This window comes from Carassius gibelio, chromosome A7, assembly GCF_023724105.1.
Source record: "Carassius gibelio isolate Cgi1373 ecotype wild population from Czech Republic chromosome A7, carGib1.2-hapl.c, whole genome shotgun sequence".
Taxonomy (NCBI): Eukaryota; Metazoa; Chordata; class Actinopteri; order Cypriniformes; family Cyprinidae; genus Carassius; species Carassius gibelio.
Window position 1 is genome coordinate 27,344,884 of NC_068377.1, and position 288,358 is coordinate 27,633,241.

The window sequence follows — 288,358 nt, forward strand, 5'->3', positions numbered from 1 at the left end:
CTCTGTTGCATAAACATGCAAGGAAAAATACCAGAAGCCTAAAATTTCCAAATCTAATTTGACAGAAGTGAATATATTAAACAACATGTCAGTGCCAAGTTATTGGACAAGATTAAAGGTTTTTTTTTTTGGTTTTGTTTTTTTAATCTGTTGTCACTATTTTTTACATTTATACCTTTGCCGATAATGTTGATAGCCAAAACCAATTGTAGCATTTTAAATTACTAATTTTAGTTATTAGCCATAACATGAAAATAATAATTGGCTTATCAGCATCGGCCAGAATTGTACAGCGGCTGGCTCACTGGAAAATGTGCCTTTGGCAACATCTCTGCAAAATTATATTATGTTGCTTCTTGGACATTTCGTGACACTTCAGAAGTGAAATGTCCAGTGAGTGGTACAGTTTTATATGAAACAGATGAAAATGAATTTGGCAACATTTTATTACATTGGTTTTTGTACATAACATGACAGTTTGGAAATGAAATGCCAAGTGAGTGACGTTAAGGTTAAAAAGTGCTCTATCTAACGCTCTATTTATTTTAAAGGTTTTTATTTTATTTTTATTATGACTCATGTTTCACAGTACTTGTCATACTGTATGAATAAAATATAATTTGTCAAACATTTTATTTTTCCATTTTTTTCTTATGCTCTAAAAATGTAATGACATGAAAAATTATTAAATTCACACATCTTTTAGCTACAGTATATAAAGCTGTTTATATGATGCAAATGTCAAGATTATTAGTTTACAAATAATGCATTATGGTAGAAGTGTTTTGAGGTCATAACATATTATAGTGCAAAAAAAAAAAAAAAAAAATTGTGCAAAACTAAGTCTTTATTAATAAAAACCTGCCCCGTAACCAAATATTTTATGAAAAATAAATACAATTTGTTGCCAGTTTACTACCTCAAGTGGTAATTTTAGCTGTAAACTGCAGATAATTTTATGTCATTTTAATAAAGAGATCACTTTGAGCATTTGTTTCATAAATAGTTTACCAATTGCTCAGAATTCAGTGTAAAAATGCAATAAAAAAACAACAACTCAATCCTTGGCATTGTGGGCAGCAAGCATGAAACACAATTACAGAAATATGAATTCATTTAAAAGGTCACGCATCCTTTAGATTGCCCTTCTGATGTGAGCCAACACTCGCTGGAAGTGTATTAATGGTAATGCCAACTCAAATATTATTTCAGTCAGTGAAGAATTGGTCCAAGTTTGCAGAACAGAGTGAGGAAGCAGGTTTATGAGAGTGAAGGTTATTTATGTAACATGCTGTTCTTTTGAGACCTCGAAAGTTTTTTCGGTAACTTTGGCATGCATGACACACGTGAAATATATATATAAAAAGTGAGCGCTGGAGAGATATGAAGTCTGAAAATCACCAAATGTCAATCTCGACCTTTCCGCCCCAGTTATCTGTCTGCCAATGCAAGCTTTGAACTGGCCTGTTCTACAGTACATGTATTTTACCTATGATTAAATAGCCACAAGAAATTAATCATAAGTGCACACTAGTTGAAAAGATGAAAAATTAAACCTAGACTGAACCTAAAAGGAAAGATGACCTGCCAACATTTCTAAGCCTCCCTAATTGACTCACTGGAGGGCCAAGACTCTAGTGGCAGCGAGGTGTTTCAGAAGTCTATGTTCTCCATAACTACTGCTGAGGACAGAATGTAGGTTTTTAGATATTTAAAATAAATATTTCATTTAACTGTCAATTCTGTGGGGCGAGCGCCTGTTTCTTTCATGTGATGACAATTTAGAAGGGGGCCTGTCGACATGTGGAGAGCCACTGCTATTGAGCTGAAGGCATCCTTCTCTTTCCAAAGCAAGAGGGAAGCGAGGGCTCCTTTCATCAGAGAGGCTGGGCACAGTGGGCCACGTGGAATCAGCCTCTGCTTGACAACAATTAGCACAGTAAGTTTCAGTCTTGATAGGCAGTTCACAGAGGAGTCTTCGGACAAACCCCTGTCAGAGCGAGTGTGGTGTCTGCACACATCCTGAACTTATCACGCCACTAACGACTACATCACCTCAGATATTATTAAGAATTTGAGCTTGAAATTAGTGGCTGCAAAGATTGTGTACTGCAAGGCACCATGAGAGAATGATTAATACGTGAATAGAGACCAAGTACTGTAACTGCAAAAAATCCATTACAGTATCCACTGATTCTGCCAAAATACCGTATCATATTTTGATATAAATTTCTGTCACCAATTACTTACCCTCATGTACTGTAGTTTAAAAAAATCTGACTTTTTTCTTTCTTTTGTGGAACTCAAAAGGTACATTTTTGAAGAATGCACTAGCCACAATTTTCAAATTATGAAAGTCAATCAGAACTGACAAGAAAACATCAAAATTATCTTAAAAGTAATGACTCACTATATTCAAAGCCTTCAGATGGTTTATAATAGATTTTTGTAATGAACAGACTTAAATTAGTTTATCATAAAATATCTAAGTATGTCCTAGCTTTCCTGAAAAAGTTCATGAGATGAGTCGATATACTGTACATGATATATATATTCTTTTGTTCTTTTTAATGAATCAGTTTGTCCAGTGAAGAAAGCCTGAATCTGACTGATTCAATTCTTTAGTTCAAAAGATAACAACCCTCAGGAGTGGAAAATGACCAGTGAATGGTAAATATATAGTTCATTCATGAAACTCTAGATGGCACAGGCTGACGGGGTATTAACATAACTGATGATATTCAGAGAGTTAAACAACTTGGTACAAGCTGACTGGTTCATGCTGCATACACAGCCAATGAGTTTACTGCCTTGCATTTATTTGGCTTGTTAGCATTCACTTGAGATTCCTGCAGCACGCTTTCAGAGTTCTCTGAAACCCTTCCCCTTCCCCATCTCCACCTGTATAGACCTGCCACAGTATTATTTATATGCTATTTGTGCAGCAGCAGTATGTCTTAAATACTCATAGCACCGTATCTCCATATGCATTGGCTGTAGCAAGTTCCTGTATTTGTTTGCAGCAGCAGCATCAATAATCTACAACTACGGCAAAAACCAACAGCAGCAGCAAATCAGCAGCTGTGTAGCAGATCTGTTCCTCCAAGACCAAATACATTAACATTGTCATATACATCACCATGCTAAAATGTTCAGGGAGTTGTCATGATTAAACTTAAATTTCATTGTGAAGTAAATAAAAAAAATATTTTAAAAAGTTCTTATTTTATGTCCACAAAGGGAGAAAGTAATACATGTTTGGAAAGACTGTCATACCTATTGTAGTTGACATTGACAGAAAAAAATGGTCATAAACGGGGTTTAACACAAACATATTTCTAACTGGCAGGTCCAAATTAGCCAATAAAAGATGGTTGAGCTTTACAAAGAAAACATCACTTGCAATTATAATTCCATTAATCTGCTACAACACTGACACACTATTGAGTTCCCATGGGTTGTTAAAATCATACTGTGAGAACAATAGAAATCTGATGAGGTTCTGGGGCCCATGTTCTAATTACCTGTGTACATTCCCAAAACAGCCTCTGCATCCTACATGGAACTAACAGGTCAACATGGAAACAGGATGGGATATAATTTTCTCATCTTCCAGACGAAGGACTAATAGATCAACAGACAGGCTCATACTCTGAACTAGATGAGTGTGCTTTGTCCTCTATTGACATCTACGATTATCATATCAATATTTTTGTTAGTTCTTTTGCTGCATTGTGGACTAGACTTCATAATATGGCCTAGTTTATTACTTCACATGTCTGAAAGAGTGGAGATGGGCTAATATTTTCTGCAAACAGATTCATGACTCTGGGAAACATTGAAATTCTCTGTTTGAAAAGCTGTGAATAATTAGACAAAGAGTCAGCTCCTCTACAAAATATTGAACTCGGAGTGTATGCATTGCACTTAGCTGTGCAGGTCTACAAATGTGCTTTCCTGTGTGCAGCCAAATTGGTCCCTTTGCTGACTCAGTAATAAGAGAATGGGTTAAATGCATTGCTTCAGCATTAATTGACCTCAGCAATCCCCACTTGAGTATTTCATTATCCAAATGCTGGAGACGGATGTTGCTAGTAACAAACAATCTACAGTCCTCACTATGCACAGAACGAACTGTGCACTGATTATAAATTTCCTCTCTGTGCTCAACTGCAGGTAGGAGCAACAGCTTGAGGAGCTAAAAACAAACCTAGGCAATAATTGAAATGTAGCATGAAATTACCCTGTAAATAACCAGCAGCCATTACAAGAACACATTCTTTCTCTTTTCCATTAACACCAGCCTGCATCCGCCTGCAAACAAGTATGCACATGACTGCACGCGCTCACACACACACACACGCATGCAGGGTATGTGGGAGAAAGGTTTGGAGGATTGCACAATTGCACATTTATCCTCAAAATTAAAAATGGTGATTGATCCATGGAATATTAACGGTCAACCGTGTTTTTCATTAAGTTGTGAAGGGGAGCGGAGGAAGAAAAAAAGCTACAAGGGAAAAGAAAGAGAAAAAAGGGCCCCTCTGTTCAATGTTGATCCTATATAGTGGATAACCCTAAGAGAAATGTAAATATCCGTCTCCAATAACGCGACAGCACACTAATCATATTTACAAACTATATTAAATCTGTCCATTGTACTTGCCGCTGCTAAGGATTGGCTCCCCGTGTAATTGTCATTGTAACCGATGTTGGCTTATGGGGAGGGAGAATTTAACTGCAGTGATATAAGGTGACTGGTAGGCTTATTATTACTGTATTATGACCCAGTATATGTTTATTAAAACAATTTGTCATGCAGAACAGGACTGGGGAAATGGAAACATTAAATCCCGGCGTACTTCGGCCGCTGAAATGAGTTACAATAAAATTAATGGTGGCGAAGCCCGGGCTGACACCGCAGTGCAGTGTAATAACCCACCGCTCCATTTCATTTGCTGATCATTTCCTGTCTGGGCCCTTGCCATTAAACATACATGTTGAGGATTATTGAAATTGGCCCAAAAAAAGGTACCATAGAGAGAGCAGAGTGGCAAAGGTGGTATGTAGTGGTTTCCTAAAAGGTGATACTGTTGGGTCAGCAGATACTATAAAAAATAAGACCAGTCTGATTAGTATCATTGTGTAACTCTGATTTGACTGATGCTGCTATGGGGAATTGATCACATGAAGCACAAGCACACTGCATATGTAATAAAAGTAATCCAACTTGAAAGAGAGCAATGGATCTACAAGAGGGAATGCCAAAAAAACAACCAAAAAAAAACCCGAATGCACCATGTAGATCAAAGGAAAAGATAATTCACCCCCCGGGGGATTAATAAAGTAGCTATATGATATTGTATCATTACCATATGTTTGATTCATAGATCTTTCATTGTAATGATATTGGGTGCACGCAGAGGAAGTCGGTTGTACATGATATTTTTTGCAGGGTAATTTTCCAGGAGCCTCATATTAGGTTATCAACACCCCCTCTGCTGCCAACACTCTCCATCAAGCAGTGGTTCACGAAGCTGATTTAGTGACCTGCTTACGCCCATCAGCACATCCACAAAAAGCCCTGGTCCTTCTGATCAATGCACAGAGTGATTTACAAGTTGTCAGGTGTCATTTCCATTTCTCAAATTGCTCCATCAGTGCGAAATGTGTCTTTCAACAGTAAATTGATTCTGGGAAAGAAATACAGGCACTAAGATGTATGTTTTTAAACATTTACTAAAGCCCCATCCACTGATGTTGTTATTGTATAGCTTCTGCCAAACAAATTGATTGCAGGTTGGATTGAGGACCTCAATTCTCTGGCTGGAATTTGCTGTTTTTGTTTTTTAGTAGAAACAGGAATTGGTCATGGTAGGCCCTAGGCACATGATGGGACCTGCCAGAATTGTTTATCTATATTTCGAAACGGTTTTAATCAAATGGGAGGTATGTGAATGGGAGAGTATTGTGTTGCATTTTTGATGTCACCGGCCCCTGGGCCTCTGTTTTCTCAGATAAATTTCCTGATTACATAGAAAACATAAATAAACGGATGCTACCAGATAATTCCAACATAATTAAAAATTAACAAAATCAAAATTGCATCTCGTTGCTGCCACGGCTCTACTTTTTAATGCACTTTATACACTACATTTGTTGCTGAACTAATCAGATTAAAGGTTCCATGCACTAAAAAAACAATTGCTGCTGATATTTATGAAATATTACCACTGCAAGTGAATACTTCATTCTTGCAAGGGTTTGCAAAATTCAGAATTTAAGAATTAGTGGCTGGATCCAGAATTTTAGAACTAGTTTTCTTTTAATTCATGAGTTCGAACTTTTGAGGTAAATTGGCCACAAACTTACAGGCAGTTTAATCGGAATTTCAATTGGAATTATAGGAATTCTTTACTTAATCGTAAAATAACTTCAGCAATGGTAATGCATGTGGGAATTTCCAACCTGGTCCAGAGAACTTAATTGATATATGATATGATATGATATGATATGATATATGATCTATTCTTTACTTCAATGCTCTTTAAACTTTTTTTCTAAACTTTCTAAGGCTTTGGTTAAGTCATCATTTACTGTTTGTCTTGACTTTTGTAGTTAAAAATTACAGTAAAATTAATTTATTCCTTTCAAATCAAAGTCAGGAAATAGACTGGGATTTAAAATGCATTGAATAGCACACGACCCTGCTGTCTGTGTCCAGTCCAGTCCAGCTATTCATTTCTTTGCTTCTTAACATGGATTTAAGAGTTACTACAGGATAGCGGTGTATCATAGAGAATTTTTACAATTTTAAACACACCCACTAGCATTGCTCCAGTGCAGCAGATTAAAGATGAATACAATATGAGAGACCTGACAACAGCCCCTCAAAGTAATTTCACATCATCTTAACCACAGTCTGACTGTACGCTATCCTTTTTTGTTTAGTCCATGCTTTTCTTGTCTGTAAAAGCAAGATTATTATTAGAAAAGGCAATTAAACATAAGTGAGGTCACTTTGAGTTAGACCATCCCACTCACACCCATAAGCCTCCTCCCTGTACAGACCCTCTTAGCGGCACATTAATACAACTAATTACCATGTCAATCACAAGTAATGCTTATTAATTACTTCTTAGAAAAAGGCCTATTTTAGACAGCAAGTAGTCCCCTTTTAAAAGCCCACTAAAAAACTGACTGCAGGGAAAACTAACTGCGAGAGTGTGTGAGCGAGAGCCATGTTTCGGTCCCACTCATGGCATTAGTCAATCTGCTGTCCAGATGTCTTACACAGGTGACAGCTGCAATAGCCTAACAAGCAAATTAATCATGGGGCTTTTGTGGCACTTTTTTCTCGGGAAACTCATTTCGCTTCATAAAAGGCTTCATCTCATGTGAAAAGTGACAAATTGCGGGTGCTGTGTGAAAGGGAAAGGGCCGAGCAAAGAGTGTGTGTGTGTGTTGCCTGAGAGGTATAGTCAGGCAGGCATAACTCAGGCCAAGCCTGGCTCAGATATAATGAAGTCCTACTGCTGCCATGCCAAGCACAACTTCTGACACCTCTCACAGGTGGTGCGCCCAGATTAAAAGCCACCCTGCCTCTGAAGCCGGCCACACGGCTAGGCCTTTTAAGCCAGGAAAAAATGCTTACCGCTGTGTGCTAATTACTCATTGTCTGTGTATATGAACAAGGAAGTGGGGATATGACTGGGCATGCTCTCAAAACAGGCCCTTAGGAATCTGTTAAACTTGCCATTTGACTTTGATAACAAGGCCGAAAGGCAAAATTCACATATGACCTTTCGGGTTTGAGACACGGGAGCTCGCCGCTGACGTTTTGCCAGTTAGGCGTTTTAAAAGAATGAGGCGTATGTTGGGAAAAAAGACCCATTTCAAACTTTCAGACCCAAATGGGTTCTCTGTAAATAGAGCCGTGGTGTTTCATGGTGATTTCAGAGTTGCAATGAAAAAAGAAAATCTGTGGAAAAACTTTTCAGCTCAGCCATAATAGAAAAGAGAGTGCTTCAAGGGAAACACACAAAAAAAGTAAGTACATAATGACTTTATATTTCAAAAAGGAAATATGGGCAATTGAAAATGAATAATGACAATAGACCTAACAAAGCATAAAACTTTCGGATTTAGTCGAAGTGGGAAAGTTAATAATACAAAATAGAGTAGATAAGTCCTTGAAAGTCGTCCAACACAAAACCGTAATTATCATTGTTACAATTAAAGAAGAAAGGGTTTGCAAGGCAAAGTCTTCTTTTAAAGAGGATTACACTGCTTCATACGAGAGGAAGCACTCACTATACATCTCTCTTCATTTTTCTCCAGACGTTTTAAAGTGACAGATGTCATTATTTTGAACACAATTATTGGAATCCTCTGTATTCATACATGCAAAACTCCTCTCAAGTAACCGCTGGCTTTATGCCACATGTGGATTCTGCTTCCTTACTGCATGACATATACACCATACAAATGCACAATTCCAGTTCACGTGTTGCATGGAAACTACACGTTTTCAGAGGTAATTCAATATGTCAACACAGCACCTTGCGTTTTATGTCCTCTTATCTGTGGAATGATAGATAGAGAGTCATCCTTGTGGCTGCTTGCTCTCGGTAAACACCTCAATCACTGCAATAGATTTAGTTAAATTTTCTGTGTAATTAATGTCAGGGACAGGGTGCTCAGACTTGCGTCGACTTTCAGTGGCTCATCACAGTTATGGATGGCAAACTTAAGTGATGACTTTATTTATAAATCACAGGACCATCGGGCGGAGGACAGACGTAGCCAACGAGACCCCTGCCTCTACAGGACCGAGATAAAGCCAACCTCTGACTCTCCTGCACTGTCCCACTGCCAGATAGCCCCTTATCGTGACAGACCGTGCAGTATATCTTCCCGCGCTACGAGCTGTGATGGGCAAGCTGGTTCTCTCATCCAAATGTCTACCTTACATGTTGTAATGAATTATGACTGGGTTGTTGAACAGCCTATTACCACAGCAGGCAGTTAGTGACAGGTATTTTGCCCATGCATCACTGAGGATGGGCTGCTGGAAAGAGCTGGTGACATGGCATGAAGAGAGAGACTCCAGGTAGGTTTGTCTTCTCTCTGTTTGTTGGATTGGAGTAGACTATTGTTCTAAACAAATATGATCATGTGATTATTTGATGTTTACAGAGTGAAAAGGCAGCAGCATTTCTAACATTATGGCTCTCTGTCAAAATGCATTTGTCCTCTACATAAACCAAAAACAGACGTGTCTTAACATGTCTCGCTCTACCTCGGATTTAATCTGAAAATTTCTGCATTCCATGTCAGCCACCCATTTCACACAGTCTGCTGAGTTTTTGGCTAGAGTGCTGGCTGTGGTGTGGTTAAAGTCGAAGCTGAGTTTGAGAAATTTGGAGGAAGAAGACTGACAGGACCACTGAGTGCACTGCTATGTGTGCGCAATCTGCTAATCACTGACATATACAAGAAAAAAATCTGTGTAGCATTTAGTATACAGAAAATATTTCATATGTAAGGTATTGGTGAGTCTTTTAATACTGTATATGACAGAGAGGGTACATTTTAGGAGAACACTTTCGATTACCATATCAGTTCGATTGACTAGCATGTAAAAGACAATGTGACACAAAAACAGTGAAGTAACATCATATAATGCTACTCACTGGAGGAAAAACTGAGCTACTGTCATACTAGTGAAACATTTGTTACTGCAGTTAGTAGTTACTCCCCCATCCAGCCAACTTTCTCTTTCAGACTGAGGCATTAATTTGTTTATTTAAAAAATGAATATATCAGTGATAAACACTGGCTCACAGATAAACACTGGAACTTATTACCCTGCTCAATTACACTTTCCACAGTCTCACAAAAAACCTCCCTCCAGAAGCACTTCCTGTGCATCACCAAAATGGCCTTTTCACCCTCATTTTGGAGGATTCCATAAATGCTCTGGATTTTTTGAATATCTTTGCCGGTTATTAATTTTCAATTTAGTTGTATTTTTTTAAAGCTGGCCTGCTTTCTCTGATGTCCTCTCTCAAAGAACACAAATATATAACATATAGTACAGAGGAAGTTTGCATTATGCTGCCACAGAACAAAATGACTGTAGAAAGTATTAAAACTCATAATTATTCTTCAAATTACTCTTTCTGCAAGTTACATCATTCCATCAGTAGATCATCCATTCAACCGATTCATTCATTCAGGAAAGACACACATAACAGGTTCCCTCGAAAACATTGCTATCAGGATCAAAGTAAGTGACTGAATTGTTTATTCAACTGATTTGTTCAAAAACAATGATTCATTCAGAAACAAAACATTTTTCAAACAATGAAACTGTTTTCTTTATGACTAGCTGTTGTTTTGAACAAATTGGTTGAATGAATGATACACTGATTTATTTTGAAAGAAAGCATACTGCATGTGACATCATGGTTTTCAATTTCTTAACCAATATTTTTAGGAATTATATACACATCTGTATTATTTTTATTTATTTATATACTATTAATTATCTTATTATTTATTTTCAGTTTTCATTTTAAAATTAGTTTCAGAATTGTATGTGCTTTTATCACTTTAATTAGTTTTAAAATATATTTATATTTAATGTTAATTTGTTTTTATTTCAGTTTTGGTTTTTATATTTTTTGGTACTTCAACATAAATGCATTTTTTTCAGTAAGCGGTCATGCCAACATTTCAATTTTTTTTTTTTCAATGTTTTCGTCCAATATATATTTATTTTTCTGCTTTATTTCAATTTCTAAAAAATCATTTTAATACACTGAAAAAGATGGTGTAGGACTTACTTTGAAACTAAATTCTCTCAGAAATAATTACAAAGAATCAAACAAAGAAATAACACAGTGAAAATAACCATGAAATTTTGAATTGGAAAGACGAATAGTATTTTCTTGTAAAATATATTCCAACACACTTTGTTTTATTTACAACTTTGAAAAATCTTTTTTTTTTCTTTTTTTTTTTTTTAGTTCATCAAATATTCCATTGTCTACAAGCAAATTCAGAAAAGTAAGTCTAGCAGGGCATTTTCTATTCTGTTATGTATCCCTTGATATATGACACAAGTACTCTGCTTAGTTTCCAATATTGTTGTTGGTAATGATATAAAACAGAAACGTCAAACGATTTGATGACACTACTGTCTTAGCTGCATTTTTCATTAGCAAATTGTCATTAAAAGCACATCACCCTCGGCCAGTCAAACGTCATGGTCAGAATGGATTTTTTGTTCCATTTCAACACAAAGAAAGTTGCTTAAAAGTTCCACAGAATGTTTTCCTCAGGTCAGCCCCTCTCTCAACTCAGCACTATATGCATACAATAATGTTGATGTAGCCTCTCTTACACATTGAAGTCTGCTCAGTCTCAAATTTATATTTATCAGCTGCGGATGAGTCAAACTTATTTTCTGCCCTGACTGAGTGTGATAGTCTTTTGAAAATGGCTCAGGTTTCTATGAGCCTAAGTGTCTTTTAACACCCCCAAAGACAATATTGCCCAGGCGCCAGGAAAGCAATATTCAATCCATTCCATCACTCTAATCCACTCCCAACACATCCATATTTCATCCTACCTCGGCCTTAATGAAAGCAATGGCAAAGTTAACATTGAGTCTTGTAACAGAGCTAAAACTGAAAATTAACAAGTGAAAATATGTTGGCCTTTATACAAACTGGGAAGAAGGGTGTGTAGGGCCAGACTCTGAGAGTGCAAAAAATAAAAATATTAAATTTGAGCACAAAAAGTGGGAAAGAGAGAGCAATAGACGGATTGAGAAAGTCCTCTGAACTCTAAAACAGCAGAAAGAGGCTGGCTATGTCTATCCCCAGTTACCCCTTCTAATCCAGTTCCCTAACCAAGAAAAGACAAGCGTCTGTTTATTCCACTGCCCTTCAGCTGACATTACTGTAGGTCTCTTGTGCAATGCAGTTATCTTCCGTTGTCCTGATTATGTGACATTTTTTAATGCTTGGATGTGTTAAGCGTCTCTTTCCTCTAGATATTTCCAGTAAAAGACTATTCATTTGCCATTTACGTGCGTGTATGTTTTGGGTTTAGAGAGGATCGAGGGCACTTGTTTCCATGCTTGGTACTCGTTCCCGTAAACACATGCATAGAGGATGGTCCTCCACGGGCTTCCAGCTGAAAAGGAAGGAAGAGCAATGTGTACCTTCCCATGAGCCACTGTAGGGTGTTGCACAGATTATTGAAAACCTGTGTACCTCAATTTTCCCATTTGTCCCACTGAAAGCAGAAAGCTCATAGGCTTGGCTTAAACAATAATCCTGTATGGACAAGGCCTTCCGATATTACATTTCATCCTACAGGGATCCTGACAATAATTTAAAGGAAAGAAGGTTGAGTTTTGGTTTGTTTACCTCTCTCAACATCTTACAGATACAGTAAAACAGAGACAATGTTTATAAATAATAAATTTGGTCTCTGCATAAACAATCAATTAAATATATTTAATTATGTAAATCAGTGATTACTATACCTATACATCTGAACTGAGGGAATAATCAAACACACTTTTTCTCATTGGGAGCATTGGGAAGTTTGATTTATTTTAGTAAATTGGTTAATCTTAAACCATTCTCCCCATCATACAGAATGAATGCTAATTTTTGAACAAAATTAATTTATTCAGCAAGGAATCATTAAATTGATAGAAACAGACAGTAAAAACATATACTTTTACACAAATAAGAAATATTTCTTAAGTACCAAATCAACATATTAGAATGATTTCCAAAAGACTGTGTGAAAATTCAGCTTTCCCATCACAGGTATAAAGTATAAACTATTTTAAAGGGGTCAGGAATTGAGAAATCAACTTTTACTTGAGTTTTTGATATACAAGAGGTCAACGTACTTGTAGTACATTTGCAACTAGACGGATGTACTGTTACTTCATCTACAGTCAAAAATCTGGGTATTACTGTATATTAGACAGCAACTTGTTTTTTGAATATCATATTTGCCATGTTACAAAAACAGCATTCTTCCATCTTAGAAACATTGCTAAGCTACGAAACATGTTATCTGTTCCTGATGCAGAAAAGCTAATTCATGCATTCATGACCTCTAGACTGGACTATTGTAATGCACTTCTAGGTGGTTGTCCTGCTGCTTCAATAAACAAGCTACAGGTAGTCCAAAATGCAGGTCAGGTCAAGAAAATATGATCATATTTCCCCAATTTTACGATCTCTGCAATGGCTACCTATTAAGTTCCGTATCAGTAACAAATTATCATTACTTACCTATAAGGCCCTAAATGGTTTAGTTCCTGCGTACCTAACTAGCCTCATACCACGTTACAATCCATCACGCTCCCTAAGGTCACAAAGCGCTGGACTTTTGGTAGTTCCTAGGATAGCAAAGTCCACTAAAGGAGGTAGAGATTTTCAACATTTGGCTCCCAAATTCTGGAATAGCCTTCCGGATAATGTTCGGGGTTCAGACACACTCTCTCTGTTTAAATCTCGAATGCATCTCTTTCGCCAAGCATTCGAATAATGTATCTCTTAAATTGTGAGTGTAGTTGCATCTGATCAAATGCGCATTTTTATTCTTTTGCTTGGGTTAAAGTAATTAATTTTACTTTGTTGGAACAGCAGCTATGCTAATGATGTCTCTGTTTGTTTCTATGTATTGTAACTAGGATTTACACAAACTCCAGTCAGGATCCAGAACACCTGAGAAGAGATGATGCTGACCCTCAGAGGACCCCAGATGATGCTAACCCTGAATCAACAAACAGAACTAACAAATATTGCTACAAATGTGACTGCATCATATAATAATTGCTGTTAATAATGTTCATCATCTGGCTGACTACGTCTCCGTACGATTTTTCAGAAAAATCCAGTCATACGTTGTAGAAATGTAAATTTCTGTAAGGTTGCTTTGTAACGATTTGTATTGTAAAAAGCGCTATACAAATAATCTTGAATTGATTTGAATTTAATTTAAAGGGGGGGTGAAATGCTCGTTTTCACTCAATATCCTGTTAATCTTGAGTACCTATAGAGTAGTACTGCATCCTTCATAACTCCAAAAAGTCTTTCGTTTTATTATATTCATAAGAGAAAGATAGTCTGTACCGATTTTTCCCGGAAAAACACGACCGGCTGGAGGCGTGACGTGTGGGCGGAGCTAAAGAATCATGAGCGCCAGTAGGCTTTTGCGTTGAGAGCATTTGGAAGCTGTGACACAGTGAGGACAAAAACAACCAAAACAAACCATGGCTAACAGTCAGATTCAGCTTATATTTATGATCCAGAATCAGATCCAGAGGCTGAAATGTAACAAGAGCAGCATCAGCAACAACGTCTCTATGTGGTATGTACTGAAACTGTATATATTTGCTTAGCGGTTTTGGAAAATGACTAAGTTCCACTTTGTCGTCTTTTTTTTTTTTTTTTTTTTTTTTTTAAGCTGTACATGTGGAAAGTGCAAGTTTGATGACAACATCGCATGTTGTTTACTTGATGTGCTTACGCGCCGATAGCTAAGTTAATAACACTTTTTGTTAATAACAAAATTATTTTAATTATTGTAATTTTACTCACCGCATGCGGTTCCAACACACGATCGTAACCCTTTTTCGTTGGGACTGCATTATCTTTAAGAAATAAACGATGTGCAAATCCAGCGTCAAACTGGACCTTGTTTGTAAAACAAGCATCTTCGAAATGCAGGGGAACAAACAAAAACACTTGCACAACTCCGTTGATGCTCTGTAAAAATAAACTCCATCCACTGGTCCCTTAATGCTGTTTCTCTTTTGGTAATCTGTGCAGGGTTGTCTTGCCCTGGCAGCCAAAAACACACTCCTTTTGTGACATTTCGCGACGCTCTCGCTCTGATCAGTGAAGTCTGTTGTGCTCTCAGTGCTCTGCTATACGGTAGCGCGCGCTCTTCCGGCAGAAGTGCCCTCAGGACCCATATAAGGAAATTCCGCTCCATCTAACGTCACACAGAGCCATACTCGAAAAAAACTTTCCGAAACTTGTGACAAACCGGAAGGAGTATTTTTGGAACAGAAATACTCCTTCAAACGTACAACTTAATTTTTGAAACTTTGTCCATGTTTAGCATGGGAATCCAACTCTTTAACAGTGTAAAAAACTCAATATGCATAAAATAGCATTTCACCCCTCCTTTAAAGAATACCCTGTAAGTTTCAGAGCTGAAAACATCCTTGTTGAAATAAAAATAAACTGAAATAAAAGCTTTTATTGACACCAGGCCCAGTGAACACCAGATCCTGGAATGTGCCTATTATAAGTTAAACACCATCTCCTCAGAAGAACATCAGCGCCTAATTCTGTAGCCCCAAACACTAACTCATGCGTGACATAGTAGGCAGTGATGCGTGGGTCAATGTATAAGCAAAAAAGAAAATATTGTACTGGCAAAATAAAAGGCAAAACATCATTGACTTAATATACCATAATTCCTCAAATAAAAACAGGTAGTCAAATAAACGCCAGGCCTCTTATAGTGGGCGGGGGCGTGGTCAACACGGACAAATAAATGCCGGGGGAAATTTGTGCAGCAGAGCCAGATAGCGAATGTACAGGCCCACTGCCGGAACGTTTCTCGTTCTCGAGTCAAGAACCGGTTGCATCGGTTTTCAAATCACCAGTACACTGAACCGAGAAGCGTTTCTGTTGGATGCGTCCGATTCGAGAACCGAAGAGCTGATGATACTGCGCATGTGTGATTCAGCGTGAAGCAGACTGACTCACAGAGCGTCTGAACCGAACTAGTTCTTTTGGTGATTGATTCTGAACTGATTCTGTGCTAGTGTTATGATCTCTGTCCAATGGAACGCTATCACTTTTAATTTAAAATGGGTATTTTAAAACAATTACTTATCAAACAGATGGAATTAGAAATTAAGGCCTGCCTCTATTAAAAGCCTGCTTCAAATAAAAGCCTTTTACCTTCTGCAGTTCAGGTATATAAAGGCCCCAGCTTTTATTTGAGGAATTACGGTATTCTAATTTTGTCAAGAATTATAAACAATCGTCAATAAGCTCATAATTTGTACTAAAATAGTCTATCCTGGCTATGTCTATTTTGATGTTTCTGCAAGTTCAGCAGAAAGTGAGGTTCGGGTTTGTTCCGATCAGAGCTCGTGTGCGGAGAGCGCATTTCTGAATATTCCGCTCCGCTTACTCCGTGGGGTCGCTCGCTCAACCCAGAATGGCCTGCTGGTTCGAAAATATGTGGAATAAGGGCTGCCTCTGACTAATGCACATTTCATATGGCTTACATTATAAGAGAGTAGCCTATTTATTTTGGTTTTAATATCTTAGTTTAAAAGTGGACATTATAAGCTTTCTGTAATATATATTCTATATTTCTTAAATCTGTGAGGCACAAGCTGAGTTTCGGCGCTCTCCAGTTCACATGCAATGCAAGTGATCATGTCGGCACCTTATTACATTTTCTGCTATTTATTTGCTTCTTATTTATTAAATACAGGCAATTGATTGATAAAACATTAATCAAAATTAAGATACAATTTATACAAATTGAAAATATTTTAAAAGAGTTTTCTATAAAACAACCCACTAAACACTGGATGTTGGATAGACGTGCAGATCATGTATATGTTAGGTCCGTCGGTCCATGACCATTTCTAAACATCTATTTGACGTACAAACTAGGTCTACTATTTGGACGTCCAACCATGATCCAAATTGGACGTCATCTTGCCGTTCAACATTTGATCTTTGAACTGGGTCATTTTTTTGGACGTCATTTGGACCGAATTTGGACGTCCAAAAATACATGAAAAAGATGTCACTCTGATGGTGCACTGCACAGTGGGAAAACTTAATGAAGTCGTCAAAATCATGTTTCACCAAAAACAGCGTTGTTGCTCCCATGTCTTCACCTTTTCTCTTGCCGCCTCCATCTCTACCTGCAGGCTGAGCTTGTGCGTCATATTTGCGCCAGTTATTCAGCCAATATAGTGTAGGCCTATGTATTTCAAAATTGTGTCTATTACTATAGAAATTACAAATCTAGATATTTACTGCTAGCCACTCCAGCATTATACCATTGATTGAGTTGATGACTTTCAAACATATTGGTTTTGGGATGTACCATTCCATCTATGAGCTTCTCTTTCAGAGAGCCATGAGAGCCCCTTAGAACGGTATCCTAAAGTCCATCCAAACTGTGGTAAGTGTGCATGCTAGTACTCTGCATTCTTTTCTAAAAACCTATATGGTAAGGGCTTTGCACAGTTGCTTTGTGCCCTTTCTTGAGCTGGTAAAAGCCCTGTTCATCTTGGGTGCCACTCCACCTATGTATCCTCAGGATACCTATTTAAACAGGGTGTTGCTTCTAGGGATCTGTTGAGACAGTTCCTTCAGCATATGCAAGAACAAGCGGTAGCACCTGTGTGACAGGCCAAGACTTAGTATGATGCTAGGCTCGTATCCCTGCATCCTCTAGCTTCCTGCCATGCTTCGGACGCAAACTTCGGATGAAGAAGTGGATGACGTGTTTGCCTATTTATACTATGATCACACCGGTAGTGATGTCATGGGCTGTCACCGGCCAATGTGTTGTGGGTGTTTTTCAATGTATGCTTCAGACACGGGTCACAACATGGTGAACTACTCGGGGAACCATGGTTACATAAGTAACCTGAGACATTTTTTTTTACCTTAACCATATAAACACATTGCAGTACACCAAATACAAAAAATAATGTTCTTTTTAGCAACGCCATATGACCCCTTTAACATCCGCACAAGCAGAACCTTTCCTCTCTTTGCTCTTGCAAATTCTGCCATGTAAATAGCGAATCCGCCATGGTGGAAGCACAGCTGGAATTTAAAGGGAATTTGAGATGAGACTCTGATTGGTTTATGGCACGTTATGCCCAAAACACATGAGTTCAAACTAACTGGGGTGCAATTCCCCAAAGCATAGTTGCTAACTAAGTTAGCAACTTTGTTGGTTGCAATACAAAATCACAGGTTGTGTTCTACTGAAGAAACAAAGTCACCTACATATTGGATGCCTTTGGGGTAAGCAGATAAACATCACATTTTCTATTTTGGGGTGAACTATCCCTTTAAACACCACACACGTCATATCTCAAAGTTTATTTAGTGAATCTCAAACAATATCATTATATCTGTGTTGTAACACAGAAACAACTGTAGATATGCAAAAAATAATAATAGTAATGTAAGAGTTAAAATTAAACAATTTTATTTCTGTGTTTAAAATGCCCCGTGTTAAGTGCCTGTTGTTATGAGGACTTTTATTCTGACGGGGTGGAAGGGGAAAAAAGGAAAGAGGTGAGGAGTTTGTGAACCAGAGAATAAAGTGGGGAAAAAGAGCTTGTCAGTATTGGAGGGTTTTATTTCTATAAACATTCAATTAAAGCCCCGAAAACACCCGCAAGCGCTCAAGCAAGCCTTCCAATAATTTGATGACAATAAAAAAAAAGAAAATAAAAATCTGCTAATGGAATAAGCTATAGGGGAAGTGGTGGCCTAATGGTTAGAGGGTTGGACTCCCAATCGAAGGATTGTGGGTTCTAGTCTCGGGCCTGACGGAATTGTGGGTGGGGGGAGTGCATGTACAGCTCTCTCTCCACCTTCAATACCACGACTTAGGTGCCCTTGAGCAAGGCATCGAACCCCCAACTGCTCCCCAGGCACCGCAGCATAAATGGCTGCCCACTGCTCCAGGTGTGTGCTCACAGTGTGTGTGTGTTCACTGCTCTGTGTGTGTGCATTTCGGATGGGTTAAATGCAGAGCACAAATTCTGAGTATGGGTCACCATACTTGGCTGAATGTCACGTCACTTCACTTCACTTCTAGCATTCAGAATCAATCACTAGCCTTGCTCTTCCATCATGGCCTGTGACCTGGTCTTCCATGAATAACTTTCTCCCTGGTTACATTCCCCACATCCAGACTAGGCTCTGCTCTGATTAACACCTCCAGACACTAGATTAATGTGAGCTCCAAATTATGCCATCATTGTCCATTGATTATTTCGAAGTAATTAAACCCAAACACGTGAAGCAAGGTGGCATGTACAGCAGCTGCTGTAAATTCAGGATTCGCCCTCTTGGACAAACAACACAACACAAATATGTATGGAATATGCTTGAAGATAATAAAATACACAGGGATGAAAAGATTAGTTGTCCTGTTTTTAAAACTTTATTTTGCATAATGGGGGAAGTGAAGGGAAGGGCAAGAAAAGTTGTGAAAACATGCTCGGCTTATATTGGAGAGAGTGCTTCCTATTACAGTGCATAATGACTCTATTTGCACTCCATTAGGTTGCACGAACTCTGGTACTCATGACACACTGCGCTCAAGCCTGCTGCTCTGCCGAAATTGAATGTGTTATGCAACCATTCCACAGTCTAGCATCTGCAGGTTAAACATCTCCACTGGTGTTCTCTGAAACAAATGCATCAAAGAGGCTGAATAAATGGTCTAAGAGTGAAGGTAAACTAACCGGATTACTCCATTATCCTATTAAGTTCACTCTGATACACAGAGAGATAGCGAACAGGCAAAAGCCATCAGAGGACATTAAATGGGTTTTGGAACCTCTCATGACTGCTCACTAGTGTTTCTGAAATTGAGCAGAGCCCTTGCAGTGACGTGTCCGAGGCAAGATTACCACACCAGGTTCAGAGAAAGCTGTGCTGATGGCCGCAGCTTTGACGGAAAATCAAATAAATAAACTGCTACCAAAGAGGCCTGTTTCATTGTGTACGCCTTCCTGAATGAAATATCAACAAAACCTCTTGAAGCACAAACAAATGAATCACTCAAAATGAAAAAGAAATATTTAGATAATGGTTATTAAAGGTAAACATCACCAAAGTATGACATTTGAAAAGGATTTCTGGCCCCTTATCAAAAGGTCTGGATGTGGTTTGAGCATCCAAAGGCAACTGGATTTTCTGGATTGACACCATTATTCACAACTTCACAAGCAGAAGGGGCAGTGTGTGTACAAGAAAGCCACTAAAGATTACTGCCGATCCCTACAACCAGACACCCCCACACCACAAGCTCACCATCCGTTAGCAGCGAGTTTAGATGTCACACGGAGGCACGGAACTCCATGTGCCAACATGCATCTCCAGGAAACACTATGCTTTCACTCTGATTCATTCCACTTTGTTATGCCTTTGCTATTCACAAGCAAATTGTTTCTAAAAGCAACGTGAGGCAGGAAATGGCTGCCGTGGATAGGTGAAGACTAACACATGATGACACTGTGTTTAATGAATTTGAACTCAGAATGTGAGGCCGTGGAGGGAGAAGAAAGAGGACAAACTATAGAGAGGAAAAAGAGCAATGCCTGCAAATGGAAGCAATAGAGTGAAAGAGAGTCAGCCAGTGCTGCAATCCCCTTAAGCAGCCTCCTGAAAGAAGCAGTCTCAGCATAAGGTATTCCCACTCCAGATAAAGGACTTCCTCCCCGCTCATAATCAACACATAATGCATTATTTTCCACAGATAACAAAAAAAGAATTAGTTCAAATTATTTTAAGTTTTCTTAATTGCTTTTGCTGCCTGAAGCTGTTCTCGGCTGCAACTCAAGTCTTGCTGCTGTTAAACTTAATGCTGAGTTTACATACTCTTCCATCAGCGTTAGCCTAATTCATGCACTTATCTTCCAATTGTAAAGTAATGGTTTGTGAAGCATTCTGGTCTTTATCTATATGTACACCTCCAATGCAATCATGGCCCTTAAATGATATTTCCACTAACACTCATCCCTAAAATCAAAGAAAAACAGTGGGCGTGCGTTTCAGTGAACAAGCTAATATCCCAGATCCCAATGGGGCATATACAGGTGGGTTTATAACTCTAATTATAATACACAATTACAGTATATCAACTTTTAGTAGCCCATTGTATGCCTGTAATACATCATGTAGACATGTGCCTCGGCTATGGAGTATTTGTCTTGCGTTAGACTAAAAAAAAAAAAAGTTCACAGAGATGTATTGCCCTATCCGTGGGTGATAATGAGGAAGGCACATTGCAATTTTAATAGAGTGACAATAAGGAGCAATAGAGCATGTCTTTTTTAATACAGTAAGTCACAATAAGGCAGGACAGAGACATTCCATTATTTTTTAATAAACTGAATGTTTCTTCAGTTAAAACATGATTAGGTGAAGTGTATATGAATATATAAATATATATGGGGGAAACATCATATGCATAAACTTGAATGATTCAGCTCCTTCAGAACCAGATCCATTGATTGGGTCAAGAGGGATTTTGAGCTTAACTTGAGGAATTTTAAAGCTTAATTTCAGTTTAGCTTGAGGAACTGCCAGAGAAATAAACCTAGACCTAGTTCTTAGGAAGCTGCTCTGTAGTAAGGCTGGTTTCAGCCCTTAACAAAGCTGTTAATGTTCTGCAAAGAATGTGCAAATCGCAAAGTGCCAGTCTGCAGTACGAAGCTGAAAAACACTCCTGCTACTTAGAGCCAGTGATGGAACAAATTTGGTCAAATTGGTAAAGTGCCCAAAGGGAGAAGGGAGACATTCCACGGAAAACCAATTCCAAGCTTGGGTGAGCCCAGCATTGTTTGGAAACTCTCCAATATGAGAGGCCCAGCATTGAGTGTTAGGCATAGACTGTTAAATAAGATTAGAACAATGAGCCGTCAGAGCAACCCCCAATACTAGAGAGAGGGGGTTTCTGTAGTAGTCTCCTTGTGCACCTGTCATTATAACATTGTGAAAATGTTTGTGCATCGAAAAGCAGAATGTTGCTAAGTGGCCATTGGACGATATAGATTTAGAGGCTGCTTTGTGGATGCTGTACGGAGAGCATCCGGTTTCCTGCTTTGATATATTCATAGTAGCACCAATTAAGCTTAGCCAATTCCTACAGGAGATGAAGAGAGGGCTGATGGATCTGTCATGGGACTGTATGATCAAAGCACACAGAGTGAAGAGAGAGGGGGAAAACACATCACATGCAATTTCACATTTATTAGGTACTTTAAGAGGCTTGTTGTGCGCCGTGTAGCTGGTATGAAAACAGTGCTGTTTAAATCATAGAGAACACAGCATAATTGAGACCTTGGAATAACATGGCAAAGCGGACATGTGCACTTTCCTAAGATAATGGACGAGAGAGAGCCTTCAAGCCTCTAGATTACCCATGATGCCACTTCTACCAAACCTCTCAACTACCCCCTCCCACTTCCTGTCCATCTCATGTGAATATAGCTTCTGATTCATAAAATGATTATTAAATCCCAAGGTTGTGTAAAAAGCCTGCTGCTTTGAAAGGATGTGTTTTAAGCAGTGATAAGCCAAAGGAGGTTTTCATTGTGAGTCAAAATGCAAAAGCATGAACATAATTTGGCCACATGCTGTGAGCATTAAGCTGAAACATTCTCAATGACAGTGAAGCAGCTTCAAACTGCAATAACTAATGAATCCATATACGGCTTTGTCAACCTTTTCAGTTCCACATTACCATTCAAAAGTTTGGGCTGGAAACATTTATTAAAATGTTTTTGAAATAAGTCTCTCGTGCTCACCATAGCTGCATTTATTTGATCTAAATACAGTAAATATAGTGAAATAATATTATAATTAAAATTCTATTTTGAATTTTATATATATTAAAATGTTTATTCCTGTGATGGCAAAGCTGAATTTTCAGCAGCCATTACTCCAGTCTTTAGTGTCACATGATCTTTCAGAAATCATTTTAATATAGCCTACTGATTTGGTGCTCAAGAAACATTTAATATAATTGCTCAGACAGGGTGAGATCACGAAAACAAATCTTTTTCCTGTTTTATTGTGCTTGAATGGTCAAATACGCACACAGTAATGTCATAATGCCTGTCGTGTGGAGTATTCCCATAAACTCAGTCAGTTATGTGTTCAATAAATGTAGACAGGTTACAACCGATGCGTTTCAGATATTGGATTGGTTTTAAAGGGTGAGCAACCTTCTTTACCTCTTGCTGTCTGTAAATATTAATGTTAATCATGTTTGATTGATACAGTGATGAATATATAGCTATATCAAGGTATATATCATTATTGTGAAATAAAATTTCAACTAAGATTTTGCTCGTATCACCCACCCTTATAAAGGCCTTTAGTAAAGTGTTAACTTTAATTGTATGGACAACATAAATAAAAAATATTTGTTTTAAAAATAATAATATTTATTATTCCACAGAAGAAAGACATATAGTCATACAGTTTTTGAACAGCATTAGGCTGAGTAAATAATGATACTATCCCTTTAATAAAATGGCAGAAATGTAAAAACTCAGAACAATGTGAATGCAGAATGCTAATGCGTTCTATGTGTGCTAAACTAAAGAGAGACCCATACTGAACCAGACCAGAGCGTTAGTCCTGCTCTCTGTCCTGGCTTGCCTGGCTGGGACAGATGGGAAAGGGAAATCAAGGCAGCTGAGTGGAGAGCGCTGGTGACAGTGCATTAAGGCCTTCTCCAAGTGAACTGTCACAACTGAATGTTGGGGGTGGGTGGGGAGTTTGATCATACGTGGCTGCCGTCCTGTCAGACATCCTTAAAAGCAAATGGGGCCTAAGTGCAGTTCAGCACTCGCACTGAGATGACTGCCACTGTGTACAGGAGCATCTGCACTCCCCCCTCTCCACCCTTCCTCTTCATCCCACTCCTCCTCCTCTTCCTCTGTACATTACTCATGGAGGACAATGAGGTGAGAAGTGATGGCGGAACTGTCTCCGAGCACTTTTACCCAGTGCCCATAAAAGCCTCTGACAAAGTGTCAGTCTTCAACATCATCATCATCCACAGCACCGTCATTAAGAGCCAGAAGAACTTTTATGCTGTCTTTGCAGACCGTCAGACGTCCAGGCCACTTTTTAACTCTACCTCTCTATCCAGTACATTTTCGTGCCAACATTGGGAAATCTAATTGGAAAAAGGTACTATTTTATTCATCAATATGGTGGAGCTCCAGGGGCCTAGCTGTCAGAGATAAGGTCTGTGTGAGTGCTGCAGTGTGCTTGCAGGCCAGACACGTCCTGTATGCTTGCACATACAGTACATGGACGTCTGTGGAGGTCTTCAGGGGTTAGATGATCCTGGTTAATCGTACAACATCATGCTTCAAATTGAAATATATATATATATATATATATATATATATATATATATATATATATATATATATATATATATATATATATATATATATATATATATATTAAAGAAAACAATAGGAAAGTATTTCTTTCTTACAATTATAGTATGCATAGTGATTTAAGTGGACTTAATGAGAAGTTGTGTGAGTGTGTTGCTAGAATTAAAATATATACATGTATATCAAAGCAGCAAAATAAGAAGCAATGTAGATAATGAACTGAGGAAGGAAATTTGTCTTTAGGGCTTCTGCACATCTTGCACTTGTTATGGTAATAACTGTATAAATTCCAAAGACATCAAACAACATAAAGTCGGCCCAGGCCACCTAACAGGATAACTCCATAATGTGCCATATTATAAACAAATCTCTTACATGAGAGCAGTTGTACAAATGGCTCCCCAACAAGTCCACCTGCTCCATTTTTAATGAGTGTCTAAGACCACACACCAATGAGAGGAACATGTTTACAGAACTGCAGTCATCCTTCTCCAAGTAGCTCCATGGTGTATGCTACTTCACTCTTCCATTTGGCCCAGTGTGAGGATGACTGTGCCCACTGTTTAGCCAGACTCAGAGGTGATCATAGCTGGATGCAGCCGATTCCCGCATCTGGTTGAAATCCACTTTCCTCCTGTCCCTTGTGGACCTCTACCTTATCCAGGATGCAAAAACACACTCCTGTAATCCTGTAAGTGCCCACCACAGATGAGGAACACAGGAATATTCAAACATAAATTGAACTTTGTTGTTCTCCATCAGTTTGTTTAGTGGGGGGTAGCGAGCAAATGGGTTGTTTTTTAAAGTGAGAGTTTAGATGCTAAAAAATTTACTAGATGTATGTGTAACTCTTGTACATTGAGCATGGGATCATCATTAAGACATTAAAAATGCACACCATTCCAGAGGCCATTTAGCGTCCTGGTGAGCACATTTTTTAGGTCTACCTGAGGGCCCTGGGGGATGTGAGATCTGTTAGGATGAGATCACGGGCCAGAAATTTCAGAGAAGTACAAAGCTGCAGGTTTAGAGATGCTTAAAAAATTGTATGCACAACAACAAAATGTTTCCGGAATGTAACCTCGAGCCTGGTTTAAATTTGTAGCTGCTGTTTGGCTTGTACCATCTAATCATTCAGCTATTTAATGCCGCACATCCCTCTGAGTTTCATCTCTAAATGAAAGCCATCATATCGAAAGCCTTTCTAGACACTCGATGTTGGTATGTGGCACTTTAACCATACTGTATATCTAAACTCTAAGCAACAGCCATTAGGTAGAATTCAACTGGATGGAGTGCTTGACAGGTCCAAAATTCAGTGAAAGATTCAAAGAGTCATTATATGCTATACACTGCCTTATACGCTGAAGACTCTGTACTCTGCTTGTCTTGATTGAGATTTTAAAAGTGTTTTTATCTAATTGTGAGCTATCATTATCCAGTCACTGATTCTAAATAAAATCAATGTAAAATTTGTGGTTTGAAACGGAATAGATTGACCTAAACATCTAAATCCATGAGAATAAAATAAAGAGTTGCTAAGTAACACGGCTTGTACATCTGTACACCATTGCTACAGTCCTGTTAGTTGATAATGCACATCAGTGTTGCCTTGTTCAGGGTACCATTTTGATAGTGGCAGGTCTAATCATGGCATATGTTACTTCATTTTCTCAATGTCAATATGAAGCCTTATCAAAACAAGTAGCCTAGATAATCCTAATTATATATATATAAAAAAAAGAAACATCTTGTTGCAAAGAAGCAACTTGCATGTTGTCTTATTCTTACACTATATCCCCCTCCAACTTCCATCCTCTCTCCCCCTGTTTTTTTTTTTCTGAAAGCCACCAAAGAAGAGATTAATCATGAAGGGAAAACTCAACTTCACCCTCTAGCTGCAGGTCACAGTTCTTATTTCGTGTGGAATTGGCTTTCGGAAAGCAGAAGGCCTGCTTGGGGGGCAGGGACCTGATATGAGAGGAATTTGAGAATGAGGCAGAGGGGATTGATTAGCCCACTTCATATCCCCATACTCGCTAAGCACACTCCAGCTGCAATCTAACACACCGCTGAGCTGAATAGACAAGAGAAATTGGATTCCTTCCTAATATTTAACCTTCAAGTCAGCTCTAACAGCTGTTGATGGGTTGCTTTCCCAGGTAGTTACAGAGCAGACTTTTTTTTTTCTTTCCGTGTTGCTGCAGAAAAGGGGAAAAGGATATACAGAGTTTTTTTTTGTGTCTGTGGGTAAGTTATTCAATTACAGCTGTGCAAGGATCGAGAGCTACTCTAAGGTTAGGGCGGCTGTATTTCAGCAACTTATGATCTAATATAATGATTCTTATTCACTCACACACACAATCAGATGACAAAAGATGTGACCTCTAATGGACGGACACAATGGTGTTGCTGACCCTGAAACACAGCTCAATTTTAGCTCAGGCTGCAGAAAAATATATCCAGTAACGCCACATTCCAACCAATCATCAGATGACGCTGACAGATCTCAGAACAAAGGCCACTAGCATCAATCTGCTCACTCACCCATCTGAAGTCAATCCATACGGTCATCAGTTTTTTCAGAAAGCCTTCATAACTGTGACTTTGCGCTGGAATACAACTCAATTAGCCTGATGGGGAACGCAATTAGAAATCTTGTTGGTATATGGTAAAATATAGAGCTCCATTCACTGCACTGGCAGGAACTTGTATGAACGCTCAAAAGAGGCACTTTCTATTCATATGCCAATCAGCAGGCTTTTAAAAGGTTGACAGCAGTGGCTAGGATCCATGTGCTCTCAAATACTTAGCGGTAAAGAACGGGACAATTTATGTCCCAGCACAGCCACTCATTTGACATGACTAAATTGTGAGCATGTTTAGGATAATATGATGCTTAGATTTGCAGAATATTAAGAGGGTCTCATTAGCGGATTCACGCGTTTTTATATTATCACCATTTCAGCTCCGGGCCCGCCTAAAGACACCCACACAAGCAGCGACTGTGGCCAGCACCTGCATAAACTCATTTCTAATGGCTGTGACAATCTATTCTATACTTGATTCACAAGTACGCTTGACGCATCTGAGTACATTTTAATCAGGAGTTAATAGATTTTCTTCCCCTTTTCGAGCCTGGCAAAAAGAAAAACAACAAAGTGGCACTATACTGTAGATTGTTCTTGTGCAAATCTATCTATATCTAAATGCCGCTTCACTTTGAAGTGCTGTTTGGAATTCAACTCTGCTTCTTTGTTTGATTAGGGTCTCTGAGTTACTTTTATCCATCCTTTTTTTTAATCATTGATTGATACTTGAGAAGCATTTCTCAATTACAAGATTGTTTTATGTCCAAGAAGTAGTGTGGTCTTGCATTTCAACGGACCCTCTGATTATTGTATTCTAGAAACTCATGGAGTTGAATTCTAGAGGAAATAACCTGATTGCCTGAAATAATGTCCTGCAGCTTCAGTCATTTTCAATATAAAAAAAGCAAAAAACAGAACTTATCGTTGACGCCAATGTGAAATCTATATGCTCCATTGTTGAAACTCTGCCTGTGTCAGAGACTTGAACTTTGTATGTTTAGTTATTTCATCTACGGTGACGTCAAAACACTGAAAAACACATCACCTTGAGTTCTAATGCCCCAGAAATGAAGTGCAATCGAATAAATACACAAATATCTAACCTCAAGGGAGCTGGCGACAAGAAAAGTATCTCACAACACCAATTAACTGGGAAAAAAATGAAATAATTATTTCATTCCCTGAAGATAGCCTTTCATCTTATAAATAGTGACATTTTTTCTGCTTAAACAACATGGCAATGCCAATAATACAGTTCGTTCAGCTGGTCTCTAGGGAATGGCAACATAAAGGCCTTGTTGAGCACACTGTGGGTCTCAACATGAACTGAGACTGTGGCACAGCTCACCTAGAAACCTTCGTAATTTGCATTCCTTGTGTCTTAACACCACACTGCCTCGTCCCAAAGAAGCCACTCGGAGGAATGCATAATTATACTTCCTTACTTCCCCTCTCTTCCCTCATCTGCACTATAACTCATGCTCCGGTTCAAACAGAGGAGAAATCCACATTCAACTTTCTAGTTACTCCCTTCTAATTACTTTTGCTATTTACTTTTTCCTGAGGCTGATGGGTAAATCAGAGTGTCCTCTTTTATGTTTAGATACATGTGTTTGGGTTCGGGCAGTATGCAGAAAACAAAAAGTGAAGTCACGTTGACATTAACTGGGGTTATTTCTATTTCCTCTATGGCTGGTGTTAATGAGTTTACAGCCACTGCATGTTCTGCAGCTGTGAGATTTAAATCTGGATACATGGTGATCTAAGAATTTAATGCAAATGCAAATTCATTTGCAATGTCCTGCCTCAGGACTTTAACAAGTTATTTTACTTCGCTTGAGATGTGAGAAAGTTTTATCTAAACTGCAGTCTCACTTTCTGGTGTTCCTGTCCATGAGACATCTCTCTCTTTCTCTCGTGTAGACGTCTCACTATCTCACTTCCACCTATTCATTTTTCTCCTTGTGTAACCGGCTATACCAATCACCATCTTTTTTTCTTTTTCTAATTAAATATGTTTTCTGAGCCCTTTTAAAAATCCAGTTTCATCCAAATACACATCTAATTTTTCATTTGCTTTTGTAGATGATATAAGACATCAACTCAATAATTTATTAAATTACTTTTCCCATTCATTTCCTTCTATCTATAATTGATCTTCTCAGTTGAAATTTCTGTTCCTCTCACTCAGCCTGACTCGCAGAGGGGCTGGTTGACATAACTGCACAGGGCTAAGGAGTGTGGGTCGATACCCACCTTAAGACCAGATCTTTCTCTCTCTGACACACTCAGTGCTATCTCTCACACCCCTCCACCACAACATGTGCCAGTGAGGTCTTCTGATATGTCAGATGACTGAGGTCTGTAGTTGGTGAAGCATTCAATGCCTTCAACCACTAAAGGCACTAAATAAAATTTCCAAAATTAACTACTTGGTTCAAATAACTTTTCTGTGACCGCCCTTGGTCAGCCAAACTGAAAGACCCACATATACTCATGCTGTTATGTTGCTATGCTGCAGAAATCAAACAATGTTATCATGTTGCCTTTACTGACTTCACATTGTTCTACTTATTACAAGTCTACTACACAACAGATTAATGTGGCAATGAAAATGTAACATTGATTTATTATCAATTTAACTTTTATAATTCTATATAATATTTTATTATTTTACCTGTCCATTACAATTTACAAAACAATTAGCATGAAACAAGGTGACAACAACAACAACAATAATAATAATAATAATAATAATAATTCATTACATTTATATAGTGCTTTTCTAGACACTCAAAGCACTTTACATTGTCAGGGGGATCTCCTCATCCATCACCAGTGTGCAGCATCCACCTGGATGATAGATGGCAGCCATATTGCGCCAGAACGCCCACCACACACCAGCTTATTGGTTGAGAGGAGATAGAGTGATGAAGCCAATCAGAAGATATGTGGATGATTAGTTGGCCATGATGGTCAGAGGACAATGGGCAAATTTGGCCAGGATGCCGGGGTTACACCCCAACTCTTTTTCTAAAGGGATTTTTAATAGCCACAGAAAGTCAGGGCCATGGTTTAACATCTCATCCGAAGGACGGTGCTTGTTGACAGTATAGTGTCTCCATCACTATACTGGGGTGCTAGGACCCACACAGACCACAGGGTGAGCACCCCCTGCTGGCCCCCCTAGCACCTCTTCCAGTAGCAACCTAGCTTGCCCAGGAGGTCTCCCATCCGGGCACTGTCCAGGGTCAATCCTACTTAGCTTCAGTGGGTTACCAGTCTTGGGCTACAGTGGTATTTTTAAGGTATTTTAATTCCCAGCAACATAACATATAATAATTGCCAAACATCTTCATAGGCCTAAGATTTTATTTACCACAATTAATTCAATAATTAATCTGAGTTGCTAATTTCATGGGGAACCTTCGGCTGAACTTTGTGAGAAATTAAAAAAAAAAAAAAATTCTGACAAAGTGATAGCTATTCGTTCTTCCTTCACTTTACAGTTCCCAGATCTGACTTTGAAGAAGTTTTGGGAAGTCATAGCCTAATGGTTAGAGAGTCAGACTCCCAATCGAAAGGTTGTGAGTTCGAGTCCCGGGCCGGCAGGAATTGTGGGTGGGGGGAGTGCATGTACAGTTCTCTCTCCACCTTCAATACCACGACTTAGGTGCCCTTGAGCAAGGCACTGAACCCCAACTGCTACCTGGGCGCCGCAGCATAAATGGCTGCCCACTGCTCCGGGTGTGTGTTCACAGTGTGTGTGTGTGTGTGTGTCACCATACTTGGCTGAATGTCACGTCACTTTCGAATTCGTTGGCTACTCCGGTATGCTTTTATAGTTTTCAACATGTTTCTTTAAAGGATCTGGGTGATCTGGTCAACCAAATGAAAATAACTTCCACCTCACTTGATGTCCTTCCCTCAGAGATTGTAAAAGCATCTTTCTCTGAAATTGGCCCCAGTATCCAAGTGTTGATAAATTTGGATGCTGGGTTAGTGCCAAATTGTTTTAAGCATGCTGTTGTTCAACCTTTGCTTAAGAAACAGGGTTTGGATGATGGTTCTTTAAATAATTATCACCCTGTCTCTAAGCTGTCTTTCTTGTCAAAGTTGTTAGAAAAAGTTGTGCAATCATAATTGATCCTGTTTTTAAAAACAGCAAATTTATTGGAACCTTTCCAAAATGGCTTAACTGCTTATCATAGCACAGAGTCTGCTTTGTTAAAGGTATCTAATGATATTTTACTTGCAGTTGATGTTGGTAAAAATGCTGTTTTAATGTTTCTTGATCTTACAGCTGCATTTGATACAGTTGATCATAATGTACTTCTTTGGCATTTAGAGCATTTATTTGTTATCAAGGGTACCGCCTTACAGTGGTTCACTTCATATGTTAGAGACAGGTCCTTTTCTGTATCATTGGGCAAATTTTTCTCTTCTTCAGCTCCTATTATTAGTGGTGTCCCTCAGGGTTCCATTTTGGGCCCGCTCCTTTTTAACTTATATATGCTTCCATTAGTGAATATTATTAGAGGGCACAATGTTTCATTTCATCTATTCGCTGATGATACCCAGTTGTTTATCCCATTGAATGCTGCTGATTCCATTCAACAGTTGTTGGACTGTCATGATGATGTTAAGAAATGGTTAAGAAAATAACCTTCTCCAAATGAATGAAGCTAAAACTGAAATTATTGTTTTTGGTCCCCCAAAATTGAGAAATGGGCTTATTAAGGAACCTGGCAATCATTTCCCCTCTGTTTCTTCTCAGGTCAGAAACCTAGGTGTCATCTTGGACTCTGAATTATGCTTAACCAAGCAAATAAATTTGGTTGTTAAAAATAGTTTTTATCAACTACGGATTATTTCTAAACTTAAATCATTCTTGTCGTTTCAAGATTTGAAGAAGGTCATTTATGCTTTTATGACATCACGTTTAGATTATTGCAACTCCTTGTATTTGGGCCTTCCTCAATTAACCATTTCTTGTCACTGGATATTCGCATTGCACCTTCTATTATCATTTTTAAAAAGAGGCTGAGAACATATCTTTTCTCCCAGGCGTTTAATCTAATCTTAGTACTGTGTTTTTTAGTATATTGTGTTCCATGTTGTTTTATTCTTATTTTATTTGTATTTATTTATTATAATTTTTTTAATACTCTGTTCAGCACTTTGGTCAGCTACGCTGTGTTTAAATGTGCTATATAAATAACATTTACTTACTTACAGTGTTAAATGGCTGTTAATATGGTGATATGGCTCCTGAGATATGGTGATATGGCTGCTTACTAGTAATAGTGATACTTTAGGTTTATAGGTCATATTTACTACAATAGATATATTTGTACAAAACAAGTAAGAGTGGGTATGCAGTGTGATACGAGACATGAAAGTAATACCGACTTCAGTTAAGGCCTTTCACACTGAAGGCAGCAAGCAATGTGTAACTAAATGGGCTCTATTTCATTCTCAAACACTGGATAATGACAGAACAAAATATTTTATGAAATAATCATTCATGGTTATGTACGAAACAGAGAATTAAGCTCTTTTCCTGAGCCTCTTTTCAGCAACTCACGCTGAGTGACTGTGAAGAAGAGGAAAGAATAATAAGTCCAAAAGAGAAAGATGAACAGAGAAGGGGAAAAAAAAAACAGTCTTGGCAAATTGAACCATAATTAAATGCTTACAAAATTCCATGCTTAGCTCGTTTCAAAATCACGTGGCTCTCTGAGGCAATTTCCTTTCTTTAATTACAATTTCCTGTGTGGTTTGACATTTCCAATGCAATCTTCTAGGAAGACCCGTTTATGATTTATTATTCATGCCTCTATCACAATGTCAGTCTGCAGAAATGAGTTTATAAAGAAAGAGCTCAAATGATTATGGCCTTTGACCAATAAAGCAGGCTCATTATTGCAGGCCACAGGAAAGATTAACATTTCTGACAACCAAATCGTGAAAGATTAGTGGGGGAGGGGGATTGTTTCAGTTTCTATTAAGTAAGCAGTTGTTCGTATTCAAAACCTGATCTTCTTACAAAGACTGAAAGAAAATACAGAAGGAGGTTGTATAAATCTTACCAAGATTTCATAGGAATCCAAGAAAGCCAATTCTAATAACTATAGTCCTTATAACTTGAAAATGCAGCTGCTTTTTGGAGCACAGAAATACATGAAAAGACAGACTCATAGATTTTCCTTCAGCAACACATAAGTCAAGTTAAAAAAGAATTACTCTTTATTTCTCTGGCAACTGTTTGACATCTTTTTGCTGATACTGCTTATTAGGTTTCATCATATAACAGACACACTTTCCGAAACAGATTACAATCAGGGGAATACAAAAGATGTCTCCCTTCCCCAAACTGAGTGACATTCCCTAGGGAATAAAACTATATTTGCAGTAAAAGAAAAAAAATGTACATCTCTTCGTAGGTCTTAGGCAAACTGAGATTAGTACTGGTGTCTAATGCCTACGATCACTTCCAAGTCAATGAATCATGTTTAACACCATCCCTGAACCATCACCATGCTGGGAGTCATATCAATACTTAGCCATTTTCCCATTTGTGGAAGATGAGCAGATCAATTCATTTATAGCTATCTGTGCCTGACATCTGTTTGGGAGATTAGAACTTATTGGCTGCTTGTCTGATAGAAGGCACAAGGTTCATTAAGTCAATGGAATCCTTAATCAATGGAAAAACTTCAAGTAGCTCTCTCACCATTAGAGCTTCATCTGCTCTGTGTAGGCACTTAAGATACATTTAAAATAAGGTCTGTGGTACAGATTGGACTGTATTGAATTTAACTGTAAAAGCAAAAACTTTCTTAAAGACATGGGATGTTATGGTTCATTACATTTGGTGGCAAAGTCTCTTGCACAAACAATCTATCAAGTATTTCTGCTTGGGTAAATGTATTTTGTTGTTTTGCAGAGCTTTGTTTGTATGGTGTATTTAAATTGGTAGAGAAATAACAGAATGCATGCCAATCGACAAGCTCTTCTCATCAAGTGCCAGCTGAAATGTACACTGACTCTTTGAAGGTCATGCTCTCAAACACCATTCAGAATAAAATATCAACTTTCAAATCGCCCCTATTATAAATAATGACCAAACATACACCAAATCGAATATGAATAACGTGGATTCTCCGTGTCCTTGTTCACTACAACCCTCTCCCACTCTCCACTCCTCCGATGATAGGGGCTCTTTCCCTGGTGATTCTTAAACACTTCTGACCACCTGGATGGTTCTCCATCTGAATGCATGCAGTGTGTAGGGCAGCCTCTGTGTGCAGTTGGAAATAGGTCTGGACCCTGCTGATTGATCGTTAAGTGTAGTTCCATGAGCCCATCATGCAGCTCCCACTTAACAGCCTCCACCACAGAAAGCAATCAGTAGATGTTACTGAGAGTCCCTGTGGGAGCGGCTCTACAGTGATTGATCTACAGTACACCTCCAGGGGTGTATTCCAGAGAGGAGGTTCAACAAACTCTAAGTTAAAACTTGAACTCTGAGTTGACTTACCCTGAGATTACAGTTTCAGAAACATTTCATTTTAAATCAATGTTATGAGGTGAAAACTGGCAGAAAGGTAATTTATTGGACTAATGTTCATTTTCATGGTATCCCATGGGGGAAAAAAATAAATAAATAATATATATGTGTGTGTGTGTGTGTGTGGCAGCAGAAAGAAATTAAACATAAAACATAGTTCAATCAGGTAAAGCTTCAAGCGTGAAATGGGTGTAGGCTAACATTGCATGACTTTACAAATATTTGACATTCAATAAATATCATTCAGTGTATATATTTTTCAATGTGCAGATGCTTTTCCCACATATTCTAATGCTTTTTCACATAGTGAATAGTAAATGTTATCTTATCCAACATGCTGCATTTCACAATTAGGGTAATGAAAAACATTTAACTTCAATTTAGTACACAACAACTAGAAGGCAGAGACTCGTAAAATGGGAGGAGAACCTGCACCAGCATCACTGAGAGATAAAGAGGAGATGGCCACAATATCAATATTAAATTCCATAAGGGAAAAAATAGTATAACAGTTTGTTGCTTTTGTATTTGTAGAACATAAAGATGACGAAATAAACTGTGAATAATTATTGTTTATTTAACAGCTGTGGTGGTGGTTACAGCGTATTTCTTCCATGTGGCATCCTTCCATTCCATACAGTAATCAGCTTCATTTTTGGAAGGTGCGATGGTGAGAGTTTGCGTGTAATCAATGCATCCAACCACACCTGAAATCCCAAAAGAAAATAAAGGTTACTTAAATGTAGCAACTGGATGTTATCAAGTTAACAAACGGCATTTAAAAATGGTACCGTTCAAATAAATATGCATGTGGATATGGCAAAATAATTATATAAACTTGAATTAAATCCTCTCCTGGTGTAAATGTAACTCCCCATGAATTAATGCAGCCTCCTCATCTACAGGATCCATTATCCATTTTTGTCACATTTACCATGTCTGCATGATGAAAATGAAAGTAGTCTGGTGAGAAAAATAATCTTGTTTCCATTTTCATTAAGAGTATTTTTCTGACCCCGATGGCAATTAATTTAACTTGTTTACCCCAGAAAACAAGACTAAACATTGTATTTTTTTTCTTATATAGAAAATGCATCATGATTTAAGAATTTTTTGATATTTGTACTTGGAATAAGGCAAATATCTCAGCAATAAAACCACTGTGTAAGGGAGAATGCGATGAGCTGGTCATTATTGCAAAATAAATTAGTCTTGTATCACCCAGAAGGGGTTTATTTTACTAGAATTATTATTCATTATCCAGCATATTGCCTGGCTTCTTTAAAAATAGTTAATTAGTCCATTACAATGTAAAGGCTAATTCACCAGCTTTCAGCGAGCAAAAGCAACATTCACAAGATTTACAGCAAGATTTGCATCTATTGATGCAGTGTGAATTAGCCTTAAAAGAACTGACCTAGTTACAAGACAAACAAGATTCAAGATTTTTTATTTGTCACAAGTCAGGTCCGCTCCATGGACAGTGCAATTATTAAACAATACAAAGAAAATTATAAATAAACAAAAAAATATGAATAAAATAAAATGCTAATAAAAAAAAAAATATTCAAATCATAAAAATACAGGACAGTATACTGTAGTCTTATTACATATTAAGATGAGCAGGAATGTAAAAGAAAAAAATGTGCAAACAGTTTGTATAGGGTATTTACATAGCAGCGATAGAGGTTAAAAAATAAATAAATAAATAAAAACAAAGCAAATCAACATTACAGTATACAATATGGCGCAAATTGTGTCTGAATGAAACAAAAGAGTGAGTCTGCAGTATGACACGAAAGACATGAAAGTAGTGCCATTTAACCAGATCTTCAGTGTTGGGGTAATGCATTACAAGTAATGTGAGTTATGTAATCAGATTACTTTTTTCAAGTAACTAGTAAAGTAACTCATTATTTTTTTTAATTTACAAGAAAATATCTGAGTTACTTTTTCAAAAAAGTAAAAGTTGTTTTTCCATTTATTGACTGAGTCTCCTGTCCCCATATTGGGAGAAACTGGAAGTACAGAGGCATTGTGTGTGCTGTGTGAACATGATGTGGTTCTAGACTAAATGTGAATGTGCATTAATTCATCCCACTTGCAAAAAAATAAAAAATTAAATAAAATAATACCAGATTTGGTATTCATCAAAATGATTGTGATTCTTTTTTTTTTCTTATTTTATTTTACTTTTTTTTTTTATTGCTGAAATGTGTTGAACCCTCTTCTCTGGTGTTCTACTGTACAGACGTGAATTTACTTTTCCTTCAGCCTGAGGTTCATTCATAATACTTTTTGGTGTGAAAGGGCTTTTACATTTGCTATAAGAACTTTATATATTAAAAATAATCAAGCCCTGCTTATTTGTAAGTAATGTGAACATAATGCAAAAGTAACATAACACATTACTTTCCATAAAAAGTAATTGTAACGAGTAGATAGACTCGGGACACAGACAGGTTATAACCAACAGACGGGTTTATTGTGCAGATGTTGTGAAGGGTAGAAGCAGGTAATAAATGGCAGATATATTCTTGAATGAGATGAGCATTGAGAAGGGTACTGATGACTGAACAGCTTGGGCTGGTGGAAGGCTTTCGTAGGAGCTGGTGGTAGGAATAGGATGCCGGTAGGTAATGGTTGAACGCACTCAAACACAGGAATACTGAGAGGAGATGAAGGAGATCAGGAGACTTGAAGTAATCGTTCAGGTAAGTAGTTTAGCATGCGCTATGATGCCTTTCCAGAATGGAGACCAGACAATGTGTTTGTGTGCTTGGTGCATTTTTGAGCTGTGGTGCTGGTGTTTGAATTACGGTCAGGTACGGGTGATCCAAACTCCGATGATTGGGATCATTGATTAGTGAAAGAGCCTAGTATTTCCGTGACAGAAATGTAATTAATTACTTTTTTTAGGGAGAAACGCAACATTGTAATGCATTACTTTTAAAAGTAAATTTCCCCAACACTGGATATTATACATATTTATCACTCTCCGAAATTTCATTGCAGCATTCAGCAGTCAGATATATTCTACTATTCACATTCATCGTCAGTGGCAATGCTATATATCAGATCACTCATCTGCTATACAGAGTTGTGTTAAAGCAGTAATTTTTGGCACTCTACCGGTTAATAAACAGAACTGCATGCAGAACAAACTAACATTCTAAGTTTATGTCTATTGCGATTTACACAGGCATGCGTTACGTACAGTGGAGACGACCCGACCAGGCTACAATAGTCCTAACATAAGCCCTTATTATATGTGAACCGTAGTGATTCAGGATAAAACAAAAACGTGGTTTTGAAGATGAATCCATGTTGTACTCGCTCATTAGATACATTTTGCACATTTTGAATACAGAAAAAAAGTTACACAGTGCTGCTTTAATAACATCTGACCACTGAATGCTGCAAATGACTAATCAACTCAGTAATTCGGAGGGCCACATAATAAAGATGTAGAAGATATTCACTGCTGATGATGATAATGCAAAAATAATTTGGACAACAAAAGTGTTCATCACAATAGCAATCCACATGGTCCTTCACTTTGATGTCACCAGCTGTTCTGCAGTCTATATTGGCCTGCTCTTCAAGTAAAGAAAGGAAAAAAAGGAGTAACCTAGATGAGAATTTTGTGCTTCAGTGGCTATTGAAAGATGAGGCAATAAACTGCTAAACTTGAGTAATCACACTCTCCCCAAGGAATGTCTCAAATGGGGATGGTCAAAAACCTTGAAATTTGAGCCCCTCACACACGACCTGGCCTGGAGCATTTGATGAGATTCATTATTGTAAGGGAGCTGAATACTAGTGTCTTCTGATTACAAGATCCTCCATTAAAAGTTCCCACCAGTGTGCCATGTTGCTACGTCAATGGGATTAAAATCTCAATTCAACTCCAGTCAATTCTCCAGTAACAAGATTTCATTAAATGCAGGCAGGGAGGCAAATGGACTCGAAAGCATCGGAACAGCTGGCATATCAATTATAGAAATGTGCTTTCTGCTAACTGAACACACCTTCGGCTTGCAGAAGCATTATTATTTAATGTTCAGAGAGACTGATTTTATGTAAATTGGAGTCATCCTTTTTCTCTCTCTAGGCCCGTTCTTGGTGCCAGGTACTCTGAAACCAGGCACGGGGTAAGATTATGCAAACCAATTAACATATGAAAATAACATATTAATATACTGTCTGTGAACTGTGTCCAATCAGTTCCTTTTCACTGGCGTGTGTACAAAACAATTAAAATTAAATTTATACCACTTTTTCCTTAACGTATTCCGTTCCGCGAATGGAATCACTGAGCAAGCGGTTTTACAGAAGTTTTACAGGCCTTGCGCTCTCCCTTAAAGGCACACTGACTCTTCAGAGATATTTACAAGAACCTGTGCTAATAAATTCTCATCTTTTGTTTGCTCCTAATGGTGTGCACATCTAAAACAAAGCAGCAAAATCCATAGTGGTACCAATGTGCTAATGAAGGGCGTACATTATGCTGGCCACTAATTACCGCCTTTCCATAAATAAAAGAGAAGACAATCAATTAGCCAAGAACGTGCTTCTTTGTTAGTCATGGGCAGCAGGTTCCTTTCGGCAGAAAGAGCTTCTGCAACACGAGGGTCTCTTCAGGGTGCAATTTCGAAATGGCCTGGAAGAGGACAGATAAATCACATTTCGGATGTTGTTCCTAAAAGCTCTTCAGGCAATCCACTTTGACTCACCGGGATTACAAGTAAATTAATACCTATGCAATTTTCCAACTGCCAGCACCAAAATATTAATGCAAAGAGCAGAAGTGTCTTTCTCCATGGGCGAGTGCTAGGCAAAAGAAACCAAGATGTTATTATCATAACCTTTTAGAGCAGCTTTGCTAAAAAGCTCCTCTCTAGCTAATTCACAAATGGCGACTCTCTTATGATGTCCCACACACTAGTCGACTGATGTATCACACTTGAGGCTGACCAGACGGGGGCAAATCAGTGTGCATTAACAACAAACCTAAAAAGATTTTATCCAAATGATGGGAACATTATGCAAGCTATGGGCCAGGCATCACTGACTACCATGATGCATAATTTGAGCATTAATGTAATTTACATTTTAACACAGGCCCCTGAGTAAACTGATTAGTAGATGCTTATCTCTTAATGTGAAACGGGTTGTTGCGACAGTGACATGTGAGGGCATATAGGCAGGATTACAGGCAGTCAGGTCTGAGCATTACTATAGAGCAAGGGAGTAGTGTGACTGGCTCACTCAAAACATTGTTTTCAAAATCAAATGGCTGTCATTCAAGTTTGCCCAGGAAATTATTTATTGTAGCGGGATCCATTGTTGCTTTTTTTAGCTTCGACTACCTCTAAAGAGATGATACCAGCGACAGGGAGCCTTTCCTATAAAACACAGCAATGCAGGCACACTGCTCACATGGGTCACTCCGTGGGAAAATGAATCTGAAAATAAATAAAGTTTGAAGAGCAATTATTCATCTAGCATTTGAACATTCAATAAAAGCACATTTTCCTCCATCAAATGTCTTTTATCTGTGTCCCAGCAGACTTCTCTTTTTATGGGACAAATTATTGCTCAGAAAAGATGGCAGAAGCCCTTTAAAAAAAAAAAAAAAAAGTATGACAAAGTTGCAGTCCCATGATGCAACGCTCCCAGTGGTTATATCTGCTCCACTCTTTCATCTCGCTCTATTGTTAGGTGCGAGCTGTCACATTAGGAGGAGAACTGGTGGCTCTTTCCCACCCCCAAGTCCTCTTTTCCCCCCCATTTCAGTAGTTGGCAGGGTGGCAAACCCCATACAAAGGCGAGTGTACCGGGAGCATGGAGGGGAGCGCCGTTAGAGGGAAAACAGTTTGGGAATTAAGGTCATTAATTTTCCACTTTCAAGGGCTGCCACACAGACGGAGATAAAGTCAGCATAAATATTCCACACAAGTTTCTCCTGTTTTTCTTCTCTCCCCTTTTCTCTCTCTCTCCCTCTCTCTTTTTTCATCGGCAGCCCATTTATCTCCATACTGTCAATTAGAGGCAAAAGCAAAGAACTAATTAGGAACTGTGCAATTTTAATTAGCTGTTTTGATAATTAAACTAATTGGTTCCCTTGTGTTTCTGCAATGTGCGCCGAGCACTTTTTTTGATATCTGGGCTGCAGATTTCCCATCCGTTGGTTAATTAGTCACTTTTGCATTAAAAAGGAGTCTTTCTTAATAGCCTTAATTTGCAGTTGAAAAGAGAATCTACCATCAATAATTTGTGTAATTGGTAACCGTTTGATTGTAATTTAGAGGCACGACCGGACAGCTCTGCATGTCTAATTCTTAATGACTGGGATTAAAGTTGGATTAAATGTTTGGGGAGAGGATTCTTTGCCCCCAAATGACACCTAAGCTATTTTTGAATAGTCCCATTTGGAATGAGTAGGTGGACTGCAAATTGCTGTTTCATGCATTCAGAGGAGAATATTCAAGTTTTAAGGGTCTCAAAGGTCATAGGCAGTTTCTTTGATTATATTATGGAATATGTTCTTGTTACAGGAAGCAGAGCTGAAAAGGCTCTTTCTGGTTCACTTAAAAGTGAACATGCATTAAGCAGCCACTAGGAGGGGCTACATAAACTGATGTCAGAGTGGTAAACAAACAACTATTGTCCACTTCTTAAACATAATATGTCACGTGGAACATTAAAATAATGCATTCTAATATAAAAAAAACTTACTGAATCTATTATACAGTAAAAAATTAAGATCTGAATTAAACACAGAGGATATGCTAAAAAAAATAATAATAATAAAAGAAAAAAATACTGAGATGATTATCTGTGATGAAGCATCAGTCTCACACATGGAAAAAAAAAAACATCTTGAGTACTGCCCATCAAATGAAGGACAACTTTCAACTGGTATTTCAATTAATTTAAGACAATGTAAGCAAGCACCATCTATCACGTGCATCATTTATCTCATTTATCCAGATATCATCACAACAGGCCTCTCAGAGTCTTTCCTCCTAGCAGGACTTTCCATTGAACGCAGTTAGAGAAAAGTACCATGTCTGATATTGGTTTATAATCAGCTTAACCATTATAAAATATATGAGAGGCTCGTGTTCAACCTCTCCCTGACTCCACCATCCACTGATTGTTTGCCTCAGGATAAATGGGAACCCAACTCGGCTCTATGCTATCTGATTAGGTAGGGTTAATTACTGTGCTGTGTTTTTGAACTGGCTGTACGTGAGCCCTAGCAGTAAATAGATGGGCCTGCTTAATTTCCAATCAGAAATGAATTTTAATTAACTCTGCAACACAAGGCCCACACTCCAGGATGGTTTTCAGTAGCGATTGAGCCCGTATGCAGCGTGCCATAGAACAGGGATACACTCTAGGCCTCCTAATAATAAGAAACAATGGATCGCTCCATCACTAACCATCAGTACAGAACAGAAGCATGATTCGTGTCACTGCACTGGTGAAAGTAATTCCTAGCAGGCTTTATAACAAGCTGGACTATCACAACCTGATGTTTTCTAATAATGAACCACTGTGCTGGCTTATGTCAAAAATTACCCTTAAAACATAATAACAAACATAATTTGTGATTATATGTAATAACCAGATTAATCCTTCTCTTTTTGTGAAAGAAATGTCTTAACAGCATATAGCTTCTCTTTTTAAAACACTTAGAGATAGGGAGGCTGTTTGCACCATTCATACGGGACAAGTCCCAGCCAGGATTTTAATATTGCCTAAAATATCCAGGTTTGTACAGTGCAAGTCGATCGTTGTGTGACATTCATGAGAGCTATAGAGAGCAGTGCAGACAGCTCCTTATGCTTTCGAATCGCTTTCACACCTACTTTGGTGTCTTTTTTGATCAGCGCGCAGCGACACTTCAAGCAAAACAAACTAATAAACAGGTGTGCATGTTTGCATTGCTTTGATTTGGATGTTTTAAGCAATATTAAAATCCTGACCAGGCCGTGTCCCGTATGAACGGCGCATTTAGCCACCCTTAGAGATTGGCCATGGTATTGTTTCGCCATTCAACTGTCAGACCTTTTGTAGCTCAGCATTCAACAACAACTGCCACACTTTCCTTGTTCCCTCAGTTTGTTGTGATTAAATTAATTGGGTGTCATTCACTTCTGCAAGAGGTCAGCAGACATACATTTGTGGTCAAAAGTCATCCATCTATCACACTGCAGAAATGAAAAGTAAGACATGTCAGGCAGAGGAGGCGGAGAGCAAAGGCTCAAACAATGGATTTTAGGGGCAGGGCAATGTCCCAATCAGCTAAGGTTGCTACAGCCTATAGTTTGAATGAATGTAAAGGGGGCTTGAAAGATTTGCACCCTAATGTCTTATGAGCAGATTTGAATTATGATTTCATAATTTACCATAGGTCTATTCGTCACCTTGAAAAAGATCCAGATCTCAAAGACATCAAACAAGGCATATTTTAATCTCTTCCTTGACAGGGATGTGCAATAAAAGTAAAGGAAAAACTATTATGCCATATCACTTGCTAGCAAACAGAGCACTTGTACACTCTGCATCTTGCCTAATGGTTAATCTCGGGTGGATCTCTGACTTGATTGGTTAAGAGTCTCCGCAGGGCAGGTGAATCCCACCAATTGCCCACCATGAAACAGTAACACTTTTATCAGCGGAGTAACAGCTAACAATTATATTACCAGAGCCACATGCAGTCTCCTATCTCACCACTAATAAAAAACAGCCCATCTGTTGTGTTGTTGCTCTCAAAATGACTGTTTTTCTGAATATGGAAGGTGAGTCTTCTAGGCGATCATCTCACATATAAACAAGCGAAAACGAAGAATGTGAAGAAATTAGATTATGAAAACTATTCAAAATGCTTTTAATAGCTCAAACCCTCTTTTCTCTATTTATAACACACATCACAATCACACAAGAACACATGTACACACACATCCCCCTGTGAACACTTCACATAAACACACACACACACACAGACACACACACTTTCCCTTAGCTGTGCTTTTGTGTTTTGTCAGAATTAATGAGAAAAGTTCCCTTGCCCTAGGGGTAATTAGTGTCCTTGGAGTTAAATAAGCTAATACTTAGACACCTCTGGCACAAGCAATTATGTTTGTGTATTGAATAATTGATTCAAAGAGGGGGGAAGGGCTGCTAATCAGATCTGAGCATAATGAATTGATTTAATTAACAGGGGAATCCGTGGCTCTCTGGGAAGCGCGCGCATTTATTCAGAAGCAGGAGCGCGCAGAGCGCATAAATTGGGTGAGAAAGGCAGCGTGAGCATGCTGTTAGGAGTTGTGTCAGCCTCAGAATTGGATTTCTTGAATATAGTTACAGTTTCGGAGCAAATGAGAACTGGGAGGAACACGTTTCTACTCCAAGAATAGCTTCTTCGCAGCAGCTCGATTTAAACGGCTGTTTAAATTAGATTTGAGTTAATGTACTCGTTTCATTTTCGCATGGAATGCACCGTGGCGTCTCACTTTAGTTTTAGACCTCGTTAATTACAAGCGTGGATATTACTGACGCGCTGCCTACGCGAATACAACTGAGGGGACATCTCTACGTACAATCTCCGAAAAACATTAATTACACATTAATAACGGACACACATATGTTTCTCTACATGGCTTTCTGTTTCTGAAAAGCGGAAAACCACACAGACGAGCCTGTGTTACAATACCTTGCGGCAGCAACGCGGACGATTATTTTTGTTGTTGCAAAGCAATTTCTTCTCAGAGACGCGAGCGGCGCGCAGAAGTGTGCTGGAGCCGAGAGCGGATCGCTTGGAGCCGGACTCCTCGCTCCTCAGGACGATGGTGTTGGACAAGGAAGAGGGTAAGTGCACGGATGATTATCGGTGCATTAATTTGCTCCTTACGACCATGGGGAATGCGGGACAGTGAGGAAATGTTACATTTAGCTTTCATTTCCCCCCCGAACGGCACTTCCATGCTCCAGTTCGTGTCACATCAGATGGACACGTTTGGCGTCAGGTTTACATGAGGAAACGCTACTCTCAAAGACTGAATGAAATATGATATTGTCGGCTTAAAAGACGTAACGTTACATAGAGATGAACGTACGTCGCTATTCACGCAGTATCAGTTCGCGCTCATGCAAATCTGTGAAGTTACGGGGAGATGTTTTATCAGCACCGAGAGCATTGGAACCTTTACTGATAGGTCTAAACGAGAACATTAAAATCGCCAATTTGATATCAGTGTATTTAGTTTGTAAATATTTCTGTGTTTGTATAGGCATATGTACAATGCACGTCTCTGTATTTACGCTGCACGCCGGTTCCTATGGAAACGGTTTATAAACTTTTTTCTTCTCTTTTGGAGCTTGCGGTGCTGACAAGTTTTTGCTGAAGATGAATCCCGTTTGTCTACTTTGATACGTTTCTTTAACAACGTTGAGAGAAGAAAATCCCTACAGAGTGTTTTTGACCTTAAAATGCCTTTATTGTCATCTTTCAGGGAATATTGTCATCACACATGTTTAGTTTTTAGCCAGGGGCCCTTTCCCCTCTAAAGTAATGGCTTGCATTTCAGACCCATACTTATGTTTGAAAATGGATATTTCATATCTCTTTGAGCCAACCATCCTTTCACTAACCCATCTAAAAACCAATAAAGGGATTGCCGTGGAAACATAAATTGGTCTGTCTTGTTCAATCCATGTTGCGCTAATGTACCCAGATTAACTCAACTGTAAATTGTCTCCTTTTGGCTGTCTGTCTTGCTAAAAGTTCCCCATATGATTCATGATTCAGATTGCTTTTAACAGCTATTGGCTAAGCAATATGGTAAATGTACAAGGTGATGCAAATGGCATTAGTATGAGAGGATGCACAGGAGCATGTAATGCAGTCAATACTACATTAACTACTGATGCCCAATTACAGAAGCAGGGAGAGTGGCTTTTAGGAGCATTAGGACTTACAGAAAAGCTTAGATCACCTGCTGTTTATTGCCTAAAAGCTTCACCCTTTGCTTGCTGGAGCCGACCAACTGCGCTGGCATTTTGGCAGGGATGGGAAAGCAGCTTGGATCCTCTCTCTCTCTCTCTCTCTCTCTCTCTCGCTCTCTCTCTCTCTTTCTCAGCACATGCTATGTTCAGATGACTGACTGTAATAGAAGGCTATATAGTCTGACTCCAAATATATCTGTTGAGGTAAAACATCCTCATAGTTTAGTACATCTTGTACTAAATTCAAAGTGAGGGAGCTTAGTGGATAAGATGAAATGAACTGAGCTTTGTCAAAAAACAGCCATGTGCACAAACCTCATTTTCACTCACAGCATCCATACGCTTCTGTGTAAGCAAGCATGAATATATCATTGGTACTTGTAAACTTGCTGATACGTTGTGATTTAGAAAAATGTCTTTCAAGCAAATCGTTTTATAATGCGGTTTTGTCACGATTCAGAAGATTATAGATGCCAGTGTCGCTGCTGTATTTGGTTTCCATAACTGATTTTTCAAATGGTTTTGATGTAACTGTAAGTAACCACATCCTGCAATAGAATTATCCTGTTACCTTCTATCCAACATCCTCTGAAAACTAGGAAACAGTTTTCACTATTTTTACTACACACTAAGCTTGCTTCAATTTTCTGACCTAAAATTCACCCTGAGCTGTTAGGAAGCTTTATTAGGTAGTCTTAAAATTTAATTTTTTTTCTTTCCTATATCAAATATTGGATCATTCATATATCTGTTTTCTGCAATGATGTACGAAGCGCTGGAGATTGAAAGTAGAGTGACGTGGGGCTTGTGTCGTAGTTTTGCATGCACTCGCTATTGTACTATTACATTTGGCTTCCCAAAATATCAACCTTTCATATTTCAGGTTCCCAAGCTTTGTTATCAGCAGGTCCTTGCACTGTATTTGATACTTGCTGTACTGTTTTCAGGCAACGACACCATACCATACATTTACTTGATCTTGTACTTTCTTACCACGATTCTGAGAGAGTGAAAAGAACCACTCCTCCTTTTCATGACTACCTTTAAATAAAAGAAGCTCTCAGTTGACTTTTAATTCTCTCTGGAGAAATACGGTATTCAGCCATCTTCTTTCCCTTCAAGGTATTTAAAACTATCTGGATTGGGAGAAATAATTGGGTCCTCATTGTGGACTTGTTCAGGATTGATCATACACATCGCTGGGCTCCATAAGAAGCTGGAGAAGAGAAAAGAACACCCTTCTACATCCACAGTTACCGTTCCCGTTTAATTAACCAATGAAATTTGTTCGTTCCAAATGTGTATATTTGAAATGCAATGTTTCAAATGAATACTAGACCCATGATCTGTCTGCTGCTTTAATAAAACTCAGGGCTTCAAGCACCAGTTTTTATTTTGAAATAAGAATTGCTTCATTCTTTACTTTAGTTACCATGGTAATTCGGTCTTGTAGCAGTTTTATATTGATTTTGAGAGTGGACAGTAATATTTATATTCTGTTATTCCCCTTTCTGTGGGTTGATTTCTAATTTCCACTTGGAGATTACTTTTATACATTCCTTAAGTCTTTTCACTGTTTTTCAACCTGCAAGGTAATTTTCTCGTATTTGCTATTTTCTCAGCTTATTGGCTTGTTCTTACTCTAAATTAAACTTGCCAATTTTAAGTATTGAAATTACATCAATGTTTCTATTGCAATATTGCGCCTGGATTCAGGGCCTAATGCTTGTGTTCCTGCCACTTATATTGCTTCAGCCTGAAGAAATTTCTACTTTATAAACATTTCCTCCTGATTCAATTACAGTTCAATATATCTGCAACTGATGTGTCCTCAACACAGAGATCCGTCATTGCTCTCTGTGGTCTTAAATTGGTGTGCTTTTTTTGATGGTTTTGAATGCATGATAGTCTGACATTCTGATGAGGCTGAAGTGTTAATCATTACAAGGTGATGCACCACTTTCAACAGTACAAAATTGGAGAGCTGGCCATATAATTTTAGTGTAACTGCATGCAGGTTTGTTGCTTAAATCCTGAGGACACAGGGCCACATTTTATGGGTGGTCCTCTCCTTTTTCAGGAGCTGGGACAATGTTCCTTTCCTCATGAAGAGAATCAAACTGGGCAGAAGAGTCAGATTCCAGTAAACCTTATGCGAACAACGTACAGTTTACCAACCCTATTTCTGTCTCTATCCCAAGGCATGAAGCCAGAGATTTCCCTATCCGAAACTGACACAATGATGTAGTTTACATTGCTGACCAGCATGTGACACTGCAATGCTGCCACAGAGATACAGTAAAAATGGAGAAGACTTGGACTATGCACGTAAACCTTACGCGAGGTATGCAAACGAACATGGTACAATACATTTATTAATCCGCATTAATGTTAGTTAATAAGACAATCGTTCAATGTTTGTTCATGTTTTCGTTGCGGTTAAGTGACCTAGCTGTGTCCGACTAGGGATGAGACGTGGGCTGACGACGTCGTTGTTTCAGAAAATATACGGATTTTATGTCCACACGAAAAAACGCAAAGGTGGCGTTTTCAAATTTATCCACTCTGGAACCTGGTTTAAAAAAAAATATTGGTTTCACTCTCCCAAAATGCCGGATCCGTGTGGATGAAACACCTACGTATTTATGCGTATGCAGCGAAATGCATCTCTGTGTGGACGGGACATTGATCACTATCAGACTTCTGCTGTCTCACATCAGTGACTGCAGTGTATCTTGTTTTCCATCATTTTATCGCAGCTGAAAGGGCATCCGAAAAAAGACGAAGGTTCTAGAATGAAAGTTAAAGGTACTCATCAGCTCATCAGAACCGCTCACCAGCTCGATCATATTCCCTTTGTGTTACGTGTAAACACTTTTATTAAATCTTCATCCAATGTCTTAACACTGTCAAACATCAAGGGAGCCATTGGGGAAGGCTCATGTTGCATCCATATGGTCTGTCATGACCGCGTGTTTCTATGAATTCTTCCCATCCTTCTGTTTCTTTGTGTAAAGTTATTGGCAAGTTTTTAAATAATTCCAGTAAACATTGGATTTTTGAAGAGCTTCAAGGACATACAGTCCATCACTGAAGCATTGGGAACACAGAAAACCTTTTATAACATCCTCAGACATGCTGCCAGCAAGATGAATCGTCATTTTTAGGCTACCTTTTAAAATGTCTCAGAGCAACCTTATCTTTCACCTTGAGTCCTGAGACGAATGCAGACAGGTGCAGCGTTCAGTAAAAAAAGCTACATGAGCGAGAGAGGCCCAGAAAACAATGTCTATTTGTAGGGTGTGTATATATTTTGATGTTGATGTAAATGAGGTCCAGTTATATTTAGCTTCATCTTGAAAAGAAAAAATATATGTAATATTCCAGTGTCTGTTTTTTCATTTCAAATTTGTTTCTAAACTGGAATGCTCTACAATATTAGCTACTCCCAGTGGACATGCTCCATGTAATAGTACATATGCTCTGCTGAAAGTGGGATATAAAGCTACATATTGATGATTTTACACTAGGTGGTTTTTAATTTACTTTCCTTTTGGTCTTTTAGACCATAAGTTATTCCCTCGTGTCACCTTGTCGCAGCACCTCTCGCCAGCACGTCTCGCTGCAAGGGTGAGTTGCTTCGTCTATTGCATTTGTGTGTGTGATCACTTTCTCCTTTACTCACAACACACACACTCAGCTTCTCTTGAAGCAGGGCGTCACACTTAGCTCAGTACAGGTGCCCATGCTAATGAAATAAATGACTAGCAGATTTTGCTTAAGGTCCTGTCCTCCCTGCCAGCTCTTTCCGTCCACCAGAGACACTTTTATAAACTCCTCATTAACCTTACTACATTCTGTAACTTGATAAAAGCTCTCTTAATGATACCTACACTGATATCCACATCTGGCTCTAATGATGTTAGAAAGTGCAGCTTGAGGTATCATAGCTGTTCATTAGTGTTGCCTTTATGAAAAAATACAAATATCACTCACCTCGCCTTGATGTCTTTATAATGTAAATATCACCTGACTCAAATATGATGAAACCATGATAAAAAATGTCAGACATGGGTTGTGGAAGCCTTGCTGCATTGTGAATGTTTATGAGGGAGCGTTATGCAGTTATGAATGATTCATGTTGAAATAGAATCTTGTGGCATAATTGTAACAGGGTCTGTTTATGCATGCAAGATTCCATCTTGTTATACATTGATCTTCCATTACGCCTATTAGTTAAAAGGCCTTTTTTAATCCCTCCTGAAATGCTCCCTGGATACGTATTCACAAGAGTGTGTTTACCGGAGAATTGCAGGCAGACACTGATAACGGTTGTGTTGGTTTTTGGATGGTGTGTTTTGTAGGTACATTGGTATGTGGGCATGTGTATGTGTGTGCACACCTGTGCGATTACATGTGTACAGTAGAGCTGTAATCGGGCCTTAAAAGTTAGGCCCGACAGGACCCGAGCCCGACAAGTACATTTTGATTGACAGCTTTTTTTAAAGCCCGAACCCATTTACAGCCCGACATTATTCAAATGTGCGCACGCACACAACTCTTTTGCCTTTTGTCAATAATGAGTCATTTATACATGTTTTAACATAATCTATTCATAACTAACGTAGACTAGACCACTTGGAAGTTGGAATAAAGAAATAAAATAAGTCTTCTGTGACTTCGTAACATCACAGCATTCTAGACATAGGCTCATTTAAGCCTATAAATAGACCAACGCACCAATAAAAACAAGTAATTAATTAAATTAAGATAAATTTTTAATTAATATGGATATTTGTCAATAACGAAATTAAGATAAAGGCTCTGCCGGATTTGCTTCGCACTAGCAAATTATATTTAATAAAATAATAATGCCAACATTAGAGTAAATACTCTGTCCACATTATGCATTTAATACTCAATATTTAGTTATCATTTGAAAAACCATTACTCAGAGATTGTTTTTGTCAAGGAAAATGATTGAATCCACTGTAGATGGCTTCAGCGGGTTCCTACGCTCACTGATGGTGCGTCATTATTCTCATTATAAACCTGGTCAAAACTTTTCCATACCTCAGACTTTGCTTTAGTTGCTGGTGCAACCAAAACGTAATCGCCAGAGGCAAGCCTGCGTTACACCTACTCAGCATTCATTTTCAAATCTTTCTAGCGCTTATCTAAACACATCACATGACCGCTCGTTTACCTCGCAAACCGGAGCGCAAGCCCGAGCCCGAACCGAGCCTGTGGAAGATGATATAAATTAGTTTTACAGTGTGCATGCATTTGTATGTGTGCAATTGGTTTGCATGTGCAGAATATATTTACGGTGTATGTTTATAACGTTTGAATGTACGCATGACACAGTGAGTTGTTGAAGTTGTAGTTCTTGGTATAGCTGATCTGCATCTGTGTTTTGCTGTTGACGATTACTGAACAGCAGAGTGAAGCAAGATGAATTCTGAAATAAGTGATGCACAGTTCAATATATTCAATTTGTAATTTGTGGAGTGAGGAAGTTACTCAAACTATTGCTTTAATTTGTTTGGAGATTGTAGCCTCTTGACTCACTTCACAAAACACACACAGCAACTTTACCAACATGCCTTAAGTCCACATTCATTGTGCCAGTGCTGAAACACCCCCCCCCCCCCCCCCCCGATGTGCCTAAATGACTACCGCCCCGTAGCACTCACACCCATCGTTATGAAGCGCTTTGAGCGACTAGTCCTAGCACACCTCAAGGACTGCCTCCCACCCACACTGGACCCACACCAATTTGCCTACCGTAACAATAGGAGCACAGATGATGCAGTATGCACAGTGCTGCACTCACTACACACCTGGACAATTACAACACATATGTATGGATGTTTTTTTTTTTTTTTTTTTTTTTACTTCAACTCAGCATTTAACACTGTCATTCCCTCCAAGCTGACCACAAAACTTAAAGACCTGGATATTGAACACCTTCCTCTGCAACTGGATTATGGACTTTCTGACCAAAGACTCAGCATATTAGGTCAGGCCACACCTGCTACACCACCAACATACTCAACACCGGTTTACCACAGGGCTGTGTGCTGAGACCATTCCTCTACTCCCTCTACACCCACACCTGCTCCAACACACTCAAAACCCGCAATCCACAGGGCTGTGTGCTGAGACCATTCCTTTACTCCCTCTACACCCACAACTGCAAGCCTGTGCATGGATCCAACTCCATCATTAAGTTGATGATGTTCATTTGTTCATAGTTTCTGCTTATAGTGTACATACACTTATTACATAATCCATCTGTATAGTATGTTCATAGTACACCTATCTGTATATCATGCTGATAGTATTTAAAAATTTGTAAATTATGTCCATACCCTTATCTCTATATTTATTGTACATTTGTAACACTTTGTAGACACTGTATATCCTGTACTGCTTATTGCACTTCTGGTTAGATGCTAACTGCATTTCGTTTGCTTTTACCTTACATGTGCAATGACAAAGTTGAACCTAAAATATATGAATAAATTGTTTTTGAAAGGTCTCTCTTATTCACCAACGCTTTGATAAAAAATACAGTAAAAACAGTAATATAGTAAAAATAATTACGGTTTAACAGTTTTCAAATTTAATATATTTTCAAATATCATTTATTGCTGTGATGGCAATATTTATCAGTCATTACCCCAGTTTTCAGTGTCACGTGATTCTTCAGAAATCAATCTAATGTGCAGATTTGGTGCTCAAGTAACATTATTTTTATTAATGGTAAAAACATGATGAATGAAAGTATAAAAAAAAAATCTTAATGACTCCGAACTTTTGAATGGTAGTAGTATATTGTATGTATTTTAGGTAGGCATGTACATGTATGTTATTTTTGTACCTTCATGCTCAGTTCGGTTTATAGTATTTCTGCTATTCAAGGAGAAGCCAAACCATCTGCTTATTTATCATAATGCCTTTATTTTTTTATTTTAAATGTAGAGATTCTATTCATCAATGTTTGCAATGCTGACTAGGTCACAGCTATAGATATAGGAAACATGTAGGACAGAGGTTTTTTCTTTTCAGTTGGGACAACATAATGAAAACTCCCCCCAGCTCAATAAACTTTCCATATATATATGTGCCACGAACCAATAATAACAGAGCTCATGTAAAATACTTAAGAAAATAGTTGGGGGAGAGAAATCCAATATAGCCTGTGTAAACACATTCCATCCAAATATTACATGGATATTAAAATCTATTCCTATTTTTAATAAAAAAGCCACAACATATAAGAGGATGCTGTTAGAGAAAGCACTGGAGGGAGGCTGGTAAATGGAAACTCAGTCCACTTAATGAGATACTAACTTCCACAGTTCATTGGCTGACCTTCGATAAATCAAATACTGAATACCTAATTAAAGGCAGTGGTTGCCGGTTAGTTTGTATTGTTCCTTAAAGGGGAAGGACACAGTATTGGTGAGGCTAATTTAATCAATGTGCCGTGTGATGGTTCTGATCCATTTGAGTGGCAGCTGTGGTCCAAGCACTTGGCCACTCTGCTCTGCTTTAATTGAAGTTGGAAACGGAGCACAGGCTGAATAATGCTCGGCAACCCCTCTTTCTGCCAACCGATAATTTTATCCTTTCTTGACACATTTAAACGTAACCGTCTCCCATGCATGGTTGGAGCTTATAATGGACTGGCCATTTGATTTAACTTTTGAATTCTCCAGCAACGTCAGTAACCTTGGATGAATGGTGTGGTCATTCAGTTATTGCGCTCTCAATGCTGCTATGGAGATGATTGGAATACACTCAAGTTAACTTGTCATTGAAATGAGAACATGGATGTTATTTAAACCTAATTATAATGACTAGAAACTAAACCAAACCTTTTACTTAGAGAAGAAGATTGGAATTCTGGTCGATAACAGCAAGCTAATAATAATTTTCATGTTATGGCCAATAACCAATAAATGGTTATGATATTATACATAAAAAATAAAAAATAAAATTAAATGCACAAACTGAATGTATGCATCACTATTAATGTTATCAGAGGTGCACATAATTTTTTTAAGCCTGGTTCTCATAAAAGGTAGGCCTAGTATTAAATGCAGATACAATTATTTTATAGTAAACTTAAAAATAAAATGCTAATATTTACTACTACTTTCTTTGTTTGCCTCTTTAAGAAGGATCCCTTTATGAATCCCCCAATTGTAAGTCGCTTTGGATAAAAGCTTCTAAAAAAAAAAAAGTGTTCATTTTCAAACTTAAAATAAGCAGGGTTTTATTTAGCAGTTTTGCATTGTGCTTTGAAAATGGCATGGTATAGCCTAGATTTATGCTTTAAGTTTGAAAAGAAATCTACAGTTTGTCGTTCTAAAATGGTGATTGTGCATTAACAGCCTTGTTACAACCTTGTCGGTCCGCAAATGCACTGTCAGAACTTATTTACATAGCACATTTTTTATTTGGACTGTGCATGTCGCGGACCTGATGACTTATGTGCACCCCTGAATATTCTAATGTATGTACAGCATGGAAGACTGCTTTTTCCCCAATGGAGACATCCCCAAAATAAGTACCAAATTTACCAATTACACACAAACTCACAGACTTGAAATACTGTAATTGTTTAGCAGTAAGAATAAGTATCTTCTAAATATAGATTGACACTTGAAACAAGCCCTGAAGCACACATGGCTGGGAAACTGTAGTAAATCCAAAATATACTCAATGATATACTTCTAATATATTCAATGATAACACCACAGAAATGTTCACCTGATTAAGGCTGGTACAGTAAACCAAAAAGCCTGGGAAAAAGAAATGTAATTGTTGAAATCCAAACCCTTCTTCATTATTTACCCCATAAGGAGATGGGCAGCCGAGACAGTGTTCAAGTGGCCCAGAGGCCTCACACACCAAACAAATACCCCCCGTGGTGGATTTGCATTATTCATCTCTTAACAGGGCCCAAATGCAGTAGTGCTGCATGGCGTTTCCTCCATTTTCAACCTTGCAGCATGGTTCTGAATGGCACACCTGTCTCCTGGCATATCTTTTGAAACGCTAAATGTGTAGTAATTGCCGGGGAGAGAGGAATTTCATACATCACTACCTAACATTGGGAGTGACAAACTTTAGAAAGCCTACATTTATGCCTAGCCAAATGCATTTTTAATGTTGGCTAAAAAGTGTTGGGGCATCATTGTGCAACGGATGGTGGAAAGAGGCTCTGACGGTGCTAATGGTTACATTCTTGCCAGGAGTCATGAAGTAGCAGATAAGATTGTCTTCCTTTTTTTTCCTCAAAGTCTGAAAAGATCTGGAGGGAGAATAGATGGATTTATTCCATTATTTAGATGCAAATGCAATCTGTGGGAAAAGAGGGGAAAATGAATTGAGTTCATATATATGAAGAGTCATTCATCAGTGGGGGATATTGACAGTTTATGCCTTCTGGTGGAGTAAATGGGTAGAGGCTGCCATCTCTGAGCTCTGTCTAAATGAAGACCTAAAACAAACACGCACTCCAGGCCTACTGTAGAGAACTACTTCTAGACGGGTGTCGCTTGATTGGCTGGATGTGAGGTCACACACCTCCCTATTCTTTCTCTATCGAGCAACTGATTGTTCCTCTTAAACTCCTCTAACCCCTGAGTCGGTTTTGTTCTCCCTCTCCATTCACACAAGCTTTTCTGATTCTGGTCTGTTGACAACTCACCTTCTAGAGCTTTTTTCTCACCATGCGAGCGCCAAAGTGTTAGAACAACTTGCCTATTGCAATAACACTGCCAGTTTTCGCACGTCTCCAAAATAAGCAGTAATGAATTTAATTAGATAGCTGTTGCAATATCGCTGATACATTTCTTTTAATTAACCCCATGTGAATAAATTAAAATTAATAGGAGAAAGAAAAGTGTAGAGCAAAGAACAACATGCTCGCACATACACACACACACACACACACACACACACACACGCTAATGAAGTTATCCATTAATTGGAATCACATCTGTTTGCCAAAGCTTCAGCAGAGCATCAGGAGCTAACATTGTGTTTAGTTAGCCTCTCAATCTCCTCATCAGAAAGAGAGAAAGAAGGCCTTTGGTCCTAGAAGTGACTGCAAGTGTAAGAAATGCACCTCTGACATGATGGAAATGACCGCCAGGGCTTGGAAAAAAGAAACCCCCTGTTTCCAGGCTCTGCTTTACCCAGACTCCCCATACTGCTATGCTTGAAGCCGGGCCAGTGTTATTGCAGGCCTAATGTGGCTGCCTCATTTTGGCTGGATCAGAAGTAATTATGCTCGGGGAAAGTGGCTGCCGACCGCAGGGGTCAGGACACTTGTAACATGTGAAAAGAGCAATTATTCCCGGAGACCAAACCCTCCCTTATCCCGGGCAGTGCCAGGGTCACTGCGAAGGAGCAGCACTGCTCCGTTTCACCGGGGCTTATTAGTGGCAGCAGGCTGCTAAAGTTTGTGAAAGTGCATCATATTAATGAACATTCTCGTTCCAACCACACTGGTCGTGCCAGACCTGATCTCTCTCTCAATTTTTTTCCCTCCCTCTTTCTTCCTTCATCTTTCTTTCAGTCAAACATTATTTTTTCTCCTCTATCTTCCTTTGTTGTTCTTTCAGTCAAATGTATTCTTCTTCTTAACTTTTCTGGGTTATTAATTATATCATCACACTAGCAAGCAAAGACAGGCCTGATTTCATAAACAGAGCATCCACAACTGTGTTACCTTTCATTTACCCACAAATTTACAGCTGAACATATACTATTCTCCTATTTTGTGCTGCATAATGTCCACCGAACACATGAATCAATGTTTCAGACTGTTCTGCCTAGTCCTTATCAACTAAGATCAAGCTCTTTATTAATTTGTCTGTGATTTAGCCTGTCATATTCTACCTGATATTATTACCAGATGTGTTTTGTCTTGGCAGGAAAGGAGACTTAGTGTCTACAAGCTCAATTACAGTAATGATGTGGACTGATTGAAAGGAACTGATTCACACAGACAATAGCAGGACATCTGCCTTAGTTCCCCATTAACCTCCACGGTGGCTGGCTGACAAATTATAGTCCAGATTGCTATGGTCATGGCTTACATGCACACAATGGGCTCCTATGCACAGCTAGAGCTAACACAAATCTTTGGTTTATGATAAAGTTCATCACAGTAGTTTTAAAATAGTCTTAATTTTAAATAGTTGTCATGCTTATTTGGCATAATGATCTGTCATTCTATTAATTAAAATAATTAGCAGGCTGTGTGCTTCAGCTTCTGTCAAACCCCTCTCAGAAAAGTGACACTTTAAAATTCATCCCCCTGTAAATAAATAATAAATATTTAAAATATAATCACAAAGTCATCATTTTTGTTTTTACAGAAAGTATTATAACAATTTATTTGATTAGGCGTATTAGTAATAGAAAGGCAAACATTATAATACTTTCTCATTTGCCGTCAGCATTAAGCTAATACGCATTTATATAATTTGAATAAATCTTTGAATGACTAATGAACATTTAATTTCACAAACTTTGCAAACTCAGTCGAATCCAGCTGTATGATCTTGTGAAGTGTGCAGTTTTATCCAGCATGTGAATTGAATGCTTTAAACTTTAAACTCTGATTTCAAATTGTGTTGCGCTTTATGCATTTGCCCACTGTCATATTCATGTCATTTTCACTGTGTGTTGTATGTAAAATGAGGGTTACTCTGGCATTATTTGAAAAATATGATTCCCAATGCACAAAAACTTCCCAGAATATGGAATGCTGGTTAGTGTTTTTTTCTTCTTCTTTTTTTTTATATTATAATTTTATTAAATATTTATTTGTGAAAAATACTGTCATCTAAAGTATTAGTATGTTTCTTTTACACATTTTTGAATCCATTGTCAAATGATTTAAAATTTCTTAAATATTAATAATAATAATTTTAAAAATTATATCTGCTTTATATCTGCCCCCCTGCTTTCCGGGATATCGACATCGCCTTTCAAAAAACACATATCGGTCAACCACTAGTCCAAAACAACGATAACAACATTGAAAAAAACAAAACTTTTTCAAAATATCTTCTGTGTTCCACAAAAACAAATGCATACTGGAATAAAATGAAGGTGAGTAAATGATGGCATGAATTTCATTTTTGCGTGAATAATCCCTTCAATAAAAGCTTTCAGTTCTCATATGTTATTCTTGGTCTAGCTTGATCTAGCTGAAGCTGAATACAAGAGAGTTGCACATGTAAATGCCCTCTAAAAAACATCTCTGAGCAGGGTCAGGTGAACTCAAAATCTTAATTACTGTATATTGGATTTCAAGACTGAGGTTTAAAACTACATCCTATCTGGTACACTTTAATTCCAAACACCAACTACAATATCAGTTCCATCCATTCAGCTAGTAAACATGTGATTCAGGACCGCATCTGCCCAATGTCGGGGTAAGATGCAAGTGCTTATCAAGTGTCCCATCCCTGTCACCACCAAGACTCCCTTCTGGCAAACGGTTCAGCTCAATCAGAGACTACAACCTCCCATGGCTACATCAGCTTTCATTTGTCACACTGTTGCCCTTCTAGTGCAATCTGTCTCAACCACCATACACTCATCTCCAACATGCACTCCTGCCTCTTTTCGGAGTACTACCTTAAACCAATGAGCGTCTCTAATCTTACATTGCTTTTGGAATCATACCTGTTAAACTAAAGGATTTGTTGCATCTGACCTAAAATTCTTTGTACTGTCCGCCTGCCATTGAAACCGTTCAGACACTTTTCATTCACTGCTGGTTTTTAATATTTCGGAGAACCCTTCTGCTCCATGCATGCACTGCTGCTGACATAACCAAAGGTTGTCATACATGAAAAATCATGCCAACAGCTTTGCGACAGATGACTGCCTGTAATCCCTCATACATCTGTAGTTTAAGTCTCCAGCACTTTGTCCCTCTAAATTGGTCCCTTTCTCAGATGTTTTGAGGTCATGCACATGGTTTATGCCGTTGAGGTTCGTTTAAGGGCATTGTGGGATTCTATGCAGGCCCTCATAAAGTACAAAGCCATGTTTATACTTTAGTAATAATGAATTTTCTATAATTTATGCATATTGTAATTAGTGGTGTGCCTGAATTTGATGATGTGGTCATAAACATGTTGGTCTTTTCCATGTAATTATAATAAATGAGAATTTAAACTTTCAAACTTGAAAATATAAAGTTTGTAAGTCAAACAAAAGCTCAAATTTCCAGCAAAGATAATTCAATTCCTTTTTTAGTTTCAAATTGTAAATAATTCAATGCAAGTTACTCAGTGATAACCTCCCGTGGGTTGTTATCTGCTCTCACCAGATTATTGAGTGAGCTTGAGGATCAGTCAGATTCAAATCAGATTCTGAACAAATTGTTCAGATCTATTTTGTAAACCTACTCGACCAGAAATTCAACAAAAAAACCTTACACAAAAGAATCAATCATTCACGACTCAGAATGTCTAAAATCTGAGTTAAAAGGCGACTTCAATTTTTAAAACATCCACTGTAATTGCAAAAAAAAAGGAAAAAGTGTTTGAAATTTCTGCTTTCATATTCTGCAAAAGAAGAACATCATACCGGTTAGGGTTACTTAATGATGACAGAATATATTTTTGGATGAACTTTCTTTTTAAGAGCATATTAGAACATGCCTTCTTAAAATGGCATCATCATTGGCTTCTACTGTGTGCTTACTTAAGCCCCTTTCACACTGCCATTCCGGCAAATACAGGGGTAAAGTGTTCCTGTAATTGTTCCCTGGTCGCTAGATTTGGCACTTTCACACTGCCAGTGATGACCCGGTATATGTGCGTGCTTTCACACACAACTCGTGAAGATCCCGTAACGACACGTGACATCAGCGCGTGACGTGTAATGTACGAGTCGACAACGCTTGGCACGTTATACTTTAACTGAAGCAAGCAAACGATCTCGGCGTCAGCGCAGAAAGTGAGGAACTAACTGATCTCTGCTTGATTACAGTTTGCACATATGTTTTCGTCGCGAATGTTGATCTTCCTTCAAAACAGCCGGTAAAAGAGTCGCGCGATAACGCGCGTCATCACTTCGATACGGAATTAGATCTGGCTTTTGTTCACACAGCGCTCGTTCCGGATCGATTACCGCAATGTTACTATGTCCCCGACCCGGGTTCGATTCGGTAATCAATTCCGGGACGTGGTTGCTTTCACACAGAAGGCGACCAGGCAATGTTACGGGAATATTGCGGGTCCGACGTGCAGTGTGAAAGGGGCTTTAAAGATGCAACAGAGGAAACAATATCTGACTACAAAGACAATTTTTTTAAAAAAGATATGATTATTGTGCTGTAATGCTTTAAAATGATTCCTTGACTTTTTTCCCTCATGCTATAAACCTTAAATACATCAAAAGGGCACTGATTTGATTTTTTTTTTTCGATATCCACAAAAATGGAACTTGAAATGAAGGCCTACATAGAAACCGGATCCTATCTTTATAATGGAAAGAACATGGTCTGACAGTTTCAAATGCAAAAACGCATCCATACATATTCGACTGAGATAAGGTCTGTAAAGGGTGGATGGGCGCAAAAGAGGCATATGATAGGGTGCACACCAATTACTAATAGCGAATTATTTTCTTCCCTCCCTTTTATTTATTTGGAAGAAATGTTTGATAAGGCAAATGCTGCCTCTTGAAGGAAAATACGCATCTACTGTTAGGATATGAATCAAGTGGCGGATAGCAGGATATGCTTTTTTTGTGACATGAAATGACATAGGAAGGTCAGAGGCACTTGTATCTGTTAAATGGATTGGGTTAAGTGGGAGTTGCCACCTCAGTTTGTGTCTCTGTTTACAATGTTATACTTTTTTGTTCTGCATAAAAGAAATGGGGGAAGGGTCTCCTACCGAGATTCCAGGCTGTGCAAAGAATGATGACAGATGCACTCATAAACCCCAAAATACCAGTTTGCTGATGTCAGAGTCAACATTACGTACTTTTATTCAGTCATTTACTCTGTCATTTCAGGTTTAGAATGTGCTGAGGCTATATAGGGCTTCTAAAAGCATATCTTAGCTGGCTCTTTTTTGGAAAACAATGTGAGGTTTCTCAGCGATGGCAGAAACAAGATGATTAGCTCAGACAGAATCCAGCGCTCCTCACATCAGCTAACTCATCCTGGAGGTTGCTCTAGCCTGGTGAGACAGGAGTTGTTAGCCGCCTTAAATCTGGGTTAGGAAACCTGTCATGGTGTGATGGGCATATTCAGTTACCGACAAACCTGAATTCATCCATGTAATTACAGAACGGGAAAGCTCAAAGGTTTTTGTATATGGGCCTTGAGTGGTTTACAACAGAAAGGGTTAAGCTCGCCATGGTTAACTTTTTCTTTAGCCACAATGCACGTTGTTAAAAGGTGGGAGGAAAGTGGGGGCCTAAACCAATTATGTGTGGTTCTCCTGAGGTGGGGGAAACGACCTTTGTGTATAATTAGTTCTCTTATTTAAAGCAAAGATTTTGAATAGAATAACTAATTAGCTGTCATAAAAGGCAAATTAAAGATTTTTGTGCCATCCCTTGGGGAACTGAGGGAGCCTGATTCCCAAGCTCGTTTCAGTCTCGTACACACACTCACGTACAAACACAAGACACACTTTTTCCTCGCAGACGAGCTCTCTCTCTCCTCATTAAGACTGTTTCTAGTTCTGTAGAAGGCAGACAAGAGAGTACTGTTGGCATACCTGCAGAGTGCACATCTAACAAGCCATGAAATGCAGGTAGAAAACGACCGCCCTCAGCTAGTGTGGCTTCAATTTAAAGGCTTTTTACCTTCATTTATACTGAACATTGTTATTTATAGCGAGTTTTGTGATCCTAGTGTGACGGCTTCAAGAGCCCTGTATTGGGGCCGGTAAGGGGATGTGGAGGAAGCTGGAGGGGGAAGCACACCGCTAATTGATGGCCATTTACTCTGTCATTTCAGGTTTAGAATGTGCTGAGGCTATATAGGGCTTCTAAAAGCATATCTTAGCTGGCTCTTTTTTGGAAAACAATGTGAGGTTTCTCAGCGATGGCAGAAACAAGATGATTAGCTCAGACAGAATCCAGCGCTCCTCACATCAGCTAACTCATCCTGGAGGTTGCTCTAGCCTGGTGAGACAGGAGTTGTTAGCCGCCTTAAATCTGGGTTAGGAAACCTGTCATGGTGTGATGGGCATATTCAGTTACCGACAAACCTGAATTCATCCATGTAATTACAGAACGGGAAAGCTCAAAGGTTTTTGTATATGGGCCTTGAGTGGTTTACAACAGAAAGGGTTAAGCTCGCCATGGTTAACTTTTTCTTTAGCCACAATGCACGTTGTTAAAAGGTGGGAGGAAAGTGGGGGCCTAAACCAATTATGTGTGGTTCTCCTGAGGTGGGGGAAACGACCTTTGTGTATAATTAGTTCTCTTATTTAAAGCAAAGATTTTGAATAGAATAACTAATTAGCTGTCATAAAAGGCAAATTAAAGATTTTTGTGCCATCCCTTGGGGAACTGAGGGAGCCTGATTCCCAAGCTCGTTTCAGTCTCGTACACACACTCACGTACAAACACAAGACACACTTTTTCCTCGCAGACGAGCTCTCTCTCTCCTCATTAAGACTGTTTCTAGTTCTGTAGAAGGCAGACAAGAGAGTACTGTTGGCATACCTGCAGAGTGCACATCTAACAAGCCATGAAATGCAGGTAGAAAACGACCGCCCTCAGCTAGTGTGGCTTCAATTTAAAGGCTTTTTACCTTCATTTATACTGAACATTGTTATTTATAGCGAGTTTTGTGATCCTAGTGTGACGGCTTCAAGAGCCCTGTATTGGGGCCGGTAAGGGGATGTGGAGGAAGCTGGAGGGGGAAGCACACCGCTAATTGATGGCTCCCATCAGTGGCGCTAGACCAATTAGCATTCTTCTTTTTCCAGTTTTGATAAAGAAATAAGATGGTTGAATACCACCGGAGCTCTTATTCACATCCAAGTCATAAATTTATCTAACAAGCCCTCGCTCTCCTGCCCTCTCTCTCTCTTTCAGTCTTTCCTGAGTGCCCTTACATTTTTACCTCATTTTATAACCAAGGAAATGCTAATTATAGTATTCATAGCACCGCTGATGTGCAGATGATCCAGAATCACTGAACAAATTGGAATCCAATAAATGAACGTGCATCACAGAGGGAAAGTGTGTGAATGAGCATATACAAGGGTTGTGCACCATTGCGAATTGAATTGAGAGTGCCTTTTTAAATTCCAATTCATTTGCTGTATTCAAGTATAGCAATTCAAATTGTAATATAAGGAAGTAGAATTCAAGTGAATTCATATAACTAAAGTAAAAAGTAAAGTTTGTCAAGACAAAATTTGAATGTGTGAATTTGGCTTTGCCTGTTTGAAAGATTTGAAGATTTTTTTTCAAACTTATCATGTACTAAACCTCTCTTGGAACTACAGTGCAAGGTTAGTCCAGTTAGAGGAGGATACACAAAAAAAACATTAATATGCTGATAGTTGCATGCGGCATACCGGATAATGGAGTTCATGCCCACTGGCGTACATTTGTTGATCATGTACAGTAGAGCCATTACCGGACATTAAAGCCAGAGCTGAAGAAGAGCTGCTGCCTGTGACCTCTGCCATCAGAATACTCTTAACGGACATCTCGTCTCGTACACAGATGCACTTACAATCAGCTAAGCATTACATAAAAATGACGATACCAGGAAAATATTCATTTAAAGGTATAGTCCACCTAACTACGAAATCAGTTCATATCCTTCCAAACCTGCTTGACTTTCTTTTTCTGTCGAACACAAAAGTTGTTGTATATGATGGAAGTCAGTAGGGTCCAAACAACATTGGACCCAAGTGACTTTCAAAGTATGGCCAAAAAAAGAGTTAAGTTTTGTTTACAACTTCAAAATGCAATATTTTTTTGGTTTTACAGTGCAGAAGAAACCAAAGTCAAGTTTTGATCAGTAAATAATGACAGAATTTTTATTCTGTGCCGACTATCACATTTAATTCCTCACAAATACCTAAAATTAACAGTTGAATAACACACATTCTTTGGATATTTACAGAATGTTTTTACACTTTTTCCACACTGTAAAAAGGCTAATGCTTAAATAAAAAGCCCTCTGTCCAGATGTGGACTTTGTGAGAGAAATGTGTTTTGAAAGCAGAGAGCAAAAGAGAGGTATAGAGAGAGGGAGAGTGCCGGGTTAGCTGCGCGTTCTATTAGACGGATCAATAGCTCAGTGTGGGAGAGAGTGTCTTAAGAGCTGTTGTCCTGCGCTTTCAGCTGTGGCAGACCTGTTAGTGCTGGCAGAGGGGTGCCGAGTGCCAGAGTTACCAGCTCTGGCCTGGGGGCGGCTTTTAGTCCACACACAAATGTCAGACCGCAGATAGACTATTAGTGTTTAGTGCAGTTATTAAATGGACTTTATTTGTCCTTTAGGAGGCTAAAAGGCATGCTTAAAGGGGGGAAGCTACATGACAACGCGGCGATTTAGCCGGCTTGGTTACTCTTCTCTGGTCGCAATGCAGCGAGCCCGAGTGTAAAAGGAGATCAGGCTTTAGTGTGTGTGTGTGTGTGTGTGTGTGTGTGTGCGTGTTTGAAAGGCACTTAGGCCATACCGTATCTCACTGGAAGCTTAAGAGCAGCCTTGTTGCGGTCAACAGTGTTCTAAAAGGTTAATGTTGATCTATAACAAACAAAGCCCACAGGAGGCTTTTAGCATGGACAACAATTCTCATATTGATGAAATAGGGCCATGGCTAATCTTCCAAACAACATAAATACCTCTGTCAGCTATCTAAATAGAGATGGTCCTGGAGCATCCCAACATAGAGATGCATTCAAGCCCCCATTAAATGGGTGTATGTCACTCGCCAAAAATAACATTGGTTCTTTTGAGCGTGGCCAGTGATGGATAAACGCAGTCCAAAGTGACCCGCACGGATATCTGTGCAGAAGAGCATCCGTGGCTAATGCATATGAAACAGCTTCGGTGGTGTCACCACCCTTATCAAAAAGAGCGCGGAACATGAAAAGTCACTGGTTTAGCCAGCCAGTAAATCACAATGCTCTCTGTGTTTGTCTCCCTATCGCCACAGGTGTGCCGATGCTCTCCGTCCAGCCCAAAGGAAAACAGAAGGGATGCGCCGGCTGCAACCGTAAGATTAAAGACCGCTACCTGCTCAAGGCCCTGGACAAATACTGGCACGAAGACTGCCTGAAATGTGCCTGCTGCGACTGCCGCCTGGGGGAAGTGGGCTCCACCCTCTACACTAAAGCCAATCTCATCCTCTGTCGCAGGGACTACCTGAGGTAAAAACATGCTGCCGTCAAAGTGCTGCCAAAGCAGAAAGGGCTTGTTACACCTCAAGCTGCATGACATTCAGAAAAGTACACCCTCATCTAACAGCCGATGATTGCCACCCTGCCTGTTTCATTCCTGGCCCTGTGCTCTCTCTCTCTCTCTCTCTCCTGTTGCATTTATCTGCTAACTTGTGGGGTTAGAAGATAATTTTTTTAGCTTGTAAATGATGTTTTCTTTGAGGCTGTTACAGAAGATTAAGTGCCTGTTCTTTCCTCATCGCAGTGTACCGACCCAGACTCTGTGTGTTCCAATTAAGTCCCAGTTGCACAAGTGAGCAAACAGCTTGGAGTGGCATCTTGTAGCGATTGTTTATGTTTAGCTGGGTAAGGTTTTGCATGTTTACATGAAAGTGATGTGTCGCCCATTTTCTAAGTTGAGAGATAAACCACTGCGTATGAGTGCGTTTATGGATTTTCAGCTCACCCCAGGCAGCCGAGTGTCAGAACTGCAGGTCTAAGGATCTGTTTTGCCTCCTATCTCTAAGCCATCTGTTTGCTAAATTAAACATGATTATTTCCTGGGCGTTAAATCCCATTCCCTGGGGGTCTCCCAACCAGATCCAGTCATTTATCCCCAAGCTGCTCTCCCCAAAGATCCCCCACTGGTAGGGCCCTTCCCAGTAAGACATGCAGTTCAGTCGTCATAAAACTGTGTTAAAGGGATAGTTCACCCCAAATTTTTTTAAATTCTGTCATCATTACTAACCCTCATGTAGTTCCATAAAGGTTTGACTGACTTTCTTTTGTGGAACACTCTCAAAAAATTTGCATCATGAAAATATGAAAAACAATCATTGATAAACCTATCACTAACAATATTTTTGAAACAAAAATCTAGAAAGAATAATAACTTGAACTAACTTAGAAACTCTGGCTAGCACATAACTCATATTGTGACTGTAAATATTAAACAATTAAGAATATTGTAGACAATATAATGTTACTTCAGGAACTACAGTTTTTAAATGAGTATGTTAAATGTTGAAATCAATTAATATACTGTAAAAAAAAGGATTCATTAGGATTCATATTGCACTTTAGTCAGCAAAAATATAAATGGAAATAAAATGTAATGACAAAATATTGACTAAATTTGACTGATAGTTTTGTCACTAGACAAAAACTTTTTATAAAAAAAAAGTGAAAGTAACACTGGCATTACACAATTTGCACATCACGACTGTTATGATACTGTTAGAGTGACCTCACAAGGTCTCTATAATAGGTAAACCGAGGCATGTGTGGTAATAAAATTAATAAGGAAAAAATCTAAATAAGCCCCAAATGCTTGGCAGTTTGCTAGAGAAAGGTGGAAACCACACAAAAACGAGCTTCCTGTTGCTGCTGTACCAGCTCTGATGTCCTAATGAAATCTAGCCCACTCATCTGCTCTTCAGCCTGTGATAAATGTGTGCTACTTAATGCCTGGAGATGCCGAATATGAATTCTATTAAGGAACAAATTAAGAAGTATCCTTCTCCATGCAGACAGAGCGAGGAAGCATTGGTGTGTTCACTTTAAACGTGAGTGATTGAGCCTCCACACAGGGTGTCCCACCTAAACTTCACCTCCAGCACACTGCTGGAGAATCAACCTGGTTGCCTTCAGTAATGAAGCTGAAATCTCACCCAGAATTAGCCTCCCATACAGGGAGGCACTTCATTAAAGACAGGTGGGCAGATCAAACGCATTTATTTTATTTTCGGCTGGGTTTTTGGAGCCCTGCCATGCGCACATTAATTATGATCAGCGCTCCTTCTGCGTTTTGTCCTTCAGGAGTACTGTAGAGCCATAATGAACCCACACCCCATGAAAACACACACACAGCCCCACCACTGTACAAACTAGCTTGAGCCATCACAGTTGACCCTTTCTCTAATAGATAAGTATAGCAGGATTTATAGGCTTTCAGGCCATACTTTTTCATTACTGCACACAAAAATAGATTAATCTGTTTTGCAGGGGTCACAATCCGTTGACCTTATGACGAGAGAGTGAGAGTTCCTCTCTTTTGACGGTGTTCACCCCTGACCTGAATTATATATATATATATATATATATATATATATATATATATATATATATATATATATATATATATATATATATATATATAAAATTTACGAATCAAAGAAGGGTGCTTTTAATTGAAATATAAAGTAGATTACACCTCCTCCTAATGATGGCACATCCATTACTAGCCAGCATGTGATTATGATTAAAGGGCAGAGATAAGTCTCAGTAATCATTTAGTGCATTTTGAAGTCTACTGAGCGAGCACAGCTATCCCTATGAGGCAAAAAAGACATCAGTCATATAATTTAAGAGGAAACAATCCCAATATCAACCGTATCTCACTTTGAAGATTAACTACTATGCCTGAACACAATACAGTTGACCCCTGTCTGTAAAACACGACAGTGGGATACAAAAGTCTGATGTATTTTTATGCATTCTATTATTTGTATGCTATACATATTAGATGTTTAATAATATAGTAAATATATTATTAAATATATAGATATAATTAATATGATTAGATGTATAAAGCAGATAAATGGAACAAATAAATGTAGAGTTAAAAATATATATATATGTGTGTGTGTGTGTGTGTGTTCTAGGGGAAACATTCCAGGTCTTCATTGTGGTCTCACTTTTGAACCCCACTGTATTTAAAACTTTGCAAGTTCACACTTACAATACTGAACCACATTCTCTTTGAATGCAAGTAAAGGACTAGAACAGCTGAAGTCTAATCACAGAGAGACATTAAAGGGAAGGAAGCTGACGCCGGCTTTAGACGAGTTAAGAAAAAACACCAGAAGAGAAATACCTGTCTACACAGAGCCACAGGGAATCATAGAGAACAATGAGCAAAGGCTTTCAGCTTTAATACTAAAGTTTGGTTAAACACAAACAAGATTATGAAGCGAAAAGCTCTGTCCTCCTTTTCTTTATTGTTTTGTAAATTTTTCCACTCCTGTTCAGTGGAATAGGTGTGCAGGGGACTTTGAGACTTTTAGTTTGCTGAGGCTATGATAATATTAAAGGAACATGAGTTTAGAGCTCATGAATGTTATCACAGTATCTGTTATTGAATAGACTGCTTTGTTTTCAAGAAAACAATTAAAAAGTAAAGCTTGTAATGACAACTCATATAGCAAAACTGATGCACAATGGACATTTTAGGCCTGAAAGCACATTTTGCTTGGAATAACACATTAAATGGCCTTGCTGATAAAATGGTTGGTTTCACATTATCATGAATTATATTGCCTGAAAATCCAAGCCATTGTATTTCAAAGTTTGCTGGTGACCTTCCAAATGAGTTTCTATAACCTCCTAATCCACTTAAATTAACCACCAGTAAAGTCTCCATTTTGAGCCGGACCATCATAGTGCCGCAAAAACCTACAATTAAACCACCGCAGATTTCTTTGCAGAAGCCCGGTTATCTGTCACTGTGTGTGCGTGCGTGTGAGGAGTCCCTTATCCCCTCTTCTCTTTTAAGAAGACTCTACTCTTAAACCATCAAGAAGTCCCTAAATTTTCACAAGTCCGTAACAAGCAGTAACTTCCATCCCTGTGCTTTCTGTGACCTGATTTAGAAAAGAAGGGAAAATGGGTCGTGATGTGATGTGATCTGTAACACCCTCTACTGTGCAACATGATGGACGTGAGCCATAAAAAATTGTTCCAGATCCCCAGGGACTCCAACCATTTTTTCAACATTGAACTCCAAACTCCATTTGCTTGCTCCAGCATTAAGGCATGACATTTGAAATGTGTTCGACCACAATCTGTGCGCTATTCCCTTTTAGAGAACACGCTCCTTCAGACAGACGCCTTAATCCTTCCTTCTGCCTCTGACCATGAATGTGTGTCTGCAAATGTTAGGATTATGTGTCCCGCCATCTGAGAACTTTCCAAGATTGAAGAATGACTGGTAGATACATCTCAGCCAACTACTGTAAACTGCCATTCTCACTGTTAAGGGTTGTCCTGTCAAATGCTGTGGCAAATGATTTGGCATAGTCTCTTTAATATGCAGCCAAATACATTTTTATTTTTTTGAATGATCTATCCTTTTTAAAATGGTTATTTTTACTAAGCATGAAATACTAATAGATAGGGCTATGTAATCTACATTTTCTCATTATTAGAATTTTTAATGATGAATCTTCCACACCACAGCAAAATAAATAATGAATGTGACACAGTAAATACTACAGCCCGACCGATATATTGTTTTGCTGATTTTATCGGCAGATATGAGCCTGTCGCAGATATATCTGTATTGGTGAATATGCCACCGATATGCCACAGATTGAATGAAACCAACCATACACGTTGGTAGTTCCCGGTGTCCAGGAGTTATGGGAGGTTAAATCCGTGGTAGAGCAATGACTGATCTGGCAATCCCAGGGAGCTATCAACGTGCAGAGGGTGACGTTCAAAACTGCTCCTCAAGCTGAAGGGATCCCCGGAATTTGGTGGAGATCCACTGCTGTGTTCGAGCGAGTAACACTAGCCAACACTTTCACTTAAGTAACGAGGTCTCTTGTTCAGGCAGCAGCATTCAAGCGTTGTCTCATTCGACTGTAAGTGCCCTGCGAAGTGGACTTCACATGATATTCTGCCATGATTCCAGTTGTAGAGGGAATATTCATGTTACATTCAAAGAGCATTAAAGTGCACGAGACATGTATTTATATTCTATTTATTTTCACAGGTATATTATGTCACACTTCACAATTCTCTAGTTAGTTTCGTCTGTGTGTGTGGAGGCAGTAGAGTAAATCCGTGAATGAATCTTTAAGAAGTGAAATAAACTTAAACGGAATAAAGTTTAATGGAACTGAATTTAAAAAGTTGAATAAACGTCAACTTTACTGTTAAGTGCACTGTGTGTGTGTGTGTGTGTTTGTGAGAATAATGCTCTGAATTATTAACTACATGAGAAGCCAAGTGAGAATTTCTGAGATCAGAATATCTTTATACTGTATACAAAGTCAGTGTTACCGAAATACCCAAATGAATCAGATACATGAGTTTAAAATCAAAAGCTTCTGAATGAAAATTAAAGAAATCTGCACCGACACAGCCCCTAAAAAGTAATACAATAATTCTTTATGCAATGATACAATATAAATACTGACAACATATTGGACAACCGAGCAATACTTTGAGCCGTTTGTAAATACACTTACTAAGATTACTATTTCAACTCTATGTGTGATGTGTAACAGACACTAATTTAAAGTTTAAGTGCAAAATGTAAAGTATAAATTATATGTGCAATTATGAGTTCTCACAGATTCTATGCTGACCTTGGAACAAAGCTGCACTCGACCCATTATTTTAATAAGCTGAACTCTTTTGTGAGGCAACACCTCGCTGGGGTTGCACGGCCTCCTCCGAGTGTCAGAGTTCCACATAAACACATTTTACTGGAGCAGTAACCTGATCTAACAATGGCTCTTTTTAACACCTCACCTATCTGATATAACAACATGCCCTCTTCCACCATAAGACTCCTCTCCGCTCGGCTCTGTTGCTCTAATTAACAGCAGTGTCTGCTGGATAGATGCTGGTGGAGATGCAGTCGAGGGAGACTAATATGAACTCGCTGCAACTTTTTGTTTCCCTCTCTCTCCAACGGAGTCCTCAACTTTAGAGGAGTGTTAAGCATACTGCCTCATCCTGATCCTGCCTTATTTCCCCCTTTTCCTCTCCCTGTTTTTCTCCATTTGCTTTTCCGGGTTGCATTGCATCCCTGTTCTGCCAAACGTATATATCTATATCTCAGAGTCTGAATCTCCAAATTAAACTGGAGTAAGGGCTTTGAAAATGAAAATGCAAATCCAACGGCGGATGTAGTGGAGGAAAGTGATCTGCCTCGATGCCTTGTTCTATTTGTGACCTTGGTGGTTTGTGTCCCATCTAATAAGCTTAAACAAAATGTGAGTTGTGTCCCTTTCCATGCTCCAGCAAGCATCTACTTACCTCTCCAAGGTAACATACCTCACAACACTGCCTCTACATCTCACTCTGCTTTTAGAAGGTAACAGAGAAAGGAGAAGAATAAGAGGAGAGGAGCGGAGGATAGAGGCAGTATCCTTGTGAGGAGAATCTTTTGAACTTTTGACTACATTATAGTATTTAGCCTCTTGTGTAAAATCCAGCTGGCTTTGGTCTGAGCAAAGTCTCATTAGTTACTCTGGTTTAAAAGAAAGAAGGAGAAAAAACTTTGAGCAGTTCAATTGCTCGCCTCAGACCTGTTTTCATTGCCTTCACTGTGTGCTTGGCAAAAACTCTTTGAAGAAGGGGATTAGAACCATGTGATCATTTTAATTAGATCATTAGCTAAGAATTAACTTCTAGGTTTGTACCCTCATTAACAAAAAATACCTAATGTGTGGCAAGCTGGATTCACTGCATTAAGATGTCTGATGTTTGTTTTTTGTTTAGTTTTTTTTTTCTGCCACTTCTTTGGTTGTTTTCTTTCCTTTTTCGGGTTTGTTGCGTGATTTCATAAAGGCTGGAAAAGGTAATAAGTGAGTAAATCTACTTTTTGTGTTTTCTCTTAGGCTCTTTGGTACAACAGGGAACTGTGCAGCCTGCAGTAAACTGATCCCAGCCTTTGAAATGGTGATGAGGGCCAGAGATAATGTTTACCATTTGGACTGTTTTGCCTGTCAGCTTTGTAATCAGAGGTAAGGAGAGAATGAGATCAACAACAAGCCTGCAAAATTAGTTCTTTCTATATAGAAAGGCAGAAGAACCTTTTAGATCCCCACAAAAACCACTTAATGACTTCTAGCATTGTGACTTTACACACTCCGGTTGGTCCATACTGTTTTCATCTCAAACCTACAAGTTTTGTCCTGGTTTGTATTTGTGAGCTTGAGCTGAGTGAAATTAACCAGCGCTTCAGTGGCAATACCGTTGGCAGACCAATACCAAGCCTGATCAAACTGTTAATGCCTTATTGAACACAGTCAGCCAGAAAGCTCCTACTCAATACACAGCCAAGCCAAGCACATCACCGCTATGTGTCTCGCTAAGGGAATTAAACGGCTGGATGAAGGAACTTTTCAAGGATCATCCTTCCAAACATTCCTGGGGAGCAAAGGACTGTGACAGTGTCTTAAATGCTTTAGTGTGTGACCCACTTTTAAAAAAAGACTTTTGTGTCATTCTCGAAAGCCATATATACACGCTAAACTTATTGAATACAGTAAATACAAACAAGCTCAAATTCCAATTTACAACTGATGCCTAAAAAGAAAAAAAAAAACTTTTTCAGCAGTGTCATGCCTTAACTGACTAAGGCCTCTTCTAAAGAATCTAAATTGGAATAAATAGTTAATTGAATAAATGGTTTATTTGGTGAGCACCAGGGGTCTAATTTATAAAATTAAAATTGGGTGCATCTCCACCCAGACTCCTCCCCGAAATCACCATATACGGAGCTTACAACGCCTAGTTTAAATATGCATAACTTCATCTGCATATCATTTCTATGCATATTCCCATCCACATGCGCACCATTGACAAATTATTTTTAAAAGGATACGTGCAAATCTTACCGTTTGTATTCTTCAAATACAGTGGCATTTTTCATAATGTTGTAGAGATGCCTTCATACGACATCAACACTTTTGTGCAGCTGTGGTTGTACAGTTAGCTATTATTATTGGTCCTATTAAAACCGGACCATTCCACCGAATCCCACAGTGTCCGCCACAATTTTGAAGTGCACATCATTTATCATTGTACTCACAAAAAATATTTTCTCATAACATGAGATGTGAAGTTTACTTTAAAGATTAAATTATTGTGCACCTATAATTACCACCAACAGGGTGAAATATTTAATTTAAATGTATATGATAAAATTAAATCTCCAGGTCTGTACGCATGAGTCAGTGTTTGCTTGCAGGTGTGCACATTTTCCGTCAAGTTTGTTTTTTTATAAATTCCACCTTTTGCGTAGGAAATGGTGTACACCTATTTAAGGGCAGGTTTTGTGCATACACAACGGTTATAAATGAGGCCCCAGGTGTGTAATAAAGTTTGGTGATTGAAGCTTTGCTGCTGACGGATGGCGCACAACCCTGGTTCTCTCGTTCTCCACTCTATTCCTTTGCCAACAAAGCACATTGGCGTGGCAGTGATTGATAAGAGAAAACATCATTGGAAACGCTTTCATCATGGTCGCTGTATTGCCCATACAACATTTATGGCTTTCATATGCAAACTTGTCAATATAAAAATGCAGTGCACACATGGAATGTTTTTCTTTTTAATTGGCATGAAATTTCACGGGAAATTTTTAGAGGCTAACAATTTATACTTTGGCGAGGAGCCCCAACATAGGGGGAATAAAAGCTCAGCGGTGGGGTTTCCTTGGAAACTGGTGCAGTTTTTTTTTCTTTGTTTGTTTTTGCCAATGAAAAGAAGTGGTGGCATGCTTTCATTGGGTGCCAATCCTGTCCTGCTTTGAAAAATGCTGTTGGGTTTGAAAACATTTGGTTAGATCTGCACCTTATTGTCGCATCGCAAGAGGCTTTGAGACCATCATAGAAACAGTAGCATTCCTGATGCCTGTGAGGAAGACTGTACCACAAGTTCATTTTCACTGATGCACGATTACCTAAACCAAAATATTATTGAATAATAATTCAATAATTGATTTGTGCATATTTACATCATAAAACCTATAATTATTATTTGTGTTGTTTTACACTAAGTGACACAAGGTATTCCAAGATATTCCATTAATTGTTGTTTATTTTTTAATTTTTTTATGTATACTGTACATCTTTTAAAATGGACCTTTAAAGGGATACTCCACCCCAAAATGAAAATTTTGTCATTTATCACTTACCCCCATGTTGTTACAAACCTGTAAAAAATTGATTCATCTTCAGAACACAATTTAAGATATTTTGGATGAAAACCAGGAGGCCTGTGACTGTCCCATTGACTGCCAAGTAAAATACACTGTCAAAGTCCAGAAAAGTATGAAAGACTTTGTCAGAATATTCCGTCTGTCTTCAGTGGTTCAATCTGAATTTTATAAAGTGACGAGAATACTTTTTGTATGCGTGGAAAGACAAAAATATCCTTGTGTCACGGCTAACACAAAATAGTGGACACAGTGGAGACAAATTGTTGAATAAAGTCAATATTTTTGTTTTCTTCACGTACAAAATGTATTCTCGTTGCTCCATAAAATTCAGATTGAACCACTGATCTGAACGGACTATTCTGACAATGTATTTCATACTTTTCTGGACCTTGAACGTGTAAGTTTTAAGTTACTAGGCAGTCAGTGGAACAGTCGCAAGCCTCCTGGTTTTCATCAAAAATACAATATATTGTGTTCCGAAGACAAACAAAGCTTTTACAGATTTGGACCGACGTGGGGGTGAGTGATTAATTAAGAAATAATGACCATTTTCATTTTGGGGTGGAGTAACCCTTTAAGTAAAGTTTATGTCGGGGCTGTAGGCGATTCCACACTGAATTGAAAATGCCTTTTGAAATTCTAATGCAGACTAAAAGTAAAGTACAATTAAGTCATACTCCTTAATTTTTAAAAGAGATTATTTGAATTACAAGTCAGTAAGTTTCTCTTCCTGCCATTTGCAATTCAGCTTTTTGTGAGGTGTAGCCAATGCAGTTCAAAACATTCTTCAATTATGAATTGTATCCAACTATCCATAGTGTTTCAGTGTATAAAGGTCTGTTCAGGCCTGACAAAGTACAAATATTTACCAAAACTTTTGATCTGATGCCGAATCATCATTTCTTGAGATACCTGAATCATAATTTGCTATCCAGATGATAAATTAAACAAAAACCTAGCCACAGAACAATACAAAAAAGGTACAATATTTCAGACTTTGTGTGAAGGAGATGGTTTTCAAATCTGTGTTGTGGACTTGATTTGAGTAGACCAAAGAAATTTGGAATGTATGTTAACCTACTGTATGTGTTTGTTGGTTTTTCCTGCAGGTTTTGTGTGGGCGACAAGTTTTTCCTAAAAAACAACATGATTCTGTGTCAGATGGACTATGAGGAGGGGCAGCTCAACGGGAGCTTTGAGACACAAGTTCAATAGCCAATCAGAAAACGTCAGCTCTCGGTCCACACACACAAACACACGCTTATGTGTGATGGATGTTCTGCTGCTCTCAGAGAGAAGAGCATCTGTCTGCTTGCCTGCAATACTTTTTACAGTAAAAGCCCTATTGGTCCCTGAGGACTCTATTGTAAATGTAATACCTTTTGGCCCTTCCTGTCCCCAACACTGAGCAGTTACACGTTTTGATGTACAGTTGTGCCTGCTTAGCTGAGCACTGTATTGCCTGTATGGTTTTTGTGATGTTTTTCTGTTTTGGTCTCTAATTCTTTCTCTCTCTCTCTCTCTCTCACACACACACACACACACAGACACTCGCTCCATTTCTTTTTCTCTTGTTCTTCTAAATCTTCTGAGGGTATGTACAGTCTGTTTTCCTGTATATATAAACTGGAACATTTATTTTATGAAACTGTAATGCAATTTTATTACCAGTGTGAATTAAAAAGATTCTTAAATGTTCATAGTTGAGTTTGTTTTCTGATCCCAAAGCCAAAGTTTGAAGAAGCAGGCCCATGTAACAAATGTAATTGCTGAACTCTCTAAAAATGGCTAAAGCTTCAAAAGCATTTGTCAGACAACTACAAAGAAATAATAAATGACAATTTTATATACAGAATGACATAATGAAACAGCATATTTTCATTGCTGATGGACTAAGACGTATTGTTTTCAGATGAATTAAATAGTCTTATTTCGAATAAAGCAAATGAATTCAAAAACTCCACGTTGTTGTTGTTGTCATAATAACACTGAGTACCACCAATGATCTGTGAGGTCTGCTCATGCAGAGTGTCCGATTCTGAGTTTGTCTTCAACAGTTTTCTTGTTTATTCAAACACTCACGTATTAATGAATTCACATCCTAAGTCTCATGGTGGTTCAAGTCTTGAGTTCATGTCAAACGCTACAACTCTGTCAAAATATCACAAGGCCTCATAATGAACTGTTGTCTGGAGAAAAATAACAGCATGGGATTTGTACGAAAAATATAGAGAGCAATTTGTCGTGCCACCTTGGGTTTTCCAGTCTTTTTGTGGCACAGAGGCATTGTGAGAGTTAAACTGCTCTCTCAAAAGTGGTGCATTTACAAATGGCTTTCATGAACAAAAGAAGTGCAATTAAAGGATTGCGACTGAGGTGACACAATCTTCGGTCCCATTACATTTGATTTTCATCTGTTGGTGGTAATTCTTGTTTCTATGAGCTCTGAACCGCAGGAGAGCTGCTTCACGGAGGATCTGCCATTTAAAGCAATTAGTTTCATTCATTGTGAGAAAGAAATGGGAAGGGTATCAGTTGGGGTCTTACAGCATATTGAAATTTAATTTACAGATGTCCAATACTTAAAGCAGACTCTCTAGTATAGTTGTGCTAAATGAAGCCTTTCATGCTGTTCATACAGAAAACTTACAAAACTTTAGACAAAAAAGAGCACACAGTAATTAAAGGACAAACATGAACTTAAAACATTTTTTCTTTAAATAAAGTGTGTCTTATACCTCTCAAGACTGTATTATTTAATTTCACATTATTTGTTATAATTAATGCTGCTACACTGCTTCACACACACAAGTACTTATGTTTAAAAATATGTGTATCTGTGTGGCAAAGTCCAAACTGCCAATAAAAAAAATATTTCATACAACACTAGCATAACAATAAAACTATCTAAACGCACACAAACACAAAACTAAACAAAAAGAGCCTAATTTCTGTAATCAGTGCAGCAGTGATAAATCTGCTAATTTTCACAGGTGCAAACTAAAAACTGGGCGAATGTGAAAATAACAGGCCATCAAGTCAAGGAATAAAGGCACCAAAACAATTGCCAAATATATCCCCATAAACTTTTAATGTTTCTCCCCACCTGCGAGACGTTTACAACCACACATGGACAGCATATGGCTTTTGACCTTTAAGCCAGACGTACATGTGCACATTTGCACCCAAACTGTGGCACATGCAGCTATACTGTGGATGACAGAAGGCTTTCTGGAACCACTGCTCCAGCAGGGACATCATTTGCTAACAAATAAATCAAGTGCACAATGTGCATTAATTAGAAATTCATTAAAAATTCAGACTCACCGGCAGGTGTGCAAATAAAGGATTAGCGAGACAGCAATTACACCACATAAGAGTACCTTTTAATTGCAGCTCCTGGATTGATTTACAGAGGGAGACAATCAGGCTCTGTGCAAGATGCCTGATTGCTCATTTTCTAGAAAAATAATGAGAGAAAAGACCACATACACAACCACACACACACGTATCGTCCCCAGCTGCAGTTTCCCTCACACGCACAGGCACACACACGACTGCACATGTACTTACTGGTGATTTAAAGGTGAAATGTGTGTAATTAAAACTACAGGTGCCTTGTGTATTGTATTTTCAATAGTGGCCCAATCCAACGTTAACTAGTACAAACCAGCATAGGAAATCATATACTTTACGCTGTATTTTATGAATGCTGGTAGAAAGTACTTATTGGTGCACATTACCATTTATTGTAAAAACTTTTTAACTATATTCAGTAAAAAAAAAAAGTCAAGACAGTATATAACAACTACAACCTGCTTTGTAAATAAACAACCAAAACCTAATATACTGGACCAATAACAAAAATCAATAAAACAAATGTTAGGAATGTCCTTTCAAAGCTTTTCACCAGAAATTGCAAGGAGACAAGAAAAAAACAAGTTTTACTGTAAAAGTGTGTGTATTGTCTTGCTGCATAATATATAGATGTTCACTGTAAATTATATGGTAACTCATACTTTCTATGACGGAAATCCAAATATTTTACAATAAAGTAATTTAATCCGTTCTATAAAATCAATTATTTTTTCGGAAGTGTAACCAATTAACCATTTTATTATTATTATTATTATTTTATTTTTTTTACTTTAACATGAATTTAGCATGAAAATAAATATATAAACAAATAAATCAATATACCCAGAATGAGAACAAATTCTGTTATGAATATGGCCTTGTTTGGACTGCCATGCTAGCAGAGGATCTGCTATCACACACTGTTGTCTCTTCATCAGCATAATATTTTTAAAATAAAGATGTTCTTTCCCCCCCCTCAACTACACATTAGTTCATGATATGCCCAGTTATGTCAAGTTTTAAGCAAATTAATCAAAACAGAGGAAGACATTCGACATCAAAGACATAAGCGGATGGACTGAGACTGTACTTCATTGTAGAATATGCATGTTAGCTTGATAACATATGCTGTATTTTAAGCTGTCCTGCTTGAGCACCCCTGGGTGAAATTATTCCTGTTACACCCTTCCAAAAGGACAGACTGCAGGAGAGGCGAAATAAATGCAGAAATACATAAACTTGCCCCCACAGCATTTTGCTTATTCTATGATCTCATTCTTAAATTAAACCAATTTGCCTAGAAATTGGTTTTAGGGTCTACACAGAGTGTTTTGTACTCTAGCCCATGCACACACGCACACATAAGAAATTTCAGTCACATTCCCTCCCCCACCCCCCCGCTCTAAATCATGTTTGACTTTGAAGTGCTAATTTTGGAAGTTTAGCCAATTTTTATTTGCTGGTTTGAAATGTATCCTCTAAGCTGCAGCAGCAGCAATGAAATATACAGCCCCTCTACAATGAGGGATAAGTGACCAAAATGAGAAAGGCCTGTTTCTCTCCCAGTACATTATATAACTGTGAATAATCTGCGCGGTGCACTTTTCCTGCACCGTATGCCGGCTTAATTTATTTCTTCTAACATTAGCCAACCTCCCCCTTTTAGCCATCCTCAGTCCATCTCCTATTTGAGCACGATTGCCACAATTTTGAATGCTGATGACACATTTGGGCAAAATGCATGGCGAAAACTGAACACGCTTCTAAAGTCAAGTCGTAGACGGCCCAAAGTCACTTTGATGAGGCTATACAGAGACAATACGTTTTCAATCCTGTAAGATCTGCTCAACCAGACGTCTCGAAGCCAAATCCAATAATGAAAAGCTCATGAATAGCAGGGCCATATCAGTGGACCCACTATACAAACAATACAATGAAATTATAATTTTTCTATTCCAGTAAATGAGCTCAACACAATAATATGATACAGCTGTAACTGGGAGACAATTTGTCTCAAAGCACAGGCCAGGACCCTTTGTTCAGAGGGAGCAGGGGACAGGTGAGGCCTATTTATTGGAGCACGCTGACAACAGTATGTATTCCAATCAGGGAAATGTCGGGATCGTTGTGGTGGGAAAATGTCATTATTGCAATCAGCCTTGGGTTAGAGAGGGACTCTGCTGTATGGAAAGCAGTCGGGAACAATGAGAAAAGCCCTCGGTAATGGAGGAGCCTTGAATTCCACTTCATTTGCTGCTCAAATGGATGCAGGGCTGACCCCAATCACAAACCCTCTTGTATTTTCATCAGAAGACAACGGAATCGCAGAAAAGTTGAGTGCGTACAGATAAATGAATATACTCACACACGGAGACCTACACATACACACACACACACACACCTGGCCAATAACAATGCAGCAAGCAAAGAGGTAAAAGAGATAAAATAAAGCCCCCCTATTCTCCCCCAACACATCTCTGCTCTGCTATGGTTTTGGACTTGGCAATAAATTGCTTTGGTAATCAGCTTTTTGAAAAGCTTATTTACTGCTTGTTCTCTGTTTATTGTGCTCCTCAGAATGAAATATAAAATTGGATTTCATTAGATGTGCAATTTTCTCTTTCTCATAAAGAAAGGAAGAGAGAGAGAGAGAAAATCACCTTGTTGGATATAGAGAATGGATTCGGGGCGCACTGTATATATTACTGTTGATTAAGTTTCTCTCCGGGCTGACGTGGTCCACTGTTGCTCTAAATACTGATTCGAGCTAGAGCGCAATGTGAGTCTGGGCAGTTACATTCAGATATTTCATCCGTTAATCCAGCGAAAGACTCTTCGTCTAATGTCAGTGCCATGATTCTGCATCAGAACCTATCTGAACTGGCATTTATATTTCAGTTTTAACTGGTGTAACAAATAACATGGCAAATTGAAATTGTGACTTTTTTTATATGGTTTTTTTATAAACTTGAATGTTGGCAGAATTACTTTACAAGTTTAAACCCAACATTCCCGATCAATGCATATAATGTCTAGAGAAAATCTAGAGATAGGAACTTTATATCATTGTTTATGTAACTGCCCCAAGTTCTAAAAAAAGTTTTAGACTTTTTATCTCTGGTGTTGAAACAAAATGTTCCCAAATGTCCTAAAACGCTATATACAAAATATTTTCCCTGTAAATTGCATTTTAACTAGCTCTGATATGAAAATGCTGATATTCTGTTTATTACAAGAAAAACATATAGTATCTAGTCATTGAAAAGACATGGAAAGCCCTCATTTTAGAGGATGGTTACAAGAATTGCCTCATTGCTTGGCTCGGGAAAAGCTCACATATATTGTTAAGGGAAAACCTAAAAGTTTGGCTTGGCTTGACATGCATCACCTCAGGATATTAATGTACCATCATTTTGACATGTATGTGTATTGTATGTATGTGCACATATATATAAAAATTTTATTTTTTCATATTCTTTTTTTTTTTCACTGTTCAATGTTTCTAAAAAAAAATCAATGAAGACAATGTAAAAAAAAATGTACATTTTGACTTGACAAAGCTATGTCTGAAGTAAAGTTTAAAAACATTATAATAATATAATGTTTAATGTTTAACTTGGCCTTATAGGTTTTTTATGGGCCCTACAGACAGAGATTTACAGATAGAATGACAGAACGATAGAATGACTGACTTAGATTAAACAATATACTGTATATAGATAGAATGATTGAAATATAAATACTGATAGAATGATAGATGTACAGTAGATAGAACGATATATAGCATGATTCATCTAGACTGAGCGATAGATATAAAATGTAGATAAACTGTAGTTTAAACGAGTGAAACAGAATGATAGATAGAAAGAATAGAATGAAACTGAAAGGGGGGGTGAAATGCTCGTTTTCACTCAATATCCTGTTAATCTTGAGTACCTATAGAGTAGTACTGCATCCTTCATAACTCCAAAAAGTCTTTATTTTTATTATATTTATAAGAGAAAGATAGTCTGTACCGATTTTTCCCGGAAAAACACGAGCGCCTAGAGGCGTGACGTGTGGGCGGAGCTAAAGAATCACGAGCGCCAGTAGGCTTTTGAGTTGAGAGCATGTGGAAGCTGTGACACAGATCCAGAGGCTGAAATTTAACAAGAGCAGCATCAGCAAAGGCGGTATGCTATGTGGTATGTACTGAAACTGTATATATTTGCTTAGCGGTTTTGGAAAATGACTAAGTTCCACTTTATGTCGTTTTTTTTTATTTTTTTTTTTTAAACTGTACATGTGGAAAGTGCAGTTTGATGGCAACATCGCATGTTGTTTACTTGATGTGCTTACGCGCCGATAGCTAAGTGAATAACACAGATATATTTGAAGCAGTTTTACTCACCGCATGTGGTTCCAACACACAATCGTGACCCTTTTCCGTTGGGACTGCATTATCCTTAAGAAATAAACGATGTGCAATTCGAAATGCAGGGAACAAACAAAAACACTTGCACAACTTCGTTGATGCTCTGTAAAAATAAACTCCATCCACTGGTCCCTTAATGCTGTTTCTCTTTTGGTAATCTGTGCAGGGTTGTCTTGCCCTGGCAACCAAAAACACACTTCTTTTGTGACTTTTCGTGACGCTCTCGCTCTGATCAGGCTGTGCTCAGCCTCTCTCTGCTCTGCTATAAGGGAGCGCGCGCTCTTCCGGCAGACGCCTTAGTACCCATATAAGGAAATTCCGCTCCATCTAACGTCACACAGAGCCATACTCGAAAAAAACTTTCCGAAACTTGTGACAAACCGGAAGAGGTTTTTTTGGAACAAAAATACTCCTTCAAACATACAACTTAATTTTTGAAACTTTGTCCATGTTTAGCCCCTTTGCGTGCAAACATCGCTGACGGCCCCAGTTTATTATTGTTTCACTTTCACAGCACATTAAACATCACTGTCTTACTTCATCTGGACAAACTGTGCATCAATGGAAAGTTTAAAGACTCAAGCTTCGATATTTGACCAATATTTTGATAAAACATTGTTGCAGTGACAGATATTTAGTGATTTATGTCAGGAGTGCAAAATAATAAATCCGTATTATGCCACTATTTTGAATAGAAATTCACAACTCACTCATATTCAGTCACGTCAAGAGCGGTTTATTTGTGTTCACATAGACTCACTGAACAGCGTCAATAAGGATTTACAGACCAAAGATGCATATCTGCGGAGATATATGGATATATTTACTGATGTTTACTTCATATTTCTTCAGACAGAATCGTCATTTCTATTCATTTTCCACGGATTTACGCGATCAGATGATAAACAGCCTCTCCCAGCGATCTCTGTGTGCGTGCAGTAGTCACAGCTCGTGCGGTGTGTGACTCAGACTCTGATTGGGTCTTTCAAACATCAATCTTAGAGTTTCATATCTGGACACCGCCCCATCGTGTCACATGCTTCCTGCACACTTCCTGGTAGTTATCTGGCCAAAACAACACTGAAACACCTCTGTACACACAAAATATCCGAATAATAAACCCGCGATTACGATAGTAAAGCTTGGTATGAGAATTTCTTGAGATCTGGGGCGTTTTTATAAAAAAAATCGAAAATGTACATCGGAAATGCTAACTTGTGCAGCGATGAAAAAGGCTACAAATAACATATTTTTACAACAGTAAACGACCAAATTCCACCCCTGATCGCTAAAGGAAGTTATTATAAACACTCGATCGGGGTTTAAAGTGAGTTTTGAGTAAAAGTGTACTAATAATTTCATAAATTGTCAGATGTAGCTTGATGCTAACGTTAGCACCAATGCTACTAATAGCAGGTGCTTTTCTTCTTCATAATGCATTTTTGTCTCAATAATTCACGTAAGGTCGTAAGAAAATGTTTTGTTGTATTTTTATAGTAAGACTTTTGATAAATAAGGGCTAAATGCAAAGAGAGACTGAAGTGAGATCGCTGCTTTGTTGCTTTGTAAAGCCTGAAAAACCACAATCAAGGCTAATAAAGGTGGAATAAAAACAAAAGAATAATGATAAAAGAATAATGCGGATAATGTGTCATACTTGGCGGAGGTGTGAAAGAACCGTTTGGTGAGAACAATACAATCATGATTCGGGCAGTTTTCAACAGTGAAACATACACAAAGAGCACAGGAAAGTTTACATGTGAGATCTTACAGAGATGACAAGGGCCATAAATCAATCTGATTAGCCTTCTCTAAAAACACACATGACATGGCCTTAGAAAATATTTCATAAAATTCACAGTTTTACAGATTCGATTATGAAATTTTTTATGAAGTCTTGGAAGACTTGTGGCCTTAGCTACACTGTGTTTTCAAACTCATTTCCTACATCAACATTTTTTTAAATACATTTAAAACATATGTTTTTAATATTTTTATTTTTGTTTTTATGTTTGAGCTTATATATCTCTATTATCATAACAGTCTGAGTGATTCTGATTCCTGAACAGTAAACTTTAAAGTGTCAGCTTTGTGAACATATGTTAAATATGTATCTAGTCAGAAAGAATCATGAGCAGAAACCTTTTTATTTTGGGTATGTAATTTCGGTCTCCATGCCAAAAAAGGGGGGTTACTAGTAAGGGGTTAGCATCGGAATCCAACTCTTTAATAGAGTAAAAAACTCAGTATGCATGAAATAGCATTTCACCCCCCCTTGAAGATAGAATGATAGACTGAATAACAGAATGATAGAATGAAGCATACAGAATTTAACATACAGAACAGACAGATATATGCCTGTCATTCTAAACTGACTTCCAGTTGTGTGGCCAGTTCAAGAAACCTGATCCCAGGTGTAGTATTTTCAAGTGTGTTTTTTTTTTTTTTTTTTTTTACTGTAAATTACTTGTAAATGATTCCTCAGCACTGGGGTCATGGCTTGCCTCGCTCCTGAGCCGGCTATAATTGCATGTGTTGCTTCTAATTGAGTGAGCTTTGATGCAACATTCATTTAACCACAGCTGTACTTTGCTAATGCACAAACAGTGTACTCAATCACTGCAGTCCTGCAGCTCCACAAGCACTTCTGCTCTCTCCTGCCTTCTGGGGTCTTTCGTTTGTTAATGTTTTCGTCAATATCTGTTTCTATGAAAACGAATAGCCACAACGCATTCTGAAAGCTCTCTTCAATGTTCAGACTTTGTGTACACGTGCAACAGCTGCGCCTTTAAGAGGATGCATTCAAGCTATAAAGTAGAAAACGACTGCAAAGCTGTAAACAACTCGTGTTGGAGTAGCTGTTTGACTAACTTTATCAGCCAGACATAGACAGAGATTATTAAGAAGTGCTAACAGTAAGACAGAGTGCAGAACTGAGCTGCATTTCACAGTGCCATCCTTTTTAAAACAGCACCATCTGCAGGGTACACACTGCCTCCAGGAGGGGAGACCGAGGTACAGGGCTCCATAGAGATACATTACTGGTGTATACGTGTCATTTCCATATAGTTGAGCTCAGGTAGCCCTGAACTATAAATCTACTTTACTGAGCTGGAACTGTGAGTATGAGACATAAAGAAACTTAGTTCATCGCTGCTCTGAATAAAGAGAAATGGTGGTTAGACTACATCTGTGTGTGAGTGAGAAAAAAAGAGAAAACAGACAAAAGTCACAAGAGAAATTGTAGACTGCAAGCATCTCTGTGAACATCAGTATGTCACGCATATCAACATGGACACTTTTTGAAAAGTGACGCTTGTATCGCCCTGCTAAAAAAAAAAAAAACCTCTATTACAATAACTGAATTAGCATCTAATCAATCTACAGCATGATTCTGGTTGGCTGGTAATGTTTTTTTTTTTTTTTGGAAAAAAAAGAATTGTTATGAAAGTGATTCCAATTATATCGTTCCTCTGTGCTGTCATCATTATAGCTGTGGCATGGACATTATTTGCTTACATTTATAATGATTTTTATAATGATAACTTTATTGTTATCATTTGAGTTATTATCATGGTGTGAATGGGCCTCAAGTTGGTTGGAAACCGGTTTAAACTGGTCTTCCAGTTAGCTAGGTGGCTAGCAGGTCTCCACGCTGAAAAGTGCTCAAAACCTCTCTAAAACCAGCCAACAAAACAACTTGACCAGGGTGGGCAACCAACTAAGACCAGAAGTCTAGCTTAGGCTGGTTTAAAATGTTTTCTTTAACAGGGGAGTCTCCACTCAGAATTACAGGGCCACCCTGACGTTCATGTAGGGCAACAGGTCCAGACTCAAAAGCCCACACAGCTGCTGTTTTACAACATATGCATCTCTCTTCCCGCTCCAGGCCTCATGTCCACATTCATTACCCTCACTTTTATAATCCTTTAAAAATACTTCATGGTGCTTTCATGGAAATTTAATTACTTTTACAAGGTGACAAGATTTTTCAAAGTAGTTTGATTACCTGGACAGCAATATACAGGAGTTGTGAGATGGCAAAAATATGGTAGAAACATTGTCGCCATATGACGGCCTGCACAATACCTCTACATCAGCAACAAATCAGGTCAGTCACCCATGAACCAAGCCTACAAAGCAATAAAACTCATGCACTCTTTAAAGGGATATTCCACACAAAAATACAAATGATCTCATTTACTCACCTTGTCCCAGATGTATATTACTTTCTTCATGGAATAGAAACAGTTTTTTTGAAAAATAATAAAGTTTTGTACATCTATGTTATGCTCATATAGATGCAGATTTAAAAGTTGGTTGAAAGCAATGGTTTATAGTTTAAAAAGTTAATATTAATATTTTTCTCACACCTATCATTTTGCTTCAGAAGACAATCATTGCAATCATTGGTTTTGCAAAGATTTTGTCAGTTTTTATGGTAAATCTACTTGATCACAGAAATTGGTTATTTTTCTACAAATGTTCCTGAAAATTATGTTCCTCTAAAGAAAAAAAAATCATACATCTGGAACGTCATAAGTGTGAGTCAATTATGAGAGAATTGTTATTTTTGGGCGGAGTATCCCTTTAAAGTGCTTTCTGAGAAAAGTATAGATTCACTTCTCCATCTCATTTCCCAGAAGTCTCCAGATTTAAAAGGAGTTGACATTTTCCGATTTTCCCTAAAAAATGTGGTTCATCAAAAAGCTCAACAAACCAGAGATTAAAAAAATCTGTTGACAGGCACTTTTGCATTGATATTCTCGCCGTCGGTGAATTTTACAGGCTAATTATAAACAAATTTTTGCTTTGAAGCAGATATGTCTTTGGTGTTTTTTTTCTTTCTCTCTCTGTGACAGAGATGCACACATAATGTGCATATCTTCTTTTTATATATCCTTCAGCTACATGACTAACGGGCCTAAAATTAAATTCAAGCAATATATCTAGGGTGAGTACCAGCAATGCTCTTTAGTGAGAGCCAAGTCAAATGAAAAGCAGTCAGTCAGAGGGGGATAAGGAGGTTCGAAGGCTGCACGCTGCTGCAACTTTTACAATACTGTTTACCAAGCACTAACTACGCTTGGCACCTTTTGCACAAATGAAAGAAGCTTTCTTTTTTTAATTGCGGGTCTTTTCTTCTGTAGACAAATACTGAGGTATGTTGAGATCCAAATTAGATCTCGGTAGCATTGACATACTTTCCGCTCACAGGTGTTGGATGCTTCATATATGATTAATTAATCGAGCCAGGCTGCCATCTGTGTTTTAACTGATTAAATAGTGCACAAAGTGGGATGCACCTTTTGATGTGATCCTTCGGGGAGCCTGTGCCGGCTTTGTGTTTCTACCTTGATTAAGCACAAAACTTCAGCATCTTCCTCAGCCAGTTCAAAGTCTCTTTAATTTGCGAAGAAAGGGCACAGAGGCATTAGAGGTGCTTTAAAATCCTGCCCATCTCCATCAGTTCTGGTGGATTTCTTTTACGAGAGCTTTTTTCACAAAGAACCCGGCTATTCTTTCACTTGCTCATGCATTCATTCACTTGCTCACTTGCTCATTTGTTCCTTCGTTTCCTTTATTGTATGGAGGCTTCCATCTGGCTGAGTATAAAAAATGTATTCCAGTAAAATCTCACCTGAGATCTGTAATGGGGAAAGGCATTTAAAGGTCAAACATGTAATAAGTTCCGATCTCTCAGTCACTCAGATAATGGCTCTTTAGTCCATCTTACATTGCTGCTGTCCTGAAATAATGGAGCAATCTGTGGACAATTCAGTATAGTAGTGCTCAAGCTGTAAGGCAGCCAGGCATCCAAGTTGGCTTATGCTGGGGAAGTAGTAACCCCAAGAGCAAGCAGAGCTCTGGCCCAACACCTCTGTTCCCTCTGCATAGCTATGGTTCACTGATGTTCAGTGGCTTTACATGAGCTTTGTTCAGTCCCAGCACCTCGATTGAGTGAACGGAATTAGGATAAAGGGGGGGGGGGGGCTTCCAGTACAGTGCTAAATGATGAGCTCCCCGATAATTGTCCTCACTGCAAATTAATTAGCTTTCAATAGGCGCCCAGTATAGTCGTAAACCACATTCATAATCGAATGGAAATTGCGCCCTGATTGCTCTAAAATAGAATCGCTGTGTGATGATATATTCAATTTTATGTTAATTATGAGGGATAAGCTACCATTCTCGATGAAGTCCATAATTGAAATGTTAGCCCTAAATCCAAGTGTATTGCTTTCTTCTCCCTCCCTGATACTTACAAGGCAATGACAGAGGGACGATTGTGTCGCAATTCCAAATTATACTTGGATCCCATTTAGTTCAGTCAAATTATTCACACATTCTGTAAATTAATATTACAGGTTCAATATGTTAAAGTTAAGATCAATCAACGGAACTTGTGGCATAATGCCGATTACTGCAATAAATTATTTGTATAATAAGTGAGGCACTTACAATGGATAATCCATAAACATAAAAACTGGCATATTTTTCATCTCATCAATTTTCAAAAGTTAATATGATTGATGTTTATTATTTTTTAAACCGGTCATTTTTTAAACAACAGCAACACTAACTTGTGTCACAAAATGAAAGAAAAGATCTGTCACTTCTAGTGTTTCATCTAGACTTTAAGATTAAAGGGATAGGTTACCCACAAATGAAAATTAGATGTTTATCTGCTTACCCCCAGGGCATCCGAGATGTAGGTGACTTTGTTTCTTCAGTAGAACACAAATGATCATTTTTAGCTTGTCGTTGCAATCTCTCAACCGTACAATGCATGGCAAATGGAAACAGAATTTATGAGAGTAAAAAAAAACATGCATAGACAAAACCATATTAAACCCTAAACTCCTAATTGAGATTGTATATAGAGTGCCAATGCTCCATTTGAGAGATAGGTGGCGGTAATGCACTTATAAGTCTGCGATCTGCCATAAAGCAGAAGAAGAAGAAGCATGTTCACAAGAGTTCTAACAGTTTGGGCATTGTGTGAATCAAAGGTAAAGAAAAAAATATATATTAATACTGTTTAGTTTCTTGCACAGACTGATCATTTTGTGTCTTTACACATCAGTGTATCGTCATGAGCCGCAGGGTTTAATTTGGATTTGTCTGTGCAAGTTTTTTTTTTTTTTACTCTAATAGATTCTGTTACCATTTGCCATGCATTGTACGACTGAGAGACTGCAACGACTGAAGCTAAAAATCATAATTTGTGTTCTACTGAAGAAATAAAGTCACATAGATCTTAGATGGCCTGGGGGTAAGCAGTTAAACATCAAATTTTAACACAAGGCCTTAGAACTTTATCTCTGCACCCTGTCTACTGATTACATTAGACACAAACCAGCTATTCTTAAAATTTCATTTAACATAGAATGTGGATTCATAATTCATACTTGGTTCATCCTTAAGGCATCATTTCCAATATTAACCCAAAGGTGATGCCAGAATGCTGTGGCATGGTGGGGTCAGGAATTTACTGGTCCCAACAAAACATTTGGCGAGACATTCCTGAGTTCTTATTGCAAATTATTGATGTTTGTTCTAATGTTAGCCAACCATCACAGAGAGCATGAAGCTGCCTTATATAGCCTTATATTTGCCTTCAGACTACAATCATGACCTCAGTCAGATTACAGACATTTCTTTGAGAGAGCACCAGAGCCACAACAGACATCTTAAAAACAGAACAACATAGTAATTCATTCTGCATAATGGGACAAAAAAGCCCTGCTTTATCCTCATTTCCCCTACTGAGAGGAAGTCTAAATCATAATCACAACTTTGAAGCCTAACTGCTCAATGTTTCCTATGAATATATTGTATGATATTTGAAAGAGGGTATGTTTAGCAGACCAGTTACACAGCACAGAATATGAAGTACTGACAAAAGAGGCAAATGTATTGTAATTGATTGTCACCAAAGATTACTTTCTGTGAGACACACGTAATGACTGCAGAACCACATCTGACTGCTGGGAGTTCTGTGTGGAAGAAAGCATCGCTTTTAGCATCACACATTCCCACTGGCACTCAGCTCGAAAAACAATTATTGTACTTTGTTGTTTTGTCTGCAACTTTTGACTATCCAGGGTACAGTTTTGGATTCTTTTCTTTCTAGATACATGCTAAAACTCTCTATTTGCTCTGGCAATTACAGCCAAATTTTTCGACACCTCCTTCAACTGAATTCGCATCAACAGCAGATGCAGGTCATCACTCTCACCATCCGCTCCTCACCGCCCAACACAAAGAACTATGACAAACTGTCAAGAACCAAGCAGCCTGCTACATGGAAAACAATTAAAATAATGCCACATTACGTTTTTCGACCAGCATCTGGTGCTTAAAGCTTTGATTCTCATATACATTAGCTTACATGAGCTAAATGAACTCATTTTTTTTTTTGTGTCTGTTTGTTTGTTTGTTTTCATACTAGTTTAGATGGGAAAAATAAATATATGTAGCCTATTAGTGGTGGGAATTTTTCTGTGACTCTTTCTGCAGGTTCTGACAGTAAGTAAGTGACTCTGGGTCAATGAATCAGTCATTCAACCGATTCATTCAACAATTCTGATTCATTCATACATACCCTAGTGGGAAAAAAAAATACATTTATTTTGTGCTAGGTATACTACAAATACATCTAAATATTATGCTTAATAATGTGTTTACTAAAAATACCTTGCAATTGTAACTTAAATTTAGCTAAATTGGAACAACTAGTTTTGTACTTAACACACTTTAATTGTGCAGAAGTAGTGCTGTGGTCCAACTTAAGATATACTTAAGTATATTTTATTGTGCTAAAGTGGAACTAACACAAGTAAATTTCAGGTACACATTAAATATTTTGTATTTAAAGAATGATATAATACAGAGATAATACAATCCTTAATATCAGACATGATATTAAGAAATGTGCATTGGGCAATAAAGAAATACTCCAATTTTTTATTATTATTATAATTTAATATATGTAAGTCTTAAGCCATAAGTCAACAAATATGTTAATGAATTTTATGTATACTTAGTATGAAATAAATGTATTTTTAATAAATTATAACATATACAAGCAGTCTGCTATTCCAAAAAAATGTATATAAATTAATACTTTAATTTAACAAGGGCATAAATTATTGATTAAAAGTGACAGCCAAAACAAATGCTGTTATTTTTAAAAGTTACATTCATTAAAGAATAAAAAAAAAGTATCCGGGTTTCCACAGAAATTTTAAGCAGTACAACTGTTTTCAACAGTAATTTTAAGAATAAATGTTTCTTGAGCAGCAAATCAGCATATGTGACACTGAAGTCTGGAGTAATGATGCAGAAAATTCAGCTTTGCCATCGCAAGAATAAATCATATTTTAAAATATATTCAAATAGAAAGCAGTCTTTTAACTTGTAATAACATTACTTTTTTATTGTGTCTTTGATCAAATAATCATACAAAAATAAAATAAGCATAAAAAAGTTTCAATCTTTTTTTTTCTTTTTTTTTTTTTTACAATCCCTTTTTGAACAGTAGTGTATATACCCATATATTAAATTAACAAGTTTTTTTTTTAATGTTAAGATAAACACAGTAGTAGATTTAGAAGATGACGGGAAAGAAAAGGGCTACCACTGCATTTCAGTTTGAACCGAGGCAGTGCTAGATACCTTAATGTATATGGAAATCGTCAACAATCAGAACATTTTTTTTTAATCAGCTTCTTCTATATGGTTGATTCATCAGAGTCTCCTTTTTTAGAGGAGACATGTGAAGCCACAGGGCTGGCTGCTGCAACTTCTCAACCTTTTTGGTGACAGGTTTTATGAGCCTAATGCAGTTTGTGATGTATAGCATAATAACCTCTCTGACTGTAGGGCCCGGCTCCTAATATCAGCTGGCTTGTGTATCAGGCAGAATTATTGTAATGAGACCCTATTTCCATATAACAGCGAAATGAGTTCATTATTCTAAGTTATATTGGTGGAGTAACCGAAAGAAATTGATGCTTTTATTTGGGCGGAATTGGATTCTGGGCATAAATAGAATTAAGCAAAGTTGCAGATAGCAAAAAATGCAATAATAATTATATTGTAGTTATCAAAAGGTCATCACCGGCGGCCCCCCTCCCTCGCACGTCCTTCCAATCTCTCACCACATATTTCAAATGCAGGTTCGCTTGTCAGAACGTCTGCGATTATTCCAGTCGCTGTTCCCGTACAGTTATTGAAATTCTGTTGCATGTCAATTTTACCACAAAAAAGGCAATTGTTAGACTGTGTCCTTGCATGGAACACCATTTCAAACATCTCTTTTGAAACACAAAACATTTGCGTGAGTATGCCATCCATCACCGACATGCCGACACAAGCAAGATTTGGTGGATTCCACAGAAGGCTCGCGGTCCCCCTTTATCACCCGTGTTGATCATTCGCATTCCTAATTGCATTTATTTCTTTCAAGGTAACCTTTACAGCAACCCCGTGTGTGGCTGCAGCAGCACTATACAAAGAGCCCGTCGAGAGCAGCGCTGCAGTGTATCCTCTTCATCAGCTGATTATGCTATCTATCAGCCACAGCTGTCAATGCTCATTTAAAAGCCTTGCCAGACCCTCCGAGTGATGCAGTCGAGTGTAACCCCGCTGATTGCTGTTTTGTAATCCAACACCTCACCCTGTTCCTTCCTGGAACAAACATTCTAGCTCCTTTAAATACAAATGCATAGGCCTAAGCTCTGCCGTTGAAGTTGGGGGAGGTGGGGGGTAAAGCCTAATTACAAACACATTGCCATCGAAGAAAACATTGTTTTGTTGTTGTTGTTGGGGAAAAACTGAGTGGAGTAAAAGAGGGAGAGAGAGAGAGAAAAAAAACGCAGGTCCAAATTCCTTTCAAGGTACGCTTGGGATGCTGGCAGCTACAAAGATTCAATTATACAAAGTGCAAAAAATAATTAGACAAAAATAATAGCACTTAAAAAAAAAAAATCAGGCCCCTCCAGAAATTGCGTAGAACAATAAATCTGTTAATTAGCTCATTAATATTCAATTGGGGTCACTGGACTTAATGGAACCTTTTTCATGGGCCAAGGAAATGTTTAACACTCCGCTGGCTCCTATTATCAACTATACACAGGCAAGTCTTATCAGCGCTCCAGATGGTGGAGAACAATGCCGACCCATTATCGTCCCGCCGCAGCGTGTGTGCCTTGTAACCGGTGTGTGGTTGAGACAGTGAAGTATAGATACTGAGGCATTTAGTGTAATTGATATGTGGTATATATCGTATTGTTTAGGCCCTGTTTGTTTGCTCCACCACAATTCGAGGCGAAAAGGGAAGGCGAAGATGAATTCTCGGCGCTGCGGTTTCTGGGGGTTTCTCTCTACAGGTCACAGATAACTTGTCAACACCGAGGCTGGTGTAAAATGCATCAAAGCTAAAACTCCTGGGCGCAGAAAAGAGTGGAAACGCAAGAGAGACAGAGTAAGGTTTTGTTTGTGCAAAACAGAGAAGGCGCTGTCAGCTATTAGCATGCGCTCAGCCTGATGTTTTATTCAACAAGTGTGATGAGGAAAGTTGTCTGTGCGCAGATTGAGCTCCTCAGCATTGTTGAACTGTTTTAAAGGCTATTATGAGCTTATTGTCTGCCTTCCTCTTAGTCAATCATATTGCGCACCAACATCAAAAGGTCACGTAATAACAGTGCCGAAGTGACGTGAAGCGTTTGAATGCTTCGAAAAGTGAGATTTTTCATACTCTCTGCTTATGAAAGCTCCCCTGATGTCTCTAGCATGGAGACAAATCTTTGAGAAAACGCAAGCTAAATGAATCAATAAAGGCCGAGAGCACAACCTGGTTAAGTGACACATAATAATAGCAACTGGTTATTTGGCGTAAGATCTAAAAAATTTGACTTTCGCATAGATCAATAAACCGCTAACATAGTAACAGTGAGTCTTGTTCTTTATTTCTGATGCGAGAATATGAGAAGACTGTGAATTTTGGTATAAACACTGCAGCTCTCGGGTTGTGAGACTTGCGAATTGGCTCAGATTCTCAGTCAGGACAGAGAGCTGTTTTATCATCAGCTCTTCAACTTGACACTAAAGAGAGAAGGCACAACCATTAAATCTTCAGTCTTGCCACCAGATAGTAGAGGCAGATAACTAGTCTTTGATGAGGTCACTTCCTGTGTCAGGTGCTCCGAACTCACGAGGACCTTCAATTCACTTTCACTTATTAAGAGCTGACAGACTCACATGACTTGAAGTGTGTTTGCAGACACCTTTCTGATCCCATTACACATTGAGCTGGGAGTGTAAGCATCTAATATTTGGTATTCTATCATGTTTGATTGGACATGTAACCACCACTAACGCCATAACTAACACTAACCAGTACCTGAATGCACTAAATACAAAGGAATTGTTGAAACATGGGGTGAGTTCTCCTGACTAATTTGACATGTAACATTCACACATGCTTTTCAGTACTTCAGGATATCAAAAACATCAATAGGTAGAGAGTGCTACGATGCTGGATATACTGTAGTTATAGGGTCATTCCGTGTCTGTCCATGGTTCAAATTTTTGGTTTTGTAAATTTTTTTTTTGTAGAAAGACACATATATAGTGATTATCAAATTATTAAATACCACTGATGTATATTTACTGAGTAACTCACAATTTTGCAGAGGGGAGCCAAAATGATGAGTTTCATATGAGATTTGGGGCCAAATTTAAATGACTTTATAAAGCTGGCACCATTATTATTTTATCATTTTATTTTCACACAGAGAGTGGTCTGTTAGTAAAATCTGTTGAATTTAGCAATCTTTTTTTCATTATATGCTAATGGAGACTTCTTGTGTTTCTTGCCTCAAGTTTATACGCCTGTAACTCAAAAAGTATGAAAGATATCTTAATGTACTCTTACATTCTGGCTCTTAATAAACGTTCCCTTTAATGGTTAAATCCCATAGATATGGAGATCTTAATGCGGCTCCATCAGTAAACTGGAAAACTGCACAAATTTTCAGTGGGCAAAAAAAGCTGTCACTTTTTTTCTTTCAAAGAGGAATATATGAAGTACAAATGATTACTGATTTCTCAGTAAATAAACATCTGTGACATTAAATGTTTTGGCTTGCATCACTATTTATGTTTGTCCTTTTTGCAGAAAAAAAATATTAACGAAATCAAAAATTTGAGCTGGGGGAATTTGCTAAATTTGGTTGATTTGACACAGAATGGCCCTATAAGTTTAAGGTGCTTTATGGAGAGGTCATACTTTATAACAGAAATGAGTATTCCCATGACACTCTTAATACATTTAAAAAGCCTTTCATGGCTATAAACACTTACAAAAATTTTTTTTTACTTAAAATTAAATGAAATGAGGGTTGGGAGTGGTGATCAGAATAGAATAACAATGATTTAGAATAGCACCACAACACATTCTTTTTTTGGGCTATGTCTCTATGTTGCGCTAAAAAAAGCATTCAATGCTCTTAATGAAAGTTTTAAGACACATGATTGCACATCCATTCCTGCCATGAGATTATAGTTGTCCTGTCGAGTGAATAAACTGTCTGCTCTGTAAGATCTGCATGACGCTCGCTCTCTATTAACTTTCTCTTTCTTCCATCCCTCACATGTGCAAGATAAATGTCAACCATAAGAAGCCATACCTCTCAAATCCCAAATGGGGTCTCACTTTTGAGAAAAACAAGGTGAAACATAAAAGCAACAACCACTTTACCTCTGTCTCAGCTTGAAGTAAAGACTTTATGGATTTTTCACTGAGATAAAAGCAGGAGCATTTTGTTCTAAGCATGCTTGTTTATTGACACCGTTCAGTATGCACAGTAAGATTATTTCAAACTGTATTATCTTTTTAGTCGCTTGTAAAATTTCAATTCTACTTTGCTTTATCTCTGTGGAGAATATCTATGAGGGTTGCGTGGAGGGTGAAGGACTTAGCAGAGATTTTCTCTCAGCCTTTTTGCTCAGGCAGCTTAGTGAAATGAAATACAAAAACAGCAACAGGGAGTCAGTGACCAGCGATGCTGAGGCTTCTAGGAAGATTGAAGTGGCCTGCCATTTCTTTATAACTTCGATATGATGGAGAGATATTGCACACAAACAAAATGTGTTCAATTTTTGTGTTCAAATATTTACTCATTCCAGTGGATTTAAAATTTGAAAAAGGCCAATGTAATTTTAAATGGCCTTTCGCAAGCCAGTATATTGCTCTGTTTTTTATTTTTTATTTTTATTAAACAAATTAAAATAACAATATTAATAGTATGGATTATGTATTAAAATTGGGTAACATATAAATTTCTGTAATTCAAAATATAAATTGTAATTTTGATTTCTCAAATTCAAATAACTTACAACTTTATATCTCTTTAAATAGCAACAATTACAATGTGATTTTAGTGCTGCCTTTAAGTGCACATGGGGAGTTCCTACTTCTGGGCATTCGTTATTACATTATTTGCTACATGCAAGTAAAAAAAAAAAAAAAAAAAGAGTTGCCTAATCAAAATAATTACATCCTGTAACATTAAACCAAGTCACTACATTTGAATTGAAAATTAGGAAAACCATTCATTTTGTGTCACTTATTTATGCATGGTATCTAACACAACCTTTTATTTAGCATTAAGTAAACTGTAAAAGGTCAATGATTTATTTCAATTTGTTGTCTATAAGCTAATTTGTATATAGCACCCTAATATAATTGAAATATGGCACAGGAAATAAAAGTAACTTTGCCACTAACTTCACAACTTGTGAATAATCAACATTTATTTTGTAATTATGACTACCCTGCGCTTGGAACTCATAAATCTAATTTTTAAGGCTGAGTATATCTCCCAATATAATTCCTTACATTTATATAGCGCTTTTTCTAAGCACTCAAGCGCTTTACATTGTCAGGGGATACCTCCTCATCCACCACCAGCAAATAGCAATTGCAATTCATTCAAGATATTCAAGATAGATAGACATATCTCTTGAATAAAACAGAGCCAGACAAACGTTCCGTCATTACCCAGGAACCTCTGGTTGAGCTTATGGAGTGGATCTCATCATTAGATAAGAAGCTGTGTTTTCAGTCTCTCTTCTTCTCCAGGCTCACTTTCACCTCTCTGACAGCAGAGCCATTATCCAATCAATCCTCTAGTGCTCCAACCCCCAGCATACACACACGTTTGAGATCCAGACACAAGGGCAACCTCGACAGCAGAGCTGTAGGCAAAAAAGGAGACCCCCCTCCTACTAAGTGCAATTGGGATTTGAGAAAGTTAAACACTTTCCAAGCACAAATTCCAGCCTGGGCAGCAGTGTAGAGATCCCATTCTCCTCACAGCACACTTTGGCCAAGCAGAGGTCATCTCCATCAGCAGCACTACTCTCAAACACACACTACACTGACTCCTCCTTGCTTCCCTGCTGGTGTGGTGGTCCTGAGCCCTCAAACACTGCTGTCAACACTTTTAATGGAGCTGTCCCACGCTTAGCTTTCACAGGACTCGCAGATGCTGAAGGAGCTGAAGGAAGGACAGAGATGTCAAAATGAAAAGGAACATATGAATGGCAGATAAGGGATACATTGAGGATCCAGTGAAATTCCTTTGGGAATGGAGGTTCAAGTGATTCCTACTGCACGGCACATGAAGGTTACCTTAAATTAACTGTTCTTGTCAAAATAATTTAATTTTAAAATCAAACTGAGATAGAAAACAAGGTATAGAGAGAACTGTGGACTAGAGAATCACAGTTTGGGAAATAAGTTCAAAAAGTGGATTTAAAAATCTGTAAAGGTCAGGCAGATGCTGCCATGTTTTTCAGATTAACTGTAGACTGTAGACATGTTACCCCGAAAAATATGATTACTGTGGTAACATCTAAATTTACCTATTGTATTGAAATATAATTTGAAACCACAGAATCAACATAAACATATTTGATTAAACCCAACAAAATGAAGAAAAAAAAAGGAAAAGCTCCTTAAGCAAACAATCGCAAGTTACCACTTTTTAAGGTGTTCACATGTAAATTTATTCAAAGAGAAAACGGTTTAAATTGTAATACTTGATGTTTTTAATCTAAATCTTAGCCGTTTTTAGAGGTCAGAGAGTGACATCTATGTTTACTAACTGGTGTGACAGCTGAATGAAAAACTTAAAGAACTTTGAATAGTTTATGCTTTTTGGGGCTGTATGTCTTTATGAACAATTGACCATAGTCAAGCCCTATTTCTATTTTCCTTCCAAGCAATACTTGTTAATCATAACTGCAGCAATAAAAACAAATAAGTAAATATCAAAGATAGCAACTTCCACAGTGGCAGATCTCAGCATAATTTGGCATTTATCAAAGCACAAATTCATTCATCAAATCTTAATTAACCAACAACACCTTTAATGCTTTTTTTTTTTAAATGTTGAGATACTTGGTTGTGCTTTAAATTGTCAGATCTCCAGAGTAAGACAGTGACTGGATTTAAAAGATTCACGTATTTACATCTGTGGGCAAACAAAACTACATATATCAACACACAAGACACAAACGCAACAAACGTTGAGCATTTTACAGCCAAATGCCCACGAGTCCTTGATGTTTTCTGTAATGCATATAAACTGGGCTATCAAAATCACTTATCTCTTCTCATAATGTTAACACTTCTAAAACTGTTGTCTAATATTATACAGCACTTTAATATATTAATAACCAATGAAGATCCACTGAGAGGACTGCTGGATCTTAAAAAAAGGTCCCACAATTTAAATGGAATAATCACAATATTCACAATATTTTCTTAAAAAAAAAAGATATCATATGAAGAAAAAGAAAACATGTTAGTACAATGGCACTTTTTGTTAGCAATGATATCAGTAACATGTTCATTTCCCCTGATTTAATGGGAATGACACTACTTTGTCTTCTATTGTCTGCTAGCCTTAAGCTTTCCCTTTAGGCAATCTGATCAGGTCTTATAACGTATCACTGTTAGCCCATCACGCCTCCGTGTGTACAAACCTGTGCTTCTCCAGCAGAAAAATCTACACAGGAAGGGGGTGGCATTACTAAAACAAAGAGTAGTGTGTTTACAATTACAAAAACAAGCACATTACATTCAAACAATGCCACATCAGCCCCAATCCGCGACAGGCTCACTCTCCCCAGCACATACCCCTGGGGAATCCCAGACCTTCCTTCATGTTCAAAGATTATCAGTTAATCCAAAATGTGCCTGAAACACAGCAGCAGCAAAAAAAAAAAAAAAAAAAGGAGCGGGCCTAGAATCAGAGGGGGGCTCATGTGGAGACACAGGGTGTTTGGACTTTATTTATTTGTTGGCTTTCATATTAATCCACTGGAACAACATACCATTTTTTTCTATTCTTCCCTTTTTTGGGGTGGGGGGGGTGGGGGGTTGATGTGATGTTGTGGGGGATGGATGGGGCATGTGTAAATGTTTCAGAGCCATTAAACGGTGGATGAAAGTTTCAGTGGATGGCATGCATGAGTATTAATTGTAAAGGCCATTATTTGGTGTCCATGAGGCTGAATCAGCTTATGCACTCCATTCCCCCATTTGCATACAAAATGCTTTATTTTGGCAATCAATGAAAGTGCTCCACTGTATGTGTGGCTTATCACATGCTTGCAGGGAATGGATTCCTTCGCCATCTCGTTAAATTCTCTTGATGCAGAACAATTTGAAAAATGGCACAGGCTGCAATGACATTTAAAGATGCCTCAGCTTAATTTCGCAAACATTTGGGTTGTTTGTCCTCGGGGATAAAGTGTCTCCACTACAAAGTTAACTTGTTAATAATTGTGTGAAGAAGCATTCTCTCCTTCTTTCTCTCTCTATTTTTTATCTGTTCTTTGTTTCTTCTTATTTTAATGGAGCACTAATCATTATCACCTATTAAAGCTGGTTAAGGACATTCAAGGTGTCAAATGTACACACACAAAGCACACACTAATGATATTCTGTCCTATTACTTATTTAAAATAAGAGTTCAGATGCCTAGGATCCATCAGGGGCTGGATAAACTCTCTCTATATAAAATGTTCCTCTAGTATGGTTCAAATAAATATGCTTGTTTGAATGTACACATTGTTGTTTCCATTGTTACATGCTGTGAATACAATTAATTTGTGATTGATCCATTCCTTTAAGATGGATACATTATATGCAGTGTTGGGGAGTAACTAGTTACATGTAACGGCGTTACGTAATTTAATTACAAAATTAATGTAACTGTAATTAGTTACAGTTACTAAGAAAAAATGAGTAATTAAATTACAGTTACTTATGAATTTTTTAACGATTACAAAGGGGATTACATTTGAATATTTACACACATCCACATACAGATTTAACTGATTTCTTTCCCAAATTGCACTGACTATTCTAAGACATACGCCCTAATAATTTCCGGGATGCGGAAACACAGTCTGGTTCGTAGAATCCAGTCAGAAAAAATGGAATGCCTAACGCGGACGGAATATGCCACATTTTGGATGACTAAATCAAAAGTAGGTCAGTACACTTGAATCAAAACATGACATGGACTGGTGTCTGTGAATATCAAGCCCCCAAAATGCAATATATGACTCCTGCACGTTCTGCGTGTCAGATGAAATCACGCGCGGACTGGACACCGGGAGAACCGGGACAATTGCCGGTGGCCTGCCAGCTTCCTCAGTCTTCCTCAACTTGTCCGAATATTTTAATATCATTATTGTATAATTGCCTGCCGAATGTACTAAAGCGATCATTTGCGAATCCGCCATTTGATAATTAAATCTCTAATAAATCTGTTAGTCGTGACTCGCGCGCTCTCCACGCCTCCGCCAAACGGTTTGGATCAGACTCCAAGTAATCAATGCGTAAGAGAGATAAAAGAGTGGACTGTGGAAGCGCACAGCTGGAACAGAGAAGCAGAACTACTGTTCAGGGTTTCAGGTCAGTTTAATCTGTAAAGATGCTTTTTTGACACAACCCTTGCGAAAATTAACATTTTATTATTTTACTATAAATCCAGTGAAAATGGTTACTATTGTTTAACTGTGGTAACCAAAAATGTAAAATTATTTTACAAATTTATTTATTTAAAAATAAATACGAATCCATTTGCAAAACAAAAAACCATACAAGGTTATTGTACTTTTATATAGGCTAATAAAAGCATGGTAAATTTTTGTAAGGGAAAAACATGACTCGTGTACAGTATTAGGATTTTTCTATAAATATATTGTAGTATTGTAGAGTATTGTATTGTAAAGTACAGTTTTGTTCAATCTTGAGTATTAAGATGGATAACGGGGAAAAATATTGAGACTGAAGAGAAAAATGGAAGTGAAGGTGCCGTTCAGGAGAGAAATTTTAATTATTTGACATGTCCCCATATTAAAGATTTAAACCTTTTTATTTCAGGTCCATACAAAAAATAGTATTGTCCATGAATTTGTTTGTATGCGTTTGAATTTTCCATTCTGATTTTTTTTCCCAGTCTGCCCCTCCTGTAAATTAATGGCAAAGACATGCAGTTTCATTTACTACACATAGGCCTACTGAAGCTCGCAGTGTTTTCAACCTCTGCCGTCTCAATATATGAGTACACGAGCACATACACATAATTTCTAGAACTGCTCTGTCACTTCATGCATTTTACTTATTTTGAGAAAACTATCATCATATCATATATAAAGAGACAGCAGTTTAAAAAAAAAAAACACCAATGTTTCAGGAGTTTATTAAACAGCATATGACACATGCTTATTAGATAACTGTATTTGAGTTGATATATATGCTTTTATTTATTATAATGTTCACAAATTTAGAAAAGTAATCAAAAAGTACTCAAAAGTAATTAGTTACATTACTTTAATAAAGTAATTGAAAAAGTTACACTACTATTACATTTTAAACAGGGTAACTTGTAATCTGTAACCTATTACATTTCCAAAGTAACCTTCCCAACACTGATTATATGCAAACAATTATGTCATCTTATTGGGTCCAGAATGAGTGTCAGACTGCACATCCTGCACTTGAGTTGGGTAGAGAGAGAAACAGACAGCATTATGATCATCATAAGCAATACACTGACAACAACAAGTAATGGTAAGAACAAGAAAGCCAACAACATAACAGAAACACAAACATCATCATAAGCATTAATTATAAAAACACAGCAACACATCTGCAGTCTCCTTATCTCCTTTGAGAGAACGAGCAGCGAAGACTTCATCCAAACATGCGAATGTGAATATCGCTAGAATTTCCTGGTTACTTCTTGCAACTAAGCTTTGCTGCTGACTAAAGTAGCACTCGATTTGTGCTACTTTAAATTCAGGAACGAGAAAGAGTGCCTTTGAACTCAATGTTGAAATATTACAATGCTTACATGCGGGTTTTATAACTCTTATATTGTACCCATTTTTTGATCATTTGATGTTATCATGCCAGTTTCTGTGATTTTATTTAAAGGATGTTACATGCAAGAGCAAGGAAAACAAGCAAAAATATATTTTAAAAAACGGTAACACTTTAGAATACTGTTTCTTACTTACTACATAACTAATAAGGAATTACTGAAGAACTACCAGGTGATTATTCATTAACACTTAACTCACTACTGTTAACTACTAAGAAAGATGTGTTAACTAATCAGTATGTAATATAATTGTATGATTGTGTTAAGTAACAGTTAGCTAATCAGTAATTAATATATTCTGTGATACCTCCTGAAGAACTACTATTAATTATCTAATAGTTAAAATTAACTATGAAATAACTACTACTGAACAGTTATAAGCAAAAAAACAAAAACAAAGAAACACTATAATAATCAGGCTGTGTCCCACAAATCAAGTACTTGAGTAAAAGTACAGATACATTAGCAACTTTGTTACAGCCCACTTATTAGCCTATAATGGAAATGAAATATGGATTTTGTTTGCATCTAAATGTTTTGTGTTAAGAAATGTTCTCATCTGAAATAAACAGATGAGAGTATTTTACAAAGTTTATGATTACTTTCATAGGTTGTTTTTAGTCAAAATGATGTCCTTTATTATTATTTACTAATAGGTTCACTTTAGAATTCTGTAAGTCCTGCAAAATTATCTGATAATTCTTTATTAATTACTAATGGGTTCCCTGTGTTTTCACTTTAGAATACTGTTTCAGATTCTAAGTAATTCTTGCAGCTGAATAATTCTTTATTAATTACTAATGGGTTCTCAACATTTTCACTTTAGAATAGGCCTAATGTTTCAGGTTCAAAATAAGTCCTTGAGAATTATTTGATCATTAATTATTAATTACTAATGGGTTCCCTATGTTTTCACTTTAGAATACTGTTTCAGATCCTAAGTAATTCTTCAGGAATTATCTGATAGTTCTTTATTAACTACTAATAGGTTCCCAATATTTTCACTTTAGAATAGGCCTAATGTTTCAGGTTCAAAATAAGTCCTGCAGAATTATTTGATAATTAATTATTAATTACTAATGGGTTGGCTATGTTTTCACTTTAGAATACTGTTTCAGATTCTAAGTAATTCTTGAGGAATTATCTAATAATTCTTTATTAATTACTTATGGGTTCCCAATATTTTCACTTTAGAATCACCGGCGGAGCCAGGGGGGGTCTTGGGGGGTCTCAAGACCCTGCCAAAAAATGCCTTGACCCCCCATTTGACCCCCCAGCCTTTTCCTGATTAAAAAATATATATATTCGGGATAAAGATCCAAAAATGTTTCTCTTCAAACTACGCAGAACAATAATAAATAATAATTATTTCGACATTTGTTCATACACTGAACCGAGAACCGTTTCTGTCGGATGCGTCCGATTCGAGAACCGATGAGCTGATGATAACTGCGCATGCGTGATTCAGCGCGAAGCAGACTGACGCAGAGCGCATCTGAACCGAACTGATTCTTTTGGTGATTGATTCTGAACTGATTCTTTGCTAATGTTATAAGCGCGGGTAAACCAAAGGCTTGAATGAAGGGCAATCATCGCCAATGACGGCATTACATCGAGCGCAAAAGAACCGGTGAACCATTTTTTTTTTCAGCTGGTTTATTTGATCGAATTGTCCGAAAGAACCGGTTCACTTGAGCACCTGCTCCTTTGCCCCTTAAAGGGACAATAAGTAACTTTTTAGGTATTTTATTATCTAAAATCAATATTTTTATTCATAAATATGCCCTCAATGGTGTACAAATACCTATGCCAATGTTTAAACTAATCCTTGTAAATGAAGAATTTATTATCTTTATATACATGGGACGGGTAGGTCGACGGAGGCTTCCATGTAGTTCCGTCATCTTGCAAAACTATAATAGCAGAGAGGGACAAAAAGTACTAAGCCAACGCGTTTCCACAGCGCGTTTTCGGTCAGAGCCAGAAACGCAGATGCAGAGCAGTGAGAGGCGCTTGAAACTGCACCGGCAAGTTTAAAAGTCTGGATTGCATTCTTATTATGGACCATACATATGCCGCGCCACAGGAGAAGAAAACATCGTCGCCAAAACAGTAAAAAATAGAACGTAAAAGGAAACGTGACCGTAGATTACAGAAAACAAGAGTTAATGTCGGGGGAGGCTTTTTCTAGGTGGAAAGAGCTAATGCTTGATAAAGATTTCAAAAGAGACGCTGAAGTGGCCAGTTTTCTTCTCGACAGGTAAGTCAGTGTTACAGTCTATATTATAATATTTTTTTTATATCTAACAATGCACATTATTCAGAAAATATAACGAATAAAGAAGACATAACTACTAATTACAATATTTCATGTTTTCCACAGTCAGTAATTCATACTGTAACATTCGTTTGTTAGTTGTCATGTTGCAGTTTGTTTGAAATAACACACCTGTTCCAGGCGCGTAGCCAGTAATAGGCCAGGGCGGCACTGGCCCGCCCACATTACTCACTGGCCCGCCCAGGCAAGTTTGATTAAAATAAATGTTTAGTTTATTTTTATTATTAAAATGTATTTAAGGAAATATATAAATATAAACCTGATTTATTGTTGACTGGTGTGCGTTTAATTTGTTTTCCGAATAAAATGGAAATTGTTGAAGCAAGTTGTAGAAAACCTCCCTCCAGAACGTAAGCCTAATTGGTTGCTATGATTGCTAGGGCGACACGAAGACTCTCTGAGCGGTGAGCTCTGGTGGCCTTTAGCCAGTGTAATAACATCGCCATAATAATGGCTAAAAAAGTTTCTTTAATGTTTTATTTAAAAAGTGCCAGTGCTCTCTGCCGGTCAGCCTAATGCGTGTTCACCCGCCGATCTAACTGCAATAGATGAACCACCTTCACAACCCAATCTAAAGGTATTTCATTGTACTTTCAAGAATGGAAAATCCAGGAGCTTCTCATCAAAGTGGTATGGACAGTTTTCTTGGTTGGAGTACAGTGTAATTAAGGACGCAATTTTCTGTAGGGAGTGTGTTGTTATTTATTTCAAACCATGCTCTGCTGAGAGTTTTCATTATTTGAATTTATTTTACTTTTATCCTATATTTTCGGGTTAACTGTCTGCACTGCTGACTAATTTTAATAAAATGGACAGGTTATGCTGGTATTGAGCTCTGTTGGTTGACCATGATGATTAAACAGTGTTTTGTTATTGCCTTTGCCGAATATTTACAAATAAAGGTGTAACTGTTTTTGCAGTTTGTCTATTCTTTTTTCCACTCTATAAGGTTTTATTATTATTTAAGTCATATTTTTTTCTATGAAAAACTATTGGCCCACTCACTTTTTTAATGGCCCGCCCAAAATACAATTTCTGCCTACACCACTGACCTGTTCACCTGAAGGAAAACTCGACGCAGTGCTATTAGAAGACATCCTGTCAAAGCTTTTTGGTACATATCGCCTACCGTAGATGCAACGCGCATTTGAAAAAGCGAGGCGCTGGAGAGCAAAATTAGTTTGAATGCAAAATACAATTTCACCACTAGATGGGAGTAATTCCTACTCAGTGTCCCTTTAAGTGCCCTTTTGTCAAAGCAAAATTTCCTCAATTTTTTTTGTAATAACATAAACTTTTGTGAATGCCTGCCCACGCCCAATCATAATATTAGTACAATTTATGAATAATAATTTAGCCGTAAATAAAATGACCAACATGATGACAGTTCACCTGACTACGACCTCATCCAACCGGGAAGATTCCTCATGCTGCACGCGCATTTTTTAATTGCTAGAGGATATTTTCAACATCGTGGCAGCTGGTAAGTGGTGTTTCATTCTCAGCGAAGTGATTTTGGTGTTTATTTACTTATTATTATTTTACAAGAACGATGTGATGTGAGAACATGCAGATACGTTGTTTATATTGCTGTGTGTAGCCTGTAGTGTAGAAGTAACACTAGCGTGCTGTTTGAGGGAGAAAAGTTTCACAGGCATCGAGGGGTCTGGTCTTTTTTATGTTATTTGAATAAACTTTTATTATATTACAGTACTTATTTATTTTTAACACGTAAAAATAATTATCACAACACTGGTAAGGCTTATTCAGATTTTCTCATTCTCTGAATTATCATTATAAAAATAAAAACAATTCAGAAATGAATTAAAATATAATTATATTTTAAATGTGATGCAAATATTTTTTCTACAAAAGCAACAGTGTTTACAACAGCAAGACCACTTTAGCCTGTAAACTCAATAATATCTATCTGGAAATAAATGTAAAAATATCAATGTCAATAAAAATGCATAATATACCTGACATGAAAGTGCAGTGTGAAGGATATGAATAACAAATGTAGCCTGTCATTTGTTTACATTGCAAAGGTGTTTTTGTTGTTTAGTAGCAGAAATATGCAGTTATTAGCCATGTCCACTGTATTTTTTGTTGGTTTTCATGAGACCCCCCTTGAAAAGACCAGGACCCCCCCATTGCCCCCCCAATCGAAATTGTCTGGAGCCGCCACTAGGCCTAATGTTTCAGGTTCAAAATAAGTCCTGCAGAATTATTTGATCATTCTTTATTAATTACAAACTGGATACCTGTATTTTCACGTTTCCTCAGGCTTTGCCTTACATACAGAAATTTAATTAATGATAATGTGGTATATGCTGAGGAGGCACACATACAGTACTGTATATAAAATATAAAAACTAAGGTAAGTTATCACAAGGCACTGGAGTCATGGTGGCATTCCTATTGGAAGCTGATTTCTTACAAAACAATTTACTACATATAATAGGCAAAACCTCTATAAAATGTATTTGTATTTATTAATATTGCGTTTTCATACTACTACTACTATTGCTAATGACACTTATATGAAAGGGTCACATTTCAATGTAATTGTGTAAAACTGTTCATTAGTAGTTATTTCATAGTTATTTTTCTTGAACCCTAACTAGTAGATAATTAATAGCAGTTCTTCAGGAGGTATGACAGAATACATTAGTTAATGATTAGCTAACTGTTACTTAACATAATCATAAAATTATATTACATACTGATTAGTTAACACATCTTCCTTAGTAGTTTACAGTAGTGAGTTAAGTGTTAATGAATAATCACCTGGTAGTTCTTCAGTAATTCCTTATTAGTTATGTAGTAAGTAAGAAACAGTATTCTAAAGTGTTACCAAAAAAACTTTGCTAATACTTACTAATTTTGCCCTTTTGTATTCTCACCAAAAAACTTTATCACTTCCTACATGATGATGTCATTAAGGAGCTGACTTGTTAGGCAATTCCTTAAAAGCTTTTTTCTTTTAGGAAGGAAATGGAGCTTTATATTGACACAATATGATTTTCCATTAAACATAAATCTATCAAAACTGTGAAAGTTTAAGAAAGAGTTTTATGCATTATATTAAGATATATTTATTATGGGATATGAAAAATTCCCTTCTATGATCAGTTGGTTTGTTTCAAGTTTATGGAGTCTTTCAATGTTATGTATATAGGTACTGGATGATTATATTATGCTGATGTTATGCTTGTCATTATTATACAGTGTAAAACTACATAAATATCTAATCTAAAGTTTAATTCAAGTCTGAATTCAGTTTTGTCTGTCCCAAACTAAATTCATGGCCAGGTATCCACTCTGAGACAACCCATGTAAAAACAAACAGCTTTCTGTCACACTTGAAGAGTCCACATGTACTTGAAGCATTTACATTACTGAGGCATGTGTGCGCTTGCGATGCTGACTCGTCTGTGGGTAGGTTTCTGCTAATATGCTTGTCTGTGTGTTTATGCACAAGTGTGTGTGTGTGTGTTTGGCATTTCAGCCATGTGCAACTGAACCTACAATTTCACAGCGCATCTCTCGCTGTGCTGCAGTGTCGTGCTGGTGAGGCACCTTAAATAATGTCATTTCCCCCCTGCTGTCTGAGATCAAAGCTTCCATCAGCTGAACCTCTGCACCTTCTCCACCCTCACAGCGGCCCTCTCAGTCTGCCCACACTCTCTCCACCACATACACAACAAAGATGCAATGCACTGGCAAACAACTCTAGGTGTCAAACAAAGCCAATCAGTCGCTTGTTTCCTGTGTGAAAACACAATCGGTTATGGTTTACCTTTAAAACGATAGGTCGGGCACATGTAATTACCTTGCCGGAAGGAATTTGCACCAGTTTTAATACCCTGACATTTGTGCCATATATGTAGTTTGTAACTAAGCAGTTTAATGAAACTGACATGGGCTTTATAAACAACTATTTCAATGCAAATGCAACACTAGCTGTGGTAATTAGTATTTGTTTTCCCTCTTGAATCATTTTTATAGTGCATGCATGCACTATGCAAATATCGATTTATTTTTTATTTTTTAAATAAATTACTAATTGTATTCAGCATCTTTCTATCTATATTTCAACCTTCCAGAAATGCAATAATATATATAATGCTGTGTATGAACTTTGACCCCTTAAACTCAAGTCAGAGTCAGATGCGCAGCAGCGAGTAATGTGACGTCTTGTGCTGGTAGGACATCATTGCTCTCTGGCCGAGGCCCAAGCTGCTTTCCCACACGCACGGCGCAGCTACAGATCAGATTACTGTTTACACTGCTTTTCAGCCTTAATCAGGATCCCCATCTGCCGCCTCTCTTCACCGCATAATACACCATCAACATTCATACATTCACAATACTGTCCAGTTACGCTTTATCCGCTCACACACATGTCCGACATCACTTCCCCATTCCACAGTATGAAGACAGGTTGAAGGTCTGGCAAGCATTTGAGCTCAGATTATTAATATATTTTTGAGCATTCCCCTGGTAATATCTCAATTCAAGATTGTTCAAAGTCTCATATGTGCTGTCCTGCTCTCCTCGTAGTAACAAATAGAGGATGACAACAGACTGGTGTCTCAAGGCCTTGCTCAGGCTCACACAGCCAGGCTTCCTCAGGTCCGCATTAATCCAGCACATCTCTGTCTCTCCTCCATGAATATAAAACCCCCTGGAATTTGTAACAGTATGTCCTTCACGACACTCAAAGTCAGCTTCATTCCCATCAATATTAAATAAAAATTAAAGCCCACTCGATATATGAGAGTGTGCATTGATTTAATATTTCACCCCAGCAGTGAAAGAAGCCCTTGCACCCACACTCAACTTGCAATTTGGAAATAAATTGACTGATTTAGAGCCAGAAAGAGAGAGAGCGAAAAGGGGTCAGATGCGAACCTGGTATGCTAGTACTGAGTAGGGTCACATTGCACAACAAATCACTTGCATGAATATAGAGAAAGAAAACGATTGCTATTTCTGAAAGCAATTTTGTTTGGTGAAGGTGTGTAGATTGCCATGTATGTGAATATACCGCTCACACGACAGGAAGGGCACAAGCGTTTCATAAGAGTCAATGGCATATTTTGCTTTTAGCAGAAACAGTAGAAGCACAATGAGTTTCATGAAAAAGCAGACAAAACCTTTTTTTTTAAACAGCCTTCTGCACAGGCCTTGTGGGTTTTTTATGAGGTGACTTTCGTGGCAATGCATCCATTGTACTTAAATTGAGCCTAATGAAGAATAATTAGCTAGTTGATAACAGAGCAGCTCAGTAAACGGATAAAAGATGAGCCGGCCTGGAGAAAGAGTCTGAGCTCTGCAGGAAATAGCAGCACTCATGTAAATTCACATTATATCAACATGACGAACTTAAGGAACAATTCACATTTCCACTTGCCTCCATTTCTTTGAAAACTGAAAAAAATCTAATGATAATAAATAAAGCTTATTGTCACATGCTCATTAAATCTGCATGTGGTAAAACTCAAGCCTTTAATTAGGAAGGATTGGAAATTAATATGAATATTTATTTATCTTAGCAACAAAGCATTGTCACACTAAAGTAGACTACGACTCACTCAAAGGCCTTAGAGAGGATTATTTTAAAAAAAGAGATAATTAACATAAAAATGGAAATGACTGTGTAGACTTTTGATGACTGGTTCATCATAAATAGTAAGAAAATACAAATAATATCTTAAATAAGCTATCTTAAAAACCATTTAATTAAATATATAGAACATGGGTCAGTAAAATTGTTGATATACTGTACATTACATTAAAATGAAAAACATTATATTATATAATAATATAATAAAAATGAACAACAATTTCTTAGTTAAGTAGATCATTGTTATCACAAAAACAGTCATATAGATGCAATGCGGTGATATTTAATGAATTTAACACATTATTTAATGACTTATGTATGTTATACTTTGGGACATATATTTTATATGGAAGAAAAAAAAATGGTTTTCAATCATTTAAATGTTATATATATTAAGACAAATTGCCCACAACCTATACAATGTATTTATCTGTAGTGAACTTGAGATCTCAATACAAGGTTTTAATGAGGTCTGATGAGCGCTATAATCAGGACAGCGCTGCCATCTACTGGACGAATAGGTGAATAACAACAACAAGAACGCGAACACGACATCATCATCACATCACTGTCATCATAAACAACAACAACAACAGTAATAATAATAATAATAATAATAATAATAATAATAATAGCCTATAATTAAAAAATGCAGTTGGGTTACACAAATCTGGAAAAAAAAATGGAATGTAAATTTGGGATATATCTTATGGACACATGAGATATCCTCTGTGTGTTAATAAAAGGGCAGCGATAAAATTACAATAAAGAGTAAAAGACTAAATGATCTCATAAAACAGGTTAATAACAGGTCACAAATATGATTGATGATTTTGAGTGAGTTGATTTAATGTGTCGTCAGTCTAATCTCACTCAGAAGGCGGATTAATGTTTCCAGTCAATCCCGCTTCAGCGAATCAACAGGAAATTTCGTAAAAGTGATGTCGTGATGTTGACGCTCCTCACCATTTGTTCTACAGCATCGGTTTTCTCCGTCGTGTCGATATGGCCGTTTCAACAAGTCAGAAGATCACCTTGATCTCTTGCATCGTTCTTTGTATGTCTTTATTTCTACCCAAATTATTTTTACCCAGAGTGAAGAAAGAAACAGCGCAGTCGGAGGGTAAGATGAGACAAAAATGTAATCCTTCATCATCCCTCGTTTAATGTTTCAGTAATGTCAGTGCTGATTTACCATCCCTGTGATCTCTGTGCTCAGGTCCCCTGTTAACCTCTACCAGCTCCTCGTGTGTGGCTTCATAATGTGAGGATCACTTTCATTCCTAAACAAATCTATCCTCATTTATTCCTAACAAAACCTAACACCGTAACCATTGAAAAAAAAAAAAGAATAATAATATTGGATAATTATAACATTATAAGGAGATTTCATATATGTCAATTAGTTTAGTTTAATTTAGTTAATTTTTGTAATTCATATTTTTGATAACCACTGGTTTTATACAGAAAAAAATGAATAGAAATTGCTCTTTTTTTAGTGCAGTGTCTATAAAATAATTATATTTTTTTATTTATTTTTTAAGTCGGACCAGGACATTTTCCTCCCCCACGACACAGACATTCATTCTCTGAAGATCATGATCACTGGGACACAGACTCTCATTACATCAAGCATTACAACCCAGAGGCCATTGCCAGAGCCAAAGGTGTTGGCAAGCCGAATCTCCTGGGCCAGGTCATCCCCGTCTATGGCTTTGGGATTTTCCTTTATATCATCTACTTGTTCTTTAAAGTGAGTCTTACCAGAAGCTATTTGGAAAATGGCTCCATTCAGCAGCTCTCCTGTAAGACTGATTCCCCAAGAGAAAAGATCTAGCAGGCTCTTTAATATATACAGAAATGTTCAAAAGTTTGGGTCAGTTAGATTTTTAATGTTTATGAAAGAAGTCTCTTATTCCTACAATGTTGCATTTATTTTATCAAAACTACAAAAAAAAAAAAAAAAAAAAAAAACAGTAATATTGTGAAATGTTATTACAATTTAAAAGAACTGTTTTGTATTTCAATATATTTGAAAATGTAATGAATTCCTGTGATGCCAATGCTGAATTTTCAGTAGCAATTACAGTACTACAATCTTCAGGGTCACATGAGTCCAGAAATGTCTTTACTGTCACTTCTAATAAATAAAAATATCCTAGCTGAAGAAAATAAATTTCTTATATGTATATGTGTGTGTATATATAGCCATAGGTACGCGCACACACACACACACACACACACACACACACACACACACATATGCTTCAGTTATGCTTACTTTGATCTTTCAACAGCTGACCTCTAAGGACAAACCTCATCGACAAGGTTGCAGATTCCCTATGCTGCAGTCAGAATACACATTTGAAGAGATGCGTGAGTTTACATATACATCAAACCTAGTTAGACAACATTATGTACCTAATAATGATGCTCATCTTAGTAGCACCATATTGTAAAATTGTGACCTTTTTTTAAAATCACATTTCTGTTTTACTCTTATTGCATTCATTCTCAGCATTTCTGTAGCTAAACCACATGCAACTCCAGATAAGGTAGATTAAGATCCTGTCCAAGACATGGAAAGCTTTGTTCTCTCCCTTTTGTTCAACCCGGATTAACAATCAGAAGTAATGTTTTAGAAGGCTAGCCCCTCCTAATACCAATTAACTGCATGTCTTTTGGATCAGTAGTAAGAGGTTTAGCTCTATTCAACAAATGGATACCAAAGGGTGGAGGAGGCAACTGACATAGAGCATCAGTACTGCACTCACTCCCTGTACAGCACGTGTATGAAGAGATCAAACTATCCTTACAATTTTGCTATTTAAATAAATTTATGATTTAAATGAAACTACAAAGTGTGGCGGCCACATGTTTGAGTGAATATCTGTATCTTATGTGACTCTAAACCTCATTCAATTGTCTCCCTGGCAGCTACTTGTCAGCTGGCACAAATGCAGGCCAGAATGAGTGAAAAAGCCAGAGAAAAGAGAATATCTAAAGTTGTCCACCCATCTACCAGGTAATCAAATCGTATTTCTCTCCTTGCACCATCCAGTATCTTACTGATCCAAGAGCTGACAGAGCACTGACATGATCTGCATGCAACTTCAAATGGAAATTGGAATCCATTTTTTAAAAGGGAAAGTGCTATTTCACAGCATTATGATTCCCAAGAAATGCATTAACTGTTATAATGCATATCTAGAGTGCAGTGTAAGTCACTTTGGATAAAAGGATCTGCCAAATACAAATTATTATTATTTTTAATTCACAGAACATATATCCATATTCTTCTGAGGAAACATATTTGTTTCCTTTTCTATTTTTAGCAGCCTGTGCAATTTGTTGACAAGTTTCAATTATTTTTAAAATAATGAACAACAGTGGTACATTTGTTTTGCAGCTTCATAATTAGAAAGAATGTGTATATTGTTTTTGCAATGATTGTAATAAATTGCTTTTAATAACGTATTTCTGTCTCACCACTGGTTCTGACTTCAGGTCACGCAGGGGCACACGGAGGCGTGAGGAGAAAAAGCTCAAACAGCTGAAGGAGATCACCCAAATGATGCGGGAGAGACAGTTACGAGAGGAAGCTTCGCCAGAGGAGGAGGCCGAGGAGGCCCCCTACGCTGCAGACTGGGAAGGTATACTTCAAGGCTTTGTGTTGGGTCCGCTGTTGTTTCTTGGTCCTTGAATTACATTTTATTTACTACTTCCCAAGGCTATCCAGAGGAGACCTACCCAGAGTATGACATGACCTCCCGCAGACGCAGATTTCCTAGTGTTATACTTGAAGAACCAGACCAAGTCATACTCACAGCAGAGGAGCTTGCTGAGAGAATGGAGAAGGAAGAAGAAGAGGAGGAGGAGGATGAGCCTGATGAGGAGGTGAAAGTGGAGAATGATGAAGGAGAAAAAGAAGAGGACGACAAAGAAGAAGAGGAATATGAAGAGGATGAGGATGAAGATGAGGAGGAGGAAGAGGAGGATGAGATTCGAGAAGACCAGCCCTGTCTTCTTAAAAGTATTGATGAGGATGATGAGAAACTCGAGTACCCTGGTGAAAACGAGGAGGAGCAGAAACCAAGCAGGAGAAGACGACAAATCACTTTTAGCGATCACAGACACGTCTTCCATTATCCAAAGGGTGGAGCTGTTGGCTGCAAGTATGAGAAAGAGGAGGAAGAAGAACATGATGGAGAAGAAGAAGAGGAGGTAGAGGATGATGGGGCAGGGAATGAAGAGGAAGAAAACGGTGATGAAGAAGACTGTGAAGAAGAAGAGGAAGATCAACATAATGAAGATGGGCAGAGTGAGACAGAGAAGGAGGAGGAGGATCCTCTGATGGAGGCCGAGAGCCTGGGATTTAATGATGAAGTGGAATGTGAATCGGAGGAACAGGAAGTAGACCTCCTTGACTTCCTACAAACATACCAACCTGAGGTAACTATCATCTCCAACAAGTCAGAATCTACCAAAGCTCAAGCCTCTGGGACTCTTCGAATGCGTCACAAGAAACAAAAGGTGAAGAAGTGACCAGCCTGGGAAAAAAAAACAATAGTCTTGTGTTCGTTTATCCTGTAGTTTAAAAATACCTTCCTGTGAATCTTTCTTGCTTTGCTTAAGGAAACCGTTTCTCTGTAACTATCTAGGCTTTTATGAGATCTCTTTCATCTGTTTCCAAGAACAGCTAGAGAAGATTTTAGAGTATGTTGTGTCAAAAATGGACACTTTCAAGACCCTTTTTCCAAAAAAAGTCTTTGCCAATAAAACATTTCCAAACAGAAATGGCTTTGTGTGAACATTATTTCATGAGCTGTAAAGCACTGTACCACAAATGCAATGATTTCATCTTAAATATTTGAGATGCAAAAATTCACATTCAGTTTTATTTTGAGTACTGTATACAAACACTGTATACTGACCACTGTACACATTTTACAAAACAGTGTGACATAACAGTTATACATTATCACTTTAACACAAGAGTGGTGAGATTTTTTTCCCAAACAATGAAAAATAGCACTAATTTTCAGTTTTTTACCATTTAGAGCGAACCCAAAAACTGTTATAGCATTACATGAAGTATAGAGAGTGCTGGAATGGTTTCACGAGGCAGTTAAAAAACAAACTTTAATAACTTACACAGATTTCTTTGCAAATTGGCCAAAGAACTTTACATATATTTTATACATTTTCCTTTAAAAAAGTAATATTAAAAAAACTTTTCCAGGGGAAAGACAGATGTCTGAAGCCACAACATTTCTATGACAAAAAGAATAGTAACAAAAAAGGTATGCCATTTACAGCAAATTTAATCTCTTTATACTGGATAAACAATCGAAATATTAGTTGTTGTTGTTGTTTTAACTTAAAATGCACAGTTTTGTGCAATTAAGAATATTTTGTGTGATGGACAACAAACTTGATATTTTTCAAAATTAAACCAAGGGGCTCTCAGCAGGGAAAAAAATGATGATAGATTGATTTCTCTAAAACACATTCATTTAACACTAACGTTATATGATTTCAGACAATGAAAATATATCTTTATCTCCGGTTTCCAAAACGTTTTTGTGACGTTTGACTGAAATGAAAAACAGTATGATAAAAAGAAACCTTGAGTCGTGCTAATGCATAATAGAGCAGATCTAGTAAATCAGTGTGGCCATATGAAGACTATTCAAGAATAGTTTGGCTTTAAGGGCAGTGTGTGCAGCAGGTTTTATGTTTTGTTATGTTTGTAGTTCAGTTGCCACACTGATAACTCAGCTTCACTTATTCAATTTCTTCATTCATCAGCATTGTTCAGCAAAGACACAGAAGTGTTCAATACAATTATAGATGATGATGTGAGTTTTGTCTAAATTCCACGCTGATGCTTTGTTCGATCCACAGATTCACAATTATCCTCATGCAGCAGGAAATTAAATAGATGACTTGAACCAACTATGTTGCTAAGTACAGTATGTTTGCATGCACAGTTATAATCAAACTACAATCACTTTATCAAGTTCTGATAGTCCGACCCCAAAAAATCAGACTGGTTAAATTTCAGTTGGACTAAAATGTTTCTATGGCAAATTACTAATGTAAGCAGCCAGAAATCCAACTTTTAAAAGTGCATGTAAACAACACTGGCTTAAGAAAACAATGTAGCATCTCACCAACTTCAAGCATCACAAGTGTTTCATCCAAAGGCACAATATTTACAGCTTTCCACCATTCATCTCTGAATAAAGTGCTCAGTACATTCCCCTACAAATGTAGTGGGTCAGTATGAGGTGATTACAGTATGTACTTACCCTGGTATTGACCCTCACATAAACACACTTCTTCCACCATGTAGGACTTCAGGGGCTTTCACACCAGAGCTTCTGGTGTGGATCTGGATATGGTGAACCATTCATTTTGGTTTGTTTAAATTATATAAATGTCATTTTTGGGTCTCATGTTCCCTTGAAAACTGTAGATAAACCGTTTGCAGAACTGTGCAGATGGACACAAAGTGATAATGATGACATCTATTTTGTGGAATTGTCACACATTCATCAAATGATTTTTTTTAAGAAATCCACACCAAAAGCTCGAATGTGGAGGCACCTTGGTCAGGCTTTGTGCTTGAAGCACGGGGAATTATTGGCATGGGGTAAGACACAAGCAGCAGATGGTATGGAAATCTATAAATACATAAATAGTGGATAAATATGTCAGACTGTCATACTTCATACTGGCTTCGGAGTCCTTGTGAAGAATGAACTGATACATTACATATGTAAAAGACATTGTATGAGACAAGTGACTTGTAGCTGAAGAAATGTCACATATGGAAGTCATATTGCAAAAAGTTCATTAAATCAAATATCCAAATTGTTACATCACAGCTACATGTTATTTTTCTTGTGAAAAATCATAACTGATAGGTTAGTAAACATTAATTATTTTAGAATTATGACCATGGCAAAATGATTTTAGTTTTTAACCTTAGGGACAGAAGTACTACTGTAAAAGATCCTTATTTGAACATTAGCAAAAGTTTAGTTTTAGCTTGACGGTTAAGTAAAGAAAGTGAGTAAGAGATTTTTGACTGTCAATTAAACGAATGCATCCTCTTCTGATAAACTCCCACATTTGAGCTTTGAAGTCTTTGTGCTTTCCCCCAACTGTGATGCCCTTTTTTAAAAAGTAGAAATGCCACCTTGCTCAGTCATATTCGCACAAAGAAACAAACTCGATACGCAGTCATGCCTCCAATGGAGGATCTTGAGAGAGGGACCCAGCTGCTTTGGAGTTCACCACAGCCCTTTACTCAGTGATTGGGACTGTAAAGCAGTCTGGCTAGGTCCTTTCGTTCTTGTGGCTGGCAGTGAGAGATGGCTACTCACAGGCTAGCTTGCTGTCAAAACTGGACAGAGCAATAGCAAATGCCTGCAGGGCACACATGGGGTAGTTGTAGTCCATTGTAAAGACGTCCTCTGCTACACGACCAAACTGCATCACAATGTAATCCGCTGCATTCATGAAAGACAGAATACAGGGATGAGAATACAGACAAAACAAACAGGTACTTCTCTGTGTGGTTTCTAAAAAACAATCCATCTCTGGAGTATGTAGTGGTTGGACACTTTTGGACACTATTTCAAAAATACTATTTCGAATATCTGATTTTCATTGCATTGCAGATACAAAATATCAAACAGAGTGGCTTTGGCAAACAAGTCATGCTAGCACTTTTCTGAAACACTCTTTTCAGTTATTTTAGACAGGTATTTTTAGATGGATGTAACATGAAATCAGTTTACAAAAAATATATTTTGTAAATTTCCTACTGTAAATATATTAAAACTATTTTTTTTATTAGTAATATGCATTGCTAAGAACTTCATTTGGACAACTTTAAAGGCGACTTTTGATTTTTTTGCATCCTCAGATTACAGAATTTCAAATAGTTGTATATTTACTGTTATATACTGAAACCTAACAAACTGTGTGTGTGTGTGTGTGTGTGTGTGTGTGTAATTCTACAACATGAATTACATTTTAAGGCTTATATTTTTCTAAAACGAATATTGTTGTTACCTTGTAAACCATGCAAGCAGTACACAAAGCTTAAGATGATCATTTTTAACTCACGGTCATTGTCATGAATGATCTGAAAATTTTTGACAGATGCTTGGGTGACCCTGCCATGGAAGTTGAGCACATATGATTGTGTATCATCGTTCCAGACCGGCGTCTTGTTGTGAAGCTCTATCACACTCTCAGTGCTTTTGTTCTGCCATCGAGCCAGTAGAGACTCGTGGTCCTGCAAAACAACAGACAGATGTGGGGGATTAGCTTTCCATTAGAGCATGCAACTTTGCCACTAATGCTAACATTTGTATATAAAAAATAGGCCAAGGATCACTGGTTGCCTCAGACTAATGTTTTACATAAGTAATACATTACCTAGTATTTTACTGGTCATGTAACACAAATGATAACATCTAAATTAACAAATTGAAAAAGATTTCCACCTTGACATCCTTTAACAGCCTTTGATCAAAGTTTTTTTGATTAAGTATTTTGTATTTAAAAAAATTACAATGAACCTTTTGAGATTGTAGCTAATAACAGCCTATTTAAACACAACTATAGGCCTACATGCTGGATTATGCATTATGCTATCTGAAACAGCCCTACACTCACATTTCGAGGCCTGATGGAGACTCTTTCATGGTCCATGTTCATTCCGGGAACAATGACGCTCATCTTCCGAGGCCCCTTGAACCCTAAAACATTAGTTTCCTGCGGAACAGAACACAAACATCCGAATTAGTCACCATGTTTATATACATGTGACCCAAATCTACTCACTGAAGAGAAATTCTTAGAACTCATTCATCTACACTAGCATTTTATTTCCTGTTTTTCCTTCATCAGTGGTATTGCTATGCAAAAAAACAGCCAGCAGAGGTCAGGCTTGGCTCATGGTTGCTTGTGGCTCTGAAATGCAGGGCCCTCAGGGCTGGGTGCTGGCTCTGTGCTGGCCATTGACCGAGATCATGCTCACAAACTCACGTAGCAGATTGCGGCAAGCTCCTGTCGTAGATTCCCTGCTTCTAGGCTGGAGGTGGTCTTGACTGGGTTCACACCGCTGTCATATACCGTAAACTTGGTACCCATAAGGTTTGATCTGTGGGGATGACATCGTACTTACTGATGAAGTTCTTACAATGAAGTTTTCAGCGTGTCACAGCAAAGGAATGAAGCTCCCAAAGACTGTCAAGAATATGTTCAGGCCACATTTCACACCAAAATCAAAAGAAGAAAAATAATACAAATTAAAGTTTTTTTTTTTTTTAGTACTAATAAGAATTATGGAATAGTAACATATACAAAATCAAAGATGTATGTTTTTAAGCAGCTGTAATGAGACTCAGACATTAGAACGCACACAGTGGCTTTCTCCTCATATGAACGAGGACACTCCTGCACAACAGCAATGAACCCAATTACAGTTTTAAATAGGTTCACACAGACTCATTAAAGGTCCCTCTTGAATGTTTAGACAGAGACAGATGTCTCTTGTCTCTAAAAAAACAGCATAGTTTTAAGTTACGCTACTGTATCTTATGAATCACGCGACACAATGAAACCTCTTTAAATCTACCTCAGTTTGCCAATAAAGCTCTCGCCGCCCCGTGATAGGTCAGTAGGGTCGATGGAGATGAGGTAATTGGATGTTTTGCTCTTCTTTCTCTTCCTCCCGGCTAAAAGGAAAACCTAAAGTATAACAGAATTTAATTGGACACCGAAACAGCAGCACAAAACGGACATCAAAAACATCCGATAGAGATTGAGACATAAACAAACAAACAATCAGAGACGGCGTTTCCATATATTGTTTTGAGAAATGACAACCAACTATATAACACATATAGATATACATATACATATAGGGAAGTTGGCTATATGTATTATTCTACAAGGTAAAAAAGATGGCTATAAAACATGGCTTTTAACATATGATTTTTGATTTTAGGATAAGCATTTACCAAGCGCAGCAATATTATGCTGAGTTGTCATTTAGCTCTCCCTGCAGGCTAAATATGGTTCCTTTCATCAGAATCAATCATTTCAAGCCCTTTGGCAAATTGGAAGAATGGAGTGTCACTGATTGGGCTTGATTGCTGGTGCTAAACAACGATGACTTATATACAATGACGAATAATCATTGTTTCGGTGTGTCTGACCTTCTTGCCATCCTCTCTCTCCAGATGGAGGTAGTAGGTGGGGTACATCCCCCTGTCCATGCCCTTCTTATCCCGTGTGATCCTGCATTTCACAGCCACTCCTTGAGGTGCGGGTCTGAGAGTGAACTCCTCCAGGTCATCTACGTCGATGGATGGTTCATTGGCCAATGGGCTGGAAGCTGAGGTCGCCTCCTGTCATTGATTAGGCAGATACAGATTGATCCCAGTCAATTATAAATTTACGTTAAGAGAAGGGTGCAAAGTGTAAATAAATAAATATATATATATATATATATATATATATATATATATATATATATATATATATATATATAAATAAAAAAGTATGAGACATGAGGAAAAAAAGCTGATTTAATAATAAATAAATAAAAATCTGAACACCCACTGAAAAATAAGATATGTGTTATATTTAAACCTTGAAAGCAACAAGAACAACAAATTGTGAATAAAAAAAAATGTTCACATAAAAGTGTGAGTTGAACTTAATTGCACAGATTACATTATATAAGCATTTTCACTAGTGCACTCATTGCTTGACATTTGGACCCCAGTGTATATTAATCAAATGTCCCTGTGGTCTGAAATGTAAGCAGCTGGATTAAAATGGAAATGTTAAAGAGCAACAAAGCAACCCAGTGACGTTATTAGGTTCAGGCCCAAGAGACATGGATGAGCAACTACACAACCAAATGAATAACATCCGAATTTAGACTCCCATGAAATTAGTTTACTGGAAGAACTCGGATAACAGACAAATAACATGAGGGAAAAAAATATATATATAGTAAATATATATATATATATATATATATATATATATACACACACATATAAATATGAGATAAGGACCATTTCTTTAAAGTTTACAGATTTTAGTTTAATGTTTTTTTTTGCAGTGTGACAAATAAATACAATTTAAAAAATCTCCATGTAGTCTCTCAAATAATAAAAGCATAAAAATAAACTTGAATTTTTTTTCTTCAGAATATATTACAGTCACAATGCATAACACTACAGGAATTCTCCCAATTTGACTTATCTACTAATACAGTTTTCTTAGTAATAGATTTTTATTTTCTACAAAACACTGTACATTGTGATCACCAGTGAAACAGTGGTAAGAGCAGGGGTTTCATACAGGCATGGTTTCCATCAAGTTATTTTAAGAAAGTAATCATTTCTCCGTTGCCATAGGAAACAACGGGACTCTGACCCTCTGTTTTCAGCATTGCAGGGTTTGTGCCAAGATAGACACAAGAGAATACATCCTAGCATGACAATCCACAGACTGCTTGTGTCAGCATTGTACATGTAATATAACTGGACACAGATGAGTTCACATTTGGAGCTAACGCACATATACTGCTCAAAATAGCAGGCAAGCTTCAGTTTAGACATCAAAGGACAAGGAATGACCTTCACTATGCAAAAGTGCAGTTGGGGAATCAACAAAAATGATATAAATTTGGTCAGCAATGCATTATATACTGTGGGTGTCAAGTCAGACTCTTATTGGTACTGAACTGCATCTAATCCACAGATCTTTAACTTTTTTGCAGGCCAAGGTCCCTTTGGTGTACTTAGTGACAGAACAGTGACCCTCTAGTACATACTGTAAAAAGAGTTTTATATATTAAGCATGACAGCATTAAGCATCTCATAACTTGTATATAGTACCATACTAACGCATTTCCATACATTATGATGCTTAAAATAATCATTTGAATCCATATTGAATCATATCTGTACAGGTATTCAAAGTCATATGTATATAACAATATAATTTTAAAGGATTAACTTCTTTAAAAAAAATCTAATGTGGGAGGAACAATGAAACGTTTTTCTGACTTCCACCTTCTTAATTTTAGCTTAAGTTCAAATTTTTTTACTATTTACTACTATTTTTATATAATGCATACTTTGAAGTGCAAAAACCACACACACACACCTTTCCCCCCCAAACAAAACGACAAAATACACTATATTCAAAAGATCAAGAGTTTTTATTTATTTGACCAAAACAATAAAATTGTGAAAACTCATTACAATTAAATATAATTGTTTTCTATTTTAATGCATTTTAAATGTAATTTATTCCTGTTATGGTAAAGCAGAATTTTCAGCAGCCATTACTCCAGTATTCAATGCTTTGAAGCACAAGAAATTTCAACATTTCTTATAATCAGTGTAATAGATAATGTCTTTACTGTCACTTTTGATCAATTTAATGCATCCTTGCTGAATAAAAAAAGAAATAAATGGCATTTCTTCAACAAAAAAAAATGTATGACACCAAAGTTTTGAATCGGATATTAAATATTTATCTTCAGTCTCCTCTTAGTTATGAAAAGGTAATTATGGTAACCATTATTAACAGTCTACCTTGCTGGACTTTTTGCTGGTGGCAGATCCAGGTCTTGTGTTGCTGTTGAGCTGAGATGAACTTGAGCTGACCAAATCATCTTCATCCTCTTCTTCATCAAAGTTCATGCTACTGGAGATTCCTTTGAACAAGATAAAATATTGAGGAGTTAATTAAATAGTGTGTCAAAAGCAGAACATGTGGAGAGAACAGCAGCAGGCATTAAGCAAACATGGAGGCATTATGCAGTGCAAATAACTGCACTCTGATGCCAAAAGAGCATTAGACACAAAACCAACGGATTACATTTAGGATAAAAAAAAAAAAAACACCACTCCTAGTCAGTTCTATGAATTAGCAGAAAAATTGAAAATTATATTAAGACAAAATTATTGTCCATAGTCCAGATCCAATCATACCGATTCTAATAAGTCATGCAGACAGTAAAGACATGATTTAATCCAAATATGTCACAGAAGGAGGAGAGAGAGGCAGACACTGAATCTAAGTGCTATATAGCATGTAAGATCTCAAAGTGTTTGTCACCAGATGATGTTATTATAGGAACATGACGTTGTGTTGCATGTTAGGCGATCGGTGATACTGAAGAACAATCTACAAATCTGCATGTCTCAAGATGGCAGCATTCTCTCCATCTGTCTCTCTCTCCGCTCTCGTTTGCGTTACCCTGAGGACTATCACTGGTGTACCTTTCTTCAGCATGGTGACCCGTAGGTCCTGTTTGCCCTGTGACTGTGTGTTGCCCACTGCCTCACCCTGGCCCTCTGCCTCACTCTCCAGGGCAGGTGAGTGGCCCACTGTCAGGATCTGAATCTGGTTGCCCAGCTCCTGACCCTCATCCTGGAAGGCAGCGGGCCCATCAATTCCTGTGGTACCACCACAACACAGTAACACTGTTAACTCTACTATATCAACCAACCTGTCTCCACTTTGGTATCACACAAATGATGGCATTCATGGAAATATGGAGACAGACATTTAAATCATAATGCGTGAATGACTTGCTCTGCAGTATTAGGGTCTAAGTGATGGTCCTTTGTTTTTACCGGATTATTTAGATTTTTTTTAAATGCTTTTTAAAAGTTTCTTATGCTCATCAAGGCTGCAATTATTTAATAAAGAAAATACAGTAAAAACAGTAATATAGTGTAAATATTTTAAAATTAATTTTATTCCTGTGATGACAAGTCATTAGTCCAGTCTTCAGTTTCATGTTCTTAAGAAATCATTCTAATATGCTGATTTTTTTTTTTTTTTTTTTTTGCTAAGTTATTATCAATGTTGAAAACAGCTTTAGCTGCTTAATATTTTCGTGGAAATGAAACAATTTTTTTCAGGATTCTTTAATGAATAGCACGATTAAAAGGGGAGCATTAATTTGAAATATAAATCTTTGGTCTTAACTCTCAATTTTGATTAATTTGATCGGAATAAAACTATTTATTTATTTTCCCTTTTTTTTTTTTAAGAAATCAACATATTAGAAGGAATTTTAAAGTATCATGTGACACTAAAGAGTGGAGTAATGGCTGTTGATGACTCAGCTTTGCTACCACAGTAATAAATTACACTTTAAAATATATTCAAATTGAATATTTTTTAATTGTAAAAATATTTCAAATTATAGCTATTGATATTAATTATTAATTTTACCATTACAATATAACAATATTATTATTTATTTTGATCAAAGACAGCCTTTGTAAGCGTTAGACTTACAATATTTTAAAAACACACAAAAATATCTTAATTATTCCAAACTTTTGGCTGGTAGTGTATGCAATATATAACCTTCTCAATTAGCTTTTCATGTGCTGATGCTTTTAAGTGCCCTTGGGGTTTCAAGAATTGTCTTTTTATCAGATGCTCTTATGTCAGCCTGGATTCTATATTTCACCCAATAGTCACTATAAGTGAAAGAACATGTTGTCCCAGTCAAGCACAGCTACATGCAACCGTCCAGATTATAGCTAACATCTATCCATGCATCCAACCAGGCCATATCAAGTCATTATAGCTACTGAGACCCTTCTTTCCCCCTCCAGGGATTCGTTTGCTGAACAATGTCAGAGAATTAGCCCGGACTAGATGGCTGAGAGGCATTAGTGCTTGTGATTGCAGAATAATCAGTACTGCATTTAGACGCTGGGGCTCCCTAACAAGGTAAGTAATCATCAGAGAAAAAGCCAGAGAGACAGAGAATATTGATTAATCAAGAATAAAATGAACAAGATTCTTGCATCAGCTTATTCTTTCACAGCTTTGGGTTGAGAAACAAATCTATGATTTGAAATCATCATTTGTGAGTCACAGATCTGTTTGTGCAGGTTATTCTGCAGATAAAGCAACATGACCTGTGTCAAGGGCTGCTACACGATTGTGGGGGAGATGATGTTCTGCTATCACAGTCTCAGAAGCACCATAATAAAAGAGCAACAGGTGACTAAATACTGTAGCTCTGTTCAGACAAGCAGAACTTTTTATTATTATTATTTTTTAAAGCATATCTGGCTCAATTAGTTTCAGTTTTTTGCAGTCTTTTTCTTCTTTCTAACCACATCCATACCCGTTTCCAGATAAATGTTGTGTACATCAAACCTACTTTGTAAAACTAAAGAAAGCAGTCTTCAAACCTAGATTGGTAAAGTTAAAACTACCAAACATGTTATTTTTACACGAAGTGCTTACAGTAGGTTCTCTTCTCACAAAATAGAGGGCTAAAAAAGAATAAGTCCTAGAACCCAGAAATAAATGTTATTCTTTGAACTTCCAGTTCCATTGTCCTGAAGTTAATACATGGGTTTTTAGTTAAATGCCTGGAATAAGGTCTGAGGCTAACACTTGCTTTGCACATTTTATTCAAGATAACACCACCAGTGATTATTTTTTTTTTTTAAGTATTAACTTGTCTTGAGAAAGGTGGTTGCAAACAAGTGTATAATTGGGACTAAAGAGGTTGGTGGAGACATTAATGTGATCACCCAGAACAGGAAAACTACTTGCTTAGATCTTACTTAGAACTACTTACTTATAAAATCTAATAATAACTAGTTTGCTTTTAAATGCACAGACTCGTTGTGTTTACAGTATATTCAAAGTCTCGCGAGCCATTCTAAATCAAACTTGTAGATTTTAAATAAATATGCTGCGGATTATTGACTTTTGGTGATTGTATTTATACTTCAAAATTCATAAAAGTTGTGTTCATTTGTAGAGATTATCTTGATAAACAAAATATTTAAGAACTATAAACTTTTGTCGGTCATAGATTATTTTACGCAGTGATCAAAAGGAAATGGAAAATCCTATTGGCTTTTTGTCAATGGCTAATTCCAGGTTTCTGGGTTGGTCTTTGAAAGCATACCATCCCTGCAGCACTTTATTATTGTAATGTAAAGCAACACCTTCAGCATATGAAAGCAAAAAATAAATGTTTTCGCCCCCAAGAAATCCAAATGCTCCCTTGTGTGTCATACTGGTGCTGAAGTTGAGCTAAAAGCATCACCACTTGATGGATTGAGCCCCTGCGCCTATTTGTCTATTTCATGAAAGTTTGTGTCTTGTATTGATGAAGGCTGCAGTAGGTCATCTCAGAACTGCTCTTGGCAGGCAGACAGTGGCTGCTCTTATAAGGAGTATTAGAAGGGATTTTGTTTTTTTCTTGAAAAAATATTGGCAGTACAACAGCAGTTTGGTTCCTCTCCAGGGGTGCGATCATTAATGCCATGTGCCACGCTGTCATTGACAGAGAAAGCAGTGAAAACCCTCAACACACTCTCAAAGGGAAATGGATTTAGATGAGGGGAAATTAAATACAAAAACAGTACAGGGAACAGGAAGACATGATAAGATTGTTTGTAGCTGTGGAAGTTAAAACAAACACACTCCATGAGAGATGGCAGATTACAATAGCTGATGTTTGACTGGAATTATGTGCTTTTTATTGGTTTACTTTTTTCCAATTTGCAAGCAAATTAACTATGTTTTAAACCTGTATGACTTTTTTTTTCTTCTGATGAACACAAAAGAACACACATGGAGGAATAATAAGTTTCAAACTGGTAACAAAACAATCACAGAGCTTCCCCCTTATATAATGACAGATTCTACAAAACCTTTAGATAAAAAGCAAATGCTTTTTATTGCATTGTCATTTTATTGCATCAGGGTTGTTGTTGTTTTTTTCAAGCAAATAATTATAGAAATTTGAACAGAATTTTTAAAGCTGAACATAATAAATGGACAAGAGAGTTAGATTTTCAACAAATTACTATCTCCAATCTTCGTTCTGCTTTAAAATAATTATATGTGAATAAATCGCCAGGTCCAGATCATATTTCTCCGTTGTTTTTAAAATTAGCGGCTGATTTTATTTATCTATCTCTGACAAATCAGTTTAATTTTTCATTAACTAATACAATCCCTAAGATCTGGGAATCAGCATTTGTAGTTCCCCTGTCAAAGGGGTTGATGCTTCTTTAATGGATAACTATAGACCCTCATCTAAGCTCCCGATGTAGAACCCAATGTGTACAGATGGAAGGTGTTTAGTCAGATCCTCTGGAGGTTGTTAAGGGAGTCCCACAAGGATCTGTGTTGGGGCTGTTATTATTCAGTAATCTGCCTTAATTTTAATATTGATAATGCAAGGTTCGATTTTTATGCAGATGATACTATCATCTATTGTTCACCCACCTCTAAGCAGCAATCTTTTTTATTGCTTTTTTACAGTCTGCTTTTGATATTATCCAACACAGGTTTTGTGATTTGAAGCTGGTTTTAAATGTTGGAAAATCAAAATGCATGTTATTTTCAAATTCTAAAACTTCTCAAGAAAACTCTATTGTTCTTCGGACTTCTCAGGGGAGCCAAGTTACTTCGATGTCAGAGTAAAAATACCTGGGTATTATTATTGATAACACATTACATTAAGTTGTGCTTTTCATTCTGTGGGAGGAAGAAATTAGGGTAACACTTTCTAAGAAGCCTGTATTTATAATACATTATAAGGGTATTCTTAAGGCATTATAATGCATTATTTAAAAAAAAAGTATAATTTATCATAAAAACAATCACTTATTTGTGTTTTAAGTTTAAGAGTATGATTATTTATAACACACAATAAACACCATATTAAATCTACTTAATTTATAGTATAATGGGCTGTATCAATCTTGACATTTAAGATCTGGGCAGTATCTTACTACACCTTGTGAGTGGTTAGATGTTGAGTGTTATTTGAGTGTTTCCTGTGGAGCTAATGCTAATTAATTGATGTTAGCGTAATACTACAACTGAAAAAATGTGATGTTTTACATGGTTACATTTTTTTTTTAATGGCCCCTTAATCAATCGACTATAAGCAACTTTGCAACTACATGCCAATTAACTCTCATTAGAGTATTAGTATGCTCGAATGGTCAAATCTAGTGTAGTAGAATAAGTTGATGTACTTGCAAAGACACTTAAATTCAGTTTATCTGTTTGTTGACCATCAAAATAAAGTATTAGCATATATTTACAGTAGCAGACAAACTAATAGTCTAATGACCGGTAGTTGATATGTAGTTGCAGAGTTACTTATCAACAGAAGTCTAAAGGGTACCATCAAAATAATCAAACCGATATTACAATAAAAATAGTTCAAAGCAAACATGTCATATTACACATTCATATGATCTGATATCTGATCTTATGGCTGTTTGAGAGTATTGTTATTATTATTATTATTAGTATTATTATTATTACTACTACTTATAAGTGGTCTTTGACCGCTTTAAGTAACATAAGAAAAATGTCAAGATACAAGACTTATAATACAAAAATTATAACTATGAGAAATATAATCCATTGTAAAAGTGGATGCAACATGTTCATTGTGTTACACATCATCATACTCTTAAAAGTTATAACCACAAATAAGTAAACATAATATATTACAACTGTTTTTATGAATATTCATGAGATGATACAACATATAAGTTTTTTTTATATTGCATTATGCATTCATTATAATGCCTTAAGAACACCATTATAATGTATTATAAATACAGGCTTTATACAAAGTATTACTGAAATTAGTGTCTGTTTTTTTTTGTTCTACCGGTTCTCAATTGTGTGGATAAAGTGTATCAGCATGCTCCCTCTTATCTTCATGCCTCCTTGGATGTTTTGTGCCATGGTGCTTTGAGATTTATAACAGATTGTAAATTTTCCAACACATTTTTGTGAACCAAACAAAAGAGTTGCAAGACCTTCTTTGAGTGTTTGGAGGAAATGCATATCTATTGATATTAAGCCATTTTATCTCTGCTGTTTTATTCAAAAGATTTTGTCTGACAATTATTAATTACATTCTCAATCAAATTATAATCTTTGTGTGACCCTTGTCAAAACTGATCTTGGTAAAACTTCCTTTAAATATGCCACCACTTCAGATTGGAATCTTCTCCAAAAGGAGACTTATTTTTATATTTATTTTTACTTAATAATCTAGAGAGTGGTGTGTGATTGTTTTAATTGGTTATACATACTGTGTTATGTCAGTTTACTGTAGGTATTGTATGTTGTAACTTTGTTGTTTATTTGTTTACACAAACTTGGCTGCCTATCTTGGCCACGACACTCCCGTAAAAGAGATTTCAATCTCAGTGAGTCTTTTCCTTGTTAAATAAAGTTAATAAATAAATATTTTAAAATTTAATTGGATCCAAACAGCATTGGACTCCATTGACTTTCATTGTATGGGGAAAGAGAACGAGACAGAGAGAAAGAGAGAGAGAGAGAGAGAGAGAGAGAGAGAGAAATTTTCCATAAATCCTTATTTTGTGTTTTACAGAAGAAAGACATACAGGTTTGGAGTGGCATGAGGGTGAGTAAATGATGACAGAATTTTCATTTTAGGGTGAACTGTCCCTTTAAGGCTATGTCATAGTGTAGTATAACAATTAAGCAATGCAGAAAAATAATAAAAATGCTAACTGAAATTGCTGCCTGTATGGCATGCACACATATACTTTATATGCATAGCAACAAGGCAGTTTTGAAATCAATGTGAAAACTCTAGAAAAAAAACACTACAGTTTTAATACTTTGAAAGAAGTCTCTTATTCTCAACTAGGATGCATTTACAGTGGAGAAAATATTTATTTGATCTCCTGCTGATTTTGTAAGTTTGCCCCGAAATTAAGTGTCTGTAATTTTCATGGTACATTTATTTTAACATCTGAAAACAGAATACCAACAAAAATAAAAATCCAGAAAAAACATATCCTATAAAGGTTAGAAATTGATTTGCATCAATAACAAGCTCCTTCCATGTAGTTTGGGGCTGATCCCTCACTTTTCTCATGGTCATCCTTACCCCATGAGACGAGATCATACAAGGTCTACAATCTTGTCTGTGATATCCTTTGACATCTCTCTGGTCTTACCCATGGTGGTGGGAGAGGTTGGAATGGAAGATACAGATTGTGTGGACAGATGTCTTGAACACCTAACGAGCTGAGATAAGTAGTAACTTCTTAAAAGTGGCAGGACTAATCTGTGTTCTGCATGGACACAACTTATTTCACTTACTAAAATGTAAATCAAATTCTAACCTTCATATAATGTGTTTTTCCTGGATTTTTTGGGGTAATATTCTGTTCTATAAATAAATCTGTTAAAATAAATCTACCATAAAAATTACAGATCCTTAATTCCTTTGTAAGAGAAATGGCAAACTTACAAAATCAACAGGGGATCAAATAAATATTTTCCCTATTTGATCAAAAATAGAGTAAATATTCTACTTAAAAAATTGTTACAATTTTAAATAGATTTGTACTATTTTATTATATTTTAACATGCAATTTATTCCTGTAAGTGCAATGCTTAATTTTCTGTAGAGATTATTCCGGTCTTCAGTGTCACAGAAACTATTTGAATATACTGATTTGGTGCTCAGGAAACATTTCAATGTCATTTCATGAAATCAATAATAATTAATATTAATAATGCTGCTTAATATTTTCGTTGAAATCATGAAACCATGATTTTTTATGACAAAGTTCAAAAGAACAGCATTTATATGATATATATATATATTTTTGTAACACTGTAGTATTTAGTATATATAGTAGTATACTTTTGATCGAATTAATGTTCTTGCTAAATAATAATAAATTAATTAATTAATAAATCAAAATTACTGATCCTGAACTTTTGGACAGTAGTGTACATTCATAAAGGAACAAACACATTTTTTTGCATGTTGTTGTGATGAATATGAATATCCTCAATCTTTGTAATGCTGATAATGACACAAACTTAATCACTGGATGGCACAGATGTCCTTTACACATACAGATAAACACACACACACAGCTTTTCATGCACATGCTGGGCCTGATGGTTAACAGGCTGCTCAGCTGACCTTTGTGCTTGCCCTTTTTCTCCTTCTTGGCACTGCCAGTCTGAGGAGTGGAGGTAGGCGGTTTGGTTTTTTTAACCGAGCGAGGAGCCTGAACCTCTGCTACGGCTTTAACTTCTTCCTGTTCCGCTTCTTGTACTAAACGAGGAGGTGCAGGATGAGCCAGCAGGAGCAGAGAAGATAGTGACAGAGAATACAAAAACAAAGGGGGGGGGGGTATATAAGTATATGAGGAGAAGAAAGAGAGTTAGCAAAGACACAAAGCATAAACAAAGCTTACACACAGAAGATAGCTGCAAGCACAAAAAATGAATAATAATAATAATAATAACAAAAGTATTCCACTGCTAACATACACCCCTGGAAGCAATTTTAATTTAAGGGGACTCAGTGCCTGTCAGAACAACCAGGACATCAAAGCTTTAAGACACAATTCATTCCCTCTCACAGTCTGCTTCTTTTAACTGTCCTTCAAGGCCGTGAACTGCTGTGCTTCCTGCAAGCAACAGATCTGGAGGATTCACTCATAAAAGTGCATATTACTGTCAGTTTGAAACTTGTCAATAGCTACAGTACACCACTACCACTGAAAGGCATAAAGAGAGAAAGGTGATCAATGGTTTAGTTATGGAAAGTAACTACAGAGACACTGACTTGCTATTTGTGAAAAGAGAGAGTGACGCAGTGTTAAACAATGAAGTTACGTTTTGTTACTTGCTTTGGGAGACTGAAGGCATCAGTTCACAGGTGATTAAAAGCTTCTCTGTTCAGATTCTGTATATGCCTCTATTTCTGCATAAATGTGCAATGAAACCCTTAAACGTTGTTGTAGTCATTTAAATTATAGGGCCTAATAATTACTCAAGCTTAATAAGCTAAATAAAATCCACAATTAAACCACAATCATGTAAAGTATTGTTAAAGCAAACACTGAAGGAAAGTGTCATTTTCTCCAAGATTATAGCTATAAAGTGTGAGAAAGTTCTTTAAATCATTACATTTGAAATTATATTATAAAATGTAAGGTCTGTTTGCATTTCCTATGTACTGTGTCTCATTCACACAAATAATTGATAATTATCAGACCAAACCTGGTAATTACAGAAAGGCCTGTAACTGAGCTTTCATGGAACTGGATAGGACAAAAATTATGGCATTTTAATTTATGGCATTTATTTATAATTTCATTTTTTATGCAATAACATTGCTTCTGCAATTCAGATTTTTGTGTAAATGCATTTACTGTATGCCCCGTTTTGCAGCAAAATATTCTGTGAAAATGCATCTTATGAGGTATACAGTACATGCCACTTCATATCATCCAATAGGGCTGACAAACACAAATGTACAAAGAAGAAAATAATATGCACAGCATAATCATACAGTTACAATTCACTGAAGCTCATGCTGGATGAGTGCCAAAGACTTTTTGATGAGACAGCACAACACTGAGGGAAACACTGTAAATTATTCATAATACTGTATACAATATACAATACAGTATGCACTAACAGTCCCACAGTACAGGTGTCAAATCATCAGCTGTCAAATCAAATCATCAACTGAATGATGATTTACAGGAATGTTCTGGTTTCAATACCAGTTAAACTCCAATAAATACCAATTTATTAGATACCAATAAAAATTTAACATGTCCCTCAGCTTGTAAAAAGAACTTAAAAAAAAACTCTGCTGATTCTTCATTAGACTGAGGTCGTAGGATCGGTCACACTACAGGAATAAGACCCTAAATTTCTGACACAGTCAGAATGTATTCAAATTCATCTGCATGTCATAATAAGCATTCAAAGACTGCTTACAGTATGCACAGTAGTGCTGTTAATGTTAACTTAAACAAAAAAAATATTAAAAATTGTATCCAGTAATTCAAATCAGGGCTCTGAACCGGTTCAAGGAATGAAGATGAAAACCGGAAACAAACAAAATTTTGACAGGAACAGAACCAGAAACAGAAACAAAATAAAATTTTATAGTTCCGAACAGAATCGAAAATTTGAAATGGCCATTAACCGGTTAATAAGGTTATTTTATCGTTCCATTTAATATTTGAAATTTGCTGTCGAAGAAATAATAATTCCAGCAGTACAGCATATGCAAATGTGACGCTAAGCTAGCGAGTGAAATGTCCGCTCAGCTCTTAGAGTTTATCTGAGGATAAGTGAGATAAATTCAACAGATCACACACCTGCAGCCTTCTGTGAATGGAGAATACTGAAAAACGAACCCATATAGGCTTACATAAAAAGGAATATAGGCATATACACTTAATATATTTCACTTAAATCATATTGACAGATTAACGAAACAAAAGAAAAAGTGTGCTAGATTACGGTTCATTGTGACACGTTCCAAAGTTTTCGGAAAGGAAAACGAAACTGCAGAGAGACGTTTTCTTTATTTTGCAAAAGCGTTACAGTTTTAATTATTTTGCAAAAGCTGACAAATTTGAATAATGTCTTGCTTCTATAACCAATCGGATTTGGTATGACCATCGTGCTGACACAACATAATTTTGCTTTATTAAAGCCTGTACATTAACAAAATAAAATAGAGTTAAAGAAACAAATAAAAAGTTAGACTTGTACATGTTGCGTTCAGAGTGACAGCGCCTCTGTGCTGATACAGCCGATTTGAAGGATGACATTTTATGTAGATAAAAGTACAAACACTATATAATAAATAATATTTTAGAATCCAGATGCGTCGGGAACATGGAAACATTTGGATTCGTGCCGGATGAGAGATGCAGGCATCAGCTTCAGCGTAAATTCATTTGTTTTTGGATTGACGTTTTTTTCATAGCCTAAACTTGTTTTGTTTTCGAGAGAAACTAATAGCTGTTTTTATAATGTTTGTAAACATTTTGCTTTAGACTACAGGCATTTTAGCCTTCATTATTTCGTAAAGTAATAGGGCTAATAAAATGCAATGCCACAACTTAATTTTTTTTTTTCGCTTTCATCCTTGAAATGTGAAATTTAAGGTTAAAATTAATGTTCTATAACTTTAAATAAGATATAAAGGGAATATCGCGAGAACAGAACGCGGGAGATAAAAGTCTGCGCGCAGTAATGAGAGGTAGAGAGAGAGAGAGAGAGAGAGAGAATGACGCACACTGTATAATCAGATGTGGCTAATTCCTAATGTTCACCTCTTGTTTAATAAATCAAGTGTTATGATCTGCCGAGCTCCCTGTCGGTGTCCTCCTTCCAACAAAGCCAACGAGCTAGCGCGGTAAAAACTGTAAACCCTGCATATAGAAACGAAGCACGTTACATTATTATTAGGCAAATTATAGACACATAATATTATTTTTAAAAAAATAACATTATTAACCGGTATTTTTTCCACCCGAACCGGCTTCGGAACGGTAATAATTCAGAGGAACGCAGGAACAGAAACATTAAAATATCGATTCTGCTCGGAGTGAACCGATTTAATTTTCTTTTCGTTTTCAAGCCCTGATTAAAATAAAGCTGAAATAAAAATCCTTGACAACTAACTGAAATAAAACAAAAGTTTAAATTATCATAAAAATGACAAAAGTCAAAATAAAACTAATTAATATATATATATTAGAATTATAAGCTAATTCAAAATATTACACACTACAATAGTATTATATAAATAATACTAAAATGAGACTGGTGCCAACTAGGACTTTAATCAAACCAGATATCTAATACAAATAAGGTAGCCATAATGGCAAACAGAAACCTGGCATAATAATGCAGCATGAATGGCTCACAATGTTTGCTCACAAGTCAGCCAAAATGAAGAAAAGGCTTCTCAAAGTTCAAAGGAAAGACCCCTGACACTAGAAAATGTTTTAATATAGATGACTGAGGTCTGCATTGACATTGTAGGAAGAGTTTATCTAGCACTGAGCAGTCTGAGACAGAGATCAATAGAGTAACTCAAGCCAGTACTGCTGGCAGTATGAAGAATGGCAGCATTGTTTGCCAAATAATAAGCAAACAAGCATTTCCATTTTCAATCATCTGCCTTTGTGAGCCACTCTGTTTGAGCAGCTTGGGTCGATATTAGCATGTCAGCGTAATGACAGCTTGGAATAACGTCTCATGCCCTCAAGAGTGAACGTGACCCTAGAGTCTCTGTGGCATTATGTTTATTTGAAATAGAGAGAGTATTTATTTATGTATTTTTGATATGTGGCTTTGAACTGTACCATGATAGATGGTGCTGCTGTTGCCGCTGAGGTAGCTCTCCACAAGGGGAGCCTGTTCTTCCGACTGCCGAGTCCTGCGCACTCGAGAGCGCCCGTCCAGATTAGACTGCACCATCAGGGGCTCTTGACGTTTCTTTTTCTGCTTCTGTTCCAATAAAGCTCGCTACAAACACACATCAACAGACACATGTGATATTTAGTGTGCAGTCGGTATACAGCCAAACACTACATTATATTAGATGTGTTGGGTAAGTTACTCAAAAAAGTAAAAGATTACAATTTACTGATTACTACTTGAAAACTGTAATTTGATTACATTACTGATTACTGCATGTAAAAAGTAATCAGATTACTAATGACTTTACTTTTAAGCTACTCTGAAAATGTATGAAACTTAAAAAATAAATGAAATTGTACTGAAGAATATTACAAGGTACGAAAACAGCAACTTGACTAATTTAAATTACACCATTTCTAAAACTTAAAGTTCTTAGTATAAACCTGCCTAACAATGAAAAATATATCTTTAAATGTGCCTATACAGTGTTTTATATACAACATTGCTTGCTGAGTGTAGGGTATATGTGTATGCTGGATTAACTGTGTGAGCGTTAAAGATATATAAAACACTGAAAAATATTCTGATAACATTTCAAACCAAAATTGATGAAAATAAATAGCATATTTGAATGCTAAAAATGGATCTTGTTTATTCGTTTACGAAAGTGCACCCTGTTTGTTTTCTTTATTTTACAAAAGCACAACGTTTTGTTGATATTGTGAGTTTACACAAATAAAAGAAGACCCTTCCCAGATTCAAATTATGTATAACACTTGTATGTATGATAACAAATGGCAGAGCATTTTAAGTTCTTTTCTCTGTTATCAGGAAAAATGCAAGTGATCGCGTCGGCACCACCATCGACCCCGCACAAAACGTGATTTTAAAAGGCATAATATATAAGGCATAATATTTTTCCCTTAACACTACATTTTTAACGCAAGTAATGTAATTATATTGACTTTATTAACTGTAATAAAATTACACAAATTTAAAATGTAATGCATTACATTACTGAATTACCAGTAATGCTGCAATACACAGTTACTGTGTAAGGCGTTATACCCATATTATATGTACATATATGTCTGACGTGAAAGAAATGCTAAAATGAAATGTGGGAACAACAAGTAACTGGCACCAAACATATTTATTTCTGAGAGAACTGCCTCTAGCAGTTGCAGTTTAAATCCCATCTTGCCTGGCGAAAAAAAAGGCAAAAAAGGCCCAAGGCATAACAAAATGCTGCCCAAAATTACTGCAGTATTACAGCAAGTATTTTTATTAGTGAACATTATTCATTGTACATGGCAAAGTTTCTGTACGTCTGCCAAAGTTTATTTACATCTTCTGAAGAGAATATTTGAAAAAAAAATAGAGCTAGAGATGAGGATAAGATGCACTCAGGGATGCATTCCTTTGCAATCTCTATATATAAATAATATATTTCTATCAATATCAAAAACTTAAATCGCAGAAGGATACTGCTGTGCAACAATGTGAAAAGCATCTGCAGAATTTTCTGAAATCCTAAACAACTGATAAGCTAAAGAAATCTTAATAATAAAATATACTGAATGCTTGTGTAATTAAATTTGCTATTCTCTATTATTCCTCATGTAAGTAATAATAAAACATGGAGTAGTTGCATTTATATGACATAAAAAATTACACCACAAACACTACCATTAAATTGATCAAAGATGACAGTAAAGACAGTTATAATGTGTCAAAAGATTTCTATTTCAAATAAATGCTGTTCTTTTTATTTTCTTTTTATTCTTTTTATTTTTTTACAGTGTTCCTGTAGCTCAAGTGGTAGAGCATTTTGTTAGCAAGCGCAAGGTTTGGGGCTAGAATCCCAGGGAACACATGTTAGGAGAAAATTGTTAATCTGAATGCAATGTAAATCACTTGGGATAAAAGCGTCTGCTAAATGCATACATTTAAATTTTCTTTTGAACATTGTACTCAACACTGAATATTATGCAGCACAACTGGTTTTAAACATTGATATTAAGAAGAAATGGTTCTTAAGAAACCAAATCAGCCTATTAAAATGGTTTCTGAAGGATCATGTGAAAATGAATACTGGAGAAATGCTTGCTGAAAATTTAGCTGAGCCATAACAGGAATAAATGTAAACTATATTAAAAAAGAAAGTTACTTCAAATTTTATACATTCACAATATTACTGATTAACTGTATTTTTAGTCAAACACATCGGCCTCGATGAGCATAGGAGCATAATGAGCATAATGAAGACATTATATTCTTCACAAATTAAAAGCACATTTTAAGCAGTGGTTCTGCTCTCCATCAATGAATGAGTTTCATCAATGAAAAGAATAAGTAACAAAGTCAGAAAAAGCACTAAAGATGAGCACTAAAATAATGTTTAAACCTTTGAAACATTTGGGCTTCAACAACAATGGAATGGAGCCAAATAAAGAACCACTTGGAGTGCACAGACTGTGTTGCTTCTTCATAAAACTTTAAACGTCCTAGAACTAAAACCAGCCATTACAACATCCCTTCCCTTCACACCCGACTGCATGTTCATCCCAGCATGGGTTTCTCCACACAACATTCTTCACTTTCGTAGCAACCTGACATTATGTACAGCTATAGCAAAGAGTTCTGGGTGGATCCCAGCTCTGGAGTCTATTAAACATTAAAGGAATCCTTACGGTTATACAGTAGTTGGCTTGAGACCAATAGCAGTTCTGTCCAGTCAGGCAGAAAAACATCCTCCCCTGTGCTAGATTGTGGGTGTGCAGATGAGAGGAAAGAACCTATTACCATGGATTATGCAAGCAGAAACTGTCATGATTCTGCCCTCGTGTCCTTGATATTTCCTAGTCTTGAGGCAGGATCATGGCAGACCCGTGTTTTGTGTACAAGCACATGGCCTTGTCTTTGGGCCATGTGCTTGTGTTGTCTCGTTCCCTTGCCCCGCCCCCCTTGTTATCCTAGTCTTGTCGTGATTGTCCTATCTGTGCCACCTGTCGTGTCTTGATTAGTTCCCCTATTTAGATCTCCCAGTGTGCTCTGTCTTTCGTCGGTTCATTGTTCATCATTTGTGATTGTGTTCCACATATGTGTTTCCTCCTGTCAGCCTCCTGAGATATCGTGTCCTTGTAACCCCTCTAAGAAGTCTTCGTACTACCGTGAGTGTTTGTTAGTAGTTAGTGTTCAGAGTCTTTGTTTACCTTGTTTATTGTGTTTTGTAGAGTTATTTAGTGTCCCCCCTAGTCATTGTTTTCCCCCTCGTGGGTTTTGTTTTCCCCTTTTTGTATAATAAATCTTGTGTTCAGTACATCCTGTCTGCATCTGAGTTCGTCCCAAACCCATCCGCATAACAGAATGAACCGACCAAAGAACTCAGCAGACAGGATGTCCTCCAGCCTACTACACCAGTGGGAGTTCCGCCAGCAATGCTGGATGTCGTCCCCCACCGACAAGAGGAGGGTTGCCCTACCATACTCGCCTGAGGGTGAGTGGGTTCTCCGCAATTATGCCCGGCTGTGGGAGAAGTTCCCCCAGGAGGAGCCGCAGGTTTCCCCCCAGAGGTCCCCACCATCTGCCCAGCTGCCAGTGATCCCCGAGGGTCATCTCCTGGCAGTTACTACACTGGGGGAACAGGCAGAGTCCTGAGGCGCCTTCCACAGCCATCAGTCTCCCCAGAAAGCGTGGGAGACTATTGTCGTGGGAGTCAGCTTCAGAGTCTTCGGCGTCTGAGTCTGCCCTGCCCGAGACCAAACTCCCCCAACCCGCCTCTGACCCAGCTGTGGCCTCTGCACTGCGGCCAAGGAGGAAGAGGAAGAAGAAGGGGCCTGCCGGTCCTGTGACCCTGTCTCCTCCTGAGTCGGCGAGGTCTCCTGAGCCAGCGGCGGCGAGCGCTGGCGTGCCCGAGCCAGCGGCGGCGAGCGCTGGCGTGCCCGAGCCAGCGGCGGAGAGCGCTGGCGTGCCCGAGCCAGCGGCGGAGAGCGCTGGCGTGCCCGAGCCAGCAGCGGTGACCCTTGACCCCGAACCGGCGACTAGGAAAACTGTTTCTAAGTCTGCAGTCACGAGGGCGGAGGAGAGAGCCGCGGCCGACTCTGCAGCCAAGGCTTTATTACAGTCTGTCTCATCTCGTAAGGAGATGCCCATTATTATTGCCGCTAAGTCTTTGTCTGATTATCTGTCCCGTCTTGTTCAAATTTTAGAAGTCCCCATCAGTCCTGTCTTGTCCCCTGACCCTGTCCCCAGAAATCCCCCGTGTCCCCCCGTGTCCTGTGGTCCCCCCATGTCCAGTAGATGTGGTCGCCCCGTGTCCAGTAGATGTGGTCGCCCCGTGTCCAGTAGATGTGGTCGCCCCGTGTCCAGCTGATGTTGTCACCCCGTGTCCAGCTGATGTTGTCATGTGTCCTGTTGTCCCCCTGCGTCCCGTTGATATAGTCGCCCCTCGTCCAGCTGTTGTCGCCCCTCGTCCAGTCAATGTAGCCCCTCGTCCTGTAGAGGTTGCCCCGTGTCCTGTGACCCCTCCGGTCATGTCCTCTGTCAGTTGTCCCGAGACCCCTTCCCACCCCTCACCACCCAGACCTGCCCGGACCCCTCGTCGTCAGCCTTCGGCCCGCCCTCCTAAGACTCCTGCCCCACCCACCCTGGTCTGTCCCCCATGAACTTTGTGGTCCCGCCTCCTCCCCTTCCCTGTTTGTTTTTTTTTATTTGTCACCCCAACCCTGCCATTGTGTATTTATGTTTGCCTTTGTTATTATTTGTCATGTCTTGTTGGTTTGTGTCGGTGTCCCAGTCTGTCATATCAGTCATGTCCCGTGTTTGATGTTCCCTTGAGGAGCGTCTGGAAGCCGCTCCTTAAGGGAGGGGTTCTGTCATGATTCTGCCCTCGTGTCCTTGATTTTTTTTCCTAGTCTTGAGGCAGGATCATGGCAGACCCGTGTTTTGTGTACAAGCACATGGCCTTGTCTTTGGGCCATGTGCTTGTGTTGTCTCGTTCCCTTGCCCCGCCCCCCTTATCCTAGTCTTGTCGTGATTGTCCTATCTGTGCCACCTGTCGTGTCTTGATTAGTTCCCCTATTTAGATCTCCCAGTGTGCTCTGTCTTTCGTCGGTTCATTTGTGATTGTGTTCCACATATGTGTTTCCTCCTGTCAGCCTCCTGAGATATCGTGTCCTTGTAACCCCTCTAAGAAGTCTTCGTACTACTGTGAGTGTTTGTTAGTAGTTAGTGTTCAGAGTCTTTGTTTACCTTGTTTATTGTGTTTTGTAGAGTTATTTAGTGTCCCCCCCTAGTCATTGTTTTCCCCCTCGTGGGTTTTGTTTTCCCCTTTTTGTATAATAAATCTTGTGTTCAGTATATCCTGTCTGCATCTGAGTTCGTCCCAAACCCATCCGCATAACAGAAACGCACCAGAAGTTGCTACGAAATTCCATATATTAAGCCTTTTCTTCATTGTCATTAGTTAACAATACTGATGAATCGATTTTAATCAATCTTCATTTTGAAGAACCAATATAAATGTTCTAAATGTTTTCTGAATGAATTCAGTCTTGTATTCATTTTTCTGAAAATTCCTATCATTTGCACATAAACTGACAGTCACCACTACTAAGCTACTAATAAATATTATAGAAACATAATTTTCTGTAAAGTTGTTTTGCAATGGTTTGTATCGTTAAAAGCGCTAAACAAATAAACTAAACCTGAATTGTATGTTTTCTGTTGATGCATGAACAAAACCTTACTAAACATTATTTGCAGCATGTCTCTCATCCAATAATCACACTAAGCTCAGTTGAGTGTTTAGGCATCACGCAAACCATTGCTATTTCTACCAAGGGGGACCCCCAGTTTCCACTTGCTTAGGGCCCCCAACACTCTAAACATGCCCCTGACTGAGCTTTGTGCTTTCTGTGTGATATTCAGTAAATATCACAAAATCAATAAAAGGTTTTAACTTCAGGAATGCCATTCAATGTTCATTAGTAAACTAGAAAAAAATAACTACAAAGAGGAGAGGTTTGATAAATAAAAACACTATATTAAATAATAATTCTGTTTTTACTTGTTAGTGATGTCTTATTTATTTGTATATTAGAAAAATATCAGTGTACAAACATTTTACTCAGAAGTTGGCAATAAATTCACAAAGAAATTGCAAATAAGAACATGAATTAAACATTACATTTTTAAGTAATAAGACTGAAATAGAACTTTCTTGTAAAATGTAAACCAATAATTGTTTTATTTGCAACTTTGGAAAATACTTCACAGTGTAGTTATGTTTGAATACAAATTTGTGAAAATGAGTTTAAATGTACATTGTAGAATGTTGAAACAATTATATCTTAATTTTTTTTTGCATAAAACTGGATTTTATGCAATTTTAACTAATTGAATACAGTTTTATTTGAGTGTTGATCATTATATCTAAAAATAAATAAATAGCCATGAATTTGGTTAATCTTAAAAATTAAAGGGGTCGTCAGATGCTACATGCACTTTTACAAGTTATTTGAACAGAAACTGTGTTCGCAGTGTGTGTACACAACCACCCTGATTATTCTACTAAAATCTTTACCACTTTCTCAAATCAAGCTGATTTAAGATGCCTGTCTTTGTGACATCACACAGACAGGCCCCTATCACGCTAGTTTGATTGACAGTAGCCTTTCAGCACAGACTGGACTGGCGTATTACCTAAGGCTTAGACCCGCCCTGAGTGAGCTGTCATCAGTCCACCATTGTTTCACCACCAGATGTAGACAAAAATGTCTCCAAAGTGATTAAGGTGTTCTCTTGTTGGATGTAATAATGAACAAAGCAGTCATTAATTACTCCCGATGTGAGCCACAGAAGACGCAGTGGATTGTATTTGTTTCTGAAGGGAATACAACCCTGATCTACATCTGATCTGATCTACATTTCGCAAATCATTCATGGTCCAGCTTCACCAACAGAAAAAGTGAGTATAATCTTTGCAAATCGCCTTTCCTAATAATGTGCTAATTAGCAAGTTTCACAATAAAAGTAAACAGTCTCCCTGAGAGTGGCTCCGAAAAGGGGGTGGGGATAGCAGAGCTCATTAACATTTAAAGGAAAATGCTACAAAACGGCTTGCTCTGAAAAGAGCTGTTTTTGACAGGGTAAAAAAAAAAAAGTGTTTTTTACACTACCATTGAGAAATTTGAAGCAATATGTTACAGACTTTTCATTAAGACCCTAAAGAATCAAATTAGCTTGTGGAAAATGGGCATCGATGAACCATTTAACAATACAGTAATGCACAGTAATGAGAGATTGTTTTTATGAAGAAAAATTGACATATATATCCAAACAAATCAAAATCAAATCAGATCAAGAGGTTGTGAATCGGAATAAAACAGATCTGTGTAATGTGTCAATACACAGTCTTCTTTTCATAATATCATAGAGACACCACTAAAACAAAAGCTAAAATCCTTAGATTTGAATCTTATGATTTGGTTTGGCTCTAAAATTTGTCATCCTTATGCAAAGACAATGAATTCATGTGTTTTTAATAATTCTTCATGTTCCTACAAGATTGCATCTCCCTCAGGGGTTTCTACACAAAGCTCGTTCTATCTGCGGTACCTTGTTGCTTGGGAAAACATGCCTTTGTGCAGCGCACACAGATCTCCATATTGATGTTCTAATAAAAAGTTGTTTATCTGTGAACACATTTCCTAAACACGTTCGCCGTCTGTGCTCTGTTTTCAGAGCTGATGCTAAACAGCGCTACCACATAAAACATAATGTTTCAGTATCATTGAAAGTGATTGTTCTGAATATGCATTGATACAGCACCTTAAAATTCATTGAAATGCAGTGGTCAAAGACTCATGAGGCCATAGAGAGCACAAAGAGGCTGGCTAAGGTGATGCTCAACAATTTCAGGCTTGGCTCCTTCAAGGTTATTATGCAAAGCAGATAGGCAATAAACATGGTAATTTGGTCTCATGGTCTTGTGAAGAGTGTGGGAGGTTCATTAAAGAGCAGCCGAGTGCTGTGGGCTAAACCTATTGGCTTGAGTCCAGATTTGGAGCAAATTATGCGTGTCTCCCTATCCAGCTGCAGAAACCTCTGGTGTCTACAACACAACAGCAAACAAACAGATGCAAAGCACCCTCAAGGAGATATCCTCCAAACTCCCCCACTGCAGAGGCAAGGAAAACAAAGGTTTGGGTTCCTAATGTTTACAGCTCATTAAAATCCTATCTCCCATCTACAGCCCACCTCTAGACATTTTGGACAGCTTATGAGAGGAAGGACTTTGACAGGCCTGTCAGTTTTCTCTGAAAAAAGGTTTCAAGGCTGAGGCAGATGCTCTTTCTGTCTCCTCTAACACCCTAAATCTGTCCCAGCTCTGTCCCAGCTCTTTTTATATCTGTCTGAATTCTGAAAGCAAACCAACTAAATCTGTTTGAATAACCCAGATACCCTGATCGCGATACTGCTACCTGCAACTACAGTATTTTGCTGAATGTCACTAGTATTTCAATATTAATTCCTAATCATGTTTAATTATGAACTACATCTCATAATAATAATCTTAAATAATGACATTTAATTTCTGAAAAAAAAAGCTAGCTACTCATTGTAGTAAAAATGACTTTGAAGCACATCCGTAATAATGTATATATATATCGAGCATCGCGTTAGTTCAGTCAGGTCATGTTAGTCATGCTTGCATCAGCTGACAGTCAGCTGTTCCTGACGTGTACCAATCCAGTCTTGACACCTATCACCTGAGGTCTATTTAAATTGCCATTATTCAGTGTCTCTCCATCGCATTTCTGCTTGCAATTAACTCCCTCCTCCAACCCCAACTCCACCAGCTGAACCTGTAATCTGATCTGTTCTCTCTTTACAGTGTCTTCATTGGAAGCAGTCTCTATGACATTTTGTTTACAACTCATGTAATTGTGAATTTTAATTATGTATGCTTATAATGGTTCTGTTCTGTACCCCAGGGGGGTTTGTCTTGCTGCTCTCCCCGCTCTGTCCAAGCATGGCTGCATGGACAGGCGTGTGGAGTGTTGCCCAGAACATAACCATACCACCAACACTAACTGTATGCAATTATAATTGTCATTAAATATACTTGACGGAAGTGGTCCTGATTGAAATATATATATATATCCACAGTACACATTACCATTCAGATTTTGGACAGCAAGATATTTTAGGAATTAATACTTTTATTCAGCAAGAATGCATTAAACGGATGCATTAACAAAATTATAAATTCAACACTTTTGTTTTTGCCCCCATTTTTCATGAGCTTAACTCTCATGGAGACTTTTCCTATGTACACAAAAGGCCTATTTCTCTCAAATATTGTTCACAAATCTGTCTAAATCTGGGTTAATAAGCACTTCTCCTTTGCCTAGATAGAATCCACTTCACAGCTGTGGCATATCAAGATGCTGATTGGACAATATTGGCTGATTTGCATAACCAAAGAATTTCTGCACAAACTGTCAGAAACCATCTCAGGGAAGTATATCTGCATGCTTGTCGTCCTCATCGGGGTCTTGACCTGACTGCAGTTCGTCTTCGTAACCGACTTGAGTGGGCAAATGCTCACATTCGATGGTGTCTTGTGTTTTGGAGAGGTGTTCTCTTCACGGATGAATCCCGGGTTTCACTGTATAGGGCAGATGGCAGACAGCATGTATGGCATCTTGTGGGTGAGCGGTTTGCTGATGTCAACATTGTGAATCATGTGGTGTATGGTGGCGGTGGGGTTATGGTATAGGCAGGTGTATGTTATGGACAATGAACACAGGTGCATTTTATTGATGTCATTTTGAATGCAGAGAGATACAGTGACGAGATCCTGAGGCCCGTTGTTGTGACATTCATCCACGACCATCACCTCATGTTGCAGCATGATAACGCACATCCCCATGTTGGAAGGATCTGTACACAATTCCTGAAAAAACTGAAAACATCGCAGTTCTTGCATGGCCAGAATACTCACCAGACATATCACCCATTGAGCATGTTTGGGATGCTCTCGATCAGCGTATACAACAGCGTGTTCCAGTTCCTGCCAATATCCAGCAACTTCGCATAACCACATTTTTTTGTACAGCACCTTGGGCAGCAGCTGTTGTATTAATGTGTACTTTATAAGTGAAATAAACAGAAACCGATTGAAGAGAAGTGGACCAACATTCCACAGGCCACAATCAACATCCTGATCAACTATATGCGAAGGAAATGTGCTGCACTGTGTGAGACTGTAAGGACAAAAGAACCTGAGATACTTTGATCTCCTGAGAAACAGACAATACAAACATACACAAGCATCTTCGAGACACCCCACAGAGTGGAGGAGCAGGAGACCTCCTCCCCTTCTGGCCATTTGTTTCATTATAAATCCCTTCACCCATTCTTCCTTCTACTCAGTCTGCTCAAAATGATTACATGAAAATATCAATGCAAGTGATCTAACACTCATGTATAGTATCATTGGAAATGTCTCAGTGCAACTGGTACAATGGTCTCAATCTTACAAAAGTAGATTAGAAGATAATACAGATCTGAAGAGTCAAAAGATATCTTGATTGCTGTGATGGGAGTGTCCTTTCCTAGGGCCCTCCATGTAAATTACCCGCTTTTCCCATTGAGTTGTAAAACCACCCAGGCTTGGGACCTGAGTTAATGCAAATTCCAATTGTTAGTTTCTGTCTTCATCTCGGGGGATGTTTGTCTTGGTCTGAGGTATTTAAAGGATTGCAGCAAAAGGATCAGGGCGATTTCTGTAGCCAGAAAGCCCGTAGTGTGTTGTGTGTCTCTTCACTTCATACTATGTATTTTCTAAGGTCAGGTATGCATATTTTACTTTTAGATTCATCTTTGAGAATTTGATGTTTTGTATTGATATGATTTGATGTGTTTCAATTGGATATGTAATTGGCAAAATACATATCTACCTGACTGTAAATAAATTGTTACATTTTGATTCTATTCTGTCTTACTCTGTAATTATTGACTAGTGGATTACGTTGTATCCTTGTTAGCAACATGAGCACCCGAATGAATGAGTTAATATAAAAATAGAGTTAACTAGAATAATCAAATGTCAGAAGAATATTAATTAAAAAGGCATACAACCAATTTGCATTTCAACCTAAATTCGAGGTCATACTAAAATGGAGTCAGATTAAATAATAAAATGGAGTCAGATTTGAGTTTAACCTAAAATGAATAACTCTGCGCGCTGAAAGACAGAACACGCAGGAAACCTTCATCCAGCACCGGATACCTTCCTTGGGCCGAGTGTCTGGACCTTACAAGACAAACGGTGGTCACATCAGATACAGACTGGTTTTTGGACCCCCAATACAGTAAAACTGCACATTTTAGAATGACCTTTTATTGTGGGCAGCCTGAGGCACACCTGTGCAATAATCATGCTGTCTAATCAGCATCTTGATATGCCACAGCTGTAAGGTGTATGGATTATCTCTGCAAAGAAGAAGTGTTCTCTAACACAGATTTAGACAGAATTGTGAACAATATTTGAGAGAAATAGGCTTTTTGTGTACATAGAAGAATTCTTAGATCTTTAAGATCAGCTCATGAAAAATGGGGGCAAAAATAAAATAAAATTCAATTCAATTCAAAGCTTTTATTGTCATGTACCCAGTGAGGAAAACAAGTTACCCTGAGCAATGAAATTCTTACTTTGCGGTCCACAATGAATGCCAAGACTTTACACTATACACACACATACACAAACTATACACACACACACACACACACATATATATATACATACATACAATATAAGAAACATAATAATAAAACTATGCTGCAGTAGTAGGAATATAGACTATGAAAATAGAAATATAGACTATGTATATGATATCTATATATGCAAATGTACAGTATTAACTTTTGTGCAAAAAACACTGGTCCGCCAGTCAGGAAGTATAGGAGTCACAAAGTGTGGGGTGTCGTGCAAGTACAATCACTTTGCGTTTGTACAAAAAGTGTTGCGTTTATAATTTTGTTCAGTATAGTTTTTATGCATTTCTTAATATGTTACACCTCTCAAAATATACTGTTATGGCGTGTCTCAGTCAGAATACTGGCATGACAGGACAAAAACAATAAAACCCATTACAAACGAGGCAGTTGTTGCATCCAGTGGTAACATAATTACAGCTTATAATGACTTACGCGTTGCATTACATATCGCGCCACGAAAACATATAACCATGTCTGCATTTGTGATCGGAGAAAAGACAAACAACAAGCAGTACTCTACACTGCTCAAAACTCGCATTTGAATCGTCGCTGGCAAAAACCTTTACATATGTAAACCTACTCCCATACCGTGAGTCAGAAGGACCAGATTGTCCTTGCAAAGATTGAGGAATGGCATGAGTGGGCAGCAGCCAGCGGCTATAACAAGTAATGGCCAGCGGATTCAACAAAGGATCGGCCGGGGGTTGCCGCAACCACATGTGATGACCCTGGACCGTGTACAACCAGATAGTCACTTAAAAAAAAAAGAATTTAAATAAAAAATCTTACATTCCTGCAGTGTTTTTCACTGCTCCTGGTCAGGGTTTAATTCCAACTGTCAGTACTTAATGCCTAAAGAAATTTGAGGAAAATTATATGCTTGTGGAAAAGAATAACTAACTCATAGAGTACTAACATGGACTGCCCAAAAACTTTGTGAAGGTTTCCAAGGAAACCATCTGCCGTTCTAAGCGTCTAGTGTGTTAAATAACAAAGGATTATCAGAATTCCAAATGCAAACTGCAAGGCTATTGAAGACCACAGAGGAACGAGTCTGGCTAACTGAAAGAATCTATCTTGGCATAAGTTTTCAAAGCTATCTGGGGCAAGTCTATTGAAGTAACAGCACATAACGTAAGGCAAAGGGACTGTTGGCATATGGAATCTTATCAAAGCCTTTTTCTTTAAACTGTCTTGAGAATATGTTTCCATGACGTGACTCCTCAATGAACGGTTTCTCTCTCATTGCTCTGTTTCTGCCTGTTTTGTTTTTGTTATTTTTTTATTTATTTATCTAATTTCCTTTGAGCCAAGTCTTCTGAACACAGTGCTGAAAAGAAACCAAAGGAAGACTCACCTGTCTGTCAAGCTTCTGTTGTCGTAGGTTCGTGCCCTCATCATCCAAGGTGCTGCAGGAGAAAAAAAACAAGATTAATGGGGAAACCTATCAAAAAAAGATGTGCCACAGTGAGAGAATAGCACCAACAGAGACGAAATTACTAGAGGTCCTTTTGTGTATTAAAAGATAGTCCAGCGCCAAGAGAAGCATACGGTGAAAGAAAAATATAACCTATCAGTGATGTAACCAAAGGTGCTCTTTACAGAAAAGAGTTTCCACTAAAACTCTGCTGCACAGGATATGACATAAGTCTTCAGTATTCAGCATATCTTAGCTCATACATTATTGAAAAAGCCACCAGTCGCTCTTTATTTACTAGTCATTAAACCTATAATATGGGCAAAACAGTATATAAATAGCACATATGAAAATATTTTTTTTTAATGACACAGACAGTGCTGCTGTGTTGGTCATGCCTATGACTCATTGAGCTTTTTCAGGTCCTGTGAGGAGGGAGGTCTTTAGTGAGGCTTTTGTGCTCTGCCTGTCCCTCCTCTCATTCACTTTAATCAGCTGTGACATTCACTCCAGACCTCCTTATGCATTTCTGCTGCCTGTTATTGCTGAACCAAAAGCTGTGTTAATTAAATGGCAATGGAGGGCTTCCTCTGTGGCTGTGGTGGGTCATGCATGGAGAAGAAGTGTGACAGATCAAGGGTGGTGTGGAAAAGGATTTGTGCTGTATAATCTGTACAGCACAACCAGGGTGCTGGTTTGAACAATTGATAGGAACGTATTTCACAATCAATCAGCGTATAGAGATGCACAGTTACAAATACGGTAAAGAAATCAAGGGATGTCATTAGACAATAAAGAAATCATTAAAAAAAGATGAACAGCAGTTCAGAACACCACAGGCATTTACTCATTTCCTTGATGGCATTATAAAACACAAACAAACATGCTAATCAAAAGCTCTCATTTTTACATGTTTTTAGAAGGATAAAATGGAAGCTAGAACAATAGATAGACTGAGTGACAGAACGATAAAAAGAACAGAAAGAACGACAGACAGACCTATAGATAGATGATGCTCTAAACTTGTCTTTTCAGGAGGATTATACTAGAGTCTTTCTTCCTCTTGCTCGGATGGATATTCCAGTGCCTAGCTGCAAAGACCTTAGAGTCTCAACTTTTTTTATTTAAACCTGAGAAATCGAACTCTCTGTGGACTGCCAACACTGACACCCTTTTATCACACATGCACATGGGCATGAAGATACATGCCCACAAACACACACTCGAATACTGACAACTATTCTGGTAACTCGCACACTTACTCAAACCTCAGAATACAGAAATAGTCATGCTTATTTGCACACATTCATGAACTCCCTTTTAAAGCTAAAATACATAAATGCACACATGCACGAAGCATAATGCCTAATATGTTAGCAGTCAAGAGTGTCAGTTCCCATTAGATTGGCGGATAATGACATAAACAGAGTGGTTATAATGAGGGTCAACAAGGGATGAGAAATAAATTGATATGTTCTGACAGCTGCCTGCAATGTGCAGTAGAATTTCTCTCCCTCACTATCAAGCTTCGCTGATGACAGTGACAATTCACTTTGTGTGTCATTGTGTGTGTGTGTGTGTGTGTGTGTGTGTGTGTGTGTGTGTGTGTATATGTGTATGTGTATGTGCATGCGGGTGTTTGTATGTGTGTGTAATGGAATAAGAAAATAACATTTGCTGATTTGCATGCTGTACTTTTAACTGCAATTTCTCATTAAAACAATTAAAATGCACTACAGAAAGAAACGGTGAATAATTTATTTAAAATCAAAACAAAACGAGCTATGACCCACAAGAATGTTCAAGCATTATGAGCACTGTAAAAAATAATACTCATTTTTGTCTTGTATTCCAGCAAAAATATCAAAAAAAAAAATCCTAAATTAGGATTTACTCAAGAAGTAAAATTGCACGAGACATCAGACAAGGTCTGTTTTTAGAGAACAGATCTTAAATTAAGTTCACTTTTCTTCTGCTTCTTTTATATTGCATGGAGTGTAAAAAAAAAAAAAAGATTTTGAGAGCAAGTGATAATAACAGAATACATTTTTCCCCTTAAAGCAGTAGGGATGATTGTGTATTTCTTTACACTACTCTGCTACACAATTCAAGAACGAAGGTCAGTCACACTTTTCTAAAGAGTTATGCAAGTCTTTTTTTTTTTTCTTGGAGCCACATGTTTCTTTCTCTGTGATTACGCAATGAGACTCTAATTTTGATTCAGTCTTTTCTCGACTATCTGCTGCTATTCACTGAGTGTGTCACAGGACAACAACAGGAAGGTTTGTCCATGTAGGTTTGTAACCTACCAGAGCACACTGGCTCACTCATAAACTAGTCAAGGCTGTGAAATTAGTGTTTGTGATTGTGATGCAGAACGTCCAGCTGAGGCAACCCCAGCTATGCCAGCGTGATCTCTAAGTTCAATACATTTTTTATAGCAAGCCCCATCTGCAGGGGAGGAGATGCTCATCACACAAGGGAAAAAAGCCATGAAGAGCTCAATGGCCCTGCTGACAAAGGGAGACATGAGAGAAGGACACATTACCTTCCCACTGCTGTTTGTTTCCTAGTCCTTTAGACTGCAGGGGGTGTCAAACATAAGAATATTGACTACCATCACAAAGGCAGAGATCCAGATCTTGCTGCATTACCAGTCTGCCTGAAAGCAAGACACTTAATAGCCAATCACCCTACTGCTGCTTCTCTAATTATTGACCTACTTTCTTTTTAGGATGGGAATCATTTCTGAAATTCACATATGAGTGATCCAAATATTCAACCACAGCTCTAAGGCACAATATATACACTGAAAAAAAAAAAAGTTTTATTCATCCAATTAAAAAAAAAGTAGGGTAATGATTCACTTCTATATTTTAACTAGAACCAATGAAAAATAAATAACTTGCTCTTAGGGCAATTTTTTTTTCAATATATTTTTATAAACCAAAGAACAAAGAACATTTCAGATGGAAAAAAGCTATTGCTCATAGGTTGCTCTTTCTTGGCCAAGGAAGTTATTGAATGATTAATTGCAGATTTATGTTAGCAAATATACAGTGGATAGATAGAATGGGTTGAGCTGTTGACATCTCTCAAGGAGTTTACTATTGTCCTATATTCTCCCAAAAATGCAGTTTATGATTATTTACACACCCTCATGACATTCCAAAGCTGTGTGAATTTATATTTTCTGTGGGACACTAAATATTTGGACCCCAGTGATAACATTGTACTGCATGGCTTTCATTGAAAATATTATTTTCTGTTCTGCAGAAAAAAAGTCTTAAAGGTTTTGAACAACAGCAAATTATAGTAAATTATGGAAAACATTTCTTAAGGTTCAAATAACTCTCCTTCTTATCCCACTTCTGACTACAACAACAAGTGAGAGATATAATTTATGATTTTCTTTTCTACGGGTTTATTTAAAACAAGTGACTCATGTGCTTCTCTTTCCATTACAGTTCCCTTGAGCTTCTCTAGTGCCAAAGCTGGTTAGATTTCTCAGATCCGTTCAGGTCACAATCACAGACCTCACACACAAGAAACTGGGGTGTGGGAGAGGGCATATCTTCACAATCAAAACACACTCCCATAGAGATCGTCTTAGACCCTCCAGGGTAGGTTGAGCGGTACCTTTAGCTCTTTACAACAAGCGGCAAGTGCTCCCTGATGTAATTTTCCAAAGAAAGAGAGGAGGAAAGTGGGCTTGTAACTTATAGCAACCAAGAGCCAATGAGAGAGCAGAGGCCGTGCAGCCATGGCAATGAGCCTCCTATAAGAAGCAGCAGCAGATATGCCTCCAACAGCAAATATAAATCAAAAGCATGATTATATTACTATTTACACTGATAATCATTGATCATACCCCACCTAAATTAAAAAAAAAAGTTATATGCAAAATTAATGCAGAGTATTCTGAAAAAATAAAAGAGCCTAGTTAATATATATCAGAGAAAAACTCTGACTTCACACATTTTTATAAGTGTCACAAAGTGTTAACATTCTGAAAGTGAAATTCAATACATATGCATGGCGCAGTGGATAAGTCACATGCCTTTGGTGTGAGAGACCCGGGTTCAAATCTACTGTGAGACACCAATGTGTCCCTGAGCATTGAGCAAGATACTTAACCCCTAGTTGCTCCAGATGTGTGTGACCTCTGACATATATAGCAATTGTAAGTCGCTTTGGATAAAAGCGTGAGCTAAATGAATGCATGAATTAATTTTGTTTTATTATTATGTATGGTGTGTTGTTGTTGTTTGTTTTTTAGTTAGGAAAGTATATTATAAATAAATAAATAAATAAATAAATAAATATCTCATCTATGGGAGCCAGTTGGAGTTCTAAAAGTTCCAAAAGCATACAAACACAAACAACATACAGTCAATACAGCCATAGCACTGACAGACAAGGTATAGTGACAATGCAGCAGTGACAGTTACGTCAACCGGCTCAGAAAGGGCCATAGTTATTGCTGAGCCCTTTAATAGATTTAGACCAGCTTATATAAACAAAACTTCAGCAGCATCTACACAACCAGACACTCACAAACTAGCTCTGAGCGCTAAACTAGCAGCATGAGAAACATGAAAGTACAACAGATAAAGACAAGGACGAGAGGATCACCTTTACAGCCCTGTCAGCAAACCACTCCATTCATCATCCTACAGGTATTTCCCCCATCAAAGACACCTATCCACTCCAACCAAACACACATGCTCACTCTCTCACCAACAAACATATGTACCTGTAAGGGATCCAGTCAGATGAGTGTTTGGAGCTCATATCTGTATGCGTTGAACAGGTTCAGAGGGCAGGAGGAAGAGTAGCAGCAACAGAGTAGGACAGTAGCAGCGATGCCAACAGAGCCCATTCAGCCCAACCATTCCCTGCACTTCTGTCTCCGCTATCTACAGATCTACAGTCTCTTCCATTCACACATATTCTGCCTGCAATCCGCAATGGATCCTTTCCATTGTGAGCCGGACTCAGCTGCCTCGGTGTGACTCCAGTTCCCTCGACATGTGCTTCTTTTCTGTTTGTTCACAATCCCTTGTGTTTTATTCTTCCGTTCACCTTCAATGTGTGTCTCTCGTCATCATCTTATATGCTGCTCTGTGTACTGTGGCTCTCGCTCACTCTGCCTTGTACCGACTGCCTCCTTCCCTCCCTTCTCTCTCTCACTCTCTCGCTTGTTCTCTCTTTCAGACTACCGTCATTATAACATTACACACAGCCCCAAGAAGGGAGAACATATAGTGAATCCCTTTTGTCTAGCTGCTTTGATGTTCGTTGCGATGCTCTGCTGGTCCATCAACACACACACAGATACACATGAGGCTCTGAAAAGCGGGAGCCTCACATGCGTTTTCTGAGCCATGATTTATTCATCCCTTAATTCAGCACTGGGCTCATTAACATGGGACAGAGCAGCACAGTTGTAATTGTCTTTGGTTTAACACGCTAAATCCAAACTCAGCATATTATTTTCTCTTTGTTTATTGGTCCCCGGTACTTCACTCAGCTAAATGTGAAGTGGCTTCATATACATATTTTAATAACAGCATTATCACACCGCCTTCATTAGCTGCCACCAAGAACAAAGATAAATTAACTTGTCACCATTGTGCATGTTGTCTTTCTATGCTAAAATCATATTCAGAATTTAAGAATGATGCATGACTTCTGCAGCAGTTTGTAATCATTTATGCTAATTTTAATCAAACATGATGGTGGCTCCTTTAATCTAAATGAAAAATTATCTTCCTCAGCTTCCTGTATGGTTTTAAATTATATGTCGTTTCGTATTTGTCTCAAGCACACTCCTGTAAGCCTCTAATATCGTCATGGAGCCTGAAGTGTATTCTGTTTTACAGTATATCAGCTTCCTCATCTCTCCTCTGGACTCCCTCATCTTTCTTAGTGTCACACTTAGTCATGTTGATTTAGTGCATGGGTCAGGCACACACTTCCTTTACCAGTAAAATGCTCTTGGCGCTTTGTGTGCGTGTGTGCTGTTTTTGCCAGTTAAATGAATCAGAATATATGAAGTAAAATCAGCAAGAAAACAAGTAAAACTACAGCACAATACTTTAGGAAAGAACCATGCATTAAACAAGTCCCAAGAGTAGAAACACCATTGATTAACTTGCAAAAGGTCTGGTCCACATAACAGCCTATTCTGGACTAGAACAGTATGTAACATGTAAATCAATCAATCAAAAAGCATGGCAGTCTCTGTGAATGGCTCTGAAAACAGAGTAGAGACGTCGGCATGAAATGAAGCTTCGCCAATATCCTGTAAACGCATGTTACTGATATTATTGTGAATGATATTTCCATGTAGATCCGTTTAACTTTTGTCTGTAAAAATTACAGACTTCCCTCTGGTGATATATGCTGGACTGTTCCAATCATTTAGTCCACTTACACCTAACTCAGACTATATCTTCACATACTTTATTACACAGAACATCTGCTTGTGAGTATCTTGCTGGTAAATGGCTCAAAAGTGTTTTATAGAAAGCTGAATATCTTTCAAGAGATTTAATTCACTATCCTCAGTCACCAGTGCAGTCCACCGAGAACTACATTTCCCAGCATCCCTTCTGGTCAACACCTACACTCAGTCAGCCATCACCACACGCACCAAAGATGATCTCATTAAGCCTAGTATGAGATCGGTTACTCTCCACTTCTTTCTTGTCTGGTTGCATCTGTCTATGTATGAGGACTTACCTGGCTACTTCCTTGGATAGTTACCTGTCTTCAGTCAGTTTTCAGTTCCAGCCACTGCACTGCACTGAAGTAGTTTAAGTCTTTGGTTCTTTTAATTGTGATGGTTTTGGCTCACATTTAACAAAAACCCACAAATTCATCTCATATCTCAACAAATTAGAATATGGTGACATGCCAATAAGCTATTCAACTCAAAACACCTGCAAATGATTCCTAAACCTTCAAAATGGTCTCTAAGTTTGGTTCACTAGGCTACACAATCTTGGGGAAGACTGCTGATCTAACAGTTGTCCAGAAGACAATCATTGACACCCTTCACAAGGAGGGTAAGCCACAAACATTCATTGCCATAAGAAGCTGGCAGTTCACAGTGCTGTATCCAAGCATGCTAAAAGAAAGCTGAGTGGAAAAAAAGATGCACAACCAACCGAGAGAACCGCAGCCTTATGAGAATTGTCAAGCAAAATCAATTCAAGAATCTGAGTGAACTTCACAAGGAATGGACTGAGGCTGGGGTCAAGGCATATGGACATGTCGCGGAATTTGGCTACAGTTGTCGTATCCCTCTTGTTTAGCCACTCCTGAACCACAAACAATGTCAGAAGCATCTTACCTGGGCTAAGGAGAAGGAGAACTGGACTGTTGCCCAGTGGTCCAAAGTCCTCTTTTCAGATGAGAGCCAATTTTGTATTATATTTGGAAACCAAGGTAATAGAGTCTGGAGGAAGGGTGGAGAAGCTCGTAGCCCAAGTTGCTTGAAGTCCAGTGTAAAGTTTCCACAGTCTGTGATGATTTGGGCTGGAATGTCATCTACTGGTGTTTGTTCATTGTTTTGTTTTTTTTGAAAACCAAAGTCACTGCACCCATTTTAGAGAAGTTCATGCTTCCTCCTGCTGACCAGCTGTTTGAATATGCTGATTTCATTTTCCAGCAGGATTTGGCACCTACCCACACTGCCAAAATCACCAAAAGTTGGTTAAATGACCATGGTGTTGGTGTGCTTCACTGACCAGCAAACTCACCAGACCTGAACCCCATAAATTCTCTGTCTCTGTATTGTCAAGAGGAAAATGAGAAACAAGAGACCAAAAAAAAGCAGATGAGCTGAAGGCCACTGTCAAAGAAACCTGGGCTTCCATACCACCTCAGCTCTGCCTCAAACTGATCACCTCCATGCCACACCGAATTGAGGCAGTAATTAAAGCAAACGGAGCCCCTACCAAGTACTGAGTATATGTACAGTAAATGATCATATTTTCCAGAAGGCCAACAACTCACTAAAAAATGAATTGGTTGGTTTTTGTTAAATGTAAGCCAAAATCATCACAATTAAAAGAACCAAAGACTTAAACTACTTCAGTCTGTGTACATTTAATTTATTTTAATACACGAGTTTAACAATTTGAGTTGAATTACTTAAATTAACTTTTCCATTACATTCTAATTCATTGAAATGCACCTGTAAGTGAACTGTATGGTAATAATCTGTAAGAATAACTTTGTTGAATGTATCAATGTGTTTACAAATGACTTATTTGAATTTTTCATTGATATAACATTGCACTGAGCTGTTAGAAAATAAATGCGTAGAGACGCTATTGCTTTTATAATGTCAGGAACTGATGAATAGGCTTTTTGAACTGGTTCAATGAGCTGATCTGTCTGAAAAGAACCTATATATGGAAATGAATCAGACTTTGCATCACTACAGGAAACCCAGTTCAGTCATTCTAGGTCTGTCCACTTCTAATAAGAATACCCCAACCAATTCCATGGCTTTTCATATGTGTGTTCCAGGCTACATGTCTGTTTTGGGGCACATACAATTTCCAAAGTACAGACCAAGATGCCAGCTAACCTCAGCCCATATGAGGAGGCGGAGAAAGAAGTGATTTCAACCCCTAACCAGCTCAGTCCACTGGGAACTACATTTCCCAGCATCCCTTCTGGTCAACTCTGCAATCAGTCAGCCATCAACACACCTGCCATAGATGATCTCATCAAGGCATATATATATATAGAGAGAGAGAGAGAGAGTAGTTACTCTCCACTTCTTCCTTGTCTGGTCTCGTCTCTCCACATATGAGTACTTACCTAGCTACTTCCTTGGATACTTAACTGTCTTCATTCAGTCTTCAATTCCAGTCTTTACTAAGCCTTCACCAAACACCTGCCTGCACCTACAACAAAGTACTGTTTATGCTCAAACTAAGTGGTATCTATCTTCATTGAATAATATACTCACCTGTTTAACATGCTGCTTCTCTGAAATGCCTGTAAATTAATACTTTTTTTACACTACCTCTGAGTCTTCTCCTTCTGTGCTTGTGATGTATATGTTTTATCCAGGTTGAGCATTAATGACAATAAAACAAATTCTAAATAATGGCATCAGTTTAGAGCTGGATATTGCAAACTATCCAAGTATGTCTTATAGACTGAAATGTTACAATGCAGCATGTTCAGGAAATATAGAGTGAATCTGTGGTTTTAATCTCTCTTGTTCAGTTTACTTGTCTTAGGAGCTCTGATCATAAAGAAAAAAACAATTTCCCAAAGACAGCTTTGTATTCCCGGTTATCAGATTGGGAGACCATGAACACTTATACAAATGTATATAATTGATTTAACTCAAAAAAGGAACTCATATCAGAGCAGTTATTTAATTATTTAATAAATTAATTATTAACTTGGGCCACATGAAAGCATATTATTATATGACTCTGAAAGGAGGACAGTCGCTGCTAGTTTTAATTTCACACAAAAGAACAGAAGCAAAGATAAGACAAACATCTGTCCTGCTTTCATCTGGTGCTCAAAAAAGAAATGTATACTATCATATCCTACTCAGTGGCCAAAACTGTTCATCAGAGACCTGCAAACAGTTCCTGCAGGGGAGCCGAGGTCAACATTCATCCGAGCACCAGTCAAAAACAGTGAAAATGGTGGGGTGATGCTGCTCCAGCAGAGGGAGAGCAGGTGGAAAAGCAGCATGGCTGGTAAATATTTGATGGTGCTGCAAGCCGTCTGAAATCACACTGTACTGAGCTCATCGCCTGGGCAGATCCATTAGCTAAACCTACGGCCAGCATGCCTAAAATTATGTAGTCCACCATCAAGCTGTGCTAACAGTGAACGCACACTGCTAACCTGATTGACAAATTTCCAAAAAGAGTCAATAAAGTGTGACACTTGCATAAATGTAAAGTAGATATTGGCTGTTTTGATGCACTGTAGTGCCTCAGTGTTGAGAATAGCCATGACAGGGGGTCTCTGTGTAACATGGGGCTTGCTAATGTTGCCAAGGCCCGCATGCGGGCAGCTGCGGAGCCAGAGTATGAAGAGCTTTGTTAATAATGCAGAGACTCCATCAGCCATGCAGGACACGAGGTGCCAACAGTTGTTGATGAATGAACATAAACCTACACTGCTTTGTGTGTGGGCGCATATGTGCGTGTAAGATCTTTCTTTTTTATTTTGATCAAATGACACTGTCATTGACAATTATGTGTGCATTACAGTGTCTTATGCTATCTAGACTGTATCAAATGGCAGAAAAAAAACAAAAACATTAGCATAAATATTGCTTTTAACCAAACTGCTGCAGAAGTCACAAAATCTTTATTATTATTAAATTTGACCTATTTTACTTTCTTCTCTGAATTTGGTTTTGCTAAAGGTTTCTTTTTAGGAAGGGTCAACATTTAAAAGTAATAGGATTGCTTTAAACATGCTATATTCAAGTTAAAATTATATTTTTGAAGTTTTATGAACTTATGGACTTATACCACTTTTAAAAGCAACAGTAAAATATGTAAAACTGTATAATAAAACAAAAAAATTGGACAAGGCAGGGCCTTAAACAAAATACTTGTCAAATCAGAGGAAAGGTCTGTGATTTTTCCCAATTGTGGTTCTACTAATGTATAATGTAAAAATAAGTTATTGGACCTGTGAACAAATTATTTAAAATAGGATGTTTACTGTGCAGAAAGACAGAAGACATATACGAAGTTAAAGAGTCTCTCATGCTCATCTTGAGTGCTAGTGAAATGACTCTGCATCCTGACGTCCCTTTTGATTACATTATATATTCCTGCTTCTGCCCACTATTTTAAACCAATCCCAAGGTTTTCCATTTTAATTGGGGATGAACTTATGTTCCAGTTGCTCTAAGGCTGCTTTTTCTTTAATGAGCTCAGAGACGTAGGTTCACAAAATTACATTAAAATCACAGGAAACCAATACAAAATGAAACTAAAACTCCATGAAACTCTTCAAGGCTTTCTGTCTCCTCTTTTTATGTCAATAGCTCGGAGATTCAGGCAAAAACTAGATCATAGAAGTATAAGCCATCAGTTCTAATTTAAAAACAATCTGATGACCTTTTCAATAAAAACCATTCATAAGGCAGCGGTTCTCAATGAGATATAGACCTTTTGTGATTACAGCCACATTGTGAAGATAAATATTTACTGACATATAATTGAGGTTGCATTAGCAGTGGCTGGAAATCCCAGATGGCTTGCTGGGTTTGTGGAGAAGGGTCTATATAAACAGAGGAGTCTTTATTCCAAACAGAGGACTAAATCTTTATGTGGTGAAGAAAAAAAGTGAGGGTGAATGGCAAAGAGGAAGTATGAGAAATGTTGGATGATGGTCTGCATCGATTCCCAATGACGGAAATAACAGCTCATGCCTGAACAGACCCATCTATAGGGTGACATTTAGATCTCATTCACAGATGACTCACTATAAAAGAGACAGACATATGAGGTGTAAGGGATGAAAAAAAAACAGACAGACAATCTTTCATTCTATATTATTCTGTGCCCTGTCTAGTCTAGATGACTAATACATGTCTACAGGGTCAAGGTTAGGTTAGCATGGCTGCATTAGCTTCTGCTGGTAGAAGCTATAACTACACCATCTGGCAACAAAAGATATCTTTCTGCATTGATGAATATTCAAAATAATCAATGTCAAAAGTCTCAAACATTTAAATATTTAATTATATTATAGCCTAGTAGATATTTTGCCCAGGTCATGGTTAAAGCCCAAGACCAATCTCAAATTCCTTTTGTCAACATTTTTCTATATGCTATAGTTAAGTATTGCAAAACCTTCTGCTGTACAGTTAATTTCGTTAAAAATGTATTATTTTTATTAATTGGTAATTAATTTATACCTACCCAAAAAAAATATATGAGGTTTTGCTTTAAACAAAATCATTTTTATCTTTAATATAATTTACTATTAAAATTAATAACAGCCGAACAGCTTTCACTGAAATGAATAAGAATGATAACAGATTCAATAGCTTATTGTCAGGAACATGGACTTTCTGTGCCGTGTTCTGCTCCCCATGACCTAGTTTTCTCTCATGTTACCTGCCCATATTTGGTTTCTTTCCTGTTCCTACTGTGTTTATTGATTCCAGGTGTGTCTTGGTAATTCCCTTGTTTAGTTATATTATGTAAGCCCTGTGCTTTCCGGAGTCCTGCGTCCAGTCTACATGTGTGTTCATACCTGTGGGAGTCTTTATTTACATTAAAGATTGTTCCATTTGTTTATCTCCGTCATCTCTGTGTCATTCCAACACAGTATGTAAACCGTGACAATGATGCAATATATGAACTTAAGACATAAATATCTTAGAAAGAAACATCACTACATTTTCCTGACATTAAGAAAATATAAATTTGACTTTTATAAGGCTGCTTAGCTTTGTTCACACAGTCAGATATTTATGGACAAAAATGTACTATTAGATTTAATATAAAAAAAATAAAAATATTTATGCCAAGCTAAAGCAGTGCCAGGATCTTACAAGACAAGCAACATGAAAATTCTCAAATACTTTAGTGCAGTAGTTCAGACAAGGAGAAGAGAGACACACGAATGGCTAGAACCTCAGGGTTAATGACTGTGCACAAGCACTCACCCCAGTTCTGCAACAGAACTTACATAACATGAATGAATGAGTGTGTACAGCTTGAAGGCAAGTATGCTGCCATGAACTCTTATTGCCAGATATCCATCCACGCTAATGAGGGTGATGCAGTAGTGGGGCCTCTCACGTTTGTGTTTGTACTGCAGAATGTTCTCACACTGGTGACTATATGTAGATCATCTGATTCCAGATCTACATATCTCCACCATATTCCATCTATGCACACATGTATGCAAATTAATTTTAACCGCACTAATTTTATTAATGCGCGATTAATGCAGCACACATTTTCTGTTTCAGGGATTCCACAGGGTCCTTAAAAAGGCTTAAAAGGTCTTCAATTTAGGGGGGTGAAATGCTCGTTTTCACTCAATATCCTGTTAATCTTGAGTACCTATAGAGTAGAACTGCATCCTTCATAACTCCAAAAAGTCTTTAGTTTTATTATATTCATAAGAGAAAGATAGTCTGTACCGATTTTTCCCGGAAAAACACGAGTGGCTGGAGGCGTGACGTGTGGGCGGAGCTAAAGAATCATGAGCGCGAGTAAGCTTTTGCGTTGAGAGCGTTTGGAAGCTGTGACATTACCGTAAGGAAAAAAACATCCAAAACAAACCATGGCTAACAGTCAGATTCAGCCGTTTATTTATGATCCAGAATCAGATCCAGAGGCTGAAATTTAACAAGAACAGCATCAGCAACGACGTCTCTATGTGGTATGTACTGAAACTGTATATATTTGCTTAGCGGTTTTGGAAAATGACTAAGTTCCACTTTATGTCGTCTTTTTTTTGTATTTTTTTTTAAGCTGTACATGTGGAAAGTGCAGTTTGATGACAACATCGCATGTTGTTTACTTGATGTGCTTACGCGCCGATAGCTAAGTTAACAATATTAACAACAATATTTGAAGCAGTTTTACTCACCGCCTGTGGTTCCAACACACGATCGTGACCCTTTTTCATTGGGACTGCATTATCCTTAAGAAATTAACGATGTGCAAATCCGGCGTCAAACTGGGCCTTGTTTGTAAAACAAGCATCTTCGAAATGCAGGGAACAAACAAAAACACTTGAACAACTCCGTTGATGCTCTGTAAAAATAAACTCCATCCACTGGTCCCTTAATGCTGTTTTTTTTTTTTTGGTAATCTGTGCAGGGTTGTCTTGCCCTGGCAACCAAAAACACACTTCTTTTGTGACAATTCGGTCTCTCGCTCTGATCAGTGAATGTCTGTGCTCTCAGTGCTCTGCTCTATGGCTCTGCTATACGGGAGCGCGCGCTCTTCCGGCAGATGCGCCCTTAGGATCCATATAAGGAAATTCCGCTCCATCTAACGTCACACAGAGCAATACTCGAAAAAAACTTTCCGAAACATGTGACAAACCGGAAGAGGTATTTTTGTAACAAAAATACTCCTTCAAACGTACAACTTAATTTTTTAAACTTTGTCCATGTTTAGCACGGGAATCCAACTCTTTAACAGTGTAAAAAACTCAGTATGCATGAAATAGCATTTCACCCCTCCTTTAAGGCTAAAAAAAAGTCTTAAACAAGAAAGCTACAAGAAAGCTGATTTCAAGAGGTCCTAAATTTGGGAAGGAAAGAGAAGAATGCGATATGGCTTAATGCAACGATTAAACTTTGAAAGGCGATGATTTCATACAATAAATATGAGCGCTGCAGCTTTCAAAGTCAGCTGCTGCGTTTTTTTGTTTACAGTTGGAGAAACCACTATATTTCTGCCATTCCGACAGCGCCATCTGCTAGCAAAGAATTAATTTGCATTTGCAATAAGCCTGTCTGTTGTTTTTGTTCAGAGAATTGGGAACATTCACCCATGTTTTTATGCAGCAAACACGCAGTTGTAAATATGAACTGGTAGATCAATAAGAAGATAATGAATTATAAAAAGCTAAACAATTAAGACAGTAAAATATAGTTAAGTTATTTAATTAATATAATAATTTATAATAATTGTTTAAATTAGTATAACAATTTGATTCAATATATAAAAAATGGTTTTAAAAATGTTGTTTTGGGAAAATCTGAATCTTAATTCGTGCTATGTTGAATACGGTTTCACTAATAATAAACATACATTTGCATAAAACATCCATATTTGTCCATGCCCTTGTTCATTAGAGTATTAAAAACTTGAAAATTATCAATTTCAGTTACATTTAGAACAGATAAAAATTGGCAATTAAATTGTGATTAATCACAAGTTAATTCATGACAATCATGCGATTAATCGTGATTAAATATTTTAATCGATTGACAACCCTAAAATGTACAAAAAAATATTTTAAATGTAAATGTTTTTCCTTCTAGAATAAATGAGATTAAATTGAGAGGAAATTGAGACTTTGCCATAATTTTTTTGTTTCTTAGATGTTTGATGATGCAGACCCCCAAATGATGATCTCCTGGAAGTGACACTCTTTCTAAAATATAAAAGCAGCTTTTAAACACACCAGTTTTCAGTAACAAGTGAGCTTTCAGAAATCATTTGAATATGCTGATTTGGTGCTCAAAAAAAGTCTTAATATTATCAATGTTGAAAATGGTTGCGCTGATTAATATTTTTGCAGAAACCTAGATACATGTTTTTTTTTTTATCTTTTGTAACATTATAAATATCTTTACTGTCACTTCTGATCAATTTCAGAATAAAAGTATTAAATTCAAAATAAATTGTATTGATCCCAAACTTTTCAACAGAAGTGTATATTTATGTACAGAGACCCACTTATACTATTAAATAAATCTAATATTATAAAATTTATAAAATATTATCTGTAAAATATTTACTTTCTAGAGTAAATATACTTAAAGATGACAATGTGACTTAGATCTACCACCCTGAAACTCCTGAACTCTGAAAACTTCTGCTCTAGATTTTCACAAGAATGTCACAAACTGTGCTCAGATTTTCTCATATGAAGTCTTATTCTCATTCAATGTGAACAACATTTCTCATCAAAATTTTCCAATAAAAATATGTTCTATACCAGGGGTTCCCAAACTTTTCAGACCGCGACCCCCAATATTAGATTGCTGACGACCCGCGACCCCCCCCCCCCATGATTTGCGATTTGGTTACATACTGACAGAGCTAAAACAAAAAAGAACACAATCTTTAAGCCAGGCTATTTTTTTTAACAAATTATGGACAAAAACAAATACATCCATAACTGTGAAATGCTTACAGACAGAATACGAACAAGCTGCCTATAACACGCATACAACAATAACTTACTTTGTATTCAGAAAAAACGCCTTACATACATGTATGGATTTCCCAATCAGGACCCAGATTTGGTCAATGGGTGGAGCAGATAATTTTATATTTTTATAATTTTAATTTCATTTTTAAGATTACAAGTAAACAGCATTCAATACTGCAAGAGTTCCAATCTATATGGGCCTTAGTACTCTTTTTGATGTTTTTTTTTGTTTGTTTTTTTTTTTTTTGTGTGTGTGTGTGTGTGATTGCATTGTTTGTGTAATATGTGCTAAATTGTGAATAATAAAAAAAAAACGCCTAATTTGATGGATGGGCGCTGTGAGCGGAGCAAAGCAGGTCCACTCTAGGTTTAATTTTGGAGATCGCCACCCGCAGATCATCTTCCACGTTAAGCCGTGACCTGTGTTTATTCTTAATGTAAGTCAGCGCGGAGACTGTCTTTTCACATAAATACGTTGAGCCAAATTGCATGAGGACATCCAACGCGGCTTTCGACAACTGTGGATATTCCAGCGCGACAGAAACCCAGAACTCATCCAGCGTCTTGCCGTCAAATGCAGTCCTCAGGGTTCGATCGGTTGAAAGTTCTATCAGCGCATCTTCCATATCTGACACCAGATGATTTGCCGTGGTTACATTAAATGGTGACCTTGTCCAGTCATATTGGTCGGGAGCGTCTCCTTCAGGGAAATACTTATGAAAGTGATCTGGATAAATCCAGATTAAAAATTATTTTTTCATTGTGCTCACATATTAGATGGGGAAAATTACAGAGGGATTTATGGATATCTACTTTTGTTATCCTGTAAATCAGAATATACGATCAATAGCCTTAAAAAATGATTTTCGCCATGTTTTTTGTAATAAAATGTTATATAAATCAGGCTAGGAATAATATATTTACAAATCCCTCTGTAAATGTCTTCATTATAACTAGGTACAAGACTGGACAGTTTGGTGTATATAGGTGCTACTAAAGTGGAGATTTCGTACTTGGAGTATGAGAGAAAGGTCATTTTGAGAAAACGGGCTTTAAAGATTTATCATCAGCCAATGAGATTGCGCATTCAGCCCTTTTACTTTCGCGATTTGTTGCTGATAAAAAGGAAATGACCATATTTGGATCTGACAGCATTGTACAGTGAAGAGAGAGCTTTCCAGCCATGCCTGTGATGAAAGAGAGCAGACAGAGATCGCGGATCGGCAGGATGATTTACAACGCTAACTTTTGTTGAATTTATGCGAAATCTACAGACGCAAACAGACAAAGTGTAATAGAATAAAGACCTAAATGTGTATTTCGGACTTTTTTTTCACCATCTCGCATTAACATAAAAAAAAAAAAAAAAAAAAAAAAAAAAAAAAGTTTCTGTTAATCATCTCGCGACCCCCCGCTCCCCACTCCCCCCACTTTGGGAACTACTGTTCTATACAATCTACATTACTTAATCTGAGCACAAGGGATAATCCACATAAGAAATGGTGGGTGACACATGAACATGACGATTAGTAGACCCGACCAACACAAAATGAACAGACATAAACTTACGTATGGGATCATTAACAAAACACACCTGAACCACATGAGACAATCAACAGGAGACAGAAACTAGGTCACAAAGAGCACACGGGGCAAGAAAACACGACCAAATGTTCATACTGGTGACAGTAGTAGTCTGATTCAGTTTATTTAGGTCACAGCTACCATCCTATTTCTAGTAGTTAAATAAAAGCTAACCGAAAATGTAACAATACTTGGCTTTCCTCTCTCCTACCAGTGTCCAGAACACTCAGCATTTTAAATGAAAGTTAATTTCCATTTCATCAAAGGAGCAGCGTAACACACAACAGCTGCAGCAGTCATGTAAAGCACAGGTGCGGAACCAGAAGGCACAAGGTTATTCTTGTCTCTCATTGCACCACTACTCTCTGCACTCATACAGCATCACTGCAGCCCTACAGCAAATTCCCCAGTTTCACTCCAGCACCAGCGTGAAATATGCACATGCATTGAAAATGATGTGGAGTTGAAAATGTCATCATGAGCAGTACACATGGAGAGATCCCATCTGTCTTAATAATAACTGTAGCTGCAGATGACTAAACAATGTGAATCCAAATCTGTACTACCCATACGAAAGGAAAATATATTTACCAATATATTTCTTAAAATATATTGTCATATATTGTAATATATTATTATCCCTTTTTATTTTCTAATATATTATATATTTGAATACATTTAATAATATATTAATGATGCATATATTATATAATATATTGCAAAATATACAAATGTTGAAAAAATATATACAAATATTGGAAAAAATAAATATATATAAGAATATATGCCTAATATATTACATGATATTTTCTAATATACTGCAATATATTTTTGTTTCATAAGGGTATATATAAGATTTTTCCTTAAAGGGGACATTGGATAAAATGTTCCCTTTTTTGAATGCGGTTAGGTTTCTGGTGTGTCTGCCAGCTCATAAAAGCTGAAAAGAAAACTCACAGCATGTTTGTTATGCGCTGTCTGAGTCTGATACTGCCATCCAGCGAGATGTTTCAATTTGCAGTCGGTTTCTACATAGATAACTAGCTATTTGAATAAGACCACCTGTGAACAGAGCTGTTTTTGACAAGGTGAAAAAATGGCGTTGTTTTACATGACCACAAGGAATTTTAACCAAAATTGTTAACCAAATGTTACAGACATTTCATGAAGACCCTAAAGAATCATACCAACTTGTGGAAAATGGGCATCTGATGTACCCTTTACAGGAGTAGTCCACCCAAAAATGAACATATGCTAAACATTTACTTACCCTCAGGACAGCTGATACAATAATCATCACAATAATCCATAAGTAATCCACACGACTCCAGTTGATCAGTTAATGTCCTGTGAAGTGAAAAGCTGCATGTTTGTAAGAACCTGTCATTAAGGTGTTTACATTTGAACCATTGCTTCTGGCCAAAAGCATAATCCATCTCCTGTTTGTCCTCTCACATTAAAGTTCTCCGACAAAGTTTGGCTTGCAAACAGTGCTTGATCTTTGCAAATTTCTTTCCTGATTCAGACAAGACTTTTTCCAACTGTTTTAAGTTAAAAAGCCTTGATTAATTTCTTTATTACAAACAGTTTTTAGCTTCAAAAGATGTTAGTTGATGGTCTCGGATCATGTGGATTACCTGTCAAATTTTTATCAGCACTTTGGACTCTATATTCTATATATACTCTTATTCTCATGACACCCATTCACTGCAGAAGATCAATTGGTGAGCAAGTGACGCAGTGCTAAATCTTGGAAGGCCTTAGGCTGAGTAAATTCAAATTTTTGAATAAACTTATTTTTCTTTTTGTGTTCATTTCTTTAGTGTTACTCACTCAGTGTCATACTAGTATATAAAAAAAAAGTAAAGCATGTTCAGAATCACAATAATCTACGTTTTGAGATACACAGATATAGGGAATGTGTTTCCAGGGATGCCATGCATCACTTTTGACACTATCTTTAGTGTCAGAAAACTCTTGCAAAATGCTTTGAAATTGAATCTACCTTAGTGATATCATCTGACAGTTCGAATGCAACCTCTGAAGGTTGCAAATCCAGTAATTCTGCAAACAGCAGCGTACTTGATAACATTAGTCAGCTCGCCTTGGATACTGCAATTTAAAAAGTACAGATTAAAAGCAAAAAAAAAAAAAAGGTAACAGAGAAAAAACATAAATAAAGCAGCCTGAAGCAATTAGGCTATTGTACAGAACGTAGCCTACATTTAACTTGGAAACTTTTAAACTGTCTGCAAATCTTTTTTGCTTTTTTTCCCTGTTGTTTTACATGTTCTTGTTAAGGAACACAGGCATGTCAACATGACCGGGTAATCCCGATCTGCATCCGTGCCACTCTGATAATGAAAATGCTCTGATAATGTTCAGAAAGTTTTTTTTTTCTTACTTCTCTCATGTTTTTGTCGAGGAACCTGAGATGTTTGTGCCGAGGGTCTAGAAAAGACACGAGAAGAAGACTTTTCCCTGCATTAGCTGTGTTTATTCGTTGCTTGAGAGATGCAACAATGTTCTTAAATTTGTTCTTTTTCTGTGATTCTCCACAGCATTTTTAAAGCACTGTAAAAGACCGCAGTTCTTATTCATTCATTAATTATTTTTTGCTTACAGACATTTTCAAATATGCCATAGAAAAATCACAAAAAGTTACCGAATTAGGTTTTACTGTGGATTTTTTAAATTTATTGAATTTTTTTATGGCAAGCAAAAATATAGCGAAATTCGAATATAATTTTTATTTACCGAATAATTACAGCAGAAGGAATATTCGAATTTTCGATTATCTGTGAACACCCCTAGCAGATACATGAGCTCTGAGCTCCCGCGGATCGCATGCAGTTAATCATCTCCAAAATCGGCAAAACACATTTTTTAATAGGTAGACTACTGTCTATATAAATAAACCGCAGAGTTTTGAAGAACTACATTCTTGCCTTCTCGAAATTACATTTCATGACACAATAACAGTAATACTTTGAAAATGATCCAAATAAATGGTGGTTGAACTCAACCAATGCTGCGTGAACTCACCCAATCAGGATGTTTTGCACCCAAGTCCCGCCCCTGAAAGTTCCTGAACTTTGAAAAAGTACTACCTCGCCAGCAGGGACTTTCTGAGGGGCAATTTTTTTTATCCGGAATTTTATATAGTTCCTGGTTCCTGTGGTGAAACACACAGAGTACCAGCCCAAAGTCCCTAGTTCCTGGATTAAGTTCCTGTGGTGGAAACGTGGCTTATGACAATAAAACTAAAGTCTATTAAATAATCATATAAAAAATTAATAAAAAATTAAGCAAAGCAGATAATTTTACTGAACTATTAAGTGTGCAGTTCATGATAAAGATAAATAAATATGATTTTAATTTTCACCAATGACAGCACTATCATTAGATAAAATTAATGTCAGCATTTTAAAGTTCACATTCACAAACATTAAAAAGCGCATATTACCATGTGTCTTTTCTTAAGTGAGCTTATGTAAAAAGATTTCTAGCACCCTGTGGTATAGACAGTATACTCTGTTACAGCCCAGCTTCACTGTAAGGAGGTTAGTTAAAAAAAAAAAAAACTACAAATACTGATATGCAACTTATTTTAATGCTATTAATATACAATAATAGTATTTAATAATGTTTTATATTAATTACATACTAAAACTGAAATGGAAATAAATGAAAGCTAGGAATAAATTGTAATAAAAAAATTACGAAAGCACATAAAATTACTAAAACTTAAAAATTCAAATTATATATGTATATTATGTGTTTAATTTACATATTTGTTTAGGTTTTAGTAATTTTGTTATGTGTTTTTTTTACATTTTATTTGTTTTTGTTTTACTATGTTTTAGTTTTTATAACATCTTAAACTTATTTTATTTCAGTTAGTTACTAAGGCAACATTTATCATTTTCTTATAAGTTTTTTTGAGTTTAATACATTTTACATCTTATATATATATATATATATATATATTTTTTAGATAATACAATTATTATTATTATTAGTTTTATTATTATTATTATTATTATTATTATTTAGTCTTAGGTTTATATAACAACAAAACTGTGACAACTAGTATAATACCATTATAATAACCACCATAATAATCATTTATTACAGGACATGTCACACTTCATTTGCGAGATAATTTAGTCAAATGTTTAAATTCATATTTTTCAAAACATGCCATTTCGGTGTTCCCACTGACACATCATATTCTTTAATTACAGGACCAAATACCACATCTAATTCTCCTTACATATCACTGAATCAGAGCTTGAACCTAAAGAATCCCATCTATTACACAGCAGCCTAATTACAGGTTACTTTTTGACATTTCTTAGCAATGATTATGCACGCTTGCCTGTGAGTTTGTCTGCCTTTCCATTGTTGCCGACTGATACTAATGAGATGACGTCTTTGCCACGTCTGGCTGCCTCATATAACACAAGCACTACAACACTGTAGCCCACAACCATAGCAACAAGCCACTAATTACTGCCAAAAAAAAGGCAGAACAAAATGGAACACAGTGTCAGCCTATGGAGCACATCATGTGCAGCCATCAGCTCTGCTATTGTAGTCGTACTTACATACACTGATGAGCTATGAAAGGAGATGCCTTATCGCTACACTGCAGAGAGGAAACATTAGAACAGAGAGAAGAACAATACAGAGCTGCACATACTGATATAAATGTGTGTGTATTTACCATCTATACACTATATTTCCATATAAAAAAAAAAAAAGATCTAATCAATCATAGATATAAATACATAAATCTATTTTTGAAAAACATCCAGTTGGTATTCCTTGATTAAACAAGCAACAGTCTGTGGAGTTCAAGGAAAGGATTTGCACTGACATCTAGTGGAAAATATAAAATCATTATTTTTCACCCTTGCTAAATTATGACAAATCGAATCCAAGACCCTTAAATATATATACTCATTATTCTTTTTTTTTTTATCATCATAGAACTTAAATGTAATTATAATTTATTAATAACAAGTAAAAGCTTTATCATAATATACCAATGAACTTACACATAACTAGGTATTAATAAATCACATATTCATACCAATGTGTTTATGCCAAGAAGGTTTAAAATACCTAGTGAAAGCTAGCAGTTAGCATTTTGTATTCATCTCAAAGGTTTGTTTTCTCGCACATAATTTGAATTGTCATTTTTTCATAGCCCACAGTAAAAGAACATCCTGACATGCGGACATTGCTGAATTATTGATTTCATCACAAGTCCCAAGCGACGATGCTGAGCTGTGACGTGACAGCAGACTAGCTAAAGAAATAAACCATTTCCCTGCTTCTTAGGACCCTCCAAATAGTCACTCACTGAAAAAAAAGGTTTACTACAAAAAAATTCAATATAAACTTAAATTGGAAATGTTGATTAAAAAAAATATATATATATATAGCATCCATGCTAACCAGCCAAACATTGACCTATTGATTTATGCTTCTGTACGCAGCCACAAGATGGAGCACTAGTGTTAGAGTTCTTAGCAGAATGTGGCACTATGAAAACATTTCTGACATTCTTGTTATCGTCTCATTCTGAATAATAAGCAACATAAATAATATTTTAATACAATTTTGTCTCAAAAGACAAAAGAGTAATAAGTAATCTGAATCTCTTCCATACAGCTACAAGCTCATTTATATACCTAATGCCATAACATCTTGACAGACAGAAAATATTACAGTTTCAGTGTATATATATTTATTCAACAAGCCTACTGACCAACTTACAGCCCATAGCTTTACTCTATCTACATCTATTAATCATCCGCTCCTCCATGCCTTCACACATATGCATGCAGGAAGCCTTACACCATTCCACACCTGTGGATTTGCTTCATTTAGATTCACGGTGATGTGTGCCGGTCTATAAGCTCCCTGCTCTGCACTTAGCACAGAATGTACCAGTAAGCTATGGGAAACTGCCCTCAGCTCTCTCCAAGGGTGGGTTTCTTTGTTATAAATTTACTCTAAAATCTTCTAAAAGTGCGTGTAGTGTCATAATCAAAGCATACTCTCTAAACTCAGTATGGATCTCTGTAAGAGTCAGTGCTTCAAACTGTGGTGTTCAGTACTACTGTGCCTGTTCTAAAAGCAAGCAAATTCTCTCAGCATTAAATGAGCATTTACAACTAACATATAGCTTAATGAATAGAAATATAATAAGCATTCCTAAAATAATAATTACATTTCACAATAACATACATACCGTGCATACCGTACCTACTGTACCAGAGAGCAGATATTTGTGGATTAATTAACCATATGCATAGGGTGTTCTTTAGAACTTCTGCATAAAGATAAGCCAGCTCGTAAATGTCTGGTAAAGCATCATTTGATGTTGTGGTATACAAGTAGAGACTCTTGAGACCCTCACAGAAACATCTCTTACCACTTCAGACCCAGAGCCCAGCCCACCATCTCCCCACTGCAAGGATCTGCAGGCCTGGCCCACCGTCGGTGGAGAGCCAGAGGCTGCCGCAGCCGAGGAGCCATCACCAGAGAGAGTGATAGAGCTGAGGATCACCACAGAGCCGGGGGCCGTGACGTCAGTCTAGGGTGAACAGAGTATGGCATCGCGAATAAAGAGGAGAGGGCTTTTGTTCCTAAGTTCTGGTCTGAAAGCCAAGAGGCTCACAAATGCCCATCCTCTCCTATCTCCTCCTCTGCTATTGTCTGGCAGCCCCTCTGCTCACTGTCAGTCCACCATCTTTTTGTGAATTTTTTTATAACCCATCCGTTTAAATCATATATATAAGTCTTAAAGTTCTGCATAAATAAGGGTTAGGCCACTTGAGTGACAGGCGGATTGCCGCTGCTGACACTGCCATCAAGCTAGGTGGGCGTGGTTTCAGCAACCAGCTCCCGCCTTTTTGCACATTTTCGATTGTCCGGGAGAGTCACGCGGTGACAAGGACACACCTTTATCAATGTTATTGTTAATAACTTGTAACAATACAACCTTTGTATTCATCGGGAAGAAGGAGGCGGGAACCGGCGCACAATCAAAACATAATTTTAATAATCACAAAATAAACAAAACAGCGCGTCAGCCCCTCACGGCGACTGACACGCACAAATAAAAGCCAAACCATAAAATATTGTCCAGGCCTGGTCCTCTCTCGTCCTTCACTAAAGTCGCTCCAGTTTTATATCCTTCCATCTCCTACGTGGGACTCGATACTGGCGGTGGGGCGCAGGTGCAGCTCATCTCCAATCACTACTCCTGGCCTCACTCCTCGTTCCCACGTCTCTCGGCCCCGCCCCACTCGCCACATAACTATATTGTATATATTATTAACTATATCACATTATTTTTCATGTTACACATTATTATTCTCAAATCAACAGCTGTGCAGTAAAATTTAATTGCTTTTGGATTTAGAATGAAATCACTATTGTAATATATTTGAGTACTTTTACTGTACTGAAGTATAAACTATAGCAAGTGCAGGAAGTCACAAAGTCTCGTGTCATTTTTTTTTTTTTTAAATAAGCCCAGACACCAACAGCCAAGAAGGGTAAATTATTTTAATACTTAACTAGTTAACTACAAATTAAAGAAGTTAATTATATTGGTATAATAATTAAATGATAATGCATTAATATTTTTTAATAGATCTTAAAAACTACATTTTTAAGTTTTTTTCTTTAGCTGTAGAAGCTGCTAAATATATTCAGCCAGTCTTGTTGCAGCTTAGTTTTGTTAGTCTGAATTTAGTCTGAATCACTTTAGTCTGAATGCACAGCTGTGTTTTTGACATCGGCTCATCAGATGTTTCCTTTCTGTTGCTTTATCACTGTCAATCATAGCAATGACTCACGGCACAATTTAGCAGATTCATTGCATAATTTTTTATGTGTTAGTCATTCCTGAAACTGCATACTTGGACATTTGGTCTTTTAGACAAACAAAACTTTTCTTCAAATTGTAAATAGATTATTTAAAGAAACAGTTGACCGGAAATGACTGAGCTGTCTCATCTAAAACCAGGAAGTAACCATGCATACAGTATAGTCAACTGGTGGGTGCAGATTCATTGCTTACATTTTAACTCCATATGACTTTAGCATTTTGTGTCTTTATGACGACTTTGTTTGAAATCGTTGCAAAGATTAATCATGAGAAAATATGATAAGCCTTATAAATTTACAAATGGTCCCATTCAAAGTGTGCTAAAAAGTAATATTTTCTGTGCCTTATTTTCTGCAATAAGGCTTTCTTTAAAACACTTGGAAATTAGAAAAATAAACAGCTTACCATGGCTTAATGTACTGAAATTGGAGGACCAGATTCAGTGTGCACCTTATTGATGACCCATTGCATTATCATACTGCATCTCTGTCAGCGCGTGTTGTAATAAATCTGCAGCTCGTTAATAAACAAATGTTTTTTGTTTAATCCATTTCATAGAATTTGCCTTTATTTAGCAAGTTCACTCACACAAAAACATTTTTCAAGGTCTTTTTTTTCCCATTCAGTTGTGGATGCTGTTGATAGAGAAGATTTTAGGCCAGACCACAGCAGCCCCGCAAAGTTTCAAGTTAAATTTATTTCTAAAGCACATTTAAAAACAACAGTAATTGACCAAAGTGCTGTACATATAAAAGGGTCATAAAACACACAACAACAATAAAAGGGGGTAATATATATATAAAAAAAAGAGAGTGTGCATTCTCTTTTGAAAAAGTTTCCTCAGAAATACGTCCCTGTTTAAAGGGGGGGTGAAATGCTCGTTTTCACTCAATATCCTGTTAATCTTGAGTACCTATAGAGTAGTACTGCATCCTTCATAACTCCAAAAAGTCTTTAGTTTTATTATATTCATAAGAGAAAGATAGTCTGTACCGATTTTTCCCGGAAAAACACGACCGGCTGGAGGCGTGACGTGTGGGCGGAGCTAAAGAATCACGAGCGCGAATAGGCTTTTGCGTTGAGAGCATGTGGAAGCTGTGACATTACCGTGAGGGAAAACCCATCATCCAAAACAAACCATGGCTTAAAGTCAGATTCAGCCGTTTATTTATGATCCAGAATCAGATCCAGAGGCTGAAACTGAACGAAAGCAGCAGCAGCAACGACTCGCTCCGAGCGTGGCTCGAACCCAGGTCTCTGGCATGGGAGGGGATGCACTAACAAGGAGGCAGAGATATTTGAAGCAGTTTTACTCACCGCCTGCGGTTCCAACACACGATCGTGACCCTTTTTCCTTGGGATTGCATCATCCTTAAGAAATAAACGATACGCAAATCCGGCGTCAAACTGGGCCTTGTGAACAAGCATCTTCGAAATGCAGGGAACAAACAAAAACACTTGCACAACTCCGTTGATGCTCTATAAAAATAAACTCCATCCACTGGTCCCTTAATGCTGTTTTTTTTTTTTTTGGTAATCTGTGCAGGGTTGTCTTGCCCTGGCAACCAAAAACACACTTCTTTTGTGACTTTTCGCGACGCTCTCGCTCTGATCAGTGAATCGCTCTGATCAGTGAATCGCTCTGATCAGTAAAATGTCTGTGCTCAGCCGCACTATACGGGAGCGCGCGCTCTTCCGGCAGAAGTGCCTTAGGACCCATATAAGGAAATTCCGCTCCATCTAACGTCACACAGAGCCATACTCGAAAAAAACTTTCCGAAACTTGTGACAAACCGGAAGGAGTATTTTTGGAACAGAAATACTCCTTCAAACGTACAACTTAATTTTTGAAACTTTTGCCCATGTTTAGCATGGGAATCCAACTCTTTAACAGTGTAAAAAACTCAGTATGCATGAAATAGCATTTCACCCCCCCCTTTAATGCATTACTTTTCCTTACAAACTTTATTATTGTCGGACAGTAAGTGGTTGTAGAAATGCGCACAAAGAAAGAGTAGGAGCAGAGATGGTCACATTTTTATAGACTGAAATGACTCCTGACTTGACTCGACTCGATGAAAAGGACTTGTGAAAACTTTAAAAGCAATTAGAGTATTTTATCCTTAACTACTTATAGGAATGATATAAAAGGCAGACCGATATTCATCCATTCATATCGCGAGCCGAGCAGCTGAGCAGGTCATATAATAAGCGTTCAGGCACTGTAAAAAAAAATATGCCTCTCCAACATAAAAATTTCTAGTGACCCGTTGCACCTAAAATTTTTAGTTGGCCCAATTTAAGTTGCGGAAACAAACTTTTTTGTGTTGTGCTGACTACCCCTGCATGTAGACGGAACTTGAAATAGAACGTTGTGTCAATTAAATATTTTCTGTTGACTAAACATAGCTTGTTGGGCCAGCAAGCAGACTCAAATTGAAATAAAATGTTGTATTAAATATTTAATCTTGGTCAAAATAGTCTATTTTTCATTATTTCAAATAAATTACACACTGTGCTTTGATAAAGAAGATTTTATGTATTTATTTAAATACATATGAACTTGCCTGTTAGGCTCAAGTAAAATATTACACAAGTATTCAAAGAGTGCCAAAACAAGCATCATGAGGCCATTTGTGAAGTCTCCCAGATTGTCCATGACAACTTCCTCCTCCAGTACTACAGCCACATTGACCACTGTGGGATATGGTCCTGAGTTGGTAGAACTGTCAGTCACTTCCAGGATCCCCATTTTCATGGCCTTTGTGTGTGGCCCCAGTGCCTCAGTATCCTGTGAAACAAAATAAATTATTTTTAGTGTCAGACTGAAAGCATAATGTCTTATGCAATCACTACTGCACTACTACATTATTAAGTCACTTAATTAACAAAGAGGTTACACATATACTCTACCAAAAGTTTAGGATCACCTACTCTTTTCACCATTGGGCATCATTTCAACTTCATGAAATAGTTACCTGAAATACATTAAGATTACGATCTGCAGGGGATAATCAGCTAACAAGTGCAGCAAGTCCGCAGATCCCTTAAAGAGATACTCCACCGAAAAATGAAAGTTCTGTCATCATATACTCACCCTCATGTTGTTTCAAACCTTTATGAATTTCTTTCTTCTGCTGAACAGAAAGGAAGATATTTAGAAGAATGTCAGTGGGGTATCCCTTTAAGACTGTTGGAATAACATTCCCAGAGTCTACTTAGGTTAGATACTGAGAGTGGTTTTCTAACAGTCCTAAAATAGATCTCAAACATGCTGTGCGCACGATGGCTGTTTTTTGTTCAGTCATATTGACCAAAAGTGCGTCAGGTGACTTTCAAGAGGCTGATCAAGATTAACCAATGGTGAAATTAGTCAATTTTGCACAGTATGTAGGTGCTGGTCAAACGGAGCTATATGATAGGAGAAAAACAGCTTAATACTACACCAAAATATTTCTCTCTAATGCATACATGTTGATCTCAAGGTCATAAACAGGGAAGTTGACTGCTTTGCCCATTTTGTTATCCATACCAATTGAAACAATAAATTAGCACCATAATCAAAATCTCACCGAGTTTCCATGTACACTCCATGTAAATAAGATAAAGTAAACAATACGTGTGGCATCCCACAAGCAAAAAAATAAGCCATCATCTCTGAACGCCATTTATGGCATACATTATATTATGTATTTGTGGGATTTGTACTTGTATTGTAGATCATCAACATCAAGTATACATGGAACATTTTTGACAAATTCTGATCATATGATGTAATTCTATTGCTCACATAATACGCATTGGATAAATGTCACAAGACAAAGTATCAACTCAACTGCCAGAGACCTTGAAATTAAAATGTTGAGTTTTTGTGGAGCAGTGAGCTGTTGGCAGTTTCTTCTCTTACACAGGTATCAGAAAATTATGTTACACTGTTTAACACTGTTATATTTTATACAAAGAAATGATTAACATACCTGGGCATCCAGTTGTTCCAGAAGTTCATCCAAGTTGTTTCACCTTCCCTGTCTTGCTTTGGCTCTGTACATCTTTAGCAACCCCTGGGTGTGATTGTCCAGAGATGTCAGAAGAGAATGGCTAACTTCAGGTCAGTACGGTAGATGCAAACCTGTGGGTAATGAAAGATTCAGAAGCAAACAATTAAAAGCAAAGCAAATTATTTCCTAGCCTAAATTATCAGTCACTCTGTGATAGCAAAAGCATAAGTTGTCAATACTAACTGTCTGTTACAGTCAATTATCAAATATATCATAAGCCAAAATGCAAATGGAATTTGAAAATATTGACCATTAAAAATATTAAACGGAAACATGTTGGCAAACTGATAACGTTAAACAACTTACAAATCTGATAACATTAGCAGCTATTTATTTTCGTGTTAGCACAAATTTTTATTTATTTATTTATTTTTATCGGACTGAAATGTTATTTCGTTCTTGCAAAAGGAAGCTTTGTGCAAAGTACTAGCTGCTAACACGAAGGCACACGTGCTTTGAATACCAACTAACTGTTAACTAACGTTAGCCTAAATTATCAGTCACTCTGTATAGCAAAAGCACAAGTTGTCAAGACTAGCTGTCTGTTACAGTCAATTATCATACATATCATAAGCCAAAATGTAAATGGAATTTGAAAATATTGACCATTAAAAATATTAAACGGGAACATGTCATGCCTAACCGTTAGGGTCGACTTTAAATCACATGCCAGTTGGAAAGGAATGCTAAGCTTTATGAGTTAAACATGTTATTTTCCAGCACTGCTAATCACTGTAGGTACTCACAATAAAGTTATTTCAAACTTTGTTGATAGACAATCGATATATTTTTAACCTAAATTTGCTCATTAACTCGCAGCACAAAGTACTCACCAGTGCAATGTCGTGACTCGTGGTGGGGGAAACTCCAGCCTGCTGCCTGCACCTGGTAGAACTCCTTTGCGCATGCTCAGACGATTGACGCTGTTCCCTCTTGCTCGGCCAACATAATATTTTTTGTGCAACGTTAAAAGTTCTCTCAACACAATTATTTATTTTCTCTTGATGAACATTTTGTAGTACATTCATGGAAATCATGCAATCATTGACCAAACATATTTTTCTTTTTTGACACAACCATTATGTTGAGCCAACATGTATTTCCTCATTTGTACAACTTTTTGCATCAGTAATTTTTTACAGTGGGGTCGTTTATGCTTAATATCTTTCAGCACTATATCCTCTAGTATTTAGTTTTTTTTCAAAAGTCAAACATGCTTTATTCAAGACCTTTCAGCTGCGTGCGCTTTCTCTCTCTTTCAAGTTAGAGCTGCGGATGCCGCGATTATTTTAACATCTACAGAAACAACAAAACACAGCAGAAAACAACAATGATGCAAAGATAGTTATTTTCATACTATCTGTTTATCTATCTATAACCTATGACTCTGACTGTTCAAACCAGATGTGACAAGACGTTTCTAATCTACATTTAGCATTATTAATCTGCAATCAAAAAAATATTATAATAACTAAGAATAAACTAAGAACATTTTAAAAGAATCGTAATTATAATTGGTAAAATCTGTTTTTTAGATGGCTAGGATGGAACTTAAACTTTGAAATTGCTATATTTGTCTTTTTTGCTGAAGATGAGAACGTTTTGATTATTGTAGCAACATTGTTTTTAAATAATGCTTTTAAGTAGGCTAAAATATTAAGACATTATAGATTTCAGGAGGAAAACTGCAATAAATGTTTTTTTGTTTGTTTTCTGTCTGGACCTCTGCTTGGAAGAGAATATAAAGGCAGTGCCTTTGAACTTTAATTGAATACCTCTGATTTATATAATAAAGAAATACTTTATTTGTATGGTTTTGTAATCTCTGTCACATATTTCCTTATGTGTCATGATAGATCTGAATCTTATTATAGAATTTGATTACAAAAAAATAAAACTGTTTTAAACATAATGAATTAAAGCATAGCCTATAAATAACAGGCTAGATGTACAATAACAGTATATCTTAAATTGTGTTTTTTTTTTTTTTTTTTTTTTTTTACAAAGCAGATCATATAATATAAGTTTTTTCTATAGCCTAAAACAGGTTTGTAAATAGGAATGAGATGTTTTTTAGCAAGTCATTAAATTAACTAATGAACGATGATTAACTCATGAGTACTTTTATATAAGCTACTCTTTTACTCCTAGTCAAGTAGTTTTTAGACAAGTAATTTTACTTTACTCACTACATTTTTTGGAATTTAATGGTACTTGTATATATTTTTTCAGTACTCTTTCCAACACTGTTCATGGTTAACATGCAAGACATTCTTAACAGAGCAACGAACTGACGATTTAATCTGGAAACGGATGCGAAACAGCTGTTGTGAGGAAACAGCTTATCATTTAATGAATTGACAACTTGTTTGCTAATCTTCATGTTTTTCATTAAACAATAATTTTGTTGGGAACTAAATATCATCATTTTATTTCTTTGGTTTTTGGGTTTTAACTGAAATTAGACTTGTAATTGTAATGATGTGACCATATCCCTATTCAGAGTATCAAAAAATAGACTTGAAATGGGACTTGTGACTGCTGCACATGATGATGATATAACGCTTTTTAATGAATAAAGGTAAAAAATATATTTTAATGAATAAGAAGGTTTTCTTTCTATGGTTTCTAGATTTCAACAAAAAATTACATTTTAACTGTTGCGTATGCCTAATCATGCTTTTTTTTTTTTTTTTTACCTAATCTTAACTTGCAGTGACCAGAAATTATTCTGAAATTTGCGCTCTTTTTATTGTAAAATGTAAACTGTAACTGTCACTGCCATAGTATGATTCACAGAAGGTGCCTCGTGTGATCAAAGTTAGCCATTACACTTTTTCAAATGATAAGTAAATAATAAAACAATTTCTGGCCATACTGCTTCTTTCTTCTTCTGTTCAATGTCCATTTTATGCATATCACATAACCTGCTTTCTAGAATACCCCCAGGACAAGAGCATCTACAAAGAACCAACTGACAATGAACAAGGCAAACACAGGAGTATACACAGGATAACAAGGCTAACAAGCAGGCTAGAACTAGTGAACACAGAAAGGGAACACAGAAAACACTGGGGAAGTACATTTTAAAATAAGAGTGTAACACACAAAACAGGGGAACACAGGCCGGGATCATAACAATAACATTTCCAATTCAAACTGTAAGCATAAACCTAGGCTATGTGCTGGTGTTGTGCCCAATTCTGACTCTGTGTGTAATGTAAGCACCAATCCAAATCTCTATGTGCTCTCATGAGAACTGAAAAACTTATGTGCACCCCTATATTACACATACACACAACAATATTTGTGACGCTGGACCACAAAACCAGTCTTAAGTGTCAATTTCTCGAAATAAATAAGCTTTCCATTGATGTATGGTTTATTAGGTTCAGACAATATTTGCCCAAGATACAACTATTAGAAAATCTGTAATCTGAGGGTTCAGAAAAAATCTAAATACTCAGAAAATTGCCTTTGAATTTGTCCAAATGAATTCTTAGCACTTCATATTACTAATCAAATATTACGATATTTTGATATATTAAGAGCAGGAAATGTACAAAATTTCTGCATGGAACATGATATTTACTTAATTTCCTAATGATTTTTGGCATAAAAGAAGAATCTATAATTTTGACCCATACAGTTTTTTGGGGGCTATTACTAAAAAATATACCCCAGCGACATACTGGTTTTGTGGTCCAGGGCCACATATATACATATATACACTCACCTAAAGTATTATTAGAAACACCTGTTCAATTTCTCATTAATGCAATTATCTAATCAACCAATCACATGGCAGATGCTTCAGTGCATTTAGGGTTGTGGTCCTGGTCAAGACAATCTCCTGAACTCCAAACTGAATGTCAGAATGGGAAAGAAAGGTGATTTAATCAATTTTGAGAGTGGTATGGTTGTTGGTGCCAGTCGGGCCGGTCTGAGTGTTTCACAATCTGCTCACTTACTGGGATTTTCACACACAACCATTTCTAGGGTTTACAAAAAATGGTGTGAAAAGGGAAAAACATCCAGTATGCAGCAGTCCTGTGGGCGAAAATGCTTTGTTGATGCTGGCGGTCAGAGGAGAATGGGCCTACTGATTCAAGCTGATAGAAGAGCAACTTTGACTGAAATAACCACTAGTTACAGCCGAGGTATGCAGCAAAGCATTTGTGAAGCCACAACAGAGGCGGATGGGCTACAACAGCAGAAGACCCCACCAGGTACCACTCATCTCCACTACAAATAGGAAAAAGAGGCTACAATTTGCACGAGCTCACCAAAATTGGACAGTTGCAGACTGGAAAAATGTTGCCTGATCTGATGAGTCTCGATTTCTGTTGAGACATTCAGATGGTAGAGTCAGAATTTGGCGTAAACAGAATGAGAACATGGATCCATCATGCCTTGTTACCACTGGGCTGGCTGTTGGTGGGATGTTTTCTTGGCACACTTTAGGCCCCTCAGTGCCAATTGGGCATCGTTTAAATGCCACGGCCTACCTGAGCATTGTTTCTGACCATGTCCATCCCTTTATGACATCCATGTACCCATCCTAATGCACCATGTCACAAAGCTCGAATCATTTCAGATTAGTTTCTTGAACATGACAAAGAGTTTACTGTACTAAAATGACCCCCACAGTCACGAGATCTCAACCCAATAGAGTATCTTTGGGATGTAGTGGAACGGGAGCTTCATGCCCTAGATGTGCATCCCACAAATCTCCATCACCTGCAAGATGCTATCCTATCAATATGGGCCAACATGTCTAAAGAATGCTTTCAGCGCCTTGTTGAATCAATGCCATGACGAATTAAGGCAGTTCTGAAGGTGAAAGGGCTCAAACACAGTATTAGTATGGTGTTCCTAATAATCCTTTAGGTGAGGGTATGTACTGTATACAGACTCACACACACACACACACACACACACCTCGCTATGGTCTATGAGTGTCAGGGGTCCAGGGCATGTCTTTTCCAGCAAGAATATCTGAAACAGAATAATCATAATGATGCAGTTATGGAGAGTTTCTCGGCTCTTGTTATAACTGGCTTTTTACAGCAGTGTTCATGACTTTGCATATTTCCTTCAGAATATCTGTTTCTCTAGTGCCTCTTATGCATGCAGCCTATCGAAAAATTCCCTACTTACACATTATTATTGCACAGTCAAGCTCACATATAAAGTTGTCACAATCTGTCCTTTTACACACCTCACTGCTGAGAGTGGATTCTAATTACTGTGGCAGTCTCATTGCCCACAGCCGTGCTTCCTCCTGTCAACTCCTATCTCCACCATGATTGTTCACCATAGCAACAAGCCACATGGGTCCCTCATGTGGGCCAGAGCTGGTGAGACCCAAGAATTCAGTTCTCCTTTTAACCATTACAATTGGCAACCGCTTCTCAGACCTCTCTGCTTCATCATCAGAGCAGTGATGAAATGGCACTGCCACCTACACCACTCATTTCAGTAGTCCAGTCAAGACGTGGAAAGCAGCGAAAAGGGGGTGTTACTGCGGAGGTTTTGCAGACAAAAGACATCTAATCAGTGCCCAGCGAAGCAGATCGGCCAGGAAAATTGACCTTTGAAACAAGAGCTTTAGCGTTTAATTAGACCAAACCTTCATGTACTGTCAAGCTACATGCTGGTGCAATGAGCTTACTAAAATCCCAAATGTTACAACCGCTTTGTGCTTTGGCAAATCAAACAGTGTAGAGCGTTTTTTAGAGTTGAGGCAAATTGGTCTGTGAAATGTATCTATTCTTTTAATGCATTATCATGGTTTGAAGAGAAAATCAGAGGTATAAAGCACCTTGTAAAAATGTTTTGACACATGAAATGTGACGTATCTCTACAGGAAGTCCTCATTTAAAAACAAAAAATAATAATTTTGTCTTAAGGAAGTCCTTATTTCAGTCTGAATAAATTATTGAAATAAAATAAAATAAAATTCAATTGTAAAGTCCTCAAACATCAGCCACCTGAGAGCTAGCAAAATCCTACACACACTGCAGGTCTATGGTCCTAAATTCCCTGAGCTGCTATATTTGTTTAAGTGCTGTTTAGACTAAATTGTGGTTAATGTCAGATGACGCAGAACATGAATGGCTCCACTGGAGATCATCAGTGAATGAGTGCACTTTAAGCAATGCCCTCTCTTAAAAGAGTGCCGCAATGTATGAAATGAATTGATGTTACCTTCTGTGCAGAAGAAATAAAGTATAAACATCAATGAGAAATTAGGAAAAAGTTAATATCAGGATTGGTTTTTTTTTTCTTAAAACTATGAGTATGTAATGAGTGAACAAATCTTTTTCTTATAAGGCATGTTTGGCATGTCAGACAGCTGCATAAACGACCTTTGTTGACTGCCAAACAAAGGCTTTCTCAAGAATAACCAATACATCTTGTACAGTTTCATACCATTTTTTCATCAGAGAAAGCAATGTAACACTGTAACAGCAGGCTCACCACCCACCCTTCACTGACTGCTGCTGGGGCTAAAATATATGATTAAGCTGAATCACACATTTGTCACTGTATTGACTTTTATGGGATGCCTACACTCAACGGCTGTGAATATATATCTCATGTCTGCACAAACAACTTTACACAGTCCTCATTTTGGATATAACTGAGGTGAACATTTAATATTACAATAAATATTAGCACTGAATTAATATTAGTAAAACACAGAAAATAATAATTATAATAAAATAATAATAATGATGATAATAAAAGATAAAAATAAAAAATAAAATAAACCTTTATTCAACCTTTTGAAATAGTGAATACACTTGAATTTTCAAACAACAAAACATTTCAGGACACAGTAGCAAAAAAGATAATAATGCTTTGGGGCACTGAAATGAGATCTTAATTTAGGAAGCAAGCCATTTCCGCTGGAATTTTATTCATCCTTTTTTTCTGCTTAGGAATTCATAGACTTAAGGTTAAATCAATCCAAGCAGGCATTTTTTTTTTTTTTTTTTGCTCAGGAAAGTACTGAACAATTGACTGTAATAATCTGCTTTTATCTGCTGACACTGACAGTGATTCACCAGATGATCACAGTGTCTGTCAGAATGGTTGGTACATTGCAAATGATTTCTTAAACCATTATTAAAATCGCCTGGAAAAGCGAGTTCATGAATTTCAATAAGAGAGAGAGTGATTGAGAAGCTAACTTCATGAAGATCTGTCAAATATCCCTTCTTCACGGTTAAAGGGATCTCCGGGTATTAGGACACGTATAGCTTAATGGTCGCCGTGATTTTGACAAGTTGGACATGTTCCTGGATCGACATAATTTGATGATCCTGGATCGACATTATTGTCCAAAAATTTTGAATTAACCCAATCCCTACCACTAAACCTAACATAATTTATTCCTAAAATCAAAGTTGGTGATCCAGAAAATCACATGCGCCACAGCTTAACATAACAAAAATGATTAAATATGTAGTAGAAAACCCATGAAAGATGTATGTTATTTAAAAAAAAAAAATTGATTTGTTTTTACAATATGGGAGGCGCAATTATTTTATGTGCATTGTGCACAGTACATTCTGCGTAGATGACGTCAAATGGTTGTACTCGGTGAGCTAATGGTGCTTTTTACCATGACACAACTCAGAATAAACAACTCAAAAAAATAAAATACTGATACAACACCACATTGTGTGGCTTTTGGTTGAAATTTTCAGTCGCAGGACAACAAGAGAAGCAATATAAGACATCACAGATTTCCTAGCGATAAGAAGAGGAGAAAAGAATGGGAAGTTGCATATGGACGAATAAAACTTCTTTAAGACCCGCTTTTTTCTCTCCACTTTAGCCCTGATGCCTTTGAATCTTTTAGTAGACCTCAGCCTCTGAAACAGCTTAGAAACGGCTGAGACAAGAAACGCTATTCCATCCTGTTAGGATGTAAACATGCCGATGCTAATCATGATGCTGCGGCCGCTGGAGGAGTTTCTCAGCACAGATTTCCCCTGAGATTCGGGCGTTTCGACTCCTTGTGGGGAAAAAAATCGAAGGTACGGCATTTGGTTTAAGCCTATACTAATATCCATCACCACATGTAAATTTTTTCGACAGCTGTAGTCATCATATCAGTATTTTATTTTCAGAGTTGTCTATTCAGAGTTGTGTTGCAGTAAAAACAGCAACAGGTAGCGGCAGTAGCACACAAAGTGCAACCATTTTACGTCATCAGAATAATGGCCATTAATACTCTATTCGTATCATTATTATGTTACATTTTAATATGTTGCCTCAAATGCATTTGATGTGTTTGCTATCATGACTCCAGTTGAATTGAAAATGTAACCAATTTGGAAATACTGTAATTGAACTGGATGGAAACTCTGTCACCATAGGAGAAATGGGCACTGTGATATATATATATATATATATATATATATATATATATATATATATATATATATATAATACCAGTTTCCAGGGAACATTTCCTATCAGCAGCTGACATCACTGTCACAGCAGCATGTGTCACCTTGAAAGTAATGAGCAGCAGTGTGTTCAGCGTTCTAAGGTCAGCTATAGTGTACCATGCTTTACTCCAATACAGTGTGACTTGTCACTTTGATTTATAGCAGTCATGACCAATGAAATAGTATTGCAGACTAATGCTCCTACTTTATTTTCCACAGGCTTTTATGTACTTTGGTTTAAATATGAAAAAAATGACTGTGGTGTAGTTTTGTAAAGCTAGCACTGCAGAGTCTTACAGGGGACACAGCCATTGAGACAAATATGAATGATAACAAACAGCTTTCTCCAGGTATTAGAAACCTGCTTGCTCTTGACATGAGAAATAAGATTCAGTGCAGTGCTATGCTTATAAGTCCAACAGCCTCCTCTTTTAATAACAGCCTATTTTCAATTACAAATATGAAAAGTTCTCCATATTTGAACTACTATTATTTAATTCACTGTGTTTAAGACAATCATCTGACTTTACTATCACCAAGTAACCTTTGCAGCTTCCTATCCATCTTCATCTGTTGTCATACAAGTCTTGATATATGTGTGGTGGTATTCTGCACTATTTGTTGACAAGTAAATCTATAAGTGCTTTATTTGATAAATGAGAAAAAAACCTTGCACACTATTTGAACATCAACCATGTTGTCTATGCAAGAATATTCCAACAACTGGCACAGACTCAAACAAAAGAAGGGAACAGAAATGAAATAGCAGGTGACACATAATTTATTAGGCAGGTACAGTATGTAATAATAACAGCAATAGATATATGCAGGATACTGACGGGCTGAGGACTGATGGATGGGCAGGCAGACTGACTTGCAGGATATCAAAGGTGAGTCAGGTAGCAGTTCACTAGAGAATGACGAGACCAGACACTGAAGGAGCATGATCTTTGGCAGTTAATCTACCTAATAGGGAGTACTAACAACGAGTGCTAGGTGTCAGTGATTGGGAACGTGCTGACAGGGCGTGAGGATCTGAAGCTGACGAAGTTAGCTTTGTGACACTGACCTTCCAAAATCCCACTTTAACCCCTCTGAACATAATTTTCGAACATATTTAGGACTATGAGATGGCTGCTGACTGTGGGAGTCATGGAGTATGTGGGTAAATAAAAATCAACCAATACACAAAAAAACACTAAGACACAAGAGGTGATTTAATTATCATGTTTTGAAAGTTGTTAACTACATTCCAAAGCCCTATATGGAAAAATGACTGTAAAAATATACAGTGTTTATGCAAGATAAATACAGATACAAATACAGTGTGTATACAGATAAACTTTAACTGGATTATTGTGTATTTCTCATTAACAAAAATAATGAACAGTTCTACTGCCAAGTATAGAGGTCATTAGAATAATTATAAGATTTTACAGTAACAAAGCACAGCACAGTAGCCAAGAAACATTGTAACTCATAGCATTATTATAGAATTTAATTGATGTGAGGTCACAGATATTGGCTCTATTCCTAAATATGAGCTGTCTTGCTTCCTACAAAGAAGACGTTGTCTTAACTCTGTGATACTCTAGGCACAACATGCATATCAGATATTAGGTAAGAAAAAAAATCATAATTATCCTTTTGGAAGCAACCTTTGCATTGGGAAAGTGACTTTGATGCCTTAAAATGGTGTCTGTATATAGGCAGCTCACCAGATAATTTCAGAGCCATTGTCTATTGACTATAATAATTCATTTTCTAACACTAATGCTAATAATGTCAACCTAATGGCTTTTTTTAATGCTCCTGGGTTTAAATATTTTACTCCCACACAACTGACTACCTTCCATCACATTATTAATTAGGGCCCTCAGATTTCATTAGTAGAAAGGTTCGGAGGTGAAATGAAAGAATAAAAAATAAAGAATTAACTCAATAATATGTCTCCAGTCTGTTTTGGCTTAATTATCAGCTATCCGTTTTTCCCTCGTCTTAAGAGTTAATGCATGGATGAGTAACTGGCCATAATTAAATCAAAACCAGAGTTTCTATAATCAAGTGGCATTTCAGAAGCATTCAGACAATTAGAACTGATTTTGAAGTGGCAGAGAGAAGTAGACTAGGTGCAGGAGAAACATGCCTCGTATTTTATCATCTTACCATCTCTGCTGCTTTAACCAATTCTGTTTTAACATATTCCAGCCTGTGACTGCATTTCCCTGCTGGACTCCACATCTCTGACTCTGAGACAGTAATTAGAACAGTGCAGTAGTTTCTGTTCTTTTCCCCTAATCCGCCCTTTAAGGAGAAAGGGCTTATGCTTACACCTTACAGCGAGAAAATCAAAAGAACAGTGTTCAGTATACTGCATTTGTGTTTTGTCCACAAAAAACACTTAATTAATTTAACTAATTGATATATACATAAGACATAATTAGATTTAATGAGGTTTAAAAAAAATTATCTCATGCTGATTTACACAATTGAGTGATAAGTGGATTCATAAGCAGCTCTAAATTTGTATCAATTAAACATTGAAATACTAAAATACCATTTAAATGTTTGGAGTTGGTAATATGTTTTTGAAATAAGCCATTTATTCCTCACCAATGCTGCATTTTATCAAAAATACTGTAATACTGAGAAATATTATCACAATTTATAATTATGGTTATTATAAATTGTTATTAATGTTAAAATCTTTGTCACTTTTGTTAAATTAAACGCATATTTGCTGAATAAAGGTACTGATTTCTTTGGGGGGAAAAAATAAAATAAAAAAATCTTACTGACCACAAACTTCGTAACATTTACATTTACATGTATTAATTTAGCAGACGCTTTTATCCAAAGCGACTTACAGCAGTGTATAGCAATTATATCATTTTAAGACAAAGTTTCCTGCTAGAATATTTTCTTTCTAGTTTTTATATAATCTTTTGAAAATTCAATAAAAAGTGGGCGTACAATAAATCATAAAGGCATAAAGTTGTTAGTCAATTAATATAAAATCAACAATTAAAATAAATAAACAATTATATTAATTAAAATATTAATTATTTGAATGGTGAGCTAATAAAAAACAACCATGACTATTGTTACCATAAGATTATAAGTCTTGAACTGACTAGAGAAAGAATTAGAGCGTCTCCAAGGTGCAGTAGAGGAGAGGTTTACTATAGATTCAGTCATGGATGAATGGTTACAGAAAATGGGTTCTAAATGATTTTCTTGAGCCTGGGTTTATGTCAAGGGTCACATCTCCTGGGGCCAGACCTGAAGTACTGAGATGAGACAACAGATTTGCACGCACACATACATATGCAGTCATGTGCTCATTTTGCACTAGATCAGCAGTGCATTGTGAGCAGAATCAACAAAAGCCTTATAAATTTGCTCCCTTGTGCCACACCAAGGTCTGTAATCTCCAAAACATCGATAGGAGGCAGGTCCACTTATTTACTTAGCCTCACATAAATTGCTCTGTTTAGACATCTGTCTGCAGAAGTTGACCGTTGTGGACATCTGCAAATTAACCTGATGAATGATGAAGACCAAAATAAAAAAGTTATCATAGTGTTGTCCAGGAACACAATGTTCAACCACAAGGAAAATGTTCATGATCATGTTCTCAGCAGATGTGCATCAATCAGCAATAATCAGAAAGCCATTTGAGAGGGGGATTGTGTATACAATAAAAAAAAATCAGTATCAATATGGTTTCAGTGCTATCAGAACAACTCATTTGATGATTAAGTGGGCCATGGGCTACTTACTAAACCTCCAACCAGATGGTAAGAAAAAGGCTAGTTAGCATCACTTTCTCAGCCCTTGCTGGTGGATGCCAGAACTACTATATATATATATTTTATACAAAAGGTATAAAATGTATTTTTCACACACCTAGTTCCTAGAGCCAACACCCATGAGCAAAGATAAAAGTCTCCTTCCAGGTCACATGCTCCTTCAGGTTCATGCACAATCTGCCCAACTGTCACGGAGATGAATGAGAATGCTAACGGATAGCTGTCTCTCCAGGTAATACAGACCTTCTCTGAGGTGAGAAAACTGAGATGTCATCCAATGGAGACCTCTTTCCCTCAAGCAATCTCAACAATCTTAAAGGGGGGGTGAAATGCTATTTCATGCATACTGAGTTTTTTACACTGTTAAAGAGTTGGATTCCCATGCTAAACATGGACAAAGTTTCAAAAATTAAGTTGTACGTTTGAAGGAGTATTTCTGTTCCAAAAATACTCCTTCCGGTTTGTCACAAGTTTCGGAAAGTTTTTTTTGAGTATGGCTCTGTGTGACGTTAGATGAAGCGGAATTTCCTTATATTGGTCCTACGGGCACATCTGCCGGAAGAGCGCGCGCTCCCGTAGAGCATAGCACTGAGAGCACAACAGAATTCACTGATCAGAGCGAGAGCGAAATGTCACAAAAGGAGTGTGTTTTTGGTTGCCAGGGCAAGACAACCCTGCACAGATTACCAAAAGAGAAACAGCATTAAGGGACCAGTGGATGGAGTTTATTTTTACAGAGCATCAACGGAGTTGTGCAAGTGTTTGTGTTTGTTCCCCTGCATTTCGAAGATGCTTGTTTTACAAACAAGGTCCAGTTTGACGCTGGATTTGCACATCGTTTATTTCTTAAGGATAATGCAGTCCCAACGAAAAAGGGTCACGATCGTGTGTTGGAACCGCATGCGGTGAGTAAAACTGCTTCAAATATCTCTGTGTTATTAACTTAGCTATCGGCGCGTAAGCACATCAAGTAAACAACATGCGATGTTGTCATCAAACTGCACTTTCCACATGTACAGCTTTAAAAAAAAAAAAAAAAAAGACGACAAAGTGGAACTTAGTCATTTTCCAAAACCGCTAAGCAAATATATACAGTTTCAGTACATACCACAGAGACGTTGTTGCTGATGCTGCTCTTGTTAAATTTCAGCCTCTGGATCTGATTCTGGATCATAAATATACGCTGAATCTGACTGTTAGCCATGGTTTGTTTTGGTTGGTTTTGTCCTCACGGTGTCACAGCTTCCAAACGCTCTCAACGCAAAAGCCTACTGGCGCTCATGATTCTTTAGCTCCGCCCACACGTCACGCCTCCAGCTGGTCGTGTTTTTCCGGGAAAAATCGGTACAGACTATCTTTCTCCTATGAATATAATAAAACTAAAGACTTTTTGGAGTTATGAAGGATGCAGTACTACTCTATAGGTACTCAAGATTAACAGGATATTGAGTGAAAACGAGCATTTAACCCCCCCTTTAATAAGTCTGAAATACAAAATTAATCCAACAAATCAAGCATCTGCCCTCGAGAGTGTGTGCGTTTAAATAAATGTCTTGCAATGCTTCCACTTATCTGTCAGATGTTCAGTGTAATTCACGAAGTGATTTAACCCCTATTGGAGTTGCAGTGAATGATGTAGAAAAGTGTGTGCCTCACACAGATTTTTCACTATAGGAACTAAGAAGTTGTGTGAAATAAGGTATGAAAAACATATATAACCTTGTTTTAAGGTAGATAAGCCTTCGCTAAGTCCTGCCTTAACAACCGTCTGACATTTTCTCAAGCAAGCTTCTTTCTAACGTAACCAGAAAAGTCCATGAAAGAACTGTGTGTTTGGGGGTAGTATTAAACAACTCTGGAAATCATTTATAAATATGGCACCATAAAAGAAGCACCCATTTTCAGTCCTCTTACACTAATATTATCCATAGAAATAATTTTCGAATAAGATTTCTCTTTTGCATTGACTGTGATACATTTAGAATTTGTCTCAATTCTAATTTGCTGTCTCAGCAGTTTTTAATCCTGCTTCATTTTATTTTAACAATCTGTATGAAGAAATACTAATAAATAGGCAATGCAATCTCAAAATTCATTTCAGTGCATGTAAGAATAATATCCAGTCAATCTTCTTAACCCCTATACTTCATTTGAATAAGTATTTACTTCACACCATTAAAAATATTTTTATACATTATGAATGTGTGTGGTTTGAATATAGGCTACTACATTTGTCATGTGACTTACAGCCTCAGTTTTCCTTACCTCACTGCCATTCACATTATTTTTTTTGCCTATTAAAAACACGTTGTCATAACTTATTGGTTGTAACAGTTTTTACAGTGTAGTAGGGAAATAGTATGAATATTTGGATGCATGCAGTGTTTTCCAATTTATTCCTGTTGCATCTTCTGTGAAACTAATGTAGAGAAAATAGAGTTAGCAACAATAACCAAGCAGGCAAAGCTTAGCATAGGGTCAATTGAGTGCATTGATTGTGTGCTCCATTGAATATTGTAAAAAAAAATAAAAAGGCTAAAAAAAATGCTGGAATATTCGAATTATCAACAGGTGTGTCTAATAGCAATTGTGAGTAACCTTATCAGCCTCCTAATGAGATCACTTGACATTTATTTGAACAATTGGCGCAGACTCCCACCTCTTTGACAGAAATATGAAAAAATCTTAACTACTCCCTTTGAAATTTGCCTGTGCTGAAAACTATCGGCTCCAAACACCTTGGCTCTTTCAGCCGTGTTAATGGGGCACCGGATTGTGGATTGGACCGTCTGAAAGCAACTCCAGACCTGATGAAGACAGCTGTCAATTGTAATGCCTGCACGAGCGATGCATGTATGAATCTGTAATCAGCCCTGGTTTCATTAAATCCCAACCTAGCTCAGGGCATCATTCTGAAGCTGATCTAACCTCAGGAAGAGGCTGAATTAGACCGGTGAGGGAAATGTTCTTACTACAATGCTAGTTAATCAGCTGAACAAAATAATGTGCTGCTTTGTCTCCACCACACACGGCTCTGTATTCGCTGCATATCATACAGATAGAACTATGATCTGGGATGTACTCCAGCCTGATGTGCTGGCAGGTATTGTCTCTTTTATCCATTCATCAGAGACCGTGCTCGGCGATGGATAGTATTCCCTTTGTTTGGAAGAGTGGCACCAGCTATTCTCTGAAGCGCTCTTTGCAATAGGAACATTTCCACTATTTACCTCCGTGCCCTATCACCCACATGCAACCCCCCACACTGAACTAGCCATAAGGGTCTTGTAGGGGTGTGTGATATGACAACTTTTGATCGTGGACAATAAAAGTGTCTCCACAATCTGCTTTTGAAGAAATATGTAGTATCGTGCTACAGCGCACAATTCTATCAGCTGCAGTTTTGGCGCGTAGAGTTACTCTTATTATTTGTTTGTGCTCTTAAATGTTTAATTTGCGTGCTGGTCTGACCTGTGCTTTTTCTGGGCACCACATACACCCGAGGCAGACGCTAAGGCCTGTCAAACAGCACCTGATTATTGAACCAAGTTATCTTTTTTTTTTTGAGTGAACTATTCATTTTAATGTTAAGAAAACAACAAAAAAACAAAGAGAAAAAAAATCACTCACTGCTCTTGACTGAAGAAATGTAATAGAGTTGCTTTAGGAATTAGTTTATATAGGGTTTTATTTTTATTTGTTCATTCAATTTAAATGCTGCTAAATACACCTATTGTACCTGAAAATAAAGCACTATTTGATTTATTTGTATATTATGTGTAGTATATTATATTTTTATCTTCGCCCTCTTTGGCCTAAATATCTGCCATTCAAGGAAAGGCTTTGTCTTTATAATAGGGAAATTAGTTTGGCTGTAATGCTCAAACAATTAGCAAAATAGTAAAACCAACATGATAAAAAATTTATAAAATTGTGATATTTTTTCCATATCGCCCACCCCTAAGGTCTCGGAGGAGAAAGTTGGAGGGACAAATGCTTCAGACAAAATGTATGGCCCCTGACTACTGATGAAGATTACATCAATTTCCCATAAGGATCAAATTATATGCATGTATGTATATGTGTGTGTGTGTGTGTATATATATATATATATATATATATATATATATATATATATATATATATATATATATATATATATATATATATATATAGTGCTGTCAAACAATTATCAATCACATCCAAAATAAGTTTGTTTACATAATGAGTGTGTACTGTGTATATGCATTATGTATATATAAATACACAAACATAAATGTATAACACATCATGTAGTATGTGGGTAGCCTACTGTTTGCCTATTGTTTCATAAGTAGGCCTACTACACATTAAGATGCTCTACTCATTTAACACTTCCGCACTAGATAAGTGTGCATATTTGGGGACAGAATGATGAGAAGGTGGGCTTTATAAACTATCCCTGATTTACTGTAACACGCCCCATGGAGAAATGCTATGAGGCATCAAGACTAGAGGATGTTTTTGTAGTTCCTCCAGGGAGCAGTGAGAGCACAGTCACAGCATACCAATCACATCCTGGGTTTGACTCAAATATCAAATGTGTCACCTACTGCAGACATGATGAACTCCAGCATCTTCTGCTTCATAGGCAGAAGCAGCGAGGCAGATATCATAATCCCTGTAGAGAATTGGGATGCTGACAGTGGAGCTGAGAGGATGCTGAACACTGGCTAATAAATACACAAGAGATGCGCAGGAAAGAGCACGTGCTGGAATAGAACGGTGACGTTTCGCTCTCCAAAAGCAATGTTGATACGCAGTAACCGTTATTTTAAAAACAAAAACAACCCGTTACGTGCTGTTTGACTGATCCTGACCAGTGTTCAATTCTCCATTCAGAAACCAGAAAACAAGCACCTTAGCGAACAGAAAAACCACATCAGGTTTGCAAGATGCCTTTCACTTTCACTAGAAGAAACCATCTGTTGTTCTTTTCCAAACGAATCACGAACTTTGTACACAACTTCGGTCGTTAAAATCAGGTTCTTCTTTCCCCGACATAAGGGTTGGTTTGGCCGTTAGCGTTTCTCGTCATGATTTAATTTGATCATATTAATTATTTAACACGTAACGTTACAGAAACACGGATATTTACAGTCGGTTTACAGAATAACGGCGCGCTTACCTGTCATAACTCCATCGACTGTATGACATGCTCTTATTGTTGCTCAGTCCGTCCATGGCCATCTGTGGACACAAATGATCGATTATACAGCGAGGCCGAGCAGTATGATATTGTTGGCGTCTTGTGTTAAATCCTCCGTCTTCCCTACAGTGAATGTCTTCAGATGTTTCTGGTGTGGAGCTGGAAAGCCTTGGAAAACCGTTTGGTTGAGGGGTATAAAATAGGTGGACTGAACCACTGCTATGAGAGGGGAAATGGCAGTTGTTAAAATTCACAATGAGGGCACACGTTTGGTTAAAGATTTTCTTAAAAAGAAATAACGTAGTCGTCAGTTATTTATTAATTTATAATATTCATGGCTAATTTGCACTCACATACTCACATCCAATAAACTACCTAGGATTAGAATATCATTTTCCCCAATAGCACATGCTTCTGAGCAAATAGCAAAACATAATTCATGGCTCTGGTTTTGAAAGCCTTAACATGTCAGTTTTTCGTGAGATTTTCAGAACTTAACACTTATTAAAACTGTGCAATATTAAAACATTAAAATACCTGTTGCCTAGTAGCCTATGTCTGCTTGGTCCGTTCATCGAGTTTGAAAATGAGTATCAGTATTCTTTTCCTTCCCATTTGTAAGTCTTGCAAGCCTTTTTTTAATAGAAAACTTGAAAATAACCAACAAATTTCTAAAAAAAATCTAAATCTACTATCTGTATTTGGTTAAAGCCTGTCTACCTTCTCTCTTTTCTATAGTTACAAATATGATGCATTCTTCACTTGTTTCTGATATAGTCTGTCTTCAGATCTGCTGTGATAACTAGCACCAATGGTTTTTAAAAATCCACTCAGGCTTATGATGCTTTGGGGAAACTCAGTCCTGACCATTCAAGACCTGTCTCAGAGTAAGCTTTAATAGTAACTGTGCATTCAGATTTACAATCACTACAAAACTGACACATACAGCAACAACTCTATATTATAGTTGTTACAGTATTGATTTACTTTGACTACTTGACACTTTAATTGTATAACAGTCACCACATAAGCAAACAGCAGCTTTTCTGAAGCCGATCCTCTTAATTTGGAGTATTCTCGAAAATGATGACACCTTCCTCCTTCACAATGTTACCTGACACTTTTAAATCTCATGGAAGAATACACAGCAGACTCGAGAACAATAAAAACCTACATACAATCCTACATAAGCACCTTTAAAGAACGAGAGCTATAATTTTGTGCAACATTGTTGTACTGCGTTTCCTCTGTAAGGAAAAGCAAAAATAATGTATCACAGATAAATCATAGATTTTATTATAACACCGGAGGCTATACAGGGGAGGGAAATATGTGACAAATAAAACAGTGTCTATTAGATGTACACAGACTCTGGGAAGAAGAAGAGCCACTTCTGTTCTTCCTAGCTTTTGTTTTCATCCATTTCGCTATTAACTGGTATAACAGACAAGGTTTAGGTTTGGATATGAACCTGAATCATAACAGAAGGGCATCAGCTTGAAGCTTTGGCCCAGTGATCACTGGTAAAGTTGTTAAAGGCTATGAGGTTGATGACTGTTTGGATTGGTTAACTGCTTCAATCCAACAAAAGCAGGAAAGGACCACAGTTCAACATACATAGGCCTTTTTTTTTAGTTCAAAACAAACCGAGATAATTAAATACTCCTCTTTACATATACACATAGTTGTGCCGTGAGAGCATTTTCACTTACAAACATATAAAAATACTCATTAACTGGTCTGATAAGAAAATAATGTATAAAAGTATATAGTAAAAACATTTAATCATGTCCATTCAAAAGATCAACGCCATTTTTTTTCTTATATTACATGATGATAAAACACAAAAACTAAAATTAGTCTATTTGTATCCCTCATACAGAAATGCACGCTGAAAAAAAAATAAAAAAAGGAAGACAAAAATAAAACATGGCATGATGCAATAGTGAGTATGAAGCCAGGAAGCAAACTATCACCTGTCAGATTTAAGTGTGAATGTCACAGAGACGTCAACCCATGAAAAAAGAAAAACTCGAGGGAATGTGGATGTCTGATGTATGAATTCTGTCTTTTGAATAATCAAAAAAAAAAATGTTTTTTTTTCATGTATATCATGAAAAGATGCTTAAAAGATGCCTGTGGTGTCAGCAGTTCAACTGTCCCCTTGAAACAAAGTCCTTGCACTGTTTTGATCACTTAAATACATTTCCAAACCAATAAAAAAAGAAAATCAGTGTAAAAGTGAATTGAAATACAAGGCCAGAAAAAAAGACAATTATTTCAGTGACTATTTCTCAGTCTCATCAATCTCGGTGGGGTACCTAGTAGAGAACAGACAGCCTATTGTGCACCTCTGAATGAACTTTGTGAAAACACTGTAAATGGAGCAACCTGAGTCTGAAGATAGTCTGTAGAAATCAGAGCTGAACAATCCAGCTACATGTAGAATACATTTCACAATCACAGAACGTAAAGGGAAAGTTCAACCAAATATGAACATTCTCTTGTCCTTGACTTCCTTTCTTCTGTGAAACACAAATTGAAATATGTTTTGTCCAAATAATGAAAAGCAATGGGGCCTAAAACAACAATCGATTTTCATTCTGACATATGATCAGCAAAGGACAAAAAAGAAGGAAGAAAAGAAGAATTAAGTATGAATGTATAATAATTATAATAATGATGATTGCAAATATGATTTTTCATTAATTATTAAAAATTAACAATACAATAAATAAAGACATATTACCTATATAAAACTGGAAAAGTATTTAATAAAATAATCAATTTAACTAACAGTAATCTAAACAATATTTATGGTTGTCTTCTTTTCTCTGTTTAGTTAATTTAGCAGAAAACCACAAGATTACCTCAAAAAAAAAAAATTTCAAACTCAGAAATTGTTTCTCTTGCATTCATGCAATTCAGGTCAGACTCTGTATAAATATGAGAAAATTTAATAAAATAAATAAAACAACCCTGTTCATTTTACGGACTAAAAAAATATAAAAATCCGCAGACAAAAAGTGTTGGTTTGGAATAGGTTTGAAACCGATGAGGGGTGAATAAATTTTCATTTTTAGGTGAACTATCCCTTTAAAAGAATCAAATCCATACATGCCAAGTAGCTTTACAATACAAACAAAAAAAAGAAGTTGGGAAACTGATTTCACTGCTGACAAAATTGGCATAATGTTAGAGGCTATCTATTTACATATCTGCGAGTGCATTATTGTTTTAATCCATGTCAAAACAAGCTTGTCAATCTCACACAAGATACTCTGCGACTGAGTTTTGTCATTATAAAGGTGGTTTCAACTCACATGAATCTTTACTTATGTACAATCGCTGCTTAGCATATGGAAGTAAAAACAGATATGGCACGACACACACACACAACGCTTCAGAACACCATCTCACTCTAGATCTTGTGAAAGATCAGGAACTAAAAGTCGTCTGCAATCCCGATTGGTGTATCGTTTAGTCTTTCGATCTCAGCAAAAGTACAAATGTCACAAGGCAAGAGAAAAAGAAATCTTCAAAATACAAAAAACGGAATTGTGTGTGTGTTTTATAGCAAATTTGTAAGAAGCGATTGTTTAGTGTTGGGACACGATTACCATATTGTAGGTCACACTGATGTCAGTACTCTAGTTGAAGGTACAATGGTGAGTTCGATCAAGATTGTGTCAGTTTGGTTCTTCTAGTAGTGAAGTCCTAGAGGCACAGATGCCCCAGATAAGGCTATGAGAGAGACTGCTGTTTTGAAGACATGCACATGTAGAAAGGCAGCCAGTTCATCCACACAGGATGTGATGTCAGAAGGCAGGGTTGGGGACAGGGACGGGTGACAGCAGCTGGGAGAGTGGCAGCAGTGAGAAGCCAGTTAGACAATCACACAATGGCAGCCGCTCTTATCCTTCTCTTTACGAGTGGGCTCTGGCGAGGGTGGGCACTCTTGCTCCTGGAACTTCCTGTGAGAGGATGTGACAATCAGACAAAACAAGTCACACTCAGTGCACAAATCTCTGAGCTTAAATTAAGATCTGACGTGCATGTCTTCCAACTGAATCTATTTCAATTTATTTAGCTTGTTTGTTAACTGAAACTAATTGAAACTGAAATGATCTGTAATTGGAAAAAAAGGCTGAAATAAAATGTAAATATAAAAACTTTACTTTGGCAACTAACTGAAATTGATAATTAATAAAATTACTAAAACTGAAATTATAAAACTTTCAAATTAATTAAAGCTAAATGGAAATATAAAAAACCTTAAACGTAAAATCTAAATGGACAAAAGGACATCATAAATTGCTAAAATGTAAATTAATATTCAAATGAAAATATAAAATATACAAATATAATACCTATAAAATATCAAGCTATATAAAGAAAATATCAAGCTTATCGAACACCATAAAGGTAAATAAATTATACTAAAATAACACTGAAAACATTTAAGTCGCACACATATTATTAATCTGTTCACTACGGCTATGTTCAGAATAGCTGACTAATCATACTCGAATATAAAAATATAATGCTCACTATGAACATTTAGTCTCATATGAAAAACCCAGATACAGATATGAATGTTGTATCTCCCAATGCAATATACCTGATTTCATTTTCCATTTCTAGTATGGCAAATATATGCAAAAGTAAATCTTAAAAATAACTGGCCTGTCAAAATGCAAGGCATTTTTACCCATAAAATTGGATTCAAACAAATAAATAAATACTTCTGAGATAAGTAGACACTAATGGCTGTATTACATATGCAACATAATGAGGTCATGTGACAACACTGTAGTAGGGCTGCATGATTATGACAAAGATCATAATTGTCAATTATTCTCTTTTTTTTTATTGCGATTATGAATTATGATTATCACAATTTACATTGAATTATGTTTATACCATTGTTTGGAGTAACTGCATACCATATTTTTATATGAAAATAAACAAGTCGAACAACACTCAAACCGAAAAAACTTATTGCTTTTCTACAGTATTAAGCCTCAAATGTCAACTATACAATGGATCGGTTTCTTCTTTAAATAAATAAAAAAAAAAAAGATATGTATGGTATTGTAATGTTATACTAAAACTAAAATGAAATCAAATGGGAAACCCCTTAAGGTAACCTGTAGAAAGAAAAAAACATCTTAAGCACGCAGAATAACGTAAGTGGACTTTGAACCATTAATTGTCGCTTTGAACGATTATGTAACTGTGGCATCTGTGATTGCAAAGCTAGATTAGGAATTCTATTAATTGTTCAGCTCTACATTGTAGCATACTACTGTGTGAAGTTTTTATCAGTGCTTAATGTGTACGTACATATTTTTAAAGCAGTGTGCATGTGATCCATTCCAACCACAGCCTGCTGTTTGAGTGCTACCACCATCTGGTGGCACAAAACATCACTGTATGACACACACACACACACACACACACACCTTATGACTCGGACCAGCTCGTGGAAAGCCTGGTCTACATTCATACGGATCTTAGCTGAGGCCTCCATGTATGTGACTTTGAGTTGTCTGGCGAGCTGCTGGCCCTCCTCCTGGGTCACCTGAAAAAAAAAACCCTCCATGAAATTTTCTTATCACAATTTTTACTTTTTGTTTGATATTAAATATAACAATATGTCTTATAAGTTGCTTTACATAAGAGTATAGAAAGACCGATGAAATTAATTTACAACAGGATGACGTTTTCTGTTCAGACTCTAGGTGGTGATGTAACATAATCTGAGTGTATTTCTATGCACTCAGTAACCCTGTATCTTTTCTTACCATCTCTCTCCATCACAGACACACACACACACACTCTCTGAGATGTTTCAGTCTTTCAGCTCATTGATTTCCAGGACTGAATTTCATCCACATTTAATCACTGTGACATTGTGCACTTGAGTACTGTATATATGCAATGGATACAACAGACTGCCAAGTCATGATGGGTTGCAGTGAAGACAAAAAGTGTTAAAATGTCCATATCAATACTGATTCAGTGTAGCTCTCTGAAATGACAGTACTTGAAGCGATTCATGCCACTCACTTGTCTCTGTTGCTCAAGATCAGCTTTGTTACCCACTAGAATCATGGGAAATTCATCCCGGTCCTTCACTCTCAAGATCTGTCGTTGGAACTTGTAGATCTCTTCAAAGCTGAGGAAAACATGATGATGTATGGCCATTAAAAAGGTCCAAACAAACTAGCAAATCATTTTCTCTCTCAGACACACGGACATAAATGCAAACATGAAAACATCATCATTTATTCACCCACGTGTCATAAAATAATAAATGATGATAACATTTTCATTCTGGGGCAAACCCTATAAATTAATAAATAAAAACAATTTATAAAAATATAAAATTAAAATAAATATTTAAACAAAAAAAAATCTATCATTTGAAGTCAGTAAAAAAAGGCAGTCAGTTTAAAATCAAAAATACAGTAAAACAGTGATTATAATATACTGATATACTGCTCTAAAAAAACATTCATTGATATTACCAATGTTGAAAATAATATATATAAATATATTTTTGTGGAAACCATTATGCATTTTCTTCAGGATCCATTGATCAATAAAACGTTCAAAAGATTAGCATTTATTTAAAATAAATACATATTTTTGTAACAATGTGAAAGTCTTTACTATCATTTTTGACAAATGCACTCTTACTGAATAGAAGTATTAATCTATTTTTTTAAAAAAACATAGTATGTAGTGGTTTTAAAAATGCCTTTACATTATCTAACAATAATACTGAAATGTTTATTTTTTTCAACTGAAATTTGAGTCAAAACATTTGAAGTTTATTAGGTTTCAAAATATGAAACAAACTAAAATGAAATGCAAAGTTTGCAAATTTCAAAGTTAAGACAACAACACTCTAAAATGAACTACCCTAGTGTTTTTTTCTGCTAAGACACCTGGTGTGTCAACTTGAGGGGAACTAATACCAAAAACTCTTTATAATTAGCCGATAAACCATATAGTCCCAATATAACAAGCATCACTAGTGAAGACATTTTCAGAAAGGATGAAATGAAAGTACACACATTCACCCACAAACCAGAGCTCCTCCTCGCCACAAAACCTAAAAGGAATGCAAGCCCACCCTTCCAGCTGATGAGCAGCCATCTCTCTGTTTTGGGCCACAGAACTGCATTACAGTTCACAGTATGACATGAGGTCGCACGGTTCTCATGTCGCTGCTATAAAACATTCCAGTAACACTATAAGACAGCTAGAAGCCGGCACATGGAGAGCAGCGTGTGTAGGCCGGGGAGGGAAGGACACTGATATGAGGTCTCTGTTGATTCTAACAGTTCGAGTCGTTTAAATGTCATGCAGGAGGAGGAAATGCTTGTCATGGACTCTGGAGAGATTGCGAGAGAGAGAGAGTGTGTTCAGATAGGCCTGTGCCATCGGCTCTGAGCAGGATAATGTAAACGAAGGAAGGAAAGACTGTTTACAGCATAAACACAAAGTGGAAAGGACACTAAGAGGGCACAAACCCGGTGATCACACACTGCATTCCTTGAGAACCTACACTGCAATGTGTGTGAGATCTGTTTATTTAAATGTACTGGGTTTCAACGAGACTAAACCTGGGGCGTAAATTAGCACGCTTCGAATTTGACAGTTAGTGTACGGAGGAGGGGCATTCATAAAACTGGAAAGGCAAAAACAGAATGAAAGTGAAACTGAGACAGACAATGCAGGGGAAAGAGGAAGAAAGAGAGAAAGGTTGAGAGAAAATGTGAGTGGGACGTTGCTCACCTTCCCCGGTCAGTGACAGAGAAGACGAGAAGGAAGCCCTCCCCTGTCCTCATGTATTGTTCTCTCATGGCTCCAAACTCTTCCTGTCCTGCTGTATCCAGGACTAACAAACACAGAACAGCCATTAGTCACCCATTGACTGCACACACTCACTTTAGCCACATCAGCACTACGGGTTTGACTACAACTGTATCTAAGTTAAATGATTTCCTATTAGATTCAAATGTCTTTATTTATAGGCCTAACAGGAGTTCTGTGTTGTGTATCTATGGCATGGGTTAGAACTGATAAGTGTATTTACTAACAGCAGGCTGAATAATGACGTCTGTATGAAGTTGGCACCCTTCTTTAACTCATAACAGCCTTAAGTAATACCTGTAATCACATGCATCATTTGCGTTTTCAGTGATCAAATCACATAAAAATTCACCTTGTCAGTTATTTAAATGCATCTTAAGCTGGTTCAAACAACATTTTTATTTATTTTTTTGTCGTTTACGAAAGTCAATATGTCTGGTTATGCCGTTTTGACTCTTAAATTTTGTTGTGTCATGAACAAGTAACATATCAGACTACACGTCTTTAACGACGTGCGTGCTGTCGTTGATACGGCGGGACTAGACAGACGGTGTCATGAGCGTAAACAAACAATGGCGAGCAGTGTGTTTTGCCCTGTCTTGTCACCCAAACAGAAGAAAACCTGACAGTGGACACAAATCTGGGTTGCATGAAGAGGACAGTGTGGACTGTCAAAGAGAACTGAGGTAAAATAATGTTTATTTAACAGTTTTTCAGTCTAGTCCCGCGAGGAAACACCATAAATACAGCAGGAGTATTATTGCCAAAGATCCACGAAACATTTCCTCCATTTTAAAATTCCACCTAGCAGGACCCATACCATTGTCTTTCATTTGTTTCAGTTGTTTGAAAGCATGTACGAATGCTCCTACTGGCCAGTATCACAGATATGCAGAAATTAAACGTGCTAGTCTTTCTGTGGTGACATCATGAAGCATTGCAGACGTGGCATCAGTTGTCGTCCACTCTGACACACTACACGAAATGAGTCCCGACACCCATTGTCATTTACAAATCCCCACAACACCTCATGTCAAGCAGATCGTGCCGAAATCAGGCTAAAATAGAGTAGTCTGAACCATGCTTTATTTTGAACAATGCATGTTTCATTTAATGACGTTTTGTTTGACCTCATTATTTTTAATCAGAATGTAAGAACTCGATTTTCCAGTAAAATGAACAACGACTTTCTTGTGGCATAAGCTGGACTTCTCCAATCATTTGTTTTGCCTAAACTCCACTTCTGCATGCTTGCATTCACCCCGCTCTACATTTACGTGCCATGCCTAGATCTAAAAATCCCATTAATAAGTGACAGATAGAACCAAGTCCCTGCCCTACATTTTTTATCATAATCTTTTAGACTCAGATGTACATCACAATATAGAAAATCTCATTCTGCTGTTGTGTGACTGTATCTTTTTGATTCGAAGGCCCTCTGCTGTCTAACACAATATTCAAATGACTCTGTTATTCAAGAACTATGTGTTCTTCTATAAAAACGATAGTTTTCTTCATTTCTGTGGAACACAAAACATATTTCAAAGAATTTTTGGGTCTAAACAAAACCAGACATTTTCCAAAATATGTTCTATTTTTGAAAAACTATGACGAAAGTCATGCAATTTTCTACCTAGAATAATTTTTTTTTCAATTTAAAGTATTTTAAGCCCTTATACACACTATTTCACAAGCCATGTAAAATATGTATACTGGAGTTAGTAGTTATTTTATGTGTTTTTGTCTAAAGTGATATTACAGTACATTTGTTATAACCCCTCCAGTACAAATATGCATAATGCACAGAACATAATTGTTTTTTTGTTTTTGTTTTTACAAAATTGTAATTTATCTGATCTCTGTGAAGTATTATGAAGTCATAAAGTGCTTCATCTTTGCTGCCAGAAAGCAGTATGTTGTTTCCCTACATCCTGTGATTTGTTTGACAATCGGACTCTTTCATCCATCAGCATATTACTTACTGTCCAGCCGAGCAGGCCTCTCGTCAATCACACACTGTTTTGTGTAGGAGTCTTCAATCGTAGGGTCATAGTCAGTGACGAAGTATGACTAAATGCAAAAAGAGAGAAAATGTAAACATAAGAAAATATCACATCAGATTATAAAAATGCTGTATTAGGAGGTGGGAAGGTATCAAGACACATTCACATCCAATACCAGTGACATCCTCTGTACTATAAAGCTTTGATCTCTTTGGATTTTGATAAATAGATGTCTCGTTGACAGCTTACAATATCCCAGAATTCTGTGCATGTGGTTTTACAGATGGTGGAAGTTAATAAAAAATTGTGTCTGATGAAGCAATTAAAAGAATTTTACTTAAAAATGACCCATTTACCCAGAAATAAGTATTGTAGTCTCAAATGCTTGCTTCTATCCAAAGCTCACTTGAATTCATTTTAGATCATTACTGTGCTCTGGAAACCCGACTGAAACCAGGTTCCCTTTTGAGGAACCTTCGTACACAAACATCATAAAAAGCATCACTAACTTCAGCTTTGAGGGATTTGTTTAGAAAGCTATGCCTAATGAGAGCTTAGACTCAAAACACAACCCAACAGACAAACTGTTCTCTCTCTTCAGAAAGATTAAAATGAAAGATGTCCGCCCTTGTGTGTACGGTCAAAACACCGACTTCACGTCAACATTATCTAAGCAGCCCTCCGTTTGCGGTTGATTATTATATGGTTAATTAACCGCAAACTTTTCTGTTTCCACAGGCTATATTTCTAAGCTAATCTAAACACGCTATCAGTTTGTAGGAAAACGGGGAGTTCTAAGGAAGCATTTTTCCCCATGTTTTTTGTGCCTTTCCCCCAGGAGGCTGTTTAAGTGACGACAGCTGAATGTTATGTTTAGGCTTGTCTCTGTGTCATCTGAACACATGCTCATGCTCACACACAAACACACTATGCCCATCAGTAGCTTCCTATTATGAGTCTGAGTACTGACGTTCCTGTAACCATTGGACTAGTAATCTGTTTTTGGTAGCGAAACAAGAAGCACTCCAAAAATGAGAGTAAAGTTTAGCTTTGTTCTCTTTTCCAGATCAACCATTCATCGAGAATGGTTTTAACTTCTGAAAGAGAGCCTATCATGTAAAATCTAATTATGAATTGTTCAACTAATGTATCCTGTATACACTGTATTGTCAGTTAAAGGTGAACAATTATCAGCTGCGCTATTATGTTGTATAAGTGTATTATCAGGTCCTCAAATCAGCATTTCTGATCAACTTTGAAAAGTTCAACCTAATACTTGTGATAACAGTGATAAGTTTGTTCAGGATTTTTCAGGTTACTATGACAAATAGACAGTTCAAAATTAATTCAAATGTAATTAATTCTTGGTGAAGAAAAGCAATAGGATAATTTCTTTTAAAAAAAGAAAAACACGGACCTCTTAAAACAAGCAGAAAAAGCTGCCTAATAAACTAGAAAATTTACACTCAATATTCAGGAAAAAATTCTCTGAAGGTACTATCTGTAATTTTGCCTCAGGTAAACGCATCTTATTTTTAAGTCACTGTAAAAAAAAAAAAAAAAAATAATAATAATTCTCAAAATAGTCTATAGTACTGCTACTTTTAAAGTGCAGGCAAAGTACAGTTGCAAACATTTCTGAAAGTGAGCAAATGAAGCATGCATGTTGCCGTTTGTGTGTTGACATGAAGCTTGTAAACCCTCGCTCTTTTTTTCTTGACATCAGTCATCCTTTCACACAGTGACTCCTCTGTTATGCACTATTTGCAAGACTCCATCACGTCCACTGTACAATAATTAATCAGCAGAGCTGCACATGAAGTCGACTTCATCGCTCACTCGTCGCGGTGGGGACACAGTCAAAATGAGGTGAGAGAGCAAGACAGATGGACACAAAGAGAGAGAATACCTGCTGCTAATTCAAACAAACACAAAATATTTGAAGCACTGCACCTTCCATTAAACTCACACACATTCAAATACACTCGTGAACAAAAGAACAAGACACTTGATTTCAAGATAAAGTTACAACCCATTGAGAGTGAAAGTTACACTTTAGTTTGACTTGTCCTCATCATGACCACACACACAAACACTTACCTATACCCCTTTCAAACATCTGGGATCAGTTCAATGTTTTTTATTTTTTTATGTGTCTTATGCTTACAAAATCTGCATTGTTTTAATCAAAAATACAGTAAAAACAGTAATATTGTGAAATATTATTATAATTTGATACATTTTAAAATATAATTTATTCCTGTGATGGCCAAGCTGAATTTCCAGCAGCCAGTACTTTAGTCTTCTGTGTCACATGATCCTTAAGAAATAATTGTATTATACTGACTTGGTCTCAAGAAGCATTTCATTTTGTTATCAATGTTGAAATCAGGTGTGCTGTTCATTTATTTAGATACTTTATATTGTGATACTTTTTTGCAGATTTTATTTCTATGCTTTTATCATTTTAATGCACACTGTACTTGCTGAATAAAAGTCTAACCCCAAAATATGAATTGTATAATTGGTTATTTAAATAAGGGCATTATATATACACATTTTAACTGATTCATAGACTTTTTTTCTTTTAATGTTTTTATATGATTTTTATAAACACTTTCCAGAATTTTAATATCAGTACATTACTAATTTACAACATTTAATTTATTACAGTTATTATCTGCAACAATAGCTCAAAATACCAATTACAAGAACTTTTACAGTAGATGATAAAATACACAGTATACACAAACTACACTTACTTCATTTATTTTTTTGTAAGTCCCTTGCTTGCCACCAAAAGAAGGTTGTAATATTCAGTGGAAACTTCTAGGGACAATACTGTAACCAAAGAATAGCTAAGTAGACCATGACACAGTCTGGTTTGGTTGTAGCACACGTGTAGAGGGTCTGTGGTTGAACAAAGCCTTCATTTTAAAGTCAAACAGTAGCTGTGGGTAGCTGTTTAGTAATGCCCACCTGTACACATCACCGACCCAATGCCCAGCTGTCCTACCTTTTCTCTGTGTGACAGCATGTCCCAGATGACCTTCACCAGACACTTACAGTGGGGGGTCCATCTGCTTTGGCCTTCATACAAACACACACACAAACTCCCACACAGAGAGTGTTTGTTCTTAGAAACAACCATCCTAAATGCAAATCTCAACAAATCTACTGTCGACACTCTGAAAATTAAAGGTTCTTTATTTGCATCTATTGTTCCATGAAGATCCTTTAACATTCATGAAATCTTTTCATTTGGCAAAATGTTCTTTATAGGCCCCCCTTTATAGGTAAGTGTTTGTGTGTATGTGTGTTTGTGTGTGTGCGTGGTCATGATGAGGACAGTGACATGCAGCCGACGACTTTGCAGTTTTCTTCACAAATAAGACCAGAACCATCAGTGACCAATTCTCCACACCATAGACACTCTCTCTCCTCATCCTACTACTTGTCCACTTGATCCTATCTCCACTCACCTCCTTCAAGCCATTTCTTCTTCTTCAGTCATACTCACATTATAAACTGCTCTCTACACTCTGGAACTTTTCCCTCAGCATTTAAGCAGGCTCGGGTAAGCCCACTGCTTAAGAAACGCTCTCTAAATCCAGCACTTCTAGAAAACTACAGACCGGTATTCGTTCTTCCATTCATTGCAAAGACACTTGAGTGAGTTGTGTTCAACCAACTTTCTATGTTTCTTGTACAGAACAACATCCTGGACAGCAACCAATCTGGCTTCAAAAGCGGCCACTCAACTGAGACTGCCCTGCTCTTGGTTACTGAAGCCCTCAGATAGATTCTTCAGGGTGTCTTGGAGGGGTAAAGTTTCTAAGACACAACTTCTTGCTACTGGGATTCCTCAAGGCTCAGTACCTGGACCACTTATCTTCTCCATCTACATGATGTCATTAGGATCTGTCATTCAGAAGCATGGCTTTTCTTATCACTGCTACGCTGATGATACCCAACTCTACTTTTCATTCCAACCAGATGACCCGACGGTAGCTGCTCGCATTGCAGCCTGTCTGAGTGACATTTCTAGCTGAATGAATGACCATCACCTTCAGCTCAACCTTACTAAGACAGTTTACTCGTGGTTCCAGCTAACCCCTCATTTCATCACAACTACTCTATACAGCTGTATTCATCAACCATAACTCCTTCCAGGACAGCCAGAAACCTAGGAGTTGTGGTCGATCATCAGTTTCTCTTCACAGACCATATTGCTACAACGACCCGGTTCGATTTGCCTTATACAACATTAGGAAGATTAGACACTTCCTGTCAGAGCAAGCCACCCAACTTCTTGTCCAAGCTCTTGTTCCCTCCAGACTGGACTATTGTAATGTTCTCCTGGTGGGCCTTCCTCCATGTCCTATCAAGCCTCTACAACTGATCCAGAATACAGCATCAATAGCATCATTATATATATATATATATATATATATATATATATATATATATATATATATATATATATATATATATATATATATATATTTATTAGGGCTGCACGATGTGTTGTTTAAGCATCGATATCGCGATGTACAAATCCACGATAGTCACATCGCAGGATGTGCGATGTAGGCTGTCGTAGTTGATCCGTTATTCATTAACTGTATGGGCCAAAGAGCGCGCGCGAGAGAGAGAGCGCGAGCACGCGGCCGGCGACACACTAGATGCGTGGCGCAAGCGTCTCAGCTGCGTGGCGTGTCCGTTTTTAATTCGGCTCCCATGTTAACAGGTTAGAGCTTGCAGACTGCCTGCGTGAGACGCGCGTCTCAGGCGCGGCTCAAAACACGTGCATGCTATAAATAGAGCCGACGCCTATTTATATTGCACCTGCTGTCACCGGCCTGATAGAGAGAGCGTGCGCGCAAAGCGAGCCCCGGCCGCATGCTCAATGTCTTCAAACAACACAAGTGCTGTCTTGCTCTCTCTCCCTCACGCATATTAATCAATTGACACGATGGTGTCGATGTTTAAATCATTTAAAATGAGAATGTAATTGTGCTCACCCCATTTTTGTTTGTAAGAATTTTTTTTTAATTTCATATCGCAATATATATCGCAGAAAAATATAATATCGCAATGTAAATTTTTCCCAATATCGTGCAGCCCTAATATATATATATATATATATATATATATATATATATATATATATATATATATATAATTAATATAAAAAAATATATATGATAATTGTTCCTTCGAGAACCAAAGTATTTTTCTGCGGCATCACTGCAAAAAAAAAAAAAAAAAAAAAAAAAAAACCTTTTTGGCATCATTTAGCTAAGCTGTACCAGTGCAGGAGATCCCAATATATACACTTCAGTCATCAATAATTTTCAAATTTTAAGGGGCCTTTTACAATTTTAATTTTAAACTCCCTGAAGGCCTTATAAATGTCCTCTGTGCCAAGGTATACCAAGTGCTAGCCAGAGTTTCCAACTGTGTCATACAAGTCTCAGCTGCCATATAGGGTGATCCAAGCCACCTGACGTAAAGCATTTTTGGAAAGGAGTGGAAAGGAGAGGAAAAGGCCCAACCCAGTGAGTCGAAATCAACAAGGCACCTCCAACATTTGGCCTATAGGAAGGAAACTCCACCTACAGCAGCCAGCAAAGCACAGTCCTGTGGGTGGTGATGATTTCACAAAAGAGATATTCCCGTTTGCCCACCCTCCCAATGCACACATGGACACTCCTTTCCAGTCCAGTCATTTTGTCTTTATTTTTTGATTTAACACACACCTAATACCTAATCCATGCATGCATCCTCTGTCCTGTAGTGTTGGCCGATATGCTCCATAGTCATATCGTCAGCCTGTGAGATCGCCGATACACTATATTATCATGCTTATTCAACTTATTTAATTATTAACTTAGTTTCATAGCCGGAGAGTGAACCAACTCCAGGATAAAGGCTAAAATCAACCTAATGTTAAATCCCTTTCACACTCAACATTGGTCCCGGAAAATTGCCAGAGTGCTTCTGTGTGAACACAAACACATCCCGGGATTGATTCAGAGATAGATCCCGGGTTGGGGACCTAAAAACATTGTTGGGTTCAGTCCCAGAACAAGCCCTGTGTGAACAAAAGCCAAAACCAAAGCCATCAAGGGTTTGTCTTAGTGACGATGCACGTTATTGTGCGACTCTTTTACCGGGTGTCTTGAAGGTAGATCAATCTTCACGATGAAGAAATTTGTGCAAACTGTAATGAAGCAGAGATCAGGGAGCCAGCTTAAGTGAAACAGAACACTTCACATTACACATCACATCATAATGTCACATGTCTTTATGGGATCTTTACAGAATGCATATGAACGCACACATAGATTTCAGAAAATCACTGGCAGTGTGAATGAACCACAATCAAACAATCGCGGACAAATCAATGGATAGATTATCCGTGTAATTTCCGGAATTTTTGTGTGAAAGATGCTTTAGTGTAATCTATTAACTAAACATTATACCTTTCTAGTCAAGTAGCATATGGACGTAATGTGAATATGTTTTAAATGACTGAATTTGTATTTAAACTTGATAACGATTTAATAAAAACATTGTAAGTTACTAATTATAATACTAACATTTCCTCAGTTATTCAATCAGAAGCTACAGATAACGAGCAAAGAACATTTACATTATCATACAACATCACTGACAACATCATGACACTGACAATCAAGCGAGAGTTTATGCGCTTTAAAAAAGCGATGACTAATCTGAAAGCCTCTGATTGGCCACTGCATTCATAAACTCATTAGAATCGTGTGGGATTGGTTATTACGCGCAACACTCTAAAAATGCAGAAAAATAAATATGATGGAACAATTAAGCCCTAATATTAATTAGACAATAATAGAAACTTATAATAGTATTATAGATACTACCCTGATAATAATAGTAGTAATAATAGTAATAATAATTGACTTGTTACTATCAAAGGCATCAGCCACAGGCAATATCTCTGACTATCGTTGATACACAATACTATCATCTATCAGCACAATACTATCCAGGGCAAAATACTACCCCCCCCCCCCCCCCCCCACACACACACACACAAATGCATTACTGAATCCCCCACCTATCCTCCTCCTCTCCCTTCCTTGCTGAACGTGATTGATTTTAAAACTGAAAGGAGAAAAAAAAAAACAGCACGCACACGATTCAGCAACTGCATGCGATCTCAGATTGCATGCTTCCCACCCAATACAATCACCCAGAAATATAAATGCCACCCCTCCTGCCTGATGTAGGTGCACTGCCCCGGCTCTGCCTCTATCCACCCAGTCAATTCATACCTTTAAAAAATAAGCGCTAGTTTGCACAGAAAAAAGGGAGCTAATGCAAAGAACAGCAGTCAGACTGGAGAGCTTGTAGTCTTACAGCAATACAAGAGATGGGTATCTGTAACGGTCTGAAAATAAAAATGCATAAAAAAAAATGAGCACACCAAACTACACTCCGCCTTCACCATTCACCCACTTCCTAACCAAAAGACGCCTCCACATTGATCCATCTGACACACATTTAAGATCTGATTGACATACTGTACATTCACATGTAAACTGGCAGGGATCCATCATCCATACAAACCATACAAGTGTAATTAATAAGCAGTATCAGTGGATATAATTGAAAATAATTAAACAATTCATAAAGTTCCATTTATGAAAGAATCCTGTAAACAGTATGATAGTTTTCACAAAAATATTAAGCATCACTGTTTGATCACTAATAATAGGAAATGTTTCCTAAGCACCAAATCTGCATATTAAAATTATTTCTGAAGTATCATGTGACATGGAAGACTAGAGTAATGGCTAAAGAAAATTCAGCGGTGCCATCACATTTCCTTATAAAATATATTATAATGGAACAAAGTTATCTTCAATTGTAATTACAGTACTGTGTAAAAGTCTTAGGCCACTAGTATTTTCTCCAACAAAACATGGTTTTAAGTCAGTTATTTCTATGTTTTGCTGTAGTGTGTCAGTGGGACATATCAGTTGACTTTTCCAAACTTTTTTTTTGCCAATAATTGTAATACAGTGAGATTTTTGTTTGCACAAGGAGCCTGACAACAGTCAGTGTTCCCCACAGAGATCTGATCTCACCATCATCCAGTCTGTCTGGAATAACATGAAGAAACAGAACAAACTGAGACAGACTAAATCCTGAAGAACTGTGTCTCCAAGAAGACACTTCAAGAAACCAAGGTGCAAAGCTATAGTACTTTGCAAAGTTTTAGAGACTTGTGTAAAAATGCTGTAAAGTGAGGATGCCATCAAAAATAATGAATTTATCAAGAATCAAGAAATAGATTTTATTAATTAATAGGGCCGGGTAAAAAAATTTTCGATTAATTGTTTTTTAAAATGTGGTCGATTCAAAATCGATTGTCAAAGGCCACGAATCAATTTTTTTCCCATATTTATTTCCACAAACATTGATCGTAAGATTAACGTTAATCTAATTATTAGTCTTCTCCACTAGATGTCACCCTCTTATTTGCCTTGCGCGATGTTACCAATGACCTGAAATGACTCCAGACTTGACTCAACTCGAGGAAAAGGACTCCCTTGAGCCTTTGATCCTTAAATACTTCTATAACTGATTTTCAATAGGTGGACAGCATCTGCACCCTGTCATCCATCCGGACTGCAAACTGTAACAGCAGCACTATTTTAAGTGAACAGCTAGTCAAAACAGTGGAGCAGATCACATAACAAGCGCTCAGGATCGTTTATGGTGTATCCTCTAGTTTTTTTAGTATGTAAAGCCAAATGCACTTTATTCAAGTCCTTTCAGTTCTGTGCGATCTCTCTCCAGATGCACGCCAGCACCAAGTTCAAGAGCTGCGAATGACGCGTCAATTTTAACAACAACAGAAACACTGTGAGAGGCAATATTATAGATTACTTTTCACTAAAACAAAGCAGAAAACAACAATGCTGCAAATATAGTTATTTTCCTGGTAACAGTTTCTATGAAACCCCTTTTATAATAAATTAAAAGGTTATTCTAAATGCATTATAATGAATGCATAATGCATTGTAATAAAGTAGTATCATCTTATGAATATTCTTAAGAAAATGTTTTATGTATTATAATATTTACTTATTTGTGGTTATATTTTTTAAGAGTATGATGATTTATAACACACATTTTTAAATGTTGCATTCACTTAGGTTGGATTGGATTATATCGATTATATTGCTCATAGTTATAATTATAAGTCTCATATCTTGCCATCTTTCTTAGGATACTTTACTTACATTATTATTATTATATTTTTTCTCAAAAAGCTGTAAGACCAGATATCAGATCAGATGAATGTGTAATATAACACATTTGCTTTAAATTATTTTTATTGTAATATTGGTTTGTCTTGTATTGGTTGTTGTCTCCTTTTTGTAATTTTAAATAATGATTTATCTGCCGCCGTCACGACTATAATGCTTCTCTGACGAGCCGCTTCTTCTTTGGCTTTTGTTCGTGGTACTGCAGGTTACACCAGCAACATGCACGTGGACACTGCGCACTAGCAGTTTGCATGTGTACTGCACGACGACGCCGACAACGACGCAGAAGTATAAATGAAAATTGACACATAGCCTACGGTGTAGGTCGGACGCAGAAGTATACATCAGCCTTTAGTTGTCATGTAGTTGCAAATAGACTAAGAGGATCATCAAAATAAATGTAACCATATAAAGCATTGCAATCTCTTTCAGTTAAAGAATATTAATTAATTATTAAATAATATAAGCCTAACAGGAAACATAAGTAACAGGCTGGATGTATGTTAACCTTACACCTTTTTTTTTTTCTTTTTTTTTTACAAAGCAGATCATATATTTTGTCTATAACCTATAAAGCAGCTTTGCAAATATGGAAGATTTCAGTACGAGGATTCTGAATGGGATCTTTTTAGCAAGCCATTAAATGACTTGAGACTCGACTCGGACTTGTGACCAAAGATTTGACCAAAGAGACTCGACTCCAGTAATAAAGACTTCAGATTTGACTCAGACTACAAGTGAAAGACTTGTGAACTTCTCTGGTTTGCAGCTCTCTCCTGTATAACAGCCAAGCATGTCAATCATGTTGATCAACCTGTTACCAACAATCTATTCATTGAACTTTTACCATGACGACTTTCAGAGGTCTTCACACTGCTGCCTGACCTCCACACAGGCTACTAGATGAGCTTGGCCTTTGGCAGCTGTCAGTAATCATTGGCAAATAGCTGTGATGGAAAGGTTAAGATGAACCAGATGGACTGTGGTGTGGTGTGGAGTTAAGGGTCTCCATTTCCCTCTTGTTCAGTAAAGACTGACTAGCACACAAAAGAACCTCCATTTCCTGGAGAAACGCCTATTTTTCCCATGAGCTCATGCAACAGCTAAACATTTCATTCAATAATAACAATATGAACAAGAACAAGGAGTGTATAGGGAGTAACTGTTGCTGACTTGATTTTTCACTGCTCACATCTTTTGTAACCAATAAAATGGGCCGATGCTCATCTGAAACCTGTGGGACCCAGTAAACTTCCTGTTGACACCATGTGTTTCATCCAAGAAAATGCATTTCCATGGATTTTGTCATCACATGGACTGCAGCTGCAGAACCAACAAGTAGACACATGACTCTTTATTTGCATATGCAATCAAGAATTCCAGCACAGTCATTGATCGTTCCCAGCAGTGGGCTGAGCAAATCTTCTGAAAGCCATGGAAACTCCTCAGAGCAGCTGGTCAGGCATGAAAACCTCCATCTGTGGGTGAAGGAATCTACAGGTGGCCTGTTAAAAAGTAATAACTCGCATAACAAAGTCATACAAAACCACATAAACAGACCATGGGGAAGTCCAAACCATCATCGATGTGTGCGTGTAGGACACCTGTGAATAGTTTTTGAAGAGGAGCTTCATAAACCTCAAATAGTTCAATGGAGCCTGTTGATAGCTTAGCCAACAAGAGGAGCATCCCTGCAGAGTCTAAAAAAAAAACAGAAAGACTCAGAGAGCTGGCCAATAGTTTCAGGTCTTTAATCGTGTTGCAAAAGATCAGCGTGATCGAAGCACTCTGTTTGAACTCTCCAGGGGGTCCTATAAAGACACAGGACCAGCAACCACCCCATTCAACACACTCAAAGAGCTCATTTCACACAACTGGCTTTTAATCGACAGCTGACGACTCTGCGTCATGGCCTATATTTTACCACAGTTTGGAGAACTGGTTTCCAGTTGTGTAACACACTTCCTTGTCACCTGCCTAGAAAACAAATAGAAGCACACTCAGCCTCCCCGTGAGCTCTAGCTCCAGAGTTTAGCCTCTAATGTTGCTAGAATGCCACTGTGGCCTCTGATTTTTTTGTTGTGAAAGGGAAAAAAAGACTTTTTGTTTTGGCAGGGATCAGACCCGGAATGCTGCTGTTAATATTTAATATTCATATTTAATATAAGTGAACTTTGTATTATATCACCTTTGCATCAAATAAAAAAAAAACTGTTAACGCTAATGCAAGGTTTTTCTAATGCAGCGTCTATGGGAGGGTTGGTAAATTTGACATTGTTCTGTCTTCTGACTGCCATTGTCTGATCTAAAAAAAAAAATCCTTTTATTGAAAGTTATTCCAAGTTTTTCTTTTGCTATTTGAACAAATGGAAGTGCAAAATATATATTTGTGGTACTCTCCCATTCACGACTCTCTTCAAGTTAACCCAACTATGATGATTTCCGCTGCTGAGAAGCCTGGAAATATGAAAAAGGTCCATTGCCCTTAACACGTTTAAAAATCAAGCACGTCCCATGCTTTATTTTCTCATTCATGCATGTTTCTTATTCACTCCTAAAATGTTGATAACTTTAAGCAGTGCTGCGCTATGCTTATATATAGAGTTTGGCATGGCCAGTGTTCATGCAGGGAAGCAGATCACTTAACACATACTGTCCTGTTGTCACACATTGAAGCAAATAAGGAAATACAGCTCTTATTAAAATGCTTTCATTCTTAATGTAACGGTAATAAAAAAAAAAAATTGGAATCGTATAATTTTTAAAAGCGGTGTATATCACAATACCTTTTTAGTACTGGTAAATCGTGCAACACTACCGATGAACTCTATTTTCAAATTTGCACACTTGTTTTCATTCACTCCTTAGAGTGGACTAAACTCATGAGGGAATTGTGCACCATGGTGTATAAAGAAATTTTGGATACAGCCTATAATATTCTGGCCACTCTATTAAAGGGATAGTTCACCTAAAAAAGAAAAATTCTAAGTTTTTCTGCTTGGCCGAGGTGTTCGATGCTGAGAGTGGCAGTGTCTGAGCGCACACAGTGCTCACACTCTTTCTCTTGTTCATTGTCATTTTTAACAGTTTTGTCTACGGATAGAAGTCGGTCTAATAATCAGATAGAATGGTTAGACAAATGAATTAATGTATACAGAAAGTATTATAACAATTGCTTTTATATCAGGCCTATTAGTAATAGAAAGGTAAAAGTTATAATACTTTCTCGTTTGCTGTCAGCATAAAGCAAATTCGCATTTATATAATTTAAACAAATCTTTGAATGACTAATGAACATTTAATTCCACAAACCATGCAAACTTTTGTGAAGTGTGTATGTGTATCCAGCATGACCGCGTGTTCTCTGTGTGACGGTCGGTCCGTGTGAATTGAATGCTTTAACTATAAACTCATAATTTCAAATTATGCTGTGCTTTATGCATATGCCCACTGTCATATTCATGTCATTTTCACTTTGTGCTGTATGTAAAATGAGGGTTACTCTGGCTTTATTTGAAAAATATGATTCCCAGTGCACACAAACTTCCAAGAATACTAAGTGCCCTGTTGGTTACAGCAGCGGTCCCCAACATTTTTAGCACCAAGGACCAGTTTAATGTCAGACAATATTTTCACGGACCGGGCATTAAGGTGTGAAGCATAAATATAACAAAATAAAATGATACGACTGGCTTAAAAACTGTGGTATATTGTAAATATAATAAAAAAATTAATCCACTGTGTATTTGCATACAAAATTATTAGCAGCGTCCTCGTAACATCGCACCAACATAACATGAATAATATATAATGAGTGAGTACATCATGAATCCTTTTTCCAAACCGTGTTTTTGTCTTATACTTAATCACTATGGTACACCTATAATAAATATATATATTCTGACTAGGGATGCTCATATTGACCGTTTAACCGTTAACCGAAAGTAAACATTTTCAACAGGTCAACAGATTGTGCTCCAGACTGACCCCACATCACGATGATATGTTACTTTTTTAAAATAAAAATTAGACAAGGTGTTGAGGTAGGGCTGCTATTTTTATTTAACGAAAAATCTTAGTCTAATGAAAAAAAATATCCGGTTTTTGAAAGCTTCGTTCAAACGGATTCAGTGTTTTCTTTTTGTCATCTTAATTTGTTAATTAAGTTTAAAAAATATATTTAGTGTAGGCCTATTTTGTTTTTTATTTGTATTATTTTATTCAATTTTTCTCTCACTGTCAGAAATGCTGCAGGTGCGTGGAAATTTAAACTGAATCCAGGTTCTGTTGTTGATCTGTTCTGTATGCTGCTGTTTGCACTTTGCACGTTAAAATAAACCCTTTGATAAAAAAAAAAAAGTTTGTATTTTTTTAAAGGGTCACAGATACGCATCAATTTTATTTGTATTTAATGCCAATTCAATATTATTATCTTATCAGTTAACGGTTAATAATCGATTAACGAGCGGCGGTGGTCGGTCGGGAAAATTAATCGAAATGAGCATCCCTAATTCTGACTATTTTAGACTGGTTGGGATCGGCAACGCTGCAGAGTAGCACAGTACCTACGTGACTCGCAATAGATGTAAACAGAGAGAAGTAGCTCTGGCTACAATGTTGTTCCGCCAGACGCGAGCGCAAAAAGTTACCGACTGCAGCTTTAATGTAAGTTATTTATTCTATCTTGTGCGGCCCAGTACCAAATGACGCACAGACAGGTACACGGGATGGGGACCGCTGGGTTACAGTGTTTCATTTTAATTATATTTGCATTAAATATTTATTTATTTGTGAAAAATATTGTCAGCTAAAGTATAAACATGTTTCTTTTACACATTTACTTTTGAAACCATTGTTAAATGATTTCAAATTTCTTAAATATTAATAATAATAATAATAACTGTAAAAAATCATATCGGCTTTATACCGACCATCGGCCCCCCTGCTTTCCAAGATATCAGCATCGGCTGTCAAAAAACATATATCAATTGACTAGGGGTGTGCACGGATAGTCGAACATTCGAATATTCATTCTGCTCTAATTATTCGATAAATAAAAATGATATTCGAATTTCACAAAAAAAAAAAAAAAAAAAGTTCACAATAAAACCTAATTTGGTCACTTTCTGTGATTATCCATGGCATATTTGAAGATGTATGCAAGCTAAAAATAATTAATGAATGATTAGGGGCCGTTCACAAATCGCTCCTGAAAACCCATGGAAAATGCTAGCTGCGCCGCTTTCTCCTTTCCAAAACGCTCGGGCAGAAGTGCTCCTGAGGTGTCTGCCATTGCTAAGCAACAATGATGCGTGCTCTCCATGAAGACATGGAAATTTCAGCAAAGGATAAATGGAATTGCAGCACAAAAAAAAAAACGCTTTCAGTAGCGTTGCTACTAAATTTATTTCAAAATGGCAATCCATATACAGCTATGATCAGCTGTTCCTTCATCTTAGCTGAGCTTTCAACGTTGTTACGGGAAAGGATGAAGCTGAATGTTTAGTTCTTGTCACATGACCCGCGGTACGCTTGCAGCATTCTGAAAAGTTGAGATGTTTTTAACTTGATGCGGTGCGGACGCGCCTGGAAAAAATGGGCGCGTCACAACGCGTGCGAATCGCGACCACGTCGCTTCCATTGTGAGCGCGCATACCGCACGCCTACATTGTAAATAACAAACTTGAGCGCGCAAAAGACGAGATATGTGAACAGCCCCTAAGAACTGCGGCCTTCTACAGTACTTCAAATATGCCGTGGAGAATCACAGAAAGTGACCGAATTCAAGAACATTGAGCAACAAATAAACACCGCTAACTTGGAGAATGCAGTGAAAACTCCTCTTCTCACATCTGCCTTAGACCTTTGGCACAAACATCTCAGGTTTCTCGATGAAAACGTGAGAGAAGTAAGAAGAAAAAACTTTTTTGAACATTATCAGAACATTTTCCTTGATGCGAGTGGCGCGGATGCAGCCGCCGTCACTAACGATGAAGAGGATGCAATGCCCACTCGTCGGAAAAGGCTGAGCCAGTTCTTCAGCGATGATTACAGACAGTCCAGCCGAGACGAGTGGGAACAGTTCTTGCTGGAGCCATGTATTCCACCGGATGAGGATCCCATTCAGTGGATTAAACGAAAACACGAAGTGCTTCACAAAACTTAATCGCTTAGCACACCGTTATTTGTGAGTCCCAGCAACGTCTGTGCCATCAGAGCGCATTTTCTCCGTGGCCGGCCTTATTGTTAACAGACCAAGGAGCCGACTTTCCCCCAATCATGTTTACATGACCGTATTTCTAAACAAGAACACGTAAAACAATAGAAAAAAGAAAAAAAAGATTTGCTGACAGTTTAAAAGTTTCAGTGCAGGCTACGTTTTTTCTTTGTTCACTTTTTTTTTTTTTTTGCTTTTAATCTGTACTTTTGTTTGTTTGCACTCATTGTTAAAGGTTTTCAGCTACAAAACACAATGTTTAATGTTCAAGCTTATTGTGTGTAAGCTAGTTAAAAATGACGGAAACAAATGTTGCTGAAAAATAACATCCGTCTCATTAAACTTAATTTAAATAAACAAATATTCAAGTATTCGTTTTTTTGTGAGCTCAAATATTCAAATGAGATATTTACGGAAAACGCCCATCCCTACAATCGACCACTGCTGAGGAGCAACACTAATATTGATAGTATTGACCCTTATTACCAGACCACTTCAGATTCCAGGAAGTACGACATGACAGAGATGGATGAGGTCATGTGTTAGCATACTGCAGCCATTCAATGATTGGAATGTGGAGTGAGTCAACCATGTCAAATACGACTATCAGCAGCGCGGGAGGGCCGGAGCAGTCACCCTCTCGACCCCCGTCTAATCAAACAGCCTTCTTTTATGGTTACTCTTTGGCTCAACGTTTACCACCCACACGGTCAGAATTTTACTGCCACCATGCTTCCTAAGGTCAGAAGAAGAAAAAAACCTTCACACAGCTTTCTGCCTACGTAATACTATGATATTTTGGAAGTAAAAAAGAGGCTTGTGCGTTGTTCCAGAAAGACTAACAGAATGAGATCTTTGCTTGGCAGCCTGACAGACATACAGCACCATTACCGTTTTAGGCCAGCGGTTTCCAAATCCACACAGAGAACAGAAATGTTATTAAAGCACCAGAATGCTGCTAATAAATAAGAGCTAATGGCACTATGCATCGAATGTCCTCAAGAGCCCTTCTGTTTGAGAAAGTAAAGAGGGAGCTGTACAATTCATATCCAGACACCATTTTTACACCCGGGGAGGGTGATACAGATCACACTAAATCAAAGTGTTCCTCCTTCTCAAAAAACATCACTCTATTTTGACAGGGGAATTAGATCTTAACCCTGAAAGAATGTTTTGGTTGCTGAAGATTAGAGGTTACTGCAACCGTAGCTATACGGGATCAATCTGGGGTCAGGTCCTGCAAAACAGAAATATCAAAAGTTTTGGTTGGTTATGCCAAACATTTATCAGGCCCACTTGACATGACTCTTGGGCCAAGTGGTTTTAGTGGGCCACATGCTCTCAGGTCATGACACGGGCTGTGAGACACAAGTCCATCACCTGTTGAGTAGCTCTCCGGCCCCCTGCCCTCTATAAAACAGCTGCACCGCTAATGAACACAACTCTGCCGACTAAACTAAACCTGTCTCGCTCGCTGACAACTGGGCTGCCCCCATGGACTGAGAAGATCTCCTGCAGTACAATCATACAGATCAGTTGGACTGGATTCTGTGTGATTTAATTGTCCATTATAATAAATGATAATAAAAAAATCTTCCTTGTAAATTCAGATGGTGGCAGGGTTGCCAGGTTTTCACAACAAAACTTTGCCCAATCGTTACTCAAAACTAGCACAATTGCTTTAGAGGAGGGTCCCCCATAAAAAAATAAAATAAAAATTACATTCCGGGGATAAAATACACCTGTTTTGGCAGAGTTCCTTTGGTAAAATTTGCATTCAAGGGACTAAATATCATGTTAGTGAGGTTGTTTTTCAACCCGCGGACATGGAAAAACAACACACAATAACAGTGTTAAAGTAGCCCAGTTCCGCGGGAAAACCGCAGACTTGGCAACAATGTAGGGCTGTCAAAATTGCTCAAAAATGACGTTCGAATATTCCCTCTAAAAAAAAAAAACACGAATATTCAAACTATTCGAACATCTGGTGGCGCATGTTGTTAATGACGCGCATTACGTCAATAACAGGACAAAATAATACAAAGAGACATAACTACTTGTATAGGTAGTCTATTTAAGTTTAAACATATTTGACAATGTATTACTTATACAAAAACAAGGAAATCAACTAATGGCCAAGACTGCAGACCTCAACCTCTCTCACCCTCTTTGCGCATAACGGTTTAAATGAACAAACAAATTTGTCATGTCCTTACAAATGAACGAAATTAATTTATCCATTATGGCCTCTTGTCGTGTTGCAGACAAAGAGCTTGTGTCAAGACGTGACTGTTTAGTTGGAGTTCCACACATTATGCCATGCTCATATGGGTGCACATTTTTGAGATGTGACCTCATGTTGCTAGTGGTCGAATGGTATCCTAACTGTATCTTAAATAGCTTGCATACAACTTTATCTCGCGGGTCAACAATTTTACCTCGCTTTCTCTGCTGCGGTCGAGTTGGGCTCTGCACTTGCTGGCATCTTCCATGAAGACGCGTCAACTTTCAGCAGTGATGCTGTGCCAGACAGTGCGACTCCTGTGACCTGTCCCTGAACCCTCAGGTGCGCTAGCGCGCCCACTCGCAAAGCAGACAGCCATGCCTCTACTACCGCGGGCGTTTTTTCCACATTTTTTTTATTCGAACATTAATTTTCACATTCGAAAATCGTTTTTTAAAAACTATTCAAATATATATTCGAATTTAGAATATTCGTTGACAGCCCTACAACACTGGATGGTCTGCATGCTGGGCTAGGCCTGAGGAGACTGGGTGGCTTATACTAGGCTAGGCCAGGGGGACGGGGTGAGGCATGCATGCATACTGAGGCCACAGGAGGAATGCAGGGAAGGGGGGCTGATTCACTGGCCAGACTTCCGGGGGAAGGCGCCATGAGCTCAGTAACTCACAAAGCAGCTGAACTGTAACTTCATCAAAGCCCACTATAAAGCCACTGACCCTGTGGCACATACCCTTTGTGGAAAATCATCAGGCCAGACAATGCCAAAAGGCTTAAACATTGCTCCACAGCACAGTGAAATAAAGACGGAAAGAGTGTGTGTGTGTGGGGGGGGGGGGGGGGGGGGGGTTGTTTGAGCAAATGCAATTGTTTGTGTTATCAGGTTGAGTGTGATATCAGGTCAGCACCCTTAAAACGCACCCTCCTGCATGCGACTGTTCCACACTTGCTGCCACAATAAAGACTTGCATCGTTACCCATCCAGCTTCAGAGAGCAAACAACTTTTCATCCAGCTTGCAAAGATAGAGAAAATTATTTACGTAGAACATTCTTTAAATCTTTCTGAAAGAAGTCTCTTAAGCTCACCAAGGCTGCAATTATTTGATCAAAAATATATTAAAAAAATGTTTTATATATATTAAGAAGTATTGTATTTCTATAGTGGAAAAGCTGAATGATGGAAAAAAAAAAAAAAAAACCTTTTGAGACTTAAGTATAATTGAATGTCAGATATGTAAATAAGCAGATAATAAATGTATGAAAATGTCTAGCAGATGTGCAGCAGACAAGGTGTGAGGCACGATTCAGTCAATAGATGTTCATCCAGCAGTTAGCACAAGTAAACAGGATACCTCAGCAGAACGCGAGCCACATAAAAGCCACAGAAGTTAACGAAAGAGGCAGTATGCGAGCGAGAGATGTGTGTGGGCACCACTTAACAAACATCAGACAAACACAGACGCTCAGCCTACACACCCTCCCCCTCTCCTTCAAACATACACAGACTCAAATCACATGTAACAAAAACTTACCACTTCTGCAAACTGCTACTATAACCAATGCAGAGCTGTGTTTTCAGTAGCAATGCAAATTGGAAAAGAGAGACTTCATTTAAATGAGCGCTGAAAAACATCCGAGAGGTTTATTATTAGATGAGCCGGGCGTGTGTAACCTTGTAACCCCATGTGCTCCATTTCGAATGATGAGGTGTAGACTCCTGAGACGTTGCGATGAATTGGCCTGTCGCTGTGCTTTATTAAAGAACTGGATGAGTCAGCACAGCAGTGGATAAGCTACAGCTGGGACGAAGCGTAACTCTTCTAAGAAGTTAACGCTTACAGCATATGCTAGTTGAAACCAACAAACTTCTGCAAGGGCTTCGATGGGAGGTTCATGGTGAGGCGTGCATGCCGCCTCCTTGATTTAAACAAGGCAAAGTCCTCATGTAGAAGTTGCCAGCTTCGATCTGCTCAGGGAACTATTCGTTAAGAGCAGGGCTCCAGACTGCGACCAATTGGCTGACATAAGAGGTCTCGTCTGGGCCAATCCAGAGCTGTTGAAATTCAAAATCATAACATTCTGGCGCAGATGAAGAATTTACTCCGTGCTGTGTAGTTCAGTCGTGTAATGCGATGTCTCTGGGCCAAAAGCAGCTGCATGAATGTGAACGTTTGACACAAAAATGAAAACATCAACAAAAACACTGACCGCGTATACACCTACATGTTTACAAACACAACACCAGGAGCCATTCAGAGGTCATTTCTAATTAATGATGTCTCCGATTTTACCGGGAATCTGAAACTCATGTGTGCATGGTGTTTTTCCGGTAAAAAAGATGAATCGTCATTGCCTGTGTGAACTGTGAACGGCGCATTTTTGTATTTACCAGTAAAATAATTCAGATAATTTTACAGCAATTCATTGGTATTAATGTGTGAAAGGGGCTAATGAAAAAAGTACAACTTCCTGTGAGGTTTTTAATCACAGACAGATGAAAACACACTCTCTGACTAACATACAAATTATAGATATACTAGTTATTCACTCTAGAACACAGATCATCTCCCAGGATTTTTGCTAACAACCTTCAATCCACTATAAAAAATGTATGGAACATAATAACTAAGGAATATAATGAAAGTGCAAATAACATGCAAAAAGAAAATATGCTGTAAACAGGAGGAAGAGTACTACAGATAAAACAATGATTGTATGTGTGTTAAATGAAGTGCTTTTGCTAGAGCACAATGTATATCCTTGTTTAAGCTAACAACACAGAACAGAACAGTATCATACACTGTTAACAATAAACAAAAGCAGGAATAATTAACAAAGTACAGCTTAATCTAGAAGATCCCTCACAAAATCAAGGCCATGAGGGGTATCTTGCTACAGTGTTTCCATATAGCCTAAGCAATGTGAGCAATTAACCGGCTAACAAACCAAAAAATGTCCTATCATTAGTGTGACACACTGGACAAGAAATGACATAGGGAACAGAGAAAGACCATGTCACCAAAAGGACCAATTTCCATAATGCTCACAAGACAAACAAAAACAGGCTCATTACAAACTGACAATAACTCTGAGCTAAATGACATATGCTTATACAACTAACTAACATCATTCAGCTCAATGGCTGACTTGAGCTGACAGCTGCTCTTGAGAGTATTACATCAGACAAGAGGAAATTAACTCAGCTCATAGGTGGAGTTTGTGGGGCAGGGGACAGAGCCAAAACGGTTTATCACGGTGTGATTAAATTCAATGAAATGCATGATTTATTATTCTTGTTGTGTGTAGCATCCTGTAGTCATGACTAAACTAATCTATGATTACATATCTTTTAGAAAATAGCTGTAGTGCAATACCTGCTTCCATTCCCTAAGCACAATCATTTCCCATCGCTCTCTACTCAAAAACAAAACCTTACAATTAAACAAAACATCTTGCTGGACAAGTGTCCTTCAAAAGTCTGGTCTGATTTTGTTTTACATTTTGGGCCGGCAGTGGTTGTAGGTGGAGGGAGTGAATGTACAGTGCTCTCTCCACCCTCAGTACCACGACTGAGGTGCCCTTGAACAAGGAACCGAACCCCAACTGCTCCCCGGGTACTGCGGCATAAATGGCTGCCCACTGCTCCGGGTGTGTGTTCTGAAAACTTTTTGTAACATTTTAATTTGATCAATTTATTGTGTCCTTGATTAATAATATTAATTTATTTCCAAAAAAAGAAAAAACTGAACTTTTCCCGACCCTTAACTTTTCAATGGTAGAGCAGTTTTGTAAAAGTACTTGTTAAATGTGGAGGTCCTTCCTATTCAGGTAGAGGAGGATCCACAGGAACAATCAGAACTTCTTTTAAGCCACATGCTTGGAAAAACAGCACTGAGTTTATCAGTACAGCAGTGTGAGAAATCAACAGGTGAGCCTGCAGGAAGAAAACAACATCTCTATTCTCACGTTATGTTACGTTATTCTCAAGTCTCACGCTTCACACAGCCTCCCACACACAGTCTTTCACACTTACCACTGTTAAACCCATTGTGAAAATTTTGCCAAAATTTTGTTTAAAGGTGAAGTCTACACTGAAAAAAAATATTTCCACAAACATGTAAGTCTTTATTTCACAGATAGTCTTCCACTCAACTAGAGCAGTGGTTTGAGGTAAAATATAAGTGCAAAAAATTTTTACAAAGTGTGTGTAATTCAAACTCCCCACCAATCAGAATTCACAACAGCTTTATTCAGTTTGCATGCATGCACTGCTCTCCTTCCACCCTCTTCTGAATTCTTCCCTCACACAAATCTGTTCTCTTCTTTTAAGCTCCAAGTAAAGGGCTGCCAGATATTTTTTTGAAAAAGCAACCTGGTCTAACATATACAGCAATCCCAGTAACTGTGTTCTGGGTAAGCAAAAACAAACCCCTTCAAATTGACATATAAGAAGCAAACATGGCAAAACTGTATTGAAAAAAAAAAAATAATAATAATAATTTATTATTGTTGTTTACAATCCCAAAATGCCTCTCCTCGGGAGACCGGTCTCTTCCTTGAGCATGCACACTGGAGTCATCGTGGGTCCAGAAAGGGTGCGTTGAAGGACTCCCGCGCCACCAGAGACGTGAGCTGCCGGACCCACGATCTGGACGAGAACCGCACCCCAGATCCCCTGTTTATTTTGGGCACTCTCCCCCTTTGGTAACTTTTATCCCCTGTTTTGTTTTATTTTCTGTTAATAAAAGCCTCTCCGAGGCCTGACGCCACGCCCACTGCGTCTGTCATTGGCTCCTCCCGTGACAACGCACACACACACACACACACACACACACACACATATACATACATACATACACACACACACACACACACACACACACACACACACATATATATATATATATATATATATATGAGAGCTGATATTAGTAATATCCTACAAAAGTATAAGGCAAGAAACAATGTTTTAATAAAATAGTTCAATATAAACAGAAAATATCTGAAGCTCAAGAAATATTTCTTATTATTATCGGTGCAGAAAACACTGCTTAATCTTTCTGTGGAAACTGTATTAAATTTGTATTCTTTTATGAATAGAAGGTTCAAAAGAACAGCATTTTTTTCAAACAGAAATGTTTGGTAACAATGCTACCATTCTTTTTGATAAATTAAAAGTGTCACTGCTGAATAAGACGATTCGTTTCTTTTAAAAAATTCATACTTGCCATATTTGAATCTACATATTTGATTATAGCTCCATACAGCATTTATCCAAAATGATTTTACATTTCAGCAATCAAAACTGAGTTCTGACCATGCTGCAGTCATGAGGAACTAGTGCTGAAGGGAGTCCGTTCTCCCAGAAATGAGAGAGCCAGCGATAAGAGCTAATATTAGCTAACATGTGATCATGCTTTCAACAGAGCCATACTACACTTAGTGTACTCCGAGACCGTCTGAAGCCATGAAAAGGTCAATGAGGCTCGCAACAATTTGACTTTCACACGTTTGCTGATGAGGAACAGCCGTTACTCACAAGAAGCTCAGCTGACGACACTCCAGGGCACAAGACTGATGTGAGTTTCTTGCAGCTTATTAATAATCACATAAATTACATTAACTCTCCATTTTTTAAAGGAAAAAAAAAAAGACAAAATTCTTGATTAGTAGAGATGTTAACATTATTATAAATTGTGAATTATAATTTATTTCATTGATATCTATGACCCAAGGTTAAAATAGCCCAAAAAATATAACAATAATGACATCTTGATATTATAAACATTACTAACATAAAAGTAATCTAATATCTTTATGAAACTCCATGAAAGGCCATAATTATGCTACACAGCTTGGGTTGCATCACAATGACGTAAACTAATCCATTTTGGTCTGAGTCACACGCCTGGCTGGAGCTGATCATGGCTCATGTCATGACGCTAGTTTGAGATCAACCAGTCTGCTTTTGTAGTGAAGTCAACGATGTGGCACCATGTGTAGCAGTCAGGCAAAGTAAAGCATCACTGCAGTGTATCTTCAACCGAATTATGTTTCCTTTCCGGACAGCGTCACTAACGTAGAATGTCACGCATGCACCTAACAAACGGTCGCAGAGCGGTGCGAGTCAGGAGGCAGCGCATACTTTCCCATACACATCCAGGAGGTCTTTAGAGACCAAGCAGGAGTGGAGGGACTTCCTCTTTCAGAGGCCGGATTCCGGCTTCTTCATGGTCATTAACCCAACATGACTCAGATGAAACCTCCCTGAATAACACACATCTGAATGGGAAAGCCTGGAGTCAGAAAACAGCTGGGCTGTGCTTTCTCACTGGCAAAGACTTCTAGAAACACTCCAACAGGAAGCCTCTTCCATGCTTTTCTTTGGACTGCTCTGGTTTTCACACATTTAGCACCAGTGAAAATCAACACTTTCATCCAACATCCCTATTAAACTGTGTTTTAGCCTAATACACGCACTTAAAAACAGCCGATTTGATTTCCTTCTCTGCATGCTAAAGTGTGTTAATGGATAATCGTAGTCTGATTCTCACTACTATATGAAGGTGTTTTATTCTGCCTATTTGCTAGTTACAGATCATGATGTCAACAAATGGAGATTATGGAGTTGGAGTTAATAGAGTTGGTGATGGAGCATATTAATGCACTTAATTCTTCTCTTGCTCATGCTTGTTAAATATGGACAAAGAAAGCTATATTTCAGCAAGTCTATGATTAAACTGGTTTATGGGGAGGAGACTGTGACTGGAAAAAAAAACAGCAATCTGGCATGAATGAAAGGAAAATACAACAACTATGATAAAGAAAAGCAGTTAAAGAGAAAATGTCAGTTGTGATATAGATCTGCTGCTTTAGGTACATCAGACTGATTCAGTGGAAACATATCACTGCTCTTAAATCCAACAAATATACTTTTAATATCCTCACACTTTGCATGAATTACTGTAAACCTTGTTACGCACTCACCCTAACATTCATCATTGGTTTTCTTCAAGATAAAAATAGTTAGGCTTGAATGTACACCTAAAAGATAAGAAACGCTGCTTTCCTATTAAACATTCATTACAAAACCAAATCAGCTTCCTCGGGCATTCGACTACATTTTCTTGATTTACACCCACAATATCTCATCGAAATGTTGCCAGTCACGCCAAGTTATTCAGCACACCCTGCCCTGTAATCTGCTGCAATGTAGCTGCCTTGCTAGAAGTATATTAGGACAAACTGAGAGATAAGACAACTTAACAAGAGACAGATTCAGACTTTGTCTCAAACCCTAGTCAGTTGTCTACCTAAACCCCATTTTGGGGAATCATAGGCACATAAGTCACCTAAAAGAAAATGATTTATTGTTTTCTTGTCTTATTGTGACAACAGATTCTTGAGTACTGAGACAAACTACAAAACTAAACAGTATTAAAGTTAATGCATGACAACTTATTTTTAAATGAATACTTCTTCAGTTTTCTTACAGAATACATGTTTTTTTCTTCTTGCATATGAAAAAAAAATTATCATAAAAATGTTCAAATTTAGCATTCACTTCACTGAATGAATGAACTGAGACAACAAGATGGTTTCAAACTATGGCGCTGTTACACAGCAAGTCAGAAAATCTTACAGTGTTGTTTACAGCTTATGATATGTACAAAACAATCATATCTTGCATCTCACATTAAATGCAGTAGCCATATAGTTTTTCTCATGTTGCTAACTACTAACATGACTTGCTTAAACTTTGGGAAAATCCTAAACAATTTCTTTATTATTTTATCAGTGGAGTTAATATATTGTAATTGATCAAAGAAAACATGAGCATACTTAATTAAAAGATATATAGGTATATTAAAAACACAACCTCTTCCTTTTACCAACACATAGCAGTAAAAATACATATTTTATATAGTAAGTTTAAATGATTTCTATCGGTACATGAAGTACTGATTAATGTGCTGAGAACAAGTAGTTTTAGGATAGTAAGTAATAACATTATATCATAGATAAAATACATTTAAACCAAAACAAACGATACATTTGTGTTATGAACATTCTATTGAACATTTCTGGTTAATCGTGACGTGCAAATGTTGCCATTTTAAAAACTATGCAGATAAAGTTGTGATACATGTTTTGTCCCATGTTTCAAAAATAAGTGTAACAATAACCTTATATAAACCACCCATTTAATCAACAATAAAAAATGGCATAATGATTCTGAAAACAACTTCTCACGTCAGAAATGTCAATTTCATTAACGTAGATTTGGCTGAAGAAACAATAGCAAGCAAAGACAATGTTCGTTTCTAAGAGACTAATTTAGTCAACTATCTAAAAGAAAAAGAGGGGGAAAACTAGTGTCAATATTGTTTTACAAGTCTTTTAATATATTACTACGCAATATATTGCCTTTGAAAATCCAAACAAACAGTTCAAGTATTACAATCGCGTGGTATGTTTATTGATTTTGTGTAACTATCTCAGTCTAATATGCAACAGTTTACGAAAGTGTTTCTCATGCCTATGAACTACATATAACACTTTCGCTAGAGTTTTAACTCTCACTGCATGCATTAACTCCTGATGTGTTTATTTTTACGTTTAGGCAGTAATTTTCTTGAATATAGGTGGAGAGTTAAAGTGACGCAGGCCTCGCTCGGATTCCTGAACCCCCTTTTCCGCTCATGGGGTCCCCATTTCTGTGAGCAATATCCACCCATATCTCCTAAACACCCTCACATCTTTTTAAAGGGGCGAAACGCACATAACATTCGTCCATCTATCTGCTTACCTGGATAAACTGAATGGTTAATGCTGATTTTCCGACGCCACCACCTCCGACGACCACCAGGCGATATTTCTCCTGCACTGAGCCGTCCTTCCAGCCAGCCATCGGGGACACACTGCTGCTCTCGCTCCGCTGACTAAACACACGCACACCGAGCCACTTTACTCTGTGACAGGCCTTTAAATGGAGAAATGGAGCGGGAAAAAATGCGATGCTGCGTCTAGGCAATTTGTGGACTCAGTGGTAATCCGTATGCGAGGAGAAAAGTGCGACCACAGTCTGTGGGAAATGCATTCACTGCTGCCTCAAGCCCATACATACGCCCTCGTCTAAATCGCTACCAGGCACTGACTGTGCTGCAAGATAGGGCTAATCAGTTCAGCCAGTTCACGCAGCAGGCGCTAGAGGGCGTCCACTGCTCTTCCCGCTAGTGTCACCCTCCCGTTTTTCCCAAGTATAGGTCTCTGCAGGAAAGTAATGGGAGTTACGAGATCAAGGTGTTTTTACACCATGATACCTGATTAGTTGATTTAATAGTGACGTTAGGTTTAGGGGTGGGGTTGGGTAAGGGGGATCATTTAGATTGCATGATTCAGAAACACCCAGCAGTTTTAAAACACCCACATGGTGATAAACGCCCACTTTTACTCTGCAGAGACCTGTCTCGTTTTTCCTGGGATTCTCCTGTATTTTACCATTCTATCCCGATATCATCCCTTTTAAATATTTCCCTGTATTTCTCCTGTATTTTTAATCTTTCTATTAAAAATATCCAATTGGGTTGTATTTTTATGTTTTCTACATTCTCTTTCGGTAAAAATCCCGTAATTTGAATGGGCCAAACCTCACTATATGAAAAATAACGACAACAAGTTACAAGATTTTTACACTTATTTTTACATTACACTTCAAAAATCTAAATATGAGCGTGGCAAGTTTCAATTGCTACTTTGTTTACTGCGGTTACCGGGGAAACTGCTATATTCCAGGCGAAAAGGGCCACCTGCTGGCAGAGAATGAATTTTCATTTTTCAATAAGCTCTTCTGCTCTTCAGACCAAAGCCAAAAAGTTCCTTTATTTTTACGCAGAATAAAATAATATAAAGTAATATAATATAAAAAATATATAAGTGGGTGGGTGCGTTATTGATCTCAATTACTAAATAAATATCCAAAAATGTGTGATTAAAGTTTAAGTACGCCACTGAGAATCCTTGGTTGGCCAGCTGGTCTCCCAGCCTGACCAGCTTAAAAAGTGGCCAAAACCCCATTTATTTATTTATTTAAATTTTTTGGCAGGGATGTTGTCCCCCTCAGTGTCTATGGTGGTCCTGGGCTTCTTTCTTCATTCCTGGTCATTCATCTTTTGGGCATTCACTGTTGAATGTCAGACTGAAAAGTACCCAAAACCCCTCTAAAACGAGTCAAGGCTTGGAGACAAGTTAAGACCAGCAAACATCGTAGGCTGGTTTGCTAAATTCAAATTTACACTTGAATCCTCACAATTAGTAGTTCTCAACCAAGACAATGGGGCTTAACACAATTCCAATGATCTTCAAGATGGCTTAAAATGATTTAAAATAAGACAAAATATGCTTTAAAGTCAACTCAGTCTTTTTGGATCTGACAGCAAACAAAATGTAACAGTGTTGCTAGAGGAGGAGTACAGTGTAAAAAGTTTGTGTCCTCACAATGAAGTTCAGTGGCAGTTAAGTTATGACGTGTACAGTAAGTGTTGAAAATGTGAAGTTTTTCTTTTCCAGTGTTGTCATGAATTCACCTAAAACAGACTGATGTAATACAAAACCTGAAACAGAGATGATGCCACCCTCTCCTTATTCCCTGCATTGTTGGGCTTTTTTTTCAACATGGTAATATTTTTTATATATTCTCTTGAGTACCTGTGGGGGATTCTGTAGAGATGAAATGAGCAACACTCCCCATTAAAGACTGCAGGGCTGCATTTATAAAAAAGCATCATGAGATAAGTTGATCGTAAAGACCATTGGTGACAGTGGATCTGTAGTAGGTCTATTCTATATATTATCCATATTGAAAATGAAGGATCTCACTGTATGTTTACTCTCTTTTATTGTATGAGTTATTTGTTTCTCGATCACTTTATTCTCCTTAATGAGTTATACAATATAATTTCAGATTGTGGGAAACTTATTAAAATGAGTTTGTCTATGGAAATCTGAAGTGGACAACCAACAACACAGCACCTGTGTATGTGATAAATATAACAATTAAGCCCTTTTCCACCCACTTGAATGTGCAGGGTTTATAATGGAGTTGTTTATTTCCACAGCTGCAGAAGAGTGACCCAGACACTTATACTCTTAACACAATGACCCATCTTAATAAACCCCAAAGTCCTCATGACTTGGTAGTATGACCTCTGTAGGTCTTCACAAAAAGGGGCTGTGAATCAACAGAGCAAGAACTTTTACAACACGAGGAAGCATCAGCTGTGCAATGTAAATCCTGTAAATACTATACCACTGAACTCCAGAAATGCCATTGTTAAAGGATACTGTGGTTTGCATACTCAATTTTTTTTGCACGCAATGGTTTGCATATGAAGTAGCTCATACACAAACCATCGGAAAGATATTATTTTGAGTAGCAGAATTGTTCAATCCCCTTTGACTCCTTCTCTCGGCCCAGAGGAATTTGAGGAATTTTAATTAACTCGTAATTCAGAACTCCATGATTCACATCGCCCCACTGCAGTCGCCGGGAGGAAAGCAACAACAGGAGTTCTTTCCACCTCCCACAATCCTGGAAACAAAAAATATAACGAGTGTACATGTTGCATAAAACATCTGAAAATTATGAATTTTCCAGCTCCTCTCAAGAGATGTCAGTCTTATACAGAATGAACCCTCTGAACACCCTTTATTCAGTACCAGAGATAATCAATTATACTGCTTTTATTAGTCTAATAGCACATAACACATCTGGATGTTGTCTGTTCACATCACCAGCTTTTGCCAGCCTTACTTACCTCTCTTATGTGAAACAACTTGATCCCATATAATGATCCCAGATAAATAGAACTCAAAAGAGCAGCATTTCTTTGAAACAGAAATCATTTATCATATTACAAATATCTGTCACTTTTGATTTAAAGGGATAGTCCAGCCAAAAATGATAAGTTTGTCATTAATCACTTACCCCCATGTCAAACCCATAAAAGCTTAGTTCATCTTTGGAACACAATTTAAGATATTTTGTATGAAAACCGGGAGGCTTGTGACTGTCCCATTGACTGCCAAATAAGTTACACTGTCAATGTCCAGAAAAGGATGAAAAGCACATCAGAATAGTCCATCTGTCATAAGTGGTTCAACCGTAATGTTATGAAGCAACGAGAATACTTTTTGTATGTGAAGAATGCAAAAATAATGACTGTATTCAAAAAGTTGTGTCCTCTGTCTCTCCGAATCACCGTACAGGCATTAAAAAAAACACCTGCTGAATGCAAACTGTGTACACCTCTCTGTGTCAGCCACGGCACAAGTATACACTTTTTATTTGTATTAACGCTTTGATTTGAAAGAAAACAGCACATCCTTGTGTCGTGGCTGACACAGAAGAGCATCTCAGTAGTTCAGCAGGTGTTTTCCAAAATGGTGCAATGGTGATGTGGGGAGAGACACAGGAAACGACTTTTTGAATAAAGTCATTATTTTGGTTTTCTTTGCATTCAAAAAGTATTCTGCCTATGGGACAGTCACAATCCTTCCGGTTTTCATCCAAAATATCTTAAATTGTGTTCCGAAGACGACAAAGTTTGTATGGGTTTGGAATGACATGGGTGTAAGTGATTAATGACCAAATTTTCATTTTGGGGTGGAGTAACCTTTTAATGCATTCTAGCTCAATAAAACTATATATATATATATATATATATATATATATGTGTGTGTGTGTGTGTGTGTGTGTGTGTATATATTATTATATTATATAACATTGACCCCAAACATTTAAACAGCAGTATACAGTACATTAAAGAAGGATGAGTGTATAATGGCCATTTAGCAGTGGGGCATTCTCTTGCAAGTGTGATATTGCTTTTACAGTTTATAAATTATAATGCAAGATGAAAATCAATACAAAACAACAAAAGTATTATAAATGAAAGGAACAAAAACCTCTTTATGCAAAAATCTTAGTCTAAACTCTCCCACCATGACTCACATTGCAGATACAATTTCATTATTACTATACATGTATAGTCACCTACTGTGTTTGTAATATGAAAACAGAAACTGTAGCTAGCGCTTTGTCATTTTGTGATGCACAACTCATATGGCCACTAATGACTAATAAGGCTAAGCAATCACTGCAGCATTTTTTTTTTAAACGAATAGAACACAAATTAACAGCAACAACTTGACATAGTACACAGCATTTTCAAAGGGTAAAGGGCATCAGTTTCAATGCAATGCTCACAAGACTAATGATACAAAAAGTATTTGAACTGAATAGCAAGTGAAATTACACTATCATCTCTCTTGAATTAAACTGCTATACAAATAGGGTTTGTAGTTTTGAAAGAACTTTAATCCTATTCTTAAAAATGACATTTAAAAATCCCCCGGGGCGTAGAGGTTTCTCTTCTGATTTACAATCAAATATTAGTCTACCTTTTACAGACGTGATGAACATCAAATGTGTGTCTCATGAAAACTAAAGGAGCAGACAAGTTACATTATAGATCAAAGTCTCTTTGAAATTGCATTCTTCTGAAAAAAAAAGCTGTAATGATGTGTCAAATGAAACCAGTCAAGCTCCAGCTTTGTCTCATAGCCAGATGGAGAGTCTTGAGTGCTTCAATTATGAGTTTTGCTCCGGAGGAATAGAAGAACAGTAATGTTTTCAGTTGTCGCACAATATTGCAACAACTTATGAAAAGGTTCAGTACGAGTTGATCTTCTCCATTTTTAGTCTTGGCTTAGAACTTTATTACCTCATTTTCACAGGCCTTTATTTGCTTATATGTACATGTAACACTATTCAAGTTTGAGAAACTCATAAAACTCCATTAATGTAATTTTATACAAGTAATATTCCTCGTTATAAAAGCCTAACGGAATTAAATGTCGGACTTACATATGGTCACATCAGCACTTTTCACACCCATCTCCTCCACTCTACATGAAACTGGAAACTACTTCAATCTAATGGATCATTTACATCAAAATCTGGGGTCAGTAAAATGTTTTTGTGTGTGTGTGTGTGTGACAGAGAGAAAGTAATACTTTTACTCAGGAAGGATACATAAAATTGATCAAAAGTGAGAATAAAGACATTTATAATGTCTATTCATCAGTCTTAAAAAATACATTATAAGTTCCCCAAAAATATTAAGCAGCACAACTATTTTTAACATTGATGTCCATAAGAAATGTTTCTTGAGCACCAAATCAGCCTATTAGATTCTATGACACTGAAGACTATAGTAATGGCTGCTGAAAATGCAGCTTTTCCATAAATTGCATTTTAAAATAAGTAAAAATACTTATTACATATACTATATTATTGTTTTTACCACACTTTAAACCATAGTGTATATCCGATTAAAAACGAATGTGCCTCCTTGTATGCCGATCTACTCAGGGCGAAGGCACAATCATGACGCCTTTTTCATTAATATTATTATACACCATGTAGACATGAAAGTTATGACTGACCACAAGTCTTATGAGACCAATTCATCTAAGAGGCAGGAGACCATAACAAAATTCTCAAAATTCCAGAAGGTTTTTTCAAGAGAACACATCCTTTGTTATGCGTCGACTGTGGATAAAGAGCAGGCCTGTTCTCGACTACTTACAAACGATCCAATTCATAAAAAGAGCCGCTGTAACACCATTCATTAACAAGAGAATACAAAGGCTTGGTATATGGTGTGCAATGTTTATTGAAACAGATTACTGATTAACAGGGTCAATCCCTTTTAGAGCAGTTAAGAAGAGTCATGTTGGTAGAAAATGTCCCAATGATCCCCTTCAGACATAGTTTGAGGGATTGAAGAGAGCAGATCTTGGTCACAGAGCATTGTGTGTCTACGGCAGTCTGGAGAGACAAGCGATAGAGGGAAAAAAAAGACAAGACATAGGAATAACCATAGCGCTTTTGAGTTGAATCTCGCCCTTTACTTCAATGGCCTCAGATTCTGAAATTTATGAGAATGACTTCTTCTGAGAGAGGTTGATTTTGTCACCCAGACTCAAAGCCATACCCTATAAAAAAAAAAAAACAGAGGAATTATCAGTCGTGCAGTGACTAATTACATAAGCAAAATTCAAGAACTGACAGGTGTAAAAAAATAAATTACGTCTTTGTAACTGACCATTAAAATATACAAATGACTATACATCAAAGGTGGCTGTGTAATTTGATTTTCTGTCACTCATAGAACATTAAAAGAACTGATAACAAGAAAAAGTTACAAATTTAGTGGCCGCAAGTAAACTAAGCCCCCTACCGAAATTCTCAATCATTATTCATATCTGTAGACTCATAAATGCTTATCCAAATTCACCTGGCTTTTTGCTCGGATGCGAATATGGCCATTGACTGGGGCATCCGGACCCATGTGAATTGGCTTTTCGATGCTGACGTTTGCAAGGGCATCCTCCCCAAATATAGAGCGGGCATAGAGATTTGCTGCCATAAAGCCACAGATGCCGGACAGCGCCTGAGTTACGAAAGAAAAAAAATTGATATGATTGTAATAACGTTTAAAAAATCCTAGAGGTGTTTACTGGTCTCATCGAGTGAGTACTGTACCTTCTCTGGGGTCAAGCACTTCATGTTGGTAGAGTTAAGAATGTGTTGGAGATATTCGGACAGATCTGTGATGTTGGTGTTGACGGTCACCTGTGTGGAAACAAAACACAGAACAAATTCCAGACATATTACCTCTAACGCAATAGAGATTAACGTAGCCATTATCCGCAAAGAATTCACCAGTCCTCTAGACTTGCCTTATTTTCCCACTCAAATTCAGCCCACATCTGTCTGAACTCAGCATCTGTGCAGGAAGCCGGCTGAATGTAGTCCATGATATCAATGTGAATGTCGCTGAGGACTACGCAGTTCCTGTCACTGGCTGCCCCTGATACATCGTATACTGCAAAACATGCGTTTTCGTTTATTAAAGTGATTCTAGGTCCCTTCTCAACAACAGACCCAGTAGAGGTATAAATAGAGACAGTTAGAGATAGTCCACAAACCTATGTTTCCGAATATGATGCCATTCTCTGTGGAGGCCACCTTCACGTTGGCTTTGATGTTGGCAAAGTCGTGAGGAGCCAATGTAAGAGGAGATGGCTTCTCAACCAATTTAAGGTCACCTGGAGATTGGAGAACATTTTTAGTAAAACATGCACTGAACACACACAATGAAGTCATTTCTTATGAATCCAAGGATCAACATGTACCTAGTGTTGCCAGCTCCAGGGTACAGTTCTGAAGGGTGTCGCTAGTCTGATTAACGACCAGGACATCCAGGACGATGTCATACTGATTGACATGGACATAAGCTTCTGCGTACACTGGATCTGAGAAACCAGTCAATTGGGTGACCTGGAAGAAAACATGAGATGGCTCAGTCTAGGACAGTGGTTTTCAACCAGGGGGCCTAAAGATGACAAAACAAACTAAAAAGAAAAAGTTTTTATTTTAATTCAATTAGCAAAGCTATGGAAATATTATATGATGAGAAATTGTTTTTGACCCCCTGCATGATTTGACACTTCAGTGTTAAAATCTGATCAGTTGAACCAACATGCCCTCTGGTGGTAGATGATGACAAACTACAAACAACCTCTAGTCATCTACTCTAGTCAACTAGTCATCATAATAAAATGATGTCTTGTACAGATTCAAACAGATCCATATAAAATCTTCCAAAGACCTTATTGAGTTTGGAGGCCAGAGGGTCTGCTGCTTCTTTCCTCTGAGTATTGCCCATAGCAGCCAGCAGACTGAGCTGAAACTGATCCTCTTTGGACGTCATCTCATTCTTAGCGGTCAGCTGCATGAAGGAGATCGGATCATCCGCCTGAACCGTTACATTGCGCTTCTCAGACTCTTTCTGAAAGAGAAAAAACAACAACACTGTAATTACATATAATGGTCAAAATGAACGAGCAATTTTCATCTTGTGATCTATATAAGAAATGATCTGATAATATGTTTGTCTACATCTTTACACAAATGAACCAATAATACCACCATATTAATAGATTTCTGGATTCAGTAACTACCAGGAAGCGACGATGGAAAACATGTTTACCTTCTGAGACAGTTTCTCCTCCTCCAGTCTGACAGCGAGCATATGGGACAGAGATCTGCGGCATTCCTTGTTAAAGATGTCATTCATGAGGGGCGAACACTCGGACAGGACCTTGAGGCACAGTGAGATCCGGTCCACATCATCATCGGTGATGGGCTTCTTGGGGAGAGACGACTTGCCCAGATGGAGCACGGTGGCCATGATCAGCATAGCCTCCGCCACGAACGACTACGAGCAGCAAAACAACATTTATTCCACCACAATCAGACACATCAAGAATTCTATTTTAGTCACTGTTGAACTTACATTTTGCCTTTTTTTGTCCTCAGCAAGGGCAACATAGCGCAAGGCCACTTTGGTGAGGGTTGTGGCCAATGAGGCAGCAACGTAAAAGTCTCCATCCATCAGGAAACCCCTCAGAGGAGGCCTACAGAACAAAGGGATGATTTAGAGATGTAATACGGAGGAAAATCTCCATAATGTGTCAATAAGGGGAGAGGATGACCTGTCCTCCTCTTTTTTGGATGGTCTGGAGGAGCTCAGGGCACTTTGTGTGACGTAAGTGCCCATTTCTGTCACCAGCTTAGGAGCTGGAGCTACAGACACCTCCTCCTCAGGTTTCACGTCTCCAGACTCCTTTTTCAACTCGTTTTCCACAATTGGGATCTGAAAAAAAAAGATCATGATTTAAAACAGATTTTTTTAGGGCACTATTCAGGATCAACATTTCTGTATAATTTACAACACTGCAGTTATAATTATGTATATTGTACATTACTGTGTATTGCGACTCCTATACTGTGTTTTTTCTGTAAACCAGCATATTTTTATATGTCACTTATTATATAATGTTATAAAATTTTATAATTAGTAAAATATGTAATGGTATAATCAGGGTTCCCACACTTTCAATTCTCTATGACTTTTAAAGCCTTTTTTTTTTTTTTTTTTTGGTTCTTAAAAATACATTTACAGCGATCGCACTCAAAATAATAGTTCCTAGCCAAATAAAGTTTGTCTCAGTTTTATAATGACCATAGAAGTGTCCAAGATATTTTAAGACATTATCAGTTTTCAAGAATGTTCCAGGCCTGGAAATCACATTCCTGAAATTCCCAAATATTTCCAGTTACATGAGAACATGTATACTTCTGTCTTGATTTCATCACTTTTATTTTCCATTACAACACCATTTAACCCTAAACCCTTCGACTCAATTTCTTTCAACTTCATTTGTTTACTAACCACACTCTCAAGGAATGTTGCTGTTAATTTGGTGGTTGTTCCAGACAAGTGTTAATGAGGAGCACTGGATGTAACAAAGCGATATGAACTGATGCTCTACAGACCTCTCCCAAAGATCTGCGGACTTCTGTCATGACACTCTGGATGTCCTCTTTAGTGCTACAATATTCACCCAAAATCCACAGAGCTCCTCTGTAAATCCTGCAACAGAAAACTTGATTTAAAATCACTGCAATGCGTCGCGATCCCTTTTAGAACTTATGTAAGTGGTTTTATCAAACTTCTAAGAAAGCAGTTAAGCAGCATTTCTTACTTGACCGTCTTGATTGCGTGAAACACCTCTAGCATCTTCTCAATGATGAGAGGTCTAAGGTTGTCAAACCTCTGAATTGCCTCACGCACAAACTCCAGCACATCGGCCGCGGCCGCTTCGTTAGTGTCGCTCAGGAACTCCATCAGCTGTGGACACAGTAAAGATGTGAGTTCATCAAACATCGGAAGATCTCAAAGGGCTAGATGGATTAACAATAGGGATGTCCCGATCAGGTTTGTTTTTTTATCCAACCCATTGAATACTGAGTATCTGCGGATACAGAGTCCAATTCCAATACTTGTATATTTCTAGTGTTTGATGCACAATTCAAGTACATAATGGTTTTTAAATTAATCCAATGGATACAGAGTTGTGCACAGAGTAAAGTATACATATATATAAAATACACTCTCTCCATGTATATATTTGCACATATTACATAAAGATATTGGCAGAATATGGGACTATTGATGTAAACCTCTTTTAATTTACATATACAATAAGCAGAATAATTAAAACATAAGTAAAAAAAAAAAGTGGAGATATGTTTAAAAAGCATAAAGCTTGCAGTGTCAGTGCTAGCCTAACAGTCAAATCTGATGCCAGACGCAGCTCATCGCAATGCTTTATGGCAATGATAAAGTAAACGATAAATGAATGAGTGATATTTACAAAAGCGTGCATCAAATACACTGAGCATGGAAGCTCAAACGTGCTGAAATTTCTTGCCAAATCTACCGGAAGATGAATACTGCCATCTACTGCATGTCACCGGCATGATAGCTGACATTAAATAAAGATTGGGCTTAGGAGAGTTTATGCTGATCAGTTAAAGGAATGCTTGATCAGCCCCAATCCAGACCCTTGGAACATCCCTAATTAACAATGAATGTTAAAAGATCCAATGATCAAGTGAATTGTGTAACTTCAATTTTGTTGCTAGTAATGTATATTTTTAAATGACTGAAATGCATCAAGAGTGTTTCGAGTGTTCACTCAACAGACGTACCACGGGGATGACATTGGCCGCCATGTCAGGGAAGCGCACGCTACAGGAGTGGAGGGTGCGAACAAGCAGCTGCCTGTACTTGTCTGTGTCCTCGTGCTCAGTCACATTGTTGGTTTTGATGACTTCTTTCTTTAACACTATTACCAGCTGCAGAAAAAAAAAAAAGAAAAAAAATTCAGGACCCCTGCTTGAATGGAAAAGATCATTTAACAATAAATAGTAGAGATTTACTATTGCATGAAAGACTTAATGTAAACGGGTATCCAGGATGTCAAACTTTGATATCATACAAAAAACACTAATAAAGTAATAGAATATGGCACAAAAATCAGTGATCACATTAGATTTTAAAAAATTTCAGACACTGACCAAGATATGACATCATGCTCTGTGGCGCCTTTTTCCCCAAACTTAAATAACAAACAAAAGTTTCCTAAACTTCGAAATGTAGTGGAATGTGAAACCTTGCATTTCCAGTCTTCCATATTTCCATGCATATGATTTTTATAGTGCTTTTATGGTGCTTTTTGGTAATTTACAGTCCCTGTTAATTTGAATTTTTCAGCAGTTTTCCTTTTGTGTTCCTCTTAAAAAACGCAAATCATACAACTTGAATAAAAATGATGACAATGTTAATTTTTGAGTGGCAGGTTTTGACACGCACCTCCTCCACATTGCGGGATGACACCAGGTCCAAGGCCAGCTGTAGGGTCTTCTTGCGGACCTCAAGATCAGGAGTGGTCAAAACCCTCAGAATATCCATCACAAGGTCCTAAAAACAAAACACAGCGCCAGGCATACTGTTAGGTTTGATGTGTGGAACGAATGTCTCCAAATGAAGTGCTGAACTCAAGTGTACCTGCAGCACACGCTCATGTGTGGGGTGCTCCTTCAGCTCGATCAGTCTGTCCAGAACAATGAGCTTGACGTTGTTGTCACTCTCTTTAATGATCAGATCAATGTAGCACTGAGCAGCAGCCTGAAACACAAAGAACATGTATACTAAGTCATTCCATTTATGTACCAGCATGCAGAAAAATGATATGGGAACAGTTGTGGTGCTAGATGCTGTACCTTGATGGCGGTGGGGGCGCTGGACAGAGTAACCAGAGTTCCAGCAGCTTCATATTTTACAGCAGGACTGGACGACTGCAGCAGGTTGTAGATACAACGGATGAAACGAGCTCTCTCCGAAGGGTTGGCATGACAGACCTAACCAAACAGAAGGATATAAAACAGACACAGTGAGAATGTGAATGACCATCTGCCAGTATGCAGCGTGATAAAGATGAAAAATTTTAATATTTGGACTATTTAAACATTGAAATACATATTCCTGTAAAATCATATTAAATTTAATGCAGTAATTTTAATACTAATTTAATTTAAAAAAATTGTTATACCAGCGAGACAATGATGTCAAAATACCTGAAATCATTTTTGAACCAATCATTGAACAGGCTTGATTGTTTGAGACCAATGGAATAACGCCTGGCCCCTAATGCCCAGCACTGCATTCTTGCAACACTTATAAAAATGATTTATGTTCAAAACACCAGTGTAAACGCATGGGTATACTTCACTTTCTTCATAAGCCCAAAGCATTCATTGGGCATAAGCCTTGTCAACGGCATGTAAGCCTTTTTTCACCATTAGACACATCGAAATAAAAGGGAAAAAAATGTCATGTCTAATACTTACTTTGCAAATAGATAAGATTTGTTCCAAAACTTAAGAATTGTGTTAGTTAGCTTTGTGTGACTAAGCGAAGGCAGTAAAAGTGCAACCATTGTTGTGATTAATCTCAGAATGTTTCCTACTGTTATGTGATGTCTGCACCCATATTTAGTGAGTGGTCTGTATTATTTGTTTTATATTAAAATTGCAATTCTGCCCTTAGGGTTAAACAAGAATGATAAGATGTGAACTGACACCTCACCTTATAAATCAGCTCCACGATGACGAGCTGTAGAATGTCTCCAAAAGTATGCACCTGATCAATACAGGTGCTAAGGTAGTCCAAAGCTCGATCCTGCAATAATGTATTAGAAGAACAGGTACATAGTTTCAAGAGATTCCCATTCTTGCACTTAAAAATGTAATTTTTAAAAAACTATAATAAGACTGTGTACCTGATCTGCATGGATCAGCATCATAAAAGCATTTCTCTTGCAGCTTGCGTCTTTCTCATTTACAAGAAAATCATGAATCAACTCAGGAGCATCTGGGATCAGGTGCTCAAAGTTCCTAAAAATAAAAATAAAAAATAAAAATGTCTTTGATGTCTGTTTCTGGCCCCTGCACACATAGATCCAACAACACACCTGTAGATAGTGTAGATGGCCAGGACTGCATTGCGGCGTACATAGCTGTGACGATGCTCCAGACAGGCACGGATTGCTGGCATGAGGGGCTCCAGCAGCTCAGATTCCTTCAGCTTGCACAGGAAGCGCAGGGTGGAGCCACGGATGAACTCGTTGGGATGCTGGAGATCCTATAGATGCACGACACAGAAGGCATATTTAAAAGAAAAAAATGCACACAAGATAAATCTTTAAAATAAGCAATACACATTAAGTTCCATAGTTCATGCCTACCTTCCTGTAGGCATCACAGACCAAAATCATCTCCTGAAGAAGTTTGCCATCAGGAGTAGTTTTGGGAACAATCTCCCAAAAAACTAGTAATAGTTTTTTAATTGTGTGGTCCTGAAGAGGCAGCACAAACCGAATAATGGTCATTAACAGGCCCGGAAGTTTCTCTCCATTCAGGATCATGATGATGACCTTTTTCAAAGCCTCTGTCTTGGCTTTGATTTCCCCCTTTTCTGTTTTGACAAAAAATAAAGGAGGAAAACGGTTACCCATATTTACTACCTTTCAAATGTTTGCGGTCAGTAAAATATTTCGTAGAAATTAGTACTTTTATTCAGTAAGGACCTGTTCAATTTATCAGAAGTGACAGCAGAGGCTTTTACATTGTTATAGAATATGTGTCATTGAAAAAAATGCTCTTCTTTTGAACTTTCATTAATAAAAATATATACGTTTCCACAAAAGAAGCAGCACAAATGTGCTAAAAAATTTTCTTGAGCACCAAATCAGCATATTAGAATGATTTCTGAAGGATCATGTGATTCTGAAACCTGGATCAATGGCTCCTGACAATTCACCTTTGGCATCAAAAGAATAAATTACATTTTAAAAAACATTTTTGACTTATTTTAATTTCATAAATGTAATTTCATTTAATAAATGACCACACATGAATATTACCTAAATCAGCTTTCAAGCTGACTTCTGATGGTGGTTCAGAGTCATTGGTGACATTGATGAGAGTGTAACACACATTCTCCGCAGCTGTCATGATGTCAGCTCTTTTTCTCTTCACGAGACTCCAGTCAGAGATTGCCTACGAGTTTACCTAAAACACAGGTTACAACACATCACTAAAGGGTTAAATGAATAGTCCATTATGTCACAGCAGGTCATCCTTTGCAAACTTGGTACTGCCCTGCACCATGCAGAATAGAAAAGTGTACAAAATGTCAGTGAAATTACTCAGAGTGCTGTTCATTTTTATATTTAAAGCTTTTTGTTATCAGCAAAAAAATACTCAAAAAATAGAGTGCCCCTTTAAATGATTACCATATCTGAGCACCTTATATTTACGTTTCATTTCAAAGTACTTCAGAGAACACTGTGGTACTTCCAAGGTATACATGCAATGACATAAAGCAGGGCCAAACTATAAAAGCAACTAACGGCGTCCTTGATTTTAGGTTCTACTCTGTTAAGATTTTTTTTTTTTTATGAAGATCCAGTCCAGGATTAATCGAATTAGCAGCTAGTTTGCCAGGTGTGGCAGAAGACCAACTTGTATCATGTTGTGCAGTGAATATAAAATCAAAACGAGATAATATTAGCACTGCTGCTCAATAACACATCTCGATAACACAGTTAATACTATACAGTTAAATTACCGATTGCGCGATCAGTCGACATCACTGCTACAGTAGCAGCTAGCTTAGCACGCTAACTTAACTGTCTGCGATAAAACCGAGAGCTGACAACCAGTGCTTCCATGCTTGAAGCAACTCAAAATAACAAAAAAAAAGTATTTTATTAATGTGCTCTCTTGTAGAACTGCTAATATATTACCTTTTAAACAGGTCTTAGTACTCTCTCTTCTTCTGTATGCACATCCGCGTCTGGAGAGATTCTTTCGAGTGACGTGGAACCTGACTGACTTGGCCACATCAATACTACAGCGAGCCAGACGGTTCAAACCACGCGGAGCGTTACGCAAACGCGAGGTTTGTTGCAGAGTACACAGTATGATCGTGACTGGAGCCGTGTGTGTGTTCGTGATTATGTTTTACTTGTTTATACTGGAATATTATGCTTAATTTTCCTTTCTTGGTCAAGATGTATAAGGAAAAATTAAAACCGAATGTCTAAAGCGAAAAGGTTAAACACACAAGCTATTCGAATTTATTGATGTGAAACGGGGCTTTCATAGTTAATTAAACCCAAAACCATTACAAATAAACAAGTAAATAAATACCCTAATACATTTTATTTCAGCTAGTTGTAAAGGCAAAATAGAATATATATATATATATATATATATATATATATATATATATATATATATATATATATATATATATATATATACACACACAAATAGAATAATATTGGACTATTAGCCTAATATATTTACATTAACTTTTTTTTTTTTTTGAGAAAATGGATATAGATATTGAATGATAACATTTTAAACATATTTTAAATAGGTTAAGGATAATTTCTTGTATAGGCCCTGCTGTTGTTCTGATGCACTTCTGTTAGATAAATGTTATATAGTCTATTTCTCATATAATACAAATTATATAGCATATGCTTTGTCATATTACACTGTAAGAAAATCTGTAGAAAAATGGAAAAGATACTGGTAATTTTCTGCCAGGACACTATCCATTCATATACATTTGTGTATGTAATGTTATAGCCTCCTGCTGATCAGTTCCATACAAATGGGAAGATACATTATGATCCTCACACGAGAATGACTGATGATTTTATTAACTTGTCTATTCAACCACTTCACTTGTTCAGTTGGAATCATGGAAAAGCTCTTAAGATAGCCGTGGGTTTTGCAACACAGAAGTAAAGTAGCCTAAATGAGGTCAGTTTCAATGCATTATGGAACCAGCATTAGTCTACATCATTTGAGATTGAGAACTGAACTGAGATCATTCAAACCAGTTTTCCAGCCAAGTGCATGAATTGTTCTTGCTCTCCCTATGGGATAAATATACATTTACATAAACTTTGATCTCTGGATTTTTTTTTTTTTTTTTACAAATGTGAGTCATTTTAAGACCATTAAACAAACCTTTCTTTGTGTTCATGCTGTTAAGGAAAGACCACATCTTAGTTCAGAAAACAGCTTCTTTTTACCTAAAGAATTTGGCATCAGAGGGACTTTCCCTCTTTATAACCCTCTTATGTTTTTGTTTTTTGTTCTTCAGAAAGGGAAAAGGTGTTGACTGAACAAAGACAAAAGGATCATGAACCAGTTTTATTTTTTCTTTATATATTTATACTTGTCTTTTAATCTGAAGATTAGTTAGATCAAGCAAATAATAGCTTCAGTATTATCACCAAATAAAGTCCTCGAGGTGTAAACTTCAATTAAAGGAATTCCCAAAAGGAATATGGTATGTACCCTATATATAAAATACTCTAATTATACTATATAACATTTTCCTAAATCTATTATTTGGCCAACACTTCACAGTAAAGGTCCATTTTGTTAAGTTACTGCATCAGCCTACTTAGTAATCCTTTAATGTAAGTTAATAAAACAATTATTCATGTTAGCTTACAGTGCATTAGATAATGCTAACGGATACAGTTGGTATTTGGTTAATATTTGGTGATTTTTTTTTTGGTTGATTTTGCTTTTAGAACTGAAAGAATGAAAAGGTAGACTTGAGAAACTCATCCAAAATTAGATTAATGTAATAATGATGAGACAGTATGCAGTGTTACAAATAAAATACAGTAATATTAATGGGTTCCCTGACTAAGCCTCTGGATCCCAATCGTTGGTAAGAAACTGTTGATAACTCGGCCGTGACATAATGTCCATGTTAGTGACCTCTTGTGGTTCTGCATTTAAACCATAAGGGCCGCTTGAGTCGTTATTGCCAAAACGTAAGTCAGAATAATCAACTATTTACCTGACTGATTAGTGACTTAGCTCAATCATATGCTACAACAGTGCGTATAAACAAATAATAAAGACAACGTATGTATACATAGCCTGCTACACACGACTCCAAAGTTTCACACACTCACACACACACACACACACACACACATAGCTTATATGTATGCTGTGTTTTATTATGTATTTCATGCATATAGATACATTCAGCATTCTACAGTATTGTTCAAATACCGCATTAAGGAAAGTAAAAAATTACTAGAAATGAAAGATACAGACATAAATTGAAGGCGGCGCGGTTTGGCTGCGCGCGTCTGCCTCTCGCGCTCTAGTCATTGTTACAAATTGTCGCACCTAGACGGCGACATCGAGCTCGAGTCTGTTAAAAAACAACAACATTTCATCCTCTTTTCCTTCTGGCCAAAATGCCTGAGCACGTTTGAGTGACCATGGAGCGCGTTTGCCGTCATGTAGTAAAACGTTGACACAGCGGAGGATTTGTCTCGGAGGCATGAAAGTTTAAAGAGCACCGGAGGAGGACAACATGGCTGTGCGGGAGGAAGGAGAGGTTTTGCACAGTAAATTCAGACAGCACGATGGTGTTGGTGGCAATGCGAACAGCGCGGAGAGCTTCAGGAACGGCTATGTGAAGAGCTGCGTCACTCCGTTAAAACAAGACCATCCGAGGGGCTTTTTGTTCAACGTTTGTAGGTTTTGCAATGAGGATATCCTCAAGTCCAAACTATTCCGCGGCTCGGCTCTGTACGTGGGAGCGCTGGCAGTCCTGGCGCTCTCCTGCTTCATTTCTTGGAGCTTTCAGAGTGAACACGGCGTCTCGGAGCTGCGGACTTTCCTCTTTGATTTCTCCCAGTCCATCAGTCCTTTATTCAGCATCGGCTGCGCATATTTCTTCCTCACCCTTTACCTGAGGCGGACGAGGAGGGAAAGCAGCAGATGTTGGCTTTTGTCCTTGCCAGCATCATGCTACTTGGGGGATTTGATGGTCTTGCGCTTGTTGCAGTGGGGAGAGGAGCACCATCAGATGCAAATGATGGGCAGGTTGTTGTTTGTGCTAGGCTGCGTGGGTCTGCTCACTCTCATCCCCACTCTCAAACTCAAACACAGCGTCCTGATCCTGGTCTTCGCCAGCATGGTGTGGCTGCTGTCCTTCACCAGCCTCGGCTGTCTGTCTCCGTCCCTCAGGCCGGTGCTGGCGTGCACGGCGGGGGTCTCCGGCTCTCTGCTGGCGCTCTGTTTTGATCACTATTACCCACCGAGGGAGACGGCCGGCCGGATTCCTAACGCGGAGGAGAAAGTTCCCGTCATCAGACCCAGGAGAAGGTCCAGCTGTGTTTCTCTGGGAGAGACGTCCAGCAGTTATTATGGCAGTTGTAAGATGCCCCGCAGACCTTCTCTGCCCTGTATATCCAGAGAACAGGTATGGGGCTGTTCAGAAGTCCATAAACTCTAGTTGATATATAGGCCTACCAGCACATTTCTTATATGCACTATAAAACCCATCACAAATCATCATGCTCCTGATACACACCATCACACTCCTGACACTTCAAAAGACAACACACACTCATAAAAATATAGGTTCTTTATTTGCATTTTTAGTACCATGAAGAACTCTTTCTATTCAACAAAAAGTTTAAATTTAAAATGTTCTTCACATTAACAACAACAAAAAAAGTTCTTTTAAGAACACTTCACTTCAAAAATGATTCTTCTATGACATTGCTGCAAAAAGTAAACAACATTTTTTGAAACCTTTCATTTTTTAGAGTGTGCATCGCCATCCTAAACACACTCCTGATATCCCTTCACAATTCACCAAAACAGCACACCCCTTATACAGCAATAAACAACAGGGTTCATAAGTGTGACAATATTAGTATTTTTTACATTGTTGTTGGACCAGCTCTTAATATTGGGTCAGTTACCTGCTGCCTAGCTCTCAAATTTATTTGGATTTGATTGTTTCACTGTGATCGGATGAGAACTTTTCTTTATTTGCTAAACATTTCAGTCTAACGTTGTTTGGCATTTTAGAGTGAACACAGTGCACATTTCAGGATGTTTCAAATGGATGAAAATTGTGTTTAGGATTAGTTACTTATGTGACGTTTTGGGTTGTATACCCAAGCTGTTCCAGTAGTCTGATACAGTTTTATTTTTAAGATGAAGATGTGTCCAGTAAAATATATTTTGAAAAAGTTACATTTAAAATGTCTGTTTAGTAAGAATCGTAGTAATATTGCCTTTTCTCAGTACTACAGGAAAACTATACTTTTCATCCATAAGCACTTATTATGCTGGTCAGAAGGCTGTGTTCGTATTGAAGTGAAACAAAACATACATTATTAATCATTGATTCAAACACTTGAAAAGTGGGGCAGCACTTGTTCCAGTGTCTGTGCCGTAAATCGAGTATACAGAGTTTTAAATGTTCTCCTTTGATTGGCTCTTCTTTTGCATTCTAGTGTGAAGTAAAACGGTTAAACAAAAGTATTTGGTTTATGCTATGTGTGTGTTAGATAATGGAAAATCAGCAGACTGTTTGTTTAACTTTTTTAGACACATGCAATTTGTTATCTTTAAGTTGTATAAATATGGAAACTTTGTTAGTTCATTGAGTAGGATATGGTGCTTGCAGGTTTTTTTTTTTTTTTTAATGTCGAGCCCACATTGCCTAAAAAGTCAGTCTCAGCCAAGGGTAAAAGGTCATGTTTAAACACTAGATTCAAGGTCATCAAACAAGTGAGGTAAAGTAAATCAACTGGAACACAGTGCTGGGTTTTCATTTAACCTGTCTTATTTCTGCACATACATAAAGGTATGTTTAAAGTAAAGCTGTATCCGAGCTTTGCATGTTTTTAAACTAATTTTAAAGAGTTTAGTTCTTTCTCTACTTCATCGCACATAAGGCCATTCACTTTGGGCTTCAAGTGATTTGAGTGAGCTTTGAATGAGTGAACTGTTCCAGTCACGCTCATGAATGGAGGTTTCAGTATGACCAGTTTCACACGTTATTTTGACCTGCAAGCACCTGTTCTTACTGAGCAGTAGCATCAGTTCTCCCTCACATGGGATCTGTAAGGCCACCTGGAAATAAAATATCAAATTAGAAAGGAAGTAAATGGAATTTTCTAAGTTTGCATTCCATCCTGTCCTTGTTTGAATTGCGGCAGCATATAATTCTAGCTCCTATCTTTTGTTGGTGCTAGTGGAGACAAATATATTCAAAATTGACTTTTGCATATGATGAGATGAGAGCTTTCAGAATGCATAGATAGGCGTGTCGCAATAATAAATATATTGTCTTATCGCACAATAAATGTACATGACCTCAATCATTTTGGTGACGCAATGTATTGCCCATTATATTTACATAAAAGTTTATTTCACCATGTTTTTTGCATTCCACTTGCGCCTGTGTCTTTTTCTAATGGTGTAGATGGTGCTAGTTCAAATGTAAAAAATGCTTCAAAAAATTTGCTGCAGATATGACCTTGTTTAGGGATCTGTGCCTTTGTGCATACGGACCTCTGACTGCTAGGGATTGTGTTTATCAGCAATACTGTGCACCCTTAATTTACAGAGAAGATGGAAAAAATCTTTATACAAATTATTTGTGAATTTTTCTTTTTTTCTACTCGTTACTTTGCACTTTTTGTTACAAAATGTTTATTTTCTATTTATTCAAGTTTTTTAAGGTATCTCAAAAGTATCTTTTGATACTTAATTTCCATGATCTAAATATTCTTAAGGATTAAAAGTTTGTTGTCATTTGAAAGTGTGTTGGCCTTCTTGCATTATTATGCTTTTATATTATGATTATGTATTCAGTGGCATAAAATGGTCTTAAAATGACAATAATATTGTTTATCACAATATTTCTGGGGCAGTATATCATGCAGCAAAAAGTTGCTATCTTGACAGGCCTATGCATAGATCTACAAATAAATTACAGTCATCAATCCATTAAATATTTACCCCTATTATTTTAATTCATCCTACTCTGTATAATTTTATGCAATAAAATAGTGTGCCCTCATCTCATCAAAAGGGAGCTGGAGAAGTGCACTTAGAAGTTGCACATTGCACATTTTGATTTAGATTTTTAGTGAAGGAAAATTGTTATACAGTAAATTTTCAATAGGTGTGTTTGTGCAACTTTTATTTCTTTTTCTCAGTTTGAGTCATGAGCCCCTTTCACTCATTCAGTCTTAACTTGTAAATCACGGTTAAGAGATAAGTTTGTGAATAGGGCCTTTTTGAAAAAAATGATAAATTCGTTACAGCAAAAATTCAGTTACCAATAAATTACCGGTAATGTGCTCTTGTGTGAATGCAGCACAAGATTACAAATATGAACATGTGTAAGTTCAGAACGTGCAGACTTAAGACATCTACTTTGGGCCAATCATAACATTCTGTTGCAGATGGCGCATTGACTCTGTGCTGTGTACTTCGGTTTGAAGTCATCTAATGCGATGTCAGTGGGCCAAAAGCAACTTCGCTAATGTGAACGTTCGACAAAAAAATGAAAACATCAACAAAAACACTTGCTGCGTTTACCCGTACATGTTTGCAAACACAACATAAGGACGCACAGCCGTTTAATGGTCATTTTCCATTAACGATGTCACAGAATTTACCTGTATTTTGAAACTGATGTGTGTTTTACAGGTGAAAAGACGGAACGTCGTTGTCATGTGAACAGCGCATTTTTTAATTTACCAGTAAAGTCATTCCGATAATTTTACAGCAATTTATTGGCATTACTGTGTGAAAGGGAAATTATGAAATTACATGAAATTTTTATATTTTTATCATATATATATATTTACAAAACCTTTTCCTACATTTGTTTACATTCATGTACAGACCTTGAAAGAGTGAGAGTGTAAGCTTATTATCAGTTGTAAAAAAAAAAAAAAAAAACCGTCATGGACAGTCTGAGGTAAACACAGGTTTGGCCTTCTTTATGTTTTACTGTTAAATTTGTTGCTGTGAGAAAATGATGTAGGCAACATTTATTTATTCTTTTATGTTACTGGCACTATGTAGTTTTTCTCCTGTGGCCGGGTCTTATTGTGTGCGTGAATAATTGTATTTAATTTTTTACGTTCAGTGCTGTGTCTCATGTATGGTCTCATGACTTTTTCACTTGTACATGAGTGCGAAACGGCTCCAGTTCTCTCTTCAAGCCACCTGTGACTCATTGCATTTTCAGCCCAATGTTCGTCACAGCCTGAGCTGTGTTTAGAACTGATGGCAGGATTATGGCGCTTTAAAGATGGACCACTATATGAAGTAGCAAGGCTGTTTGAGATGTTTATGTTGTGTGGATCTTTAAATCAGTTGATAATCATAACAAAGCCCAGTCACATTTAACATAGCACATGGAGCGGTGATTATATTGTAGAGATGCTAGGGGCTGAGCAGCAAACAATGCCTCGTTCCTTCTTGTGTTTTTCTTGCATAGCTAACTTTAGAAGTGAAGTTGAGCTAAAAGTAATGCAGTTAGATGGAATTTGGTTTATTTTATACATTATCATATGTTTTAGAGTTAGAATTGAATTCAGCCCCTCGAGTTATGACCACAATATTTCAACAAAGTGTATGCGCGCACACACTCACACACAAAAAATATATACAAAAAGAAGCAGTTATTTGCAGATCAGATGAGGATGTTGAATCACTGATTGGAAAAAATCTGTTTTTGTTAAGGCCAAAAAGTACTGTTTTCGATATAATGACTCTTTAAGAAGTATGAATTAAATTGTGATACCCACTTTTCTAACTTACAGGCGTATGAGAAAAGAGTCTATAAAATAGTCAGGAATGGATGAAAAAAAGGATTTTTAGTTTCAGATAACAAAAAGGTTGTGATGAGCTTGATTTATTATTATTTTTACATCTAAACTGATTTTGCATAATGCATTTCTATTTAAAATTCTATTTCCAAAATCAGTAAAAATACATAATTTGAATAAAATGTGTTTTTTTTCTGTTTATGCATATTCAGACTTTTAGTCGAGAAACCTCTTCAATTTTATCACTTAAGGTAGCTAGAAAGTTAGAGCAGTAGCTAACATAATGCAAATAAGTGTGCATGTTTTTATTTTAACATTTTTAAACTGACATTTTAAGATTTGTGATTTATTTAATGTGATCATTCTTATTTGTTTATCATTAAGGGTTAGGCAGCATTGTTTACAGAGCATGCATTGAAGATTGGACGTTTGTTTAGATCCATTCCGTGGAGTCTTCCCTATGTTGTCAGACATCTAGTTCTACTGTGCTGAAAAAGGGCATGGTGAAGGAAGAGCTGAGCAACTGAAAACAATGCAGAAAGAATTGCACAGAGAAACCCAACATGACCAGCCAATTGTGTCGCATAATCCGGTTGCACTTTAATCACATTGTAAGCTGGTCAGTTACGTACATGTTGAAATACAGTTTTTAAAAATGCAGCAGTCAGCATAACAACCATAACGCTTTAGCCTTGAATTAATATGTGTGCACGTAGATCAACATCAAGCTAGTTGGTGCCATGTAGTGTATCAAAGCACTTACTCCAACTACTGAATGCTAGTATGTATGCATGCATGTGTGTGTATATATATGTATGTGTATATATATATATATATATATATATATATATATATGTATGTGTATATATATATATATATATATATATATATATATATATATATATATATATATACATACACACACACACACACACACACACACACACACACACACACACGTGCACACAACGCAATGTTTAATGAGGAAGTCATTTGTTTTAAAAATCAAGATTTGTCAACATTTCTGAACAAGCAATTGATTACGTAATAGAGATATGTATCAAATTTTCCTTTTGCTAATGCTTTTATCATGGTATATGGTATTAAAATTTAGTTTAAAATCAGTAGTCATAATACACTATAACAGGTTAAATTACTTTTTTTCGGCTAACAAAAATAACTGAACATTTAAATACAATAAAGCAATACAGAAAAACGGGAGAGCTACAGTTACTTCACTACATTACAATCAAATCTAATTTAATCTTTACAAACTATATATCGTTGGAAAGGTCCAAGACTCCCAAATATCTATTTTACCAATATTTTTTGTTAAAAAATTATGTAGGAAAAGTAATAATTAATTTATGACAAGAATGCACCCTCAAAAATCTAAATTATAACAGAAGTTTTGACCTTTTGTTTAAAAAAAAAAAAAACTTCCTCGTTGCCTTTTTCTCTATCACATTTTAGAAATCATCAGAAGTTATATATCACTTGAAAACATAAAACTTCTAAATTCATCCTTTAAAACCTATTTTAAAATCAAACATTGCATTACCATGTAAATGGTACATCAATATCATGTTACAAAATGTTTTCAGTCATGAATTATACAAATTTAGGTTTGTATCATGCACATTCAAGTCTATCTTCAAAAACGTGAGTGACAGTTAAGGGGTTAAACATGTTTTAGAAAGTAGTGCAGTTGCTTTATTTATGGGGCTTCCAGTGTAAGGGATGCAATTTTTGCAGTTTCGCGCTATCTGCTGTCAGAGAGTACATAACATAGGTAATTTATAATTATATATATATATATATATATATATATATATATATATATATATATATATATATATATATATATATATATATATATATATATAAATTTTGATGTAAAATTAGATATAAAATGTAATTTTTGCGTGAGTTCCTTTTGCAAAATTAAATGTAATCTCATGAACGGGGCTGACCTTTGTGGGTAAAAAGGGTACTGCAGTTAGTATTAAAGTCAAAAGGAATGTTTACATGCTTATTGATGACATGTTTACATATTTTTATCATTAAATGTTTTTTTTGGTTATATATATATATATATATATATATATATATATATAAAAAACAAATGTTATATATATATATATATATATATATATATATATATATATATATATATATATATATATATATATATATATTACCAAAAAAAATTGTGTAATTTAGTTTTTTTGTTGCTATCAGAATGGAATGTAGCTTGGTCATTTGCTGTTCGTGGCTCATGCTGATATGGAAGCTGTAAAGTTGGCAGTTGTTATTTGTCTCTGGGGTGTTTTGCCATATGGGATCATAGAGAGTTTTGGGTATTTTGTGATATTCGTGACCTTATGAAAGGGATGAGAATGAGAACATTCACTACTTGGCTCATAGCTATGTTCAGTTTTGCCAGCTTCTGGGAGGTTTAATATATTTTGTTTAGGTAAGGTTTCAGCGAATCTTTTTTAACACAATAAGTGAAGGCCCAGAAGGTTTAGATGTACATAAGGAATGCTGAAGTTGTAAAAAGGTTCAAATGCTTTCACACGGGCCTGCATCTTTCACACTCCACTAACTGACCAGTGTTTATTTGATGAAATACAGTTTGTTTAACATCTTACTGCTGATTGTGACACTGCTCCATTATAGTGCACTCTGCTGAGAAACTGCTGGTCATGCTTACGCTGTTGTTGTATTGAAATTGGAGTATTTTATATTCAAATGATTGCCATGGTATGAATGAAATATCTTTCTTTATTGTGAAATCTGAATTAATTAGATTTCTAAAGACTTCATAAAAAGTGATGTACATTGTAAGATTCCTTGTAACTACAACAAAGATTATTAGAGTTTATATTACAAGAAAGCACTATTCCAGTCTTTCTACTCCAAAATTTAAAATTTTATTAATTGTATTACAGTGTCTTTGGAATTATTTGTGTGAAAATATATTAACACTGTTTATACACACACACACACACACACACACACATAAATAAAGGTAAATTGTGCTCAGTGATTTGCTGGATGAATTGACAACATATGAATGGCATGTGATTGTGTGTGAATGCAGTGCCAGAGTGAGGCCATGTGTACTATTTCCCTGATCACTTTTGCGAATGAGATGCCTGATTGTGGGAGATGTCCTGGACGGGGAATCCCCTGCAACGCATGTGGCACATTTGGAATGCACTCCATATTATGCATTTATGAAAGAACAGTGAGACTGACAATTCATAATTCATTGGACTTGATGAGAGGGATTTACATTCTACCGCCGCTGAGGTGTCAGTGAGGTGAAAGTGCGTGCGGAAGTTCACAGTAAAACATCATCACCCAAACATTGCTTTATGTAAGCTACTCAAAATAAGAAAGCAATCGCATAAGTGCATCATTTCTTTATGTATAAACTCCTTGTTGCACACAAACTATTTGAATATTATATATGAATGTTTGTTTACCTTTAGCAAAGTTGCTTCACCCATTAGTTGTTAACTTTAATATATTGAAATATTCTCTTCTGCTGAATGTGGCGCTAGTTTGTTTGTCTGTAAATAAATGCAGAGGGTGTCCTCTTCAGTCAGAGCTGGGCTGAAGAATTTTGGAATAAGCAGTAGCATTTGCAGTCACTCGTCAATGTAAAGTGTGTGTGTGTGTGTGTTTTAGGAATAAAGCCTGTGTGGTATTACATGGCCTTCTGCAATGGTGTGTGCAACAATGTTGTGCCACAGTCTTAATGTCTCATTGAGACTTTGAAACATCAGCTGTTACTGTGCTTTACTGTAATAATACAGAGGACTTAAAATAGTAAGAGACCGAGGCTGTCACACAGATAGCATGGTGTTATTGTAAGGACAGTCAGTCGTATTGTCATTTTCAAATTTTTTAATCTTGTCAAATTATCAAATTGTTCAATAATATTTTTTTAATTAATATAAACAGAATTTATTTTTTCTTCTTTTTTTCATGTTGTATCCCTTTTTGTAAGTACACACAAAAAATCAGAGTGCAACAAGCTATTTATTTATTTTTGTAATTAAAGAAAAGTCTTTTAGTTATTAAAAAACATTACCAGCCATATACACGATTGTATTTGTAGGTATATAGTGGCGAGTAATGCCTCTAAGCAACCCTTAAATATAAAGCAAAGAGAGCGGGATAGAGAAAAGGTGTGTGTGTGTGTGTGTGTGTGAGACGGTTGAACAGTGGAGTGGAGCTCCTCTCAGCTGTCACGTTCTCCTGCACTAATGCCATGTGGAATGATATAACATTGACGTCACTAAGTGGTGACGTATGAAAGTATGTCTACAGAAAAAAAAGGCCAAGTTTTACTTCTTGCCATGTACAATTTACTGACTGCCTCCTCAACGGCATGATCAGAATAGAGCACACTCCGATAATGCTGAGCGCTCGGAGACGTGACAAACCGCTGTGTGTGTGTGTGTTCTCTGATAGTTTCAATTTTCATATTTTGTTTTCTTTAGATGAACATTACAGCTTGAAAACCAATGACAGCAATACGTTTCAAAAATGTAGTTTGTAGTCATATATGAAAAATACGAAGTGATGTGAAACAGGGTGTGAATCTCGGAGAATGCCTTTTAAAACAAGTGAAAAGAAATTGAGGAGGCTTGGCCGTATTATGTGTGAGATGAAGTGTGTGATCCATTTCCATTATTGGAGTGCGAGTGAGGTTTTGGTCTCATTCTCTGAATGGACTGGAATGAGTGTGTGTGTGTGTGTGTGTGTGTCTATGTTGGAAAGAAGAGGATAATCTTGAAATGAGGAATTTAAAACTATTCACAGATTTTAGGATTTAGTTATATTTTCGGGTTGCTGTTTTTGAGTGACTGCATTCCTTTTGCAGCATGTATAAGTCGGTGGTTATGTGTGTTATATCTGTTAACACTGGTTGTGCAAATCCTCTCCCTGACCCATGTCACAAATATAAAATGAGCAGCAGGAGCTAGACGACGGTGAGGAATGATCTCTACACTGTCCTCTTTACTGGAAGTTACTCTAATTTAATGAGAACGGATTATTATTATTTTTGTTATTATGAAATTAACAAAAATTAAAGCTTTTCATAAGGAACTTTCGAATTATGTTTATTATTATTATGATTAATGATTCTTAATAAAAAATTTTGTTGAAATGAAAATGAACTAATATTGTTAAACTATTTCAAAATGTTTCCTGTAGATTTCCAGTGCGTTCACAATGGAATGGTGTTTGATTGTCTAATAACGTGTTCGGCTGGTTTGAATGTGAAATGTGCTCTTCATTGAGAGGAGCAGTAAATGTGTTCTGTTGTGCCAGGAGCTGTGCCAAGCTGGAATATTTCAAAGGTTCACGCTTTCAGTTGCATTCTTTGCATCTCTCTCAGGTCGTAAGTTGTCTGTTGCAGTTTAAGGTAGACACAAAGAACCGTAACATAAAACCAGCTGTTCCTCTCTGTTACGTCCCGAAAACCCCTCTTATTTTTTTCCCCCTCAAGATCCTAACCGCACCTGTGGTGTGAGCAGTTGCAGGAGTTCTCCATGTTAAGGAGGAAAGGGTTAACACAGCAGACTGCAGACTGAAACAGGATGCAGCGAGTGTATTGTCAGCCTGCTGGTGTGTGAGTGCAAACAGATGAGGAACTGCTGGAGCAGCTACTCCAAAACTCTGTTACCTTGGAAACCGTTTGCGTCATGATCGCCAGCAATTAGCTTGCAGCTCTTTAGTTTTTCTTGCTGGCTGAGCCGAGCTGAGCAGTGGCTGTTTAAAGCACTTTAGTGTTGCTGCTAGTCCGGTTTACCAACGCGGTGTGTTACTTTTTATGAAATACATTTTCATGTGATTGATTTTTGATCATACATTTTCTTTTCTTTTCTTTTTGCAGTAGTTTTTTTTCTTCTTATTGTTTCTGCCTTGACCACGTTTGTGCATGGTTCTTTTTAACTTATGTCTAATTCAGCTCCAGTGGCTGTATTTTGTCCCACTAGTGCAGCAGTGGTTCCTTTAATACGTTACGTGATTGACATGATTAACACTGATAAAGCTTATTCATTTATCACAGGAGGGATTTTTTGTTCCTCATTTCCTTAGCTTCTTAACTGCCCTTTCTCACTCTTTCTCCACAGCGGTTTATGTGTGTGTGTGTGTGCGTGTGTGTGTGTGTGTGTGTGTGTGGGCTCTCACTTATCATGTCCATGCAGTTCTTTGTGTCTCCATGTTTTGGGGACATTAATGGAAACAGTTGAGAGATAAGTTGCTTTTCCTGCATGTGTTGAAGTGACTGGTTTACACCTTGCTTTAGTGGACGGGGTCAAAAACAGACTTGGAGACCCATGGGTCAAAACGGGGGGCGTCTGGCACACCTCCCCTTTTTATATTAGCCTCACACTCAGCACATCTCATTGGTTTTAAGTAGGCCCAGGGATTTTCTGCATGGCTTATCAGGAAAGGTTTATTGCACCATAAGGTTCCCAGACACTCATTTAAGGTGGCCTAGTAGCTCTTAAGTCCACAAGGAGCTTGTTGATACTTGTATGTGTCCAGCATTTGAAAAAGCTGTTTGTTCACTTGGCCGGCTGCGGGGTGATGAACACATGGTCAGGTCTTGTGGGTCGCATGGAGAGTTGCTGAGCTCGGGAAACCTGTGTTCAATTTACCTAAGGATTGTGATTGTAGCTTGGCTTTGGCTCTTTGGTTTCCATGACAAGAGAATGAAAGCCATACAAGATTTCTTTCTTTCTTTCTTCCTTTCTTTTAATTAATTTTTTTTAATACACGTGGTGGTGTTACACATGACAGTTTATATTTGAGAGCTTTATAAAAAAATATTTTAAATACACAAATCTGTAAAAAATAAATCTAAATCAGTGTTCCCTGATTTTTAAAGCTTTATTTTATTTTTATTTTTTTCAAATAATACTGTAATTTCCAAGATAAAATACAGGTATTTTATAGCCTTTTTGTGTGTGTGTGTGTGTGTGTGTGTGTGTGTGTGTTTTGGGAGAATTAGTCAGTGAAGGCACGGGAAAATAAGCTAAATCAATTCAGCCCAATTGGAGAGTTTTTGGAATGCTTTATTGTACTTTTTTTTTTTTTTTTTTTTTTTTTTTAAATAAAAATTTTTATAAAATAGAGCTTTTTGAGGAAGCATTAAATTACTGTGATAATACATTATGCCACTGAAACACAAATATCTTAAAAGCGTTTTCCTTTTTTTTCTCTCATTCTTTCTTACTTTAACCATCTGTCTCTCTCTCTCTCTCTCTCGCTCACTCTGTGTCTGTCTTATTTGAAAAGCGTGTCAGCACTGCTGCTTTTACACCATAAGACTGTTGCTAGGTGACTGCTGACGTCAGTGGTGGCTTCAGAGGAAGGTCTGTGTGTTTAGCTGCTGAGAGCGAACCCCACTGAAAGAGGGCAAAACTACGAAACGCTGAACTCTTGGAAGAACTGACCTAAATATTCCAAACATTTCCTTTTCTATTAAAAGTTTGCACTGTGAAAATGTAATGCTAATAAAATGTAGCCGTTCCACCGGCCCCCTCCCCCTCCCGCTGTTTTCAGCTTTAGCTATGATGACGTCAGTCGCATTTCACAGGAGGGGAAAGTCAATCATTCGTGGCTTCAGTGGTGGCGTCTCACCCCCTCTTGTATGAGCCTTGTCCTGGAGTTTCTTGACTTTATGCTGTGCAGGAAGTCCTTCTTTTAAACCGATGAAATGTTTAATGGTAGATGTTTCCAATGTTTTAACTGGTTTAGAAATGGCATTTTACTTGCCTTTTTATATCATTTATTTTGCAGGTGTGCTCTGATACTGTGATGGTTTTTTAATGTTTTTTTTTTGGTCTTTAAGTATGTTTCATATAAAAATTTTTGAAGTAATTATAATTTTTTCCATGAAAACTGACTAAACTATTCAGGGACTGCTATACTTTAATAAAAATAATGTAAGTTTACTCTTGAAATGAATTTTACAATTAAAGTGTGTTTGTGTACGGTGCTGGTTTTGATAGCAAATCAAATATAAAAAAAAATACATATTGTAATATATAATAAAATATATAAACAACATGTGGTAATAATTATTAAAATGCTAGATTTTGGTGTTTTAATATCTCTTCTTAAGAACACTTTAACTACTTTTTAATTTACATTTAGTAAATGTCTTACAGGTCTGGCCACATAGTTACACATTGACGTTCTTATTGGCACATGACAAAAATTTCCTCAAGGTTAAAGACTGTTATAGAAAAACAACATCGTAAATGTAAGTAATGAGGCGTAAAAGTACTGTCTGTTAAACCGTGAGAGGTGTGTGTCTGTGTATGTCTCTTTTGGGCTTTGTGTGCTTGCTCGTGTGTGTGTGTGTGTGTGTTATGAATGACGTGAGCTGTCATGAGAGATTAGAAGGCCACTCCACCATGTGGCTTAATGAAGAGTGTGATAGGCGTCTGTGGGAATCACGTGGCCATTAGCACAGAAGACTTGTTACTTTAGTGAGCTCTCACACAGACACACGGTGGTGGCGCTGCGCTAGATTAAATCAGAACCGTGGCCCACCCAAACTGCCACGTGTGACGCACACACAGTTCCCCACCAGGTTAATGAATAGAGGCCTCTAAGAAAAGACAAGTGAGCTTTGATTGTTGATTGTAGTTTTTTTCTCAAAAGACGTCAGAGAGAAATATAACAGTGCTTTAAGAGAAAGGAAAAAATTCAAATTGCATACAGTTTGCGTACAGTATATATACCACATACTGTATGTTCATAAATTACATTTAATTCTAGGGTATATTAACTGGTTGCTTATTAGCATGCATATTACTAGAATATTAGCCATTTATTAGTACTAATTAAGCACATTAATGCCTTATTCTACATGACTTTATTCTACATTCATAATCCTACCCAATTCTTAAATTTAACAACTACCTTTCTAACTATTAATAAGCAGCAAATTAGGAATTTATTGAGGGAAAAGTCATTGTTAAAAATTAATAAGTGTTCCCTGTTCTAAAGTGTTATATATATATATATATATATATATATATATATATGTATGTATATATGTGTATATATATATATATATGTATGTATATATGTATATATATATATATATGTATGTATATATGTATATATATATATATATGTATGTATATATGTATATATATATATGTATGTGTATATATATATATATATATATATATATATGTATATGTATATATATATATATATGTATATATATGTATATGTATATATATATATATATATATATATATATATATGTATATATATATATGTATATGTATATATATATATATATATATATGTATGTATATGTATATATATATATATATATATATGTATGTATATATATATATATATATATGTATGTGTATATATATATATATATATATATATATATATATATGTATGTATATATATATATATATATATGTATATATATATATATATATGTATGTATATATATATATATATATGTATATATATATATATATATATGTATATATATATATATATATATATATGTATATATATATATGTTTGTTTGTAGATGTAGAAAAATATACACAGCATGGATTAAATAGTAAGCCTGTTTCTGCCATGGAATAAGGTAATTGTGACTTTTTATTGACAATTCTTAATTTTTTTTTTTGTTCTTGCAATTCAGATGTCTTAATTTTGCCTTTCTTTTCTTTGAATTCTGTGTATATATCGCACATTTTTGACCTTTTTCTTAGAATTCTGAGTTTACATCTCACTGTTTTGATTTCCCCCCACTGAATTCTGAGTTTACATCTCACAATTCATTTTTTTTTTTTTTTCTTTTTTTTTTAAGGATTAAATTTTTTTATTGCAACTTTGTCTCACAATTACAAGCTTATATCCCACAATTCAGAGTTTTCTTAATGGAACAGCTGAGAGTTATAAACTTTTTTTTTTCTCTGATCATATCTCACAATTCTGACTTTATCTCGCAGTTCGAAGAGAAAAAGTCTGAATTGTGAATTAAAAGGTCGCAGTTACCTTTTAAATTTTTTTATCCCATGGCAGCAACAAGATTCTATACTAGGATGACTTTCTCCATTTTTTAAAACTTTGTATCCCATTTTTGAAGTGCTTTTAAGAGGGAGTGGTGTAATGCTCCTCTTGGTTCATGCCCAGAGATTGAGTTCAGCAGCTGCAGGGCTCCCACAGTGCTGTGCAGCAGGGATGATACAAGAGCACGGTAAAGCCTTTCTCGGCTCCACACAGACAGGCGCTCATGGAGAGTTAAAGTTCCCTGGCTCGGCCCAGTGCCTGACCCCCCAGAAACCCGATGACAGCAAACATGGCCCTGTGTACACACAGGAAGGGATGTATGACCAGAAGCCCTATCACAATCTCTGTAACAGCCCATATCATGTTCGCTCTCGGCATCATGGCACGGAGTACAAAAGGAGCTCAGGGCTCTGATGGGCACCTGTATCCTTGATGACAGGCCGCTGAGGTAAAATCTGCTTAGGGATGCCATGGATGTGAGCTTGACGTTACTCAGTTACATGTTCACTGAACATAGGCAGAGGAACCTTTATGAATCATTAAGACAATGTAATTAAAGGGGGAAAATTAGTGTGATTCACCTTAGCCCTCTGGCCGTTCAAGATGTAGACTAGCTTGTTTCTGGAATAAGAACAAAATTGGATAAACGTATTGTATCACCAGTGGATCCTCTGCAGTCAATGGGCACTGTCACAATGACAGTTCAAGTTCAATTCATTTGACTCCAGTCCAACAGTTACCGCCTTGTGAAAAGATGTGTGTTTGTAAGAAACAAATCCATCAGTAAGATTAATTATTTGGATTATTGTGAAATTTTCTTTTTTAATCAGCTGTTTCGTCTCATTCTGACGGTACCCATTCACTGCAGAGGATCCATTGGTGAGCAAGTGATACAATGCTACATTTCTCCAAAACTGTTCTGATGAACAAACAAACTCATCTTGAATGGCCTGAGGGTGAGTACACATAATGTCTCAGTAAAATTCAAACGCATTTTAAAAACGGACTTCAAGCAAAAATGGAAATCCACAGCTGGCCCAAGTGGAACATGATCTCACCTGTTTATGTTTCAAGTGAAGATTGTGATGATATTACCCTTCGATCAGATCTAGAGTAGGATAGTAGGATCAAAACATCTTGCAGTGGTTGTTTCAGAATGTTACTGATATTCTAAAGACCTGAATGTGGCAGACCTTTGATTGATGCTGGCTCAGACTTTAGGACAAGGAGCGAGGAGGAGCATGATTATTCACGGTTTCAGCATAATCCTCTCCGGGCCCATTTATTATTTTTGGGGATGTTCTTGCTCCCTATAACTCATTAGTCAGCCGTGCACTGTGTTTGTGCTGTTTTTCTTTTCCCTAAAAGTGATTGGAGAGTCTATATCGTGATAACAGTTTTAAAGCCCCTTGGGGATCAAGTGGAAAGTATTCTTTTTGCATTCCTCACATGCCTTGCTCTTTTCGAGATGCTGTTTGGTTAGTGCAAATTGACACCACATGTCGAAGGTAACTACACTGAGGCATGATAATAGCTCATTTGTGTTTGTTTTTCTATGGGCAAATAAAAAAGATTATTTACTGTCTGCTAATTGTGAGACAGTATCCACAAATGTTTGCTTAGGGAAAACTCAATTCCATTGGGGTTTTGGCACATAAAAACATTACATATTTTACGAAAGCAAAAACAGCCCATGCAATATTTACAATATATAGCAGGAATAAAATATTTGTATTATTTTTAATCATAACAATTAGTAAATAGCTATTATATTTTAATAGTTTTAATGTGTCTAAATATGCCTCATCAGATTCCAGGTTTTGTTTCTCTGTCAGTTAATTGCTTTTGTTTTGTTTTTGGAAACACATTAAGGAACTGGAAAACTGCTAATTTGCCCAGAGAGTCAACCTAAGGGCCTTTCGCACCACTTTAGTTCCAGAACTAAATGTAGAGTAATAAAGTACTGGTACGATTTTGTGAAGAGTTGCATTCGCATCGACTGTGTGTACTAGGACGTGACGTAAGCCGGTCGATTGTGATGTCATGTGTGCACGGCGTTCAACAACGAAAAAACAAAGAACAACGTTAACAACAAGCTGTGTTTTTGTTGTCTCTCGCGGGTTTCACAATAATAGACATGAAATGTCAACGTATACGTAAAGCAATTGAAAGAATGGAAATGAGGATTAAGAATCTCCGACGACAACTGGCAGTGCTACATTTGCTACAATTGCCCGCTCTACAGCGTTCGTACAATTATTGCTGTTCATCATACTTGTGAAATAAGTTGACACAATGTTTACAGTATGTTCCACAGCATTTCAAATAATGGTGGGTTAGGGCATTTTCGAGCACGTCTGGCCAATCAATGTTTACTTGCGTCACGGATAGTACCAGTTGTGCTGGTTAGACACTGCTCCGGAGTAGGAGATAATTTAGTTCTTGAAAAAAGCAATCCAGTACTAAAATCACACCTAGTTCCTGCAGTGCGAAAACGCCCAAAAGTGGGTAGTTCCACAATTAGTTCTGGTACTATGAAAAGGTTCCTGCAGTGCGAGAGTCCCTCTAGTCAATTAATAATCCTGAAGAGATCTTAAGAAATGTCCTCTAGCCACCACATTCCAAAGATGTGACTTTGGCCAACTGAAGGGTTTTTGCCTTTCATCACCTCATACCTCATCCATCTTCTTTAACCATAAACTCATGAAGATACCTGATTTCCCTTACCCCATTTTGTTTTTTAATTTTAAAAGCTTTTTTTTTTCAATTATTATTATTTTTTTAATCACCGAAAACAAGTTTAGTGTAGGGCTGTCAACGAATATTCTAAATTCGAATATGTATTCGAATAGTAAGAAAAAAAAACTAATTTGGAAGGTGAAAATTAATATTCTAATAAAAATAAAAAAAAAATGGAAAAAAACGCCCACGGTAGTAGAGGCGTGGTTGTCTGCTTTGCGAGTATGCGCGCTAGCGCACCTGAGGGTTCGGGGCCAGGTCACAGGAGTCGCACTGTCTGGCACAGCATCACTGCTGAAAGTTGACGCATCTTCATGGAAGATGCCAGCAAGTGCAGAGCCCCACTCGACCGCAGCAGAGAAAATGAGGTAAAATTATTGACCCGCGAGATAAAGTTTTATGCAAGCTATTTAAGGTACAGTTAGGATACCATTCGACCACTAGCAACATGAGGTCACATCTCAAAAATGTGCACCCATATGAGCATGGCATAATGTGTGGAACTCCAACTAAACAGTCACATCTTGACACTTAACGTTAATTTGCATCACCCGCCACAAGCTCTTTGTCTACAACACGACAAGAGGCCATGACGGATAAATACATTTCGTTCATTTGTAAGGACATGAGACCCATCAGTGTCGTGGATGGGGCACGCTTCGGGGAGTTCTGTCAAGCAAAGGAATTGAGATTTGATTATTTATCGTTTCATGTCAAGGAAAAGTTCAGTGTTTACCACAGCACAGCTCGCTCGGAGCATTCAATGTCAGTTCTATATGCTGTAAAACTTCAATTAATATTAATAATATTTGTTTCAATCACTGAATGAAGCCTGCTATATTTGGGACAACAGCCGCGACCTTAAATTGCTTGCACAAAACTCTTGATCATTACTCAAAATTTGTTTTTTTTATTTAAACCGTTATGCGCAGAGAACATGAGGGTGAGAGAGCGTGAGGTCTGCAGTCTTGGCCATTAGTTGATTTCCTTGTTTTTGTGTAGGTAGTACGTTGTCATATATGTTTAAACTTAAATAGAGTACCTATACAAGTAGTTATGTCTCTGTATTATTTTGTCCTGTTATTGACGTAATGCGTGTCATTGACAACATTCAAACAGATGTTCGAATAGTTCGAATATCCTTGTTTTTTTTAAAGGGAATATTCGAACGTCATTTTTGAGCAATTTTGTCAGCCCTAGTTTAGTGTCAGTTCTGTGGGTATAGTGAATCCCCTGAATAAGACCGTGTGTTCTACCAATCTCAAATGAAGGTGATTTGCGCTTGGGAGCATTCTATGTTTGGGTTCTTTGCTGATTTTTGAACACTGAGGCACCACAGTGATGTGAAAAAAATGCTTACGTTAGATGATATGAGATATGCGGCTCTTGACTCTTTAGTCTACTACCTTTTCTTTACAAATTTGGGATCACTGAGACAGTGCTTTATTTTGAAGTGAGCGTTAAGTTGTTCATGGTTCTGATTCATTGAGGAGTGAAGGAGCAGCACGAGTTGAAGGCAGGGAGTCACATCAGGTGTATTTTAAAATGGTTTCTTGGTCTCAGCATGTTTAATGATCTGGCTGTGCATTTAAGTGAATGTCAGAAGAATGTCTAAAATAATGAAAAGGAAAATTCTAGTTAGTTTTCAAATAGTAATCCTTTTATTTGTTATTTTATACCATTTTACAAGTTTTGTTTTATTATGTTTATTTAATGACTCTAAAATGTGGTGTACATTTTCAAATTTATTGTCTAATATGTAATATGTGAAATTTTGTAATTTAAAATAACTTTTTTCTATTTAATGTATTTTAGTGTCACGTATGGTGCTTAAGAAACATTTCTTATTATTAATGTTTAAAACATTTGTACTACTAAATTTTTTTTGTGTAAACCATGATCCATTTACCGTATTTTTCGGACTATAAGGCACACCGGAGTATAAGTCGCATCAGTCCAAAAATACGTCATGACGAGAAAAAAACGTATATAAGTCGCACTGGACTATAAGTCGCATTTATTTAGAACCAAGAACCATGAGAAAACATTACCGTCTACAGCCGCAAGAGGGCGCTCTATGTTTTCAGTGTAGGCTACAGGAGCACTGAGCAGCATTAGAGCATCATCTCGCGGCTGGAGACAGTAATGTTTTCTCTTGGTTTATTTCTCTTGGTTCATGTCAAATTAATTTTGATAAATAAGTCGCACCTGACTATAGGTCGCAGGACCAGCCAAACTATGAAAAAAAGTGCGACTTATAGTCCGGAAAATACGGTATATGAAATAGAAATTATGGACATTTATAAATGTCTTTACTAGTCAATTTAATTCTTTCTTGCTACTTTCAGAATAGTACTTTTTTTAGTTTGCACATCAGAGGGTGGATGAGGATTTGTTTGGTATGATGGCTGGATTTTTCCAAGTCTTGTTTCTCACATACACACACACACATACATACACAGTGTTCATACACATACGCACACTTTCTCTTTCACACACTCCTGTCATGATTTGGACTCTTGATCCAGAACAACACTCCTATAACAATTAGCTTTGCCAACAAAAGGCGATTTTATGTTTCTTGTAAAACAAATCATTACACTCACATTTGGGGAATTTTTCAGACACATTTCGAAGAGCATGCCCTGAAAAAAAAAACTGTGTCTGATATTTTATTATTCTAAAGTGTTTTGTCCAGAATACCCAAATTACCCATGATTTGGGAGAGCTTGTCAGGTGTAAGAACACGGTAACACGGCTGTGCCAGTGAGTTTTGGGAAGGTTAGCGGGATAGTTCGGTTTACAGTTTTGATTTACTTTCTTGGACAGAGTTTTGTGTAAGACAGAGAACATGTAAGCGTGAAGTCCTGTTTGTGCATGTGAGATGATCCCACTGTAAAACATGGGCAGGCATTGCATACTATGGCTGTATACTAGATGGCTGATCTTTCCTGCCCTGATCTCCTCTCAGCTCACAGAGCTCTTCCTTGCTGTCTGCTGCTCTTTAATAAAAAGACCCCTGCTTAACACTACTGTCACAATCATCAAAAAGCTTTCTATGAAATCTCTTATTGCTGACATTATTTGCCTTTGTCATTGTGTGCTGTCAAGATACCAGAGATGAAAAAATAAAAAAATAAAATGTGCATTATTTAATTAAATGTGCACTAATTTGCATAATTTTCCAGAGTAGAAATCTGAATATTCCATAAAGCCAGGTACAAAATTCTTGTTTCATTTTGTTGACTCATTAGAGTCAAGGTTGTTGTTTTTTCAGAAGGGATTTTGGATATCTCTTTAATGTTCATTGAATCTGAAAATACTGTCAACAGCCAGAAAAAAGGTCCATCATGCCTTTAGGATAAAAATGTTAAATGAAATCAGACATATTATATTATGAACAAACCCCCTTATAAAAACATATTGATAGAATGATTCATTTTTGAGAAAATTAACTTTAAAGATATGTGATATAGGATAATTGAAATGCACAGATGCGAATAGATAAGGTGAAACACAATAAACACTTCATAGTGTATTTTAAATGTTTACTTTCCATTAGTCAGAAACTAGGCCAAAATTTCCAAATTGTCCAGTAATGAAAAAAACAACACCACACACACACACACACAAACAATTGCAACCCTCTACGGACACTTTGGCAATTAAAAAATGGCACAGTTTTTTAAATATCTGAAAGTACATTCCTAATATCAGTAAGTGAAGCATTATAATATGATATTTAAGTATTATTTAATGATAGAACTTCAGTTATTAGAACTAAAATTTGGTTACGATGTATGAATGCATAGATATTTTAACTGAACATCTTAACTGGGCTGGTGGTGGTGCTTTGTTGGTCATTCAGTGTTTCTTAAAAAAAAAAAAAAAAAAACACTAACCATAATACTTATAAGATAAAAATAATAATAAGAATTCTAGTAATAAGCACATTATAAAACCACTAAGGATTTAGGACAGTTTTTAAAGTATTGTATACCTTAGTTCTCCTGAAGGTTGGTTAAACAGGTTGCTTTTTTATAGAAATAAAAATCATTTAGTTTAGTCGGAAAATGTACACTACACTAAACTGAAAGTAGCTCCTTACTTGCAGGGTTGCCATTTCTGCATGACAAAACTAGCCCAATGGCCAGTCAAGAACAGCACAAAGTGCAATGACCTTATCCCAAATATCAAAACTCAAAATAAGTAATTTCCATATCTAAAATACATATATATTTTACATATATATTTGTTGCACACTGACCAAAAACGTGGACTTGACAACCCTGCATACAACACTAGCTGCTGGAGTCAGATTTCACTGATCAAGGCTCATCTAGATTAAGGAGAGATGGTGGAGGATATAGTGGTTGACCGATAATAGGTTAATTGACAGCCAATACTTATATCTTGGAAACAGGGGGACCATTAGCCTATATAAAGCCGAAATAATTTTTTTATTATTATTAATATATATGCCTGTCTTCCCTGTAAGTTGAAAAATTTCAACTCGAGCAGAAAATTTGCATGACGCATTGTTCTGTAAGGTGGAGTGTCTGGAGAAGAACCTTTTGCGCCAAGAACCCAGAAATGTCAGCGTTTGGCTTTCTGGCATATTTGGGACAAAAGCAGGTAGCCTACAAAGCATCGAAAATACTTATTGCCACTAAGTTGATGGCGCAATGTTTTTATTCACATGAAAAACATCCCGTGAGTAATCTAGAGCGAGTGACGCAATGTGTATAACAAAATGCACATGTTGCGGGAGTGGACGGTAATGGTCAGAAATTGGGCAGGAGCGGGATTAAGAAAACTGAACCGCGGGCTCTACTGGGTAGTATTTTAATTAGCTGTTCCTGGATGCTGTTGTTTACTACACAAAATAATTGCAATTTATCTTTTGGTTTATATAATATAAAAATTAAAACTATTATTTATTCACATTCTATGCAATCTAACTGGGATATACACCGTTTTTAAAGTATAGTATACCTTAGTTTTCCTGAAGGTAGGTTAAACAGAAGCCCGAAATACCGTAGCCTGAATATTTTTCTACATGACTTTTTACAGGCCTTAAATACAAATACACACTGTACCCTAGGATAACAAACAAGGTTGTGTGCTTCTATACATCAACAAAAGTTTGACAACGCCCGTCTGTCACGACAAAACTTGATCACTCCCAACATAATCAACAGTGTTGCCTGCACTCAAAGGCCTGTTTCCATTTTTTATACACTACACAGCTAGTCCAGCTACTTTATTTTGCCGCCCAACTAAAATATTATTTAAGCATGACATGAGTGTTGATTGATGGCCATGTATTTTTAGCCATTATGTATTTCTTTTGACAGTTACATCAAATCCATTTTAATGTTTCTGATCTCCAGATAGGACTGCTACCTATTTGGTTTTAAAAGTGATTTATTTTTTGTTCTTCAATTTAATTAGTTTTATTATTTGAAAATGTTTTTTTACTATAATTTATAATGTAATGTATATTGTGTGTGTGTGTGTGTGTGTGTGTGTGTATATATATATATATATATATATATATATATATATATATATATATATATATATATACACACACACACACGTATATAAACAAACATATATGTATATTTATATTGTTTAATATAATTTATTATTTGTTTGTAATATATCATTTGTTTATTCTAATTATTACTATAATTAATGTATATTACATATAATATCTAATATTTTAATTTATAATATTTTTAACACAAACTATTTATTCATTACATTTTCATATACAATATATAAACATTGCTGTCATGAATTTGTTTCAACCGTTCCGCTGGCTGAAAGTGGCACTACCTGGTTAGTTGCCTCGAGGACATTTGAGTTTGAGACTGCTGATTTACAATTCATTTATTAGATATGACTGATATATGTCTGTAAGAGTTAAGCAGGAAGAACTCATGATTATATGATCGCTTTGATAATCAGTTAAGAAGCCTGTGGCCCAGAGCATCCACTTGTTTGTAAATGATTCACTTGTCAACAGGTGATTTCTCTGGGTTCTCTAACAGATGGCAGCTGGGCGCCGTTCATGGGCTTGTTAGTGACTAGAGATCTGCAGTGTTCCAGAGTGGCTGTGTTTATGTGAGAGGTCTGTCCACACTGATTCCAAGATAAAGCCAGATGTTCCCTTACAAGGCCTCCAGCCTGGGCCTATCTGGCAGCCATGGCCATATCAGGTAGAGTCTTCCTGTTGTGCTCTGACTCTCTTTCCCCTCCGCATGTGAGAACGCCTCTCTGCCAGCGTTGTTTGTGTGTTTGGCCTTACTTGACACAAATCAGTCTGGCATGAGCTGTGCTCCATGGAGCGAAAAATTCCGGGGCTTGACGTGTTGTATCCAGCATGTTGACGTTTTGGAGACGTTATGGGGTGAAATGTTAACATTGGAGTTCTGGAGAAACTCTGAGGGATCTATTATGCATGAGGCTGTCGTTGTGTGTGAGTGTGTGTGCTTACATGTGCTCTCTGTTCCATCAAGCTGTAAGGAACAGTGGCCTGTGTTCGTTCAGCCTTCATTTACAAGGCAATTACTGCATAAACGTCTGTCGTTCAGGAAAGACCATTTATTGCCCCTTCCTTTCAAAGTCACTTACATAAAATATATGACTGGCTCTTGATGGTGACAACAGGGAAGTCAAGCTACTTTCGAGTCAATCTTCGATCATGTCCTGTAACATTTCTAAACACATTTTGATTGTTCTACTGTACGTCAGCTTCACAAGAAAATACACTGATAACTTTCAATAACATCTACTGTAGATGGCATCAGACAAATGAAGATGCCAGAAAGAAAATTGTTAAAGGATATGTCAATATTTTCACATCACTGTTTTATTTTATTTTGATTGCTAGTTTAATTAGAATTTAAGTAAAAAGTACAGTAGGGTAGATTACCATCCAGGTGACACTAGACTAACAAATCTTAGTCTAAGGCACCTTCTAAATTTGTTAAATAATGTTCCAATTCATTTTTTTTTTTTAAGTAATTTGTCCATTCAGTTATTAATGTATCCATTTATTTATATTGATAGTTAATTACTACAAATGACTAGATTTTATTTTGGTTTTAAAGTCAAAAATACAGATAATCCAGACAACACTGGACTAACAAAGTTTAGTCAAGAAGGCCAGAGATAATTTGTTATAATATATTTCAAAACTAAGCTCACAAGGCTTATCATGAAGTGGGGACTGTTGAGGGTGTTCATGACGGTAGGGCACATAGCCAGTGTCCAGAGTCATTTAGACCTGTTTGTGCTGGGTTGAACAGCTGAGGTCTAGGTCAGTAGAGGATACTGGGCGCAGATAAAGCTCAACCCACATGAAATGCCACCTGCCTGAAACTATTAATGGGTGTGTGATTTATTGAGTGCAGTGCTTTAACTTTGGATCAAACTACCTCTTAGAATCTAATCTCAAATGTACACTGACGGCTTGCATTAACATTGCCGTACCGACGCAATTTGTCCCTAAGCCGCTAAATATATTGCGTACAATAATCTGAATATAAGAGGTTTTATCATAAACCTAAAATGCTAATGTCTTTCCATCTGGCTTGGACATTTTGTATACCTCTTGATCCTGTTGGGCTTGTATTTGAACCTTTATTTTTCAATGAAAGGTTCCAGAAAGCAGTAATAAATAGAAAGGCAGGGGAGGAGTTTGAATTGGTGGAATGAGACTGCTTCACATTCCGTGCTCTAGATTTTTCACACTGTCCTATCAGCCGGAGTTTGAGAGAGTCAGTCAATATGTCACACGCGCCCGCTAGAACTCCATGTGCTCGCTCTGGAACAAGACTAGTTCGGATAAGCTTTCAAAACTAACTAAACCTGCTTCAATTTTTGTTGTGAAGGTTTCTTGTTTATTTAGGGATCAAAAGGAAGGTCTAATGGCCCCTGGCCAGTAACTTTAAAGACCAGTTGATGGAAGTTGGTCCTCACTATATTTAATGTTTGTTGGTCATGTACATGCCGTTGATGTTGTTGTTGTTTTTGATGGTTTTTATAGCAAATTGAATATAGTTGTCATATTTCACAGATTTAAATCTCACTAATGTAATGATACAACTGGTAGATTACTTTAAACAAATTACTATTATTTTCCAGCCAATGTGTGGTTTATATGAATTTATAACTTTCGTTGAGTCTCTTCGTCTATGAAAAATATAAATTCTGGTAATAAAAAAGTCTGTATTTATCATATGTTGTAGGGCCAGAGAATATTGGCCAGCAAAAATATGTATTGTTGAATGCATATATTTATGTATATATAATTTAATAATTTTTTCCAAGCGCAAAAGTCCATGTGCTATGTATACTATATTTCTTTAAATTCATAATTTTATTTAGCAAGGATGAATTCATTTTATTAAAAGTAACACTAAAGTTAAAACTATTTCAAATAAGTGTTGTTATTTTGAACTTTCTTTTCATCTGAGAATCCTGAAAATAAAATATCATGGTTTCCACAAAAATATTAAACAGGACATCTTTCCTATATATTATATATTGTGAAAATTGTATTATAATAAATGTATTATAATAAAAAACATTATTTTAAATTCCAATTAATATTTCAGTAATATTACTGTTTTTACTAGGTTTTTGATCGAATAAATGCAGCTTTAGTAAGCATAAGAAACTTCTTTCAGAAACATTAAAAAGTCTTACCAAACCCAAACTTTTAAACGGTAGTGTATATATTAAGGTAGTGACAAAACATACAGAGGGAATTCTGCATTGGTGCTTTTCTTCAAATAATTGTGAATATGTGGACCATAACCTGTCTGTGTGGTTTGTTTTGAGCCCATGTTCTCAGTGGAGATCGGGTACTTTCTGAACACGATTGTATGTGCTTCTTTGTAACTTTTTGTCTTTTTTGATGAGTATAAAGCAGAACAAAGCCAAATAGTGATGGGTCATTTAGTCTTGAAGCATACCATTGTGGGGAAAAAGATCATCATTGACGTGATATTGTTGATTTTCTTCAGCTTGTGGCATTTCTGTTGTTCCTGCAAAAACGTGTTTGTTATTATGCAAGCTCTGCTCAGTCTGGCATGCGGCCAAGAGCCAAAACCTGAATAAAGAGTGAAGAGACAGACACTTTAACACAGTATAGCCTTGTGTATTATCGTAGCTTTTGAACTCTCAAGACAGATGTGAGCTGCTAAATTGTTTTATTTTTTGTCTTCATGGTGCATTTTTCACAGATTATCATGTTTGAAAGGAATTTCAGAAGCACTGCTTGCACACTACTTCATGTGATATTGTTCAGTTAATACACTTAACCCAAACTTTGTTAAAACAGAAATTCTGACAGTCCTTCAAAAAAGGGATTTATGTTTTGGTGTAGACTGTATTTCACTGTGTGCTTTAATTTGCCAGTTTTCTTTAGGCTAATTATTAAAATTTGATCAGTTTAGTCAGTTTTATTTGCTGTAACATGTCTTATCAGAATCACAAATCAATTTAAAGCAAGACGTCCCAATACTGACGACACCTCGCAACCGTCTCTGTGCTGGAATTTGGAAGAGCTCTGAAAAATCCAGTCCAGGAGTAAGACTTGATGGAGGTAGTGTGACTACAGCTCGAGGTTCATTCTCCAGGTGCCACATTTACATGAGCTTGATTGGAAGAGGCAAGGTCAACCTTTGGGAAACCCTTGTTCTCTCCTCCAGGGTTCAGCCCTGGCGTCTCCCACTGTTTCCTGTTAGGGTTCTTTGAATGGAGGTGTTGTGGCAGAGGAACACTGTGGACTGAACTGGTTTGCGTCAGCAGCATCTCTTTGTGTTGGAGGCAGGTGACCCCAGAGAGGTGAACTATAAATCAGAGAAGCTCAGCAGCTGGGTTGTCCCGTTTACATGCATGCTTATTCCACATTATTTGTATGTATATTTTATCATATCAGCACACACAAACAGTGATGAACTATAGTTTTTTTTTTCCTTCAAGTGCCTTCTGTTTCAGCAGTGTCGGATATTCATTTCAGCCCTAAAAAAAAAAAAGAGCAGCCACTTTGGAGCTCTGCTCTTAGCTGTGCCAAGACAGCAGAGGGGCAAAGTGGTGCTGTGCAGCCAGCTGTGAGCAGAGGCAGGGCGAAAGAGAGGGCAGCCAAACTCCAGGGCTGCTCTGATGACCCCGTAAAACATCCCCACCTGTTCACAGCACCCACTCTGAGTCTGGTGTGACTGGGACCCTGTTTGGTTTGCAAAGGGGGCATGACTGTGACTTTTGTGGATGCTGCCCCATGATTAGCATTTGACTGTTATGACACTTTTCCATTTTGCTTTTTTTTTTTTTTTTAAGAGTTCTGCTCATATCATATGTATAATGTGGAAAAAACTGTATGTGCACAGAATACACGTATATAATACTTTCATTCAGCAGTGATGCATTCATTTGATCAAACGTGACCCTTATAAAGACTGTTACAACCTTTTTTCTATTTCAAATAAATGCTGTTCTTTTGAACTTTATTCGTCAAAGAATCCTGAAAAATATCTTCACAGTTTCCACAAAAATATTAAGCAGTACAACTGTTTTCAACATTGATAAGAAGAACTGTTTAAATTAGCAGCAGATCAGCATTTTAGAATGATTTCCGAAGGATCATGTGACACTGAAGAGTGGAGTAATGACAACACAAGAATAAATTACATTTCAAATCCATTTAAAATAGAAAAAAGTTATTTTTGTTTACAATGTTACTGTTTTTACTCAAATTTTGATCTAGTACAGCCTTGGTGAGCTTAAGGGACTTTTTCAAAAACATACAATCTTACCCCAAACCTCTAACCAGTATTGTATGTAAAGTAAATATACATGTTTTAAAAATTTTATTTATTTATTTTTGGGAACATTTTCGGTATCCCATCATCAGGATTGTTTTTAAGATTTGGTGTCAAACTGACAAACAAATTTTTTTTTTTTTTGAAAAACAGCCCTTTCTAATGTTTGTTTTCAAATATATAGTTTTGCACATCCCTAGACAGAAAAGGATTCCCTTCCTCCTAGTCTAGCAAATCAGATGCCCTGGCTGACCACTGAATAACCCCACCTCCACAGCCCCCCATAGTAAAACCAAAACAAATGCTGATGGCTAAAGCAGACGCTAGTGAACTCCGACTGAGATTAAGACACCAACACACAATAAACTGGAACAATGTCTTAGAGCTTAACTGTGTTCCAGAACCATATCAGATTAGTTCTTGTGATGTTTAGATTGTCATGTTTTGCAAAAAGAGACAATGAGCCATTTTGAAGATCATTGTCTTAACTGCAGAGAGAAGAAAAGCCATCAAAATCATCATGACGCCATTGTGAGGAAATGCTTTCAAACCCTCCCTTTGGGACGACTCTCCATCATCACCCCCATAACCAGTTTGAATAATTTATAAAACTGCAACTAGTGCATCAACCAATTTACAACATCTTTGTTTTAGAGCACCTTATAATGACTTGCATCATTTCCTGGAAGACTGTAATCACACAATCACCATCAAAGCTTCTCGGCCAAATGGAACATTGGAAGCTTGTAGCCGGTTTGGTCTGTATCTGCAACTACCCTCAGTAGTTTGGAGAGAAGTGATGCTCCCATGTGAAAAGCTCAGGGTGGTGCGGTATCTCCTCATTCCCCTCCGCGAAGGGAATGTTCCACAGGCCTGCCAGCTCATCTTGATAGTATAACCCTCTTCCCCAGTCTATCTCCTGTCCGTCAGAGTCCTGACACCAGCGACTGAGAGCCAGACATAATCACTGCTCAGCATGAAGTCTCTGACTGCTTTCCAGAAGACGGCATAACCCTGTAATGACCAGGACTGTGAGCCATTAATGGTGGGTTGTACCCAAGTTCAAAGACCAAAGCATTGATATTGGAGATGCTTGGGTAAATATCTCTCAGATAATTATGTTTTGCAACAAAAATGTTTCAGGTTGCTGTACACGCACGGATTCATTAATTAATAGAGTGTGAGATGCTTTTTCACTAGTTCCTGTTTTAAGTGGAAGCTCTCTTGATTTTGTGGTGCTGCTTAACGAAAAATCTAAATTGATTAAAATTTATTCTTCAACGTGTGATTGAATGCAGTACCAGTGCACCGTTTTCCCGGAGAACATGAAATGTGCTGTTCAGATCAATGAGGCCGAAAAGTCATAATGTTCAATGTGGAATGCGATCATCTCTTATGGAAGCATATGGGTAGCATTATTCAATTTGGGATGTAATATGCAAAATGACAATGCAATATGTAAAATGGCAATGCATTTCTGTATTTACATTTAGATTTTCCAATACATTTGTGCAACGTTTGGTGCAAAATGAAAATGAAAATTAAATTACATAATTTTAATTTGCCATTTACTACACCAGTTTTAATATGTAAAATGAATATTAATTTTAACGCTTTATAAGTTGCAAAATTAAAATGAAAATGTATTACAGAAATGATTAGATATGTCTAACATGTTAAAGCAAAAACTGTGGCAAAATGATCATTTAAATGCTATTTTTCTTAAATGCATTAACACTCACAGTCAAGACACTTACGATTGCATTTTCATTCGGTGTCCCGCAATGAATGTAGCAAAATTCAATGTGCACATTGAAAATGCATTCCGAGCCGATCACGTGTCCCCGCCCTCGCGCCACGTCAATCATTGTGTGAACAAGGCGGGGCTTACAGAAGGTCAGAGACTCAAATCTCAAGGAGCGGATTCAAGTGAGACAAGATGGACAAGACAGTTGGTCCGTGTATGTTTTGATCATTTCGGTTCATGGCTTCAATATTTCATTCGCACTTGTGGGCGGAGCTGAAACGCTGCTTTCATCTGATTGGTCGAATCTGATCGGTTTTCATCTGACAGCCTTCAGCTCTGTCTTTTCATTCTTTCAGACAGAATTAGAGTCAGTGCGAGTGAAGCACTGTAATGTCTGAAACCACCGCTCACTGTTAATTAGCATAATATTTGAATCAGATGTAGCTGGGCACATAATTCGTGCTGCTGAGACCTGCAAATTATTTCTAGGTTGTAGTATTGTATGAATATTGTCCCACTGATAAATACAGTGCAAATAGTTCTGTCCCTTTGGATAACAGTGAAGTGGAAATAAAAATCTGAACAGTTCCATGTCTGTAACATTTACCACTCTCATCTTTTAAGTCATAAGGCACTAGGTATGTGTGTGTGTGTGTGTATGTGTGTGTGTGTGACATTAATAAATAATTGTAAAAATGAATATAGTTACATTTCTAAATAAAAATAGTAAAATTAGCTCTATGCTGCTCAGTGCTCCTGTAGCCTACCCCAGAGCGCCCTCTCGCGGCTGTAGATGGTAATGTTTTCTCTTGGTCCTGAATAAATGCGACTTATAGTCCAGTGAGATTTATGTATGTTTTTTTCCTCGTCATGACGTATTTTTGGACTGATGTAACTTATACCGAAAAATACAGGTAACATTATTATTATTATTTATTATGAGAGTAATTGACACAGACTAGAAATTTAATGTTTCACCCAATTCAGCTCATATCTTTAGACTCGTCTGACTAGTGTTGCTTGTATAACTGGCCAGACTTACCTTCCCAAAAAATCCTATTTAATTTTATTTCATAAATTTAACTATATTTATTTCCACTTCACTGTTATCCAAAGGGACAGAACTATTTGCACTGTATTTATCAGTGGGACAATATTCATACAATACTACGACCTAGAAATAATTTGCAGGTCTCAGCAGCACGAATTATGTGCCCAGCTACATCTGATTCAAATATTATGCTAATTAACAGTGAGCGGTGGTTTCAGACATTACAGTGCTTCACTCGCACTGACTCTAATTCTGTCTGAAAGAATGAAAAGACAGAGCTGAAGGCTGTCAGATGAAAACCGATCCGATTCGACCAATCAGATGAAAGCAGCGTTTCAGCTCCGCCCACAAGTGCGAATGAAATATTGAAGCCATAAACCGAAATGATCAAAACATACACGGACCAACTGTCTTGTCCATCTTGTCTCACTTGAATCCGCTCCTTGAGATTTGAGTCTCTGACCTTCTGTAAGCCCCGCCTTGTTCACACAATGATTGACGTGGCGCGAGGGCGGGGACACGTGATCGGCTCGGAATGCATTTTCAATGTGCACATTGAATTTTGCTACATTCATTGCGGGACACCGAATGAAAATGCAATCGTAAGTGTCTTGACTGTGAGTGTTAATGCATTTAAGAAAAATAGCATTTAAATGATCATTTTGCCACAGTTTTTGCTTTAACATGTTAGACATATCTAATCATTTCTGTAATACATTTTCATTTTAATTTTGCAACTTATAAAGCGTTAAAATTAATATTCATTTTACATATTAAAACTGGTGTAGTAAATGGCAAATTAAAATTATGTAATTTAATTTTCATTTTCATTTTGCACCAAACGTTGCACAAATGTATTGGAAAATCTAAATGTAAATACAGAAATGCATTGCCATTTTACATATTGCATTGTCATTTTGCATATTACATCCCAAATTGAATAATGCTACCCATATGCTTCCATAGTCTCTAGGGGTCAGATGAGACTTGAGAAATGGCCAGTGACCTTGTCTTTGTGAGACTGGCTGGAATTGACTGCAGAGTAGCCAGGACTTTCCCACACTCACAGCTGCTGCAGAAAAGCTGAGCCGTGAGGGGCGTTAGCCTGCACTGACGTCAGCTCTCTGACACCCACAGGAACACAAACTGGGACACATTCATCTCTGCTACACACACACACTTCTGCTACATCCATGATAGGACTGTTTGAAATCACTCATCGTTTTGTACATACAGTACGGACCAAATGCTTTTGTACATGGTATTTTTGGTGGCATACTAATCCTGCCATTTTTATTACTCCATTTTAAAGCTTTCATCTACATACTAACTAGTTTTGTGTGAACCACCTTATACTGTATGCTAAAATCTTTACTTGGATCAAATTTTGTTGTGTATACTCTGCCATTCAAAAGTCTGGGATTGAATTTTTTTTAATCTCACAAATCAACAAAGTCTTAGTCAAAAAGACAGTAAAGCAGTAATATTTTGAAATATTATTCCAATTTAAAATATCTCTTTCTATTTTGAAACATTTTATTCTAGTTTTAATTCATTCCAGTGATGATTAATGTTTTTCTCTTCATTATCTCAATACTCAGTGTCACATGATCCTCCAGAAAACATTCTGAAATGCTAATTTGGTGCTTGAAACATTTCTTACCTACAGTATTTATTAATCTTAAATGTCAATGTTTACATACTAATACACTTTTATTACATTAAAGTTGTATAAAGCAACATTAGTTGATGTATTATGAACTAACGTGAATTAAAAAAAATATTTATAACATATTAACCTAAATTAATAAATAAAAAATGTAAAAAGTATAGAAATTGTACACTAGTCATAATAGTGTATGTGTCATATAGTAATATATATATATATATATATATATATATATATATATATATACAGTATTGTTCAAAATAATAGCAGTACAATGTGACTAACCAGAATAATCAAGGTTTTTAGTATATTTTTTATTGCTAGGTGGCAAACAAGTTACCAGTAGGTTCAGTAGATTCTCAGAAAACAAATGAGACCCAGCATTCATGATATGCACGCTCTTAAGGCTGTGCAATTGGGCAATTAGTTGAAAGGGGTGTTTTCAAAAAAATAGCAGTGTCTACCTTTGACTGTACAAACTCAAAACTATTTTGTACAAACATTTTTTTTTTCTGGGATTTAGCAATCCTGTGAATCACTAAACTAATATTTAGTTGTATGACCACAGTTTTTTAAAACTGCTTGACATCTGTGTGGCATGGAGTCAACCAACTTGTGGCACCTCTCAGCTGTTATTCCACTCCATGATTCTTTAACAACATTCCACAATTCATTCACATTTCTTGGTTTTGCTTCAGAAACAGCATTTTTGATATCACCCCACAAGTTCTCAATTGGATTAAGGTCTGGAGATTGGACTGGCCACTCCATAACATTAATTTTGTTGGTTTGGAACCAAGACTTTGCCCGTTTACTAGTGTGTTTTGGGTCATTGTCTTGTTGAAACAACCATTTCAAGGGCATGTCCTCTTCAGCATAGGGCAACATGACCTCTTCAAGTATTTTAACATATGCAAACTGATCCATGATCCCTGGTATGCGATAAATAGGCCCAACACCATAGTAGGAGAAACATGCCCATATCATGATGCTTGCACCTCCATGCTTCACTGTCTTCACTGCGTACTGTGGCTTGAATTCAGAGTTTGGGGGTCGTCTCACAAACTGCCTGTGGCCCTTGGACCCAAAAAGAACAATTTTACTCTCATCAGTCCACAAAATGTTCCTCCATTTCTCTTTAGGCCAGTTGATGTGTTCTTTGGCAAATTGTAACCTCTTCTGCACATGCCTTTTTTTTAACAGAGGGACTTTGCGGGGGATTCTTGAAAATAGATTAGCTTCACACAGACGTCTTCTAACTGTCACAGTACTTACAGGTAACTCCAGACTGTCTTTGATCATCCTGGAGGTGATCATTGGCTGAGCCTTTGCCATTCTGGTTATTCTTCTATCCATTTTGATGGTTGTCTTCCGTTTTCTTCCACGTCTCTCTGGTTTTGCTCTCCATTTTAAGGCATTGGAGATCATTTTAGCTGAACAGCCTATCATTTTTTGCACCTCTTTATAGGTTTTCCCCTCTCTAATCAACTTTTTAATCAAAGTACGCTGTTCTTCTGAACAATGTCTTGAACGACCCATTTTCCTCAGCTTTCAAATGCATGTTCAACAAGTGTTGGCTTCATCCTTAAATAGGGGCCACCTGATTCACACCTGTTTCTTCACAAAATTGATGACCTCAGTGATTGAATGCCACACTGCTATTTTTTTGAACACACCCCTTTCAACTAATTCAACTAATCGCCCAATTGCACAGCCTTAAGAGCGTGCATATCATGAATGCTGGGTCTTGTTTGTTTTCTGACAATCTACTGAACCTACTGGTAACTTGTTTGCCACGTAGCAATAAAAAAATATACGAAAAACCTTGATTATTCTGGTTAGTCACATTGTACTGCTATTATTTTGAACAATACTGTATATATATATATATATATATATACACTTACAATTAAAAGTTTGAAAGATTTAATGAAAAAAAAAGAATAATAATACTTTCACCAAGGATGCATTAATGTGATCAAAAAGACTTTGAATTGTAATAAAATCTGTAAAATAAATTCTGTTCTTTTGAATGTTCTATTCAAAGAAAGTATCACAGTTTTCACAAAAATCAGCAGCACATCTGTTTTCAGCATTGTAATAATGAAAAAATACAGTTTATTGTTAGTTTATGTTGCACTATTGCATTACACAATGTTAATGTGTAGAAGCCTATTGTATTGAGTTACGGGGAAAAGCTTTCAAAGTTACCCGTTCACGGTATCAATAAATACATGCTTGTCATTTCCTGTGTTGCATATCAGGCCATATTTTCTTTGTCCTCAATCTCAGATCACGCAGCATTTGCTTATAACAAACTTCATCAAACGGTTTGCTGTGTTTTAAATCAAATAAGAGCGGTTTCTCACTTTCATACAATCCTGCCGTACAGACTGGTGTTTCTCTTCTGTCTGTCTGCATGTAAAGTGATCTGTGTTGATCAGCGGTTGGTTCACGGGCTGGTCTGTTGTGTGTTGATGAAGCTCTTGACTGGCTCTGTGTAGTTCTGTGGCTTTTATGATGCTGTTTGTGTTTGGCCAGCCCTGGTCGGCCTCTTGGTTTTGGTGTGCAGTTATTTAGCCACTCGACTGAGATTCTCTCAAACACACAATGCTCTTGTACTCTCCATCTCACACTGATGCTCTCATAGTGATAATTTAGTAGCGGAAGTTCAGTTTTTTTTTTGTATTGTTGACAACTCATTTTTATTTTATCTCATTGTCAGCACAGTTCCCACATGTCATTTGTGTCTGTTCACATTAGGTTTACGCAAAGTGTGATGTCTTTGACCTTATGTAGGCGAATGTCTGCAGACTAGAGTCTACTTTTGAGTGTTTTAACGGATTCGGTGCTTTGTAATGCAAATACTGTATGACACATTTTTCCCACAATGCAGGTTTCTGTCCTTAAAAGAACAAGACTCTCTGTTTTTTGCCTGTGGGTCAGATTAAAGGAGTGTATTTCTACACATGGACATGTATGGGTGTTTTGTCTGCTGTTTTTTTTCTTGTGTTTTAAACAGACAAAATGGTCAGGGAGTCCAGAGACTTCAGAGACTTTTTTTTTAGATAAATTATTCATGAGAATGCAAGTGTCATCAAATACTTTCTACATTTGTTACAAAAAATTCTCTATTTTAAATAACAACTTTTTATTTATTGAGGAATACTGAAAAATGAATCACAGTTTCCACAAAAATATTAGTTTTTAATATAAATAATAATAACGGTTTCTTGAGCTCCAAATCAGCATATTACAATGAAAGATGTTACACTGAAGAAAGAGAGCAATAACTGCTGAAAATGTATCTTTGCCATCACACGAATCTGGAAACTACAACATTTTAGAATATATTAAAATAGAAAACAGTTATATTAAATGATATTATATTTTACTGTGTGTGTGTGTGTGTGTGTGTGTGTGTGTGTGTATATATATATATGTGTGTGTATATATATATTAGTTTTTAATGCATCATTGGTTAGCATAAAAGATACTTCTTTCAAATACATTGTAGGTATTTTGATTTATATCAAAGCTAACAAATGGTGCAACTCTAGTAAGATATCTCAATATTCATGAGATTGGTAAATTGTATTAATTATTATTCTTTTTTTTCTTTTTTTTACTTTATCTACTATTTGATACCTTTTTGAAAATATTGATTGAGAATGCATACTCACATGGAGTCAATGTTAGACCTTTTACAGGTGTTTACACCTGGTAGTTACATGAATCTTAAGTGTATCTCCTGTGACCGCTTGTGATCGGATTTCATGAATACATACATCACCAACTACGTCAGAGTGTAAAAGGAAAGTCTGCTTAGGGTTACTCTCAAATATACATACTTTTAATAAATAAATAAAAAACCCTGATGTTTGTAAGTGTAATTGTATTTTTAAAAAGAGTATTTGTGTTAACAGGACCTCAGCTGTGTTTCACTTCATCTCAAAATCAGTCGGTTTATCTCAAATATTTTTGAAAGAAGACGCTTATGCTCACTGAGGTCTTAAATACAGTAAAAACAGTAACATAGTGAAATATTATTTCAGTTAAATCTATTGTCTGATTCAATATGAATACATTTTGAAATGTAATTCATTTCTGTGATGGCAATGCAGAATTTTCAGTGGCCATTACTACAGTCTTCACTGTTACAAGATCCTTCAAAAATCATTCTAATATGCTGATTTGCTTATAAAAAGTACAGTATCAGTATGAATGTTGAAAACAGGTTGTGCTGTTTATTTATTTATTTATTTATTTTGTAGAAACCATTTCCTTACTTCACTTTTGCTCAATGTAACCCACATCTCACTAAAATCTTAAAGACCTCAAACTTTTGGCTGGATTAGCAGTTACACTCCAAATGCAATGTGAGAGTGCATGTATTTTCAACCATGTACAGGTTAGCTCACAAAGAGACCTGCATTTAATGCTATTCCCTTCACCCAAACAGTTTGTTATACCAGGCATACCAGATTCAAAATATTGTAACATATTCAAGGAAGCAGATTTTATGAAAATCTGACCCACCTTTATTTTTCTGTTAATCTCTGTCCCATCTGTGAAGTTTACTAGCTCAACAGACCATAAAGAACAAAAGTAGAGAGATTTGCCCTGTGTAACTCCGTGACATTGTGGAGCATTCAGAAGGGGAGAGACTTCATGAGGCTGTGTTCGTGTACGTATGTAGCTCGATGCCACATGCTTGATTTAATGGGAACGTATGTGACAAGTCTGATGTTGAGTGGTCATTCTGACCACCAAAACCTTCCCTGTGAAAAAGAGAGAGAGCATCAGACACCTTTTTCTGACACATTTCTCCTCGGTCTATTTCCCGCCATCCTGGTTGCAATGACGTTTGTACTATTGTTTGCTGGCCTCTCTCAGGTTGCCATGGCAGTGCTTATTTGCCATACTAAATGTCTGATGGCGTTAAAATGCTGACCGCTAACAGTCATCATCTCTGTCTCACAGCAAGAGGCCACTGTGTCCACATCATAATCTAATTCAAATCCAAACATGGAATCAAGTCATTTAAACTCCGTTGAGTCGTCTTTTGTGTGTTGGGATGGTTTAAGGTTTTTTTTGATTCAGTTAAAGCAGGTGAGTGTGTTTCCATCAGCTACATCTGTTTCTCTCTGAGTCTGTGGCCATGTCTTTCGGACAGAGCTGAGTGCCTGAGAGTGCTGCTGGTTTTAAAGATCAGAGCTTCTGGAAGTGACACATGACACGGCCGGCGCAGGTGCAGGA

The 288,358-nt window shown here is 37.2% G+C and overlaps 6 protein-coding genes and 1 long non-coding RNA gene across 9 annotated transcripts in view; 3 read left to right on the forward strand and 4 right to left on the reverse strand.

The window, feature by feature from the left end:
* The first annotated feature begins 43,742 nt into the window (after positions 1-43,742).
* Positions 43,743-75,527, forward strand: LOC128017031 (rhombotin-1). The gene is made up of 4 exons (XM_052602086.1): positions 43,743-44,314; positions 64,648-64,861; positions 71,503-71,628; positions 74,939-75,527. Exons 1-4 carry the CDS (start codon positions 44,293-44,295, stop codon positions 75,042-75,044), a joined length of 468 nt encoding a protein of 155 aa, XP_052458046.1. The 5' UTR covers positions 43,743-44,292; the 3' UTR covers positions 75,045-75,527.
* A 35,336-nt stretch (positions 75,528-110,863) lies between these two features.
* On the forward strand, positions 110,864-114,844 carry LOC128016319 (protein RIC-3-like). The gene is made up of 6 exons (XM_052600805.1): positions 110,864-111,170; positions 111,592-111,800; positions 112,345-112,423; positions 112,985-113,072; positions 113,555-113,700; positions 113,778-114,844. The coding sequence occupies exons 1-6, from the start codon at positions 111,053-111,055 to the stop codon at positions 114,590-114,592; spliced, it is 1,455 nt and encodes a 484-aa protein (XP_052456765.1). The 5' UTR covers positions 110,864-111,052; the 3' UTR covers positions 114,593-114,844.
* A 79-nt stretch (positions 114,845-114,923) lies between these two features.
* Positions 114,924-195,652, reverse strand: LOC128017032 (tubby protein homolog). Of its 2 annotated transcripts, none has more exons than XM_052602087.1 (12): positions 195,515-195,652; positions 148,524-148,575; positions 135,319-135,481; positions 131,112-131,246; positions 123,385-123,561; positions 122,695-122,816; positions 120,292-120,483; positions 119,709-119,821; positions 119,117-119,231; positions 118,745-118,843; positions 118,190-118,361; positions 114,924-117,567 (listed from the first exon to the last, which is right to left on the reverse strand). In XM_052602087.1, the coding sequence occupies exons 1-12, from the start codon at positions 195,574-195,576 to the stop codon at positions 117,434-117,436; spliced, it is 1,536 nt and encodes a 511-aa protein (XP_052458047.1). In that variant the 5' UTR covers positions 195,577-195,652; the 3' UTR covers positions 114,924-117,433. The 2 variants fall into 2 exon arrangements, with proteins under 2 accessions (XP_052458047.1, XP_052458048.1); XM_052602088.1 differs by lacking the exon at positions 195,515-195,652 and adding an exon at positions 153,340-153,756.
* Positions 176,929-179,209, reverse strand: LOC128017034 (uncharacterized). Of its 2 annotated transcripts, none has more exons than XR_008184345.1 (3): positions 178,901-179,209; positions 177,987-178,138; positions 176,929-177,143 (listed from the first exon to the last, which is right to left on the reverse strand). It is a non-coding gene; the product is annotated as an uncharacterized LOC128017034 (long non-coding RNA). The 2 variants fall into 2 exon arrangements; XR_008184344.1 differs by having other exon boundaries at positions 176,929-177,146.
* Positions 187,294-232,379, reverse strand: LOC128017033 (ras-related protein R-Ras2). The gene is made up of 7 exons (XM_052602089.1): positions 232,021-232,379; positions 205,405-205,492; positions 203,345-203,447; positions 201,608-201,716; positions 201,001-201,119; positions 195,515-199,509; positions 187,294-187,445 (listed from the first exon to the last, which is right to left on the reverse strand). Exons 1-6 carry the CDS (start codon positions 232,120-232,122, stop codon positions 199,422-199,424), a joined length of 609 nt encoding a protein of 202 aa, XP_052458049.1. The 5' UTR covers positions 232,123-232,379; the 3' UTR covers positions 187,294-187,445; positions 195,515-199,421.
* Positions 232,380-237,931: 5,552 nt separating this feature from the next.
* Positions 237,932-247,221, reverse strand: LOC128017035 (coatomer subunit beta). The gene is made up of 22 exons (XM_052602090.1): positions 247,059-247,221; positions 246,174-246,321; positions 245,496-245,725; positions 245,223-245,392; positions 245,031-245,145; positions 244,838-244,930; positions 243,973-244,110; positions 243,758-243,877; positions 243,563-243,670; positions 242,899-243,045; positions 241,890-242,035; positions 241,681-241,777; positions 240,837-240,997; positions 240,638-240,758; positions 240,332-240,559; positions 239,951-240,130; positions 239,475-239,619; positions 239,268-239,387; positions 239,019-239,164; positions 238,822-238,911; positions 238,574-238,729; positions 237,932-238,271 (listed from the first exon to the last, which is right to left on the reverse strand). The coding sequence occupies exons 2-22, from the start codon at positions 246,262-246,264 to the stop codon at positions 238,212-238,214; spliced, it is 2,862 nt and encodes a 953-aa protein (XP_052458050.1). The 5' UTR covers positions 246,265-246,321; positions 247,059-247,221; the 3' UTR covers positions 237,932-238,211.
* Positions 247,222-249,488: 2,267 nt separating this feature from the next.
* Positions 249,489-288,358, forward strand: part of LOC128017037 (cGMP-inhibited 3',5'-cyclic phosphodiesterase 3B) — a 56,835-nt gene continuing 17,965 nt past the window's right edge. The window contains exon 1 of the mRNA XM_052602091.1: positions 249,489-250,573. Coding sequence (XP_052458051.1) covers positions 249,680-250,573 — 894 coding nt within the window. The 5' untranslated portion in view covers positions 249,489-249,679. The remainder of the gene's footprint in view (positions 250,574-288,358) is intronic.

Coding starts and splice junctions, on each gene's coding strand:
- LOC128017031 (XM_052602086.1), top strand. CDS start 44,293: ATGGTGTTGGACAAGGAAGAGG. Junction 44,315..64,647: donor GGTGTTGGACAAGGAAGAGG/GTAAGTGCACGG, acceptor CTATCGCCACAG/GTGTGCCGATGCTCTCCGTC. Junction 71,629..74,938: donor TGTCAGCTTTGTAATCAGAG/GTAAGGAGAGAA, acceptor TTTTTCCTGCAG/GTTTTGTGTGGGCGACAAGT.
- LOC128017033 (XM_052602089.1), bottom strand. CDS start 232,122: ATGGCTGGCTGGAAGGACGGCTCAGTGCAGGAGAAATATCGCCTGGTG. Junction 205,493..232,020: donor TAACCATTCAGTTTATCCAG/GTAAGCAGATAG, acceptor TTTTGCATTTAG/TCATACTTCGTCACTGACTA. Junction 201,120..201,607: donor ATCTTGAGCAACAGAGACAA/GTGAGTGGCATG, acceptor TTTTTTTTTCAG/GTGACCCAGGAGGAGGGCCA.
- LOC128017035 (XM_052602090.1), bottom strand. CDS start 246,264: ATGACAGCTGCGGAGAATGTGTGTTACACTCTCATCAATGTCACCAAT. Junction 239,165..239,267: donor CATCATATTCGGAAACATAG/GTTTGTGGACTA, acceptor CATGTTTTGCAG/TATACGATGTATCAGGGGCA. Junction 238,730..238,821: donor AGTGCTTGACCCCAGAGAAG/GTACAGTACTCA, acceptor TTCGTAACTCAG/GCGCTGTCCGGCATCTGTGG.
- LOC128016319 (XM_052600805.1), top strand. CDS start 111,053: ATGGCCGTTTCAACAAGTCAGAAGATCACCTTGATCTCTTGCATCGTT. Junction 111,801..112,344: donor TCATCTACTTGTTCTTTAAA/GTGAGTCTTACC, acceptor ATCTTTCAACAG/CTGACCTCTAAGGACAAACC. Junction 113,073..113,554: donor GTTGTCCACCCATCTACCAG/GTAATCAAATCG, acceptor TTCTGACTTCAG/GTCACGCAGGGGCACACGGA.
- LOC128017032 (XM_052602087.1), bottom strand. CDS start 195,576: ATGGCCATGGACGGACTGAGCAACAATAAGAGCATGTCATACAGTCGA. Junction 148,576..195,514: donor AGTCGATGGAGTTATGACAG/GTAAGCGCGCCG, acceptor TTTCTCCTGCAG/CACCTTGGATGATGAGGGCA. Junction 117,568..118,189: donor GATCATTCATGACAATGACC/GTGAGTTAAAAA, acceptor TCATGAATGCAG/CGGATTACATTGTGATGCAG.